Below are 264,664 nucleotides of genomic sequence, written 5' to 3'. Positions count from 1 at the left end.
TCAAATGGTACCAATAAAAACTGCAAGTCGTCCCGCAAAAAACAAGACCTTATACAGCTATGCCGACGCAAAAATAAAAAAGTTACAGCTCTTCGAATGTGACAATGGAAAAATTTAAAAAATGGCTTGGACGTTAGGGCCCAGAATGCAAGAGGTTAAAGGGAAGGTGTCATGATTTTTTTTTTTATTATTATTATATTGCTTTTTATAAAATATAAACAAATTTTATTAGTGTTTTCACGTTCTAATTTTTTCTGTGTTCAAACTTTTGCTGCTCTATGGGGGCTGCCATTTTTTTTTCATCTTTGTATGTGTCGATTAACGGCACATACAGCGATGGAATACGGCACATACAACCCCATAGAGAATGCGAACGGGAGCCGTTCCATTCTCTGAAGCGTACGCCGTCTGTGTGGGAACGGCGCAAGCGCCGCTCCCACACAGACCAAAACGAAGCTCGTTCGCAGAGCGAAATCCATCGCCGTGTGTGTGTGTGTGTGTGTGTGTGTGTGTGTGTGTGTGTGTGTGTGTGTGTGTGTGTGTGTGTGTGTGTGTGTGTGTGTTATGTTCGTTTATGTGATGTGTGTATTATGTTCGTGTGATACTGTCTGCTGAGACCTGTATCTAATCCTCCTACACTGTGCAGTCGCTCAGAAAATGGCGGCACACAGTGTAGGAGGTTTGAAGATTCAAACCCTTCCTTCTCCTGGCACTAGCCAGAAGAAGGGAGGGGGGATTGTGTGAGGACACTAGAGAGAGTGTGTCCACCCCAAATTTGCAGCATATATCAATGAGGTTGCTTTACCACAGTGACCATGCTGCAATGTTAGGAACTTCTCCCTCTAGTGCCCAGCACATGGAAATGTTATAAGTTAGAATCTATAATATTTCCTTACTTGTGAAAAAATTATAACCATGTGTAATCACTTAAATAATGATTGTTTAACTAAAAAAAAATTATTTCTTGCAACACATTCACTTTAAAACAGTCAAAATGATGGAACCCTTAAACCGTGACAAACGGAAACCATTTGCATTGGATCCATCACCATTGAGATCAATGGTGATGCAAACGGCTATTGTTTCCGTTTGTTTCAGTCAGGGTTCCGTTTGAGTTCCCCTGACGGAAAGCTCCGCTGGAACCCATGAACGGAGCTCTGACGCAGATGTGAATAAAGTCTAACTCCAGCGTGTACTTTCTAAGGCTGGGTTCACACGACCACATTAACGTCCATAATGGACGGACGTATTTCGGCCGGAAGTCCCGGACCGAACTCAGTGCAGGGAGCCGGGCTCCTAGCATCATAGTTATGTACGATGCTAGGAGTCCCTGCCTCTCTGCAGGACAACTGTAATCATGTTTTCAGTACGGGACAGTAGTTTCACGGAGAGGCAGGGACTCCTAGCATCGTACATAACTATGATGCTAGAAGCCCGGTTCCCTGCACGGAGTTCGGTCCGGGACTTCCGGCCGAAATACGTGTGAACCCAGCCTAATACCCCAGTGTGGATTCCTCTGGGGGTATTCCATAAGGTCCAAGGGATATTCCAGGCCTTGCTGTGGAAAAGGCAATATGCTAGGATTAAACTGGAAACATAGCAAATAGGTAAGAATTCGGATGGCTTGGCTATCCCAAATCATTGACTCTATTTCCTGGCCGCACAGCTACAGCAGGTCAAGGGTTGAGATCTGGGAATTACGGGGAGGCTAACTGATCATATAGCAGGGTTAACCGCTCATATAAATGGGCATTCTTCTCATATTTCTGCTCTGTTGGCGAGTTCTCTGGGGACGGTCCTTTCCCACCATTGCATTAGTGACATAGGTCTGGGACAAAATAAGATTTACTACAAATTAATGTAGTAAACTACTATGATTTCCCGCACAGTCTTTAATACGCAAGCTAGAACGGTCTCCCTGTCCATTACATCACACCCCTTACTAGATTTTATCTTTTCGGCAGGAGAGGTGAAGGGAGTTATTTCTGTCATTTACAAACCTCTCTCGGCACATCTGCAATGTGTTTTGGGGGGGGGGGGGGGCTAGTACTAATTGGAAAGAGGACTTGGGACCCATCACCGATTTATCAATGGTGTAAGAAGAACGGACCCTCTACAATATATCTGAGGCCAATCAAGCCCAGGGCCCGAGACCGAAAGGGGGCCCAGTTGACCCCGGTTCTCCCGAACCGGTTGTTAAAATTGCAGCCAGTTCAGAGAACCGGAGGTAAATCAGGACAATTGATTACTATAGTGTTGGCGAGACTGGAAAACCGCTCCTGATTTTCAGCCGTTTTTTTAATCAAACTAGCGTTTTTCGCTGTGTTTTTTTTTTATGGCCATTTTTGGAGCTGTTTTTCTATTGAGCCAATGAAAAACGGCTCAAGAGGTAACATACACTTCTTTTTACTGGGCGTCTTTTTACGCGCCCTTTTGTTTAAAATGAGGCCTAAAATAACGCCCTGCCAAAACAGAACGCCGTATTTCTTATGGAAATCAATGGGCAGATGTTTGTAGGCGTTCTGCTTCCGATTTTTCAGCCGTTTTTCGGGACGTTTACGGCCCTGAAAAACGGCTGAAAATAGCCTGTGTGAACACACCCTTTAAAGATATAAATATTTATCCAATATGGTGAACGTCGTAGTGGGGGAAAAAAGGTCAAAATGGCTGAATCGCTCTTCCTTTTTTTTGCCACTTTAACCCCCCCCAAAAAAAAATAAGTGATCGAAATGCCTGACTCCCCAAAATGTGGTAATAAAACCGACATCTTTCCACTTACAAAACGACGCCTTACGCAGCTCTGTACACAGAAATCTAAAAAAGTTACTGGGGTCACAATATGTTGATGCAAATTTTTTTTAGTTTCTTTCAAACTAAAACATAACAAACTATATATATATTTGGTATCCCTGTGATCGTACTGAATAAATATAACGTGTCATTTTCACCGTACATTGAACACTAAAAAAAAGAAACACAGAAGAAAAAAACTGCTGTTCTTACAATTCCACACCATTCAGAATTTTTTTTCCCAGCTTCCCAGTACAGCTGGGAAATAGCTGTAAATAGTACCGTTAGAAAGTACAAATTGTTGCGTAAAAACTAAGCCCTCGTGACTTTTTGAAGGCGGGGAGGAAAAAACAAAAGCATAAAAATGTTTTTTGTTTTTTTTCTGTATATGTGAAAAATGCTGCGTAACTGGACTATCTGTGCATCAATATGTCTATATACGGGTAGTTAGATTTCTGAAACTTTGCAATGGACCACACAATATGTTGTGCACAGTCTTGCGCTATAGGTAATACAGATCTATACTGTGTTTATATCAGACTATCCAGGGGCTAGAGGGTAAGTACATTTTTATTTTCTAGAAGTTTGGGTTTGTTTATTAGATGCAGAACGTTTGATAAAAGGTATCTGATTCAAAAAGAAATTCTTCCCACTAAAGCAAAAAAAAATTAATAAAAAAAGTATCATATTTTCTTTGTTGGTCTAGATTCTGAAGATGGTTTTTTTGTGCATCTGCCAGAAGATTTGCATTTAAAATTGGTGCAGCTGTTGTATTTTATTCCATTATTGTCACCTGACTTGCTGGCCCGTTTGAGCCAATTCTGCATTACTGAGAGATTCTCACCTACCCTCATTTCCAAGCTCATTGGTATATTCCATGCCCGGTGAGTAATTTGCTTAAAATATATTTGCGCTTATTTTATTGTACATCCCGTTATTAGTCTGGGTTCACATCTACATCCGGTTTCCGCTTTAAGCAGATGGTTTTTATTTATTATTCGACAAGTAAAAGAACGGACCGAAATGAAAAACAACGAAATTAAAAGTTTCAGGGTTTTTTGACCGATCCTTTCGACTGAACCGTCAAAATGCTAAAACTATTGCTTCGGTTTGTATTGGTTTAAAATCGGTTGTTCTGTTTTTGACTGATCCGTTATGTATACGTCCTGCAATGCTGGCGGGGATTCACTGGTAACTAGAGCGTGTACTGTGCAGTGACCTGTTCCATCAAGTTTCCCTTGGTCTCTGGAGCTGGATGAAGGAAAAAAAAAAAAAGTGCTGCAGTCTATTGATTCTGCAAAAAAACAACTCTTATCATGTCGGTGACGTACACTCTATTGCAAAATAATGCTTTATGGAGAGCTCATGCTTCCCAGATTTCTCATGGGATTTTTGGTGGGGTATTCACCTTTGAAAATCCGTGACCATTAAAGTACAATGCATGTGAATGGGGGGGTTTTAAATCCCATCCACATGTAGTGGAATATATCTGCACGGAACGGAGGGCATGCTGCAAATTCACAGCATATCAATCCTGTCTTGGATTTCACCCTTTGCAATGCATTGTTGCTGTTTTTGTAGAGAAATCTGCATCGGAAAATATCCGCCACATCTGAGCTCACCCTTACAATAAGTATAAACGGGCACGGACAACAATGAAAATCCAGTAATGAAGTGTTATTACTTATGTCTACAGGGCATAGCAGTGCTAGGTAACCTTAAATGGGTCATTAAGGCTCTGTGCATGTACATGTTCATTATACTTGGAGACTTATGACAAACCCCTATCAGTATTTTATTCTTTCTCTCTCCTCTTATTTGCACCCATAAGGACTCCACATATTCTTTCCCTAAGATACCATCAGGCAGGATTTTACATGCTGGTATAAGCAATCCTGACCTCTTTTCTTAATGCACTATCATACCTGAACAGACCGTAACCCTGCATATTAACAGCCCAGTCATAGCTATGATCCAGACATGTCTCACTTATCTCCACTATGTCACAATTCTCCACCATTATCGACTCTAAATCCTCAATCTCGTTAGTGAGGCTTCTGGCATTAGTATAAACGCATAATATTTTTTTTTCCCAGATTTATGAACTGTTCTAATCCCTCCCTTCAGTCCACCCCCAGTTCCATTACTTCTCCCCAGCTCACCTCCTATACTATAATTGCACCCCACCCCCAGTCCCTAGTTTAAACACTCAAGCCACCTTCTCCCCCCCCCCCCCTCCCCTAATCACAAAAACTTCAGCACCCTCGTCATTTAGGTGCAGCACATCCATCCCTACTGATTTTGGCTACGGATTCTCCATGAACCCAAAGCCATCCTTCCAGTCCCAACTTTTAAGGGAACGTGTTCACTCCCTAATCTCGTGATAAGTTCTTGAAAGTATTTTTTAGGAACTTTCACCTACCTCTAACATTGTCATTGGTGCCGATATGCACCATGACCACTTGGTCTTCACTAGCCCCTCACAATGATCTTTTCAACTCAATATGTAATATGCCAAACCCGAAGACAACAAACTGTTCGGTATTCCTGGTCTTTGTGACAGATTACCCTATATGTTCCCCCTAATAATTGAGTCCCCTGCCTTCAGGACCTATCTGCTACTATTCGCTTTCTTACTGAAGAAGTAATTTCACTGGTTGCTAGAGGAAGTGTCCTGCTGCAGCAGTGCTACCAATGAATTGATGTTCCCCTCATCTGCCAACTTGACAAAACTATTGCTGTGTTCCAGATCAGGAGTAGTACATGAAAGCTTTTGTACATTAAAATTCTACTTTGCGATGACCTTAGCATGCAATACTTTTAACTAATCGGGGGTGATATTATACTTATTCTGTTGGCATAGCACACATGCAATTGGCTGACATGAACAGACATTCAACACTTCTTCTCATTTGAGCAAGTAGTGGCTGACTTGTAGCAGATTTCTCTGTATATCCTCCAACTTCCTCCTTAGGCTACATTTACATGACTGTGAAAAAAATTGCCATTAAAAACTGATCAACTGACCGTTTTTCATTGCCATTAAAAAAGAAAGCTGGATTTCATTTGTCCCAACCCCCTGAAAACACCCCAGTGCCCGTGTAGATAGTGCTGCAATGTCCCTGTAGATAGTGCCACAGTACCCACTGTAGATAGTGCCCCCTGAGATGGCGCCACTGTAGGAGCGAAATCCCTCTGGCCGGGGATTCCTCATAAATGGAGCCCCTGACGTCTGTCCATATATGGACAGTGATGCCAGGCGAATGGAATCCCCTGCCAGAGCGGTCCGGGGATTCCGCTCCTGGAGTAACCCCCTTGATGTCACTGTCCATATATGGATAGTGACGCCGGGGGCTTCTCCAGGAGCGGAATCCCCTGACGTAGCGGGGTCCGGCTGCCGAGCATTCTGCTCCTACAGGGAGCTACAGTGGTGCTAACTACGGGGGATGGGAGGGGGGAGTTGCTATCTTTGGGCAGAGGGGTGCTATCTACATGGAGAGGTGCTATCTAAAAGACAGGAGTCCCCGACCAGAGATCTTCCGAGGCTCTGGCCGTGGCTTCCATTGTTGAAAACCCTGACTTCACTGTCCTTATATGGACACTAATGTCAAGGGCTTCCCCGGGCTCAGCGCACAAAGTAGACCTGTGTTCAAGGAGTCCTCAGCCAGGATCCGTTTTTACCGGCCGTTACAAGGATTGTTTCCTGAAAAACGTCCAGTAAAGACTGATCCATTAAGTTCTATGGGAGCTGTCTGGCAGTGAAAACGGCCAAAAATAGGACATGTGAATACACCCACAAAACTTCATTGTTCTGAAAACGGCATGTGAATGTAGCCTGTTTTGTGATAATGTTTTCATGCGACATTGCGATCTAAGTGTAATACAAAATGTTCATGTGACATTCCAGCAGTTCTTTCTGATGTGTTGCCCTATCTATCTACATTATTTATTATTTTGGGGATTCAGAATCACTTCTCAGGTTTCCATCGTTACATTCCAGAACAAATTAATATTGTAACACTGGAGCACTGTATAGTATAAATGATATATTAATATCTACTACAGTTTGCTTAGTCAAATTAAATAAAACCTAATCCTTTTTATTACAGGTCTTCATTTGGAAATTGCGTGTATCCAGCCCTTGAAACTGCAATATTTGATGTGGACTATTTTAGTTTTTTGTTCTCAACACTTACAGGTAAAGTATATTTTAATTAGTTTTTAATGTTCTGAATTTTCAGAACAATATAGTTCTATAGATGTATTCACACGGCCAGGAATACTGTCAGTCAACAAATGGAACAGGTACTGTTTTTGTCCATTCTCACGGCCCCCACTGAAGTCAATTTTTGAGAAAGCCATTCATGTTACTGTCCTTAAAAATTAAACCTGGCCCTCACAAAGAGACTCCCCGGGTACAGCGCTACTTTAATCGCTGGGGAAGCCCCTGACGTCACTGTATGTGTGTATGTGTGTATGTGTGTGTGTGTGTGTGTGTATATATATATATATATATATATATATATAACAGTAACGTTAGGGGCTTTGGAATGTGAGAATCCTCGGCCATAGCATCGGCAACTCTCTGGCCGGAGATTCCGCTCCTAGAGGGAGCCCCTGCTGTCACTGTCTATATATGGACAGTGACTTTAGGAACTTTGAAATGCTGGAATACCCAGCTCTATCTATGTGGGCACTTTGACGCTAGGTGATTGGGACCAAAAAAACGCTGACAATTTAAATCTGTTTTTTTAGTGGTCATGAAAAAACGTATGCAAATGGATGACTAACGCCCGTTACAAAAAGGTCGGACGGCCTAGAAATGGGTTCAATTTTAGAGACGCAGTGATTTTTTTGGTACTTTTACATTATAGTTTAATTTATATATTTTTATTTTGTCAAACATGCAGAAGAAATCTCCCCCCTGCATACAGTGATCTTTATAATTGACGTTATAAATTTGTTGTGCAGGTTATTACGGTCGATAACAAATGTGTATATTATGTATTGGGACTAATATTTAAATTATTGTATAAAAAAAAAAAAAATGCATTTGTTTTTTTTATTTACATTACTTTGTTTTTTTCTATTATTAATTTGACGTTATTGTTATTTTTCAACTTTAATGTACTGGTATATGTCTAGATCAGGGGTCTCAAACTCGGCCGGGTAAGTGGGCCGCATATAGAAAAAATGTGAAGTGGTCGGGCCGCATTACTTTCAAATTTGATACAATACAAAATTATTGTTAATCAATTAGTTATTTGAAATACTAGAACACTATATTACTATAATAATAATACTACTACATTACTATAATATCGCTAGGTTTAAAATTTGAGAGCTTTCTCCACGTGCTTATTTCAAGAATCCAGCTTTCCAGTTTAAGTGTCGCCAAATGCAGTCCTGCGTCCCAGTTAGCACACGTCAAGATTGGGCAGCCCCTTTTTAGATAGTGCCACAGTGCCCTCGGTGGATGCTGCCACAGCAGTGCCCCCCGTAGATGCTGCCACAGCAGTGCCCCCCGTAGATGCTGCCACATGTCAGGGGCAACCCCAGAGATGGAGTCCCGGGCAGAGCGCTAGTAGGCTCTTCCTGGGACTCCAGCTGTGCTCCTGACATCACTGGGACTCCTGCTCTGGGGAAGCCCCTGACGACATTGTCGATGTATGGACAGCGATATCAGAGGCTTCCCCAGAGTCCCGGAGAAGAGCCGATAATAGCGCTCTGCCCGGGACTCCGCTCTGGGGAAGACCCTGACACACTGTCCATATATGGGCAGCGATGTCAGGGAATTCCGCAGCGTCCCGGAGCAGAGCCTGTACTAGCGCTCTGCCCGGGACTCCGGCTCTGGGGAAGCCCCAGACATCGCTGTTCATATGTGGACAGCGATGTCGGGGGAATTCCAGAGTCTCGGAGCAGAGCCGATACTAGCGGCCCCAGGGGGCGTGCTTGAGACCCCTGGTCTAGATGCTAGTACACTAGATAGCCTGTGTACTGATAATACACATTCAGTTGTTAGGGCATACCAAGCAGGGAACCGTTCGTTCAGAGCGGAGGAGCAGAGGGAGCTCCTCCACTCGCCGAGGACTCCCCAGGCACAGCGCTAATTCAAGCTTCTTCGGGAAGCCTTTGACGTTGGCAAAGCTCTGGCAGGGGATTCTGCTCCTAGAGGTAACCCCTGATGTCACTGTCCATATATGGACAGGAACGTCAAGGGCTCCTCCTGGAGCGGAATCCCTGTTGCCGACGCACTGGCCGGGGATTCCGCTCCTAGAGGGAACCTCTGACGTCACTGTCCATATATGGAGAGTGACATCAGGGGTTCCCTCTAGGAGCGGAATCCCCGGCCAGAGCGTCGGCAACAGGGATTCCGCTCCTAGAGGGAGTTGCAATGCTATCTACAGTGGAGGGGTAGCGCTATCTACAGGGGACACTGGCGCTATCTATATCGGCACTGTGGCACTATATTTCGGCACTGGCAATAGGTGCAGCTGTGGGGGCATTATACTGTATGGGGCAGCTATGGGGGCATTATTCTGTATGGGGAAATTTGGGCATTTTACTTTATGGGGGCATTATACTGCATGGTGGTAGCTATGGGGGCATTATACTGCATGGTGGTAGCTATGGGGACATTATGCTGTATGGTGGCAGCTAGAGGGAATTATACGATTTGGGGCAGCTATTTGCTATTGTTCTGTGTGGGAGGCACTATGGGGGCATAATACTGTGTGTGCTGAATCGGGCGTTTAGGGCTGGATTAGAGGTGTGGTTTAAGAGAGAAAAAGTTGCGCGCGTCGCATCGGGTGTTCCTCTTTGTGATACTTGAAAGTTAGGATGGAGGTATATGGTATGTCCGTAGATCGCGTCACACGGTTTTATAGGTATCCCCCCTTGAATGTGGCGGTCAGCTTTCTCTGATCGCTGCCGCTCACTAGTGCGGCATCGGCCACATCTCGGCTTGATACTGACTAAATTCATGTGTTACAATACTAAACTATGCGGCCACACAGCTTCGTAACGAAATGTATGAATTAACGCTATTGAACAGTTTCAGGGTGCACGGCATCTAAATAGTATCGCTATATCAATGCATCGTGCATCCCTAATTCTTGGACAGTAAATTCACCATTAGCAGACCGTGCCGGCAGCTGCTGCCAAAGCAAATAAAATCATGGGATGCATAAGGCCTCATTCACACGGCAGGGTTTCCCGGCCGGGTGCCGGCCGTTCATAAATCGGCCGGCACCCGGCTGCATTAGGAATAATAGACCCCTAATGGGGCTATTCACACGACCGATTTTTTGACGGCCGGGAAATCCGTCCGTCAAAAAATAGGACATGCTCTATCTTCGCCCGGGTACCCGGCCGCCCGGCTCCCATAGAAGTCTATGGGGCCGGGTATTACACGGCCATCACCGGAATGTGTTCCGAGTGATGGCCGGGTTTCCCGGCGCTTGCGCTCTATCTCCTCCTCCTCACAGCGCAGAGTGCATGTGAGGAGGAGGAGTTGATGCCATTCTGACGAATGGCATCGCTGCACACTGTGTGGCAGGGCCGGGGTGTACAGCAGGTGGAGGGAGCGCTGTGCTGGCTCCCTTCCCCTGCTTGTTAAAATCACCCTGGCCCGGCGACACCTTCCATGGCGCCGCTAGCAGCTGCTGCTGCTGCGGCTGCTACTACTGTAGCGACACCACTATAGCAGAGCAGGGAGGTATCTCCCCGCTCTGCTATGTGCTAGCCGCACTTTAGCTCCTTGAAGGAGCGGAATCCCCGTGTTTTCGGGGATTCCGCTCCTGGACAGAGCGCTTGATGTCTCTGTCCATATCTGGGCAGTGACATCAGGGGAAACTCCTGAAGCGGAATCCCCGAACACATGGGGATTCCCCTTCAGGAGTTGCCGCTGATGTCACTGTCCGGATCTGCCCGGCCCGGCACGGATGCAAAACTTTATGCAAACCGGCCGGGCAGAATGGCCGATTTTACCGGCCGGCACTCGGGCTCGGGAACGACCCGTTCGTGTGAATCCCGCCTAAGGAGGCATAGATCCTCATGACCAGAACATAGTTTTGCCTCTATGCAAATCACTAGCCAGGCTAAAAAATTGTTTACAATTTTGGGCACCTGTGTATAAGAAGGACATAGCTGAACTAGAACAAGTACAAAGAAGGGCGACCGAGGTAATTAAGAAATGGGTGGATTGCAATACCAAGAAAGGTTATCTATCAAACTTTGTAATTAGATCGCCCCTAAGTTGTCTTTTTTTCTAAACTGAATAGCCCAATGTACAAGTATATAATAGGCTTGTAATAAGGACAAGGGGGCAACCTCTCGGTTTCACCATCAGACGGGGATTTTTTTCTGTGGGAGCAGCGAGATTATAGAAATCTCTGCCACAGGATGTTGTGATGGTTGGTTCTTTGAACAAGTTCAAGAAGGGCCTTATGCTGATCTTTCGCTATGGATCCATTTTGTAATTTACTTACTATTAAAATGTAATTTTAGCTATGCAAATTCTGTGTGAAGTTACTGCCACTCGGGGTGTCTCTTCCTGTAATCTGCTGTCCACCTCCTGTTGTGAAGCAAAGTGTGTCTCTAGTTACAGATAGGGTATGTTCACACGCTAAAGTACAGGGCTGTTTTCAAGGGAAAACAGCCTCTGATTTTCAGCTGTTTTTAAAACGTCTAATTTTTTTGGAGCCGTTTTTGGAGTATGTTTTTCTATTGGCGCAATGAAAAACGGCACCAAAAACAGCTCAAGAAGAGACATGCAGTGCTTTTCGGTGGAGTTTTTTTTAAGTGCCGTTTTTGTCAAACGGCCACGTCAAAAAAAAAAACGCCCCGTCTGAACGAAACGCAATTTTTCCCATTGAAATCAGTGGGCAGATGTTTGGAGGCGTTCAGCCTCCGTATTTACAGGCGTTTTTCGAGGCGTTTACTCCCCGAAAAACGCCTGAAATCACCAAGTGAACATACCCATAGGCTGCAAAAGATGCAGGTGTATCACTTAACTGCCGGCTATACGATTCTTTGGAGAAGTGGGTTGAAGCATAGAGAGGATGAGTCCGCAACAGGCATTCTGAATACAAGTCTATGGAGAGGGGAGAGGTGAGCAGGGAGGAGGAAGCAGAGTGAGAAAGACACAGGCTCCTAGTAAGTATTTTGTCACCCCAGTGCTGGATTCTCCGCTATAGTGCTACTCCTGTATAATCATCTCCTATATGTGTGTGTGTATAGGAGAGCGAGATATAGAGTGCAGAAGACACTGAGTATTAGGGATAAAGCCTGCAGAGGGGAAAACTGCTAAATTCAAAATACATCATATAATTGCTAGAAAGCGTTTTTCCTCATGTACACACATGACCGCTTATTCTGAAAGTTAGGTACTCTGTACGTAGAAAAAAAACAGACCCCTTATACGTGACAATCATAGAAAAAATATACTCTGAATTGTTAGGGAGTGTGATACTTGAACAAAAGTTAATGTATTACATCCCATGGGTCACTTAAAGGGGTATTCCAGTTTCACCAAATAAATGTAACTAAATTTCTCACAGTTTTCAAGATCTTTGCTTGCTGACCGTGAATTGTCATGTGATAATTACACAAGTGTTTGGCTCGTCACAAGACAAAGCTCTAATAATTGTACTGCAACTCTAATGAACCATGCACCCGTAAAGGTGTGTCCATCACATGACCAGGACAGATTTTCATCCCCTGGGAGTAGACCTTTAAAGCTCCTATTGAGTAGACGTTAAAAAAAAATCGTAAGGTTTTGATACTGAAGGTATATTTATAAACTGCATTATTTTATTAGAACAAAAAAAAACTTTTAGTTGCGGAGACTGGAATACCCTTAAATGCCCCAAACACGCGGGCCTTAACCATAGTGCATATAGTGCACTTGCACCAGGCACCCTGAGAGCGACTTTTTTCAACTGTATCCTCAGGACGCGGATACAGATAAAAACAGGATTCTTGATGGGACGCGGCACCAGGACTAAAATGGTGGAGCAAGGAGCCATGTGCTCCCTGCACTACCATTTGCTATGTGGCGATGCTGAGGATGGCTTGGCGCAGACCGTTGCGATCAGAGGTCACACTACATATTTTCCAGCAGGGGAAAAACACTTCTCTTAGCATTTTTGAGGAGTATTTTTAGTCAAGGAGTATGACGAAATTTACTGTAATTCAAGTTCACATTACGTAGGCATACGTTGTGTAAAAGCTCCTTATTTATTAATTCAAAGAAACATTACTGCTACGTTTCAGTTTTTTTCACAGAAACAATAGTGTAGTCGACTCCGCTTTTGTTTCCGTGAAAAAGAAAAAAACCGGAAACCTAGCGGAACGGAGGCAAACTGATACCAAATGAGAGAGTGCATTACCATTTTAATGGTATTTTTTAAATGGAAGCTGTAGTTTCCGTTTGGCTTTCCGTTCACCTGTTCCTCCGACGGAAAGTTTTAATGGAACTTATGAGTGGAACCCAGTGCTTATGTGAACCGGTGTTAAGGCTACATTCACACGACAGTGAAAAATGGGCGTGTGACAGCACGGCCGTATTCAGAACAATGCAGTTCTGTGGCTATATTCACATGGATGTTTTTTTAATAGCATATGAATACTGGCCGTTAAATAGGACATGTCCTATTTTTGCCAGTTTTTATGGCCAGTTGCCCCCCATAGAAGTCAATGGATCCGTTTTCAACGGGAATCAATCCTTGTGACGGCCGTTAAAAACTGATCCTGGCCAAGAGGACTCCAAGGGCACAGCGCTACATTGAGCACTGAGCTCAGGGAAGCCCTTGACGTCCCTACCGGAAACCCCGGCCAGAATCGGGAATTCCTCTCCTAGAGAGAACCCCTGGTGTCACTATCCATATATGGACAGTAACTTGACAAAGGCTGTATTGAGCAGCTGAAAGTTGCACTGTTTACTGCACTGATTGGAGAATAAATCCACTTTTCTCACGACCTCGGTTTGGAGTGCTGCCTCTTTTCTACTTGTTGTTTGGACATTGTGGGATTTACAAGTCAGATCCCTGGAGGTCGGCACCCATCTGGGCCCTGGAGGCTTCTCTTGTTCTGCTGTGCTGCCCACACTCTTTCCATATATAGACAGTGACGTCCGGGGATACTCCTGGAGCGGATTACCTGGCCAGAGAGTCGGCAACGCTCTGGCTGGGGATTCCACTTATAGAGGGAGCCCCAATGGAGGGGAGTTGTCTGACACCTACTACAAGGGAGGGTGTCTGGCAGAGCCATCTACAGGGGGGAGCAGCACTATCTACACAGTGTTCCAAATTATTATGCACATTGGATTTAAGTGTCATAAACATTTAATTATTCGTTTTCAATTAAACTCATGGATGGTATTGTGTCTTAGGGCTCTTTGGATCATTGTAATCAATCTCCGACACCTGTGATATTTAGTTTGCCAGGTGTGCCCAATCAAAGGAAAACTACTTAAGAAGGACGTTCCACATTATTAAGCAGGCCACAGGTTTCAAGCAATATGGGAAAGAAAAAGAATCTCTCTGCTGAAATGGTGCAATACCTTGGATAAGGTATGAAAACATTGGATATTTCAAGAAAACTTAGGCGTGATCATCGTACTGTGAAAAGATTTATGGCTGATTCAGAGCACAGACGGGTTGGTTCAGATAAAGGCATAATGAGGAAGGTTTCTGCCAGACAAATTAATAGGATTAGGAGAGCAGCTGCTAAAATGCCATTGCAAAGCAGCAAACAGGTATTTGAAGCCTCTGGAGTCCTGCAAACCTCAAGGTGTAGGATCCTCCAGAGGTTTTGCAAGTGTGCATAAAGCTAATAATTGGCCACCCCTAAACAATGCTCACAAGCAGAAACGGTTGCAGTGGGCTCAGAAATACATGAAGACTAATTTTCAAACCGTGTTGTTTACTGATGAGTGCCGTGCAACCCTGGATGGTCCAGATGGATGGAGTAGTGGATGGTTGGTGAATGGCCACCATGTCCCAACAAGGCTGCGACGTCACCAAGGATGTGGCAGAGTCATGTTTTGGGCTGGAATCATGGGGAGAGAGCTGGTAGGCCCCTTTAGGGTCCCTGACTGTGTGAAAATGACCTCTGCAAAGTACGTAGAGTTTGACTGACCACCTTCGTCCGTGGTACAAAAAGAAGAACCGTGCCTTCCGTAGCAAAATTATCTTCATGCATGACCATGCACCATCTCATGCTGCAAAGAATACCTCTTTGTCATTGGCTGCTTTGGGCATAAAAGGAGAGAAACTCATGGTGTGGCCCCCATGTTCCCCTGACCTCAACCCTATTGAGAACCTTAGGAGCATCCTCAAGCAAAATATCTGAGGGTGGGAGGCAGTGCACATCAAAACAGAAGCTCTGGGAGGCTATTCTGACATCCTGCAAAGATATTCAAGCAGAAACTGTCCAAATACTCACAAATTCAATGGATGCAAGAATTGTGAAGGTGATATCAAAGAAGGGGTCCTATGTTAACATGTAACTTGGCCTGCTAAGTTTTTTTTGATTGAAAGAGCTTTTGATTTCTGTAAATATGACCTCCTGATGCTGCAAATTCAACAAATTATCATTTTAGTTCTCTTTACAACCTTTAAAATGTTTTTATCTCTGTGCATAATAATTTGAAACCGTGCATTTTGAGTTTTTTACTTCTAAAAAAAAAATCCGTTATTAGATTTATTCAATAAAATTCGCATTATACTCCCAACGGTTGATGGCTTGAAGATTATACTGACTGTCATTTGCATCGACTATTTAGGAAAATCAGCGAAAAATAACATTTGCATAATAATTTGGAACGCTGTGTAGTGCCCACTGTAGATAATGCTACAGTGCCCACAAATAAAGTGCTGGTTCCCATATAGTGCCACAGTGTTCACATTGTCACTTTATATGTGGGCACTATCCACAATGGACACTTTGGTACTATGTGAACGCTAGCACTGTCTACAATGGGCACTGTCCCTTTATATGTGGGCACTGTGGTACTTGGCGCCCACATATAAAGTGACAGTGCCCATTGTAGATAGTGCCACCCATAGAACGCAATTGTTCTGAATACGGCCATTAAAAAAAATACGGCCGTCGCACTGCCGTTTTCACTGCCCTGTAAATGTAGCTTTACGCTGGGTTCACGCCTGTGTTGGTGTGTTCCGTTGTTCTGCTCCATCACAGGAGCAGGACAAGGGAATAACGGAACAAACTTCTGTTGCACAACGAATACCACTAGTTGCCGACGGAACCCGTTGACTTTAATGGGTTCTGTCAGGGTGTCAGTGATTTTACCCAACACAATTGCGCAGCATGCTGCGCTATTGTCTCCGGAAAACACTGCTGGATCTGCGACGGAGGACCCTAACGGGGGCTTCCGACGGAGATGTGAACATAGCCTTAGTGTTTGAAACATACAGCTCCTATTTTATTACTTTTTGTTGTTTTTTTTTTTTTTGTAGGATTTTCTGCAGAACAGTTGTCATGGATGCAAAGTAACAAAAGAACTTCTAGAGTGAGCAGTACCAGAGTCTCCCCGATCACACTTTATTTGACTGATCAGCCATATTTTGCACATCATCGGGCAGTCATGCAGGTAGAGTTATTTCATTACAAAAAGAAAAGTATTATATTGCCTAACATGGGAAAGTATTGTAAATGCATTGCAAGAATGGAGAATTAGAGCAGATCTGTCAGTGTTTTCACGTCAGCATCACCCTTCCGTACTTGGGTTCCGTCAGACCTTTCTGTCGGAGGAACCCATAAACGGAAAGGCAAATGGAAACCATAGCTTCTGTTTGCATTACCATTGATTTCAATGGTAATGCTTCCGTTGCAAATGGTTTGCGTTTGTTTCTGTTCCGTAAGGTTTCCTTTTTTTTTTTTTTGCGGAAACTATATTGTAGTCAACTAGTCAATGGGGTCCGCCGGACGCCATTGGTGTCAGTCGTACGACTGATAGATGTTCTGCCTCTATGAGAGGGGTTATCGAGTTTCGGACATGTTGCATTTCCATGGCTTAGGAGTGATTTGGCGCTGACTTTGACGCAGAAACAGTGTCTGAATCGGCGCCAAAAACCAGTAGAGGTGGCATGCCCTTTCTTGCTGCGGTTCAGCCTCTGACCTCCCATTGAAATCAATGGGAGGCAGAAAAAACCCAAGCGTTTTTGTGCCGTTTTTTGCCTGTGATACTCAATAGCCACGGGCAAAACTACATACTTAATAAATCTTGCTCTCATACTGTATAGAGGTATTATTCCCTTCCTGCAGCAGCCAGTTTTTTGTTTTATTTACATTTTTTTATTTTTTTTATTATTCCTGCCTCCCAATAGCCATTAATTTATATATATTTATTTATTTATTTTTAAATTGAAGATTCCAGACAGGGACTAGTGGAGAGGCAAAATTGCTTGGGATTTATATTTTTATGTGATAAGTCACTTACTAATATACTTTAATTTTCAACTCTGTCCTGAATCTCCAAGTCTAAACCGGTCACGTGGTACTAGAAGTCCTTAGTTTTCGTAATATTGATAACGCGCCTTAACAGCCTCACGTGACTGACTGCTTACCTCCTCTCCAGTTCGTGGTGGCATGTCAACAAGTACATGACTGCATGTATTAACTAAGCCAGCCCCCTTTGTCTGCTACGGATTAGCATAGGCCATCGTTGCCCATGCGCCTAGTAAATCCGTGCATACTGGAGAAGAGGGGATGTCGAAACTTGTATTAATTCAGTTTTTGCTGAATTAGTAAGTTCCACCTTAAAACCGGAAGAGAACAATATTGCCGTGACATCGGGGCTACGTGAGCAACAAGTAAAATTACATGTATGCGTAAGAGAACATATCTAAAAGTGTATTTTGTTAATTTTTTTCAATCGGATAACACCTTTATTTGGTGGGTCTGTGAAGTTCCAGCTATATCAAATTTATATAATGTTTGTTTGATTTTGGGTTTTTTTTGTCGCCATTCTGAGATGCTTAACTTATTTTTTTTCCATCGAAGAAGATGTTTAAGGGCTTGTTTTTTGGGGGGTTGAGCTTCCGTTTTTATTGGTACCACCATAGCGCGTGTGTATGAGTGCGTTTATGAATACATACACGTGTGCCTACGTGCGTGTGTGCTTGCTTGCGTGCACGTGCATACATATACGTACGTACGTACGTACGTACGTACGTACGTACGTACGTACGTACGTACGTACGTACGTACATACATACATACATACATACATACATGCATACATACAGTGTGCAGGCATGCACACCTACCTGTGTGCACTCATATGTGCCTGCTTGCACTGTACGTATATAGGTGCCAGCCTGCGTGCACATATACACACACGTGCCTGCGGGTGTGCCCGTCTAGATATCGATGCGGTTTTATTTAGATGCCGTACACCCTCAAACGTTTCAATACCGTTAATGTTTTTCGATATTAAACTGTGTGGCCGCACAGCTTAGTATTGTAACACATTAATTTATTCAGTAGCAAGATGTAATGCGGCTGGCGCTGCACTAATGAGCAGCGGCAGCGGTCCTGAAGACAGAACATAGAGCGCACATTGCAAAAAACCTCCTTGCTCGGTCTTCAGTTACTGACGCTCATTAGTGCAGCATCGGCCGCATCACATCATGCTGTGCTGACCGTGTGTGTGTGTGTGTGTGTGTGTGTGTGTGTCCTCGCTCGTCTGACACGATGAAGTTCCTGTGGGAGGAAGTGACGTCACGCTGTGTGTCTGTGCACAGCCAGAAGCTGGGTGTAACGATGAGAAGTGAATGATGCTGATTCGTCAGCATCATCCACTTCTATTCACAACCCCCAGCTAGTAAAACAAGTAAAAACGCCCAGATGTACATACACAAGACACGCCCAGTTGGAAATAAGAGAAAACACGCCCAGTTGTCCATTAGAAAGGCTCATTTGCATAAATATAAAATTGCTCAAAAATGATCGTTTTAAAAAAAAACAAAAAACTTTATTGTTATCTACATTGCAGCGCCGATCACATGCAATAGGAGATAGGGATTTGATAATCTGGGGACAGAGCCTCTTTAACCTGAAGCCCTGGGTTTCCCCAGGACACAGTAGCCAGACCTACCACTTTACAGGAGGCATACCAGACTGATTTTAATATGCTCAAAGATGCAACCAAAATATACAATTACAGAATGCTTTACCTCTCTCTACACCTTGCTTCTTTGAAGTAGAAATAGGAGTAGGGGTTTCCCCAGGACTGGAAAAATTGATCAGGAGTTCCCCCGTGCTTAAAGGGAACAGCTGGCCGCTGATGTCAAAAGTTAATCGGCGTAAATAATGGTCTGCAAATGTTTTGCGCCTTTTATGGTATTAATCCGGCAGTCTCGCTCGTTCCCCTTCTTTTGCCCGCCCACCACCGAAAACTGGCCCACCCTTAATACTGTCAATCAAAAGTAAGGAGGCGGGGTTAACTCGGAAAGGCTTGAGGAATGAAGATATGACTTTTATACTCATTAGCATACAGTGCAGGAATGCTAAAATCTGAATACTACAGCTGCAGAGCCTACGAAGAAGATAATTATAGGTTACATAAAAATAATTTTTCACCCACTTCCACCAGGTATTGCTGGTTTAATAGGTGAAATTCTGGTGACCGGTTCCCTTTAAAAGGTTGGTAAGCATTGACCTAGGCTTTACAATAGAAAAATCAGTGATGATCAAATGAAGATGCATCCTATAGTGGAATTGGTTTTCCGTGAAACAGCGTAACAAGGTAATTTGTCATAAAGTGCGACACATTCACAGCTGTGACTTTAGTTCCACATTGTTTTAGGATTGTATAAATCGATATTAGCATATAATACAGCCTATGATAAATATTTAGTCCTCAGGCGGCTTTACAAAGACTAGATACATGCAATGTAATGTTACTAATTGACAAATGCTGTCAGTCTTTATTTTTTTTTTTCCCTTTCTGTTGCCTTGGGTTATTTAATTTACATTAACAATTGTTATTAACTTAATGAATAATTTCAGACTTTTGTCTGCCATTCTATTTCACATGATTGTACTTTTGGCATATTTCTTTTGAAAAGCAAACCTAAAAATATAGCTTATTTTAAAGTTATGTAATTTCTCAGGAAAGCCTATCTTTATTTGTTCTATTTCCCACTAATACTTTGATAATATATTCAGAAAGATTAAAAGGTTATTATTGCTATTTGTTTATAGTCACAGAACTCTTAAATGGGTATATGGCTAGGGGCCCTTGTTTTGTTCTTGTTTTATTGCGTAGTAAAATGTGTGTAAAATGCCTACAAAAAAAGTCTGTCGTTTTGATTCTTTTTTTTTTAATGCCGTCTTTCCGTACCATCGTTTTCTACAGTTAAATTAAAAGGTTTAGCCGGGAATTCACAATTTCATATTAAGTATGTTAAAGCCTATGTAACAATAAAATAAAGATGTATAGCTCACAATAGTAATGGTTTGATGCTTTTTAGCCACCCAATGCCTCTGCCACGTGCCACTTGATTTCTTCCTCAATTTCCAGTTGTGGATCGTTTCAGGGTTCCTGTTTTGAGCCCTGAACTACCTTTCCCAGATTGCCATGCCATCCCAGCAGCATTAGGACCCACCCAGTGCACACATTAGGTCTGAATATTTCCTGCCTAGTACACAGTCATATGTGACATGGTAGTCCGAAAACGCACCTGCGCAAAAGGCATGTACCTAACGCTTTACGTGACCCATTTGTCACGTACATGGGCCGGGTCATGTGGTCTAACAACATCATCACCCGACTTAGGAGATGATTCTCTGAGCGTCTAAATACTGCACATGCCAGTGCTGGTGACACGTACATGTGGTGGAAATCAAGTGGCTAAGGTCATGCGCAGGAGGTACAACAGTTGATCTTGAAGCAGTGGGAGAGAGGAAATCTGGCCACGTGACCCACATCTGAGTTGGCCGATCCGTGAGTGTAATTAGTAACTGATTGTTGTCTGAGACTTTTTTTTTTTTGCTTAATCATGAGGGACAGAGTCAAATGCCTTTGCCAAATCCAAAAACACTATCCACCCCTCTGTCTAGGCTTCTACCCACCTCTTCATAAAAACAAATTGGGTTGGTTTGACAACTTCTGTCCTTGGTAAATCCATGTTAAGGAGAGGTCATATACATACAGCTGTCCTGTCATGCCGATAGCAGTCACTTGATGCTGCAATGCAGAAATGATGTGGTAACATCAAAAAACAAAGACTATACAGTGTAAAAGTAAGGAAAACATATAAACCTTATATGCTGGCTCATTTTGACCGGAGTGTTTCTATAATACTCGTAATAGCAATTCAAATAAAACGAATTGTACAAGGCGGCCCTATTGCGTTTGTCATTTCTTGAGAATAAAAAGCAAGCTTACAAATCAAGGGGCAGACATTGTTCTGTTCCAAATGTGGACATGTACAGGATGCTGTTCTTCTAAGGTTTCCCTGGTGGGACTTGATTCTGATCATTGCACTATTTATAGCTCCCAAATAGTCGTGTTGTGACCGTCTGATTGCAGCCTTTCACATAAAGAAATGTTTTTATGGTATTTGTACCTCTGATAAAAATACTAGTTCGCCCTAAAACATATTTTTGTCTACATTCAATACATAAGACTACATTCACTCGAACGTAGCCAAACTCGAACATGAAGAACTGCAGTCTTTCACGTCTGAGGTTCACCTGTGCGGGACGCATTGTCACAAATCCCCATAGACTAGAGTCTATGGAGGGATGCGTGACACACAGTAAAATAGGACCGGTTCTGGTTTTTCACGGACCCTTCACACGCTCAGTTCATACAACAGCCCCATTAAAATGCATGAGTCCGTATGACGGCCATTGTATTAACAGCCGTCACACGGACGAGAGACGCTCGTCTGAGCCCTAACTGTCTATTTTACATTACGACCTAAGGAGCATTTTTAGTGACATATAGATGAATAAATGCCAGTGTTAAATAATCACTGTTCATTGGATTAGTGTTTATCAGATAAATGAATCCTCCTAGATAACTGCCTGAGGAGGTGAACGCTAATTATTAAGTTAGCTCTCCTTTCATGTTTATGTCATATTAAATTAGTCGTCTTTTAGCAGAAAGAAAAAAATTATTTGTTACATATTGTTGGTGCGTTTTTATGTTTTATGAAATGCTTAATGTTTTCATATAATGCTTTAACACTTAAATGGCATGGGTTGTTTGGACCACCACTAGTAGGGGCTTAGTGAACTGATGTTCTCCCATTGAACTCCAAAATAAAATCACTTTTTAGAATCTACTATACTCTACCTTGTGGCTGCAGGTTTGCAAAAATTTCAGCTTTAACTCTTGGGCTGTGTGTAGTGAAATAGGCAAATTATTACAGGATTATTTCATAGAAATTTATGAGCCTTGGAAAGAAAAATGTCAATGTTGTCAAATTTTACTTTTTATGGTGTTCCCTAAAGGGGCTTTCCCATCAGGATCATTTATGGCATATCTACAGGATATGCCGGATGCGGGTCCTACCTCTGTGCTCTGGTTGACTCGTGTGATTCCCGACCATGATGAAGAAAACAGTGTAGCTTGCTGATGTACTCTGTTTCCGTAAGTCTCATAGAGCTGAATGGTAGTTACGAAAACAGTGTAGCTCGCGTGCTATGTGGTTTCACTACTATGGGAGTTATGAAAAGAGCGGTTTTCTTCTTCATGGTCGGAAATCACACGCTTCAGCCGCAAAACAGAGCAGTAGAACGTGGTTTAGTGGGCCCCATTCTGGAGATAGATGTAATCTCGTTTGAAATGACAGGTTACATCGTAATCTCGTGAGATTACGCTTGCCTTGCTGTAAATCTCACAGAGATGCTACAGAAGTGTCAGGATTCTGAATACACATCACGTCCTGGCTAGAGGTAATGTATATTCATTGTCATATCGCTAGTGCAGTGTAAATTAATTGAGAGAAGTGTATGAGGTTGATTGGTCAGCATCATACACTCCTCTGTACAACGGCCACTTGGTCTAAAGTGAAAACACGCCCAGTTGGGCATTTAGAAAGTAATTCGCATAAAGCTAAAATCGCTCATAAAGTTGTAAAAATAGATTGTTTCTCTAAATAAAAAGCACTGCTGTCACCTACATTATAGCGCGATCTCCTTATGTAGGAGATAGGACACTTATAATGTGGTGACATAAGTTCCTCTTTAAAGAGGCTCTATCAGACTATGATGCCCTTTTCTAAGGGCAGTATAGTGTAACGACCGCTCTGCTCAGCTATTAACCGAAACGGCACAGTAAAATAGTACGTATAGTTGTCAAAAAAAGAATTCCATTGTCTTGTCAAACCTTTTTTTTTTTTTTATATATAAAAGTTGCAAAAGTAGTCAAATATTAAAAAAATATATATACACATCGCCCTAAATACAGTATAACAACCTGTAGAATAAAGTTAAAATGTCATTTATACCTTATGATTAATGTCGAAAGAAATATTTGGTGGATTGCGGCCCCCCCTAAAAAAAAAAAAAGTCCTTATACGACTGTTGACGGAAAAATAAGTTATGGCTCTCGGAATGGGATAGTGAAAAAGGAAAAAAAGACAACTCCTTGTTCTGCAGACAAAAATAGGTTGTGTCCTTGAGAGGGGTACACCATTCCTCCAGCAATATACCTCATTAGGGGCTGTTGCCCCATTCTGTAATAATCACATGGCTCCAAAGACACTGTCTCTTAGGCTTCAGCACCCACTGGAAGCCTCAGTCTATTCTAGTGGCAGAAGCCTCGGAGTGGATATGGGTGCTTAGGAGATAGACCCTGCCCACTTTAAGAACACGAAGTCGTTGCAGCAGTGTAGAAGGTGTCACATGCAGTCTTTTAATTTACTACTGTATATTGCAAAGTTCCTTCTATAAGGGTAGATTCACACGCGGCAGAAATCCATGTTGCAGAAATTTCTGTGACTGAAAATCTGTTCCATTCATCTGAATAAAACTTGCAGAAATCCATGTGCTTGCTGCAGAAACAAACCTATTCAGATGAATGGAACTTATTTTCAGTTAACGACAAAATCTGCCGCGTGTGAATCTACCCTTGGAGTATGTTCACACAGGGTGGATACGCTGCGTAAAAGTACCCAGCGCATCAGGCCTGGACCCCGCAGGGAATTCTGGCCAAAAAATAGCACCAAATTGTGGTGCAGTTTTTTGGCTGGTTAACAGCAGGTTAAAAAATTTACTTATCTGTAGTCTTGGTGATGCCTCCCTGGGATGACGTTTGACCGCTGCAGCATTCACGTGGGGTGAAACCTCCTAGGAGGCCGTCTTGGACAGGGAAGCATAGAAATCTGGGTAAGTATAAGCTTTTTTTCTTTTGTGGGGTTTTTTTTAGTTGTGTTTTTTGTGGCGGAATCTCAGCCTTTCCATCGCAAAGATCACAACAGTTGAGATTTGTTGCGGGTTTTACATCTCTGTTGAATTCAATAAGGAAAACCCACAACAGAAAACTAGCTATTCCGCAGCATAAATTTACATGCTGCAGATTAAAAAAAACACATTGCAGTTTGATTTATGAATGGTTTTTCAGTGGATTTTTTATTCAGCGTGTGGATGAGTTTACTGTATTACGCTGCAGATTTTCCGCAACGAAATATGCATTTCATTGCGGAATTTCCGCAGTATTCATACGAGACCATACTAAAATCTATTTGTAAATGAATATACTTGAACATTACTATGCATCGATGATATTATTCAGAGCTTAGTTTCTGTAAGTTCCTTTCACAATTGCATTGTATTACAATACAAATACTGCGTATCTTCAGCAACAGATATAGCTGCGGAAAATTCAGTGGACCATTCGGAGTACGAATCATTGACCACAAATATCTGGATACGGTCCTTAACCCCTTCCCTCTTTAGCCACTTTTGACCTTCCTGACCGAGCCTCATTTTTCAAATCTGACATGTGTCACTTTATGTGGTAATAACTCCGGAATGCTTTCACCTATCCAAGCGATTCTGAGATTGTTTTCTCGTGACACATTAGACTTTATGTTACTGGCAAAATTTGCTCGATATGTTCAGTATTTAATTGTGAAAAACACCAAAATTTAGCGAAAAATTGCAAAAATTAGCATTTTTGTCAATTTAAATGTATCTGCTTGTAAGACAGGCAGTTATACCACCCAAAATTGTTTCTAATTAACATCACCCATATGTCTACTTTAGATTGGCATCGTTTTTTGAACATCCTTTTATTTTTCTATGACCTCACAAGGCTTAGAACTTTAGCAGCAATTTCTCACATTTTCAAGAAAATTTCAAAAGGCCATTTTTACAGGGGCCAGTTCAGTTGTGAAGTGGCTTTGAGGGCCTTATATATTAGAAACCCCCAAAAAGTCACCCCATTTTAAAAACTTCACCCCTCAAAGTATTCAAAACAGCATTTAGAAAATGTCTTAACCCTTTACACATGTCACAGGAATTAAAGCAATGTAGAGGTGAATTTTACAAATTTCATATTTTTTTGCAGAAATAAATTTTTAGTACAATTTTTTTTATAACACAGAAGGTTTTACCAGAGAAATGCAACTCAATATTTGTTGCCCAGTTTCTGCAGTTTTAGGAAATATCCCACATGTGGCCGTAGCGTGCTACTGGACTGGAGCACCGGCCTCAGAAGCAAAGGAGCACCTGGTGGATTTTGGGGCCTTATTTTTGTTAGAATAAATTTTAGGCACCATGTCAGGTTTGAAGGGCTCTTGCGGTGCCAAAACAGTCAAAATCCCCCAAAAGTGACCCCATCTGGGAAACTACACACCTCAAGGAAATTATCTAGGGGTACAGTGAGCATTTTGACCGCACAGCATTTTTACAGAAATTATTAGAAGTAGGCCGTGAAAATTAAAATCAACATTTCTTCAAAGAAAATGTAGGTTTAGCGATTTTTTTTCTCATTTTCACAAAGACTAAAGGAGAAAAAGCACCGTAAAATTTGTAAAGCAATTTCTCCCGAGTAAAACAATACCCCACATGTGGTAATAACCGGTTGTTTGGAGACACGGCGAGGCTGAGAAGGGAAAGAGCGCTATTTGGCTTTTGGAGCTCAAGTTTAGCAGGAATGGTTTGTGGAGGCCATGTCACATTTACAAAGCCCCTGAGGGGACAAAACAGTGGAAACCCCCCACAAGTGACCCCATTTCGGAAACTACGCCCATTGAGGAAATTATCTAGGGGTATAGTGAGCGTTTTGACCCAACAGGTTTTTTGCATAAATTATTGGAAATAGGCCCTGAAAATGACAATCTAAATTTTTTCAAAGAAAATGTAGGTTTAGCTAATTTTTTCTCATTTCCACAAGGACTGAAGGAGAAAAAGCACCGCAAAATTTGTAAAGCAATTTCTCCCGAGTAAAACAATGCCCCACATGTGGTAATAAACGGCTGTTTGGAGACACGGCTTGGCTTAGAAGGGAAAGAGCGCTATTTGGCTTTTGGAGATCACATTGAGCAGGAATGGTTTGCGGCGGCCATGTCACATTTGCAAAGCCCCTGAGGGGAAAAAACAATGAAAACGCCCAAAAAGTGACACCATTTAGGAAACTACACCTCTTGAGGAATTCATCTAGGGGCGTAGTGAGCATTTTGACCCCACAGATGTTTCATAGAATTTATTAGAATTGGGCAATGAAAATAAAAACATTCCTTTTTCTTCAATAAGACGTAGCTTTAGCGCAAATTTTTTCATTTTCGAAACAAATAAAGGAAAAAAAGAACCCAACATTTGTAAAGCAATTTCTACCGAGTACGGCAATACCCCATATGTGGTCATAAACTGCTGTTTGGGCACACGGCAGGGCTCAGAAGGGAAGGACCGCCATTTGGAGTGCAGATGTTTCTGGATTGGTTTCTGGGCGCCTGTGGGCCCAAAACAGTGGAAACCCCCCAGAAGTGACCCCATTTTGGAAACTACACCCCTCAATGCTTTTACCTACGGGTGTAGTGAGCATGTTAACCCTGCAGGTGTTTTGTAGAAATTAGTGTGAACTCGATGTTGCAGAGTGAAAATGGGATTTTTTCCACAGATATGTGGACAATATGTGGTGCCCGGCTTGTGCCACCATAACGAGACAGCTCCCTAATTATTATGCTGGGTTTCCTGGTTTTAGAAACACCGTACATGTGGCCCTAATCTCTTGCCTGGACAGTCGACCAGGCTCAGGAGTGAAAGGGTACCATGTAAAATTGAGGCCTAATTTGGCGATTTACAAAGTATTGGTTCACAACTGCAGAGGCTCAGATGTGAAATAATAAAAATAAACCCCTGGGAAGTGACCCCACTATGGAAACTGCACCCCTCAAGGCATTTATTAAGGGGTGTAGTGAGCATTTTCACCCCACAGATCTTTTCCATAAATGAATGCGCTGTGGATGGTGCAAATTAAAAATTTATATTTTTCCCTAGATATGCCATTCAGTGGCAAATATGTCGTGCCCAGCTTATGCCACTGGAGACACACACCCCAAAAATTGCTAAAAGGGTTCTCCCGGGTATGACGATGCCATATATGTGGAAGGAAACTGCTGTTTGGGCACGCTGTAGGGTTCAGATGGGAGGAAATGCCATTTGGCTTTTGGAGCGTGGATTTTGCTTGGTAGTAGTTTTGTTTGGAGTCTTACTGGTGTTTCCGTTTACAATGTAGGGCATATGTAAGCCGGGCGGAGTATATAAGGGGCATAGTCAGGTGGTATAATAACGGGGTAAAAAAAAACAATAAAATAATCCATAGATGTGTGTTACGCTGTGAAGCAATCCTTTCTGCACAGGCCGGTGTCGCACTGATAAATGGTGTAATTTCTTATCCCCCTTTTGGTCCACACTCCGCGCCTTTGTAGTTTGGGGAATTTTGCTGGGAAAGTGTTGTCCTGGTATAATACGGGCACCGTCGCTTCCAGCGGATATGTTTGGGCCCTCCCCTTCCTGGTTCCCTAATTTTAGGTCCTTGAAAAATCGCCTCTTCAAACAGAAGAAATGTTCCCCTCGGGCACAACTGCATATTTTTTTATTTCCTGACTTATTGGAGCCATAACTAATTTTATTTTTCATAGACGTAGCGGTATGAGGGCTGGTTTGTTGCGGGACGAGCTGTAGTTATTATTGGTACCATTTTGGGGTACATGTGACTTTTTGATCACCTTTTATCCTATTTTTTGGGATGCCAGGTAAACAAAAAAACGCAATTCTGGCATAGCTTTTTTCGTTTTTTTTTATACAGCGTTCACCATGCGTTATAAATTACATGTTAACTTTATTCTGCGGGTCAGTACGATCCCGGCGATACCTAATTTATAGGACTTTTTTATGTTTTCCAACTTTTTGCACAATAAAATTACTTTTGTAAAAAGAATGTATTTTTTCTGTCGCCAAGTTGTGAGAACCATAACTTTTTATTTTTTTTGTCGACGGAGGTGTATGAGGGCTTGTTTTTTGCGGGACGAGCTATAGTTTTTATAGGTACCATTTTTGGATACGTGCGACTTTTTGATCACTTTTTATTCTAATATTTGTAGGGCAAAGTGACCAAAAAACAGAAACTCTGGTAACGTTTTTTACTTTTTTTTTTACGCTGTTCACCGCGTGCAATAAATAATATAATATTTTGATACCTCAGGTCGTTACGGTCGCGGCGATACCAAATACATATGGTTTATTATTATTTTTCAATAATAAAGGACTTGATAAGAGTAAAAGGGGGATTGTGTTTTATTTGATTACTTGAAACTTTTATTGTTTTCAAACTTTTATTTTGTGCACTTTTTTTTACACTTTTTTATACTTTTTTTACACTTTTTCTCAAGTCCCACTAGGGGACTTGAAGGTCCAACGGTCAGATTTTTTTTTTTTCTAATACATTGCACTACCTATGTAGTGCAATGTATTAGATCTGTCAGTCATTCACTGACAGCAAGCCGATTAGGCTTCGCCTCCCGGCGGGGCCTAAATCGGCTTCCGTAATGGCAGAGCAGGAGACCATTGTGTCTCCTGTTGCCATAACAGCAGTCGCCAGTCCCGATTGCCTGTCAGGGCTGGCGATCTGCTAGTAACCGCTACGATGCAGCAATCGCTTTCGATTGCTGCATCGAAGGGGTTAATGGCAGGGATCGGAGCTAGCTCCGGTTCCTGCCGTTACAGGTGGATGTCAGCTGTACAGTACAGCTGACCTCCACCGCTGATGACGCCGGATCAGCTCCTGACCCGGCGCCATCTTGCCGACAGCTACGGAAGCCGATCAGGCTCCGCCGCCGGGCGGATCTTGACCGGCTTCGGTGCTAGGCAGACCGGGAGGCCAGTATTAGGCCTCCGGTTGCCATTGCAGCCACCGGAACCCCGGCAATTTCATTACTGGGGTTCCGATGAGCTGCAAACACCTTAAGTGCAGCGATCGCGTTTGAGCGCTGCACTTAAGGGGTTAATGGCGGGGATCGAAGCTAATTTCGGTCCCCGCCGTTACAGCCGGATGTCAGCTGTAAGATACAGCTGAGATCCGGTGATGATGGGACCGGCTCAGCTTCTGAGCCGGTCCCAAACATTTGGCGTACATGTACGGCAAGATACGGGAAGTCAGTACTTTCCATGACGTACATGTACGGCAAATGTCGGGAAGGGGTTAAAGAGGCTCTGTCACCAGATTATAAGTGCCCTGTCTCCTACATAATCTGATTGGTGATGTAATGTAGATAACAGCAGTGGTTTTTATTTTGAAAAATGATCATTTTTGAGCAAGTTATGAGCAATTTTAGATTTATGCTAATTAGTTTCTTAATAACCAACTGGGTGTGTTTTTTTTTTTTACCTTTTTTCCAACTGGGTGTTGTACAGGGGAGTGTATGACGCCGACCAATTAGTGACCAATCGACATCATACACTTCTCATTGTTCCAGCCCATTGTTCCAGTGTGATTGTGCAGTGAAAGAAGCTGGGCTGGAACAATGAGAAGTGCAGGACACTGATTGGTCAGCGTCATACACTTCTCTTCACAACGCCCAGTTGGTAAAAAGTAAAAACACGGACAGTTGTCTATTAAACGAATTAGCATAAATCTAAAATTGCTCATAACTTGCTCAAAAATGATCGTTTTTCAAAATAAAAACCAGTTCTCTACAATACAGCGCCGATCAGATTATGTAGGAGACAGGGCACTTATAATCTGGTGACAGAGTCTCTTTAAGCTAATTTTCAATCCATTTACAAACTATATTTTCTAAATCTAGAGACCTTAATTTAACCATTAGGTGTCTGTGCAAAGTCCAAAAACACTATCCACAGCGGCCCCTCTGTCTAGGCTTCTGCTCACCACTTCATAAAAACAAATCAGGTTGAATTGACTACTTCTGTCCTGAGTAAATCCATGCTGGCTGTCACTTATAATACATTTTTTTTGTCACATATATTCCTGTTTAGTCTCTCAAACATTTTTCCCACAGTGGATATTAAGCCTACTGGTCTGTAATCACCCAGAGAAGACCTAGAGCCCTTTTTGAAAATAGGTACCACATTTTCCCAGTGCAAGTCCCTTGGCACTATACCAGTCACTTGAGAATCTTGAACGTTATGAACAGGGGACAGAAACAACTGAACAAAGTTCTTAAAGAATCCTTGGGTGTGTCTGAGTAGTCTGGGTTTGGGTGGTCACTTCATGGTATATGAACATATTACTCGCATTAAAAAAACAACTTAAAGCATATCTATATATGGCCTTCGGAAATGCTCTTGAGGCCCTTCTATTGGAATTAAGGTTTCACCTAAAATCTTGTTTGGAGAAGAGAAGGCTTTGTTTTCATTAAAAACTAAAAATCATATCGTCTTGGGGGGCCTAACAACTTCAAGCTTTTATAATGATTCAAAACAATTATTCACAGACTTTAAAGATCTAACATGTTTTCACATACTTATTAGGCCCCATGCACACGAACGTGCTTTTGCGGCCGCAATTCCCCTGAAAATCCACGGGAGAATTGCGGCCCCATTCATTCCTATGGGGCCATGCACACGACCGTGGTTTTCACGGTCTGTGCATGGCCCAGGAGCCCGGACCGCAGAGAGAACAGGCAAGTCTTATTACGGGCGTGTTCTGCGGTCCGGGCTCATAGCAAATAATGTCCAACAAAAATGTATCCTGAGCATATATCATACCATCAGATATAACTATCAGTTATCAAAAATCCAAAAATATACCTGATGCGCAAATAACATCAATAAACAACAAAAATAACAAATATAAATCTTTATTATCCCATAAGGGAAAAATTACCCACAAAATACATACGTTTAAAACACAAATAATTAAAAACACCCCGGATAGGAATGTCCACCATATCCCATAATAATAGCCATGAAATGTAGCAGTGTTGCAACAGTGTTGTAATGTAATGAAGTTTTGCCTGAAGATCAGGTATCTAGAATGATCAACTAGCTATGGCATAAATATTTCACATAACTCATATATGGGTATGCAAGATCACATCTATGTCTAAATATGCTATTTATTTACCTGGGGTGGACATGATTAAAAAAATCCACGGGAGAATTGCGGCCCCATTCATTCCTATGGGGCCATGCACACGACCGTGGTTTTCACGGTCTGTGCATGGCCCAGGAGCCCGGACCGCAGAAAGAACAGGCAAGTCTTATTACGGGCGTGTTCTGCGGTCCCGGCTCATAGCAAATAATGGCCGCGGCCATGTGCACAGCCCGTGATTTGCGGGTGACACTCCGCCACCGGCCCACCCGAAAATCATGGCGATGCACATGGCTACGGTCGTGTGCATGAGGCCTTAACTCTATACTACCGATTTTTCTGTTGAATGGTGAATGATAAACAGCAATTACACTCATAGGTGTGAACCATCTGGTCCTCGAGGCTTGTTAACATTTTATTTTATTTAACTTCGCTTGGACCACATCTACAGTCAGCCAATTTAGTATATTAATTGTATAGTAGCTCTATTGTAGATAGAGCTAAAGAACCCATTTAATAACTCTGCCTTCTCGTAATCCACAGTGACAACTCCCCATTACCACTATCTAGGGGTTCTACATGTTCTGACCTTTTGGTTTTTTTGCATTTATATACTTGAAGAATTATTAGGGATTTATTTTGTTGTCTTTGGCCACCTGCCTTTCATTTTTGTATTTTTGCTGATTGTATTACTTATTTTACAGGTTTTATTAAGCTTTGTAATTCTCAAAGGCTAAAGCTGTACCCTCCGTTTCTATTAGTTTTTTTTGTCATATATTACCCTTTTTACAGAAGGTGTAGGCTTTATGGGGTTTAATGTTCACATCACAAGTTATTTATTATTTTTTTAATGTCCTTTGACGTATATACTGATAAATGTTCCCGACATATACGTTATTCGTAGACTGTGACGGATGCCTAACTTAACACAGGCTATAATGGTATCCGTTTTAAGGGATACATCATGAACTCTCATGACGCTTTTCCTGACTTATCTGTTAAACTGATACCGTTAAAGCCTATGGATGATGGATGCCACTGTCACCTATACGTTTATAATGGCATCATTTTAACAGATTTTTCATGAAAAGCGCATTATGTATCCATTTAACCCATGTCTGTGACCGATGCCGTACAGTGGTATCAGTCACCCATGGGCTACAGTGTTAAAGTATGCGTTTAACATATGTATGTTTGTTCTGTTGTTTTACTGGACTCTGTGGGATGGAATAGCGTAGTTTACTCCTTTATTCCTAGTTTTTTTTTCTCCTTTTTTCTTTTTTCTGTGGTTTACTGTCTTTATACCAGCCATACGGAGACTCAAAGGACACACTTTTGGCCTCCGGATGACAATGTAACGCCTATGGACGTGTTTAGTGTGTACGTCGGGAGCTTTCCTGGTGTACATGATAACCGCAAACCAAAAAACTTAATGTCAAAAGGAACCAATTCATATTCTTTTTCTCCTGCCACACACCACCATTACTACTACCAATTCACATTTTTGGGCGCTATCCTAATTTGAGACATATTTGCATATTAGTTGTACTACCCCAGCAGATTATTTAAAATACTGTGTGTTTTATTTGTTCATTTTTTAATTTAAAGTAACTTTTTGTATTTTTAACAGATAGTATGCAACAGTTTGTCTTCAGTGAGACCAAGACACCAGTGTTTTGATATCTTGCAGAATGCAGTCACTAAACATTTGGTAAGCCATTCTGAAATATTTTCGTGTGTGTGTGTGTGTGTGTGTGTGTGTGTGTGTGTATATGTATATATATATATCTCATATGTATAGGACTATAATGGCCACTTCATTGGGCTGTCCCAGCTTCACAATCATGGCTTGGGTTAGTCTGAATTGCTTTACGTTTTTACACTGAATTAAGCTGGCAGCATGAGCTAAAACAGATTAATTTTAATGTAGATTAGTATAAAGTAATGCAACTAGGCAGCAGTAATAGCATTAATGCATACACATTAAATAGAATAAAACTGTTGATAACAGAACAAGAGAAGGAACTACCAACATTGTAAGATTATAGGTTGGATTTGAAGGACCTGTGTTACTATGTAATATATGTAACTGGGTATTCTGGTTACAAGTAAGCTAAGCAGCAGTACTCTACTTCAAGCAGCAGCTGCAAAAGCAAAAACTATTTTAAAGTGTATAAAAATCTGATTCAAATGTAATATTACCCCTCTATAAATTTCTTTTAAGGCCAAATATTGAATATAGGATTCATTTTAGGGCTCCACATGGTAAAATGGTTATAGGAGAACTGGAGAGGGGTCAAAGGCGGATGACTGGATTATTAACCCCTTCCTGACCACCCCACGTAGATTAACGGGCTGCGGAGCTGGTCCTTGTGCCTGCAGCCCGTTAATCTACGTGTGCTCCTAACAGAGCACACAGACGCTCCCCGCAGCCCGGCATCTCCCAGTACAGGCTGCTACTAGCAGCCTTAGTACTGGGGGAAAACATTGGGTCGGATCACAGCGGTGATCCGAACCGATTAACCCCTTAATTGCGGCAGTCAATAGTGACTGCCGCATTTACGTTATGGCAACATCGGCTACGCGATTTGCGGGGGCCGATTGTTGCGGGGGGCGATTGCTATGGCAACCGGAAGCCTAACAAAGGCTTCGGGTCTGCCATTTATTGAAGGCGATTACGTCCTGCCAGAGGCAGGACCTAATATTCCTCCTGTCAGTGTGAAACTGACAGGTATAATACCCTGCAATACATAAGAATTGCAGGGTATTATAGCAACGATCCAACAATTGGATCTTCAAGTCCCTAGAAGGACTAAAAAAAAAAAAAAAGTTACAAAAAATGTACAAAAGTCAAATGTCAAAATAATAAAATTGAAAGATTGCCTTTTTTCCCTTATAAAGTCCTTTATTATTGGAAAAAAATGAAACAAAAAATAAACTATGCATAATTGGTATCGCTGCGTCCGTAACGGCCTGAACTATAAACATATAATGTAATTTATCCCGCACGGTGACCGCCATAAAAAAATAATAATTAAAAAAACTACCGGAATCGCTATTTTTAGTCACTTCAGCTCCCAAATAATTTTCATAAACCGGGATCAAAAAGTCGCATGTACCCAAAAATGGTACCGATAAAAACTACAGTTTGTTCTGCAAACAACAAGCCCTCACACAGCTTTCCTGATAGAAAAATAAAAAAGTTGTGGCTCTTAGAATATGGCGACACAAAAACGACAATTTTTTTTAAAACCGTGGTTTTATCGTGCAAACACCATAAAACATAAAAAAAACTATATCCATATGGTATCACCATAATCGCATCGACCCGCAGAATAAATTAAATATGTCATTTATAGCGCACGGTGAACGCCGTAAAAAAAAAAAAAAAAAGAATAAAAAACAGAAGTTTTGACTGCCTAATTCAGCAAAAAACCTATGGAATCAAAATGCTCACTATACCCCTAGGGCTATAGTTTTCAAAATGGGGTCACTTCTGGGGGTTGTCCACTGTTTTGGTCCCTCAGGGGCTTTGCAAATGCGACATGACACCCGAAAACCAATTGAGTAAACTTGATCTCCAAAAGCCAAATAGTGCTCCTTCGCTTCTGAGCCCTGCTGTGCGTCCAAACAGCCGTTTATTACCACATATGGGGTATTGCCGTAATCAGGAGAAATTGCTTTACAAATCTTGGGGTGCTTTTTCTTTATTGCTTGTAAAAATGTATCATTTCTTAGTTTTATTGAAAAAAAATGTGATTTTCATTTTTACGGACTAATTCCACATAATTCAGCAAAGAACCTGTGGGGTTAAAATGCTCACTACACCCCTTGATGAATTCCTTGAGGTGTGTAGTTTGCCAAATGGTGTCTTTTTGGAGGTGTTTCCACTGTTTTGGCCCCACGAGACCTCTTCAAACCTGACATGGTGCCTAAAATATATTCTAATAAAAAGGAGGCCCCAAAATCCACTAGGTGCTCCTTTGCTTCTGAGGCCTGTGGTTCAGTCCATTAGTGCACTAGAGCCACATGTGGGATATTTCTAAAAACTGCACAATCCGGGTAATATATATTGAGTTGCGTTTCTCTGGTAAATCCTTTTGTGTTACAGAAAAAAATTGATTTTCCGACAAAAAAAAGAAATTTGTAAATTTCCCCTCTACTTTGCGTTAATTCCTGTGAAATACCTAAAGGGTTAAGCTTTCTAAATGCTCTATTGAATACTTTAAAGGAGTGTAGTTTTTAAAATTGGGTGACTTATGGGAGTTTCTATATATAAGGCCCTCAAAGCCACTTTAGAACTGAACTGGTACCTATAAAAATAGGTTTTGGTAATTTTCTTGAAAATGTGAGAAATTGCTGCTAAAGTTCTAAGCCTTGTAACGTCGTAGAAAAATAAAATGTTCAAAAAACAATGCAAATATAAAGTAGACATACGGAATATGTGAAATAGTAACTATTTTGTGTGGTATTACTGTCTCTTACAAGCAGATAAATGTAAAATGCGAAAAATCATAATTTTTGCAAATTTTCTCAAAATTTTGGGTTTTTTCACAAATAAGCAATGAATTTATTGACTAAATTTTTCCACTAGCATGAAGTACACTATGTCACGAGAAAACAATCTCCGAATCGCTTAGATAGGCAAAAGCATTCCAGAGTTCTTACCACATAAATTGACACGTCAGATTTGAAAAAATGGGGCTGGTCCTGAAGGCCAAAATGAGCTCGGACCGGAAGTGGTTAAATGGGCTGAGAGGTCACTCTTGGGGCTTATTCACACAAACGTAAAATAGGTTAGTGCTACGCGCGTGGAAATCACGCGCGTCGCACGGACCTATGTTACTGAATGGGGCCATTCAGACTGTCAGTGAATTTCACGCACGGAAGCACTTCCGAGTGCTGCGCGTGATTTGCGCAACAGCAGTCAAATAAATGAATGAAGACCGAAAAGCACCACGTGCTTTTCTGTTTACAAATATAAAAACAGAGTGTCATAATGATGGCGGCTGCGCGAAAATCACGCAGCCACGCATCATATGCTGGTGACACACGGAGCTTTTGCAGACCTTTTGCGCGTGCGAAATCCCGCTATTTTTGCGCGCGCAAAACGCACACACTCGTGTGAATCCGGCCTTACAGTGAAAGAATGAAGAATGCGGGAGATTGTTGTCACATGCACTACATAACCAGTACCTGCCAGAAAGTCCTGCTTTAAAGAGGCTCTGTCACCAGATTTTGCAGCCCCTATCTGCTATTGCAGCAGATAGGCGCTGCAATGTAGATTACAGTAACGTTTTTATTTTTAAAAAACCGAGCATTTTTGGCCAAGTTATGACCATTTTCGTATTTATGCAAATGAGGCTTGCAAAAGTACAACTGGGCGTGTTGAAAAGTAAAAGTACAACTGGGCGTGTATTATGTGCGTACATCGGGGCGTGTTTACTACTTTTAATAGCTGGGCGTTCTGAAGAGAAGTATCATCCACTTCTCTTCAGAACGCCCAGCTTCTGGCAGTGCAGATCTGTGACGTCACTCACAGGTCCTGCATCGTGTCGGCACCAGAGGCTACAGTTGATTCTGCAGCAGCATCAGCGTTTGCAGGTAAGTAGCTACATCGACTTACCTGCTAACGCCGATGCTGCTGCAGAATCAACTGTAGCCTCTGGTGCCGACACGATGCAGGACCTGTGAGTGACATCACAGATCTGCACTGCCAGAAGCTGGGCGTTGTGAAGAGAAGTGGATGATACTTCTCATCAGAAAGCCCAGCTAGTAAAAGTAGTAAACACGCCCCGATGTACGCACATAATACACGCCCAGTTGTACTTTTACTTTTCAACACGCCCAGTTGTACTTTTGCAAGCCTCATTTGCATAAATACGAAAATGGTCATAACTTGGCCAAAAATGCTCGTTTTTTAAAAATAAAAACGTTACTGTAATCTACATTGCAGCGCCGATCTGCTGCAATAGCAGATAGGGGTTGCAAAATCTGGTGACAGAGCCTCTTTAATGTGGCTGTAGGCCTCTTGGTAGCCTCCCGGACCAATTATCGTCTTGTCTTTTTATCAAGTTTTGAGGGACATCCAGTTCTTGGTAATGTGCCAAATGTAATCCACTTCTTGATCTTCTTCACGGTGTTCCATGGTATATCTAATGCCTTGGAAATTCTTTGGTACCCTTCGCCTGACTGTTGACTTTCAACAATCAGATCCCTTGGTGTTGTAAGCTCTTTACAGGCCATGAAAATCTTAATAGAACAGCTGAACTTTATATGGGGTTACTCAGAATCACTTAAAATAATGGCAGCTGTGTACTGACTACTATGTAACATGACTTTAAATGTGATTGGCTAATTCTGAACACAATCACATCCCCAATTATAAGAGGGTGTTGACACTTATACAACCACATTATTGTTTTTATTTTTACCCTCTAAATAATTTGGAATGGAATGGAATTGAATGGAGTTCTTAAATTATTAATCTTGTACGGATTTTGTGACATGATGATAACCTGGCAACCTTATTTTTTTTTTTCCATAAAAAGTGGTTTTATTTAGGTAAGTGTAAACATTTTTTATAAAAACTACACATATGGTATCGCCGCAATCGTACTGACACATAAAATAAAGTTAGCATATTGTTTAAAGCGCAAGTTGAACGCCGTAAAAATAAAACTAAATTGCTAGGTTTTTTTTTTCCATTCCCCCGCAAAAAAAAAATGATAAAGGTTAAAGGTGTTTGCCAGGAATACATTTTTTTCTATTTTAGCCTAAGGTGACCTGTACAATGAACTTTATAATATATATTTTTAATTTTGAAATGGCTACTTCCTTCTAATTAGCAGTCACGTGACAACATTCTGAGTAAACTTTTTTATTTCCTGTGACGTTCCGTGCCTTTACTCAGCCAGCACTTCAGGCTAAGAGGCATGGCGCGCCATCGACTACGTTAACAGGCAGTTGGCCGGGCGGATGTTTCATAAACGCTCCAGAGGTCCGTGTCTAGTCCCACCGCCTGTAAACCTAGTTGATGACGCGCCGTGCTTCTTTTCAACCGGAAGTGCTGGCTGGGCAAAGACATGGAGCGTAGTCTCTCAAGTACACGCCCCCTCCTCCTATCTCGTCGTTCACGCCCTCTCTTTCTTCTCTATTGGAGTTCCCTCACTGCCTGGCCGCAGCGTGGATGACTCGAGAAGAGGAGGGGGTGTGGACGACGAGATAGGGCAGTGATGTCAGGGGCTTCCCCAGAGCCGGAGTCCCGGGCAGAGGGCTAGTATAGGCTCTGCTCTGGGACTTTGAAATCCCCTGACATCACTTCTTCTCTCTGAGTTCCCTCACTGGCTGGCCGCCGTGTCTCTCCTCGTATACACCCCTTCCTCTTCTCTGATCACCCACGCTGGGTTACATAAATACATGGATGATGGGGGTTATATAAATACAGGGATAAAGGGGCTATATAAATACATGGGTGATGGGGTTATGTACAGGGATGATATCATATACGTGGTGTCTTCATTCCGCTCTATAATCCCAGTGTGTTAGCCCCCGTCGTCCCAGTGTGTTAGCCCCCGTCGTCCCAGTGTGTTAGCCCCCGTCGTCCCAGTGTGTTAGCCCCCGTCGTCCCAGTGTGTTAGCCCCCGTCGTCCCAGTGTGTTAGCCCCCGTCGTCCCAGTGTGTTAGCCCCCGTCGTCCCAGTGTGTTAGCCCCCGTCGTCCCAGTGTGTTAGCCCCCGTCGTCCCAGTGTGTTAGCCCCCGTCGTCCCAGTGTGTTAGCCCCCGTCGTCCCAGTGTGTTAGCCCCCGTCGTCCCAGTGTGTTAGCCCCCGTCGTCCCAGTGTGTTAGCCCCCGTCGTCCCAGTGTGTTAGCCCCCGTCGTCCCAGTGTGTTAGCCCCCGTCGTCCCAGTGTGTTAGCCCCCGTCGTCCCAGTGTGTTAGCCCCCGTCGTCCCAGTGTGTTAGCCCCCGTCGTCCCAGTGTGTTAGCCCCCGTCGTCCCAGTGTGTTCGCCCCCGTCGTCCCAGTGTGTTCGCCCCCGTCGTCCCAGTGTGTTCGCCCCCGTCGTCCCAGTGTGTTCGCCCCCGTCGTCCCAGTGTGTTCGCCCCCGTCGTCCCAGTGTGTTCGCCCCCGTCGTCCCAGTGTGTTCGCCCCCGTCGTCCCAGTGTGTTCGCCCCCGTCGTCCCAGTGTGTTCGCCCCCGTCGTCCCAGTGTGTTCGCCCCCGTCGTCCCAGTGTGTTCGCCCCCGTCGTCCCAGTGTGTTCGCCCCCGTCGTCCCAGTGTGTTCGCCCCCGTCGTCCCAGTGTGTTCGCCCCCGTCGTCCCAGTGTGTTCGCCCCCGTCGTCCCAGTGTGTTCGCCCCCGTCGTCCCAGTGTGTTCGCCCCCGTCGTCCCAGTGTGTTCGCCCCCGTCGTCCCAGTGTGTTCGCCCCCGTCGTCCCAGTGTGTTCGCCCCCGTCGTCCCAGTGTGTTCGCCCCCGTCGTCCCAGTGTGTTCGCCCCCGTCGTCCCAGTGTGTTCGCCCCCGTCGTCCCAGTGTGTTCGCCCCCGTCGTCCCAGTGTGTTCGCCCCCGTCGTCCCAGTGTGTTCGCCCCCGTCGTCCCAGTGTGTTCGCCCCCGTCGTCCCAGTGTGTTCGCCCCCGTCGTCCCAGTGTGTTCGCCCCCGTCGTCCCAGTGTGTTCGCCCCCGTCGTCCCAGTGTGTTCGCCCCCGTCGTCCCAGTGTGTTCGCCCCCGTCGTCCCAGTGTGTTCGCCCCCGTCGTCCCAGTGTGTTCGCCCCCGTCGTCCCAGTGTGTTCGCCCCCGTCGTCCCAGTGTGTTCGCCCCCGTCGTCCCAGTGTGTTCGCCCCCGTCGTCCCAGTGTGTTCGCCCCCGTCGTCCCAGTGTGTTCGCCCCCGTCGTCCCAGTGTGTTCGCCCCCGTCGTCCCAGTGTGTTCGCCCCCGTCGTCCCAGTGTGTTCGCCCCCGTCGTCCCAGTGTGTTCGCCCCCGTCGTCCCAGTGTGTTCGCCCCCGTCGTCCCAGTGTGTTCGCCCCCGTCGTCCCAGTGTGTTCGCCCCCGTCGTCCCAGTGTGTTCGCCCCCGTCGTCCCAGTGTGTTCGCCCCCGTCGTCCCAGTGTGTTCGCCCCCGTCGTCCCAGTGTGTTCGCCCCCGTCGTCCCAGTGTGTTCGCCCCCGTCGTCCCAGTGTGTTCGCCCCCGTCGTCCCAGTGTGTTCGCCCCCGTCGTCCCAGTGTGTTCGCCCCCGTCGTCCCAGTGTGTTCGCCCCCGTCGTCCCAGTGTGTTCGCCCCCGTCGTCCCAGTGTGTTCGCCCCCGTCGTCCCAGTGTGTTCGCCCCCGTCGTCCCAGTGTGTTCGCCCCCGTCGTCCCAGTGTGTTCGCCCCCGTCGTCCCAGTGTGTTCGCCCCCGTCGTCCCAGTGTGTTCGCCCCCGTCGTCCCAGTGTGTTCGCCCCCGTCGTCCCAGTGTGTTCGCCCCCGTCGTCCCAGTGTGTTCGCCCCCGTCGTCCCAGTGTGTTCGCCCCCGTCGTCCCAGTGTGTTCGCCCCCGTCGTCCCAGTGTGTTCGCCCCCGTCGTCCCAGTGTGTTCGCCCCCGTCGTCCCAGTGTGTTCGCCCCCGTCGTCCCAGTGTGTTCGCCCCCGTCGTCCCAGTGTGTTCGCCCCCGTCGTCCCAGTGTGTTCGCCCCCGTCGTCCCAGTGTGTTCGCCCCCGTCGTCCCAGTGTGTTCGCCCCCGTCGTCCCAGTGTGTTCGCCCCCGTCGTCCCAGTGTGTTCGCCCCCGTCGTCCCAGTGTGTTCGCCCCCGTCGTCCCAGTGTGTTCGCCCCCGTCGTCCCAGTGTGTTCGCCCCCGTCGTCCCAGTGTGTTCGCCCCCGTCGTCCCAGTGTGTTCGCCCCCGTCGTCCCAGTGTGTTCGCCCCCGTCGTCCCAGTGTGTTCGCCCCCGTCGTCCCAGTGTGTTCGCCCCCGTCGTCCCAGTGTGTTCGCCCCCGTCGTCCCAGTGTGTTCGCCCCCGTCGTCCCAGTGTGTTCGCCCCCGTCGTCCCAGTGTGTTCGCCCCCGTCGTCCCAGTGTGTTCGCCCCCGTCGTCCCAGTGTGTTCGCCCCCGTCGTCCCAGTGTGTTCGCCCCCGTCGTCCCAGTGTGTTCGCCCCCGTCGTCCCAGTGTGTTCGCCCCCGTCGTCCCAGTGTGTTCGCCCCCGTCGTCCCAGTGTGTTCGCCCCCGTCGTCCCAGTGTGTTCGCCCCCGTCGTCCCAGTGTGTTCGCCCCCGTCGTCCCAGTGTGTTCGCCCCCGTCGTCCCAGTGTGTTCGCCCCCGTCGTCCCAGTGTGTTCGCCCCCGTCGTCCCAGTGTGTTCGCCCCCGTCGTCCCAGTGTGTTCGCCCCCGTCGTCCCAGTGTGTTCGCCCCCGTCGTCCCAGTGTGTTCGCCCCCGTCGTCCCAGTGTGTTCGCCCCCGTCACCCCTGTGCGATTTATTAGTGAGTGTGTGACAGTGCAGGGAGCTGGGTGCCTGTAATTAGAGCAAGGAATGACCTGTGAACATAGAGGGGAGTGGCAGTATGCAAATACCTGAGATGCTGTGGAGGAAGAGGGGGGACGTAAGCTGTCTCCTCAGATGCAGCAAGGGATCATGGGTATGGTGGGTTACAAAACAGGAACAGAAGCAAGGGATGTAAACAAAGAGAGCAGCGGTGAAGATTGAGATAAAAAAGAAACTGGTTAAAAGCTATGTAGGGGGTTTTAGGGAAGGCAAACCAATGCTAGGGGACACTTTTTAGAAAATATTTTTCTCCTGGCCAACCCCTTTAGTCAATAAGTGCCTTGTACCCCAAAATGGTAGCAAATAAGTCCCGCAAAAATCAATCCCTCATATCACGACATCGGTGGAAAAATTAAAGTTTTGGCTCTTGGGAAGCGGCAATGCAAAATAAAAAATTTTAGTTAGTTTTTTTTTTTTCCCTGCAAAAGTAGTAAAACATAAAAAAAGATCATAGACCTCTTTCCTGCAGAATACAGGGGATTTTTATTTTTTTTTCTTGGTTTCTTAAGTTAGTCCTATAGTCCTTACCCTGCCTTTTTCACCTCTTTCCTCCTTTTCCCCCCTTTGCCTTACAGTTGCCTGTGTCTCTGCCCTCATGCCTCCTTGACATTTGCTCCTCTCAACGTCAAAGGTTTTAATACACCTTATAAACTTTATAGGTGTTCAATGACTCGCATAAGTGTTTTATCCAAAATCTTGCTCCTCCAAGAAAAATAATTTATAATGCATCATATGCCTTTTTTACATAACCAATACTACACCAAGTGGCTCTATAGTACCAACCCGATCGACGTTTAAATGAGTATCTAGTGCTGTACCACACACACAGTGGTGTTATCCATGTGACCCTGATGGCAGATCTATTTATTTAAAGCTACATATCGAACCTAAACTCATTTTACTATTGTTTAATGGTATTCTCCCCAACCAGGATCAGGTGCGAGTTTGTTTGCAGCTTTTGGAAAAAAAAAACTAAAGGGGACTATCCTAGTGGGAAACTACTTATAATTTTACCCTTGAATTATCACTGAACAGGTAGAACCTCACTCCCATTTAAGTCGCTTACATTCATTTAAAAATTTTATTTTTCCGCTGCACACCAAATATATAGTCGAATCGTTTTTTTTCCAAGTCACAATGCTCTACTGTGGCATCCCTACTTTTCCATTGGAAAATTTTTTGTAGTTACACTACGCCCCTGTCTTTCTGTCTCTTGATCACTCAGAATTTGTTCTCAGACCTTGGTCTTGAAGACTTGACAATTTATGACACCGTATAAATCTACCATTAGGCATTTTCAGGCTCATCACATTCATGATCAAACTTCTTTACAACATAATGGGAGGCACTCCAGTGTGTCCTACGTGAAGGGTTCACCAAACCGATCTTGGCAAAAGAAAGATGTGCTTTTAAGTTATTACAACTTCTAAAAGTAATTCCTGACTTCGAGGTTCTTAAGAAAAGTCACTGCGCTCAGACTTACACTGACCTCCTTAACAATTGAACGGAACTATAATGGTTAATTGACCTGAAATACCTCAGAATTAGGGAGTTTCAGAAATTGTTTTTATATGATTTTTCTGACCAATGCGGTTGTCCCTTAAAGGGGTTTCCCACTACCGGACAACTGATGTCCTAGCCACCAGGTATTACAAATCCTTCTATAACGTACCAGGCTGATTTATAAATATGCACCTTGATTCCCTACGTGCCAAAGTTTTGCATTATGTCTCCTTTGCGGCCCTAGAATTCCTGAATTTACTTAACAGGAAGTGTTGGCTGTCTTTAACCCCTTAAGGACGCAGCCTAGTTTGGGCCTTAAGGCTCAGAGCCCATTTTTCAAATCTGACATATTTCACTTTATGTGGTAATAACGTCGGAATGCTTAAACCTATCCAAGCGATTCTGAGATTGTTTTCTCGTGACACTTTGGGCTTCATGTTCGTGGTAAAATTTGGTCGATATATTCAGTCTTTATTTGTGAAAAATTGCAAAATTTAGAGAAAATTTACAAAAAATAGCATTTTTCAGAATTTAAATGCATCTGCTTGAAAAACAGACGGTTCTACCACCCAAAATAGTTACTAGTTCACATTTCCCATATGTCTACTTTAGATTGGCATCGTTTTTTGAACATTATTTTATTTTTCTTGGACGTTACGAGGTTTAGAACATAAACAGCAATTTCTCATATTCTTAAGAAAATTTCAAAAGCCTTTTTTTGAAGGTACCTCTTGAGTTCTGAAGTGGATTTGAGGGGCCTATGTATTAGAAACCCCCATAAAACACCCCATTTTAAAAACTAGACCCCTCAAAGTATTCAAAACAGCATTTAGAAAGTTTTTTAACCCTTCAGGCATTTCACAGGAATTAAAGCAAAGTGGAAATGAAATTTGCAAATTTCATTTTTTCTGCTGAATTTCAATTTTAATCAATTTTTTTTTAGTAACAGAAGGTTTTACCAGAGAAACACTACTAAATATGTATTGTCCAGATTCTGCAGTTTTTAGAAATGTCCCACATGTGGCCCTACTGCGCTCGTGGACTAAAACACAAGCCCTAGAAGCAAAGAAGCACCTAGTGCATTTTGAGGCCTCTTTTTTATTAGAATATATTTTAGGCAGCATGCCAGGTTTGAAGAGGCGTTGAGGTATCAAAACAATGGAAACCCACCAGAAGTGACCCCATTTTGGAAATTACACCCCTCAAGGAATTCATTTGTGGTTTTTGTTATCATTTTGACCGCACAGTTTTTTCACAGCACCTATTTGAATTGGGCTGTGAAATGAAAAAAATGATATTTTTTCCAATAAGATGTCATTTTTGATCAAAATTTCTTATTTTCACAGGGAACAACATACCCCATTTTGTTGCCCAATTTGTCCTTAGTGCGGCAATACCCCATTTGTGGTGATAAACTGCCGTTTGGGCCCATGGGAGGGCTCAGACGGAAAGGAGCGCTATGTGTTTGTTGGAGTCCAGATTTTGCTGGATTGGTTTTCGGGTGCCATGTTGCATTTGCAGAGCCCCAGAGGTATCAAAGCAATGGAAACCCACCAGAAGTGACCCCATTTTGGAAACTACACCCCTCAAGGAATTCATTTATGGTTTTTGTTATCATTTTGACCGCACAGTTTTTTCACAGCACCTATTTGAATTGGGCTGTGAAATGAAAAAAATGATATTTTTTCCAATAAGATGTCATTTTTGATCAAAATTTCTTATTTTCACAAGGAACAACATACCCCATTTTGTTGCCCAATTTGTCCTTAGTGCGGCAATACCCCATTTGTGGTGATAAACTGCCCTTTGGGCCCATGGGAGGGCTCAGAAGGAAAGGACCACCATTTGGCCAACTGGAGCTTTTCTGGTGCTAAGTCATGTGTGCAGAAGCCCCTGAGGTACCGGTACAGTTGAAACCCCCGAGAAGTGACCCCATTTTAAAAACTACACCCCTTAAGACATTCATCTAGAGGTGTAGTGAGCATTTTGACCCCACAGGTACTGTGTAAAAGATAATGCGCAGCAGATGGTGCAGTGTGAGATTTGCAATTTTATATATGTATATGCCATTTCAGTGTCCAATATAGTGTGCCCAGCATGCGCCACCGGAGATATACACCCCTTAAATTGTAATGTGGGTTCTCCCGGGTACGGCAATACCCTACATGTGGCTGTTATCAGCTGCCTGGGCATACGGCAGGGCTCAGAAGGGAAAGATGAGGGGGGTAAGCTGTGCGGAGTGCATCAGGGTAAATTAAAAATCAAGGGATGTATGATACATTTTAAAACAATCTTTTATACAGAGCCCTGGTTTTTCGGGACACGTGTCACATTGGTATATTGTGTTCTTCCTTATCCCCCTCTTATAGCAGACTCTGCACCTCTTTTGACTCTTTCCCTTTCCACCGGTTTGGGGACCTTCTCCTGGAAAGTGTTGCCCTGGTACGATGCGTGTGGCCTCGCTTCCAGAAGTACTGGGTGCCCCCCCTTCCTGGTCCCTAAAGATTAGATCTTGAAATTCCAGGAAAGTTCCCGTCTGGCCTGCACATCGACGTAGCATGTACGCATTGTACAAAGCCATCTGTATGATGTGCCCGGCCAGCTTCTTATACCACACCGCATGGCGCTGTAGGGCTTCAGGACTTGATTTGACAAGTCCATCCCTCCCATGTACCTATTGTAGTCCAGGATGCAGTCTGGTTTGGGGGTGGCCTTTCCTTCATATATCCTAAACCTGTAGGTATACCCTGATGCACTCTCGCAGCTTATACATCTTCACGCCATACCTTGCCCTCTTACCCGGCAGGTACTCGCGGAATTGAACCCTCCCTTTAAAATGTACCAGGGACTCATCAATAGAAATACACTTCTCGGGGGTGTATGCTGGGAAAACCGGGCACTGGAACGGTCTAATAGGGGTCTCCGTTTATACAAACGGTCAAAACTGGGGTCATCTCGGAGTGGGCACGGCTCATTATCAGTATAATGTAAGAAGCCAAGTATTGCCTCATTTATTTATTTTTTTAGGTTCCAGTTCATTTCTGAAGTTGCTTTGAGGGGCCCATATATTAGAAACCCCTATCAAACACCCCATTTTAGAAACTAGACCCCTCAAAGTATTCACAACAGCATTTAGAAAGTTTATGAACCCTTTAGGTGTTTCACAGAAATTTAGAGCAAAGTAGAGGTGAAATTTACTCTTTTTATACCATTTTTTTTATAACACAAAAGGATTTATCAGAGAAACGCAACTCAATACTTATTGCCCAGATTCTGCAGTTTAGAGAAATATCCCACATGTGGCCATCGGGCGGTAATGGAGTGAAGCACCGGCCTCCGAAGCAAAGGAGCACCTAGTGGATTTTGAGCCCTCTTTTTTATTAGGCACCATGTCCGGTTTGAAGAGGTCTTGTGGTGCCAAAACATTGGAAACCCCCCAAAAGTGACCCCAATTTGGAAACTAGACCCCTTGAGGAATCCATTGTAGTTTTCTTGGGGTGCATGCGGCTTTTTGATCAGTTTTTATTCCATTTTTAGGTGGCGTGGTGACTAATAAACAGCAATTCTACTATTGTTTTTGTATACTTTTTTTTTTACAGCGTTCACCGTGCGCTATAAATGACACATTCACTTTATTCTGCGGGGCGATACGATCACGGCGATACCAGATGTTTATAGTTTTTTTATGTCTTATGGCGTTTGCACAATAAAATACGTTTTGTAAACAATCATTCACTTTTTGTGTTACCTTATTCTAAGAGCCAGAACGTTTTTATTTTTCAATCAATAAAGGCGTGCGAGGACTTTTTTTTTGCGTAACGAACTGTAGTTTCCATCAGGACCATTTTTAGGTACATGCGACTTTTTGATCTCTTTTTATTCCATTTTTTGGGAGGTGAAGTGACCAAACAATTGTGATTGTGGTACGGTTTATTAATATTTTTTTTTACGGCGTTCACCGTGCGGGATAAATAACAAAATAATTTTGTAGCTCAGGCCGTTACGGACGCGGCGATACCAATTATGTATAGTTTATTTGTTTGTTTATATATTTTTATTAATAATAAAGGACTGATAAGGGAAAAAGTGGGACTTTTACTTTTATTACTTTTAAAACTTTTATTTTCTTATTTTTACACATCTTTTTTTAACTTTTTTTTTACTTTATTACTTTGTCCCACTAGGGGACATGAGGGCAGGAGGCCCTGATCGCTATTCTAATACACTGCACTACATGCGTAGTGCAGTGTATTAGAACTGTCAGCTACTCACTGACAGCAAGCATAGTGGGTCCTGACGTTGTCAGGACCCACTAGGCTTCCGTCTATGGCATAGCCGGACGCCATTGTTTGGTGTCCGGTTGCCATAGTCACCATCGCCGGCCGCTATCGCGTAGCAGGCCGGCGATGGCAGCTTAACCCCTAAAAAGCCGCGATCTCTATAGAACGCGGCTTTTAAGGGGTTAATCAGCGGGGACACAGCGATCGGTCCCCGCTGTAGGAGCTGTGACAGCTGCTGAACAAGACAGCAGCGTCACAGCTCCTGTATGTGTCGGGAGGACGGCCGAAACGGCCGTTACTCCCGAGACGTACTATTACGGCATGGAGCGCGAACGATACAGCTGCCATGACGTAATAGTACGTCAAGGAGCGGGAAGGGGTTAAGCGCACGGGCCCAGACAGCTATTCCCCTCATATTTTTAAAACCTTGCATGATCAGCTCTATTTCTATCCAAAGTCTTCAATTCTATATCAGATGCCTCTTCTTTTACTCAACAAGAACTAAAAGCCAATATAGCAGTGATACCTAAGATAGGTAAAGATACGTTCCCTCTGTTTGAATTATCACCCTATTTGCCACATCAATGTTGATGTAAAACTATACTCCAAGATCTTGACAAACAGACTGGCACTCATCTTACCTAATATTCACAGTGATCGGGTAGGTTTGGTCCCTGGCCCAGAAGCTATGGACAACACTAATAAAACCACCCTTTATATTTCACAGGCCCTCTGTTGACGCAGAGAAGGCCTTTGATGGGGTCTACTGGATCTTTATGCAAGCCTACTTAGAACAATACTAGCCTCTTATACAGCGATCTCTCCACACGAGTAAGTGTGAACAGATTTCTCTCTACAACCTTTTATATTTGTAATGGCACTCGTGGGGTATCCACTTTCACCCCTTCTTTATTTGATACTTATGAAGCAACTGGTGACTTCCATTCGAAATAACGTAAACATTTCAGGAATCCAAGTTAGTAACAGACGCTGATGATTTATTTCGCTGTGCCCCAGCCTCGATCTCTTTACCTTCCATTATCAAAGAGTTTAAGATATTTGGTAATTCCAGTAATTTTGAAGTCGAAGACAGAAGCCCTCAGTATTTCCTTACTGTCCCTCTTGCAATCTCACTTTGCCATTTCATTGGCAAAGTGTTTCTCTCAAGTATTTAGGGATTCAAATCTCAATTGATATGGACACATTTCACCCCCCATGCCTTCTTTTTCTTGCACTTTGTAAGGCTTTCATCAAATTAGTTTGGGGTACATTTAAATCTAGGATGAATTGCCTAGTTCTCACCAAGCCGAAGGTCTCAGGGGGCGCCGGCCTCCCAGACCTAAAGAGAAACTATCAGATGGCTTTACTGATACGGATCTTTGACTGGAAAATTCATATGGGATCCAAACAGTAGTTACAATTAGAGGAAGATATTGTAAGTCACAGACTTCCAGTCCTGGCCTGGATCCCATCAGGGTCTCTCCCACGAAGAAAAAATATAATTATTTATTTAGACCACTTAATTTGGGACTCCCTAATATCTAGAGGTCATTTATCCAAGATGATGGGCCTAATGACCCCCCTGTTCTTGAGGATGCTCTGGATAAATCTACTCCACCTTTTCTTGGTGCTTGGGAAAGAGAACTTGGTGAGTCAATTGATGAAGATGAATGGCCCATGGGTGTTATGGTTCACAGATTAGACACCATGTGCTGCACAAGAGAAAAATTATACTTTCCAGAAGGTATAGATGCCCATCCTATCTACACTCTTTCCATCAGTACCTATACAGTACTGGAGGGAATGTAGTGAGGTTGGTACTATGCTTCATATTTAGTAGAGTTGTCCTTCAGCCTTTTTGGGACAAAAGCTTTGATCTATATCGCACAGCAAGTGCCATAAAGGTTCCCAATACACCACAAGTAGCTCTTTCGTCACGGAGTACTGGCTCCATATCCTCTGCTAAAAAAAGGGATCCTGCAACACTTCCTAATGGCTGCCCACGTGGTCATATCTCGCCACTGGCATGCAGTTGAACCTCTTTCCATAATGGAATGGCTCAGAGAAATGGGACATCTCATGAGAATGGAAGAATTTTCTGTAGATGACTCTCGAGACTCTTCTAAATTCATTACAACTTCGTCCGACTGGTAATCTTTTCAAACGGTTTTAGAATTTCAATCAGATCTTGTATAAACCCGTGAAAAGGTTGGGGACTTCCTCCTTCTAGTTCCCTCTTCCCTTACTTCCCCTCACTCTTTATGTAAATATAATATTTATTTTCCTCCCTTATTTGTCTGAGCGTTTGTTGGTATGTACGTATTGTCTTCGTTGCAGTGTACATTCCGGCTTGGGACGAAAATTACAATGTTAAAAGTTCTCTCACTCACACACTTCATAACCAAGAAGACAATGAGTATACTCACTAAAAGTTCTGGTTTTATTTATTTAAAAAGTTAATTATATAAAGCGATATGTCAATGTTGTATCGACATAGATGACTGGGACTGTCCTTTGTGTATAATGCTGTTATATGTCAAATTTGCACTTCTGTTTTTTGTTATCTTGAAAAACTTTAATAAAATTGATTCAAACTAAAATGCCACAAAAACACGTTGTTGTAGACCGTTTCAAATCTGCAACCCTCCACCCCAAAAAATAAAAAGTTCAACTTAATGCGATGTGTGAAACCACTCTTAAAGTGGACTACGCTGGTTGCTTTTCTTTTTTTTTTTTTGTTTTCTTTTAGGCGATAAGGGGATAATTTTCTTATTTGCCAAAGGAACCTCTTCACAACTTTTTGACAGGCAAAAATAGTTTACATTTTCAGTATTGTTCTTTGTATCTTTAGGGACACACTGCATTGTTCATGTGAATTATGTACAGACTTGTCTTAATTCATTTTACTCTTTCTCAGGGTGGCTTGGTGGTAATTCCTGACAGTACCATTGGATCTGTTCTGCATGCTGTAAATAAACTTCTTGACCAAAGTTGCAACCCAACTGAGAGTATTCACGTCTTCTTGGCTTCCAGCTGTTACAGTGTTTTCAATTTCTTGCTGACCATTGAGAAAGATGTTGAACATGTACAAAAAAGGTAAAAATGTGTTTTGCTGTGAAGTTTTAAGGGATATTCCCAACTTAAATATTTATGGTATATACACAGTCTATACCATAAATGTCTGCTAGTTTCCGTAACTTCCATAGGGATGAATGAAGAGAGCTGCACAAATGTGCACATCCACCTTTCCTTTCATTTTCCACTCAGATGAGGTGACTAGCTGTTGTAGAGATAGGGTGACCCGCATCTTTAGACCATTTTGACAGAATTAAACTAATTTTTTTTTCCATTAAGCAATGGTATAAGTGAAGATAAGAAACTTTTATATATAGAATATCTTATTGCAAAAAAATTCTCCTTATCCGACTCCTCTCCTCCTCCTGCACTGATCACGCGCTATAAATTCACTGCTAAGATCCACACACAGGTGTCTATACATTTAGGTCAGGTTACAGCTGCTGCCTATATAAGTCTATAGAGAGGGGTAAGAGGAGGAAGCTGCTGTAGGTAGACCAGAGACACACACGCTTCTGCAGCTACTAGTTAGTGGTTTTTTTCACCCCAATGCTAGATTTACAGCTACACTGCTCATTACTGCTATATAATGTCCTCCATGCTGCGGCTTCTACATGTGTGATTGGAGGGCAGGCTCTACTCTTTTCTCTGTGTACTGGGTATAGGAGACATCATAGCAGCTAGTCTCCCTTTCTGGAACGGTGCTCAGGAAAACTGACAATAAAAAAATAGAGCCTAACGAAAGGGGAAAACTGATGATGCGTGCGTGCGTGCACCATTATTCAGAAAAGTCAAATGAAAGGTTTAAGTTGGGAATATCCCTTTAGAGCTAGTGTCCTCCTCTGCCTGTTGACATTGAAATTTTAACAACTGGAGCTCAGAATCTGACTACAAGCTACCACTTAGGCCCCATGTAAATTTTCGGACCGTGCTCCCGTACAAAGACTGTGCAACTAGACTTTTGGTCCCCCAGCAGGGCTATAAAAATCAATGAAATCTAAGAATCAGTGCGACGGGAGACCGGAATGTATATTAGCGAGTGTACTCACATACTGCAGTGTGTACAATGCTAATAAGTTTCTGCTTCTCACGTAACCCCTTTAAAATTGGCCATATAATCGTAAAATATCAGTTAGAACAGTAGCCAAAGTTTGGTAATTATGTTTCTTTTACTTAGAAACATTTTAACGTTCTATTTTGAATTCACTTCGCATGTCACTTTATTGATACAGACTTAAAAATTGCTCACGTGACAGTTCGTCAATAAATTCTGACTACCAATGTGTCTGTACTTCCTTAATTTTGCAGACACGAGAAGAGAAAAATAAACATATCATTAAAACAAAAAAAACATAATTGCTAAACTTTGGCTGAAATTACTGTTTTACGAACATATAGCCATTTTTTAAGTTTTTGATGGAAATCGTTTTCAAGTTCAAACAAGCATCATGGATCTGACGTTCAAGGGATCCAAATCACTAATGCATTAAACTCAATGGTGTCCTTAAAGAGAACCTTTCACCTCCCCATACATGTGCAGCATGTAATAGGCAGGGCTGCACAAATCCTGTGGCACTTTATAGCTTTTTCCTACCCTCCTCTGTTATTTAGATGCCGTTATATTTGGCGCCCGATATTTAAATAACCACCTGAGCTGTCAATGGGGCGTGTAATATCGCTGTGACACTGTTATGTCATCCGCTATAGACAGTGCTACAGCAAGAGCTGGAGAGGGGAGAGCGTGTGCGCACATGTGCAGCTCGGAGCTGTGCGTGCGCATACTCTCACTCTTCAGCTCTCGGCAGACAAGTACAAGACTGTGATCTCTCGCAAGATATCTCGGAGGAAGGTAGGAAAAAAATGTAAAGTGCCCCAGGGTTTGTGCAGCCCTGCCCATTACATGCTGCACTCAGCTGCACATGTATGGGGAGGTGAAAAGTTCTCTTTAAGGGTCCTCATTTTGACTGCAAGAATAGTGCTGCATTTGACTCTATTTTTTTTTTTTATATGTTAAGTGACAGAACCCCTAAGGGTATGTGCACACGATGAGAGGCTTTTACGTCTGAAAAGACAGACTGTTTTCAGGAGAAAACAGCTGCCTCGTTTCAGACGTAAATGCTGCTCCTCGTATTATGCGAGGCGTCTGTGACGCTCGTAAATCTTGAGCTGTTCTTCATTGAGTTCAATGAAGAACGGCTCAAATTACGTTGCAAAGAAGTGCCCTGCACTTCTTTGCCGAGGCAGTCAATTTACGCGTCGTCGTTTGACAGCTGTCAAACGACGACGCGTAAATGACAGTACGTCGGCAAACCCATTCAAATGAATGGGCAGATGTTTGCCGACGTGTTGTAGCCCTATTTTCAGGCGTAAATCGAGGCATAATACGCCTCGTTTACGCCTGAAAATAGGTCGTGTGAACCCAGCCTATCGGCGCTCTGAATGGTATTGGGAAAAGGGGCTAAGACATGATTAGAGGATTACTTGTTTACGGAAACTTTATATCTGATTATTCCACTGAATGTAAACGTAGCTCTGGTTACAAATGAAAATCAAGTCCTGTTCTACTAGGACATTTAAAAACGACTTTTGGCCTGATGAAGACGCAAGTTCTTCATTGAAACGCGTTGCTGTTTTTGCACATGTACTCATTATCCTCACCCTGCTTATCCTTTCCTCTTGAGTAGTGTTTTCTATTTATATCCATTTAAAAAAATGTGAATTGCTATTTAAAAAAGAAGGGATACGAGGGGGCGTGGCTAGCTACCGCCACGAGCAGTCGCATGCAGTAGGAGCTCCGTCCATGTCTCAGCGTCTCCACTCATAATCCTGACATAATACTGCCGCAAAGATTTCCTGGACCAGGTATACCAGACGGAGGAACAGAGGAGCACTTACCATGAGTGAAACTCGACGGCAGCGGACAAGCTCCGGGAGTTTGCAAGGCCGGGAGGACAGCATGGCGCCGAGGTTCCTGAGGCGCGGCAAGAGCAGTGTGGAGGTGAGGGGGAGAAGGAGCCAACTTTGAAAGAAGTCACAGATCGGCTTTTAACGGCTATAAGGGAGTCGACTACCTCATTGACTACCAGAATAGAGGAAGTTAAAATTGATATTGGCTTGATACGCCAAGATATACATAATCCGGGACAGAGTGAAAGACACGGAAACTCGAATATCACAGATTGAGGATGACGCTGCACCTGTGGCTAGACAGCTTGGGGCCCTGGAAAGGGCAGCAGAAATGTGGTCCCAAAGATCCGATGATCTTGAAAACCGCCTAAGGCGGAACAATGTACGGGTCCTGGGGTTACCGGAACGAGCTGAAGGATCGGACCCCAGCACATTCATGGAGCAGTGGATTAAGGATATTTTGCCGGATGCTAAATTATCTCTGGCCTACGCGGTTGAGAGAGCACACCGTGTCCCCTCTCGCCCCCCCCCCCCAGGGACTGCTCCGAGACCCATGCTGGTTAAACTGCTAAGCAGTAAAGATAGAGATGCCATCTTGAGAGCTGCGCGCCAAAAAGGTCACATCACCTACAACACGGCATCCATAATGTTATTTCCGGATTTCTCTGCTATACTCCAGAAAGCACGGGCCACGTTTGTGGGGATTAAAAAGCGCCTGAGAGACCTCCAGATTCCATACTCAATGGTTTTCACTGCAAGATTGCGAGTCGTTTATCAGGACAGGTCTCTCTTCTTTAATACGCCGGCGGAGGCCGAAGACTGGCTGAATGCCACGGCGCCAAGAAGTTTACCATAATGCCGCCTGCTGCGAAACGGGCCATGAATCCTGGCAAGGATAGAAAAGTTGGACTGCTAGGCTGAGTACCGTTTTTTCAGACCAGATTGATTTATTCTGATATCTGTATATTCAGAGGTGCACCATTTTGTAAAATACCTGGTAGTTCCTAAATAAGTTTTTAAAATGAGTATATAGCCATCCCTGCTGCATATTATGGGTATGGGCACATACTTGTGCGGAATTAAACAATTGATAACTGTATAGTGAAGAGTCTTCTAGCAGGAATGTAATGTAATGTATATGGCTGATAATATACAAAATATAAGAGGGGGCTGGAGAGATATTATATAACTGTCTGCAAATACAGGTATATCTTTATAATGTGGAACAAAATTGTCTGGGAGACGCTGATTGGGCGGGGCAATAGTCTGTGAGAGGTAGATCGTTCATCACAGACTACCCCCGTGAAAATCTTCTTAGTAGGATCTGACTAGTTTCACATCAGATTCTGAGGAAGTTCGTTAGTTTTATTGTGTTAGTAAGTCCGTTTCTTTTTCCCTTCTTTTGAAGCTCTTTGTCTTATATCAGCCAGTGAATGGTAATCCTAAATGTATTATCATGGAATGTAAGGGGAATGGGTACCCCAGGTAAACGAACCCAAGTATTTTCCCAAATTCGGACAAGTGGAGCACAGATGATATGTCTACAGGAGACGCATTCAATACCAGATACGGTCCGCTTTCTCAGAAGGTCATGGATACAATTGGCAGCACATGCCACTTATTCCAATTATTCCAGAGGAGTTTCCCTGTTAGTTCATAGGTCCCTCAGGTGGGAGCCTGGAGTAATTAAAAAAGACCCGGAGGGTAGATACATTTTCATACATGCGTGGATTGAGTGTCAGCCTTATGTAATAATGTGTGTATATATACCCCCTACTCAGGCCTTAGCTGTCTTATACGAGGCAGCAGGCTTTGCATCAGCCTATCCCTCGGCTGCAGTTATTTGTATGGGTGACTTCAACTCTTTAGCCGTCCCTGGTTTGGATAAGTTCAGAGGCGACACTGTCCCGGATCCCTTGCCGGGTAGTAGGCCGTCACCACTGGCACTATTCCTGGAGGAGTTTGGGTGGCATGACCTCTGGAGACGCATGTGGCCCGGGGTTCGGGAGTTTACCTGCTTTACCCCTGGGAAGAATTCAATGTCTCGCATAGATTATATCTGCGGGAATGGGCAGACCTGCTTGGCCTTGCAGTATGCAGAACATTTACCCCGCACGTTCTCAGACCACTCTCCTATCTTGGTGCGTCTGAAGGTGGCTCAGGGGGGGACACGATTGTTGAGTAGGAAGATACATTCCTTTTGGCTAACAGTTTACCCAGCAGGACCGTATACCGGATCAGTTACTGATCTACGTAGGGGAGAATTCGTTAACACCTAATCACTCGGCCTATTGGGATGCACAAAAAGCATACCTAAGGGGCTGCCTCCAATCTACCATCTCCTACATAAAGCGAGAGTCGGTCAAAAAAGAAAAAGAATTAGCTGAGTCTTGCACACGGTTAGAAGCAACATACATTTCTGATCCTTCAGAGGTTAATAGACTGACATGGCTGCAGGCGGGTAGACAGTATCTTTTATATCTTACTGAAAAAAGCAAGCGCAGAATGTTTTTTAATAACCAGAAGTATTTTGAACAGGGCAACCAATCTAGTAGCATGCTAGCACACATTATTCACCAGAATAATGCGTCACCGGCCATACTGAAAATTAAAACTAGAGAGGGTACAATTCTGACTTCTACACCTGATATATTATTGGAGTTTTATGCCTTTTACAAAGATTTGTATGTCTCTAGATCTCATAGATCAAGGGAGGAGTTGTTTGGCTACTGTGATCAAGTTAGCTGTCCTAAAATAACAAATGACCAAAGACAGTACCTTGATAGCCCTATTACTATGGAGGAGATAGTGGAAGCAGTATCGTCCATGCCCAAGGGGAAGGCCTCGGGCCCGGATGGCATCCCACTAGAAGTATATGTGAAGTACCTAGACCAGTTAGCACCCGAGCTGCTTAAGACGTATCAGGCATCTCTAGTGGCGGGGGCCCTACCAGATTCATTTTCTGATGCAACTATAGTGGTCATATTAAAGCCAGATAAAGATCCCCTAGATTGTTCATCATATAGACCTATAGCACTTCTTAACGTGGATTATAAAATACTGACGAAGGTGTTGGCCAATAGGTTGAACGCTATTATGCCATCTATTATAGCCCCGGATCAAACGGGGTTTATTAAAGGGAGAAGTAAATCAGTCAATTTACGTAGGACCCAAATCGTGTCTCAGATATCCTCGCGGCAAAAAGAGGACTGGGCCTTTGATTCCATTGAATGGCCATACTTACTGCATATTCTCCAAAAATTTGGGCTAGGGCCAGTCTTTATACAATGGATAGGCCTCCTATATTTACATCCCAGAGCGGCCATATCCCTGAATGGGCAGTTGTCTTCATACTTCAATTTGGAAAGGGGAACCAGGCAGGGGTGCCCAATATCTCCTTTATTGTTTGCTCTTGCCATAGAACCCCTTGCAATCCTGATACAACAGGATAGGATATTCCAGGGTACTTACTTCTACAAGGGTGAGGAACGGATTGCCTTATATGCAGATGATATGCTATTATACATGTCGTACCCGGAGGAGTCGCTACACAGAGCAATGTCAATCATTGAACTATTTGGAGATTATTCTGGCTTACGTATTAACTGGGGCAAATCTTGTCTGATGTACCTCTCCCCGCTCCGGAACTCGGTGGTGGGCCAGAAGGTTAGTGGGTTGCAAGTGGTATCTCAATTTAAATATTTGGGGATCCAGATAGCTAGATCAGACAATGACATGCTGAAGTTGAATGTCGACCCTTTGCTTGCGATCTTCAAAGACAAATTCAAAATTTGGTCGGCTCTACCTCTCTCGGTGGCGGCCCGTATTAACCTTGTTAAAATGGTGGTTCAACCTAAGTGCTTATATGTACTGCAGCACATATTTGTTCCCATTCCCATGACGTTCTTTAGAGAAATGGACTCTATGTTTATAAGGTTTATATGGGGGTCCTCCAGATCTAAGCTGCAACTAGCCAAACTACAACGGCCTAAAGACCTGGCAGGTATGGCTCTCACGGACTTATATGTATATTATCTAGCTGGCCAACTTAAATACCTGGGAGCCTGGGTGTCACATGAGGAACCGGTGGGTTTGGAGAATTGTCTGGCAAATTTTCTAGGATTAAGGAAACGGTGGTCAATACTGGAACCTTTGGTACCACTTGGCAGTAATGCCTTACCAATCCACAGGGTGGCAAAAAAGTCCTGGGTAGCCGCGAGGCAGCTCTCATGGAACGATCGGATAATGGCAGAAACCCCCTTGTGGCATAATGACACGATGGGCCAGATGAGTACTTCACAGGATGCTGGGTTTTGGTCTAATCTAGGTATTAATACTGTTGGAGATGTGTTTGATAATAATGTATTACTTTCTTTTACCCAGATGGAAGAGACATATCAGGTCCCGAGACAGGCATTTTAAAATTTTTTGACATTCAGGCACTCTATTCAGGCCCAGTTTAGAGGTAGGGACATTGACATTTCCTCATATCCCCTAATAGGTATTGTACGATCCCAGGGACCGGGGGGTTGATCTCCTCGATATACTCATATCTCATACACGCCAAAGCAAGCAGGGCAGCCTTTCCGGCGCTGGACAAGTGTCAGGAGCTGATCCCATCCCTGGATGAGGAGGCCAGGGCTAGCCTTTTGGAATCACATAGATATGCATCCCCTGCCATTAATAACAAACTTATACAGCTATATATAATTCATCAGAGTTATCTCACACCAATACGATTATATAAAATGGGTAGAAGGCCCTCCCCCCAGTGTCATAGATGCTTTTATAGTCCTGCTGATTTTCAGCATATGATATGGGACTGCCCAGATATCTGCCACTTCTGGATGGAGGTTACTGCCCTGCTTGCTAGGGTGCTGTCGATCCCTGTGTTGGCAGAGCCAGGTATCTGCTTATTCGGGCTGATGGAGGAAGACCTGATTTCTCCACATCTTCGCATATGTATCCGGGAGACTTTGTTTATGGCCCGCAAAACAATAGCTCTCAGGTGGATGAACGCCCGACCCCCTACCAAAGCTATGTGGATTCAACTGGTAAACGCGGCTATACCTTATGAGCGTATAATGTATATTCATAGAAATTGTCCTGAAAAATTTAACTGGATCTGGGATAGTTGGTGCAATTCGGATCTTACGTCCTACTCTGGGACGGAGCTAACAATGGCTATTAGAGGGAGTCACACATGAGCATTCATGAGCTCTTATGATCTAGGTGGAATGGTGGATAGTTGAATGATAGTCACTGCAGAGGGTGGTACTCTATATCCCTGCTCCTTTACTTGATTATGTTGGGAAAACGCATATTATATCGGGACAGAAATGTAACTAGCAAGAGTTTGATAAAAGAGACGTATTTTCTTTCTTTTTCTTGTTTATGTGGTTCTTTTATTGTATAGGAGTGTTATGACTCTTGTTAAATATTTAACAGTGGTAATGAACAGTTTTGCTTTTGTCCGCTATGCGGGGGTCCTGCTGTTTACTGTGTTAATGTATTTATATGTCTCCTTCAATAAACTGAGTTTAAAAAAAATAAAAAAAAGAAGGGATACTTCAGTAATTGTAGCATTTTCTTTCAATTTGTCAAGTTCAAGCTAATTTGTGAAGTCCTGTTTATCTATATAAAAAAAAAGTTAGTAAAATATATACTTTTCCTTTCAGGGATGCTTTATGGGGAGAATGCATTTCCTTACTCTCCTTGCTGCCAAATGTTTTAAAGCTGATGTTGCAGAATCTGCAGGTTAGCCGAGCTTGCCAGGAAGAGCTGCCAGTGATCGCCCAGCTGCTTCGTCTGCTGCTCCAAAACGCACAGCTGCGAAGTCACATGATGACCAATGCATTTCTAGTACAGCAGACTCTTCAAGATGTGATGGTATGATAAAGTTTACTATTTAAAGGGGTATTCCCATCTCAGACAATTATGGCATATCCACAGAATATGGCATAAATTTCTAACCAATTCTGGTCCCACCTCTGGGACCCGCACCGATTTCTAGAATGGGACCTCCTGACCCCCATCCTACCTTCTTTCGCTGGCCCCGGCCACTGAGTTGCGATTTGGCCAGGAGTGCGGAAACAGCAGAGTTTGCGGAGATTCGCGGTTTACGTAACTTCCATAGAAGTAAATGGGGCTTACGGAAGCTGCATAGCGGTTGCAAGGGACCTTTTGGATATGCCATAAATGTCAGAGATGGGAATACCTCTTTAAAATATTTATGGTGTAAATTGCCAATGAGAAATTTGTCCCAAATCAAACCGCATCTGTTTAAAGGAACACTCTGGACAGAACTTATACTCTATGTGCTATGGTTAGTCCAGGAATAGTTATTTTATATTTTACTACTTTGGCACAATAACATATGTTTTTTTTTTGTTTTTTTTTTTAAAGTAAATAATTTTGTTTTAGTATTGTCGCATTCCAAGAGCCATCCATTTTTAAATTTTCAGTCTGTAGCCATATGTGGGCTTGTTTTTTGCGAGACAAGGTGTCTTTTTCATTGATTGCATTTTTGGGTGTACGGGACTTATTAATTCCTTTTCTGTTAATTTTTTTTTTAGGGAAGGGGGATAAAAAAAAAAGACGAGCATATATGTAATCTGTGTGACGGCTGTTAAAATTAAGGCCATCACACGGACTCATGTACTTCAATGGAGCCGTTTACACGACCGTTGTTTCAAAGGAGCGTGTGAAGGGTCCGTTAAAAAATAGGACAAGTCCTATTTTTTTGCGCTTCACGCATCCCTCTATGGAATCTAGTCTTAGGGGGATGTGTTATAACGCGTCTCGCCCGGGTGCACCTCGGTCGTGAAAAACTGCAGTTATTCATGTCCAAGGTTGGCTATGTTCGTCTGAATGTAGCCTTATTGTTCAGGTCTTTACCATCGCGACTATACCATATCTGTGTATGTTTGTTTTATTTGAACACTTTTTTTTTATTGATTTATTTTTTATTTAAATCAAGTAACTTTTTATTAAAACAAACAAGTTTTACATTTTTTACAATACTAGCGCATCCCACCCACTACATGCAGTGAGAGAAACACACACACACACAAGAAACATAACACACACAAACACCGATTTCCCTCCCCCCCCCCCCCCAACCCAGTGCACCCGATAGAAAATGTCCCTTCAATCCGTATAAACATATTGTCATCATATAATTTAGCAGATCTCAAACAGACATGTTATTGACATCATCCTTCAATGTTAGACGTAGCAATTTCCAATTAGTACAGCCCCTTCATATTTAGGCTAATATCTAAATAATACTACTAAATATACCACTATCTCTCGTCAGTGCAACAGAAGCCAACCCCGAGTCGTCCAACCAAGAAGCCCACATCTCCTCCGTATTTTTTCAACGCACCCCTTTTTAAGTATATAGTTTGCTCCATGGATACAAGCCAAGTCACTTTAGCAATGTACTTGGACCGTGTGGGAGGCAACTCCTACAACCATCGCTGAGTAATCCGCTTCCTCGCCTTGTAACGTAAACGAGCTATTGCAGTTTTAAACCGCTCCGACCCCCAGTAAATCATCGTCATAACCTAGAATACATACATATGGCGTCCATATAATCCCAGCAGTGTACCCTCCGTTAATGACACTCATACCTCCCTCCAAAAAGTGTCACGTTTTGAACAGGACCACATCATGTTATTTGTACACTTTGACTAAATAAAACCACTTTTATGGGGAAAAAAATGGTTTTATTTCTTTTACTGTGCAACGTTTTTTTATTTTATTTAACTTTTGGCATTAATAATTATTTTAGTCTGATATAATGCTTCGGTATACTTAGGTAGTAATGCTTTGGTATACTGTCCGTGTATAACTGAGTGTCTATTAGGCCATGCCTCTGGCTTGGCCTAATGGATACAGCCATGGCAGGCCTGGGGGCCTTTGTTAGGTCTGGCAAGCCATGACAACCCATTGACAGCCCGAGATCACATTTGCAGGCCACTGATGTTTTACAGAGAGCTCCCTTTCTCTGTAAACCACTTATATGCAGCGGTCACTATCTAAGGGGTTAAACAGCCAGGTTCGGAGGTAATGCCGATCCCAACTGTTAGAGCAGGAGTTTGGCTATCATCAGACAGCCAAGCACCTGCTCCTCCAGACATGGGTAATCCGTGCCAGGCGAATATCGATGCGCCGTAAAAAGGCTAATGTATCGGAACAAGGCCACTTAGTGACCACTGTGAAAGGTGTATTGGCGGTCACTAAGGGGTTAAATAAAGGCCCTTTAACACTGGCCAATGATCGGGTGAATGGACGTGTGTACGAACGCTCGTTCCCAGTCATTGCCCAGTGCAGACAGTGCAAAAATCAGCTAATGAAGGAGCAAACACTTGTTCATTGGCTGATCGATCTGTTATTGGTTTAATCGCCAAAAAAGTGAGCAACGTTTCAGTTCACATCTGAACCTTTCTCAAGCTGTGAACCGAAACGTCGCTCACTTTTGGTGATTAAACCAACTTCTCTCCATTTACCTTGAAGTCCTGGTGCTGTTACTTACCCTACAAGTTCTCTATTCACGCCAAGGAGTTGATTTATCCTGTTTTTGGGTAATGTGCACATGGCAGTGTGCTGTGTTTTTTCCTCTCTGGTCTCTCTCTATCTATCTCTCTCTATCTCTCTCTGTCGATCTCTTTTTCTCTTTTATATAAACATTAAAAAAAAATATTTTACATTTTTAATCTTTCTTTTTAGAATATGAAGAGCTGTGAAATTCAAGAACAGTGGCTTACAGATCTGCAGTACTGCTTCAATGTCTATCTTACGAAGCATATCCAAGAGTAGGATGTAGATGTATTTTTAAGGAAGCTGGATTCTGTCTTCACAATGTGATGAACATGTCTCAAATAAAATTATGCTGTGACATAAAGAACTGAATGTGTTTGACAAATGCTGGACGAGAAAAAAAAAATGCCTTTATTGTTGATATATTTTTGCAGTTTTTTTCTTTTCTGATTTTAGTTTTAACGGTTTTTTTTTCTGTAATGTACATGTAGCTCTTACATTATTTCCATGTATTTTATGCTTTACATCACAAATGCTTATTTTGTAGGCACATATTTTAACTGTCATTTACAGCACAATTATCTTTCTCATTCATTACACCATGATGAATATTGAATGGCACATAATTGTATATATAATTTAGTGCAAACGCTTAGCCATTAAAATACCAGGCTCTAGATTGACAAATTTAAAGGGGTTGTCTAGTCATAAGACTTGATGGCCTATCCTCCGTATCTGATCAGCTGTTTTGAATGGGCCGTGGTGCACGTACGAGCGCTGCTTCCTCTTCATTCCTTAGCTGCTCGTATTGTGAATCTCTGACACTCTTCTTGCGGCGATTCGTAGTATTATAGCCTTCTCCCGTTCAGGCTGTAATGCAGTGAATAGTCGCTACAAGTGTCAACCATACACTGTAGAAGCAGTGGCAAGCGCCACAGCCCCTTCAAAACAGCTTATCGATGGGGGTGCCAGTAGTCGGACCTCCGCTGATCAGATATTGATGACCTATCCTCAGGAGAAGCCATCAATGTCAGACCCCCGCCGATCAAATATTGATGGCCTATCCTGAGGATTGGCCATCAATTTCATGACTGGACAACCCATCTAATGTGTTTTTCAATAAAGATCATGTACATCATTGCAACACTTTTTGCTGTATTATATCTCTAAAATAAAAAAAATTAACTTTTTGAAAATTAACTGGATTAAAAATCTACTACCATTTTGTGTTTGCAGCTCCTATGCAGAGCTATGTGCCAGCATGGTTACTGCAGTAAAACATCCTGCGTAGTCTGGTGCTGTAGTCATACATCCTTTCATCTCTTGCTGACATCCATTTACTAGGTAAGCAAGTTGTAGGGGGATAGATGAAGGGGAGTATGACTTCAGGTCCAGACTGCACAGGTATGTTTTGTAGTCTGTAACCAGGGAGACACATCTGTCTGCATAGGAGCTTATGACACAAATTAGTAGTTGTTTTTTTTTTATCCAAGACTATTCAGTCACTTAATTATTTTATTAGATGCAAGGAAAAAAATTGGTTGCAAAGGTGAACCCTTTAAAAAGGGTGTGGACATTTTAGGTAAAAATGCAACTGTAGCATTTTCTTTTTATTTGCTTACGTGTATAGTTTCTGCATTTGAATATATTAAATTAAAGGGCCCACAACAGTGCCATACCTTTCTATTATATAAACTATGTTAAAAAATAATTGCGTGCTGATATCTGGGAATAATTGCTTGTGATTTTAGATGTGATTTGTACAAGGAGCTAAGTACATATCAATTTCATAAGGCTGCTTATATGGACACACATATGAACACCAACATCCTCCTCTTACTCCCTTGAGATCAGAACAAGTTGTCCACATTTAGTCCATTAGAAAGCTACAACATTTGCGTGCTCTTAGTTTAGTTCTGTAATTCATAACTGTATGAAAGCTTGTTAACCCTTTCATGACCAAGGGTCTAGGTCAAATTTTCCATTTTTGATATGCACTTCTTTAAGCGATAATATCTTTGGAACCGCTTTGAATAGCACAACTATTTTAACTTTTTTTTTTTTTTTTTACAAGACTTGAGGCTTTCATTTTCTAGATTAGTTTAATTCAGTGTTTTTAATTTTTTGGAGCAGACAAATCACAAAAAAACACTTTTTTGTAATTTTTATATATATTTATCTAGTGCCCACTGTACATAGTGCCACAGTGCCCACATAGTGCCACAGTTCTGCCCATATATAATGCCCACTTAGTGCCACACACACTGCCCGTGTATATACCGCCATTGTCCCCTGTAGAGTGCCAATATAATGCCACAGTACCCATGTAGATAGTGTCACCCCCTGTATTTAGCAATATCCCCCCTGCAGATCGCGCCACCCCCCCCCCCCCCCCCTGTAAATGGCACCCCCTTCATGTAAATAGCACCACTATAGCTCCCTGTAAGAGTGGAATCCCTCTGGCTGAAGATTCCGCTCCTACAGGAAGCCCCTGATGTCTCTGTCCATATATGGACAGTGACGTCAGCGGTTAACTCCGCGGGGATTCCACTCCAGGAGTAGCCCCTGACCTCATTGTCCATATATGGATAGTGACACCAGGGGCTTCTCCAGTAGCGGAATCCCCGGCCAGAGTGTCGGCTGGGGATTCCGCTCCTAGAGTCAGTTCAGGTGGTGCTATTTACAGTGGGGGGTGCGATGCTAGATAGCAACCCTTCGCTGTAGATAGCATCGCACCCCCACTGTAAATAGTGCCACCTGAACTGAGTCTAGGAGCGGAACCCCCGGCCAGTGCGATCTGACTCCGGGGACACCAGTCTACGTGGGGGGGCACTATCTACAGCGTGGATGGAAAGACGATGGGGGCTCCCTCTCTGAGGGGAATCCTCGGCCAGAGCGCTGGAGGGAGCTTAGGTGGTGTTGTCTAAAGAGGGTTTTGAGGGGGTTGTGGGTGGCACGATCTGCTGTGAGGGGGTGCTTTCCGGGGCTCTCAAATCCCCGGCACACGAGTGCAGCGCTGCTCACACTGGAGCAGCACTGCACTCATTAAACCCCTTCCAGGCTGCCGACGTCTATACACGTACTAACTGCACGGGGCATCGGCTGTTCGAACGTATATAGCCGTATGGCAGTCAAGAAGGGGTTGATGATGGGAAACCACTTTTACCTCAGCTGTGAAAATGAATTTTATTTTACAGTCTACATTAACTTTGAACTGTAGGAAGACTAGTAACTAACTACAATCAAATATAATTTCTCACATCCTATGCCAAATTTTACCTTTTAGTCGCAAATCTATTTTGCCTTTGGCAAATTGCAATTTAGTGTAGATAAAAATTCAAATATGTTTCAGTGAAAATGGCATCAGAAAGCTTTTCTCAAGTGGTTAAATAAAATATGCTTTCTAATGTTTGTTTAATTGGCTCAATTTAAGTACATTTTTATTTAAAAAAAAAAAAAAAAAAGTTAAGAAACTTAAAATTACAACACATGCAATAGTATTTGGACTTCCCTTCCTTTGATGTTTACTACTTGTTTATTACACTTTAGCATCAAGTAGTGGATTTCTCCATGACACAAATGTTTCCAGGTTTAGTTAGGCCTTGTTCATGCGGCGTGTATTAGATACGTTTTACGTGCCGAAAAAAAACCGCATGCTTTAAGCGTCCCATTGAATTCAATGGGAAAAACGCATTGTAGTGCATACGATGTGGCTTTTACGCACGTGTGTTTAAAAAACACGTCCTGTAAAACAGAAGCATCATGTCAATTCCTGGTGCGTAAAACGTGCCGAAAATGCACCGAATTTCCATAGTCAATGGGAGTCCTAATTACGCAAAAACTACTGTACTTTAAAAAGCGCTTTACAAAAACGCTGGCATTTTTTACGCGTTGGGTTTTTAGCGCTGTGTAAACAAGGCCTAATAGGATAGGTTATTAACATATCACTGACACTAACATGTAAGTTGGTAGAAGGACATAACTACCCACAGTAGTGAAAATAGTAGTTGAAAAAGCCTAGCTAATGTAACAAAAGAAGCGATTTTGTTTTCTTACCGTAAATAATCCCTCCATTAGTCTGTGTTCACACTGTGAAAAATGCGCTTTATGCCACAGTAAAACTACCATTTTGCCACGATTTCTGAACATCACAGTTGCAGAAAAACAACACATTTTGGCTGCACTGTATGCACCCAACCATAGTCCTGGCAGCAGCACACAATGTAATTAAGCCCGGCTTCTCTAATAGAGTTAGGGCCTTTGGTTAGTCAAATGTATAAATATATCCCTCCCCCAGCATCACATTATGCTATTAAAAAGACCACATTTGATTTTTAAATGCTTTATTAGGGAGTAAGTCCTGTGCTGCAGTCTATATTGAAAGAAAGATGAATTACAGTAAGTAAATGAAATCACATTTTCCACAGCAGCACAAAATAGATATATAGAAAGAAAAAAAAATCAACATGAGGGAGGGTTTACAATGAAGATGACAAGACACTCCTAAAGTCCAGCCTGTAATGTCAAGTGAACTTCTTCGGTGAAATCTAGGATTCTGCTCGACAAGTTTTGTTTCAAACTTGTTCAATAGCGACATGGTTCCTGTTTAACCAGGGATTGTTCTGGTTTCATGTGCCTGGGCGCCTTTAGCAATGTACACCAAAGCGATTGTCAAGCAACTTTGAGACTTTAGTGCCTATATTAAAGCGTACCGCCAGTGACATTGCCTAAAAATACTTTTTTGCACAGCTGAATAGAGCCTTTCACTACAATTCCAATGATGCCTATATTCTGCAGATAGCTACTTCCTAGCCCGAGATCCAGCCATAATACCTGTCAGACTGTAAAAGTAAAATCTTCTCTTGCTGCATATTGAAATGGGCGGGCACTTCCTGATTTTGACATCAGCTAAGGGAATTGAAGCCAGAGCTTGTGCCCTTATATCCCAGAATGCTTTGCTTTTAACTCGTGCTAGATCAAGTCCACTAATCAGGTCACAGAATCTCCTGCTGCAATCTCTCCCCAGCATATAGTATCTATACAGACATCTTCTGCAAGGCAAGAGTAAAGACAGACAAGTGCTGCAATCACTGGTTTCCCTGCATCATGCTAATCTATAGAATTCTGCTATATATTAGCATCATGCTTGTGTGTGTGTGTATATATATATATATACACACACACACACACACACCCACACCCCCCCCCCCCTACCTTCCCGCCGCAGCCATTTCTTGGATTTTCACTTTACCGTATTTTTCAGACTATAAGACACACCCAGGTTTTAGACAACAGAAAATAGGGGAAAAAATCATTTTACTACTTTTATAATTGTAAGAGCAAAACTATTGGTTAAAAAAAATAATTTGTTTGGTTTCACTACATTCTGAGAGCCATAACTTTTTATATTTTTTGTTATCGTTTGAGCAGTGTGAGGGCTTATTTTTTGTGGGACGAGCTGTAGTTTTTATTAGCACAATTTTTTTGGTACCTACGATTTTTTTATCACATTATTTAATAATTTTTAGCGCCTTGGTGACCATAAAACAACAATTCTGGGGTATTACATTTTTTGTTTTGAGTCAAATAATGCTATATTGTAATAGTTCGGACATTTATGGACACAGCGATACCAATTTTATTTTTTACATTGTGCTTGGGGAAAAATGGGAAGAGGGTTTTTTTTTTTGTTGTTTTTTTTTTTTAACAATGATTTTTTACACTCCTGAAAATTTTTTGAACAATTTTATTTATTTTTTTTACACATTATTAGCTCACCTAGGGGATTTGAACTGGCTATCATTAGATCGCTGGTACAATACACTGCAATACATGGATGATTAAGGGTATTTTCACACGAGAACGCAAAATACGTCTGAAATTACGGAGCTATTTTCAGGCGAAAACCACCTGAATTTCAGACGTTTTTGCATGTACTCTCGTTTTTCGCGGCGTCTTTTACGGGCGTGATTAGAGCTGTTCTTCATTGGAGTCAATGAAAAACTGCTCCAAAAACGTCCCAAGAAGTGTTCTGCACTTCTTTGACGCAGGCGTAATTTTACGCGCCATCTTTGTACGCGTCGCTGTCAAATCACACCTCGTCTGAACAGAACATCGCAAGACCCATTGCAAGCAATGGGCAGATGTTTGCAGACGTATTGGATCCGTCATTTCAGGCGTAATTCGAGGCGTAAAACGCCTGAATTACGTCTGAAAATAGGTCGTGTTCACATACCCTAACAGAGACCACGTGAGCTACGCCGTTTCCATAACTCCCATAGTAGTGAATGGCAGTTACAGAAGCAGCGTAGCATGCTACTTTATGTCCGCAACTACTATTCAGTTCTATGGGATTGAGTTACGCTGTTTCCGTAACGACCATGTACGCTGTTTTCGTAGCGATCGCGGTGCTACGCTGTTTCTGTAACTGATTCACTTCTATGGGAATTACCGAAACAGCGTAGCTCAGCGAACACTCGGCTGTTTCTGTAACTCCCGAACACCGAACCAGGAACTGGTCTGGAGACAGTGGAGCTGAGTAAGATAGAACGGTGTTTAGGGGACCCTGTTCTAGAGTTTGGGTGTGGGTCCCAGAGATGGGACCCGAATCTATCTAACATTTATGACATTCTGTGGATATGTCATAAATGTCCTTCATGGGAAGACCCTTATAAATGCCGCGGATCCTTTTGACCGCGGCATTTAACTTGTTAAACGGCCAGGAACAGCGCCATTGCTATTCCTGGCCATTAGAGCAGTGTGTCAGCTGTAAAACACAGCTGACACCTGCAGTGTATGGAGCGGGCTCAGAGCGTGAGCCCGCTCCAAACAGCCCCTCACCGCTCCATGATGTGCTGGCACATCATGAGTCGGGAAGGGGTTAAGTAAGAAGGATTCAGGAGGCCCGTCGCTGCCGGGTCCCTTGACTGCCGACTCTAACACGCAGAGACTTTTTAGCAAGATTTATTCTTGCTAAAATCTGCGTCTTATGGTCTGAAAAATATGGTACGTTTTTTTTCATCCCCGCATTCCAAAAGTCCTAACCTTTTTATTTTTCCATCAATATTGCCGTATGAGGGCTTGTTTTTTTGCGGGACGAGTTGTACATTTTCACGCCACAATTTATGGTACCGTATAATGTAGTGGGAAACTGGAATAAAAATATTTGTGTGGTAAAATAGGGAAAAAACTGATTCCTCAATCTTTTGTTTTTATGGCGTTCACTGTGTGGTAAAAACGGTGCATTAACGTCATTCTGCGAGTCAAGACGATTACAGCGATACCAAATTGATAAAGTTTTTTTTCATGTTGTACTACTTTTACAAAGAAAAAACTTTTTTTTTAAAAAGTTTGAGTTTTGTCGCCACATTCTGATAAGCATAACTTTTTCATTTTTCGTCGATTTGAGCAGTGTGACGGATTATTTTTTTGCGGGGTGAGATGTAGTTTCTATTTGGTACCATTTTGGGGTACATGTGACTTTTTGATCCGCCTGTGAGCCCGCTCCATGTTACCCCATCCCATAAAATATTTTATTAATAAAAAAATTAAAAAAGGTTGATAGATGCCACTGTATGGCATCTGTCACAGGTGTACGTTAAACGTATACCTCTGGGAGCTCCCCACATCGTTGTCCATATAAGGGCAGTGGTGTCAAGGGCTTCCTCAGTCGGAATCCCCAGGCAGAGCGCTACTAATGACTAGGCATTTATGGATAGTGATGTCAGGAGGAGAGGAGTCCCAGGCAGAGCAATTGAAGTGGCTCTGTTTTGGGACTCCGGTAATGGGGAAGTCCCTGACATCACTGTCCATATATGGATAGTGATGTTAGGAGCAGAGCAGGAGCCCTGGGACTCCGTCTCTGGGGTTGCCCCTGACATCACTGTCCGTATAAGAACAGTAATGTCAGGAGGAGAGAAGGAATCCCAGGCAGAGCGCTTGAAGCGGCTGTTTCGGGACTCCGGCTCTGGGGTTGCCCCTGACATCACTGTCTAGATATGGACAGTGATGTTAGAGGCTTCCACATTGCCGGAGTCCCGAAACCGAGCCACTTCAAGCACTCTGCCTGGGACTCATTCTCTCCTACTGACATCACTGTCCATATATGGAGATTGAAATTAGGAGCAGAGCAGAAGTCCCAGGCAGAGCGCTACTAGCGCACTGCCCGGGACTCTGGTTTTGTGCTGGCCCCTGACATCACTGTCCATATATGGGCAGTGATGCCCTGAGGAGTCCCAGGCAGAGCGCTTGAAGTGGCTCTGTTTCGGGACTCCGGCAATGGGGAAGTCCCTAACATCACTGTCCATATATGGACGGTGATGTTAGGAGCAGAGCAGGAATCCCAGGCAGAGCCCGGGGCTCTGGGACTGCCCCTGACATCACTGTCTAGATATGGATAGTGATGTTAAGAGCACCGGAGCAGAGCCACTACTACGCTCTGCCCGGGACTTTAGCTCTGCTCTGGCCATCACTATCCATATATGAGTAGTGATGTCGGGATCAGTGCTGTGAATAGGTCCTAGAGTGAGGAGTCTCAGGAGCACGCATGTCAACGTGGTGTCTCAGCCTCTGTTCTGCATAGAATCCGTAGCCAGCAGCTGATGTTGCTGACAACTAACAACAAGCGGGGACTGCCGAAGTAGAAGAGACAAAGGAGCAGCAAAAGAGGGAAGAAGTCGGCAGCGTAGCAGGCTAACGCTTGATGTAAGGTAAATATAATATATTGAAAAGTTTTTTTTATCTTTACAGGTACACTTTTTAACTCCTGTAAAAGTTATAAAAAGGCTATCACATTTATTTATCAGCTAATACTGTATAATATAGAGTGAAAAAATAATCCCCACATTGTTTACACTGAACAGACGTGTGCAATTGTATACATTTTGCATACCTCTGTATTGGTTTACTCTTCTTTGTATACAGTTGTATTAACCCCTTCCCTCTTTAGCCACTTTTGACCTTCCTGACCGAGCCTCATTTTTCAAATCTGACATGTGTCACTTTATGTGGTAATAACTCCGGAATGCTTTCACCTATCCAAGCGATTCTGAGATTGTTTTCTCGTGACACATTGGAATTTATGTTACTGGCAAAATTTGCTCAATATGTTCAGTATTTAATTGTGAAAAACACCAAAATTTAGCGAAAAATTGCAAAAATTAGCATTTTTCTCAATTTAAATGTATCTGCTTGTAAGACAGGCAGTTATACCACCCAAAATTGTTTCTAATTAACATCACCCATATGTCTACTTTAGATTGGCATCGTTTTTTGAACATCCTTTTATTTTTCTATGACCTCACAAGGCTTAGAACTTTAGCAGCAATTTCTCACATTTTCAAGAAAATTTCAAAAGGCCATTTTTACAGGGGGCAGTTCAGTTGTGAAGTGGCTTTGAGGGCCTTATATATTAGAAACCCCCAAAAAGTCACCCCATTTTAAAAACTTCACCCCTCAAAGTATTCAAAACAGCATTTAGAAAATGTCTTAACTCTTTACACATTTCACAGGAATTAAAGCAATGTAGAGGTGAATTTTAAAAATGTCATATTTTTTTGCAGAAATAAATTTTTAGTACAATTTTTTTTATAACACAGAAGGTTTTACCAGAGAAATGCAACTCAATATTTGTTGCCCAGTTTCTGCAGTTTTAGGAAATATCCCAGATGTGGCCGTAGCGTGCTAATGGAATGAAGCATCGGCCTCAGAAGCAAAGGAGCACCTAGTGGATTTTGGGGCCTTATTTTTGTTAGAATATATTTTAGGCACCATGTCAGGTTTGAAGGGCTCTTACGGTGCCAAAACAGTCAAAATCCCCCAAAAGTGACCCCATCTGGGAAACTACACACCTCAAGGAAATTATCTAGGGGTACAGTGAGCATTTTGACCGCACAGCTTTTTTACAGAAATTATTAGAAGTAGGCCGTGAAAATTAAAATCAACATTTCTTCAAAGAAAATGTAGGTTTAGCGATTTTTTTTCTCATTTTCACAAAGACTAAAGGAGAAAAAGCACCGTAAAATTTGTAAAGCAATTTCTCCCGAGTAAAACAATACCCCACATGTGGTAATAACCGGTTGTTTGGAGACACGGCGAGGCTGAGAAGGGAAAGAGCGCTATTTGGCTTTTGGAGCTCAAGTTTAGCAGGAATGGTTTGTGGAGGCCATGTCACATTTACAAAGCCCCTGAGGGGACAAAACAGTGGAAACCCCCCACAAGTGACCCCATTTCGGAAACTACGCCCATTGAGGAAATTATCTAGGGGTATAGTGAGCGTTTTGACCCAACAGGTTTTTTGCATAAATTATTGGAAATAGGCCCTGAAAATGACAATCTAAATTTTTTCAAAGAAAATGTAGGTTTAGCTAATTTTTTCTCATTTCCACAAGGACTGAAGGAGAAAAAGCACCGTAAAATTTGTAAACCAATCTCTCCCGAGTAAAACAATGCCCCACATGTGGTAATAAACGGTTGTTTGGAGACACGGCAGGGCTGAGAAGGGAAAGAGCGCTATTTGGCTTTTGGAGCTCAAGTTTAGCAGGAATGGTTTGCGGAGGCCAGGTCACATTTACGAAGTCCCTGAGGAGACAAAACAGTGAAAACCCCCCACAAGTGACCCCATTTTGGAGACTACACCCATTGAGGAAATTATCTAGGGGTATAGTGAGCTCTTTGACCCCACAGGTTTTTTGCAGAAATTATTGGAAGTAGGCCCTGAAAATAAAAATCAACATTTTTTCAAAGAAAATGTAGGTTTAGCTTATTTTTACTCATTTCCACAAGGACTGAAGGAGAAAAAGCACCACAAAATTTGTAAAGCAATTTTTCCCGAGTAAAACAATACCCCACATGTGGTAATAAACGGCTGTTTGGAGACACGGCTTGGCTTAGAAGGGAAAGAGCGCTATTTGGCTTTTGGAGATCACATTGAACAGGAATGGTTTGCGGCGGCCATGTCACATTTGCAAAGCCCCTGAGGGGAAAAAACAATGAAAACGCCCAAAAAGTGACACCATTTAGGAAACTACACCTCTTGAGGAATTCATCTAGGGGCGTAGTGAGCATTTTGACCCCACAGATGTTTCATAGAATTTATTAGAATTGGGCAGTGAAAATAAAAACAATCCTTTTTCTTCAATAAGACGTAGCTTTAGCGCAAATTTTTTCATTTTCGCAACAAATAAAGGAAAAAAAGAACCCAACATTTGTAAAGCAATTTCTACCGAGTACGGCAATACCCCATATGTGGTCATAAACTGCTGTTTGGGCACACGGCAGGGCTCAGAAGGGAAGGACCGCCATTTGGAGTGCAGATGTTTCTGGATTGGTTTCTGGGCGCCTGTGGGCCCAAAACAGTGGAAACCCCCCAGAAGTGACCCCATTTTGGAAACTACACCCCTCAATGCTTTTACCTACGGGTGTAGTGAGCATGTTAACCCTGCAGGTGTTTTGTAGAAATTAGTGTGAACTCGATGTTGCAGAGTGAAAATGGGATTTTTTCCACAGATATGTGGACAATATGTGGTGCCCAGCTTGTGCCACCATAACAAGACAGCTCTCTAATTATTATGCTGGGTTTCCTGGTTTTAGAAACACCCTACATGTGGCCCTAATCTCTTGCCTGGACATTCAACCAGGCTCAGGAGTGAAGGGGTACCATGTAAAATTGAGGCCTAATTTGGCGATTTACAAAGTATTGGTTCACAACTGCAGAGGCTCAGATGTGAAATAATAAAAATAAACCCCTGGGAAGTGACCCCACTATGGAAACTGCACCCCTCAAGGCATTTATTAAGGGGTGTAGTGAGCATTTTCACCCCACAGATCTTTTCCATAAATGAATGCGCTGTGGATGGTGCAAATTAAAAATTTATATTTTTCCTTAGATATGCCATTCAGTGGCAAATATGTCGTGCCCAGCTTATGCCACTGGAGACACACACCCCAAAAATTGCTAAAAGGGTTCTCCCGGGTATGACGATGCCATATATGTGGAAGGAAACTGCTGTTTGGGGACGCTGTAGGGTTCAGATGGGAGGAAATGCCATTTGGCTTTTGGAGCGTGGATTTTGCTTGGTAGTAGTTTTGTTTGGAGTCTTACTGGTGTTTCCGTTTATAATGTAGGGCATATGTAAGCCGGGCGGAGTATATAAGGGGCATAGTCAGGTGGTATAATAACGGGGTAAAAAAAAACAATAAAATAATCCATAGATGTGTGTTACGCTGTGAAGCAATCCTTTCCGCACAGGCCGGTGTCGCACTGATAAATGGTGTCATTTCTTATCCCCCTTTTGGTCCACACTCCGCGCCTTTGTAGTTTGGGGAATTTTGCTGGGAAAGTGTTGTCCTGGTATAATACGGGCACCGTCGCTTCCAGCGGATATGTTTGGGCGCTCCCTTTCCTGGTTCCCTAATTTTAGGTCCTTGAAAAATCGCCTCTTCAAACAGAAGAAATGTTCCCCTCGGGCACAACTGCATATTTTTTTATTTCCTGACTTATTGGAGCCATAACTAATTTTATTTTTCATAGACGTAGCGGTATGAGGGCTGGTTTGTTGCGGGACGAGCTGTAGTTATTATTGGTACCATTTTGGGGTACATGCGACTTTTTGATCACCTTTTATCCTATTTTTTGGGATGCCAGGTAAACAAAAAAACGCAATTCTGGCACAGCTTTTTTCGTTTTTTTTTTATACAGCGTTCACCATGCGTTATAAATTACATGTTAACTTTATTCTGCGGGTCAGTACGATTCCGGCGATACCTAATTTATAGAACTTTTTCATGTTTTACAACTTTTTGCACAATAAAATTACTTTTGTAAAAAGAATGTATTTTTTCTGTCGCAAAGTTGTGAGAACCATAACTTTTTAATTTTTTTGTCGACGGAGGTGTATGAGGGCTTGTTTTTTGCGGGACGAGCTATAGTTTTTATAGGTACCATTTTTGGATACGTGCGACTTTTTGATCACTTTTTATTCTAATATTTGTAGGGCAAAGTGACCAAAAAACAGAAACTCTGGTAAAGTTTTTTACGGTTTTTTTTACGCTGTTCACCGCGTGCAATAAATAATATAATATTTTGATACCTCCGGTCGTTACGGTCGTGGCGATACCAAATACATATGGTTTATTATTATTTTTCAATAATAAAGGACTTGATAAGAGTAAAAGGGGGATTGTGTTTTATTTGATTACTTGAAACTTTTACTGTTTTCAAACTTTTATTTTGTGCACTTTTTTTTACACTTTTTTATACTTTTTTTACACTTTTTCTCAAGTCCCACTAGGGGACTTGAAGTTCCAACGGTCAGATTTTTTTTTTTCTAATACATTGCACTACCTATGTAGTGCAATGTATTAGATCTGTCAGTCATTCACTGACAGCAAGCCGATTAGGCTTCGCCTCCCGGCGGGGCCTAAATCGGCTTCCGTAATGGCAGAGCAGGAGACCATTGTGTCTCCTGTTGCCATAACAGCAGTCGCCAGTCCCGATTGCCTGTCAGGGCTGGCGATCTGCTAGTAACCGCTACGATGCAGCAATCGCTTTCGATTGCTGCATCGAAGGGGTTAATGGCAGGGATCGGAGCTAGCTCCGGTTCCTTCCGTTACAGGTGGATGTCAGCTGTACAGTACAGCTGACTTCCACCGCTGATGACGCCGGATCAGCTCCTGACCCGGCGCCATCTTGCCGACAGCTACGGAAGCCGATCAGGCTCCGCCGCCGGGCGGATCTTGACCGGCTTCGGTGCTAGGCAGACCGGGAGGCCAGTATTAGGCCTCCGGTTGCCATTGCAGCCACCGGAACCCCGGCAATTTCATTACTGGGGTTCCGATGAGCTGCAAACACCTTAAGTGCAGCGATCGCGTTTGAGCGCTGCACTTAAGGGGTTAATGGCGGGGATCGAAGCTAATTTCGGTCCCCGCCGTTACAGCCGGATGTCAGCTGTAAGATACAGCTGAGATCCGGTGATGATGGGACCGGCTCAGCTTCTGAGCCGGTCCCAAGCATTTGGCGTACATGTACGGCAAGATGCGGGAAGTCAGTACTTTCCATGACGTACATGTACGGCAAATGTCGGGAAGGGGTTAAAAAGCACATTCGATTGCACTTTTCCATATAGTTGGTGCTGCATGATCCCAATGTATTCTGGCCAAAAGGACACCTTTGGCCATTAAAGTCTATGGGCACTGTGCTGCCACAAGAGTAGCAGGTGTGTATATTTCTTCCCTCTATTCCCGCATGCGTACCCCTCCCTTACAAATATTTAACTTTTGGTTTATTCCTCTGTGACCAGTACTACTTCAGTATTTTTACAGTGAATCGTGAGTAGGGATGACCAGGCTAAACAAGAATAGTTTTTTTTTCACCTTCAGGAAACCGTTTATCCATTGTTTTGCCAAATAAACACGTTTGGGCCTTTCTCTTTGTCATTATTGTGGGTTCAGCTATCTGTGGAGATTGTTAATCTAAGGTTGCACATTCTCTATACAGACTGGGTCTTCAGGGGTGTGCTTTTGCATAAAGTAATTATTTAAACAGATTAGGCATGCCAGCAGTGTTCCACAGTCCGCCCGCTCACTAAAGTTTAAAGCCCCCGCACTGTCACAGGCGTCGGGCGGATGAAGTGGCGTCGCTAGCACCGGAGGGGGCTCCGGTGCTAGCGATAACTACATTCACTTGTATGTGCGTCCTCAGGATGCAGATACAAATGAATACTATAGGCTGCTGACCATGTTAGGCCTGCAGCTTATAAGGTGCTGGGAAGACTCCCTGCGTAGGCTGGCGTGAGGATGTCACAGCATCATGCCGGTCTGCGCATGCGTCTCACCCGCAAGGCAGCGGGGCAAGGTAAGTACAATCTTTTGGGATTTTTTAGGGGGCTGTGGTAATATACAAGGAGGATTGCTATGTGGCAGTACATACAAGGGGAAGGGGGGGGGGATTGCGGCGTGGCAGTATATACAAGGGGAGGGGAGATTGCGGTGTGGCAGCATATACAAGGGGAGGGGGGAGGGATTGCTGTGTGGCAGTATAAACAAGGGAAGGGGGATTACTGTTTGGCAGTATATACAAATGGGCTCTGTGGCGCGATCTACAGGGGGTGACGCTATCTATAGTGGGTCTGTGTGATGCTATCTATAGGGACAGGAGTGCTGAGGGATTCTTTCATTGATGCCTATAATTGGTGTTTACAACAGTCTATTTTACTGCTGTACTTGTAATATAGTATTTAAAAAAAGTAATTAAAACTAATTTAAAATAAGTTTCCTTATTCTCTTATTTAGTAGCTATATTAGCGTTTACTGGGGGTATTACCATTGATGGAGACTTGCCCTGCTCCCTAACTGCTCCACTCAGTAGCTGCCAAGACTTAGAGGGAACATTGCATGCCAGTATAGTGTGGATTGTGCCTTAGATGCAATCACCTCTTCCTTATCATTTTGCCCAACAAATAATTTTTTTGAGTCAAGTGAAGACCAAAGCGCATCCTGGTAGAGGAGGTGAAAGGTAACCGACATGTTTGCGCAATCATTTTTGACTATTGCCTTTTTATGCCACCTGTGCAACTTTTATTGTTAAGTGGCGGGGCCTAGTGCAAGCGGCCCAAAAAATTGACAATCATTTTCATCAGAAACTGTTGTACATTATAGCGGAAATCTATGGCAGCTATAATTTCCCTCTCTGGCACACGCTCGGCCAGAGATACGCCTAATTTATTAAGATTCGTGCACCTCTTAATAAAGAAGGTGCAATCTACGCCAGCGCACTTTATGAACGCTAGTCTAAAAAAAATTCTACCCACTCTCTGATTACAGTATAAAAGTATTGGGGGCACATGGCCCTCATTCAGAATTCAGACACCTAGTGTCTGCTGGAAATTCCGGTTGAAAGACTGAACCAAATTGTGGTGCACATTTTAGGCCAGAATCACTGTTGCGGAATTTGCCCCACGTCTGGTCTCCTTGCAAATTGACCTCCTGTGATGATGATTCAGCTCATGTGACTGACTCTGCCAGGAGACCAGCAGCACAAAGAATAGCTGCGGAAAGAAGGAGCCAGCACTCTGGCAATGCCAGAGAGCTAAGTATGGACTTTTTCATTCAATTTAGACGGTTTCTTTAGATGTGCTATTTTTGCAACGGATTTGCCGTTTTCCGGCGCAATAATTGTAATATTTGTTGCAGATTTTATTTTTATTTTTAAACTCGTTTTATTGAAAATAAACTGTCAGAGTCAATTCATCACATACATCAGGATAACAGTATACAACCATCAGTACATATATCAGAAGAATCGATACACATAGACAAGCGTACTCGCAGGTACACACTGAGCCGGACCGTGGTACGCAGACCACATATGCATAGTACAAATAGATCAAAACAATATAATGAAACGTTTATTCTAATACAAGAGATACGTGCCTACATTCCAATAGACTTCAGTTAAGCACCAATCATCCCGTACGGCAAGGAAAAAGAACACGTGGATGTATGCCAACTACCCGAGCCCCTTACCCACTTCCACCCCCAGCATAAGTCAGAGCAGCAGATAACCCCTGGACTGTACAGTGAGTGAGATTCGATGAGCACCAGCCACCCCAGATCAAATCGAATTTAGCCAGCTTCCCCCGGTGTTTATATACTACTTTTTCAAAGGGAAGTATGTCATTGATCAATTTACGCCACTGTGCCACTGTCGGCGCCCTATCCGCCATCCACCTTATGGCCACCGCCTTCCTTGCCATAAAGAGTGATTCCCTAAGAAAGGTCCTCTCATATATCGACCACTGCTCCTCTGAAAGCAATCCCAACAAACACCTCCGGCCTGCGAAGTATCGTCTTCCCCATCACTGCCGTCAATAATGCGACCACCTCCTCCCAAAAGCTAAGGATCCAGTGACATCCCCACATCAAATGAATAAAATCAGCCCTATCCTCCACACACCTATGACATTGTGAGGATGCCATCCGTCCCATACGGTATAATCTTATGGGCGTTAAATAACATTGGTGGATGATGAACAGTTGCACCAGTTTATTATTAGCAGCGGGTGAAAAGAGCAAGTGGGACCCCTGAGCCTCCCTCCAGTCCTCAGCAGTAAGTTGTGGAATAAGTTCTCGCCTCCTATCCTCAGCCGCTAGGGGCTCCAGTCGCAATTTAGCTTCTAGTAGAAAGGAATAAATTTGAGACACGACTCCACGCGTAAACGGAGTACCCAACCTCACTACCAAGTCATAGCTAGAGTAGTTTGTGGAATTCAGTGGGAATTGTGCTAGTAGAGCATGATGAAGCTGTATACAGTATAATTCATCCCCCAGTGGTATATTAAAAGCCGCCCGAATCTCACTCACCGCCATGACAGAACCGTCCCCCGTTAGCAGTTGTGATTGGGTATTTACATCACAATAGTCCATGTAGATAGCCCATGTAGATGAAAAAAAACTCGGATTATCCCACAGCGGACTCTCTGCCACCACCCCAACAAACCCCAGTAGATCTCTAACCTGTTGCCAGACTCGTCTGGCCAACTTATGCAAGGGTAGCAGAGAGCGATGTCTAAAATCATGCTGTTCCAATACCGGCCACAGACTTTTCAAGCGCAGCTCCCGCCTCATCTTTAGGTCTCTGAAGAGCAGAAAGCTTGAGTTTAGATCCCCCCCCATACAAACGGCACGAACAGCGAGTTTATTATTTTGAAGAAACGTTTAGGCACCAATACATCCATGTGTTCCAGCACATACAAAAACTTTGGCAAGACAATCATCTTTAGTATATTAACACGACCGGCCACCGACAGAGGCAGGCTTTTCCACACCTGTAGTTTATCCCTTAGGTAAGTCACAAGAGGTGCTACATTTAACCCATACGATCGAGAGCAATCCCTAGCAATATTAATCCCCAGGTATGTGAGGTCTGGATTTACTTGTAAACCACAGAACTGAGTGCCCCAACCACAGTCATCCTGCCTCAAAGGCATCAGATACGATTTGGACCAGCTAATCAGCAACCCAGAATACCTCCCAAAGTCGTTAATAAGAGAAATGGCCCTAGGAAGAGTGGCATTGGGGTTAGCCATAAACAGTGCCATGTCGTCCGCATACAAGCCTATGCGGTCCTCTTTGGGCCCTATTCTAATGCCCATATATGCGGGATCGCGCCTGATATTAATAGTCAGTGGGTCAATGGCCAATGCGAAGAGAAGTCGCGAAAGTGGACACCCCTGTCTCGTGCCCCTATGGAGGCCAAAGGAAGGGGACAGGACCCCATTCACCAGCACCTGCGCCCGTGGAGATTTATACATCAAGGAGACCCATTTAATGAATCCGTCCCCAAACCCAAATCGTCGCAACACTTCCAGCAAATAAGGCCATTCCACCGAATCAAAAGCCTTGGCCGCGTCCAGAGACGCCAAAGCCCAGTCCTGCTGTTCCCCCCAGCCAATCTGTGCCACGACCTGCACCCGTCTTATATTTTCTGAGGTGGACTTGCCCGGTATAAAGCCACACTGATCTGGATGGATAATCTCCTTTATCACAGTACATAGTCGATTGGCCAGCATCTTGGTCAGGATTTTGTAATCTACTGTCAGCAGTGAAATCGGTCTATATGAACCACATTCATCAGGGTTTTTGCCTGGTTTTAACAACACAATTATGGTGGCATCACACATGGATTCCGGAAGAGCAGAGCTCCCATAGCTATGTTCAAACAGGGCCAACAGTTGAGGGGCCAGCAGCTCCCCATATTGTAAATATACCTCAAGAGGAATGCCATCCGGCCCTGAAGCCTTCCCCTTAGACATCGACGCCATCCCTTTCAAAATTTCTTCCACAGTAAAAGGAGCATCTAGCATTGCCACCTGCTCAGCTGTCAAAGTAGGAAACGCTATTCCATCCAAATACAGTTCCAACTCATCCAGCATATAATCAACCTGCGAAGAATACAGTTGATCATAAAAGTGTGTGAATTGCGCAAGAATATCCCCCGGGGAGGTGCAGATTCTATTGCCTGGCCCCGCTATACACATCACGGGAGGGGATCTAGAACTGTTCCTGACCACATGAGCAAGAATTTTACCCGAATGATTGCCCAATTCAAAATGAGACTGTTTACTAAAAAATAGACTACGAGAAGTCTTATCCCTCAAGACCTGCAAGTACTGTCTACCCAAATCCAGCCATGCATTGCGGTTAGCCGGTGAGGGATCCAGGACGAACACCCCTTCCGCCTGTGGACATCTACATGCTAAGTCTTCCTCCTGAAGGGCTGATGCGCATTTAACATATGATATGGAAGATCGGAGACATCCCCTCAAATAGGCCTCGAGGGTGTCCCACACCAGCGAGCGGTTCTCCGTCTGAGAATGCGCCTCTATAAAAATTGCCAACTGATCCGGTATGCGATCATTTTGCTGAATGAGCTGCAGCCAAAAGGGATGAATCTTACCCACTCCCCGTCTACCTGTCTGTGGCCTTTTCAATATCAGCAATATTGGGCTATGATCCGAGATCCCCCTCGGTAAATGAGCTACAGAGTCTACCTCCTGGAAAACAGCAGGCGAGCCAAAGATATAGTCAATTCTGGACAGCGCATTGTATTGTGGGGTGTGACACGTATACTCTCTAATCCCCTTGTGTGTCGCTCTCCACAGATCAATCCAGCCCATCTCTTGCACAAGAAGACCTAGCTGAGATAAGCCTCCAGGTCCTCTACCCCCGTTTCCCTGAAAGCGGTCTATTCCAGGATCCATAACCAAGTTAAAATCCCCCATCATGACCACCCGGGAGCCCGGATAGGAAGACACAAATCGCACGGCCTCCTGAAGTATTGCCAAGGAGGCGGGTGGAGGATTGTACACCCCCAAGATCACATAGGGACATTCATCAATAACCGCATGTAGAAAAATGTACCTCCCATCAGGATCCATGTTGGATTGTAACAATTTCCAGCAGAGCTAAACATGTACCAAGATAGCTACCCCCCTAGAGTATGACGTGTGGGAAGCATGTCCCACCCACTGTACCCAGGGCTTACTCAAACTCCTCATAGTATCAGGTGTCATGTGTGTTTCTTGTAGACACGTTAAATGAGGTCGCTGTCGCCGAACAGCAGCGAATATCATATGCCGCTTTCCAGGAGAGCCCATTCCCCGGACATTCCAGGACATTAACCGTAATCCCTCCATTTCATACTGTCAACACATATTGGATAGCCATATTCCAGAGTCCTACCCACGAACCCCTGAGTATCAACCATCTCGAACTCGCATACAGTTCCCACTATGTCCCATATGTGTACAATATATATGAATATTTCTGCAGCATTGTGAGTTGACTCATAAACTTTCAGAACAAAACTAGAAACATACATTGCTCAACAGGAGCAAACCTTTGTAGCCAATAATCTAGGGGGTAGTTTCTACGGCTAGCGTATTTCTGCCACGCACACACACACAGTATATTTAAGTGTGGCATCTCCCCTCCTGGCCAGCACCCCTTCCACAAAATAGGATAGAGACATATTAAAACCTGACTTGCTTTGAATGCCCCGCATACCTCATATTCAGTATACTTAAGTAAGAGATTAAGGGGAATAGACATCCCAAAACGTACCACAGACCTTATGCCCCACATGGCGGCATGCAAATAACAAGGTACAGCGTCGTAACATTATCACAAAAGGATATATTTAACAGGAGACATCGTCAGTTCGAACAATATGGGGTATCCATGAGTTCCATACAACGGCAATAATCACCCAGCCTGCATAGCCAAGTCGATCAGCGACGAGGAGAGCGCCTGTGCTTTTTCGTAAGCCATTCATCCGCCTCTGCTAGATCTGTAAAGAATATGGCACAACCTCCATCCACAACCCGCAATCTAGCTGGATAGGCCTAGTACGGAATCTGCAAGTCCCTAGGTCGGCACTTAATAGGAACATAGGATGCCCTCTGACGCTGCAAATCAGGAGAAAAATCCGGATAGATGGACACTGACGTATTTTCAAAGCGTATTCCTCCGGCCTTCCGAGCTTCCAGCAGAACCGTGTCCCAGTCTTTACAATTTAACATCCGAGCAAGCAGAGGTCTTGGGGGAGCCCCCGGAACGGGTTGCCGAGCTGGGACCCTGTGCGCCCTCTCCACCGCGTACGCCAACGAGAAGGAGGCAGCTGGAAAGGTATCCCAAAGCTATTTTTCCACGAATTCCCCAGGCCTCTGCCCCTCCGCCCTCTCCGGCAATCCCACAATGCGGAGATTATTGCGGCGCGATCTGTTCTCTAAATCGTCGGTTTTCTGGCGCCACAAATCAACTTTACGGTGCAGATCCTGGATAGCCGCAGGCATGCTTGCAGTGAGATCCTCCAAGGCTGAAATCCTGCCCTCTGTCTCCGTGACTCTCTCCCGCACATTTTGCAGATCCTGCCTCAGTAGGCCCACATCCACTCTCACCTCATCAATCTTGGCAGTTAGCGACGTGCGCGTCTCCAGGATGGCTGTCAGCAGCTTATCCGAGGCCTCCTGCAGTGTGATCCCCGCATCCTGCACCGAGGGGGCAGGTGTTGAAGTCCCAGCCGCAGCAGACGCCTGTGCCGTGGAGCTCCCGCCGGCGCCATCTTGGATCACCACGCGGGCATATGATTTCAACTTTTCAGCCGCGTCCATCACTTTAGGCGGGCTCATCTTTTTCCTGGAAGATGTCCTTCCCTTCCGACGCAACAGGTAAGGAATTTTGGCTGATTTCAATGATTACAGCACCGTCAACAGGATGTTAGAAAGGATGCTGGCCCGGAGCTACCGCCACACACGTCCTCTCACATCTGCAGCTGGCCACGCCCCTTGTTGCAGATTTTTACCTCATCAATGAACTAATTTGAAAAAATCTGCAATAAAATTGCTGCATATTAAAGATCAGCACCGCAGGTCAATTTATGCACTTTTTTTTTCCCCGCAGTGTGACAATGAGATCCATTCAAATCTCATCCACTTTGCTGCTTCTCCAATCTGCGGAAAGTCCGCAGCTGATCGGCTCTGTGTGCACATACACTTAGGCTACATTCACACGAGCGTGACCGATTTACACACGTAAAAAACGCACGTAAATCTTGTCCGTGTGCATTGCGTTATTGCATCTTGGCTTTGCGAGTGGCATGTGGTTTTCATGCACTCACAAAGCACATGTTTTTCTTTTCAATAGAATTGTTGCGCAAATCACGCACAGCACACAGTTGGTGCGTAGGTGCGTGAAAACCCACCAATATTGGACATTCAGTGAGTTTCACACAATGGACTCTCACTGCGTGAAAACTCCTGAATGTGTGAATGGCCCCTTTAAAATCAATGGTTCTGTGTGCTGTGTGTGGAAACGTGTAGTCCACTACACTTTTGTTTGCTTAAAAAAAGAAAAAAAAATGTACGCTGACATATACCAGCCCGACGGAGGCCAAAAACCAGTGGCGGATGAAGTGTACCATGGGTCCTGGGCTGTAGGCACAACTTGGGCCCCCTCCTTCCCCCTCACACGCAATTCAACCCCCCCAACCCGCTGACACTGTACCCGTCAGTGCCACTGACCTGACTGATGCAGGTTTTAGCACTAGATACAGCTGCTCTGTATACAGGATACAAAGCAGCTGTATCTCAAAAAGTAAAAATAATTTTTAATAAAAAAGTATTTAGAAAGTTGCTCCAAACACACTGATACACTGTTTTATTAACCCCTTCCCGCGATTGGGCGTAACTGTACGTCCGAAATCAAAGTGATTTTCCGCAGACGGGCGTACAGTTACGCCCTGCAGATAAAGCGAGCACAGGAGCTGTGCGCGCTTTATCTTCAGCGGCTGTCAGCTGTTATACACAGCTGACATGCCGCTGCGATGGCTGTTACCGCCGATCGCAGCCATTTAACCACTTCAATGCAGCTGTCAATGACGTCCGCCGCATTGAAGTGGTTGACAGAGGGAGGGAGCTCCCTCTGTACCCCCCGCGCCCCCCGCGATGGATCGCGGGTGGTGATTGTTGCTATGGCAACCAGGAAGCCGTTACTAGGCTTCCTGGTAGCCCAGGTACGGTAGCCTATTAGGTCCTGCCCGAGGCAGGACCTAATACGCTAACTGTCAAATGAAGAATGACAGTTGCGATGCACTGCACTACATAAGTAGTGCAGTGCATCGTACCGGGGATCAGAAGACCAGATCTTCAAGTCCCCAGGTCAGTGTAAAAGATAAAGTTAAAAATGTAAAAAAAAATGTGAAAGAAAAATAAATAAATAATAAAAACACCACTTGTCCTGTTTCCCTGATCAACTCCTTTATTATTAGAAAAATAATGAAAATATGAAAAAAAAAATATACATAATAGGTATCGCCGCGTTCGGAACGGCCTGATCTATAAAAATATCACATTATTTTTACCGCACGGTGAACACCGTAAATTTTTTAAATAAAAAACAATGACAGCATTTTATTTTTTTGTTCATCTTGTCTCAAAATTTTTTTTATAAAAAGTGATCAAAAAGTTGCAAGTAATGCAAAATGGTACCAATAGAAACTACAGTTCGCCACGCATAAAACAAGCTGTCCCGCAGCGATATAAACGAAAAATGTTCTGGCTGACAGAAAATGGCGACACTAAAACATGATTTTTTTAGAAAACAGTATTTTTATTGTGGGAACGTAGTGAAACGTAAAAAAAACTATATAAATTTGGTATCGCTGTAATCGTATCGCCCCGCAGAATAAAGTTAACATGTTGTTTATACTGCACGGTGAACACTGTAAAAAAAAAACAACGTGCTGGAATGGCTGTTTTTTGGTTTCCTCATCTCCCAAAAATGGAATAAATTGTGATAAAAAAATCGCATTTACCCCAAAATGGAACCAATAAAAATTACAGCTCGTTCCACAAAAAAACGCGCCCTCACACAGCTCCGTCAATGGAAAAATAACACGTTATGACTCTCAAAACGCAATGATGCAAAATGATTCTAAATGACGGCCCAGACTCATTTTTAGGTCCAGTAGAATTTCACTAAATACCCGACATCGTCATTTGCTGAACCCCACAGGTGGACCTTGTAGACGCAACGGAGATGAGGAAACTGTAGGGCCTTGTGCAGCTTATAGGGCTAGTGAAGAAGTCAAATATAAGGCAACACTGGAGCGCAGATATTTTGTATAATACCCAATAAACCCGGCCTGTGTATAAAAGAAAGGTTCAAAGCGTACCACACCAGTCCATGGATTATTCATTCTCCCCATTATTACATCATCCTATTATGACCTGTTGCACTCCGGCCAGCTTACATATACCCTGATGTACTCCGCCCAGCTTACATATACCCTGATGTACTCCTCACATATTACATATACCCTGATGTACTCCGCCCAGCTTACATATACCCTGATGTACTCCTCACATATTACATATACCCTGATGTACTCCGCACAGCTTACATATACCCTGATGTACTCCGCCCAGCTTACATATACCCTGATGTACTCCGCCCAGCTTACATATACCCTGATGTACTCCGCCCAGCTTACATATACCCTGATGTACTCCGCCCAGCTTACATATACCCTGATGTACTCCGCCCAGTTTACATATGCCCTGATGTACTACGCCCAGCTTACATATGCCCTGATGTACTCCGCCCAGATTACATATACCCTGATGTACTCTGCCCAGTTTACATATACCCTGATGTACTCCGCGCAGCTTACATTTGCCCCCACATTATAAGCTGAAATACCACTAATACACCAAGCAAAATCTGCGCTTCAAAAGCCAAATGGTGGTCCAACTGAGCCTGGCAGTGTACCCAAACGGCAATTTCTGACCACATATGGGGTATTCTGGAGAACCCGCTGTAAAGGCTCTGTCAGGCACTTCTGTGTATACGCCCATGGGTAATCAGTCTGCACCTGGTTCTATGTCTCTGAGACTGACTCCATCTTCCACCACTCAGGATGGCAGGGTTAGGAGTGGGAGAGCCTATCGCAGCCTGGCCAGACGGAGCTAGTTCCGCCCTCTGTCTATTTATACCTGCCTTTCCTGTTCCTCCTTTGCTTGTGATTCTTCTCGTGTGGTTTCCTGGCCTTGCTGCAGCTCCTAGCTATTTGACCTTGCTTCATACTGACCCCGGCTTTCTGACTACTCTCCTGCTCTGCGTTTGGTATCTCGTACATTCCTGGATTGACTCGGCTCGTTCACGTCTCTTGTTGCTCACGGTGTTGCCGTGGGCAACTGCCTCATTTCCCTTTGCTTGTGTCCCCTTGTCCGTTTGTCTGTCGTGCACCTACTGAGTGTAGGGACCGTCGCCCAGTTGTACCCCATCGCCTAGGGCGGGTCGTTGCAAGTAGGCAGGGACTGAGTGGTGGGTATATTAGGGCTCACTGTCTGTTTTCCCTACCCCCCTGTCACTACATAATCACAAGCCCATATACCTAGGCTACCCTGGTCCCTCATTCTATTATGGACCCCCTTCAGACCCTGGCTCAGCAAATGCAGGGTCTCTCCCTACAGGTCCAGTCCCTGGCTCAGAGGGTCAACCAGCCTGACGCTGCCATGGTTGTACTTCTCACCTCACCTCTTGAACCCCACCTCAAGTTGCCTGACCGGTTCTCAGGGGACCGGAGGACTTTTCTCTCCTTTCGGGAGAGTTGTAAGCTCTACTTTCGCTTAAAGCCCCACTCCTCAGGTTCTGAGAGCCAGCGGGTGGGTATAATTATGTCCCGGCTCCAGGAAGGGCCCCAAGAATGGGCCTTCTCCCTGGCCCCTGATGCCCCTGAACTTTCCTCCGTTGACCGTTCTTTTCTGCTCTCGGACTCATTTATGACGAGACTGACAGGACTGCCTTTGCCGAGAGTCAGCTGGTGACCTTACGTCAGGGTAAGAGACCTGTGGAGGAGTATTGCTCTGACTTTAGGAAGTGGTGCGTAGCTTCTCGGTGGAATGACCCTGCCTTAAGGTGCCAGTTTAGGTTGGGTCTGTCGAACGCCCTGAAAGACCTGCTAGTTAGCTATCCCTGTTCTGACTCCTTAGACCAGGTTATGGCTTTAGCGGTACGACTTGACCGACGTCTCAGGGAACGACAACTTGAACGGTTTTGCGTTTTCCCCTCTGACTCCCCCATGATGCCTCCCGAGGTCCCGTTGCTTCGCTCTTCCACGGAAGACTCGGAGATACCTATGCAACTCGGGGCCTCCGTGTCCCCCCGTCAACGTAGAGAGTTCCGCAGGAAGAATGGTCTCTGCTTCTATTGTGGGGATGACAAACATCAAGTGAACACCTGTCCTAGGTGTAAGAATAAGCAGCCGGAAAACTTCCGCGCCTAAGTGATCATCGGGGAGGTCACTTGGGCGCACAGGTATTTCCCGTAAATATGAAACGTAATAAAATCTTGCTTCCCTTTCAGGTCTCTTTTGGTGGTAGGTCTGCTGCCGGCAGTGCCTTCGTGGATTCAGGGTCTTCTGCTAATATCATGTCTGTGGAATTTGCTATGTCTCTAGCTATGCCTTTGATTGATTTGCTTAAACCTGTCCCGGTAGTGGGTATCGACTCCACTCCCCTTGCTAATGGTTATTTTACTCAGCATACCCCTGTTTTTGAACTCCTTGCATTTGGAGCAGTGCTCTGTACTGTTGATGCAGGGATTATCGTCCGATTTGGTTTTAGGCCTTCCCTGGTTGCAGTTGCATAATCCCACGTTTGACTGGAATACTGGGGAGCTTACCAAATGGGGTAATGAATGCTTGACGTCATGTTTTTCTGTTAATTCTATTTCTCCCCCTGAGGAGGTGAACACGCTACCTGAGTTTGTTCAGGACTTCGCCGATATTTTCTCTAAGGAGGCCTCCGAAGTGTTACCTCCTCATAGAGAATACAATTGCGCTATCGATTTGGTACCAGGAGCTAAGCTCCCTAAGGGTAGGATATTTAACCTTTCTTGTCCCGAACGTGAAGCCATGAGAGAGTATATCCAGGAATGCCTGGCCAAGGGTTACATTCGCCCCTCTACTTCTCCGGTAGGTGCTGGCTTCTTCTTCGTAGGGAAGAAGGATGGTGGTCTTAGGCCATGAATTGACTACCGTAACTTGAATAAGGCCACTGTAAGGAACCAGTATCCCCTTCCTTTGATTCCTGATCTCTTTAATCAAGTCCAGGGGGCCCAATGGTTCTCTAAGTTTGATCTACGGGGGACGTATAACCTTATCCGCATCAAAGAGGGGGATGAGTGGAAGACTGCGTTTAACACGCCCGAAGGTCATTTCGAATACCTCGTCATGCCCTTTGGGTTGTGTAATGCCCCTGCGGTCTTCCAGAATTTCACAAATGAGATTTTAAGAGATTACCTGGGGGTATTTCTTGTAGTGTACCTTGATGACATACTTGTGTTTTCCAAGGACTGGTCCTCCCACATTGAGCATGTCAGGAAGGTGCTCCAGGTCCTTCGGGAAAACAAACTGTTTGCTAAGACCGAAAAATGTGTGTTTGGGGTGCAAGAGATACCATTTTTGGGTCAGATCCTCACTCCTCATGAATTCCGCATGGACCCCGCCAAGGTCCAGGCTGTGGCGGAATGGGTCCAACCTGCCTACCTGAAGGCGTTACAGTGTTTCTTGGGGTTCGCTAATTATTACAGGAGATTTATTGCTAACTTCTCGGTCATCGCTAAGCCTCTTACGGACCTCACTTTCAAAGGTGCTGATCTCCTCCACTGGCCTCCAGAGGCTGTCCAGGCTTTTGAGGTCCTTAAGAAGTGCTTTATCTCGGCCCCGGTGCTGGTCCAGCCCAACCAAATGGAGCCATTTATCGTGGAGGTAGACGCATCCGAGGTGGGAGTGGGGGCTGTCTTGTCCCAGTGTACCAGGTCCCTCACCCATCTCCGTCCCTGTGCCTACTTCTCCAGGAAGTTTTCTCCCACTGAGAGTAACTATGATATTGGCAACCGCAAACTCTTAGCCATTAAATGCGCATTTGAAGAGTGGCGCCACTTCCTGGAGGGGGTTAGGCACCAGGTAACGGTCCTTACCGACCACAAGAATCTGGTTTTCCTAGAATCTGCCCGGAGGCTAAACCCGAGACAAGCTCGATGGGCGCTATTTTTTACCAGATTAAACTTTTTGGTTACCTATAGGGCTGGGTCTAAAAATATTAAGGTCGATGCACTGTCGCGTAGCTTCATGGCCAGCCCTCCTTCGGAGGAAGATCCTGCTTGTATTTTGCCTCCTGGTATAGTCGTTTCTTCTATTGATTCTGATTTAGTCTCTGAAATTGCAGCTGATCAAGGTTCAACTCCCGGGAACCTTCCAGAGAACAAGCTGTTTGTTCCCCTGCAACTCCGGCTAAGGGTACTTAGGGAAAATCATGACTCCGCACTCTCTGGTCATCCAGGCATCCTGGGTACCAAACACCTCATTGCCAGAAACTATTGGTGGCCTGGGTTGCCTAAAGACGTTAAGGCCTACGTCGCCGCTTGTGAGGTTTGTGCCAGGTCCAAGACTCCCAGGTCCCGACCAGTGGGCTTACTACGTTCTTTGCCCATTCCCCAGAGACCTTGGACCCATATCTCCATGGATTTTATCACCGATTTGCCTCCATCTCAAGGCAAGTTGGTGGTGTGGGTGGTAGTAGACCGCTTCAGTAAGATGTGCCACTTTGTGCCCCTCAAGAAACTACCCAATGCTAAGACGTTAGCTACCTTGTTTGTCAAACACATCCTGCGTCTCCATGGGGTCCCTGTCAATATTGTTTCGGACAGAGGGGTACAATTTGTTTCATTATTTTGGAGAGCCTTCTGTAAAAAGTTGGAGATTGATCTGTCCTTCTCCTCTAGCTTCCATCCTGAAACTAATGGCCAAACTGAGAGGACTAATCAGTCTCTAGAACAATATTTAAGGTGTTTTATCTCTGACTGTCAATATGATTGGGTCTCATTCATTCCCCTCGCCGAATTTTCCCTCAATAACCGGGTCAGTAACTCGTCAGGGGTCTCCCCCTTTTTCTATAATTTTGGGTTTAATCCACGGTTCTCCTCCGTTTCACCTGGTAGTTCCAACAATCCCGAGGTAGAGGTCGTTCATCGGGAACTGTGCACAGTCTGGGCCCAGGTTCAGAAGAACCTAGAGGCGTCCCAGAGTATACAAAAAACTCAGGCTGATAGAAGACGTTCTGCTAACCCCTTGTTTATGGTCGGGGATCTGGTGTGGTTATCATCTAAGAACTTGCGCCTTAAGGTCCCGTCCAAGAAGTCTGCTCCCCGGTTTATAGGGCTGTATATGGTCATCGAAGTCCTCAATCCTGTCTCCTTCCGACTGGAGTTGCCCCCATCTTTTCGTATACACGACGTGTTTCATGCCTCCCTCCTTAAACGCTGCTCCCCGTCCTGGGCTCCCTCGAGGAAACCTCCTGTTCCCGTTCTCACCCCTGAGGGGGTGGAATTCGAGGTGGCCAAGATTGTGGACAGCAAGATGGTCAAAGGCTCCCTCCAGTACCTGGTCCATTGGAGAGGATACGCGCCTGAGGAGAGGACTTGGGTACCCGCCCGGGATGTTCACGCTGGGGTATTGGTCAGGAAGTTCCACCTTCGTTTCCCCAATAAACCAGGTCCACTTAGAAAGGGTCCGGTGGCCCCTCATAAAAGGGGGGGTACTGTAAAGGATCTGCCAGGCACTTCTGTGTATACGCCCGTGGGTAATCAGTCTGCACCTGGTTCTATGTCTCTGAGACTGACTCCATCTTCCACCACTCAGGATGGCAGGCTTAGGAGTGGGAGAGCCTATCGCAGCCTGGCCAGACGGAGCTAGTTCCGCCCTCTGTCTATTTATACCTGCCTTTCCTGTTCCTCCTTTGCTTGTGATTCTTCTCGTGTGGTTTCCTGGCCTTGCTGCAGCTCCTAGCTATTTGACCTTGCTTCATACTGACCCCGGCTTTCTGACTACTCTCCTGCTCTGCGTTTGGTATCTCGTACATTCCTGGATTGACTCGGCTCGTTCACCTCTCTTGTTGCTCACGGTGTTGCCGTGGGCAACTGCCCCATTTCCCTTTGCTTGTGTCCCCTTGTCCGTTTGTCTGTCGTGCACCTACTGAGCATAGGGACCGTCGCCCAGTTGTACCCCGTCGCCTAGGGCGGGTCGTTGCAAGTAGGCAGGGACTGAGTGGTGGGTAGATTAGGGCTTACTGTCTGTTTTCCCTACCCCCCTGTCACTACACCCGCTTAACAATTTATGGGATGTGTGTCTACGGTGGTACAAGCTGGGCACAACACATTGGGCACTGAAATGGCATATTTGTGGAAAAAAGCAATTTTCAATCTGCAACATCTATTGTTTACTCATTTTTGCAAAACACTTGTGCGGTCAAAATGCTCACTACACCCCTAGATCAATTCTTTGAAGGATCTAGTTTCCAAAATGGGGTAATTTTTCGGGGGTAGCACTGTACTGATACTATAGCTCAATGCAACATGGTGTCAAAAAGCGAATCTTGTAAAATCTCCACTCCAAATACTAAATGGCGCTCCTTCCCTTTAGAGCCTTGCTGTGTGTCTAAATAGCAGTTTATGACCACGTGTGGGGTAATTCCCTACTCTGAAGAAGTTGCTTAACAAATGTTACAGTGCTTTTTCTCCTTTATTTGTTGAGAAAATAAACATTTTTTAACTAATGCTGCGTCTTATTGGAAAATAATGTAATTTTTCACTTTCACTGCCCATTTCTAATAAAATATATGAGACACCTGTGGGGTCAAAATGCTCACTACACCCCTAGATGAATTCCTCAATGGGTGTAGTTTGCCAAATGGAGTCACTTTTGGGTAGTTTCTACTGTACTGCTACCTAAGGGGCTTTGCAAAACCGACAAGGCGCAGAAAAACCAATCCAGCAAAATCTGCTCTCCAAAAGCCAAATGGCGCTCCTTCCCTTCTGAGCCCTGATGTGTATTCATACAGTTTTTTATTACCACATATGGGGTATTTCCGTACTCTGGAGAAGTTGCTTTACAAATGTTATGGTGATTTTTCTCCTTTATTTGATGAGAAAATGAAACATTTTTACCTAAAGCTACATCTTAGTGGAAAAAAAATGAAATTTTTCATGTTTACTGCCCAATTCTAATGAAATCTATGAAACACCTGGGTGGTCAAAATGCTCACTACACCCCTAGATTAATTCCTCTAGGGGTGTAGTTTCCCAAATGGAGTCACTTTTGGGGGGTTTCCACTGTACTGGTACCTTAGGAGATTTACAAATGCGACATGGTGCCGAGAAATCAAACCAGCAAAATCTCTACTTCAAAAGCTAAATGACGTGCCTTCCCTTCTGAGTCCTGCTGCTTGCCCAAACAGCAGTTTATGACCACATGTTTGGTATTTCCGTACTCTGGAGAAGTTGCTTTACAAATGTTGGGGTGCTTTTCATGATTTATTTGTTGAAAAAAATAATAATTTTGAGGTAAAGCTACATCTTATTGGAAAATAATGTAATTTTTCATTTTCACTGCCCAATTCTAATGAAATCTATGAAACACCTGTGGGGTCAAAATGCCCACTACACCCCTAAATGAATTCCTCAAGGGGTGTAGTTTCCTAAATGGAGTCACTTTTGGGGGGTTTCCACTGTTCTGGTACCTTAGGATCTTTACAAATGCGACATGGTGCAGAGAAATGAATCCAGCAAAATCAGCGCTCCAAAAGCTAAATGGCGTGCCTTCCTTTCCGAGTCCTTCCGCTTGCCCAAACAGCAGTTTATGACCACATGTTTGGTATTTCCGTACTTTGGAGAAGTTGCTTTACAAATTTTGGGGTGCTTTTCCTCATTTATTTGTTGAAAAAATGAAAAATTTTGAGGTAAAGCTACATGGTATTGGAAAATAATGTAATTTTTCATTTTCACTGCCCAATTCTAATGAAATCTATGAAACACCTGTGAGGTCAAAATGCTCACTACACCCCTAGATGAATTCCTCAAGGGGTTTAGTTTCCAAAATGGGGTATTTTATAGGGTGTTTCCTTTGTTTCGGCACCACAAGACCACTTTTAACCTGACATGGTGCCTGAAATATAATCTAAGAAAAGGAAGGCCCTAAAATCCTCTAGCTGCTCCTTTGTTCTGAGGCCGGTGCTTCAGTCCAGTAGCACACTAGGGCCACATGTGGGATATTTCTAAAAACTGCAGAATCAGGACAATAAATATTCAGTTGTGCTTTTCCGGTTTAAATTTTCAGTATTACAGGAAAAATGGATTAAAAGTGAATTTCTGCAAAAAAAAAATTAAATTTGTAAATTTCCCCGCTACTTAGCTTTAATTCCTGTGAAACGCCTAAAGGGTTAAAAAAAACTTTGTGAATGCTGTTTTGAATACTTTGAGGGGTGCAGTTTTTAAAGTGGGGTGATTTGTGGGGGTTTCTAATATATAAGGCCCTCAAAGCCACTTCAGAACTGAACTGTTCCCTAAAAAAATGGGCTTTTGAAATTTTCTTGAAAACGTGAGAAATTGCTGCTAAACTTATAAGCCTTGTAACGTCCTAGAAAAATAAAAGCATGTTCAAAAAATGATGCCAATCTAAAGTAGACATATGGGAAATGTTAGCTAGTAACTATTTTGTGTGGTATAACTATCTGTCTTAGGCCTCATTTACACGAGCGTATTATACGCGCGTGCGACGCGCGTGCTTTTCACGCGTGTCGTACGCACCTATAATAGTCTATGGGGCTGTTTAGACGATGCGTGAATTTTGCGCTGCGTGAGTGCGTTGCGTAAAACTCACAACATGTTCTATATTCTTGCGTTTTTCACGCAACACGCACCCATTGACTTCAATGGGTGCGTGAAAACAACGCATGCCACACGGACGGTCCTGCGTTGCATGCGCGAAAATCACGCAAGAGCTGTCAAAAGGATGAATGTAAACAGAAAAGCACCACGTGCTTTTCTGGTTACAAACATCCAAACGGAGTGTCAAATTAGAGATGAGCGCACCGAACTTCACCGGGTTCGGCCGAACTCGTTTTGACCGAACCCGGCAAAAAATGTTCGGGTACGCGACGTCAGGAGACAGTCACTGCCCACGGTGCTCAAAGACTTAAACTGTTTCAGCACCATGGACAGTGACTTTCAATCACAATATACATATACGTGTAAAAAAAAACAGAAGTTCGGACTTACCGATAAGTCCCGGCTCCTTCCTCCAGTCCGACCTCCCGGGATGACAATTCAGGATAAGTGACAGCTGCAGCCAATCACAGGCCAAGCACAGCCTGCAGCCAATCACAGGCTGCAGCGGTCTCATGGCCTGCCGCGTCATCCTGGGAGGTGGGGCCGGATGACAAGAGAGGGACGCGTCACCAAGGCAACGGCCGGGAGACCGGACTGGAGGAAGCAGGCAGTTCATGGTAAGTTTGAACGTCTTTTTTTATTCACAGGTTGGTGTATATTGTGATCGGCATTCACTGTCGAGGGTGCTGAAAGAGTTACTGCCGATCAGTTAGCTCTTTCAGCACCTTGGACAGTGACGGGCGTCGACTACCTCATCTCTATGATGGCGGCTGCGTGAAAATCACGCAGCCGCGCATCATACACGGATGACACACGGAGCTGTCAAATGCCTTTTGCGTGCGCAAAACGCAGCGTTTTTTGCGCGCGCAAAACGCACACGCTCGTGTAAATCCGGCCTAACAAGCAGATACATTAGAATTTAGAAAATGCTAATTTTTTGCAAATTTTCTCTAAATGTTGCTGTTTTTCACACAAAAATATTGAATATATCGACCAAATTTTTTCACTAACATAAAGTACAATATGTCACGAGAAAACAATCTCCGAATCGCTTGGATAGGTAAAAGCATTCCCGAGTTATTAGCACATAAAGTAACACACGTTAGATTTAAAAAATGAGGCTCTGTCATTTGGTCCAAAAGTGGCTCAGTCCTGAAGGGGTTAAAGAAAAAAAGAAACAATAGAAAAAATTGTAACACCTCTCTTAAGTGTAACTAAACCTTTAAAAAACTTTTGACATGTCATAGTGATATGTCAGAACTTTTCATCAGTGGGGGGGGGTCCTAGCACCGAGACCCCCACCGATCCCTAAAACAAAGTGGCTAAGGTGCTCGGTTGAATGCTGCGCCGCTTCGTTTCTGACCTTTCCTCGGAGTGATGTACGTCTGTACACCGCTTGCTCGGTTTTCGGAGAAAAGCAGATCAGAAAGGAAGCAGCACAGCGGTAACCTAAGCGCTTCTGCCACTTTGTTTTAGCAATCGGTGGGGGTCTCATTGCTCGGTCCCCCACCAATCAAAATTTCTGACATTTTACTATGACATGTCAGAAGTTTTTTAGAAGTTTAGTTACACTTTAAAGGTTTTTTTTATGAGGGACATTTATGACCTATCCACAGAATAGGTCATAAATGTCCGATAGGTGCGGGTCCTAGAGGTGGGACTCGCATCTATCTCTAGAAAGGGTCCCCCCTAACCCCGTTCTACCTCTTTTTTGCTCTCGCTACCTCTCGGGCCACTTCCTGGTCGGGAGTTACGAAAACAGCGCTACCGTAACTCTCATAGTAGTGAATAGCAGTTAGTTACGGGATCAGCGTATCATGCGAACTATGCTATTTCCGTAACTACCGTTTAGTTATATGGGACTTACGGAAACAGCGTAGTTCAGCGAGCTACGCTGTTTTCGGAATTCCCGACCAAGAAGCACGGATCTGGCCGGGAGGCAGCGTGAGCAGAAAGAGGTAGAACGGGGTTCAGGTGGCACCCGTTCTAGAGATTGGTGCATCTATCTAACATTTATAAATGTCCCTCATGGGGAACCCCTTTAAGTAGTCCGGCACCGCTCCCCCTGTAGTAATATAACTAGAGGGCTGTATGGGGGGGGGGGGGATTATGTTGCAGGGGGCTCTAAGGGGGGGGCTGACTCTTTGTCTCTGATGTGGTTATCCCTCCCATAGAGACCTCAGCAGTTAGTCGCTCAGAACCCCCAGCAGTCAGTCAGACAATCTGACCTTCCCTTGCAATGTATTAGTAATTACTGAAGGCTCTATGGGAAGGGGGGATTATATTGAAAGGGGGGGGGGTCCAGCCATATAAGTGACTGCAGAGGACTCTGAAGGGTGGAATCCCCCATAGAGTCCTTAGTATTTATTATATAGCAGGGGGGGTTGAGCGTCTGACTGCTGAGTGCTCTATGGGGGGAAATTATTATCGCCCCATGGAGTCCTCTGCAGTGAGTTAGATGAACCCCCCCCCCTTTGCTATATAATTAATCCCTCCCTATCATCGGCCGATCAGTTTAACGTTTGCTGGGGCAGGATGCGAGTGCCACACTAACTTCACCGCATGACCATCGCCCTGCTCTCCTGCTCCTCTCTGGCGGTGCGTGCATCGCCGGAGAGGCGTGTTCTAACTTCTACCACTAGCACACGTGACGCACGTCTGCTATCCCGCCCTTGCAAATGCTGTCCCTCCCCAGGGCCGATTCTAGCTTTTCTACCGCCTGAGGCGAAAATTGAGAGGGCGGCCCCCAGATTTTGATTGACATCCCCCTGGCTGTTCTACATCACTAGCAGCCTCCTCCAGCTCTTGCAGATGCGATGCTGCGCTTATACTGGCATGCGCGGTGCAGCCGGGCATAGTACACCTCGCTGCGTGCCCAAGTAGTACAAGGCAGTGACGCATCCGAGAAAGTTGGAGGAGACTGGTAGTGATGTATAACAGCTAGAGGGATGTCAATCAGGCATGGAAAGGTGGGTTTGTGACTCTTCAGGATAGCGGCACCGCCCCATGACCCTTTAATGAGTAATTAGCATATAACATGCGCCTTTTAAAAAGTTGATTTTATAGATTTTGCTGCATCTGAAAAAAAACTTTTAGAATGTTTAGAAATATTGTCATGTCATGTTTTACTGCATGGTGGTAGTACAAGGGGTTAAAACAATTCCATCTGCCCTGCAATTTTTTTGTTCTAAATGTATCCTACATAATTACAGAATCAGAACCAGGCTCTGACATATACAGCTCCAGAACCAAGCTCAATACATATATACAGAACCAACCTCAGCACATATATACAGCACCAGAACCAAGCTCAGTACAGAAATACAGCCTCAGAACATATATACATCCCCAGAACCAAGCACAGTACATAAAAACAACAGCAGAACCAAGCTCAGTACATAAATGCAGCCCCAGAACCAAGCTCAGTACATAAATACAGCACCAGAACAAAGCTCAGTACATATATACAGCACCAGAACCCAACTCAGCACATATATACAGCTCCAGAACCAAGCTCAGCACATATATACAGCTCCAGAACCAAGCCCAGTACATAAATACAGCACCAGCACAAATACAGCTCAATTTAGTGCAACCCCTGCCATGTAGGTTTGTATAGCGTAAATCTACAGCTCCAAGCATACCCGAACAATGGTAAGGATATGCTGGGAGTTGCTGTTTCACAAAAAAGAAAAATCATACCACCCATGATCTCGCTGCAGATCATATAGTAACTACAGTACTGATTAAAGGCAGAATAAACATTTACATTAAGTGACTCACCGGTGACGTCTTTTCAGATTCTAGTTGTTCTTTTTCTCTTTTCTTCTCCGTCCGGTCCAGACCTCTATGATGACTTCTCCCGGCCACAGCCCGTTTCTGCAGTTTGCCGCTCAGATGCCTTCAGCTTCTCACTTTTCAAACATTTCTGCACCTATAAATGAAGATAAGTCTCAGTGCCACACACTATGCCCTAAATATAGTAATGCCATACACTGCACCTCTAGTTCTAATAGCGCCATACACTTTGTCCCTTATTCTAATAGCACCATAGACTGTGTCCCTGATTATAATGGCACCATACACTGTGTCCCTAATTTTAATAGCACCATACACTGTGACACACACACACACACACACACACACACACACACACACACACACACACACACACACACACACACACACACTCACAAACACTCTCACACACTCACACACACACACTCACACACTCACTCTGCCCCCTGTAGATATTGCCCCCTGTAGATAGTGCCCTACATATAATCCCCCTGTAAATAGTGCCCCACATATAGCTCCCTGTAGATAGCTCTCTACATATAGCCCCCTCTAGAATGCGCTCTATGTATTTAAAGCCCCACATATAGACCCCCTATAAATAGTGCCTACATATAGCCCCCCTGAAAGAATTACTTCTCTGCTTTTGTTATGATGTTATCCAATTATAGTCTCAACACAAAACATACGCCACACACACACACCATCTGAAAAATACCTTATCAGCTATTCTCATAAGATTTCCCTTTTAGACTGGGCTTCAAATTGCAAATAGTTATAGGAGAGCTGGAGGGGGTTCAAAGGTGTGCAACTAGATTATTAAATGGGATGAGAGGTGTCACTTACAATAAAAATATAGGTGTGGTCAATACAAAGAACTAGCACATAATCTGTTCTTTTCAAGGACTTTGCAAAGGACCAGGGGCTATTCACTGCGTGTGAATTAGGCCTTATTCACACTAACGTATTTAACGTCACTGTGCTGTCTCTTTAAATAACAGGGCACTGACCAATTCAATGAGGCTATTCACACATCCATGTTTTTTCACGGAGCGTGTGCCCGTTGCCTGAAACTCATTGCATGTCCTATTCTGGACTATTTTTGCGGCTCAGACTTACTCGATGAAGTCTATGGGTGTGTGAAATGCATGCATAGTTGCTAAAGAAATGCAGAGAGTAAAGAGAAGTACAACCAGCAAGTCCTTGCAGAGGAGAAACACGGACGAGAACGGACATTCATATGAATGAAAAACGTATTTTGTGGACACAAATCGTTCACCCTCTTGTGAATAAGACCTAATAGACGTTTCAGACATCAATATAGGAAGGTTGTTTACAGTTAGGCTGGGTTCACACGAGCATGTTACGTCCGTAATGGACGGAACGTATTTTGACCGCTAATCCTGGACCGAACACACTGCAGGGAGCCGGGCTCCTAGCATCATAGTTATGTACGACACTAGGAGTCCCTGCCTCGCTGCGGGACAACTGTCCCGTACTGTAATCATGTTTTCAGTACGGGACAGTAGTTCCACGGAGAGGCAGGGTCTCCTAGCGTCGTACATAACTATGATGCTAGGAGCCCGGCTCCCTGTAGTGTGTTCGGTCCGGGACTTGCGGACGAAATACGTTCTGTCCATTACGGACGTAACATGCTCGTGTGAACCCAGCCTAAGGGCAGATGCAGACGGACGTTGCGTTTTTGCGCGCGCAAACAACGCGGCATTTTGCGCGCGCAAAAACCATTTGACAGCTGCGTGTGTCATCCGTGTATGATGCGCGGCTGCGTGATTTTCGCGCAGCCGCCATCATAGAGATGAGGCTAGTCGACGCCCGTCACTGTCCAAGGTGCTGAAAGAGCTAACTCTTTCAGCACCCTCGACAGTGAATGCCGAACACAATATCGAAAAACCTGTTGAAAAAAAAGAAACAGTTCGTACTTACCGAGAACTTCCCGGCCGTTGCCTTGGTGACGCGTCCTTGGTGACGCGTCCTTGGTGACGCGCCTCTCGACATCGGGCCCCACCTCCCTGGATGACGCGCCAGTCCATGTGACCGCTGCAGCCTGTGCTTGGCCTGTGATTGGCTGGAGCTGTCACTTGGACTGAATTGTCATCCCGGGAGGTCAGACTGGAGGAAGAAGCCGGGAGTTATCGGTAAGTCAGAACTTCGGTTTTTTTTCTACAGGTTCATGTATATTGGGATCGGAAGTCACTGTCCATGGGGCTGAAACAGTTTAACTCTTTCAGCACCATGGACAGTGACTATCTCCTGACGTCGCATACCGATAATTTTTTTGCCGGGTTCGGCCAAAACGAGTTCGGCCGAACCCGGTGAAGTTCGGTTCGCTTGTCCGGCTTCGCTCATCGCAAAGACACTCCGTTTGGATGTTCGGAAACAGAAAAGCACGTGGTGCTTTTCTGTTTACATTCATCCTTTTGACAGCTGGTGCGCTGTTTCAGTCGGTTCGCACGGAAGTGCTTCCGTGCAACCTACGTGGTTTTTACGCACCCATTGACTTCAATTGGTGCGTGATGCGCGAAATACGCAGAGTTATCGAACCTGTCGCGAATTTTGCGCAGCAGACAAACGCTGCGCAAAAAGCACGGACAGTCTGTACTGCCCCATAGACTTGTATTGGTCCATGCGTGCCGCGTGAAAACCACGCGGCCCGCACGGACCGAATACACGCTCGTGTGAATCCCCCCTTAAGAGTAGTGAAACTATGGAATTCCCTAACCCAAGAGGTAGTAATGGGGGGCGTGGCCAGCAGACAACATGAGAGGACGTGTTGAGTGAGAGCTCGGTCCGGTAACCCGCAATACCTGTGATCCTGCATAATATCCTGAGACAGACAGACCACTTTATAGCCTCCCGGAGTGGCACTGAGTCATGGCACTGATGGGTCCCACAAAAGGTACGTCGGCGGCGGAGAAATTGAAGAACTTTGCCCGAGACAGCGCTCAAAATGGCGCCGCAGAGTCTCCGGCACATCGCTCCAGGCCACCACGAGGTCAGAGCACCAGCACAACTCAGCAGGAGGAGACGGAGCCTGAGCCAGAACTGACCCTGCAGCAGGTATACGAACAACTGCTGCAGGCTATCACTCTATCCACTACGTCGCTGACGGGGAAGATAGAGGAGGTGAGGGTGGATCTGGGCCTGGTACGCCATGATGTGCAGAAGCTAAGGGAAAGGGTTAAGGACACGGAACACAGAATCTCGGCCATTGAAGATGCTAATTTACGCATTCCCGCGAGATTGTCAGCAATGGAGGCCAAAGTGGAGATATGGCAGCAGAAATGTGATGACCTGGAAAACCACTCACGCAGGAATAATATCAGAATTATTGGTTTGCCGGAGCGAGTAGAAGGAACGACGCCAGGCGCTTTTATTGAGCAGTGGTTCCGTGCCACCTTTCCTGAGGCGCATTTTTCAGCAGCATTTGCAGTGGAACACGCACACAGAGTGCCAGCACGACCTCCTCTGCCAGGCATGCCGCCAAGGCCCTTATTGGCACGTTTACTTAATTGGAAAGTTCGGGATCAGATCTTACAGATGACTCGTCAGCACCCCAATATCCAGCATGAGAATTCCCGAGTGCTCCTGTTTCCAGATTTCTCGGCGGAACTACAAAAGAAGCGTGCTACATTTATTGCTGTGAAGAGAAAGATGCGGGAGCTGAATATATCCTACTCAATGGCCTATCCGGCTCGTTTACGTATCACTGATGGAGGGAAAGCGATCTTTTTTGGAGATCCAAGGGAAGCTGAAGAATGGCTATCCTTGAGACCAGGTGACCAGAGGGTTTGAGTCGGGCCACGCGGGACTTGCTGTGCTGGTTGAGATGCCGGATGTCCAGATATGTAACACGAATTTCCCTCTTGGTGAAAGGACTGGCAGATTAGGAAGCTGGAACTGGATACTCCATTTTGAATACCGGACGCCATGCTGCAGGGAATTCGCTACATCCGTTAACCTTCTGGACTGTCCGGTATTTCTTGTCGATAATGTGAAGAGGTCTGATGGGAGATAGCGGGGAAATGTGGGTTGCTACAGTTGTTTTATCTCTGTGTAGGTTAACATTACCATCTTTAATTGTATGCACAGACACCCCGTAACCATTAGCCACGGTATAACAGCTACACTTATACCTTTACAGGTTACTGATAAGTTTGCCCATGGGAGGGGTATACTCTCATGGAAGTCCCCACAGGGGGAAGTTTTGTTTTGTTGGATAACAGTTACACAGCTTGCTACACAATCTACGCAATGTACGAAATCTACGATATTGGTATATAACTTATATTATACACAGGGGATAAGGGGGGGGGGAACCCTCTGCAAACATGTAAGCAATTGCTTGTATGGCTGATCTGAAAGTAATGTCATGGAATATTAGAGGCATGGGCACCCCTCGCAAGAGAATTACTGTGTTTGCACATGTGAGGGAATTTGGACCGCACATTCTATGCCTCCAGGAGACCCACCTCAGGGCTTATACAATTCACCGTCTAAAAAAACCTTGGGTTCAATGGGCGGAGCACTCGTGGCACACATCATATTCTCGAGGGGTTTCTATCCTGGTTCATAGATCGGTGTGGTGGAAAGATACAGAGGGTAGATATGTATTTGTCCATGCATATATTAACAGTGTGCCATTTGTTGTCATAGGAATATATGCGCCACCTCCAGCAAACCTGTCAATATTACAGACAGCAGTTACTTTTGTAGCTAACTACCCTGAAGCCAAGGTCATATGTATGGGAGATTTTAACCTTTTACTGAACCCGTATATTGACAAATTTATACCTCGGAACGAGGCTAGGGAGCTGCACTCACCTTCAAACTTGCAGCGACTGATAGATGAGATGGGATGGGTGGAGTTGTGGAGACTGAGACATCCCCAATCTCTTGAGTTCTCATGCTTTACTCCTGCTGGGGGGGCGTTATCTAGAATAGATTATATGTTTGGATCGGCCTCCTTGGGCCCCAGGGTAGCTGATATTGAATACGCCCCTCCCAGTGCTTCGGATCATGCGCCCTTGCAGGCGACATTTCGTTTATACGATAGACAAGCTAGCAAATTAAACTGTAGGGTTCACGCATTCTGGCTATCTCTGATAGGGACTAATGATCGTATTCCTGATCAGTTAAACCAATTCTTTGAAATCCACGAAGAAGAGACTGATATCTCCCTAAGGTGGGACACGTTTAAAGGCATTGTGTTGCCAGAAAAACATGTTTGTTTTTTTTTAATTAAACATTTAGTGTGTGGGTGATTAAACATTGTTCAAATTTTTTTTATTTTTTTCACGAGTCAGGAAATATTATAAATTAATTCTAATTTATAATACTACCCATTTTTGGTCACTAGATGGAGCTATTCCCAAAATTGCAGCATTGCAACATTGGGTTAAAAGCTCTAGTGAGCTCTCAGCATCCCCCCCTCCTTTATCCTGGCTAGTGCCGGGATAAACGAGGGGTTTGAACGGTGTAACCTCCTACACTGTGTGTCGCCATTTTTTGAGCTAACACACAGTGTAGTAGGTTTACATACAGTAGTAAACACACACAAACACAAACATACATTGAAATCTCTTACCTGCTCCTGCCGCCGCGGCTCCCTCCGGCCCGTCCGCTCCGTTTGCTGCCGCTGGTCCAAGTGCACAAATCCGGAAGCCGCGACCGGAAGTAGTAATATTACTGTCCGGCCGCGACTTCCGGTCCACAGGAAAATGGCGCCGGACGGCGCGCATTTCAAATTGGACTGTGTGGGAGCGGCGCATGCGCAGTTCCCACACAGACGCCGTACACGGAAGTCAATGGGACGGGAGCCGTTCGCAGTCCCTATGGGACTGTGGCTGCCGTATTCCATGTCTGTATGTGTCGTTAATCGACACAGACAGAAATGGAACAAAAAATGGCAGCCCCCAAAAAAGTAAAACACAAACACACAAATGAATATAAACGTTTTTAATAAAGCACTAACATCTTTAACATATAAAAAAATAATTTGTGATGACACTGTTCCTTTAAAGCATATTTGAGGAGTTGTTTGCGGTCCACTATCTCATTTATCAAAAAGACATCAAGGGCAGAGGAAGATAGATTGGCAGGGACGTGCAGGGACTTGGAGCAGGCATATATCGAGGAGCCGACTGAGGACAACAGACTGCAATGGCAACAGGCGGACAGATTGTATCAGATACATCTCAGGGAGAAGGGGGATAGGAAGCTGTTTTTTCTTAAACAAAACGCATTTGAACTAGGTAATCAGTCTGGTAGATTTTTATCACAATTAGTACACTCTAACCAATCATCTCCGGCCATTCTGGAGATCATGGATGAGGGGAGACGATCTCTTAATGATGCTGAACAAATAGGGGATAGGTTCCCAGATTTTATACTGATTTATATACATAGCAGAAAAGAAAACGAAAAACTAATAGACCAACCAGCACACTTTGGGTAAAATAAATACAAGATAAGACTGTATTAAACAATTTATACAAAATTTATTTATTATTAAGATTTTTTTTATATATATAAAAAACTTGGATATAAATTACATTATCCATGCACAATTGTCAGATTGGTGGAAATTCATTGTGCATAGAAATGGATTACTAACATTCATAGAAATGAATTACTAACAAAGTTGCAAGAGCTATTGCGATATACCGACAAATTATTGCATGCATATAAACATTGTTTTACAAAATGATACAATAAGGGGGGATTCACACGAGCGTGATTTGCGCGCGTGCAGGCCACGTTTTTTTCGCGCGCCACGCACAGCACTATAGAAGTCAATGAGGCAGTTCAAACAGTACGTGATTTTTGCGCAGCGTTTGTTCGCTGCGTACTAAACGCGACAGGTTCAATAACTCTGCGTATTTCGCGCATCCCGCACCCATTGAAGTCAATGGGTGCGTGAAAATCACGCATGTCATACGGTGGCAGCAGGTCCGAACGCGCGTTTTTCACGCAGTACACGTTGTCTCTATGCTAAGGAGTTGGAACTAACTAGTTGAAACCAGCAGAAAAGCAGGAAGTAGCTTAGACAGCAGGTTTTCAAAAAGAGGCCAAACCGTTTACTACAGCACCACAAGCAGCTTGCAGGCATGCCTCGGCAGATGGATGTGGCGAAGCTCATCGCGTTAGTTCAGGAGCGTCCGGAGGTCTGGAACACCCATGCGGAGTCCTACCATGACCGCACAGTGAAGGAGGCAGCATGGGAGCAGATTGCAGAGGCGCTGTTCGAGCAGGAGTGGGCCGACAGCCGCACCCGTGATCGCCAACGCATTGGTGAGTGCATATATGTGTGTCGACATCGCTGTGTATAATGACATCCATATTGCCTATTGCGTCCCTGGTGAATCAATGCCTGTCATTGCCAACGTTTCCGTTCAGTGGCATCTTTATATAGTATCATCAAGTTAGGTTTGTTCTTGTGTGGACGTGTGGTACAGTAGTTTATATGCACTGTCTGTGTGCGCAGTAACATCTGGTGTGTTTGTTGAATGATGTGTTCTTTGTTAATCATACAGTGGACGATGTAAAGAGACGGTGGCGAAGCTCAAGGGACCAGTTCCGGAGAGAAAATATGGTTCCGGCGGGCGCAGCGGAGAAGGTGGCACCAGAAAACGCCGCTATATTTATTATGAGCAGCTGTTGTTCCTGCGGGAAATAATGGACATGCGACCGTAAGTACTCGTTATTGGCCCTTTTTGCAAACGTCACCTACCCAAAATGTCAGATACGCCAAAGCAGCTTTGTGTTTGCACAGTAAATTGGGTTCCTCAACTGACGTCTCCCCTATATTCTAGAACAAGCGACACTCTGGATGCGTCTGAAGAGGAGGCACGGCCCGAGTGTAGCCAGGCGTCCGAATCCGCTGCTCCCCTGGTCACCCTAACCCCGGAGCCCACCCAAGAGGATCCTGTCCCAGTCGCCTCAGCGCCTGAAGCAGGGCAACCGGACCAAGTGGCACCTAGCCATGCAGCACCCCGCCGCCGACGCCCTGTCAACCCACCCGCAGGTGCACTTGTGGACGCCCGTGTTCTGGAGTACCTGCGCCGTGCTGCTGATGAGGACAATCACGACTTTTTTTGTCGCAGCATGGCACCTTTAATGCGGCGGGTACCAGTGGATAGGCTGGTGCGGCTGCAATCAAATATGCTGCCGCTAATCGACAGTGCTACCCCCCCGCTTAGTCCAGGCCAGTGCTTTACATCTATCGAGCACTGGCGTAGTGTCTTTATGCCCTCAGCGGGGGTACATTTGCCAGGGCCCTCCCAACCTGCCCCTGGGATATCGCAGATGGCGCAATACCCTCCAGCCCCAAGATACCTCTCCCCTGGCCCAATGCCTGGCCCTGTCCGTCACTTCCCTCCATACTCCCTACCTGCCCCAAGTTTACAGGCTCCCATGCAGCCTCACGGCTACCAAACGCAGTATCACCCCCACTATGCTGTGCAGGAACATCCTCATCAGGGCCGGGGACAGCATAGTGGTGCGGATATGTCTGCTTTCACCTCGCCGCCCCATGCTTATCACAACCTGTAGGGGCGCGTGTGTTCTAAGGCCACATGTTAAAAAGCCATGACAGGCTAGGAATCCTTCCATGGTTCTTTATGATATGCATCATGTTGGTGCCAATTTTTGTTGGGCTATGTTCTCCCGCGTGTGTATTTTTCTGTTATGGCGTGTATGTGGCAAAAACATAAACGCCACGTTTTATATATTTCACTCCCGTGTGGACAATCCTTCTGTTACATAGCTCACCATTTCTATGAAGTGCCATGTTGTAAGAGGTTGGGACGGTATGACATTTCTCCAGCACATCGTTGAGGTCTTCGTTGGTCGGAAGGGGTTTGGAATACCAGGAACTGAGGTGTTATTAGTATAGTTATTGTTTGCCCATACCTACCTTTACTCACCCAGAAAGGGGCGCTGACATATAGGGCAGGAAATCCATTGTCTACACAAGAGGATGTTATGTCCAGGAATTATTGGCTTATAAAAAGGGTATTCCAAGCGCCTCCCGAGCTTTAAGCTCGCAACCCACGTCAAGGGGCCTCAAGTCTTGCGAGTCCCTAACCCTCCCCCCCCCCCCAACAAATCAAAAAAGGACTAGAGGGATAAACACACGTTCGAGAAAATAATACTAACTTCACCACACCTCAAAAGGCTACGTTCTGCCAGGTTACATCTCAAGGCTGGCTGTCAAAATACTCCGCAAATTGGTGGCGCACTCGCTGGCCAGATGTCGGTGGCCGCCCAGGCCGCGCAGCCTGGGCGAGGCTGATGGTGGGTGCAGATGTTAACATATATTCCCCATCATGAGCGGCATCATGGATGCGGGTAAAGTTGTGCAGCACAACACAGGCTTTGATCACACATGTCACATTTGAAGGCGACATTTGCATTGCTATCATCAGGACCCTCCACTTGCTGGTCATGATGCCAAAGGCGCATTCCACGACTTTCCGTGCTCTGCATAGGCGTTTATTGAAAATGCGCCTACGGTTATCCATGCCCCTGCGCGCATATGGACGCATGACTTGTCTGCTGAGGGCAAAACCTTCATCTGCAACCATAACATAAGGAACGGGTGGACCGCTGGTGCCAGGGAGGATGCTAGGCTCGGGTACATCAAGTTGGTTAGACATTAGACGCTGGCCCATTCTGGACGAGCGAAAAATGCGGGCATCCGCAGAGCTTCCATAGGACCCGATGTCCACGATGGTAAAGCACAAATTACAGTCCGACAAGGCCAGCAAGACTATGGAAAAAAACTGCTTGTAGTTGAAGTATCGAGACCCAGAGTGGGGGGTTTTCGGACACGGATGTGCTTCCCATCGAGTGCACCAATACAGTGGGGAAATTGGGTGTCGGTTTCAAACTGCTGCGCTATTCGAAGCCAGTGTTGGGCCGTAGGCTGAGGGATCACGCTGCTCTTCAATCTCAGCCACAGGACCACACAGGTTGCTGGGACAATGCCGGAAATAGTGGACACTCCAAGAAGGAATTCAAAATGAAGGGAATGGTAGCTATTGCCGGTCGCCAAAAATCTACAGGAAATCATAAAAGCAAACCACAAAGCCAACATGTTAGGTAGGACATGAAGCACCTAAAACAATGTGTAACCTGGATAACAAAACAGCACATACCGTAAGGTGACAAGGAGACGCTCCTCTGGGGAAATACAGCGTCGCATGTTGGTGTCCTGATAGGTTATTCCAGGCCGAACCAGCTCCAGCAGCATATCAAAGGCAGGCACAGACAGGCGGCAAAAGGCGCGAAATTTGTCAGGGTGACGACGGAGGTCAGCAAAGAGGGTATGAAAATGCCCTTTAGAGGTGCGTTGGGCCACTATTGGGTGAACCCACATCCTACCTGATCTCCGCCGGTGTGGCCGTAGAATGCTACCGCATTGGCCAAACCTCCGGGATAGCATCCATGCTAATAGGACACGGGCCAGAGAGCTAGGTGGCATCAATGCAGTGTGGCATACAAAGTAACCGCAAATACTGGTTTGAACACTGGGTTGCACCAAAAGCACACCACAAATGAATAAACACAGGTGCACACATCAAGCAGGGGTGTTGCATTCTTGGCCTTTTTTGAGGCTGGCGTAAGCAGAACAGCTGCGTGCGTTTTTTCCACGCGCAGGAAAAACGCATGTCTTACGCGCGTATTACACGCACACATGATTAAAACACGCATTGCTCACGCTGCTGACACGCGCGCAAAACGCTGCGTTGTTTGCGCGCGCAAAAACGCAACGTCCGTCTGTATCTGCCCTAACATTATGTGGTTTAAGGAGAAATGACATACAAGAGAATATAAGCAGGTTATTCCCTCCCAAAGCCGGCTATATGCTGTTCACATTGTGCGTTTAAACAGGAGATAAGGCAGACACTCCCAAGGTCTGTGCTGTGCTGTTCACATTGTGCGTTTAAACAGGAGCACAGATCTTGCGAGTGTCTGCCTTATCTCCTGTTTAAACGCACAATGTGAACAGCATATAGCCGGCTTTGGGAGGGAATAACCTGCTTATATTCTCTTGTATGTCATTTCTCCTTAAACCACATAATGTTATTGTATCATTTTGTAAAACAATGTTTATATGCATGCAATAATTTGTCGGTATATCGCAATAGCTCTTGCAACTTTGTTAGTAATTCATTTCTATGAATGTTAGTAATCCATTTCTATGCACAATGAATTTCCACCAATCTGACAATAGTGCATGGATAATGTAATTTATATCCAAGTTTTTTATATATATAAAAAAAATCTTAATAATAAATACATTTTGTATAAATTGTTTAATACAGTCTTATCTTGTATTTATTTTACCCAAAGTGTGCTGGTTGGTCCATTAGTTTTTCGTTTTCTTTTCTGCTATATTTATTTTGGACGGCACCGTGCAATATATATTGCATTTCTTTTTGGGTTATTAAAAGGATAATATTTTTTCTTTTTGATTTATATACATCCCAATGTGATTACTCGGAAGATTCATTGATGGAATATTTGGAGGGGATTACATTCCCACAGCTAGCAGAGGAGCATAGAGACCGCTTAGATGAGGCTATTACATTGGAAGAATTGCAGACGGCAGTGCAGCATTTAAATAATGGGAAATCGCCTGGGCCTGATGGAATCCCGTTGGAAGTATACTCCCGATATTTAGAGATTATTGGTCCTGAGCTACTTCAGATGTATGCAGCAGCCTTTGAAAAGGGAGCTTCGCCCACTTCTTTATATGAAGCTACAATTATCATTTTGCTGAAACCTGACAAAGACCCCGTGGAGTGTGGATCATATAGACCTATCTCCCTGCTCAATTTAGATTATAAGATCCTAACTAAAATTCTGGCAAACCGACTTAATCATATTGTCACCTTACTCATACATGAGGATCAATCTGGTTTTATTCCCGGGAGATCCACTTCAGGAAATATTCTGAGGGCTCAGGCGGTTTCACAGGTAGGGGGGACGTTAAACAAACAATGGGCGATGGCCTCGCTGGATGCGGCCAAGGCATTTGATTCAGTGGAGTGGAATTATCTGCAAGCGGTATTGTCTAAATTTGGGATTGGGTCGGGATTCTCCAAATGGATATCCATTCTATATAAATATCCCAGAGCCAATTTATTGATTAATGGTAGAGGTACTTCCTTTTTTGAATTGAGCAGGGGCACCAGGCAGGGATGTCCATTATCCCCTCTTCTCTTTGCATTAGCCATAGAACCTCTGGCCATCCATATACGACAGGATCATATATTTCAGGGAGTAAAAATTGGGGACAGAGAAAGTAGAGTGGGTCTATATGCGGACGACCTGATCCTTTACATGTCCGAGGTACATGATACTCTCCCAAGGGCAATTGATATTGTGAATCGGTTTGGCCGATATTCTGGTCTGCTGATTAATTGGGCGAAGTCAGCCCTGATGCCGCTATGGGAAGTAGACTGGCCGGATGTATACTATAAGTTGCCCGTGGTCACTACTTTTAAATATCTAGGTATATACATCACATTGTTCTCTGCAGAGTCTCATGACAAAAACATATATCCCCTGGAGGCCCTGTTTATCGAGAAATTTAAGACATGGAAAATGTTGCCGCTGTCTGTGGCAGGTCGGGTAAACTTGGTGAAGATGATTCTTTTACCTAAGGGATTATATTTACTGGAGCATGCAAATGGTCCCATTCCGAGATATTTTTTTCAATAAGCTACACTCATTGACGGCTAGCTTTGTCTGGGGGAAATCTCGAAGGAAGCTTGCATTGGTCAAACTACAACGTCCCCGGTAGAGGGGAGGAATGGCACTACCTGATTTCTACATTTATTTTTTGAGTGGTCAACTACGTTATTTGAAACAATGGATAGGACAAGGCACGGAATCCTTTCCCGACTATGCTTTGGGACAGGTGCTGGGGATATCAGTCATGTGGCCGGTGTTGGAGAATCCCAATTTTTTTAGAGGGAGACTACTCCTACTTCACAGACTAGCTCATCAGGTCACGTCATGGAAAGCCAGTGCTTCCCGCAAAATGTCGTATACTTACGCCAAATGTTTGGCACCGGTGCCATCATCGTCGAATCTCAGCTGTATCTTACAGCTGACATCCGACTGTAACAGCGGGGACCGAAATTGGCTTCGATCCCTGCCATTAACCTCTTAAGTGCAGCGCTCAAACGCGATCGCTGCACTTAAGGTGTTTGCAGCTCATTGGAACCCCAGCAATGAAATTGCCGGGGTTCCGGTGGCTGCAATGGCAACCGGAGGCCTAATACTGGCCTCCCGGTCTGCCTAGCACCGAAGCCGGTCAAGATCCGCCCGGCGGCGGAGCCTGATCGGCTTCCGTAGCTGCCGGCAAGATGGCGCCGGGTCAGGAGCTGATCCGGCGTCATCAGCGGTGGAAGTCAGCTGTACTGTACAGCTGACATCCACCTGTAACGGCAGGAACCGGAGCTAGCTCCGATCCCTGCCATTAACCCCTTCGATGCAGCAATCGAAAGCGATTGCTGCATCGTAGCGGTTACTAGCAGATCACCAGCCCTGTCAGGCAATCAGGACTGGCGACTGCTGTTATGGCAACAGGAGACACAATGGTCTCCTGCTCTGCCATTACGGAAGCCGATTTAGGCCCCGCCGGGAGGCGAAGTCTAATCTGCTTGCTGTCAGTGAATGACTGACAGATCTAATACATTGCACTACATAGGTAGTGCAATGTATTAGAAAAAAAAAAATTTGACCGTTGGACCTTCAAGTCCCCTAGTGGGACTTGAGAAAAAGTGTAAAAAAAAGTATAAAAAAAGTGTGAAAAAAAAGTGCAAAAAATAAAAGTTTGAAAACAGTAAAAGTTTCAAGTAATCAAATAAAACACAATCCCCCTTTTACTCTTATCAAGTCCTTTATTATTGAAAAATAATAATAAACCATATGTAATTGGTATCGCCACGACCGTAACGACCTGAGGTATCAAAATATTATATTATTTATTGCACGCGGTGAACAGCGTAAAAAAAAAACGTAAAAAACTTTACCAGAGTTTGTTTTTTAGTCACTTTGCCCTACAAATATTAGAATAAAAAGTGATCAAAAAGTCGCACGTATCCAAAAATGGTACCTATAAAAACTATAGCTTGTCCCTCAAAAAACAAGCCCTCATACACCTCCGTCGACAAAAAAATTAATAAGTTATGGTTCTCACAACTTGGTGACAGAAAAAATACATTCTTTTTACAAAAGTAATTTTATTGTGCAAAAAGTTGTAAACCATAAAAAAGTCCTATAAAATAGGTATCACCAGAATCGTACTGACCCGCAGAATAAAGTTAACATGTAATTTATAGCGCATGGTGAACGCTGTATAAAAAAAACTAAAAAAGCTGTGCCAGAATTGCGTTTTTTTGTTTACCTGGCATCCCAAAAAATAGGATAAAAGGTGATCAAAAAGTCGCATGTATCCCAAAATGGTACCAATAATAACTACAGCTCGTCCCGCAACAAACCAGCCCTCATACCGCTACGTCTATGAAAAATAAAATTAGTTATGGCTCCAATAAGTCAGGAAATAAAAAAATATGCAGTTGTGCCCGAGGGGAACATTTCTTCTGTTTCAAGAGGCGATTTATCAAGGACCTAAAATTAGGGAACCAGGAAGGGGAGAGCCCAAACATATCCGCTGGAAGCGACGGTGCCCGTATTATACCAGGACAACACTTTCCCAGCAAAATTCCCCAAACTACAAAGGTGCGGAGTGTGGACCAAAAGGGGTATAAGAAATGACACCATTTATCAGTGTGACACCGGCCTGTGCAGAAAGGATTGCTTCACAGCGTAACACACATCTATGGATTATTTTATTATTTTTTTTTACCCCATTATTATACCACCCTACTATGCCCCTTATATACTCCGCCCCGCTTACATGTACCCCCACATTATAAATGGAAACACCAGCAATACTCAAACAAATATAGTACCAAGCAAAATCCGCTCTCCAAAAGCTCTGAACCCTACAGTGTCCCCAAACAGCAGTTTCCTTCAACATATATGGCATCGTCATACCCAGGAGAACCCTTTTAACAATTTTTGGGGTGTGTGTCTCCAGCGTCATAAGCTTGGCATGACATATTTGCCACTGAATGGCATATCTAGGGAAAAATATAGATTTTTAATTTGCACCATCCGCAGTGCATTCATTTATGGAAAAGACCTGTGGGGTGAAAATGCTCACTACACCCCTTAATAAATGCCTTGAGGGATGCAGTTTCCATAATGGGGTCACTTCTCAGGGGTTTCTTTTTATTATTTCACATCTGAGCCTCTGCAGTTGTGAACCAATACTTTGTAAATCGCCAAATTAGGCCTCCACTCCGCATGGTACTCTTCACTCCTGAGCCCTGTCATATGTCCAGGCAAAAGATTAGGGCCACATGTAGGGTATTTCTAAAACCGGGAAACACCGCATAATAATTAGAGAGCTGTCTTGTTATGGTGGCACAAGCCGGGCACCACATATTGGCATATCTATGGAAAAAAATCCCATTTTCACTCTGCAACATCGAGTGCACACTAATTTCTACAAAACACCTGCAGGGTTAAAATGCTTACTACACCCCTTGGTAAATGCATTGAGGGGTGTAGTTTCCAAAATGGGGTCACTTCTGGGGGGTTTCCACTGTTTTGGGCCCACAGGCACCCAGAAACCAATCCAGCAACATCTGCACTCCAAATGGCGGTCCTTCCCTTCTGAGCCCTGCCGTTTGCCCAAACAGCAGTTTATGACCACATATGGGGTATTGCCGTACTCGGGAGAAATTGCTTTACAAATGTTGGGTTCTTTTTTTCCTTTATTTGTTGAGAAAATGAAAAAATTTGCGCTAAAGCTACGTCTTATTGAAGAAAAAGGACTGTTTTTATTTTCACTGCCTAATTCTAATAAATTCTATGAAACATCTGTGGGGTCAAAATGCTTACTACACCCCTAGATGAATTCCTCAAGAGGTGTAGTTTCCTAAATGGAGTCCCTTTTTGGGCGTTTTCATTGTTTTGTCCCCTCAGGGGCTTTGCAAATGTGACTTGGCCTCCGCAAACCATTCCTGCTAAATGTGATCTCAAAAAGCCAAATAGTGCTCTTTCCCTTCTAAGCCCTGCCGTGTGTCCAAACAGCCATTTATTACCACATGTGGGGTATTGTTTTACTCGGGAAAAATTGCTTTACAAATTTTGTGGTGCTTTTTCTCCTTCAGTCCTTCTGGAAATGAGAAAAAATTAGCTAAACCTACATTTTCTTTGAAAAAATGTGGATTATTATTTTCAGGGCCTACTTCCAATAATTTCTGCAAAAAAACTGTGGGGTCAAATCGCTCACTATACCCCTAGATAATTTCCTCAATGGGTGTAGTCTCCAAAATGGGGTCACTTGTGGGGGGTTTCCACTGTTTTGTCCCCTCAGGGGCTTCGTAAATGTGACATGGCCTCCGCAAACCATTCCTGCTAAATGTGGACTCCAAAAGCCAAATGGCACTCCATCCCTTCTAAGCCTTGCCGTGTGTCCAAACATCCGTTTATTACCACATGTGGGGCATTGTTTTACTCGGGAGAAATTGCTTTACAAATTTTACGGTGCTTTTTCTCCTTCAGTCCTTGTGGAAATGAGAAAAAATTAGCTAAACCTACATTTTATTTGAAAAAATTTAGATGATCATTTTCACAGCCTACTTCCAATAATTTATGCAAAAAACCTGTGGGGTCAAAACGCTCACTATACCCCTAGATAATTTCCTCAATGGGTGTAGTTTCCGAAATGGGGTCACTTGTGGGGGGTTTCCACTGTTTTGTCCCCTCAGGGGCTTTGTAAATGTGACATGGCCTCTCAAACCATTCCTGCTAAATTTGAGCTCCAAAAGCCAAATGGCGCTCTTTCCCTTCTAAGCCCTGCCGTGTGTCCAAATATCCATTTATTACCATGTGGGGTATTGTTTTACTCGGGAGAAATTGCTTTACAAATTTTGCGGTGCTTTTTCTCCTTTAGTCCTTGTGGAAATGAGAAAAAAAATCGCTAAACCTACATTTTCTTTGAAGAAATGTCGATTTTAATTTTCACGGCCTACTTCCAATAATTTCTGTAAAAAACCTGTGCGGTCAAAATGCTCACTGTACCCCTAGATAATTTCCTTGAGGTGTCTAGTTTACCAGATGGGGTCACTTTTGGGGGATTTTTACTGTTTTGGCACTGCAAGAGCTCTTCAAACCTGACATGGTGCCTAAAATATATTCTAACAAAAATAAGGCCCCAAAATCCCCTAGGTGTTCCTTTGATTCTGAGGCCGGTGCTTCATTCCAGTAGCACGCTACGGCCACATGTGGGATATTTCCTAAAACTGCAGAAACTGGGCAACAAATATTGAGTTGCATTTCTCTGGTAAAACCTTCTGTGTTATAAAAAAAATTGTATTAAAAATTTATTTCTGCAAAAAAATATGAAATTTGTACATTTCACCTCTACTTTGCTTTAATTCCTGTGAAATGTGTAAAGGGTTAAGACATTTTCTAAATGCTGTTTTGAATACTTTGAGGGGTGACGTTTTTAAAATGGGGTGACTTTTTGGGGGTTTCTAATATATAAGGCCCTCAAAACCACTTCACAACTGAACTGGCCCCTGTAAAAATAGCCTTTTGAAATTTTCTTGAAAATGCGAGAAATTGCTGCTAAAGTTCTAAGCCTTGTGAGGTCATAGAAAAATAAAAGGATGTTCAAAAAACGATGCCAATCTAAAGTAGACATATGGGTGATGTTAATTAGCAACAATTTTGTGTAGTATAACTGCCTGTCTTACAAGCAGATACATTCAAATTGAGAAAAATGCTAATTTTTGCAATTTTTTGCTAATTTTTGGTGTTTTTCACAATTAAATACTGAACATATCGAGCACATTTTGCCAGTAACTTAAAGTGCATTGTGTCACGAGAAAACAATCTCAGAATCGCTTGGATAGGTGAAAGCATTCCGGAGTTATTACCACATAAAGTGACACATGTCAGATTTGAAAAATGAGGCTCTGTCAGAAAGGTCAAAAGAGGCTAAAGAGGGAAGGGGTTAAAAAAAAAAAAAGAGGTAGTAATGGAAGATATTATGTCAGCATTTAAAAAAAGGGGCTACATGTATCTTTACTGACGAATGGCTTTGAGGGTTATAACTAATCTAGCAATGAAAAGTATGTAATTGAGTGAGAAAGTTTGAACATTGTGTTATTTTACTCTTACCTACCATGGCCGAAGTAATAGGGGATGGGCGGTTCCTTTCTAGTGATTGGTGGGGCCTCATCTGTCTGACACCACAAATTTAACATTGATCAATTGTCCTGTAGAAAAAACCTTGAAGTACGCTTTTGTTTTAGTATTTGCAAGCTAAAACTAGTAATGGGTCTAAAACACGCATGACATGCAAAGCTTTTGATTATACTTTTTTTCTGAGTAGGCTCCACTCCTGGTTTTGGCTTATAAATATTGATGCAAAATACTGTCATGTGAAAGTGGCCTAAATCTATGGCCGGATTCACACGAGCGTGTGTGTTTTGCGCACGCAAAAAACGCTGCGTTTTGCGTGCGCAAAAGGCACTTAACAGCTCCGTGTGTCAGCCCCGTATGATGCGCGGCTGCGTGATTTTCGCGCAGCCGCCATCATCATGACACTCCGTTTGGATGTTTGTAAACAGAAAAGCACGTGGTGATTTTCTGTTTTCATTCATAGTTTGACAGCTGTTGCGCGAATCACGCGCGTCCCACGCAAGTGCTTCCGTGTGGTGCGCGTCAGTCATTACGTCAGTAATGGACGCCGCGAAAAATGCCTGCACTTGCAAAAACGTCTGAAATTCAGGAGCTGTTTTCGCCTGAAAACTTCTCCGTAACTTCAGATGTATTTGGCGTTGTCGTGTGAACATACCCTTAGGGTATGTTCACACGGCAACGCCAAATACGTGTGAAATTACGGAGCTGTTTTCAGGCGAAAACAGCTCCTGAATTTCAGACGTTTTTGCACGTACTCTGGTTTTTCGCGGCATCCATTACGGACGTAATTGGAGCTGTTTTTCAATGGAGTCAATGAGAAACTGCTCCAATTACGTCCCAAGAAGTGACAGCGATGCGTAAATATACACCTCGTCTGCACAAAACACCGTAAGACCCATTGAAATCAATGGGCAGATGGTTTGGAGCAGTTTTTTTCAGGTGTAAGGGTATGTTCACACGGCCAAATTTCAGACGTATACGAGGCGTATTATGCCTCGTTTTACGTCTGAAAATATGGCTACAATACGTCGGCAAACATCTGCCCATTCATTTGAATGGGTTTGCCGACGTACTGTGCAGACGACCTGTTATTTACGCGTCGTCGTTTGACAGCTGTCAAACGACGACTCGTAAAAATACAGCCTCGTCAAAAGAAGTGCAGGACACTTCTTTCAGACGTTTTTGGAGCTGTTTTCTCATAGACTCCAATGAAAACAGCTCCAAAAACGAGTTGGTAAAAAAATGAGTTGGTAAAAATGCGAGTTGGTAAAAAACGTCTGAAAAGCAGGGTCTGTTTTCCCTTGAAAACAGCTCTGGATTTTCAGACGTTTTGGTTGACTACGTGTGAACATACCCTCAGGCTCAATGCACACGATGCGTATTACGTGCATTTTTGCTGAACATATTTTTGTGCAACAAATCCGCAGCATAATACAGTACCAGCATAGTCAATAAGGGTATGTGCACACGTAGTGACCAAAAACGTCTGAAAATACAGAGCTGTTTTCAAGGGAAAACAGCCCCTGATTTTCAGAAGTTTTTTGAGCAGCTCGCGTTTTTCGCGGCGTTTTTCACGTCCGTTTTTGGAGCTGTTTTCATTGGAGTCTATGAGAAAACGTCTCCAAAAACGTCCAAAGAAGTGTCCTGCACTTCTTTGACGAGGCAGTCATTTTACGCGTCGTACAGGTCGTTGGCACAGTACGTCGGCAAACCCATTCAAATGAATGGGCAGATGTTTGCCGACGTATTGGAGCCGTATTTTCAAGCGTAAATCGAGGCATAAGGGTATGTGCACACGTAGTGACCAAAAACGTCTGAAAATGCGAAGCTGTTTTCAAGGGAAAACAGCCCCTGATTTTCAGGGTATGTTTACACGGCCTATTTACGGACGTAATTCGGGCGTTTTTGCCCCGAATTACGTCCGAAAATAGCGCCTCAATAGCGCTGACAAACATCTGCCCATTGAAAGCAATGGGCAGACGTTTGTCTGTTCACACGAGGTGTAATTTACGCACCGCTGTCAAATGACGGCGCGTAAATAGACGCCCGCGTCAAAGAAGTGACCTGTCACTTCTTTGGCCGTAATTGGAGCCATTATTCATTGACTCCAATGAATAGCAGCGCCAATTACGTCCGTAATTGACGCGGCGTTCAAGCGCCTGCACATGCCGTTACGGCTGAAATTACGGGGATGTTTTCAGGCTGAAACATCCCCGTAATTTCAGCCGTTACGGACGCCCTCGTGTGAACATACCCTCAGACGTTTTTTGAGCAACTCGCGTTTTGCGCAGCGTTTTCGCTGCGTTTTTTACGTCCGTTTTTGGAGCTGTTTTCATTGGAGTCTATGAGAAAACGGCTCCAAAAACGTCCAAAGAAGTGTCCTGCACTTCTTTTGACGAGGCTGTATTTTTACGCGTCGTCGTTTGACAGCTGTCAAACGACGACGCGTAAATGACAGGTTGTCTGCACAGTACGTCGGCAAACGCAGCAATTTACGCAGCAAAACATAAAAACCGTAGTGTGGTTTTTAGCTGTGAATTTCCTGCGTATTGCTGCAGTTTTGCATAATACACAACGTGCGCATGTAGCCTAAGGGTATGTGCACACGATAGCTGCCTTTTACGTCTGAAATTACAGACTGTTTTCAGGAGAAAACAGCTCCGTCGTTTCAGACATAATTGCTCCTCCTCGCATTATGCGAGGTGTCTTTGACGGCCGTCAATTTGAGCTGTTCTTCATTGAATTCAATGAAAAACGGCTCAAATTACGTCCAAAGAAGTGTCCTGCACTTCTTTGACGACGCGTAAATTACAGGTCATCGGCACAGTATGTCGGTAAACCCATTCAAATGAATGGGCAGATGTTTGCCGACGTATTGTAGCCGTATTTTCAGGTGTAAATTGAGGCATAATACTCCTCGTTTATGCCTGAAAATAGGTCGTCTGAACCCAGCCTAAGGCCTCTTTCATACGGCAGTATTTTGGTCAGTATGGTACTGCTCAAAATATAAGTCCTCTTTCACACAGGCATAGTACGGGTGCTTTTTTTTGCACTGGTATTATAGGTGCAACACCCAGATCTCTCACAATTCATCAGAGCAGGAGTTAGAGCAACACTAGTGAAAGCCCTCATTTAGCATCACAGACACAAGTCCCGTCCCGACCATGGATCTAATGATTCAAACTAACAGCATCATAGATCGTACCAGATATGTTGCTGTTAGGTTGGGTAACGATACGTCCATTTTAATTAGACCTAAGGCTGAGTTCACAACGGGCGGGTACGCATCGTACTAGCACGCAGCATATCCGCCACGTGCGCTTCAGGGAATTCCGGCTGAAAAACCGCAACCAAACTGTGGTGCAATTTTTCGCCCAACATTTCAGCTGCAAAAAACGGCAGCACTTAGCAGGCCGGCCTCCTGAGATGACATTTCATGCCAGGAGACCGTTGCAGCCTGTGATCGGCAGCAACGGCAGCCACATGGGATGAAGCGTCATCCCAGGAGGCTGGCTTTCTGACGTCATCCAGGCTGACCTCCTGGGATGATGTCTCATCCTATGTGACGGCCGCTACCGCCTGTGAATGGCTACAGCGGTGGTCACATGGGATGAAGTGTCATCCCAGGAGGCTGGCCTGGAGGAGGAAACACAGACTCCTGGGTAAGTATAAGATTTTTATATTTTTCTGAGTTGTTAACCCACTGCAAAAAAACTGGAATTTGTTGCGGGTTTTACCTCCCATTGAATTCAATAGGGAAAACCCGCAACATATAAGCAGCGTTTACGCAAATACAATTAACATGCTGCGGAATAAAATTCTGCACTGCAGGTCAATTTCTGAGCCTTTTTTCCATTTGCGCAGCGTGTGGATAAGATTTGTTTTATCTCGTCCACTTCGCTGCTACTGTATTTGCTGCGGATTTTCCGCAACAATTGCATTGCGGAAAATCCACAGTATTTACGCAACGTGTGAACTGACACTAAGGACTTATTCACACATACGTGTCAGTTTTTCTTGCATTGCAGTTCCGTGTGGCATTTGTATACAGTGCGTGTCTGCGTTTTTTTACACGCGCATGCGTATCTCACGTGTTTTTTACTTCAGCAAAAACAACTGAAGATGTTTTTCTTTTTCTCATCATTCCTTTAGCAACTGTTGCGTAAATCACGGACAGCAAACGGATGTGCGTCCATGTGCTGTCCGTGATTTTCACGCACCCAATGACTTCAATGGGTGCGTGATGCGCAAAAAATGCACAAGTATATGACATGCAGTGAGTTTCACGCAGCGAACATACGCTGCGTGAAAAACACTGAATGTCTGAATAGCCCCATTGAATTTAATAGGTCCATGTGACGTCCGTTTTTTTAACGCGCGTAACACGGTCGTGAAATACGCTCATGTGAATAAGGCCTAAGGCCTTATTTACACGAGCGTGTTAAATGTCCGTGTGACGACCGTTGAAACAACGGCCGTCCCACGGACCTTTGTAATTCAATGTGGCCGTTCACACAAACGTTGTTTCAAAGGACCGTGTGAAGGGTCCGTGGGAAAATAGGACGTGCTATTTTTCACGCATCACGCATCCCCCATAGACTTTCATCTATGGGGGATGCGAGACATCGCGTCCCACAGCTCAGATCACGGATGCACCTCGGACTGTAGTTTTTCACGTCCGAGATGCGCCACGCTCGTGTAAATAAGGCCTAATACAGCACATTTCTGCATCCGTATTACAGCTGCAAATCCAGGACTGACTGGGATTAATGACCCAAACTAACGGCATCATAATGTAGGTCACTACAACCATATGTAACCATATGTAAGAGGGCTAGTATTTAGTGAGGTTCACTGTCTAGTATCACCCTCTATTACTACCTCTTTTCATTAGGGTCACTAGGGTTAAAGGAACAGTGTCATCACAAATAATTTTTTTATATGTTAAAGATGTTAGTGCTTTAATAAAAACGTTTATATTCATTTGTGTGTTTGTGTTTTACTGTTTCTTATTTTTACACTTTTTCTTCCCTATGGGGGCTGCCATTTTTTGTTCCATTTCTGTGTGTGTCGATTAACGACACACACAGACATGGAGTACGGCAGCCACAGTCCCATAGGGACTGTGAACGGCTCCCGTCCCATTCACGTCCGTGTACGGCGTCTGTGTGGGAACTGCGCATGCGCCGCTCCCACACAGTCCTATTCGAAATTGGCGCCGTCCGGCGCCATTTTCCTGTGGACCGGAAGTCGCGGCCGGACAGTAATATTACTACTTCCGGTCGCGGCTTCCGGACTTGTGCACATGGAACAGCGGCAGCAAAGGGAGCGGACGGGCCGGAGGGAGCCGCGGCGGCAGGAGCAGGTAAGAGATTTCAATGTATGTTAGTGTTTGTGTGTGTTTACTACTGTATGTAAACCTACTACACTGTGGGTTACCTCAAAAAATGGCGACACACAGTGTAGGAGGTTAAACCTTTCAAACCCCTCGTTTATCCCGGCACTAGCCAGGATAAAGGAGGGGGGGATGCTGAGAGCTCACTAGAGCGAGAGCTTTTAACCCAATGTTGCAATGCTGCAATTTTGGGAACTAGCTCCATCTAGTGACCAAAAATGGGTAGTATTATAAATTAGAAAAAATGTATAATATTTCCTGACTCGCGAAAAAAATAAAAAAAATTTGAACAATGTTTAATCACCCACACACTAAATGTTTAAATTTTTAAAAAAAAACATGTTTTTAGGGCAACACCATGCCTTTAAGCCTAGCTTCCCCACCTTTTCATTTGTATAAGGGTATGTGTCACACAGTGTTTTCAGATGTAATTCGGACGTTTTATGCCTCAAATTACGCCTGAAAAAACGGCTCCATTACGCCTACAAACATCTGCCCATTGCTTTCAATGGGTTTTACTATCTTCTGTTCCCACAATGTGTCATTTTACGCGTCGCTGTCAAAAGACAGCGCGTAAAAAGACGCCCGCGTCAAAGAAGAGCATGCCACTTCTTGGGACGTTTTTGGAGCCGTTTTTCATTGACTCCATTGAAAAACAGCTCCAATAACGTCCGTAAAATACGCCGTGAAAAACGCGAGTTGTTAAAAACCGTCTGAAAATCAGCAGCTGTTTTCATGCGAAAACAGCTCCGTAATTTCAGACGTATTTTGCTACTGTGTGTAAACATATATAAAGTACAGTGAAGTTTACCGCTCAGACGGCACTGGTAACAGTCCAATATCATTCAGTATGGGCTCTCTCCCAGAAAAATGCAGTGGAGAGTCCGCAATCCAATGAGGGTGTGGATGGTAATTCTTATCCTTGTAGTTCCACCAAGCTCCTTATCGTCTCTCTCCACATTCAAAGAACTCCTGGTAGGAAAAGGATCTTATGTCTTTAATAGATGGAAAAAGGAAGACACATAGTGCAACACCCTCTGCAAAAAGATTGCTCCACGCCAAGTTTAATCCATACTCACAGAAGTAACAAGAAATAAAAGCATCAAGGTAAGTAAAAATCTTTAAAATTTCTAGGCGGCACGCCAAACACTCTCGCCCGACCCTGGGTTTCGCCCTTCCGGCTTCCTCTGGGGCATGCATAAGAATTACAAGGATAAGAATTACCATCCACACCCTCATTGGATTGCGGACTGTCCACTGCATTTTTCTGGGAGAGAGCCCATACTGAATGATATTGGACTGTTACCAGTGCCGTCTGAGCGGTAAACTTCACTGTACTTTATATATGTTATTTAGGGTATTTGTTGGATAATACCCAATTTAGTTTTGCCTGCTCCGGTCTGAGAGAGATTTTGTGGGTATTTGAGCCAAGAGAAACCACCATTATATTTGTGTGTAAACATACCCTTATGGTATGTTCACACGTAGTGACCAAAAACGTCTGAAAATACGGAGCTGTTTTCAGGCGAAAACAGCTCCTTATTTTCAGACGTTTTTTTAACAACTCGCTTTTTTTACGGCCGTTTTTGGAGCTGTTTTTCAATGGAGTGAATTAAAAACACCTCCAAAAACGTCCCAAGAAGTGTCCTGCACTTCTTTTGACGAGCCATCATTTTACGCGCTATATTTTGTCAGCGACGCGTAAAATAAAGGCACGTGGGAACAGAACATCGTAATTCCCATTGAAAGCAATGGGCAGATGTTTGTAGGCGTATTAGGGGCATTTTTTCAGGCGTAATTCGAGGCGTAAAACGTCCGAATTACGTCTGATACTATAGTCATGATATAGTATCAGTATGCCTCAATACACATAATAACGATTAATATGTATTAAGTATACTGACACTACACGTGGATAATACTATTAGGATAGTATTGTAATATCTTGTTGTAATACTGTGCCACGTGTAGTGGCATATACTAAATACATATTAGTAGTTATTATGTGTATTGAGGTATACTGATACTATATTGTGGATATATATATATTATATGTATACTGTGTTTTATAGCTAAGTCTAATCACTGTTGGTTAAGAAATCTTGTTTTATTTACTATACAATTGTGTTGTGAATATCCGCGCACACACACACACTTAGTGACCCTAAGGGTATGTTCACACGGCTTATTTTCAGCCGTTTTTCAGGCCTTAAGCGCCCACAAAAATGGCTAAAAATACAGAGGCTGAACGCCTCCAAACATCTGCCCATTGATTTAAATGGGAAAATTGGCGTTTCGTTCCCAAGGTGCATTTTTTTTACCCGGCCGTTTGAAAAAACGGCGCGCAAAAAACTATCCCGTAAAAAGAAGTGCATGTCACTTCTTGAGCCGTTTTTCATTGGTTCAATAGAAAAACAGCTCCAAATAAAAACACGCTTGATGCTTAAAAAAACGGCTGAAAATCAGAGGCTGTTTTCCCTTCAAAACAGCTCCGTATTTTACAGTCGTTTTTAGTTTAGCGTGTGAATATACCTTAATAAAAGAATGTAGTGAGTGGGTTACACAAGCCCAGTGAACCCCACTAATTACTAGCCCTCTTACATAGTTGGGGATATTAGACCTATTGATTAGACCTATTGATTAGACATACATAATCAATGCTAAATTGACAAATGTGTGTGTTCATGAGGTAATAGCATAAAACACACTACGGTATGAAACGCAATACACATACATTCTTGTTATTTAAATCTATTGGAAAAAGGCTCTAAACATTCTGCAAACATTTATTTCAGTTATATTTTAGCATATAGCAGTGGGAGAATGTACCTTTCTGGCGTTATGAACAAACATGACATTTACAGCTTTACATATTTGCCTTCGTTGTTTCACATCCCCTTGATGCTTATTCTCAATCCGATTAAACTTCTAATTCTCCAGATGAAAGAAATATTGATGACAATGACAGCTATTGATTATTTGTCACTAAAACGAACACCTCCTCTAGTGAGACCATTCAGACAGAAGCAAATCTTTCAATTTAGACAGTTTTAAATCTACCCTTGAGGTCAAATGACAAAGTAAATTAAGGTTAATAGTTAATAAATAAAAAAAATAATCATAATTTTACACTTTTCTACAACTACCTGAAGATTTTTTGAAGGTTTATGAATCCAGAATTTTCAAAAGAAAACCGAGAAATGTTAGACAAAATAAATTGTTAGGGTATGTTCACACGGCCAAATTTCAGACGTAAACGAGGCGTATTATGCCTCGTTTTACGTCTGGAAATACGTCTCAAATACGTCGGCAAACATCTGCCCATTCATTTGAATGGGTTTGCCGACGTACTGTGCAGACGACCTGTTATTTACGCGTCGTCGTTTGACAGCTGTCAAACGACGACGCGTAAAAATACAGCCTCGTCAAAAGAAGTGCAGGACACTTCTTTGGACGTTTTTGGAGCTGTTTTCTCATAGACTCCAATGAAGCTCCAAAAACGGACGTAAAAAACGCCGCGAAAACGGCGCAAAAAACGCCGCGAAAAATGCGAGTTGGTAAAAAAACGTCTGAAAAGCAGGGTCTGTTTTCCCTTGAAAACAGCTCTGGATTTTCAGACGTTTTTGTTGACTACGTGTGAACATACCCTGAATCTAAAAATAACTTAAGGGCGGGTTCACACATAGCGGAATTTCACTTAAATTCCGCTGCGGACACTCCGCAGCGTTAATCCGCAGCGGAGCCGTTTCTCCATTGACTTTCACTTTAATTTAGCAGTGTTCGTTTACACGATGCGTACAATTCCGCTGCGGAGCATAGGCTGCGGAGCGGAATTTGGTGTCCGCAGCATGCTCTGTCTGTTGCGGAGCAGTGGCGGACTGGTTGCGGACTCATGGCGGAATTTCTCCATTGACTTCAATGGAGAGTCAAAATTCCGCAATGAAGTCCGCAGATCTTATGTGTGCTGCGGAGCGTATTGTTTTTACTACCATGACATTTCTTCATTCTGGCTGGACCTATGTATTTCTAGGTCTACAGCCAGACTGAGGAAGTCAATGGGGCTCCCGTAATGACGGGAGCGTTGCTAGGAGACGTCTGTAAATAGTCACTGTCCAGGGTGCTGAAAGAGTTACGCGATCGGCAGTAACTGTTTCTGCACCCGGGACAGTGACTACCGATCTCAATATACATGTATCTGTAAAAAAACATATAAGTTCATACTTACCGAGAACTCCCTGCGTCTGTCTCCAGTCCGGCCTCCCAGGATGACGTTTCAGTGTAAGTGACGGCTGCAGCCAATCACAGGCCAAGCACAGGCTGCAGCGGTCACATGGACTGGAGCGTCATCCAGGGAGGTCGGGCCGGATGCCGAAAGAGGGACGCGTCACCAAGACAACGGGCGGTAAGTATGAATTTCTTTGACTTTCACTAGGGAAAGTGCTGTCCCTTCTCTCTATCCTGCACTGAATAGGGAGAAGAGAAGCACTTTTCCTGCAGTCCGCAGCGGCCAGTCCGCATCAATTTTCTGCACATTTTGTGCAGATCCGCTGCAGAATCTGCAACGCAGATTCTGTGCGGCATTGATGCGGACAGTTGCGGAGGAATTCCGCCATGTGTGGTCATGCCCTAATACTCCAGAATCTTGTGAAAGCTGTAGTGCTGGAGTCCTTAGGGTATGTTCACACGTAGTCAACAAAAACGTCTGAAAATCCAGAGCTGTTTTCAAGGGAAAACAGACCCTGCTTTTCAGAAGTTTTTTTACCAACTCGCATTTTTCGCGGCGTTTTCACGCCGTTTTCGCGGCGTTTTTTACGTCCGTTTTTGGAGCTGTTTTCATTGGAGTCTATGAGAAAACAGCTCCAAAAACGTCCAAAGAAGTGTCCTGCACTTCTTTTTACGAGGCGTAATTTTACGCGTCGTAATTGCCGTACGACGCGTAAAATTACGCGTCGTGTGGACAATACAGCGTTCTACCCATAGAAAGTAATGGGCAGATGTTTGACGACGTATTTGAGACGTATTTCCAGACGTAAAACGAGGCAAAATACGCCTCGTATACGTCTGAAATTTGGCCGTGTGAACATACCCTTACTCAAATGCCCAATTCACAGCGTTTTATGGTGCTAATTTTGACGCAGAAACCGCAACGGAATCAGCACAAAAAAATGCCCCAATTCTACCAACGCTGATTTTAATAGGAGATGGAGGTAGTCTTTTTGCCCGAGCAGTTTTTGACCGCTTGCAGAAACAAAAAAGGGTCATGCCCTATCTTGCGACGATTTCTGCTTCTAAACCTAGATTGAAGTCAATATAGGTGGCAGAAAAAACATGCAGCGTTTGCTTTAGGGCGGATTCACACGAACGTGATTTGCATCCGTGCAGCCCGCGTTGTTTTCACGCGCCTCACGCAGACCAATACAAGTATATGGGGTAGTGCAGACAGTACGTGTTTTTTGCACAGCGTTAGTCCGCTGCGTAAAAGTCGTGACAAGTTCTATATATCTGCGTTTTTCGCGCATCACGCACCCATTGAAGTCAATGGGTGCGTGAAAATCACGCATGCCACACGGAGGCACCTGCGTGGAACGCACGTTTTTCATGCCGGACTGGTTGTCTCTATGCTAATGAGTTACAGCAAACTTGTCCAAACCAGCAGAAAAGCAGGAAGTTGTTTAGAGCCCTGGTTTGAAAAGAGAACAGTACTCCAGCAGCACAAGCAACTTGCAGCCATGCCACGCCACATGGATGTTGAGCAGCTCATAATTTTAGTTCAGGGGAGGCCGGAGGTATGGAACACCCGTGCGGAGTCATACCATGACCGGACACTGAAGGAGGTGGCATGGGAGCATATTGCTGAGGCGCTCTTCCAGCAGGATTGGGCCAAGAGCATCTCCCGCGACCGGCAATGCATTGGTGAGTCGATGTCTTTATAGATATATGTGTAATGACATCCCTATTCACTAGTGTGGCCCTGTGGTAACAGTTCCTGTCATGCCCAACATTTCGGTTCAGTCGCAGCTTTAGCAGCTTCAGTAATGTGTGTTCTTCTGTGTAGGTGTCGTCCTGTCATTTCTAAGCAGTGCCTGTGTGGCCAGTAACATCATGTGTGTTCATTTAATGTTCTGTTCATTCTACAGTGGATGATGTCAAGAGACGGTGGCGAAGCCCACGCGACCAGTTCCGCCTGGAATATGGGTCCAGCGGGCGCAGCGGAGATGGTGCCACCAGGAAGCGCCGGTATATATATTATGACCAGCTGCTGTTCTTGTGCGAAATCATGGACATGCGACAGTCAGTCATCGACCTTTCCCCTTTTCGCAACAGTGACCTCGCTGAAATGTGATATACGGCAAAGAGCCTTGTTTTTCAAACAGGAAAATGTGATAATCAACACTCGTTTCGATTATTCTAGAACTAGCAACAATCTGGAGGACTCTCAAGAGGAGGCACGGGCCGAGTCATCTCAGGCGTCCGAAGCCGCCGCTCCCCTGGTGACCCTAACCCCGGAACCCACAGCAGAGGAGCCTGCCCCAGTAGCCGCGGCGCCAAAAGCAGGCCCACCAGAGGAAGTGGCACCTACGCCTGCTGCACCCCGACGCAGACGGCCACTGAACCCGCCCGCATGTGCACAGGTGGACGCTAGTGTCCTAGAGTACCTGTGGCGCGCCGCAGATGAGGACAACTGCGATTTTTTTATTGTCGCAGCATGGCCCCTTTAATACGCCGGGTACCGGAGCATAGGCTGGGGCGCCTCCAGTCCAACATACTGTCGCTCATCGACAGTGCTACACCCCTGCATAGTCCAGGGCGGTGCTTCACTGCAATCGAGCAGTGGCGTACTGTCCCTGTGCCCTTGGCTGGGCTCTCACAACCTGCCCCACCCATATCGCATATGCTGCAATATGGTCCAGGGCCTACCCACTTCTCCCCTGGACCGATGGCTGCCCCTGACCGTCAGTTACCTCCCTACTCCCGACCTGCCCAAACCTATCCGCCTCACATCCAGCCTCACGGCTACCAGCCCCAGTTTCCTCACCACTATGCTGTTCAGGACCATCCTCATCAGGGCCGTGGACAGCATAGTGCTGCTGATATTTCCGCCTACACCTCTCCCAGGCATTCCTACCAGAATTTGTAGGTGTGCGTGGTCAAGGCCCTTTAAGTTAAAATTGGGGAAACCCTTGACAGGGTTGTGTTCCTTTTACGGTTTCTGTTTATAGCATCATGTTGGTGCAAAAATGTGATTGGGTATTTTATCCAACTATGTCGTTAGTTTTTTTGGTGTTTATGTGACAAGAACATAAACTAGGAAGTAATTTGTTTCAATCCGTGTGGACAATCCGTGCCTCTCACGCTAGGAGGTAACATGTCTTAAGAGGTTTGCAGGATACCACACTTATCCACCCCATCGTTGAGGTATTAGTTTATCGGTAGGGGTTTGTAATTCCAGGTACTAAGGTGTTAGTATTTTGTTGCCCACAACTAGCTTACCTCAGGCAGAAAGGGCCGCTGACATAGGACAGGAAATCATTGGTCTACACAAGGGGATGTTGTGCCAAGGACTTGGTGGCGACAAAAAAGGGAACTCCAAACCCCTACTGATTTTTAAGCTCGCAACCCACGTCAAGGGTCCTCAAGTATTGCGAGTCCCTAACACAACCCCCCCCCCCCCAAAACAAAAAAGAACTAGAGGGAGAAACGACCTCACTCTCCAATAATGATAACTTAGCAACTCTTTAAATGGCAACGTGTTGCCAGGGTACAGCTCCAGCCGGGCTATCAAAATACTCAGCAAATTGCTGACGCACTCGCAGCCCAGATGCTGGTGGGCGCCCTGCGCGAACTGCCTGCACAATGTTGGTGGTGGGTGCAGTTGGTAACACATATTCCCCATCATAACTGGCATCATGGATGCGGGTAAAGTTGTGCAGCACAACACACGCTTTGATCACATGTGTCACATTGGCCGGTGACATTTGCATTGATGTCAAGACCCTCCACTTGTTTGACATGATGCCAAAGGCGCATTCCACACATCTTCGTGCTCTGCCTAGCCGGTTATTGAACATGCGCCTACGGTCATCCAAGCCCCTCCTCGCAAATGAACGCATGACTTGTCTTGTGAGGGCAAAACCCTCATCTGCAACCATAACATATGGGAGTGGTGGGCTGCTGGTGCCAGGGAGGATGTTAGGTTTGGGAACATCAAATTGGATTGACATTAGGCGCTGGCCCATTCTGGACGAGCGAAATATGCGGGCATCCGCAGAGCTACCATAGAACCCGATGTCTACAATTGTAAAGCAGAAATTACAGTCCGCCAAGGCCAGCAAGACTATTGAAAAAAACTGTAGTTGAAGTATCTCGAGCCAGAGTGGGGGGGTTTCTTGACACGAATGTGCTTCCCATCGGGTGCACCAATACAGTGTGGAAATTGGGTGTCGGTAACAAACTGCTCGGCTATTCTAAGCCAGTGTTGGGCCGTTGGCTGAGGCATCACGGTGCTCCTCAATCTCAGCCACAGGACCACATAGGTTGATGTGACAATGCCGCTAATTATGGACACCGCAAGAAGGAATTCGAAATGAAGCGAATGGTAGCTATTGCCTGTCGCCAAAAATCTACATGAAATCAGAAACACAAACAACAAAGGCAACATGTTAGGTAGGACATGAAGCACATAAACCACTGTGTAACCTCGCTTAACAAACATCACATACCGCAAGGTGACAAGGAGACGCTCCTCTGGGGAAATACAGTGCCGCATGTTGGTGTCCTGGCAGGTTATTCCTGGCCGAACCAGCTCAAGCAGCATATCAAAGGCGCCGACAGACAGGAGGAAAAGGGAGCGAAATTTATCAGGGTGACGATGGAGGTCAGCATACAGGATATGAAAATGGCCTTTTGAGGTGCGTTGGGTCACTATTGGATGAACCTAAATTCTACCTCTTCTCCGCCGGTATGGCAGTAGCATGGTACGGCGTTCCCCAAATCTCCGGGAAACCATCCATGCTAGCAGAACACGGGCCAGCGAGCTAGATGGCATCAACGCAGTTGAGCATGCAAAATAACCACAAATAGGGTTTGCAAGAAACACTCTGTTGCACTAAAAAGGTCAAAAATGCTGCATCACAGGTGCGCACATCAAGCAGGGGTGTTGCATTGTTGGCCTTTTTGTAGGCTGGCGAAAATCTAACACCTCCTTCCGGAAAAACGCATGTCGTACGCGCGTATTCAATGCACAAACGCGCCAAATACGCATGACACACGCTGCTGACACACGCGCAAAATGCAGCGTTTTTTGCGTGCGCAAAAACGTCACGTTCGTCTGAATCAGCCCTTAAAGCGTTTTTTTTTATGCAGTTTTTGACCGAAAAATCACCTGAAATTTTTGCATTTGCCTATTTTTAAAGAAAAACCTAAAAAATGCTTGCAAAGTCTGCCAAAAGGAATTTTGAGGCAGATTTTTTCTGCTTGGCAAAAAATGTCGTGTGCACATAACTCGGTCATAAATTTTTTTTATTTTTTTCCAGTTCTTTATTTGGCCTTGAGGACACAGCTTTTGTTCCCGTTTTTCCTCACTAATTTCATATATTTTTTTTTTTACATTTTTTGGCACCTAAATTTATAATGTGTAAAAGAAAATATATATATATATATAGTGTGTGTGTGTGTGTGTGTGTGTGTGTGTGTGTGTGTGTGTGTGTGTGTGTGTGTGTGTGTGTGTGTATATACATATGTTTATTTATTTTTAAGTGGAATGTGAATAAAATTTAATTTGACAAAAATGTTTTATTGTGTAGTTCTTCGAACACCTTCAAATATATTTTACTTTTATTTCACAGGTTGTAATAATTAAGGAGATATATAATATATATATAACTTTATATATATATATATTTTATATATATTATATATATTACTTACCATGTGTTTCTTCATGTATCACTGATTGGCGTCTTGCCCTCTTTAGATAAGGTCGAACGGTGTCTCGGTTCGGGACTGCGCATGCTTGACATGCGCAGTACGAACATCAATTCTTTGACCGTCTGACGCTTCCGAGTCTGCGCTGTAGCAACTTGGGAACACCGATAGCAGCACACGTGTTTTGTTTACAATGGAGGTGAGTCTCTCAAGTGTAGTGATAGCTACACATATGCATTATCTTCATTAATTATGCGTAATTATAAGGATTGTTAGACTTTTTAACTTATCGATTATGTATCACACTTCACCTTGAAGTCCTGTTTGGACAGCATGATTGAAATGCATTTTCCTTGTCTAATGTTGCATATGTTAACTCATTGTATACTCTTTTGGCAACGTTGTATATAAATTTGCACTTTATTGGTACTACTTTTTTACAATATTGGTTCTCCTTTATATACACTGAAGGAAATAAGTATTTGATCCCTTGCTGATTTTGTAAGTTTGCCCACTGTCAAAGACATGAACAGTCTAGAATTTTTAGGCTAGGTTAATTTTACCAGTGAGAGATAAATTATATATATATTAAAAAAAAAGAAAATCACATAGTCAAAATTATATATATTTATTTGCATTGTGCACAGAGAAATAAGTATTTGATCCCCTACCAACCATTTGGGCTGGGTTCACACAACCTATTTTCAGGCGTAAACGAGGCGTATTATGCCTCGATTTACGCCTGAAAATAGGGCTACAATACGTCGGCAAACATCTGCCCATTCATTTGAATGGGTTTGCCGACATATTGTGCAGACGACCTGTAATTTACGCGTCATCGTTTGACAGCTGTCAAACGACGACGCGTAAATTGACTGCCTCGGCAAAGAAGTGCAGGGCACTTCTTTGCAACGTAATTTGAGCTGTTCTTCATTGAACTCAATGAAGAGCAGCTCAAGATATACGAGCGTCACAGACGCCTCGTATATTACGAGGAGCATTTACGGCTGAAACGACGCAGCTGTTTTCTTCTGAAAACAGGCTGTCATTTCAGCCGTAAATGACAGCTAGCGTGTGAACATACCCTAAGAGTTCAGCCTCCTCCAGACCAGTTACACGCTCCAAATCAACTTGGTGCCTGCATTAAAGACAGCTGTCTTAAATGGTCACCTGTATAAAAGACTCCTGTCCACAGACTCAATTAATCAGTCTGACTCTAACCTCTACAACATGGGCAAGTCCAAAGAGCTTTCTAAGGATGTCAGGGACAAGATCATAGACCTGCACAAGGCTGGAATGGGCTACAAAACCATAAGTAAGACGCTGGGTGAGAAGGAGATAACTGTTGGTGCAATAGTAAGAAAATGGAAGACATACAAAATGACTGTCAATCGACATCGATCTGGGGCTCCATGCAAAATCTCACCTCGTGGGGTATCCTTGATCCTGAGGAAGGTGAGAGCTCAGCCGAAAAGTACACGGGGGGAACTTGTTAATGATCTCAAGGCAGCTGGGACCACAGTCACCAAGAAAACCATTGGTAACACATTACGCCGTAATGGATTAAAATCCTGCATTGCCCTCAAGGTCCCCCTGCTCAAGAAGGCACATGTACAGGCCCGTCTGAAGTTTGCAAATTGTCACGGTGCGGGGTGTGGACCCACTGGGCCGTACCGCGTAGCGGGGATGGCAGCTGGCCAAACCGGAAGGTACACAGTTCAATGGTTCAGCGAGAGTACCTGAGGCAATCGTAGGCAGTGGCGAAGCGGACACGTCCAGAACCAGGCGGTGGGAAGTCGTTCGGTGAGGCATAGCAGGGTAGCGTAGACTGTAGCACAGCACGGCAGGTAGCACAGCACGGCAATAGCACTAGGTAGCACGGAAACAGGATACGGGATACAGAATACAGGAGCAAGGTACACTGGGAGGCTGGAAGACACTGGGAGACCATAAGCAAGACGAACAACGGGAAAACTAACAACACTCTGGCAAAGGGCAAGAGGGCAGAGCCCTTTTTATAGCCATGCGCATCCTGGGCCAGATTGCAGTTTTTTGCAAAACGCGCGCACTGGCCCTTTAAGGCCGTGCACGCGCGGGCGCACCTGCCGGAGACACTCGGAACCCGGAAGAGAGTGCCGGTGCCTGACTGGGGGGCGATGCTGCAGGCAGGTAAGCTGTCCATGGCCACGGCCGTCGGGGTTAACGACCGATCGACGGGCCGTGGCCATAGACGTTACACAAATGAACATCTGGATGATTCCGAGAGTGATTGGGAGAAGGTGCTGTGGTCAGATGAGAATAAAATTGAGCTCTTTGGCATTAACTCAACTCGCCGTGTTTGGAGGAAGAGAAATGCTGCCTATGACCCAAAGAACACCGTCCCCACTGTCAAGCATGGAGGTGGAAACATTATGTTTTGGGGGTGTTTCTCTGCTAAGGGCACAGGACTACTTCACCGCATCAATATTGGATGGATGGAGCCATGTACCGTCAAATCCTGAGTGAAAACCTCCTTCCCTCCACCAGGACATTAAAAATGGCTCGTGGCTGGGTCTTCCAGCACGACAATGACCCGAAACATACAGCCAAGGCAACAAAGGAGTGGCTCAAAAATAAGCACATTAAGGTCATGGAGTGGCCTAGCCAGTCTCCAGACCTTAATCCCATCGAAAACTTATGGAGGGAGCTGAAGATCCGAGTTGCCAAGCGACAGCCTCGAAATCTTAATGATTTACAGTTGATCTGCAAAGAGGAGTGGGCCAAAATTCCATCTAACATGTGTGCAAACCTCATCATCAACTACAAAAAACGTCTGGCTGCTGTGCTTGCCAACAAGGGTTTTGCCACCAAGTATTTTAAGTCTCGTTTGCCATAGGGATCAAATACTTATTTCTCTGTGCACAATGCAAATAAATATATATAATTTTGACTATGTGATTTTCGTTTTTTTTTTTGTTATATAATCTATCTCTCACTGGTAAAATTAACCTAGCCTAAAAATTCTAGACTGTTCATGTCTTTGACAGTGGGCAAACTTACAAAATCAGCAAGGGATCAAATACTTATTTCCTTCACTGTGTATATATATATATATATATATATATATATATATATATATAAAATATATGTATTTTTATGACTGTTACTTAATAAAAACATGTCTATTCAGTATTTTTCATGTGTGTGTTTTTTTCTTTAACAAATCATTTTACTAAACGTTACTTTTTTTGTCTCGCAAATGGACGAGGTGGAGATTCTGCTGACTGACATAGATTATGATTTAGTGGCCATAACAGAAACCTGGCTGGATAAAAGACATGACTGGGTAACAAATAGTGGCACATCATAGGAGGGCGGCCCAGGGGGCCAATGGCCGCGAGAAACCGCACATCATTTAAAAAAATTAGTATTGCAGTGCGCAAGCGCCGCTAATGGGGGGGGGGGGAGGGGCAAGGAGAGCAATAGCAGGGATGGGCTGGGTGGCTTTATCCATGCATGATAAAGGTCCTATAGCAGGACGGAAACGTTGCAGCTTGTGCTGGCTTAATAAACCACCATTTTTTTCACTAACACGGAGTGCTGTGGGACTTTCTTCAATATGTGTGTGTATATATATATATATATATATATATATATATATATATATGTATATATATATATATATATATATATATATATACACACCACATGCAAGCCCTTTAACTATGGCGAGCCAAGGCCCGAACTGTTGTCAATTTATTTCTGTATTTTTGTACAATAAAATTGTGTTAAAACGTGAACTAAAGATAGGCGGGGAGGCGTGGACAGTAAACGTACGTACACAGTGAAGTGTCGTGTTAAACTGTGCGCCAAGACCTTGAAGTTTGGACGAGTAATACATTTAAGGCTTGATACAGGATACACTTTTTTTTTTTTTAATTCTTTATTTTCGTGAACAAACAGCCACATTTTCCAAAAACTAAAAATACAGCATGTACATAAGGGAAATTGAAAAACATAGACAGAAATGCAGACGGATTTCACTGAACAGTGCACTGTAAACATATCAATAGATAGGACATTGTTGTTCAAATCCATGCTAACTGGTAAACACACCCCAAAATGTAAGACACAGAGGAAGAAGAGCAAGAAATGAAAGAGAAAAAAGTATAAGGAAGGGAGGGGGAAAGACAGCACTTCCCACCGAGGAAATCCCTCCATCTCCAGAGAGAGCCCTCAACTGGCTATTGAACAGTGTCCATCTCTCAAAGAATGTCTTTGTAGGAGTCAGAGTCCTGGAAAACAATCCAAGGAGACCACGTTAGGCAGACCTTAGCATGAGAGTCATGAACGCAAGAGGTCAGATCCTCCATATGCATGAGGTCATTAACCCTTGAAACACAGAGGGACAAAGTAGGAGGAGAGGAACTCTTCCATCTCAATGGAATGCAGTGTCGAGCGGCCATCACTAAAAAGTGAAGCAAGGAGCATTTGTATATATTTGCTGGAATGTCGCAGTGATGAAGGAGAAAGAAGGCCGCATCCATATCAAGGCCGGTATCTGTTGCCTCGCAAATCACCCTCTTAACCCCACCCCAGAACTCTGTGAGTAGCAGACAGGACCAAAAGGTGTGGAGAAGGGTACCATTATCCAATCCGCACCTCCAACAAAGGGGGGACACTGTCGGAAAAATACGGTGCAATCGAACCGGTGTCCTATACCAACGAGAGAGCAATTTAAAACTTGCTTCCTGGTAACGCGAGCTAATCGATGTTCTATGGGCTAAAGTGAGGATGTGAGTGCATTGACTGGCGGTAAAGGAAATACCCAGGTCCAACTCCCATTTAGAAACGTAGTCAAGGGGGGGGGAGGTCCGGCGGGTTCAGAAGGAGGCAGTAGATCGTGGACAACGTGTGACGTGCTAGATCTGTGCCAACACACATATCTTCCAATGGAGATCTAGGAGTTTGGTATAAGGCAGTGGGCGATAGTGATGAACAGAAATAGCGAAGTTGTAATATTTGTAATATTCTCCAATGACCCAAAGGTTGGAGGTCAGGCATCCGTGCCAGCTCAAAAAAGGGAGAGCCACTCCGAGTCCTTCAGGAATTGAGCTGCCCTAAACATACCCGACGTGAACCAGGAACGGAAAACTCGATCTATCAACCCAGAAGAGAAAGAAGGATTCCCCAGGATTGGAAACATGGGGGAGCAGAGAGGAAGTAGGCTTGATCTTACCGTATGAACGGCACAACACCTCATCGTGGGGACAATAGTGGGGTGTTGGCGAAGGGGTTTGAGATGGCTACGATCCAGCCACGGAACCACCGCAAGGGGGACCACGGATAAGCTTTGATCAAGACCCACCCATGACTTGAAAGGGTCGTGCCTACACCAGTCAACAACGCGCGACAAATGAGATTCTATCTAGTACGAACGGATGTCAGGAAGTGCCAATCCCCCCGCTTCCCTAGCATGACACAGGAGCACTCGTTTAAGTCTGGGAGATTTATTATTCCAGACAAAAGAGATTTGTAGGGAGTTGTTTGCTTTGAAGAACGACATTGGGACTGCTATAGGAAGAACTTGGAATAAGTAGAGTAGCCAAGGAAGAATGTTCATTTTAAAGATAGTACAGCGACCCATCCAAGTGAATGTGCCCCCCGACCAACTAGCACAATCCGCTTTGATGTCTGCAAGAAACGATGGGAAGTTCAGATTAAAGAGTTCCTTCAGATCCGACGGGATGCGCACTCCAAGGTACTTGAGGGCCACCGAATTCCATTTAAAGCTAAAGGATTGTTCCAATGTGAGTAGTAGGGGGGAGGCAAGGGAGACATTCATGGCCTCCGATTTGGAAAAGTTTATTTTGAAGTTAGATAAGATGGAAAAGCGCCGAAACTCTTGCATAAGATTTGGGAGGGAGATGATCGGATTGGACAAGAAAAACAACAAGTCATTTGCGTACGCTGCAACCTTGTCGACTCTAGATCCCACACCCAAGCCCTGATATCAGAGTTTGCTCGGACATGGCGAAGAAATGGTTCCAGTGTCAGGATCATAATCAGGGGGGACAGGGGGCAGCCCTGACAGGTCCTGTTGCGGATGGTGAATTCGTCCGAGAGGATTCCGTTCACACGGACCCTGGCAGAGGAGCAGGAGTATAAGGTCATTATCCATCCCATCATTTGAGGTCCAAGACCAAGTCGGAGAAGAGTTTCCTCCATATACGTCCAATTGACTCTGTCAAAAGCTTTTTCAGCGTCCATGGACAAGAGCATGAGTGGTGTATGGGACAGCTTAGCCTTATGGATTAGATTAATCACCTTTGTGGTGTTGTCACGGGCCTCTCTACCCAGCATGAAACCCGCCTGATCAGCATGTATGACATCTCCTAGCAACGGGGCCATACGTACCGCCAAAATCTTTGCAAATAGTTTGATGTCCGCATTAAGAAGAGAAATTGGCCTATAACTCGCGCACTGGGAAGGATCTTTCCCTGGCTTAGGAATCACGGCAATGTGTGCCCTAAGCGCATCAGGCGAGACGGGAGCGGAGGAGGAAAAAGAATTCAAGGAAGATGGAAAATGCGGGCTCAGGATGTCGAGGAATTTTTTGTAGTAAGGAAGCGTAAATCCATCAGGTCCAGGGGCCTTTCCAGAGGATGAGTTCTTGAGAGCGGAGGTTAATTCTTGCGCAGTAATTGGAGCTTACAGAGCAGTAAGGACCTCCTCCGATAGGGAGGGAAGGCCCGAGTCCTCAATGTAAGTCTTGATATTTGAACGGAAATCTCTAGATAGCGTGGCCGGATTGGTGGAATCGGTATCATAAAGAGAAGCATAAAAGTCACGGAACTTCGATGCTATGTCTAGGGGCAGATGAACACGAGTAGTAGGGGATGATGCAATAAAGGGTATATAAGTGCGAGCTTGTTGTATTCGCAGCGCTCTGGCAAGTGACTTACTGCATTTGTTGCCGTATTCGTAAAAATGGCGTTTGCACTTAGAGAGTTTGGCTTTGGCCTTGGACAGCAACAGGGTACGAAGGTCTTCCCATTTCTGAAGTAGTGCGATTTTACATTCCAATTCACGTGATCGTTTATGTGCGGACTCCAAAGTCTTAATCTCCGAAAGAAGTTGAACGATGGCCGCGGAGCACTCCGTTTTCAACCGAGCTCCATGTTTAATGAAGGTGCCACGTATGACACATTTGTGAGCCTCCCATAGTACTTGTGGATTCGTATCTGTAGAGATATTGTTAGTGAAGTAGTCATCAAGTGCGAGTTGCACATCAGATGAGACTAAGGAGTCATTGAGAAGCGAGGGATTCAGTTTATACAGGATACACTTGAGATCAGCGAACCTATTGTTTTTTTGTTTTCTTTTCTGAGGTATTAACGTCTTTTATTTTGCTTTGCGTCGGGCTATCGAGCAACACAAGAGTTTCAGAGGTATCAACGTCGGTGTCCTTCAGGTGAAGTCCAGCTGGTCGGGAAAAGGCATTCCGGAGAAAAGGACCTTTTTCATGCAGCAAGAGACAAGGAAGGCAACGCAGACTGAGATGACTTCTTATAGATAAATATTGATGTCGGTGTCCTTCAGGTGAAGTCCAGCTGGTTGGGAAAAGGCGTTCCGGAGAAAAGGACCTTTTTCATGCAGCAGTGGACAAGGAGGACAACACAGACTGAGACGACTTCTGATAGATAGCAAATCAAGGAAGTATCAATGTCGGTGTCCTTCGGGTGAAGTCCAGCTGGTCGGGAAAAGGCGTTCCAGAGTAAAGGACCTTTTTCATGCAGTAACACCCACAACAACAAAAAAAGTCAGCCCGAATGCTGTGGTCCACTCTGTTGGATGAGGCTTATGCACATGATAAGTTGTGTATTAGAAAGAGGAGTGTTCTTAACAAAACCTCCAAACGTCACCACATGCTCGCTAAACTAATCTGTGTGTATGAGGAGACGTGGAAGCCTGATCACTCAGAAATAAAGAGTGATTCCCCAAATCTTCACTGCCAGTGTTGTGTCAACAATGTGAAGCGGGTTTGTGCTTTGCAGACACAACTGGCAGAGAATGCCTAATGTAGAGATAAGTAAATTTGCATGCTGGAATCGCAGGTGATAGATTTTAAAAATAATGGTGATGATATTGATGCACAGCTGACTGGGTCTTATGCTGTGATCAATGCATTTAAGGTTAAGGCGGCCACGAATGAGATCACTGCCAAGTTGATGATGAGCTTGCTGCTAGGTCATAATTGGTTGCCAATATGCAAAACATCATGAAAGATTTCTCAAAAATGTTGCCGGCCTTGTCTTTTTCAAGGCCTGATTCTGCTGTAAGTTTGCCCTCTACAGGGCAAAAAGGGGGGAGTAGAAAGAGTGATGGATCAGATGTCCCAAATCGTGATCCCATCCAGAAACCTGAAGGCAACACGGTTACTAAAGTGTTACGCAAATGTAAGCGTACGATAATCAGAAGTGCGTCCCTAGCCATGACCACAGAACTATAAGAGATCATGCACTGGTGACTGCCCTAAGTCCAGCAGAGCATGTACTATTAAATGCTTTGCATGTGCCGGCTCAGGCCATATTGCGAAGTACTGTAAGTCTTTGGGTACTAAGCAATGTGGTCCTTGTAAATGTTTTAAATGTGGTCAGATCGGAACTAGGAACTGCCATGGTATAAGTAAATGTGGAAAGCCTAGTAAAGTAGCAAAAGAAAATGGCCACATTACATTAAATGGTGGATTTAGGAAAGGACAAAATGGTTAGGCTGGGTTCACACGACCTATTTTCAGGCCTCGTTTTACGCCAGAAAATAGGGCTACAATACGTCGGCAAACATCTGCCCATTCATTTGAATGGGTTTGCCGACGTACTGTGCAGACAACCTGTAGTTTACGCGTCGTCGGTTGACAGCTGTCAAACGACGACGCGTAAATGGACTGCCTCGGCAAAGAAGTGCAGGGCACTTCTTTGCCACGTAATTTGAGCTGTTCTTAATTGAACTCAATGAAGCACAGCTCAAGATTTACGACCGTCTCAGACGCCTCGCAAAATGCGAGGAGGAGCATTTACATGTGAAACGAGGCAGCTGTTAACAGTCTGTCTTTTCACACGTAAATGCCTCTCATCGTGTGAACATACCCTTACATGACAATCTCCTCCACACATGTGCTCCACCATGTGCTAAATGACCAAACACAGCTGGGAAGGAGTTCAGCTGTTAATTTCAAGTAGGCCATAATTTACATGTTCACAGTTAGGTGTTATCTCTTTGATGTCTGTACAGTGGTATGTTTATGGTCTATTGTGTTTGTTCCCAGTTCTTTTGTTGTCATTTGTGTTTTCTTTTGTGATTCCTTCACAAATTCTATTGTGGTGTATCCCTGGTTATCAGTAGTTATGTAGTTATACTATATGGGTGTTGCCTGTATTTATAATACATAAGAAAGCCACTCCAGGAAAACAACTGGAGAATCAGCCAATGAATAGTGATGTATTTGCTTGTTCTGTGAACTAATATTAGGTATAGAGGTGCGGACAGGTAACATAAGTTCACTTGTAGTGTTATGTTATACTGCGCACCTAGACCTTGAAGTTCTGGATGGTAATGGATTTACATCTATAATCGCAAAATGTTTTAATTGCTCTCTATTTGGGATAATAACGTTGGAATTGTTATTTAACACAATTTCATCTGAGGCCTGATGCGAGTGCAATTAAATACAGCGAATAAAAGTATGGCTGAATCTTTTGTGTTTAACTGGAGTGGTCCTTTAGGAAAGGATGACAGGGGAGGTAAACCTGGCATTACACCCATATCTTGATTTTAAGATAATGGGTTTGGTAAGATGGGGATATAGTTCCACAAACATGAGAATTGTGAAGATCCACAAAATGGTACTTCATCTACAGCTCCCATCAGATATCCTAACCTATAAAGGCAGCCATCCATATCTGTCTGTACAGATGGATGTTGAAAGGAGGAGGATGCGATCCTCTGCCAAGGTAGTTAGGACCGGGTGCTTAGACACCAGTGTTGAGATACCAAGGGGACCTGTGTGATGAAGGTCAACCCAATACCCTCTTCAAGTTTAAGATACATGGGTCAAGGGTATTGGAGTTGGTACCGGGTGCAATATGTTTAACACACCATCTGTGCGACTATTTGCACCAGAAGAGGAATACTCCTCCAAGGAGCATTGTACCTTTTTGTATTACCACAGGTATCGATGTAGCAGAATGGAAGAACTCCAGTCACCCCTGAGTAGAGGCTCGATATCCGCCCTGATGCTCCTGTAAAACTCCATATGATCCCTCTTGAGTTCAGTCAGGAAGAGGATATTGTGTAGAAGCTTAAAGAGTCTGAGAATCGAGCCTCCATCCCATTCCCTGAAAAGAGACTCAGGAGGTGTGGGAGAGCCTGTTTGGGTACAACCCCAAAGCAATTTTGTTCTTAAAGGGAATGTGTCGCTAGAATTTTTTATTTTTTTTATTAGTTAAACAGTTAATGTATACATGATTAGACATTGTTATAATTTTTTTAAATTTTTTCACAAGTCAGGAAATATTATAAATTAGATTCTCATTTATAACATTTCCCTGTGCTGGTCACTAGAGGGAGCAATTCCCAAAATTGCAGTATTGGCATGTGGTAAAGCAACCACATTGCTTTATGCTGCAAATTTGGTGTAAACACACTCGCTCTAGTGAGCTCACAGAATCCCCCCTCCCTTATCCTGGCTAGTGCCAGGAGAAAGGAGGGGATTGAATGTTCAAGCCTCCTACACTGTGTGCCGCCATTTTTTGAGCGAATACACAGTGTAGTAGGCTTGCATACAGTGGTAATCACACAGTAATACACGAACAAACACAGACATAACTTACCTGCTCCTACCGCTGACGCTCCCTCCGCTCCATCTGCTCCCTCCGCTCCTAGTGCTTGCTTCAGAACACATGTCCGGAAGCCGGAAGTAGTCATCTTACTGTCCGGCCGCGGCTTCCGGTCCACAAGAAAATGGAGCCGGATGTCGCTCGGCCGAAGATCTTCCATTTGGACATTGTGGGAGCGGCGCATGCGCCGTTCCCACACAGACGGCTTACAGCATAGTGAATGGAAAAGCTCCCGTTCGCATTCTCTATGGGGCTGTATGTGCCGTAATCCATGTCTGTATGTGTCGTTAATCGACACATACAGAGATGAAAAAAAAAAATGGCAGCCCCCATAGACAAGAAAAAGTTTGAAAAAAAAAAGAACGTAAAACACAAACACACCAATAAATATTTTTTTTTTTTAGTAAAACACTAAAAGCAAATTGATCTAAAAATATTTTTTTTCGCGACACCCGTCCATTAAACCTGCTCATCCACCCTGTGATAGTACTGATGGGTGAAAGGACTTGCGACCAAGTAAACTAGGTCAAGCGTAAAAGAATGAACTTGGACTATGGACATAATACCAATACTATCCTGCGACCCGTAATTGTCGAGTTTATGTATATACCTATATTTGTGTAGTGTAATATGAATCAATGTGTCGTACAAAAACTTTCGAGGTGTACATATAGATATTCTAAGTGTAGATATGTGTCCGCAACATAGGCATACTCAGTGAGGACATGCCTGTCCCAGGGTGAGTGAGTGTGTACGTGCAGGCGGTCATATATTTGCAGCCTGTAGTCATTCCACTTACATGTGTACCTTGCACGTGTTTATGGAGGAGTAGTGAGAGATGCTGTTTGAGCATGAATCTCTATATGTACATGTACCTATGGTTTGGGGGGAACATTTTTGTATGTTTGATTATTTTATATTTTGTGTGTATGATTGGGTAGTGTGTAGGAACCCTTAGGGACAGGTAAGATATTCACACACCCTTGTAGGTAATTGCCACCTCAACCTTAGAACTGGTATGGTTCATAAGATGATGGATTGAATGTTAGGTTGAGGGGAAATGGAAGGATGTTCCGCCCCAAAATTAGATTTCTAGGTACCAAGACATCACCTCCTCCTCAGGGATGTTAACCTGCCGTGATAGAGACATGGATATCGGCCCACAAAGATTGTTTAGTCTTCAATGAAGATACTGAAAAGATTTGGAAAGATAACGGATTGCGTATAAAGGTTGTCGAAAGGCGGGCTAAGCCATTCCAAGGCTGACCGTGTGTGGGGGCACAAGTAGCCTTACACGGGTCGGCAAGCTAGAATTGGATAGGCCGCTAAAAAGACCCGCTGACGCCTCTAAAGTTGAAGGAATACCACGAAAGAAAGAACACGGACTTTGAGGTTCTCGTTTGCACTGTACTTTGAGAATCTCGTTTGCACTGGACTCTCCTTTGCACTGGACTTTGAGGTTCTTGTTTGCACTGGACTTTGAGGTTCTCGTTTACACTGGACTTCTGAGTTTGAGGACTGGTGGCAAGGTGTCCTTGAGGAGATAAGTGATGCTGTGTACCTAAGGTATACTTCATTCCATCAATGACCATTACCAGTAATGAGCAAGGTTGATGGGGTAATACAGAACAAACACTTCCACAAATTTCATTGTCGTGTTCCAGACAACAGGGGGAATGTAAAGGGAAGTGTCCCCTTTCAATGGAGATGGAGGGGGGTATGTATATATATATATATATATATATATATATATGATACGTATATCTTGATGTCCCAGGAGCCAGGTCTGTAGATTCACAGACCTGATCGTAGGTATCTACTCAAAAGAAGACAATGACAATTAGTTATTGTCCTGATTTGATTAGCAGAGAGTGAGACGGGAGGTGCTGCCTTTGATCTCCTGTCTCCTTACTCTGCAGGGGGCCAGAGAGGTAATTGGGGATGTATCTTGTGATACACTCATGTACCACAGGACATCCCCACTGATTAACTTACCTACCTTCCCCCTCGAGATTCTGGGGAGGAAGCAGGAATTTCCGACTGCTTTCATCCCCCTCACCAGGTAATGAGATTTCATGAGGGAGCCATAAGCCCATGCCCCCCCTTGCATGTGCATGAGCATGTGATGTCACACAGATGTGCACGGGAGAGTTTAGAAAGGACAAACTGTCCCACACGTCCCTCTCTTGCCTCATGGCTCTTCTCTCTTGTTTCCTGCCTCCCTCAAGACACACAAACTCACAACCTTGGACCACATTAACCGCTAAGTATCCACGTGTAGCAGCAGCAAAAATTTTGAAAAAATAGCATTTTTCTGAATTTAAATGCATCTGCTTGTAAATCAGATGGTTATACCCCCCAAAATTGTTACTAGTTCACATTTCAAAAAAGTCTACTTTAGATTAGAATCGTTTTTTGAACATTTTTTTATTTTTCTTGGACGTTACAAGACTTAGAACATAAACAGCAATTTCTCATATTTTTAAGAAAATTTCAAAAGCCTTTTTTTTAAGGAACCTGTTCAGTTCTGAATTGGCTTTAAGGGGCCTATGTATTAGAAACCTGCATAAAAAAACCATTTTATAAACTAGACCCCTCAAAGTATTCAAGACAGCATTTAGAAAGTTTTTTTTAACCTTTTAGGAATTTCACAGGAATTAAAGCAAAGTGGAGGTGAAATTTGCAAATTTCATTTTTCTTGCTGAATTTCAATTTTATTCCATTTTTTTCTGTAACACAGAAGGTTTTACCAGAGAAACACTACTAAATATGTATTGTCCAGATTCTGCAGTTTTTAAATGTCCCACATGTGGCTCTAGTGTGCTTGTGGACTAAAACACAAGCCCCAGAAGCAAAGAAGCACCTAGTGCATTTTGGGGCCTCTTTTTTTATTAGAATCTATTTTAGGCAGCATGCCAGGTTTGAAGAGGTGTTGAGGTGCCAAAACAGTAGGAATCCCCCAAAAATGACCCCATTTTGTAAACTACACCGCTCAAGGAATTCATGTATGGTTGTTGTTACCATTTTGACCACACAGTTTTTTCACAGCACGTATTTGAATTGGGATGTGAAATTTTAAAAAAATAATTTTTTCCAACTAGATGTAATTTTTGATCAAAATTTCTTATTTTCACAGGAACAAAATACCCCATTTTGTTGCCCAATTTGTCCTGAGTGTGGCAATCCCCCATTTGTGGTGATAAACTGCCGTTTGGGCTCATGGGAGGGCTCAGAAGGAAAGGACCACCATTTGGCCTACTGGAGCTTTTCTGGTACTAAGTCATGTATGCAGAAGCCCCTGAGAAGTGACCACATTTTAAAAACTACACCCCTTAAGACATTCATCTAGAGGTGTAGTTAGCATTTTTACCCCACAGGTACTGTGTAAAAGATAATGCACAGCAGATGGTGCAGAGTGAGATTTGCAATTTTTTCTATATATATATATATACCATGTCAGTGTCCGATATATTGTGCCCAGCATGTGCCACTGGAGATATACACCCCATAAACTGTAATGTGGGTTCTCCCGGGTACGGCAATACCATACATGTGGCTTTTATTAGCTGCCTGGGCACACGGCAGGGCTCAGAAGGGAAGGCCTACTGGAGCTTTTCTAGTGCTAAGTCATGTATGCAGAAGCCCCTGAGAAGTGGCGTAACTACCGCTTTAGCAGCCGGAGGCTCCGCTAGCAGCCGTTATGGCTGCTACAGCACGACGCCACTGAAGGGGTTGTCCCTACAAAAGACATGCATCACCTATCCACAGGATAAGGGGATACATGTGGGATCGCTGGGACGCCCAGCGATAAGGAGAACGGGGGACCGAAAGTCCCCCGAAGTTCTCCATGACAAACCTTGGATTTCCGGGGTCTGTCTGCAGCTCCATAGAAATGACTTGCGCACCGGTCGCGCTTGTGCGCATGCGTGACCAGCGCTCCTTTCATTTTTATTGAACTGCGCAGACGCCGGAAGTCCGAGGTTTGTCATGGAGAACTTCGGGGGACTTTCGGTCCCCCGTTCTCCTTATCGCTGCCAGCGATCACACATGTATCCCCTATCCTGTGGATAGGGGATGCATTTCTTTTGTAGGACAAACTATAGGCTGTTTTTTTTTTTCGGGGGGGGGGGGGGGGGTTATATGGCATTAACTAGGGGGGTCTGTATGGTGTTATCTACAGGAGGGGGGTTCTGTATGGTGCTATCTACAGGGGGGGTCTATATGACGTTATCTACAGGGGGGGCAGTATGGCGTTATCTACGGGGGGGGTCTGTATGGCGTTATCTACATGGGGGGTCTGTATGGCGTTATCTACAGGGGGGGTCTGTATGGCGTTATCTACAGGGAGGTCTTTATGGCGTTATCTACAGGGAGGTCTTGATGGCGTTATCTACAGGGGGCTGTATGGCATTATCTACAGGGGGGTCTGTATGGCGTTATCTACAGGGGGGTCTGTATGGCATTCTCTACAGGGGGTATCTGTATGGCGTTATCTACAGGGGGGTCTGTATGGCATTATCTACAGGGGATACTCTGTATGGCGTTATCTACAGGGGGGACTCTGTATGGCGTTATCTATAGGGGGGACTCTGTATGGCGTTATCTACAGCGGGGACTCTGTATGGCGTAATCTACAGGGGAGGGCTGTATGGCGTAATCTACAGGGGAGGGCTGTATGCCGTTATCTACAGGGGGGACTCTATGGCGTTATCTACAGGGGGGACTCTATGGCGTTATCTACAGGGGGGTCTGTATGGCGTTATCTACTGGGGGGTCTGTATGGCGTTATCTACAGGGGGGTCTGTATGGCGTTATCTACAGGGGGGACTCTGTATGGCGTAATCTACAGGGGAGGGCTGTATGCCGTTATATACAGGGGGGATTCTGTATGGCATTATCTACAGGAGGGGTCTGTATGGCGTTCTCTACAGGGAGTATCTGTATGGCGTTATCTACAGGGGGTCTGTATGGCGTTATCTACAGAGGGTCTGTATGGCGTTATCTACAGAGGGTCTGTATGGCGTTATCTACAGAGGGTCTGTATGGCGTTATCTACAGAGGGTCTGTATGGCGTTATCTACAGGGGAAGGCTGTATGCCGTTATCTACAGGGGGGACTCTATGGCATTATCTACAGGGGGGTCTGTATGGCGTTATCTACAGGGGAGTCTGTATGGCGTTATCTACTGGGGGGGGTCTGTATGGCGTTATCTACAGACGGGGTCTGTATGGCGTTATCTACAGACGAGGTCTGTATGGCGTTATCTACAGACGGGGTCTGTATGGCGTTATCTACAGGGGGACTCTGTATGGCGTTATCTACAGGGGGGACTCTGTATGGCGTTATCTACAGGGGGGACTCTGTATGGCGATATCTACAGGCGGGGTCTGTATGGCGATATCTACAGGCGGGGTCTGTATGGCGTTATCTACAGGGGGGTATGTATGGCATTATCTACAGGGAGGCTGTATAGCGTTATCTACAGGGGGGCTGTATGGCGTTATCTACAGGGGGCTGTATGGCGTTATCTACAGGGGGCTGTATGGCGTTATCTACAGGGGGCTGTATGGCGTTATCTACAGGGGGCTGTATGGCGTTATCTACAGGAGGGATTTGGGGCTGTAAGACGTTATCTACAGGGGGGCTGTATGGCGTTATCTACAGGGGGCTGTATGGCGTTATCTACAGGGGCTGTGTATGGCGCTATCTATAGGGGGCACTGTGTGGTGGAATCTATAGGGAGGCACTATCTACAAGGGGGGGTTGCGTGATACCCAGCGGAGGGGGGCCCCAGTCAAAAGTTTGCTATGGGGCCCAGTCTTTCCTAGTTACGCCCCTGCCCCTGAAGTACCAGTACAGTTGAAACCCCCGAGAAGTGACCCCATTTTAAAAACTACACCCCTTAAGACAGTCATCTAGAGGTGTAGTGAGCATTTTGACCCCACAGGTATTGTGTAAAAGGTAATGCGCAGCAGATGGTGCAGTGTGAGATTTGCAATTTTCTATATATCTATGCCATTTCAGTGTCCAATATATTGTGCCCAGCATGCGCAACCAGAGATATACACCCCATAAACGGTAATGTGGGTTCTCCTGGGTACGGCAATACCCTCAATTTGGCTGTTATCAGCTGCCTGGGCACACAGCAGGGCTCAGAAGGGAAAGAAGAGGGGGATAAGCTGTGCGGAGTGCGTCAGGGTAGATGAGAAATCTAAGGGATGTATGGTAAATTTTAAAACACTTTCACACAGATCCCTTGTGTCCTCCCTTATCCTTATTGTGTCCTCCTTTATCCTTATCTTATAGCAGACTTTGCACCTCTTTTGACTTTTTCCCTTCTTGCCAGTTTGGGGACTTCTTCTGCAAAGTGTTGCCCTGGTACGATGCGTGTGACCTCGCTTCCAGAAGTACTGGGTGCCCCTTTCTTGGTCCCTAAAGATTAGGTTCTTGATAATGATGTGCACGGCCAGCTTCTTATACCACACCGCATGGCGCTGTAGGGCATCAGGACTTGATCTGACAAGTCCACCCCTCCCATGTACCTATTCTAGTCCAGGATGCAGTCTGGTTTGGGGGTCTCTGTACTGGTACCGCGTACTGGTATATGGGTACTGGTGTGGGCCATGTATTGTTGTCAATACAAGGACATCTCTCTCATCCTTGTACTTGACACACAATATGTTGCTGCTAGAATGCGCCCTGCTCTCACCCCTTCTGAGTGTTTGCCCAAGCAGAGTCTTAGGGAGGCCTCTCACATTTCATCTAGCAGTGCCGCATGCTGCAGTACTTCTGGAAGCGAGGCACTTGAAGAGTGGGACGCTGGTATAAAAATTATACAGGTAGAGTTGGTAACCCTGGTCCAGCAGTGGGTGCAGCAAATCCCGCACAATTTTTGCATTAACTCCCAGTAAGGGGGGGGGGGGCATTCTGGGGGCTGAATACTGGTGTCCTTCCCTTCATTTATCCTAAGAATGTAGGTATAGCCTGATGCACTCTCGCACGGCTTATACATCTTCACACCTTACCTTGCCCTCTTACCCGGCGGGTACTGGCAGAATTGAAGACTCCCTTTAAAATCTACCAAGCACTCATCAATAGAAATACACTTCTCGGGTGTGTATGCTTGGGAAAACCGGGCACTGAAACAGTCTAATAGGGGTCTCCGTTTATACAAACGGTCAAAACTGGGGTCATCTCAAGGTGGGCACTGCTCATTATCAATATAATTTAAGAAGCAAAGTATTGCCTAATTTATTTTTTTAGGTTCCAGTTCAGTTCTGAAGTTGCTTTGAGGGGCCTATATATTAGAAACCCCTATGAAACACCCCTGTAATATCAGGATAGGTAGACAGACAGGTGAGCCCTAATCTACCCGCCACTCAGTCCCTGCCTACTTGTCCTAGGCGACGGCGTACAACTTGGCGACCTACGCTCAATATGTGAACGACAGACAAACAAGACAAGGGAACACAAAAGCAAAGGAATGTGGGGCAGTTGCCCAGGGCAAACCCGTGATCAACAGAATAGTGGACGAGCCGAGTCAAACCAGGAGTGTACGTGGTAACAAATGCAGAGCAGGGAGAATAGTCAGTCAAGCCAGGGTCAATATGAAGCAGTGGTCAATGGTAACAGCAGGAACAACAGAGCCAGGAAACAAGAGAATCACAGGCAAAGGACAAGCAGCAAATGAAGGTATAAGTAGACCAAGGGCGGGAGCTAGAACCGTCTGGCCAGGCTGCGATAGGCTCTCCCACTCCTCAGCCTACCAGCCTGAGTGGTAGCAGATCGAGTCACTCTAGCAGACCTAGGAACAGATGCAGGCTGATTAACCACGGGTGTCGACACAGAAGCTGTGTCAGGCAAGTCCTTCACAGTACCCCCCCCCTTTTATGAGGGGCCACTGGACCCTTACTAGGTAGACCTGGCTTGTTGGGGAACCGAAGATGGAACTTCCTGAGCAATAACCCGGCGTGAACATCCCGAGCGGGTACCCAAGTCCTCTCCTCAGGCCCGTATCCTCTCCAATGGACCAGATACTGGAGGGAGCCTCGGACCATCCTGCTGTCCACAATCTTGGCCAACTCTAATTCTTCCCCTTTATGGGTAAGAACAGGGATTCCTCGAGGTAGCCAAGGACGGGGAACAGCGTTTTAGGAGGGAGGCATGGAACACGTTGTGTATTTGAAAAGACGGGGGTAACTCTAGCCGGAAGGAGACAGGGTTAAGGACCTCAATGACCTTGTATGGCCCTATATACCGGGGAGCTAATTTTTTGGACGGAACTCTAAGGCGCAAATTTTTGGAAGATAGCCACACCGGATCCACGACCACAAACAAGGGGTTAGCAGAACGTCTTTTATCTGCGTGAGTCTTTTGTATGCTCTGGGACGCCTCAAAGTTCTTCTGAACCTGGGCCCAGACTGTGCACAGTTCCCGATGAACGACATCTACCTCGGGATTGTTGGAACCACCAGGTGAAACGGAGGAGAACCGTCGATTAAATCCAAAATTACAGAAAAAGGGGGGGACCCCTGACAAGTTACTGACCCGGTTATTGAGGGAAAATTCGGCGAGTGGAATGAAGGAGACCCAATCATCTTGGCAGTCAGAGATAAAACACCTTAAATATTGTTCTAGAGACTGATTAGTCCTCTCGGTTTGGCCATTAGTTTCAGGATGGAAAGCCGAGGAGAAGGACAGATCAATCTCCAACTTCTTACAGAAACAATGAAACAAACTGTACCCCTCTGTCAGAAACAATATTGACAGGAACCCCATGGAGACGCAGGATGTGTTCGACAAACAAGGTAGCTAACATCTTGGCATTGGGTAGTTTCTTGAGGGGCACAAAGTGGCACATCTTACTGAAGCGGACTACTACAACCCACACCACCGTCTTGCCTTGGGATGGAGGCAGATCGGTGATAAAATCCATGGAGATATGGGTCCAAGGACTCTGGGGAATGGGAAAAGAACATAGTAAGCCCGCTGGTCGGGATCTGGGAGTCTTGGACCTAGCACAAATTTCACAAGCGGCGACGTAGGCCTTAACGTCTTTAGGCAACCAAGGCCACCAATAGGTTCTAGAAATGAGGTGCTTGGTACCCAGGATGCCTGGATGGCCAGATAGTGCAGAGTCATGATTCTCCCTGAGTACCCTTAGACGGAATTGCAGGGGAACAAACAGCTTGTTCTAAGGAATGTTCTCGGGAGCTGAACCTTGATCAGCCGCAATTTCGGAGACTAAGTCAGAATCAATAGAGGATATGATTATACCTGGGGGCAAAACACAAGAAGGATCCTCCTCCGGAGGAGGGCTGGCCATGAAGCTACGCGACAGTGCATCAGCCTTAATATTTTTAGACCCAGCCCTATAGGTGACCACAAAGTTGAATCTAGTAAAAAACAACGCCCATCGAGCTTGTCTCGGGTTTAACCTCCGGGCAGATTCTAGAAAAAACAGATTCTTTTGGTAGGTAAGGACTGTTACCTGGTGCATAGCCCCCTCCAGGCAGTGGCGTTACTCTTCAAATGCCAATTTAATGCCTAAGAGTTCACGGTTGCCAACGTCGTAGTTACTCTCAGTGGGGGAGAACTTCCTGGAGAAGTAGGCACAGGGACGGAGATGGGTGAGAGACCTAGTACCCTGGGACAAGACAGCACCCACTCCCACCTCGGAGACGTCAACCTCCACGATGAATGGCTCCATCTGGTTAGGCTGAATCAGCACTGGGGCAGAGATAAAGCACCTCTTAAGGACCTCAAAAGCCTGGACCGTCTCCGGAGGCCAGTGGAGGAGATCGGAACCTTTGCGAGTAAGGTCCGTAAGAGGCTTAGCGATGACCGAGAAGTTACCAATAAATCTCCTATAATAATTAGCAAACCCCAGGAAGCACTGTAAAGCCTTCAAGGAGGCAGGTCGTTCCCATTCAGCCACAGCCTGAACCTTGGCAGGGTCCATGCGGAATATGTTAGGAGTGAGGATTTGACCCAGAAATGGTATGTCCTGCACCCAAAACACACATTTTTCGGTTTTAGCAAAGAGTTTGTTTTCCCGAAGGGCCTGGAGCACCTTCCTGACATGCTCAATGTGGGAGAACCAGTCCTTGGAAAACACAAGTATATAATCAAGGTACACTACAAGAAATGAGCATGACGAGGTATTCGAAATGACCTTCGGGCGTGTTAAACGCAGTCTTCCACTCATCCCCCTCTTTGATGCGGATAAGGTTATAAGCCCCCCGTAGATCAAACTTAGAGAACCATTGGGGCCCCCTGAACCTGATTGAAGAGATCCGGAATCAGAGGAAGGGGATATTGGTTCCTTACAGTGACCTTATTCAAGTTTCGGTAATCGATGCACGGCCTAAGACCACCACCCTTCTTCCCTACGAAGAAGAAGCCAGCACCTACCGGAGAAGTAGAGGGACGAATGTAACCCTTGGCCAGACTTTCCTGAATATATTCCCTCATGGCTTCATATTCGGGACAAGAGAGATTAAATATCCTACCTTTAGGGAACTTAGCTCCTGGTACCAAATCGATTGCGCAATCGTACTCTCTATGAGGAGGTAACTCTTCGGAAGCTTTTTTAGTAAAAACATCAGCGAAATCCTGAATAAACTCAGGTAGAGTGTTTACCTCCTCAGCGAGAGAAAGCAAATTAATAGAAAAACAGGACGTCATGCATTCATTACCCCATTTAGTAAGATCCCAGGTATTCCAGTAAAAACGTGGGATTATGCACCTGCAACCAAGGAAGGTCTAAAACCAAATCGGACGATAATCCCTGCATCACCAACACCAAACACTGCTCAAAATGAATGGAGCCCACAATGAGTTCAAAAACAGGGGTATGCTGTGTGAAATAACCATTAGCAAGTGGGGTGGAGTCGATACCCACTATCGGGACAGGTTTAGGCAAATCAATCAATGGCATGGCTAGAGACATAGCAAATTCCACAGACACAATATTAGCAGAAGTCCCTGAATCCACGAAGGCACTGCCGGTGGCAGACCTACCGCAAAAAGAGACCTGAAAGGGAAGCAAGATCTTATTAGGTTTCATGTATACGGGAAATACCTGTGCGCCCAAGCGACCTCCCCGATGGTCATTTAAGCGCGGAAGTTTTCCGGCTGCTTATTCTTACTTCTAGGACATTCGTTCACTTGATGCTTGCAATCCCCACAGTAGAAGCAGAGACCATTCTTCCTGCGAAACTCTCTACGTTGTTGGGGAGATACGGAGGCCCCGAGTTGCATTGGTTCATCCGGGTTTTCCGTGGAAGAACGAAGCAATGGAGTCTCGGGGGCCATCATAGGGGAGCCAGAGGAGAATGCACAAAAACGTTCAAGGCATCGTTCCCTGAGACGTCGGTCAAGACGTACCGCTAAAGCCATAACCTGATCTAGAGAGTCAGAAGAGGGATAACTAACTAATAGGTCTTTTAGAGCGTTCGACAGACCCAATCTAAACTGGCACGTCAAGGCAGGGTCATTCCACCGAGAAGCTACACGCCACTTCCTAAAGTCAGAGCAGTACTCCTCAACGGGTCTCTTACCCTGACGTAAGGTCACCAGCTGACTCTCGGCAAAGGCAGTCTTGTCAGTCTCGTCATAGATGAGTCCGAGAGCCGAAAAAAAAAGGTCAACAGAAGAGAGTTCAGGGGCGTCAGGGGCCAAGGAGAAGGCCCATTCCTGGGGGCAGTCCTGGAGCCGGGACATAATTATACCCACTCACTGGCTCTCAGAACCTGAGGAGTGGGGCCTTAAACGGAAATAGAGCCTACAACTTTCCCGAAAGGAGAAAAAAGACTTCCGGTCCCCTGAGAACCGGTCAGGCAACTTGAGGTGGGGTGGAGGGCACTACCTGAGTAGCATCACGCTGGTTGCACCTCTGAGCCAGGTCTTGGACTTGTAGAGAGAGACCCTGCATTTGCTGAGCCAGGGCCTCAAGGAGGTCCATAGTGTGTCAGGGACCAGGGTAGAAAAGGTATAGTGGCCTGTGATTATGTAATGTCAAGGTAGGGAGACAGACAGGTGAGCCCTAATCTACCCGCCACTCAGTCCCTGCCTACTTGCACAGTCCGTCCTAGGCGATGGCGTACAACTGGGCGACGGTCCCTACGCTCAATATGTGCACGACAGCCAAACAAGACAAGGGAACACAAAAGCAAAGGAATGAGGGGCAGTTGCCCACGGCAAACCCGTGAGTAACAGAGTAGTGGACGAGCCGAGTCAAACCAGGAGTGTACGTGGTAACAAATGCAGAGCAGGAGAATAGTCAGTCAAGCCAGGGTCAATATGAAGCAGAGGTCAATGGTAACAGCAGGAACAGCAGAGCCAGGAAACAAGAGAATCACAGACAAAGGACAAGCAGCAAATGAAGGTATAAGTAGACCAAGGGCGGGAGCTAGAACCGTCTGGCCAGGCTGAGATAGGCTCTCCCACTTCTCAGCCTACCAGCCTGAGTTGGTAGCAGATCGAGTCACTCTAGCAGACCTAGGAACAGATGCAGGCTGACTAACCGCGGGCGTCTACACAGAAGCTGTGTCAGGCAAATCCTTCACAAAAACACTATATATACAAACATACACACACACATGTACACATCACACACACTATGTATAAACACATGTACACATCACACACACACATATATATATATACACACACACACACACACATGAAACACACTATATATATATATATATATATACATACATACATACACGTACACATCACACATACACTATATATACACACACGACACACTATATATAAACACATGTACACATCACACACTAATATATATATATATATATATATATATATAAAGAGAAAGGATCAGCACGACTAGCTGGGCACCCATACGACAGTTTTTTGTGAGTGCTGCTGCTTTCTGCCTTTCTATATATATATATATATATATATATATATATATGTGTGTGTGTGTACACATGACAGACTATATATACACATCACACACACTATATATACACATCACACACACGCACTATATATACACGACACACTATATATACACACACATGTACACATCACAGACACGCGAATATGCACATTACATGCACACATTATACACATATAAAGTACACATTGTAAACACACATGCACTTACTTTTTATGTAGGATATTTGTGAAGGGAGTTCAGCAGCTTTATGGGGTGAGAGCCTTCATTCCAGCATTTCTCCTTCCCACAGCCTGACACAGTGCCCCCAGACAGTCTCCCCTCCCCCTCCCTCATGTCCCGACTAGTAACAGCAGCAGGAGGGGAGGTGTGAAGAGTAGGGAAGGGGGCTGGAGGGCGAGAGTAAAGTAGCACAGGGAGTTTTGTTAGATAGCAGCACAGACTACAGCTGCTATTACAGTCAGACAGCAGTTCTTAGCTGCTGTGCCGCCCTCTTAGAAATGCTGTACCCTGCCACCTGAGGCCAGAAGCTCGCCTCGCCTCATGGCAGGTGCGGCCCTGCCCATGTTGTAGAAACGTGCATTTCAGCGTTGGATAAATAAGGGATTTTATATGATTAAGGACTTTTTTGTAAGACGTAATATGAAAACTCTAAAAAAATTTCAGGACTCGCACTCCCTCCCATCCTCCTGAATTCCTGAGACATGACCAACTCTAACAGTTCTTGCTATCATGGAAGCATACATTTGAAGATGTCTCCACTATGATCACTCTTGAGGTAAGATATCATGTATTTATTCTAGGTTGGTTACTCCCAGCAATAAATGACCTTACATAATTAAATGGGAATCAGAACTTGGGAGGGAGTTAGACCTGAACCAGTGGAGAGATATGGCATACCAACTCTCCAAGGTTTCCACTAACACATCTTTAATAGAAGCAGGATATAAAGTTATGCTTAGATGGTACATGGTTCCGTCCAAACTGTCTAAGATCCATTCCTCCTCTGACCCAGGTTGATTTAGACAGTGTGGAGGCATAGGTACCCTTTTCCATTCTTGGGATTGCCCTGTAGTGGATAAATTCTGATCGGAGGTATTTGATCTCATCAGGTTCTTGACCAAAACCTCTCTATCAGTGGATTTATCTACTGCTCTGCTTAAAGAGTCTCTGTCACCACATTATAAGTGCCATATCTTGTACATGATGTGATCGGCACTGTAATGTAGATTACAGCAGAGTTTTTTATTTAGAAAAACGATAATTTTTGACGGAAATATGACCCATTTGTATGATTCACTTTCATGCTAATGAATTTCTTAATGGACAACTGGGCGTGTTTTACTTTTTGGCCAAGTGGGCGTTGTGGAAAGAAGTGTATGACGCTGACCAATCAGTGACCAATCAGCATCATACACTTCTCTCCATTCATTTACACAGCACATAGTAATATGGCTATATCACTATGTGCAGCCACATACACACACTAACTTTACTGCAGTGTCCTGACAACGAATATACATTACCTCCAGCCAGAACGTTATGTCTATTCAGAATCCTGAGACTTCGCTAACGTTTGTGTGAGATTTACAGCAAGGCAAGCGTAATCTCGCGAGATTACGCTGTAAACTGTCATTTAATACGAGATTACGCTTGCCTTGCTGTAAATCTCACAGAAACTTTAGCGAAGTGTCAGGATTCTGAATAGACATCCCGTCCTGGCTGGTATTGATCTCTATTCACTGTCAGGACACTGCAGTAACATTAGTGTTTGTGTATGTGGCTGCACATAGCGATATAGCTATATCGCTATGTGCAGTGTAAATGAATGGAGAGAAGTGTATGACGCTGATTGGTCACTGATTGGTCAGCGTCATACACTTCTTTCCACAACGCCCACTTGGCCAAAAAGTAAAACACGCCCAGTTGTCCATTAAGAAAGTCATTAGAATAAAGCTAAAATAGGTCGTAAGTCAAAAATGATAGTTTTTCTAAATAAAAAACACTGCTGTAATCTACATTACAGCGCCGATCACATTATGTACAAGATAGGTGTAATGCCGGGGTAGGGAGACCGACAGGTGAGCCCTAATCTACCCGCCACTCAGTCCCTGCCTACTTGCAACGGTCCGTCCTAGGCGACGGCGTACAACTGGGCGACGGTCCCTACGCTCAATAAGTGCACGACAGACAAACAGACAAGGGTACACAGAAGCTAGGGAAATGGGGCAGTTGCTCATGGCAGCACCGTAAGCAACGAGAGTGGTGAACGAGCCGAGTTAAACCAGGAATGTACGAGGTACCAAACGCAGAGCAGGAGAGTAGTGAACGAGCCGAGTCAAACCAGGAGTGTACGAGGTACCAAACGCAGTAGTCAGTAAGCCAGTGTCAAAATGAAGCAGAGGACAAATAGTTCAAGCAGCAGAGCCAGGAAACAGGCAGAATCACAGGCACTGGAGGACCAGGAAGTGAAGGTATAAATAGACAGAGGGCGGGAGCTAGCTCCGTCTGGCCAGGCTGTGATAGGCTCTCCCACTCCTAAGCCTCCCAGCCTGACTGGTAGAAGATGGAGTCACTCTCTCAGACTTAGGAGGAGGTGCAGACTGATTACCCACAGGCGTCGACACAGAAGCTGTGTCTGGCAGATCCTTTACAATAGGGCATTTATAATGTGGTGACAGAGCCTCTTTAACCCCTTAAGGACACAGCCTCTTTTGGCCTTACGGACCAGGTCAATTTTTTCAAATCTGACATGTGTCACTTTATGTGGTAATAACCTTGAAATGCTTTTATTTTTTCAAGTCATTCTGAGACTGTTTTCTCGTGAAATCTGGTCGACACATTCAGTGTTTATTTGTGAAAAACACCATAATTTAGAGAAAATTTGCAAAAATTTGCATTTTTATAAATTTAAATGTATCTGCCTGTCAGACAGATAGTAATACCACACAAAATTGTTACTAGTTAACATTTCCCATATATCTACTTTAGGCTGGATTCACACGAGCATGGCGTTTTTGCCTGCGCAAAAGCCACTTAACAGCTCCGTGTGGCAGCAGCATATGATGCGCGGCTGCATGCTTTTCGCGCAGCCGCCATCATTATGACACTCCATTTGGATGTTTGTAAACAGAAAAGCACGTGGTGCTTTTCTGTTTTCATTCATCCTTTTGACAGCTGTTGCGCGAATCACGCTGTTCGCACGGAAGTGCTTCCTTGCGACATGCGTGGTTTTCACGCACCCATTGACTTCAATGGGTGCGTGATGCGCGAAAAACGCCCAAAGAACGGACATGTCGTGACTTTTTTTCAGCGGACTCACGCTGAGTAAAACTCACGGACATGTCTGCACGGCCCCATAGACTAATATAGGTCCGTGCAACGCGCGTGCATATCACGCGCTTTGCACAGCCGTTTTTCCCGTTCATTTGAATAAAGCCTTATGTTGGCATTCTTTTTTGAATATCCTTTTATTTTTCTAGTACGTTACAAGGCTTAGAACTTTAGCAGCAACTTCTGATATTTTCAAGAAAATTTCAAAAGCCTTTTTTGAAAAGTTCTGAAGTGGCTTTGAAGGGCTTATATATTATAAACCCACTATAAATCACCCCATTTTAAAAACTGCACTCCTCATAGTATCCAAAACAGGATTTAGAAAGTTTCTTAACCCTTTAGAGGTTTCACAGGAATTAAAGCAAAGTAGATGTGAAATTTACAAATGTAATTTTTTTTTTGCAGAAATTAATTTTTAGTAAATTTTTTTGTAACACAAAGTTTTACCAGAGAAAAGCAACTCAATATTTAATGCCAAGATTCTGCAGTTTCTTGGAAATATCCCACATGTGGCCCTAGTGTGCTTATGGACTAAAGAACAGGGCTCAGAAGCAAAGGAGCACCTCGTGGATTTTGGGCCTCTTTTTTATTAGAATATATTTTAAGCACCTTGTCAGGTTTGAAGGGCTCTTGCGGTGCAAAAACAGTGGAAATCCCCCAAAAGTGACCCTATTTGTGAAACTAGACCCCTCAAGGAAATTATCTAGGGATATAGTGAGCATTTTGACTCTAAAGGTTTATTGCAGAAATTATTGGAACTAGGCCGTGAAAATGAAAATCTACATTCTTTCAAAGAAAATATAGGTTTAGCTAATTTTTTCTCATTTCCACAAGGACTAAAAGAGAAAAAGCACCGCAACATTTGTAAAGCAATTTCTCCCGAGTAAGAAAATACCCCACATGTGGTCATAAACGGCTGTTTGGACACACGGCAGGGCTCAGAAGGGAAAGAGCACCATTTGGCTTTTGTAGCTCAAATTTAGCAGGAATGGTTTGCGGAGGACACGTCACATTTGCAAAGGCCCTGAGGGCCCAAAACAGTAAAAACGCAAAAAAAGTGACTCCATTTAGGAAACTAAAACCCTTAAGGAATTCATCTAGGGGTGTAGTGAGAATTTTGACCCCACAGGGGTTTCATAGATTTTATTAGAATTGGGCAGTGAAAATAAAAACAATACTTTTTCTTCAATAAGACCTAGCTTTAGCTCAAAATTTTTCATTTTCTCAACAAATAAAGGAAAAAAAGAACCCCAACATTTGTAAAGCAATTTATCCCGAGTACAGCAATACCCCATATGTGGTAATAAACTGCTGTTTAGGCACACGGCAAGGATCAGAAGAGAAGGAGCGCCATTTGGCTTTTGGAGTGTAGATTTTGCTGGATTCGTTTCTGGTCGTTATGTAGCATTTGCAAAGCCCCTGTGGGACCAAATACCAGTTGAAGGTCTAACAGTGCAAACCCCGCCCCCAGAAGTGACCCCATTTTGGAAACGACACCCCTCAAGGTATTCACCTAGGGAAGTAGTGGGCATGTTAACCCCGCAGGTGTTTTGCAGGAATTAGTGTGCACTCGATGTTGCAGAGTGAAAATTGTATTTTTTACATAGCTATACCAATATGTGGTGCCCAGCTTGTGCCACCATAAAAAGACAGCTCTCTAATTATTATGCTGCGTTTCCTGGTTTTAGAAACATCCTACATGTGGCCCTAATCTTTTGCCTAGTCATTCGACAGGGCTCAGGAGTGAGAGAGTACCATGGGAAATTGAGGCCTAATTTGGCAACTTACAAAGTATTGGTTCACAATTGTGGGGTTCTGATGTGAAATAATAAAAAAAAAACTGAGTAGTGACCCCATTTTGGAAACTACATCCCTCAAGGCATTTATTAAGGGGTGTAGTGAGCATTTTCACCCCACAGGTCTTTTCCATAAATGATTGCGCTGCAGATGGTACAAAGTAAAAAAATTTCCCCAGATATGCCATTTCAGTGGTGAATATGTCATGCCCAGCTTATGCCACTGGAGAAAAATTGTTAAAAGGCTTCTTCCGGGTATGGCGATGCCATATATATGGAAGTAAACTCCTGTTTGGGCACACTGTAGGGCTCAGAAGGGAGGGAGCACCATTTGGCTTTTGGAGCGTGGATTTTGCTTGGTAGTAGTTTTGTTTGGCGTTTCTTTCACTGCACAATCTCACTGTGCTGTGGATCATGCTGGGCTGGAACAATGAGAAGTGTATGTCACTGATTGGTCACTGATTGGTCAGCCTCATACACTTCTTTACAACACCCACTTGGTCAAAAGTAAAAACACGCCCAGTTGGGCATTAAGAAACTAAATCTAAAATTGCTCATAACTTGCTCAAAAATGATCGTTTTTCAAAACAAAAACCACTGCTGTTATCTACATTCCAGCGCCGATCAGATTATGTAGGAGATAGGACACTTATAATCTGGTGACAGAGCCTCTTTAACTAATTTTATCTTTTCATAGACATAGTGGCATGAGGGCTGTTTTTTTTGTGGGACGAGCTGTAGTTATTATTGGTACCATTTTGGGGTACATGCGAGTTTTTGATCACTTTTTATCCTATTTTTTGGGAGGCAAGGTGACCAAAAAACAGCAATTCTGGCATAGTTTTTTTTATACAGCGTTCACCATGCGTTATAAATACTTGTTAAAGAGGCTCTCTCACCAGATTTTCAAACCCCTATCTCCTATTGCAGCAGATCGGCGCTGCAATGTAGATAACAGTAACGTTTTTTTTTCCAAAAACAAGCATTTTTGGCCAAGTTATGACCATTTTTATATTTATGCAAATGAGCCTTTCTTAAGTACAACTGGGCGTGTTTAAAGTTATGTCCAAGTGGGTGTGTATTGTGTGTGTACATCTGGGCGTTTTTACTTGTTTTACTAGCTGGGCGTTGTGAATAGAAGTGTATGATGCAGCATCATCCACTTCTCTTCGTTACCACCCAGCTTCTGGCAGTTCACAGACACACAGCGTGTCCTCGCTCATCCGACGCGATGAAGTTCCTGTGGGAGGAAGTGAGTGACGTCACAGCGTGATCTCGTGAGGACACGCTGTGTGTCTGTGAACTGCCAGAAGCTGGGTGGTAACGAAGAGAAGTAGATGATGCTGATTCGTCAGCATCATACACTTCTATTCACAACGCCCAGCTAGTAAAACAAGTAAACACACCCAGATGTACACACACAATACACGCCCACTTGGACATAACTTTAAACACACCCAGTTGTACTTAAGAAAGGCTCATTTGCATAAATATAAAAATGGTCATAACTTGGCCAAAAATGCTCGTTTTTGAAAAAAAAAAACGTTACTGTTATCTACATTGCAGCGCCGATCTGCTGCAATAGGAGATAGGGGTTTGAAAATCTGGTGACAGAGCCTCTTTAACATCTGCGGGTTAGTACGATTCTGGCGATACCAAATTTATAGTACTTTTTATGTTTTACAACTTTTTGCACAATAAAATTACTATTAGGCCTCCGGTTGCCATTGCAGCCACCGACACTCCGGCGACTTCATTGCTAGGGTGCCGATGAGCTGCAAACACCTTAAAGAGGCTCTGTCACCAGATTCTCAAATCCCTATCATTGCATGTGATCGGCGCTGCAATGTAGATAACAGTAACGTTTTTTTCAGAATCCTGACACTTCTGAATCCTTTCTGTGAGATTACAACAAGCCACGCATAATCTCGCAAGATTACGAGGTAAACGAGATTTCGTTTCCCTTGCTGGAAATCTCACAGAAAAGATTCAGAAGTGTCAGGATTCTGAATACACATGAAGTCCAGGCTGGATGGTCATGTGTATTCATTATCAGGACACTTGTGTATGTGGCTGCACATCGTTCTAGTAAGGACACTATGTGCTGTGCAAATGAATGGAGAGGAGTGTATGACGCTGACTGGTCACTGATTGGTCAGCATCACACACGTAAACACGCCCAGTTAAAAACACAATACACGCCCAGTTGGACATACGAAAAAAAACACGCCCAGTTGTCCATTTCAAACCTCATTTGCATATATATAAAATAGCTCATAACTTGGCCAAAAATGAACGTTTTTAAAAAAAAACAAAAACACGTTACTGTAATCTACATTGCAGCGCCGATCACCTGCAATAGCAGATAGGGGTTTCAGAATCTGGTGACAGAGCCTCTTTAAATGCAGCGATCGCTTTTGACCGCTGCATTTAAAGTGTAGCTAAACGTTTGACAAACTTCAGACGTGTCAGAAGTTTGGATTAGTGGGGGTCCGAGCACTGAGACCCCCACCAATCGCTAGAACGAAGCAGCTGAAGCGTTCATGTGAGCACTCAGCCACTTTGTGTCGGTTTGGCTTTTTCCGGAAAGCCGATGTATCGGAGTACGAGCTCATAGACTTTCTATTGAGTCCGTACACTATACATTTATTTCCGGAAACAGCCGAACAGACACGAAGCAGCTGAGCGCTCACACATGAATGCTTCAGCTGCTTTGTTCTAGCGATTGGTGGGGGTCTCCGTGCTCGGACCCCCACTAATCCAAACTTCTGACACGTCAGAAGTTTGTCAAACGTTTAGCTACACTTTAAGGGGTTAATGGCAGGGATCGAAGCTTTCAGTCCCCGCCATTACAGCAGGGTGTCAGCTGTCAGATACAGCTGACATCCGGGGATGATGGCACCGACTCAGATTCTGAGCCGGTGCCATCAATTTGTCGTAAGTATACGACATTTTGCGGGAAGCACTGGCTTTCCCTGACGTATACTTACGACAAATGTCGGGGAGCGGTTAATAATGAGTTTTTTCCTTGTAAAAGTAGTAAAATATATAAAAAAACCTTTATAAATTTGGTATCGCTGTCATCGTATTGACCCGCAGAATACTTAACATGCCGTTTTTACCATACGGTGAACGCCATAAAAACAAAACCACCCAAAATATTGAGGAATCACTGTTTTTTTTGCCTATTCCGCCCCACAAATATTTTTTCCCAGTTTCCCACTACATTATATGGTACAATAAAGGGTGCTGGGAAAATCTACAACTCGTTTTGCAAACAACAAGCCCTCATACGGCAATATTGATAGGAAAATATTAAAAAAGTTACGGCTTTTGGTAGGTGGGAGGAAAGAACAAAAGTGAAAAATGGTTGCGGCGGGAAGGGGTTAAGTGACACACAGGCCGGATCATTAAGGGGTTAAGGAGAAAATAAGGACATGGGGATTTGAGTCAAAAGCAGGGACTGTTTGGAGATATTTTACTTTATTATGAAACCAACCTCAAGTCTAAATAGAAAAATGGTGGAGGAAACCAGATAACCGCACCGCCACAGGTTAACTTCAAATTGTTGTAACCAACTTTAACATGTGCACGTCTTCACACCTTAGAAAACGAAGCAAAGCCATCAGAACGGACTCGTCTCGTTCTACCACATTGCTAATTCGAAATGGGCGGGCAAAAGGGAAGCTACGTCACTTATGGGCTTGTCACGTGACCATGATGTCATCAAGATCCTCCAGCTCTATAGGAACTAGTCGTTACCAATCTAGCAGGCTGGAGAAATCTATGGTGTAAAGTGTGTGAACTGCAGAGCCCCCGCTGCTTCCTCAGGCATATTGACCATGAGACACGCCATTTTCCTGCCTCTCAGTGACCCGGCCTGCGTCCTAGTTCTTTTGGTAAGTGACCTGATTTTCACGAGAATTTAATAACAGAGCTCTGCCTTCCATTTCGCTGTGTGTGCGGGGTTTCCTGCTTGTATGTGACCGTGTCCGTTCAGCGTTGCAGTTTCACCTGACAGCACGCTATAGTACTGGTCTATTTTCACGACCTCCCGGCGTGCACTGCGCTGTATTGCGGCGTTAGGCTTGTTCCTACGCCGCATATTCTTGGATATCATGGCTAAAATCACACAGCCACACTCCCCGGGCCCAACGCAACCCCCGGTCCCTAGTCTCACAGTGGTTCCCTCGACTCCTCCGACCAATCACAGTCCGGTTCTCTGGAGTCCTGTGTTGTGTCTCCATGTGATTGGCTGATAACCCGGAACTCGGTGCTGCACCGGCTCTACGCTCGGGTAGTGCTGGTTGTATGCGGGGCGTTGAGACTGGCTGCAGCTTCTCGTGTTTTATTTATATCACCAAGGGACGTATATAGCGACTCTGTAAAGCTGAGGAGGTCCAGCGGTGGAATGTTGAACTAAACACCTATACTGAAGGGTCTCTTCAATGGCTGTGACACACAGTGCTAGTATCTATAAATAGTGTATGGGCAGAGTTAATTTCTTAGTTGGTCAGGTTCATGCAGTGCGTTTTTTTTTGTTTTTGTTTAAGAGGCTCTGTCACCAGATTATAAGTGCCCTATCTCCTACATAATGTGATCGGCGCTGTAATGTAGATAAGTGTTTTTATTTAGAAAAACTATCAATTTGGACCAAGTTATGACCTATTTTAGATTTATGCTAATGACTTCTGGGTTTGTTTTTCGCTTTCGATCGTTTTTCTAAATAAAAAGCATTACTGTCACCTACATTACAGCGCCGATTACATTTATGTAGGAGATAGGGCACTTATAATGTGGTGACAGAGACTCTGTCACCACATTATAAGTTCTCTATCTCCTACATAAGGAGATCGCGCTATAATGTAGGTGACAGTAATGCTTTTTATTTAGAAAAACTATCTATTTTTGCCACTTTATGAGCGATTTTTAGCTTTATTCGAATTCATTTCTTAATGCCCAAGTGGGCGTGTTTTTACTTTAGACCAAGTGGGCGTGTTTTTTACTTTAGACCAAGTGGGCGTTGTACAGGAGTGTATGACGCTGACCAATCGGCATCATGCACTCCTCTCCATTCATTTAGGCAGCGCATAGTGACACTGCACTGTCTAAACACTTCAGTAACGTTAATATGTCAGTATAAGGCCCCATGCACACGACCGTAAAAAAACTCAGTTTTTGCGGACCGCAATTGCGGTCCGCAAAAACGAAGCCATTCACTTTCATTGAACACTGACACCTTTCTGTAGCACTACGGAAGGGTGTCCGTGCCGTGGAAATGTTCCATAATTCCCGGAACATGTCCATTCTTTCGCATTTTGCGGGCCGTGCTCCCATACTTTGTATGGGAGCACGGCCCGAAAATGCGTCTGTCAGTCAGCGGCCGGCCGTGCCCGCAATCGTGGGCCGTGATTGCGGGCATGGTCGTATGCATGGGGCCTAAGACAGCACATAGCGAACAACGCAGTGTCACTATGCGCTGCCTAAATGAATTGAGAGAACTGTATGACGCTGATTGGTCAGCGTCATACACTCCTCTACAACGCCCACTTGCTCTAAAGTAAAAACACGCCCAGTTGGGCATTAAGAAACTAATGTAAAAATAGATTGTTTTTCTAAATAAAAAAAGCACTGCTGTCACCTACATTATAGCGCCGATCTCCTTATGTAGGAGATAGGGCACTTATAATGTGGTGACAGAGCCTCTTTAAGGCGAAACCAGAAGTGGATCCCTAACGAAGGAAAAGCATGAAGGAAATCCTTAGGTCTCGTGCATGTGGCTTTACTACTTATGTTGTGTTGTACTGATACATAGAGTAATACCATACTGTACGTCTGCGTGATTTCATACAGCTACGTTATGAATCTGCAAGAAAACTAATTGTGGCGTGCTCCATCCCAAGCCACGTTACACAGCTATTCTACCCTAGACGTGTTGTTTCTAGGTTACAATAAGGCGGCTCACAGAGTCTCCGCACTATGGCACGTGGAGTGCCTACATGCATGATCCCATAGGCCCTGTTCACACTTAGGAATTTGCAGGCGGAAAAAAAATCTGCAGATTTTGAACTGTCTGCACTTTCTTGCCGCGGTTTTTGTGGCGTTTTTCGCCCACGGCCATTGAGGGCTGCGGGCAATAAACGCTGGGAAAAACGCTTTCTCTGCCTTCCATTGATTTCAATGGGTGGTCAGAGGCAGAACCGTGGCAAGAAAGAACATGCCGTATAAGCCGTCGCGGGTCAAAACACCTTCGCCTCCCACTGAAATCCATGGGAGGTGGTTTTGGATGTTTTTTGGTGCTGATTCTGATGAGGTTTCTGCGTCAGGAAGCTCTGTGTGACCTGGCCCCTATACTACACTGTGAACAAGGTCTCAGAGTTCAGTTAAAGTCTGTGTGCACGTTTTAAGTTATTTTTACTTTTTAAGATACAGCTGCTTTGTATCTGTATACAGAGCAGCTGTATCTAGCGCTTAAACCTGTATCCGCTAGGTTAGGGGAACTAACTTGTTCAGTGTCAGTGGGTCCTGCATGACACGCAGGATCGAGCGGTTACTGGTCACATCTAACTTCGTAACTTAGATGTGATCGATAACAGGTGGATCCTGCATGTCAGACATGCAAAGGGCTTTCTGAAGACAGGAGTCACCAGCCAGAGGGCTTGTGGTGCTCTGCCCAGGGACTCCATAGTTGAAAGCCCCTGACATCACTGTCCATATATGGAAAGTGATGTCACGGGCTTCCCCTGGTTCAGGGCTTGACCTTAGTCATGTGACCGCTTGCTAACCCGAAATTCCAACTTCCTCCCCAGACCCATCCATCAGCTCCAAGTTCCTGTTCTCAGTGTACGGTCACCTCACGTATGACGTAACTGTACCACGTGTTTATGTGTAGTGAAATTTCCTCCTATTTAGAGCATGTGTGGTTGACACACTCGTTGTCCAACACGCATGCTCTGTTATTGCAAGGGTTGGTTGGAGTAAGTCCCCTGGGAGGAGAAACACAGGAAGAGAACGGAAACTAACATACTGCGGTAAACAAACCTCCAAAGGTAAACAATAGGGCGTAATGTTACTAGACATATTTTTAATCAAGAAAACTATATTCACAGTGCACTAATACACTAAAAGAGAAGCGCTGCATTTCAACCCCTTTTAACCCTTTAGGCGTTTCACAGGAATTATAGCAAAGTAGAGGGGAAATTCACAAATTAAATTTTTTATTGCCGAAATGAATTTGTAATACGTTTTTTTTTCTGTAACACAAAGTATTACGAGAGAAACGCAACTCAATATTTATTGCCCAGATTCTGCAGTTTTTAGAAATATCCCACATGTGGCCCTAGTGCGGTAATGGACTGAAGCACCGGCCTCCGAAGCAAAGGAGCACCTAGTGGATTTTGGGGCCTTCTTTTTTTTATTTTTTTTATTTTTTTTTTACAATATATTTTAGGCACCGTGTCAGGTTTGAGGAGGTCTTGTTGGGCCAAAACAGTGGAACCCCCCCCCAAATGTTGCCCCAACTTGGAAACTACACCCTTCAATACATTTTTCCAGGGGTACCGTGAGCATTTTGACCCCACAGGTTTTTCTGCTGAATTTAGTGGAATTCGGCCATGAAAATGAAAAAGTCCTACTTTTTTTCTAAAAAAACATAGAAATGTTTAAATTTTTACTAGGAATAAAGGAGAAAAAGAACCCGAACATTTGTGAAGCAATTTCTCCCGATTATGGCAACACCCCATATGTGGTAATAAACTGCTGTTTGGACACACGGCAGGGCTCAGAATGGCTGGAGCGCTATTTGGCTTTTCGATCTCAAATTTAGCAGGAATGGTTTTCGGTGCCATGTCGCATTTGCAAAGCCCCTGAGTGACAAACAGTGGAAACACCCCAAATCTGACCCCATCTGGGAAACGACACCCCTTAAGGAATCTATCTAGGGGTACAGTGAGCATTTAGACCACACAGGTCTTTTGTAGAATTTATTAGAATTAGGCAGTGAAAATGAATATCAGCATTTTTTTCACTAAAATGTTGCATTTTTTTTCATTTTCACAAAAGATAAAGGTGGAAAAAGCCGCCCAACATTTGTAAAGCAATTTCTCCTGAGTATGGCTATACCCCACATGTGGTCATAAATGTTTTTCGTTTTTCCCTCCCCACTTTCCAAGAAGCATAACTTTTTTTTCATTTTTCGGTCAATAGAGTGGGGGCTTATTTTTTGCGGGTGGAGTTGTAGTTTCTATTGAAACCATTAAAACAACCATTTAATGTACTGGGAAACTGAAAATAAAAATCTTTGCAGGCTGGAGGAATCATTGTTTTTTGGGCTTTCACGGCGCGGTAAACGACATCTTTATTTTTCCTCGACTCAATACGATTACGGCGATACCAAATTTATATATATATATATATATATATATATATATATTTTTTTTTTTTTTGTTTAAATTAAAAAAAAAATTGTTTCACCACATTCCAAGAGCCATAACTTTTTTTTCTCATTTATTGAGCGGTGTGAGGGCTTATTTTTTGCGGGACGAGCTGTAGTTTTTATTGGTACCGTTTTTTTTGAACATACAACTTTTTGATCACTTTTTATAACATATTTTTGGAGAGCTAAGGTGACCAAAAACTGCTATCTTGGCGTTTTAAATTCTTTTATTTTTTACAGCGTTCACCATGCGAGTTAAACAATGGTATATTGTAATAGTTTGGACTTTGACGGACGCGTCGATACCAGTTATGTTAATTTTTAATTTATTTTTTGTTTTGTTTTTTTAAATGTTCATTAACCCCTTAAGGACGCAGCCTAGTTTTGGCCTTAAGGCTCAGAGCCCATTTTTCAAATCTGACATATTTCACTTTATGTGGTAATAACGTCGGAATGCTTAAACCTACCCAAGCGATTCTGAGATTGTTTTCTCGTGACACATTGGGCTTCATGTTCGTGGTAAAATTTGGTCGATATATTCAGTGTTTATTGGTGAAAAATTGCAAAATGTAGAGAAAATTTTGAAAAAATTGCATTTTTCAGAATTTAAATGCATCTGCTTGTAAAACAGACGGGTTATACCACCCAAAATAGTTACTAGTTCACATTTCCCATATGTCTACTTTAGATTGGCATCGTTTTTTGAACATTTTTTTTTATTTTTCTTGGACGTTACAAGGCTTAGAACATAAACAGCAATTTCTCATATTTTTAAGAAAATTTCAAAAGCCTTTTTTTTAAGGTACCTCTTGAGTTCTGAAGTGGCTTTGTGGGGCCTATGTATTAGAAACCCTGATAAAACACCCCATTTTAAAAACTAGACCCCTCAAAGTATTCAAAACAGCAGTTAGAAAGTTTTTTAACCCTTCAGGCATTTCACAGGAATTAAAGCAAAGTGGAGGTGAAATTTGCAAATTTCATTTTTCTTGCTGAATTTCAATTTTATTCATTTTTTTTTCTGTAACACAGAAGGTTTTACCAGAGAAACACTACTAAATATGTATTGTCCAGATTCTGCAGTTTTTAGAAATGTCCCACATGTGGCCCTACTGCGCTCGTGGACTAAAACACAAGCCCTAGAAGCAAAGAAGCACCTAGTGGATTTTGAGTCCTCTTTTTTTATTAGAATATATTTTAGGCAGCATGCCAGGTTTGAAGAGGTGTTGAGGTGTCAAAACAGTAGGAATCCCCCAATAGTGACCCCATTTTGGAAACTACACCCCTCAAGGAATTCATTTAGGGTTGTTGTTACCATTTTGACCGCACAGTTTTTTCACAGCACGTATTTGAATTGGGCTCTGAAATGAAAAAAATGTCATTTTTTCCAATAAAATGTCATTTGTGATCAAAATTTCTTATTTTCACAAGGAACAAAATACCCCATTTTGTTGCCCAATTTGTCCTTAGTGTGGCAATACCCCATTTGTGGTGATAAACTGCCGTTTTGTCCCATGGGAGGGCTCAGAAGGAAAGGAGCGCTATATGTTTGTTGGAGTCCAGATTTTGTTGGATTGGTTTTCGGGTGCCATGTCGCATTTGCAGAGCCTCAGAGGTATCAAAGCAATGGAAACCCACCAAAAGTGACCCCATTTTGGAAACTACACCCCTCAAGGAATTCATTTATGGTGGTTGTTAGCATTTTGACCACACAGTTTTTTCACAGCACCTATTTCAATTGGGCTGTGACATTAAAAAAATGACATTTTTTCCAATAAGATGTAATTTTTTACCAAAATTTCTTATTTTCACAGGGAACAAAATACTCAATTTTGTTGCCCAATTTCTCCTGAGTGCATCAATACCCCATTTGTGGCAATAAACTGCCGTTTGGGCCCATGGGAGGCCTCAGAAGGGAAGGAGCGCTGTGTGTTCTTTGGAGTACAGATTTTGCTGGTTTGGTTTTCGGGTGCCATGTCGCATTTGCAGAGCCCCAGAGGTATCAAAGCAATGGAAACCCACCAGAAGTGACCCCATTTTGGAAACTACACCCCTCAAGGAATTCATTTATGGGTAATGTGACCATTTAGACTCCATAGTTTCTTCACAGAACTAATTTGAATTGGGCTGGGAATTAAAAAAAAATATATTTTTTCCAATAATATGTCATTTTAGCTCAAAAATTCTTATTTTCACAAGAAATAAAATACTCCATTCTGTTGCCCAATTTGTCCTGAGTGCGGCAATACCCCATTTGTGGTGATAAACTGCCGTTTGGGCCCATGGGAGGGCTCAGAAGGAAAGGAGCGCTGTGTGTTCTTTGGAGTCCAGATTTTGCTGGATTGGTTTTCGGGTGCCATGTCGCATTTGCAGAGCCCCAGAGGTATCAAAGCAATAGAAACCAACCACAAATGACCCCATTTTGGAAACTACACCCCTCAAGGACTTCATTTATGGGTGTTGTGACCATTTTGACCCCATAGTTTTTTCACAGAACTTATTTGAATTGGGCTGGGAATGAAAACAAAATTATTTTTTTCAAATAATATGTAGTTTTGGCTGAAAATTTCTTATTTTCACAAGAAACAAAATACCCCATTCTGTTGCGCAATTTGTTCTGAGGGCCGCAATACCCCATTTGTTGTGATAAACTGCCATTTGGGCCCATGGGAGGGCTCAGAAGGAAAGGACCACCATTTGGCCTACTGGGGATTTTCTAGTGCGAAGTCATGTATGCAGAAGCCCCTGAGGTACCAGAACAGTTGAAACCCCCAAGAAGTGACCCCGTTTTAAAAACTACACCCTTAAGGCATTCATCTACATGTGTAGTGAGCATTTTGACCGGAGACCTACACCCCATAAACTGTAATGTGGGTTCTCCCGGATATGGCAATACCCTACATGTGGCTCTTATCAGCTGCCTGGACACACAGCAGGGCCCAGAGGGGAAAGACGAGGGGGGATAAGCTGTGTGGAGTGCATCAGGGTAAGTAAAATTGGGGTAAATTATAAACCAAGGGATGTATGATAAATTTTAAAACACTTTCATACAGAGCTCTGGTTATTCGGGACACGTGTCACATTGATATATTGTGTCCTCCCTTACCCCCTCTTATAGCAGACTTTGCACCTCTTTTGACTTTTTCCCTTCTTGCCAGTTTGGGGAACTTCTCCTGGAAAGTGTTGCCCTGGTACGATGCGTGTGGGCTCGCTTCCAGAAGTACTGGGTGCCCCCCCTTCTAAGTCCCTAAAGATTAGGTTCTTGATAATCACCTCTTGAAATTCCAGGAAAGTTCCCGTCTGGCCTGCACATCGACGTAGCATGTACGCATTGTACAATGCCATCTGTATGATGTGCCCGGCCAGCTTCTTATACCACACCGCATGGCGCTGTAGGGCTTCAGGACTTGATTTGACAAGTCCATCCCTCCCATGTACCTATTGTAGTCCAGGATGCAGTCTGGTTTGGGGGTGGCCTTTCTTTCATATATCCTAAACCTGTAGGTATACCCTGATGCACTCTCACAGCTTATACATCTTCACGCCATACCTTGCCCTCTTACCCGGCAGGTACTGGCGGAATTGAACCCTCCCTTTAAAATGTACCAGGGACTCATCAATAGAAATACACTTCTCAGGGGTGTATGCTGGGGAAAACCGGGCACTGGAACGGTCTAATAGGGGTCTCCGTTTATACAAACGGTCAAAACTGGGGTCATCTCGGGGTGGGCACGGCTCATTATCAGTATAATGTAAGAAGCGAAGTATTGCCTCATTTATTTATTTTTTTAGGTTCCAGTTCAGTTCTGAAGTTGCTTTGAGGGGCCCATATATTAGAAACACCTATCAAACACCCCATTTTAGAAACTAGACCCCTCAAAGTATCCACAACAGCATTTAGAAAGTTTATGAACCCTTTAGGTGTTTCACGGGAATTTAGAGCAAAGTAGAGGTGAAATTTACATTTTTTTTTTTGTCAGAAAATCCTCTTTATACCATTTTTTTTTTATAACACAAAAGGATTTATCAGAGAAACGCAACTTAATACGTATTGCCCAGATTCTGCAGTTTTGAGAAATATCCCACATGTGGCCCTAGTGCGGTAATGGACTGAAGCACCGGCCTCCGAAGCAAAGGAGCACTTAGTGGATTTTGAAGCATCTTTTTTATTAGGCACCATGTCCGGTTTGAAGAGGTCTTGTGGTGCCAAAACATTGGGAACCCCCCAAAAGTGACCCCAATTTGGAAACTAGACCCCTTGAGGAATCCATTGTAGTTTTCTTGGGGTGCATGCGGCTTTTTGATCAGTTTTTATTCTATTTTTAGGTGGCGTGGTGACTAAAAAACAGCAATTGTACGATTGTTTTATTTTTCGTTTTTTTTTACAGCGTTCACCGTGCGCTATAAATGACATATTCACTTTATTCTGCGGGGCGATACGATTACGGCGATACCAGATGTTTATAGTTTTTTTTTTTATGTCTTATGGCGTTTGCACAATAAAATACGTTTTGTAAAAAATCATTCACTTTTTGTGTTACCTTATTCTAAGAGCCATAACGTTTTTATTTTTCAATCAATAAAGCCGTGCGAGGACTTATTTTTTGCGTAACGAACTGTAGTTTCGATCAGTACCATTTTTCGGTACATGCGACTTTTTGATCTCTTTTTATTCCATTTTTTGGGAGGTGAAGTGACCAAAGAATTGTGATTGTGGTTCGGTTTATTATTTATTTTTTTTACGGCGTTCACCGTGCGGGATAAATAATGAAATAATTTTGTAGTTCAGGCCGTTACGGACGCGGCGATACCAATTATGTATAGTTTATTTGTTTGTTTATATATTTTTATTAATAATAAAGGACTGATAAGGGAAAAAGGGGGATTTTTACTTTTAATACTTTTAAATCTTTTATTTTCTTATTTTTACACAACTTTTTTTAACTTTTTTTTAACTTTATTACTTTGTCCCACTAGGGGACATGAGGGCAGGAGGCTCTGATCGCTATTCTAATACACTGCACTACATGCGTAGTGCAGTGTATTAGAACTGTCAGCTACTCACTGACAGCAAGCATAGTGGGTCCTGACGTTGTCAGGACCCACTAGGCTTCCGTCTATGGCATCGCCGGACGCCATTGTTTGGTGTCCGGTTGCCATAGTCACCATCGCCGGCCGCTATCGCGTAGCAGGCCGGCGATGGCAGCTTAACCCCTAAAAAGCCGCGATCTCTATAGAACGCGGCTTTTAAGGGGTTAATCAGCGGGGACACAGCGATCGGTCCCCGCTGTAGGAGCTGTGACAGCTGCTGAACAAGACAGCAGCGTCACAGCTCCTGTATGTGTCGGGAGGACGGCCGAAACGGCCGTTACTCCCGAGACGTACTATTACGGCATGGAGCGCGAACGATACAGCTGCCATGACGTAATAGTACGTCAAGGAGCGGGAAGGGGTTAAAAATATGTAATTTGACTGTTAGGCTGGGTTCACACGACCACATTAACGTCCGTAATGGACGGACGTATTTCAGCCGGAAGTCCCGGACCGAACTCAGTGCAGGGAGCCGGGCTCCTAGCATCATAGTTATGTACGATGCTAGGAGTCCCTGCCTCTCTGCAGGACAACTGTCCCGTACTGTAATCATCTTTTCAGTACGGGACAGTAGTTCCACGGAGAGGCAGGGACTCCTAGCATCGTACATAACTATGATGCTAGGAGCCCGGCTCCCTGCACTGAGTTCGGTCCGGGACTTCCGGCCGAAATACGTCCGTCCATTACGGACGTTAATGTGGTCGTGTGAACCCAGCCTCACTTTTTTTTTTTTTTTTACAAATTTTATTAGTCTCCCTAGGGGAATTGAACCAGCGATCATTAGATACTAATGTATTGCAGTATATTGTCATTTTTACAGGCTTCTGTCCGTTAGTTGTGGTGCGAAGAGGGGTTTATGCGCAGAGTAATGGAATGCAAAGTAAAGATTAGAATCTTCCACTGATATGCTATTTTAGTGCACAATATGTAGTGCCCATTTTGTTGCACTGAAGATCAATACCTCATAAACTGTTAAGCGGGTTCTCCCAGTTATGGTGATGCCATATATCTGTGGACGTAAACTTCTGTTCAGGCACGCTGTAGGGCTCAGAAGAGAGGGAGTGCCATCTGGCTTTTGGAGCACTAATTTTGCTTGGTAGTTTTTCTGTTTGGGGTTTTGCTGGTATTTCAATTTATAATGTGGGGGTATACATAAGCTGTGTGGCGTACATCAGGGCATAATAGGGTATAATGATGCGGTAAATAAATAATCCACAGATATGTGGCCGGTGTCGCACTGATAAATGGTGCCCAATCTTATCCGCTTTTGGAACACTGCACATTTTGTGTTGCCATATTCTGATGGTGATACCAAATATGTGTACTTTTTGTAACGTTTTAATTTTTTTCCTATAATAGACTTATAGGAAAAAAAAAATGTTTTTATTTTTACACTTGTTTATAAGATATTTTTATTAACTTTTTAATTATTTTTTTTATTTGTATGTCCCATTAGGGGACTTAAAGACTTGCAGCACTGATTGCTTCTAGAATACATTACATGCCTACAAAATGTAATGTATTCTAAGGGTATGTGCACACGATGACTGCATTTACGTAAATGCATGTACTGGCGTTATTCGCCGCGTCTTTTACGGACGTAATTTGGAGCTGTTCTTCATTGAAGTCAATGAAAAAACTGCTCCAATTACGTCCCAAGAAGTGTCCTGCACTAGCCCTAGCGACGTGTCCTAGCCCTAGCACTAGCGACGCGTAAAATGACAGGTCGCCGGCACAGTACATCGTAAGACCCATTGTAAGTAATGGGCAGATGTTTGCCAACGTATTGGAGGCGTTTTTTCAGACGTAATTCGAGGCGTAAAACGCCTCCATTACGTCTGAAAATAGGTCGTGTGAACCCAGCCTAACTGACAGTGATGTAATAGGAAGCCTATGAGGACCAGCCAGAGGATGTTCCTCATAGGCTTCTGTACGTGGCAGACCCGGAGGCCATTGTCTGGCCTCTGGTTGCCATGTCAACCGTCGGCAGCCCCCAAAATCGCATTGCTGGTGCGGCGGATATAGCTGTTAAACTCCAGACGTAACTGCACGTCGAGGTGCGCTAACTAACTTCTCTCCTTGACGTGCAGTTATGCCAAGGTGCGGGAAGGGGATAAACTCATTTTAAAAATAAGGTGGTCCTACAAGGTTTGCTTAAGGGGGTTTCCTACAATTGGAAATAATGGCATAATTCTAGGATATGCTATCCCTTTCTGATGGGTGGGTGTCCAACTGCTAGGATCTAAACACCGCATTAAAACCACTCCTCCTATTTTTATTTTTTTTGTTTTTTTTTCCTTTTAAAATAGGTTCATAGTGGGCTGACTTGGGTATTGTTTAAAAACCTTGTTGCCCATCATCGTATATAGTATTAGCGGTTTGGGAGGCGAAAATGTGAGGACAGACTCCCATAACATAATAGGTCTGTTTAAATTGGTTTTCCAGGCTCCTATATTACATTTATGCAATTTTTTTTGTAAAAGCCCAATTATTATTTTTTTGTTTCACCAAGTGGGCGCTGTAAAGAAAAGTGTATGACGCTGACCAATTGGCGTCATACACTTCTCTTCATTCATGCCCAGACTAAGTCACAGCATAGCGTGATCTCACGAGATCACACTGCGACGTCACTTACTCCTGCAGTTCCTTCACCGGAGCGACGGGAGAATGACCAGACATTCCCTCCAGCCGTGCCAGGACTGCTGCTGAGGAGGATAATCGTCCTGGTGGGGCTGGAGCCGATGTCTGGTCATTCTCCGGTGAAGAAACTGCGGGGGAAAGTGACGTCTGAGCGTAATCTAGCAAGATCAAGCTGTGCTGTGACTAAAGCTGGCCATGAATGAAGAGAAGTGTACAACGCTGATTGATCAGCGTCATGCGCTTTTCTTTACGACGCCCACTTGGTGAAACAACAAAAAAAACGCCCAGTTGGGCTTTTGCAAATAATTTGCATAAATGTAAAAATCTTTAGAACTTTGTAAATTAAAAGTTTTTCAAAAAACCCAAAACAGTAGTTATCCGCAACAAAGCGTTTTTATAAGATTAGGTAGGAGATAGAAAAGTATTAAACTGGTGACAGAGCCTCTTTCACACTGCATTTCCCCTTTATACTTAACGTATGCATCGGGAGAGCTCCCAGTGCATATACATCAAATGTATTCATATGCTCCCATTATACAGACCGAGAGCAAGAGTGCCATTTCGGCCTCCGTTGCGTGGTATAGGTCGGGGATATTTGTATTTTTTTGCTGCATAGTATAGAGCAGTCGACTACTCTTCTATCCTGTGGCGTTCCATGGGTGACTATATGGCATTTGTTAAAGGCATCCTGTTTAACCCCTTAAGGACGCAGCCTAGTTTGGGCCTTAAAGAGGCTCTGTCACCACATTATAAGTGCCCTATCTTGTACATAATGTGATCGGCGCTGTAATGTAGATTACAACAGTGTGTTTTTATTTACAAAAACGATCATTTTTGACGGAGTTATGACCTATATTAGCTTTATACTAATGACTGACTTAATGGACAACTGGGCGTGTTTTTACTTTTTGACCAAGTGGGCGTTGTACAGAGGAGTGTATAACGCTGACCAATCAGTCATACACTTCTCTACATTAATTTACCCTGCAATAGTGATCTTACTAGAACCCTGTGCAGCCACATACACACACACACTAACGTTACTCAAGTGTCCTGACAGTGAATATACATTACCTCCAGCCAGGGCGGGATGTGTATTCAGAATCCTTACACTTCGCTAAAGTTTGTGTGAGATTTACAGCAAGGCAAGCATAATCTCGTTTTAAATGACTGTTTACAGCGTAATCTCGCGAGATTACCCTTGCCTTACTGTAAATCTCTCACAAACGTTAGCGAAGTGTCAGGATTCTGAATAGACATCCCGTCCTGGTTGGACGTGATGTCTATTCACTCTAAGGACACTTGAGTAACGTTAATGTGTGTGTATGTGGCTGCACATAGTGATCTAGTAAGAACACTGTGCTGTGTAAATTAATGGAGAGGAGTTTGACGCTGATTGGTCAGCGTCATACACTTCTCTTCACAACTCCCACTTGGTCAAAAAGTAAAAGACTCCCAGTTGTCCATTAAGAAACTCATTAGCATAAAGCTAATATAGGTCGTAAATCCATCAAAAATGATTGTTTTTCTGAATAAAAAAACTGCTGTAATCTACATTACAGCGCCGATCACATTATGTACCAGATAGGGCACTCATGTATTGACAGAGCCTTTTTAAGGCTTTTTAGGGTGCATCATTAAGGGGTTAAACAGGATGCGGTCACAGCTCCTGTATGTGTCGGGAAGATGGTCGAAATGGTTGATCCTCCTGTAACGTACTATTCCGTCATGGAGCGCGAACGCTATGGTTACATTGACTGAATAGTACGTCACAGAGCGTGAACGGGTTAATGTATACCTTATGAGCTTTTTAACGTTTCCTTTAAACGGATACCAAAATAGCCTATGAGTGATGAATGCCTAATAATGGCATCCATCACCCATAGGCTAACAAGGCATCTGTTTAACGTATACATCAGGAAAAGGTCACGTTATCGGTTCAACAGATCTCATTAAAGTGTATAGGTGGCCATTGTTAAGCATCTGTTACAGCCTCCATTTATGGTATATGTCGAGAGTTTTCCTGGCGCATACGTCAAACCATTGAGCGCCGCAGGCAAAAACACAGCGAAAAACGCTTTCTCTACCTCCCATTGATGTCCTAGGCAGGTCAGAGACGTAAACGCTCAAAGATAGGGCATGTCGCTTCTTTTTCCTGCGAGCCGGTTTTACCGCTCACAGGGAAAAAAATGTCCCCCTTTGAAATCAATGGGAGGCGTTTCTGGCATGTTCTTCGATGCGGTTTCAAAACTGTGTGAACAGGGCCTTAGATATATCAAAAATACTCCTGTTACAGCTCCATTTTCTTATTGTCATGCCGAAGTATACCACGAGTAAATGGAGCATAACTATAATGTATCCAACCACAGTGTAAATTACACACCCTTGATAACCAACACTGCTCACACCAGGTTTAGGGCAGTGTTCTGTAGCTATGTGTGAGGAGTTACTCATAGAAAACAATCTGAAACCCATTTGACTGTGAAATCCTACAAACGTCTAATACAATTTCGTCATGTTTCCGGTTACGTGTTTATTTAAGCTTAAGAAATTGGTTACATCCTTGATTAGAAGGAACACCAATGCCAGAAAAAGAAAGCTGTTTGCAACTAAAGGTGGTTGCACTACATATCTTCCACCAGAGTAAAAATACTCCTCGTAGCATTTATGAGAAGTACGTAATTCAAATTAATGTGTAAGAATGGGGTGTTCACTCACGGTTTCTGCAGCAAAACATTGCTATAACAATGATTTCATACATAAATGGCAAGTTTATGTAATTCTAAACCGATATTATATTACACGCTGAACAGAAGTGTGGACACTGCCTTTCTTGAATCTCGAAACCTGTCACTCCGGGATCAGGGCAGAAGACCACGCGAAAAGACAGTCAATGCAAAAATAGCTGCAATGGTAGAAGTGGAACTTGTCAAAAAAAGGCGCCCAGACATACATTTTATTTGGACTTCACAAATCTGTTGTTCCTGGGGGGGTGTTTGTTTGTTTTTTGACCCAGTTTAAGGCAAAAAAAGAAACTTGTTTACACCATGAGCTGTGAACCCAGATAAGAAGCACATGGGTGAGGTGGAGACAGAGAAGACCCCACTGTAGAAAGGTGATGGGGGTCAGCAGCAGAAATGGAGAGGGCAATAGAGGACAGGGATTGCAGGTGCAGGGAAAGGACCACATGGTACTTTCTTACCTCCAGTTCTCACTCCTTTGAGGACTCTGACCCGGGCACTGCCACAGACTTGTCTCCCTCCTCCCCCTGTCTTCTTCCCTTTTTGGGCCTTCTAAGTTCTAGTTCTAATGCAGTCACCGGCGCCCACATAAAGCCTTATTGGTTCAATGTGCCGGCGCCTGAGTGACGTCATTAAGAGCCGCCTGGCAGTGCTGCGCTGACGGCAAAGTACGAGTGATGAAAGATGTACATGAAGAGTCTCTTATGTGCTTCTTTTACTATGCCATCAACATGACTTCTGCCAGAGGAGTCCAACAGCCGCTTTCTCTTCTCTCCCAATTGAGAACACCTGCACTCTAGGCTGAATATGTATCTGCCACTAAATTTCCCTGTCCCTGCCCCCCAACCCCCTGAGTACGTCCCTTGTATGTTTTAAGGGGAGGCTAAAATTCTGCCAATACCTGCCCAGTAAGAGGGCAAGGTATGGAATTAAAATGTGCAAGCACAGCTAAGGGGAAAACCCACAAATGATTTGGGTTTACGAAGGGAAGGACTCCATAATTGAACCCCTGGAATGTTTCCCTTGTCCTGGGAGTTGGTAGGAAAATAATGTGGGATTTGGTGCACCCACTGCTTTACCAGGGTTATCACTTTTACGTGCATAACCTCTATACCAGCATCACACTATTTAAAGAGGCTCTGTCACCAGATTATTAGTGCCCTAACTCATACATAATCTGATCGGCGCTGTAATGTAGATAACAGCAGTGGTTTTTATTTTGAAAAACTATCATTTTTGAGCGAGTTATGAGCCAGTTTAGATTTATGCTAATGAGTTTCTCAATGGACAACTGGGAGTGTTTTTACTTTTTACCAACTGGGCGTTGTGAAGAGAAGTGTATGACGCTGACCAATCAGTGACTAATCAGTGTCATATACTTCTCATTGTTCCAGCCCAGCTTCTTTCACTGCACAATCACACTGTCCTGTGGATCATGCTGGGCTGGAACAATGAGAAGTGTATAACGCTGATTGGTCCGCCTCATACACTCCTCTGTACAACACCCAGTTGGTAAAAAGTAAAAACACGCCCAGTTGTCCATTGAGAAACTCATTAGCATAAATCTAAACTGGCTCATAACTTGCTCAAAAATGATCGTTTTTCAAAATAAAAACCACTGCTGTTATCTACATTACAGCGCCAATCAGATTATGTAGGAGACAGGGCACTTATAATCTGGTGACAGAGCCTCTTTAAGTGCTTTTCCACTAGAAAAACTGCAGTATGCGGCACTGTGCGCAAAAACCAGGGAGGCCTCTCTAAAACTCTGGTCAACCACTAAGAAATGGAGAAAGCAGGGCACTAAACAGCAAGAACATGTTGTAGGACAGGAGGGATGTACTTATGTTGACCACAACACACGGTAATCGCATCACCCCTGTCCAAGGTTCCACTACAATGACCCTTAAGCCACATTGCAGCCTAGGCTACAATAAGTACATGGGAGGGGTTGATCTCCCTGATCAAGTGCTGAAGCAGTACAGTAACATGCGAAAAACAAAGGTGTACAAAAAGCTGGCCGTTCAAATGGTACAGAAGGCATTGTATAACGCTTACGTGCTATCCAAATGTGCAGGTGGACAGGGATATTCCTTAATTTTCCAGAGGTGGTTATCAAGGCCCTTGTATTTGGGAACCAGGAAGGGGAGGGCCCCAGGGCTTCTAGAAGCGATGGTCCACGTATTGTACCAGGGCAACTCTTTCCCAGCAAAATGCCCTTCACTGGTAAAAAGGGAAGGACCCAAAAAAGTGTTACAAAAGGGGGAGAAGAGACGACACCATTTATTAGACACCTGGCCTTTGTGTAAAGGTTTGCTTCGAAGTATCACACATCCATGGATTATTAATTGTATTATTCATTTAACGCGTTATTTGTGTCATGGCACCCGCAAAACATTCCAGCAAAATCCTTGCTCCAAATGGCGCTCCTTCCCTTCTGAGCTCTGCAGTGTGCCAAAAACAGCAGTTCATGACCACATATTGGGTATTTCCGTACACTGAAGAAATTGCCTTATGAATGTTGAGGAGCTTTTTTTCTCTTAGTCTTGGTAGAAATTAACTAAAATTAGCTAAACCTAAATTTTTCTGGAAGCAATTTAAATTTTCATTTTCACGGCCTAATCTGGGCAATAAATATTGAGCGGCGTATCTCTGGTAAAACCTTCTAGAAGAAAACTGATTCAAATAGAATTTCTGCAAAAAATGTTTTACCTCCACTTTGCTTTAATTCCTGTGAAACACCAAAATAGTTAAGAAACTTTCTAAATGCTGTTTTTAATCCTTTGAGGAGTGCTGTTTTTTTTTTTTAAATGGGGTGATTTTTATGGGTTTCTAATATATAGGCCCCTCAAAGCCATTTCAAAACTGAACTGTTCCCAAAAATTATACTTTTGAAATTTTCTTGAAAATGTGAGAAATTGCTGATATAATTGATTATAAGCCTTGTAACGCCGTAGAAAAATAAAAGGATATTCAAAAAAACTAAGCCAACGTAAAGTAGACAAATTGTGAAATGTTAAAGGGAACCTGTCACCAGCATTTCACCTATTAAACCAGCAATACCTGGTGGTAGTGGGTGAAAAATCATTTCTATATAACCTATAATTATCTTCTTAGTCGGCTCTGTAGCTTTAGTATTTAGCTTTTTATTGTTCCCACACAGTATGCTAATGAGCAGAAAAGAGTCATATCTTCATTTGAAAAGAGTCAAATCTTCATTCCTCAAGTCTTTCCGCGTTTACCTCACATTCTTACTTTTGATTGACAGCTCCTCGCCTTCCCCCAGCACACAACATCTTGTGCATTGATGAACTCTTCTGGTGTGTGCGCACAAAGGGACACCGCATAATTACGATAAAAGGCGCAAAACGTTTGCAGACCGTTATTTACAGTCGGAGGAGGAGTTTAGGAGAGGGGATAACGGCAATGAACTTTTTATAGCAGCAGCCAGTGAGGGAGAAGTAAAGTTCAATAGGTGAAATGCTGGTGACAGGTTCCCTTTAAGTAGTAACTGTTTTTGTGTGGCATAACTATCTGTCTTACACAGAGATTTGTAGAAGGGAATAAGGGGCTGGGAGGAAACCTCCAGCTCCACGTTCCTGTGTCCAAATCTCGCCCGGATCTCCAGTGACGGCACACGGCAGACAATACGAGAAAAAGAGGTAGGATCCAGCGATGTATATATAAATGGGGAAACTCGGTTTCCAGTTTATTGATCACGAACAATAAAAGGTAAACACAGGAGAAATGACAAGGTGGTTGAATTGGCAATGAAAGGAAGCCTACACGTTTCGAGCACGGTCTGTGCTCTTATTCATGACTGATTCATGTGTGTTCACCTTTGAGGGTATGTGCACACGATGAGAGGCTTTTACGTCTGAAAAGACAGACTGTTTTCAGGAGAAAACAGCTGCCTCGTTTCAGACGTAAAAGCTCCTCCTCGTAATATGCGAGGCGTCTTTTGACGTTTGTAATCTTGAGCTGCTCTTCATTGACTTCAATGAACGGCTCAAATTACGTTGCAAAGAAGTGTCCTGAACTTCTTTGCCGAGGCAGTCATTTTACGCGTCGTCGTTTGACAGCTGTCAAACGACGACGCGTAAATGACAGGTCGTCTGCACAGTACGTCGGCAAACCCATTCAAATGAATGGGCAGATGTTTGCCGACGTATTGTAGCCCTATTTTCAGACGTAAAACGAGGCATAATACGCCTCGTTTACGTCTGAAAATAGGTAGTGTGAACCCAGCCTTATTGTTCGTGATCAATAAAGTGGAAACGGTTTCCCCATTTATATATACATCGCTGGATCCTACTTCTCTTTTTTTCTCGTATCTGTCTTGCAAACGGATAAATTCAAATTTAGAAAAATTTTAATTTCTCCAAATTTTCCCATCTTTAACAAATAAGCATTGAATGTATCGACCAGATTGAACCTCTGACCTAAAGTACAATGTGTAATGAGAAAACATTCTCTTGAATGCGTTTACCTATTCAAGCAATTGAAAGTTATGATCACAATAAGTGACACGTCAGATTTTAAAAATAAGGCGGTGTCAGAAAGGTCAAAAGTGGCTGCAGCTGGAGAGGGTTCAAATCATTAGTGTTTACATTGGGAAATATGGTGCCAACAGGGGATGTGCTGTCGACACTGATGCAGACTGTATGGGCTCAGTTTATCTCATTCGTCCACATACAGTACATTATGATTGCTCTATGCAAATGGAGCTAAACGAGTGCCGATTTACCATGCTATATACAACTCTGCTCGTTTACCGGCAGAAATCTGCTGAGGTAAAACCGCTTTGGTCATCACTCACTATTAAAAATATAGTGTCATTTACAAAAGAGTTAATTGACAAGATCCTGTAAGATACCATACCTGTCTATATATGGTAATGAGGTCATTTTTATTGGACAACCCTTTTTCAGTAGGCAGGCTGCCTCTTCTGGCGGCTGTTCACTTAGCAAGAGATTCCCCCCTGCTATGACACTTTCCTTATAGTAACGTCAGTGGTCCTCCAGAGAAGCTCTCCTGGTATGGCTTATACAGGGGGTCCTGATAGAAGGACCACACTCTACAGGTACACAAAGACACAGTCATACAGGACACTGTACCCACGTAAAATGCTCCGTTGGGTACTCTATTCACGGAGATCCTTCCCAAGAAGCTGGGCTTCTAGGGGAGAAAAACTTTGTACATATGCCATCTGATGGAATGTTGAAATTGAAAGGCATACGGTGATACAGTAAAGACCCCATGCATTTCTATAGTTGCCCTTATTACAGTTTCGTACAAAACTGAGCCATAATACAGCTGGCATAATAAGGTATATAGAGAGCAAAAATAGTCAATCCATTTAATGGTTTATGGACTGCAGGTGGGACATCCACAGTTTGACATCTGAAAGCTTTAAGGGCTATGAAAACATTTTTGAAAGGGACCTATATAATATGTTTTTTTAATCCGTCCATGTGATTGTCGCAACTTTATAAATTTTATTAAAAATTTGTTTTACTTTTTGATATACAGCTGCTCTGTATTCTTTGTACAGAGCAGCTGTATCGTTCACTAAATCCTGCTCCTGTCAGGTCCGTGGAGCTGACTGGTTCAGTGAAAGCAGGTCCTGTGTGTCTGACATGCTGGATCCACCTGTTGTTATCCATCACATCTAAATTCATAATTTAGCTGTGATAGATTACCGGTGGATACTGCGCGTCCGAGACAGCAAATTCACACTACAAAAGTCAAATGGTGCCCCCTACAGCGTGCCGAAACAGCAGTTTACTTCCGCATATGACATCGCCAAACCAGGGAGAACCCTTAAGTTTTTTTGTGGTGTGTCTCCAGTAGCACAAGCTGGGTACAACTTATTTGCCACTGAAATGGCATATCTGGGGAAAAATTACTATTTTTACTTTGCACCATCCCCAGCGCAATCATTTCTGGAAAAGACCTGTGGGGTGAAAATGCTCACTACATCCCTTAATAAATGCCTTGAGGGATATAGTTTCCAAAATGGGGTCACTTCTCAGGAGTTTTTTATTATTTCACATCAGAGCCTCTGCAATTGTGAACCAATACTTTGTAAGTTGCCAAATTAGGCCTCCACTTCGCATGGTGCTCTTTCACTCCGGAGCCCTGTCTGTTGTTCAGGCAAAAGATTAGGGCCACATGTAGGGTGATTCTAAAACCGGGAAACACAGCATAATAATTAGAGAGCTGTCTTTTCATGGTGGCACAAGCTGGGTACCACACATTGGCATATTTATGGGAAAAATCCAATTTTCACTCTGCAACATCGAGTGCACACTAATTTCTGGAAAACACCTGCGGGGTTAACATGCTCACTACACCCCTAGATGAATTCCTTAAAGGAACAGTCACCAAAATTTTTTTTTTCATGTCCGTTTTATGTTAGTGTTTTATTAAAAACGTTTTTATTTGTGTGTTTGTATGTTACTTTTTTCTATTTTTTCACTTTTTCTTCCCTATGGGGGCTGCCATTTTTTTTTCCATTTCTGTATGTGTCGATTAACGACACATACAGACATGGAATACGGCAGCCACAGTCCCATAGGGACTGCGAACGGGGCCCGTCCCATCCACTTCTGTGTACGCCGTCTGTCTGGGAACGGCGCATGCGCCGCTCCCACACAGTCCAATTTGAAATGCGCGCCGTCCGGCGCCATTTTCCTGTGGACCGGAAGTCGCGGCCGGACAGTAAGATTACTACTTCCGGTCGCGGCTTCCGGACTTGTGCACTTGGACCAGCGGCAGCAGACGGGCCGGAGGGAGCCGTGGCGGCAGGAGCAGGTAAGAGATTTCTATGTATGTTCGTGTTTGTGTGTGTTTACTACTGTATGTAAACCTACTACACTGTGTGTTAGCTCAAAAAATGGCGACACACAGTGTAGGAGGTTAGACCGTTCAATCCCCTCGTTTATCCCGGCACTAGCCAGGATAAAGGAGGGGGGGATTCTCAGCTCACTAGAGCGAGTGCTTTTTTCCCAATTTTGCAGCAAAAAGCAATGTGGTTGCTTTACCACATGCAATGCTGCAATTTTGGGAATAGCTCCATCTAGTGACCAGCACTGGGAAATATTATAAATTAGAATCTCTAATTTTATAATATTTCCTGACTCGTGAAAAAAATAACAAAATTTGAAACATTTGAACAATGTTTAATCACCTACACACTAAATGTTTAACTAAAAAAAAAAATGCATGTTTTGCTGGCAACACATTCCCTTTAAAGAGGCTCTGTCACCAGATTTTGCAGCCCCTATCTGCTATTGCAGCAGATAGGTGCTGCAATGTAGATTACAATAACGTTTTTATTTTTAAAAAACGAGCATTTTTGGCCAAGTTATGACCATTTTTGTAGTTATGCAAATGAGGCTTGCAAAAGTCCAAGTGGGCGTGTATTATGTGCGTACATCGGGGCGTTTTTAATACTTTTACTAGCTGGGCGTTCTGATGAGAAATATCATCCACTTCTCTTCAGAACGCCCAGCTTCTGGCAGTGCAGACACAGCCGTGTTCTCGAGAGATCACGCTGTGACGTCACTTCCCCAGGTCCTGCATCGTGTCAGATGAGCGAGGACACATCGGCACCAGAGGCTACAGATGATTCTGCAGCAGCATCGGCGTTTGCAGGTAAGTAGCTACATCGACTTACCTGCTAACGCTGATGCTGCTGCAGAATCAACTGAAGCCTCTGGTGCCGATGTGTCCGACACGATGCAGGACCTGTGAGTGACGTCACAGATCTGCACTGCCAGAAGCTGGGCGTTCTGAAGAGAAGTGGATGATATTTCTCATCATAGCGCCCAGCTAGTAAAAGTATTAAAAACGCCCCGATGTACGCACATAATACACACCCACTTGGACTTTTGCAAGCCTCATTTGCATAACTACAAAAATGGTCATAACTTGGCCAAAAAAGCTCGTTTTTTAAAAATAAAAACGTTACTGTAATCTACATTGCAGCGCCGATCTGCTGCAATAGCAGATAGGGGTTGCAAAATCTGGTGACAGAGGGTTACAGTTTCCCAAATGCCTTCACTTTTGGGCAGCTTCCACTGTTTTGGTCCCACAGGGGCTCTGCAAATGCGACAAGGTGCAGGAAACCAATCCAGCAAAACCTGCGCTCCAAAAGCCAAATAGTGTGCCTTCCCTAAGCTCTGCCGTGTGCCCAAACATCAGCTTATGACCACATATGGGGTATTTCTGTAGTCTGGAGAAGTTGTTTTACAAATGTTGGGAGGGCTTTTTCTTTCTTCCTTGTGGAAATAGATTTTTTTTGTTTTTTTTTTTAGGCAAAACGACATCTTATTGGAAACCTGTAAAAAAAAAAAATAAAAAAAAAATTATTTTCACGTCCAAATTCTAATAATCTAAAACACCTGTGGGTTCAAAATGCTCACTTCACACCTGGATGAATTCCTTGTAGGGTGTAGTTTCTAAAATGGGATATTTTTTGGGATGTTTCCACTGCTTTGGCACCACAAGACCTCTTCAAACCGGACATGGTGCCTAAAATATAATTAATAAGAAGGCTCCAAAATCCACTAGGTGCTCCTTTGCTTTGGAGGCCAGTGCTTCAGTCCATTTTCACACTAGGGCCACATGTGGGGTATTTCTAAAAATCTTGACCATAAATATGGAGTTGCGTTTCTCTTGTAAAACTTTCTGTGTTGCAGAACAATTTAATTTCTGCAAAAAATTGCTTTAATTACTTTGTTTTAATTCTTGTGAAACGCCTAAAGGGCTAAGAAACTTTCTAAATGCTGTTTTGAATACTTTGAGGGTGCCGTTTTTAAAATGATTTATAGGGGATTTCTAATGTATAGGGCCCTCAAAGCCACTTCAAAACTGAACTGGTCCATGAAAAAATAGCCTTTTGAAATTTCGTTGAAAATGTGAGAAATTGCTGAGAAAGTTCTAAGCCTTGTGAGGTCCTAGAAAAAAATTAAAAAGATGTTCACAAAACGATGCAAACAAAGTAGACTATGCTATGTGGGAAGTGTTAACTAGTAACTATTTTGTGTGGTAATTACTATCTATTTTACAAGCAGATACATATAAATTTAGAAAGATGCAAATTTTGAGCAAATCTCTAAATTTTGGTCTTTTTCACAATATAGTTTTTTTTACAATATAAAGTCCAATATGTCACGAGAAAACGACCTCCGAATCGCTTGGATCGGTAAAAGCGTTCCTAAGTTATTAACACATGAAGTGACACATGTCAGACTTGAAAAATAAGGCTCTGTCAGGAAGGTCAATTGTGGCCACAGCAGGAAGGGGTTAAAGCTACATACACACGACTGTTTGTATTTTGCGGTCCGTAAACCACGGATCCGCAGAACAGGAGGCATCTGTGTGCCATCCGTGATCTTCACGTCACCAAGTCTTGAATGGGTGAGAACGAGACGCAAATAATGACCGGAATAGGGCCTGCTCTGGGTTTTGTGCCCGGTCCCAAGACCCCTACGTCTGTGCTGTTGATATAACTGACCGTACACTGACCCATGCAAATCAATGGGGCTATTCAAATGTGTGTCCATTGTGTGAAACTTACTGCATGTCCTTTTTTTGTGCACTACGTCACTCATTGAAGTCCATAGGTGCATAAAAAACACGGACAGCACAGAAATTGGTGTGCTGTCTGCGTTTCACACATAAATTGCTAAAGAAATGCTGAGAAGAAAAAATAAAAACTGGTAGTGCTTGCAGAGGAGAAACGCGGAAATCACACTAATGCCACACGAAACTAAAATGCATGAAATACGCTCTGGTTTTTTGGAGATGCAAAACTGACATGTTCGTCTGAATAAGGACTATGACTGACTTGTAGCATTCAAGCCGGGAAGCTGAAGCTGTACTTGTAATCCTTATCGATGTTTTTTCTAGCCTGCCAGCGTTATTCAAATTAAAAACCAGTGCTAGATTTTGAAATGTAGAAAATGCATACATTTCCCAGGTAATAAGAGCAGGGAATAAGAGGTTGGGAATCCCATAGGGTTAAAGCCTCCGGTATAAAAGATAATGTCAATCTGGATTATCGAAATTTTAAATATAATTTTCAGGCAAAAAATTATTTCTTAATTGACAACTTGAGTTTAGTTAGTTTGCTATTGGCTAAAGTGTGTGACAGACATTACTTAACAAGAGCCTTGAAGAATTTTCCAGAGGTTTAAACTGTTTAATTAGTGGAGAAAAATCCTCAAAGTAAAATAAAAGGAAACGTTTGATATTTTTTATATAAATGTCACAAACCGAAGTAGTTTTTAAGGACTTATGCCGTTGGTTCTATTACGGCTCCGTGCAGCCTCCAAGTAGCACCCATAGAATTGGAAAGAACAAAAAATGGTGCCATGCTCTATCGCAGGGGTACTTTTAGTAAAGGTTAATTTACCTGGGTCTGTCATCAGGTGAAGGTCTCACCTGAACACCAACTTTGAGGCTATGTTCACACGGATCGTATTTACCATAGGTCAGTGGCAGAAATCTGAGGCTTATTTCTGACATCTGCTGCAGTTTCATGTGCAGCGGATCTGCACAATTCAATGGGGCTAATCTGCGTATGGAAGTCCGCCGGCTTTTATGGAACGTGTGAACGTGGCCTAAAGGTGTGTTGTCTGTTAATTCTGTAGATAGGGCTGCACCTTCTTTCAAACTCTCAGCAAGGGAGGTATTTCAAAAGCAATGTATTTCTGACACCAGTACCGCTCTGCCCCATGTATAAAAAAAAGTTTCTCTATGCTAGCCCTTCCTTCCCTCGTCTCTTCTGACTAGGCCTGCTCCAGCAGAATGCAGACTGCACAATTGTCACAGGAATCGTGCCAAATGGCAGGGAACTTAAATTACTGCGTCTGGTGGAGAGGGAAGCTGGGGCAGAGTGCGAGCTAAGCAGAGAGAGGCAAACGCTGATCCATTTTCCTAGTATTCTATCTCACTCATGCTTGATTCACAGCTACACTGCTCATTACTACTGTGTGATGTCTTTCATGTTGCTGCAGTTTTTATATAATTAATAGACCGAAAAAAGGAGAGCACAATTCACCTCTTCTTTGTGTGCAGTGTATTGCAGGCATGATGGCACTTAGGCTCTACCCACTAGCTCAGAGAAAACTGAGAATTCGAGCGCTTGCAGAGTGGAAAACTTCTAAAAAAAAAAAATGCCATATACAAGTCCAGGGACGTAGCTGGGGGGGGGGGGCGGCGCAGGTGGGCCATGGGCACAACTAAAAAGGAAGGTGGGGCACCAGGGCCGCACCATCCATGACGGTGGCCTGCTGCCTCTCTGAGGGGTGGCAGCGCCTCTCAAACCAGCCGCCACCACCCTCTCCTGCACTATAGGCTAAGAATGGCTGGGTACGTTCCGTGCCCGGCCATTCAGCACCTTTCAACGACTCAAGCAGCGCGAATACTTCTTTGCGTCGTTGAAAGGCGCTGATTGGCAGAGCAGAATGACTTGGCCTGTCAGTTGGTACCTTTCAACAACTCTTGCATCGGTCAACCCCAGCAGACCTGCTCAGAAGAGCGCAGATCTGCATTGCCACCGGACGACATGGGACCGGGATAAATGAGTATGTAAAGGTTTTATATATATTTTTTTTTATCCTAGTAAAAATGTGACCTTATCTACAGAGCGGGCTATATATGGAGCACTATAGGGGGAGCTATATGTGAGGCACTGTATACAGGGATGGGCTATATGTGGAGCACTATTTTTAGGGGGAGATATATGTAGGGTACTATCAACAGGGGGGGGGGGCTCTATGGGGGTCACTATCTTCAGGGGGCTTTATGGGGGTCATTATCTACAGTGAGCTATATGGGAGGCACTATCTACAGGGGGCATGGTGTGTGTGGGACCCAGTGTATGGTGCTATTGTAATTCGAGGTGCAGTGTATGGCGCTATTCTATTTAGCGGCTCGTTGGCTGGCACCATGAGAATTTTATCTTTGTTTATAGGTGCAGAAATGTTTGAAAAGTGAGACGCTGAAGACACCTGAATGGAAAACTGCAGAAATGGGCTGTGGCCGAGAGAAGTAGTCATAGAGGTGTGGACCGGATGGAGGAGAAAAAGAACTAGAATCTCATGTCACCTGTGTCAGTCACTTAATGTAAATGTTTATTCTGCCTCTAATCAGTACTGTTGTCTCTGTATGATCTGCAGCGAGATGATGGGTGGTATGATTTATTTTTGTGAAACAGCATCTCCCAGCATATCCTCACCATTGTTCGGTCCATGCTGGGAGCTGTATACAATTTAGTGCAAACCTATACGGCAGGCGTTGCACCAAATTGAGCTATATTTGGACTGTTGTTGTATTTATGTATTCAGCCTCGTTCTGGCGCTGTATATATGTACTGAGCTTGGTTCTGGCGCTGTATATATGTACTGATCTTGGTTCTGATGGTGTGTGTGTGTATATATGTAATGAGCTTTGTTCTGGTGCTGTATATATGTAATGAGCTTGGTATATAGAACTATATTGTGTGTAAAATGTAGAAATGGCTTTATGCTCGAGCTACATAAAAAAATTATTTTTTGGAAAATTATTTTCTACCGAGTACCAGTGAGAACGAATATGGATATTTCTGACCCCTTTTTCTTGGGTCGTGGTACCCGGCTAGGATGCCTGCTCTCCCCTTTGTTATTCGACCTCGCAATAGAGCCCCTTGCAGTGGCTAATCGCCAATCTCCATCCATAAAAGGCCTATCTAGGGGCCACATAGTTGAAAAATTATACCTGTACGCAGATACACTGGTAGATCTAGAGGATGATGGTCCTTCTCTGGCTTCTCTTCTAAAACTGATTTGATACCTTTTTGGTGACTAGGTTTGTCTGTAAATTGGTGCAAGTCGGTCTTATTCCCCCTGTTTCTGGGATATTGCTCTAAACAGAGTCTGCCTGGTACCCTTGCAAGTAGTTTCCCTATTTACTTGCCTTGGGATTAACCTCTTCACGCGCTGCTCCACAATAGTACGTCGTAAGCGGGACTGTATTCCCGCACTCCAACGTACTATTGCGGCACAGACATAAACTGTCACAACCAGTGACCTATCGGCGATAGAACATAGATGGCGGCTTTCATAGACAGCTGACCATCTCTCTCATCGGCCGGGGGAACAATCAGAGCGGTCCCATGCCGGCGATCGCTGTGATTGGTCTGTCAATTATGACAGGCCAATCACAGCACTTTTGAAACTATATGCTAGTAATCGGTCACTGTTCGTGACAGATTACTAAATGATACAGTGATGGCAGCTGTCCTAGACAGCTGACCATCTCTCATCAACCAGGGCACCAATCCGAGCGGTCCCTTGCCGGCAAACGCTGTGATTGTTCTGTCATTTCTGACAGACCAATCACCGCACTTTAGTAAATAAAGAATAGTAAACTGTCACTGCTAGTGACAGAATAGCAATAAGACAGTGATGGCAGTTGTCATAGACAGCTGACCATCTCTGTCATCGGCCAGGGGACTAATCAGATCGGTCCCTTGCTGGCAAACGCTGTGATTGGTCTGTCCGTTCTGAAAGACCGCAGTATTATTTAGTAAAAATAAACTGGCTGGATACAGTAACCAGCTCTGATCTCCTCATTGTGTGACAGAAATCTGAGGAGATTAGAGCTGTGTTACCTGAAGAGCATGTGAAAAAAAAAAAGCAACAGTTATCCTATACTGTGTCCCATCCATTACCCCTTGAATCCCCCAGTGATCCCTCTCACAGCCACTGTGAATCCCCCACTGTGATCCTTCCTTTTTTTGTTTGAGTAAAAAAAATATATAGTTTTTGGGTTGGTTCGTTTGTGCTAGTTAGGGATTTTATAGAAAATAACCCCCAAAAAAGGTTAATATGTCTCGTCGTCTATATACCGCCGAGGAGGCGTATGCTATTGTCTGTTCAGACAGTGACGAGGATTTCTAATTTTTTTTTTTATCATCTTCCTCCACTGATGAGGATATTCAGGAACCTCCTCAAAGGCGCAGAAGAGGTGGCATTGAGTCAGCCTACTGCAAGCCACACCATCTGGCTGCCCCCTCTATGTATACACCCTATATTCCTGATTTTGTTGCGCATTCAGGAATAAAAGTGGACATCATGGGTAACAGGGAAATAGATTTTTTTTTTAGATTTATTTTTAGATTTTTTTTTTTTTTTTTTTTTTTTTATCTGAGTTAGTTGATCTAATAGTTGTGCAAACCAGCTTATACGCAACGCAGTTTCTTGCCACTCGTCCCAACTCCCATTTTGCCAAGATTCGTTTGAGATGATGACATTCTTGGGGCTTCTTCTAAATATGGGCCTAATAAAGAAACCCACAATTAGATCATATTGGACTACAGACGTCATCAATCATACCCCAATGTACTGGGCTGTAATGCTCAGGAAACTTTGAGGCCATCTTAAAAGTCACACTATAGTGATAACTCCCTTTGTCCCGTCCCCCCCCAATGACCCTAACTTCGACCGGCTAAATAAAATAAGGCCACTGATACATTTTCTGAACATGAAATTCCAGGACGCATATATCCCAGAGAAAAATATATGCATCGACGCGTCCCTAGTCCACTTCAAAGGGAGGCTACACTTTCGCAAATATTTACCTAATAAAATGGAGAGATACGGTATAAAAATGTATAAACTCTGCGAAAGTGATTCCGGATACACCCACCGATTTAGAATATATGAGGGGAAAAATTCGCAAGTCCTCCAGACTGCCCCCCTTCTCTGGGAATAAATGGACGAATTGTGTATGTCACTTTTTAAATGCCTCCAAGACAAAAACACGGTAGCCTGTGGCACAATTTGCTGCAATGAGGGAGGCCTCCCAAAACCATTTATAGCTGCTAAATTGCGAGTCGGGGAATGCAGAGCATTGTGCAGCGATCAGATCCTGCTCATGAAATTTAGGGACAAAAAAGACCTCCTGATGCTGACCTCAATTCATGGCGATGACACCAGCCCTGTCCCAATATGTGGGGCGAGCACCACAACCTCCAAGTCTTTCTGTATATAGGATTATAACAAGAATATGGGTGGAGTTGACCTCGCCGATCAAATGATGCAGCCATATTGTGCCATGAGAAAAACCAGATCATGGTCCAAAAAAACTAGCTGTCCATCTGGTTCAAATGGCCATGTACAATTCTTTTGTACTTTATAAGCGTGCCGGCAATCGGCAAACTTTTCTTGGTTACCAAGAAAAAGTCATAAAATGCCTAAGTTTTGGGGATCAGGTGGAAACGGGAGAAAGCAGGGCTACTAGTGAGGCCACCAGGATCGTACCAGGGCAGCATTTCCCCAGTGAAGTGTCTCCTACTGCAAAAAAAAGTAAACCCCAAAAGTGATGTCTGTTCTAAGAGCGGAATCAGGAAAGATACAACGTATCAGTGTGACACATGCCCTTTGAAACCCGGCCTTTGTATGAAACAATGCTTTCAGATTTATCATACCTCCCTTTATTACTAAATTAAATAATAATTATTTACTATATTAATTTTACTAATTATTAACACTTTTGTCCATGAATAATTATATACTTAAAAATTCTAAACTATTTATAAATTCCTTGAGGTGTAGTTTCCAAAATGGGGTCACTTTGGGGGGGGGGGAGGGGTTTCCACTGTTTTGGTCCTTCCTGGGCGTTGCAAATGCGACATGGCACCGAAAACCATTCCAGCAAAATCTGTGCTCCCAAATCCAAATGGCGCTCCTTCCCTTCTGAGCCCTGCTGTGGGTCCAATCAGCAGTTTATTACCACATATGGGGTATTGTCTTAATCGGGAGACATTGCTTTACAAATGTTGGGGTGCATTTTCTTAGTCGTTCCATGTAAATATAAAAAATTTATTTTTTCAGAAAAAAAGTAGGTTTTAATTTTTACAGACTTATTCCAATATATTTAGCGAAAAACCTATGTGGTCAAAATGCTCACTATATACCTAGATAAATTCCTTCAGAGGTGTAGTTTCCAAAATAAGGTAACTTTTGGGGTGTTTCCACTGTTTTGGCACCACAAGACCTCTTCAAACCTGACAAGGTGCCTAAAATATATTCTAAAAAAAAGGAGGCCCAACATCCACTAGGTACTCCTTTGCTTCTTGAGGTCTGTTTCAGTCCATTAGCACACTAGGTCACATGTGGGAGATTTCTAAAAACTGCAGAATCTGGGCAATAAAACATTGAGTTGCATTTCTCGGGTAAAACCTTCTGTGTTACAAAAAAAATGTATGTGTAAGGAATTTCGGCAAAAAAAAATAATTTTGTTAATCTCACCTATTTTGCTTTAATTCTTGTGAAACGCCTAAAGGGTTAAAATGCGTTGTGAATGCTGATTTTGAATACCTTGAGGGGTGCAGTTTTCAATATGGGGGTGTTTATGGGGATTTTCTAATATATAAGGCCCTCAAAGCCACTTCAGAACTGAACTGGTCCCTGAAAAAATGGCCTTTTGAAATTTTCTTTAAAATATGAGAAATTGCTGCTGAAGTTCTAAGCCTTGTAATGTCCTAGAAAAATAAAAGGACGTTCGAAAAAACGATGCAAACATAAAGTAGACCTATGGGGGATGTTAACTAGTAACTATTTTGTGTGGTATTACTAACCGTTTTACAAGCAGATACATTAAAATTTAGAAAAATGCTAATTTTTGAAAATTTTCTCTACATTTTGGTGTTTTTTAGAAATAAATACCAAATTTTTTCACTAACCTAAAGTACAATATGTCACGAGAAAACAATCTCCGAATCGCTAGGATAGGTAATCGCATTCTGACGTTATTACCACATAAAGCAACACATGTCAGATTTGAAAAAATCGGCTGTGTCCTGAAGGCCAAAACAAGCTGGGTCCTGAAGGGGTTAAGATTGCTCTTGATTTATCAAGATATGGTGAGCTTAACCTTGACCCTTTGGTTGTTGCTACTGAAAAACTGCTAAACACTTGGAACAATCTCCCCTTATCACTATATGGTAGGATTAATTTATTTAAAATGGTATACCTCCCTAAATTTCTATATTTATTTCATGCCTGTCCTATTTTATTGTCTAGACCATTTTTTTTAAAAGGCTTGACCGTGTTTTACGGTCTTTTTACTGGCAGGGTAAAATCCCCAGGTTTGGTCTTTGTCTACTACAGGCTCCTAAACACATGGGGGAATGGTGGCACCTAACCTTTTATCTGTATTACCTGGCATCTCAACTGGTGATTGCACGGTGGTGGATAGATATCAATTTGAGTAATGCAGCCACTGCACTTGCAGGGGCGCTTATGACATCTTATGAAAGTCTTACGAATTTTCTTTATAGGTTCAAATCCCGGGATAGTGTACCTCTCCTGCTTCAGACGGTGGCTGTAGCATGGAAGGCAGCTCATGCTGTGATAAAGGTCACAATGGTCCCATTGTACTCACCTAGAACTCCGATATGGAATAATCCTTGGTTGCCCCATTTTGACCCTTTGCCGGAGTGGGAATGTGGGCGAGGGCTGGGGTAAAGTTCCTAGGTCAATTGTCTGCAGAAGACTATGGCCTTCTATCCTTTTCTGAACGTCGAGATTTGAGCTGTCACAGAAGGTCTTTTTCCATTATCTCCAGTTAAGTCATGGTTGGTTTGCCCAATTTGGTTCTGTGTCGCCTCAGTTGGGGTTCTCTAGACTGGAGGATCTACTGGGAGGCCTGGCCCTTTCAAAGGTCCTTGCTCAAATATACGCATTATTGCTGTCCTTTGGCCAACGACCTTTTGATAAAGCCTTTACTCGGTGGAAGGGGGATATCCCTGTTCTGGAAGAGGAGTGGAGGGAGGTAGAACTGTCATTTTTTTGCTTTGGTTACTAGTGCAAGAGATTTTCTGATACGTTCTCTGTTTCTGCATCGGATTTACTATACACCTGTTAAACTCCAGAGGATTGGGATGCTGTCTTCGGATAGCTGTGTTAGATGCCAGTCGGAAGTATATATACACTGTGTGTGGCTGTGTCCCAGGATTGCTCCCTTTTGGTCGGCGGTAGTAGAATTTTTTCATACCCACTTTGAATTTCCGAGGCTCCTTGCCTCTCGGGTGTCTTTTGGGTATCATAAATGATGTCATGCAGAATTACTATGAAAAGTTTTTCGTGTTTGTTCTATTCTGCGCTCGAAAATGTGATTATGGCGTGGAAGGCCCTAGTTTGGCTCACTGGAAGCAAATGGTGAATAAATATAATTTACGATACATGGGTACATATTTAAACAGAAATTGTCCTGATAAATTTGGTAAGATCTGGCCCAGATGGCTGGAGACGTCTGAATCTGCAGTTTAAAGGTGGAAAAAATTCTGATTGGATTGGGGGGGGGGGGGGTGGAGTTGGGGTGAATGTTGTTTTCTTGTGAGGCATTGCAAGGGTACACTTCACTATTCCTAATTCATTGGGGAGGTGTGTTCTATATGTGCTACATCTCTTCTGAAAATATTTTTTGCATTATAGTGCCTACCAAATTCCGTGTCATTTGTCTTGTTTCTATTTTATTTACTGTACTTGTTTTGTACTGTAATAAATTGTAAAAGTTTTTGAAAAATAAAGCCTTTTAAAAAAACAATCATTTTCTGATGACCTATTCCCTTTAATTTTCCCCATAATCCAAGCCCCCCCCCACTCCTTTCTCCAAGACTTCTCTCGTGCTGCACCAGTACTTTGGAATGCGCTACCCAGGACAACCCGATTTTTCATTCCCAACGTCCAAAGTTTTAAGCATTCCCTAAAAACACCTATTTTTAGAATAGCTTACCACATTCCATAAATTGACTGACATTGTCACACAATTATTCATTCAGACCTCATCCCCCTTATTCAACAGTATCCCCTACACTCAATCTAATGCACTTTATAGCTGTGCATACAAAAATGTAGATTTTCATTTTCAAGGCCTAATTCCACTAAATTCAGAAAAATACCTCTGGGGTCAAAATGCTCACTATACCACAATTTTTTAAGTGGTGTAGTTTGCCAAATGGTGTCTATTTAGGGGTGTTTCCACTGTTTTTGGCACCACAAGACCTCTTCAAACTGGACGTGGTGCCTAAAAATATATTCTAATAAAGAGAGGCCCCAAAATCCACTAGGTGCTCCATTGCTTCAGGGCCATGTGTGGGATATTTATAAAAACTGCAGAATCTTGGCATGGTAACACCTTCTGTTACCAGTTTGCTTTTAATTTGTGTGAAACGCCTGAAGGTTTAAGCTTTCTAAATGCTGTTTTGAATACTTTGAGGGGTGCAGTTTTTAAAATGGTGTTCTTTTTTTGTTTTTTTTTTAATAATAGGGGGATTCTAATATATAGGGCCTTCAAAACCACTTCAGAACTGAACTGGTCCCTAAAAAAAAAACAAAAAACGCTTTTGAGAATGTGAGTTGTTGCTGCTAAAGTTCTAAGCCTTGTAATGTCCTAGAGAAATCAAAGTATGTTCAAGAAACGATGCCAACATAAAGTAGACATATGGGAAATGTTAACTAGTAACTAACTATTTTGTGCGATATTACTATCTGTCTTACAAGCAGATACTTATATCTATAAAAATAAAATTTTTTGCAAATTTTCTCTAAATTTGGGCGTTTTTCTCAAACTGAATGTATCGACCAAATTTTACCACTAACTTAAACTACAATGTGTTACGAGAAAACAAAATGGCCTGGTCCAGAAGGCCAAAACAGTCTTAGTCATGAAGGGGTTAATGATGTCTTTTGTGTGGGTGTGGACATATACATTGCTTATTTAGTCCACCAAATAACTGCGTGTATTTGGGAGTGTACAAAACATTTGGTTTTGGATGCAGCTGAATGCACCACTATGGCCCATGTAAACCCACCAGTACTTGTGGTATTTCAATGCGCGATTGCAAATTGCAGCGAAACGCAATGTGTGATCCATTTTTAATTGCAGCTCATCATTTTATGCATTTATCTGTGTTTTGCATGCTATGTTGTAAATGGGGCAAATTTTTGGTTTCCTCTGGGTCAAACCATTTTAATGGAGTTGTAAGCGTAACAATTAAGGCAAATTACATTTATGATACTCCTATGATTTTGTTTTTTGTTTTTTTTTCTTTGTATAGGCAGCATGGGCTTGCACTCCAACAAAAGGCGACATCCTAAATTTAGAAAGTGGTAACATAGATGACCTTTTAGGTAAGTGACCTCATGAGGAATGTATTTACCTATATTTCTTTCAGGGCACATTCACACATAGTGGTTGTTTTGAAGTATTACCACTGTTTTTAGGTGTGGAATATAAATAACAGCATTGAAAACGGACAGTAATTCACTATAAAAGTTGTCTAAGGCCTCATGCACATGAACTTATTTTTGTCCTCCCGTAAATACGGGTCCTTGGTCACACGTATTCGACCCGTATTGCACCAGTATTTACGGACCCGTGCCCGTAAATACGGGTCCGGTGTCACCAGTATTCTACCCGTATTTACGGGCGAGTTTTCGCTGCAAAATTGCACTGCGCTAATCGGCAGCAATTCTCTCTATCAGTGCAGGATAGAGAGAAGGGACAGCCCTTTCCGTAATAAAAGTAAAAGAAATTCATACTTACCCGGCCGTTGTCTTGGTGACACGTCCCTCTCTTGACATCCAGCCCGACCTCCCTGGATGACGCGGAAGTCCATGTGACCGCTGCAGCCTGTGATTGGCTGCAGCGGTCACATGGGCTGTAACGTCATCCCAGGAGGCCGGACTGGAGGAAGAAGCAGGGAGTTCTGGGTAAGTATGTACGTCTTTATTTATTTTTTTACAGCTTTATCTATATTGTGATCGGTAGCCACTGTCCCTGGTGCTGAAAGAGTTACTGCCGATCGTTTAACTCTTGACAATACACTGACGTTACCTAGCAACGCTCCTGTAATTACGGGTGCACACACGTAGTCACCCGTAATTACGGGAGCCCCATAGACTTCTATGGGCCTGCCCGTGCCGTAATTACGGCCTAAAATAGGACATGTTCTATATTTTTCAACGGCACGGGCACCTTCCCGGTACCCGTGGCCAATAGAAGTCTATGGGCCCGTGATTACTGGCGTTTTTACATTCGTGTGCATGGGGCCTAAGGGTCTGTTTACATCAGAGTTGCCCTTCCGTCGAGTGATTCCGTCTGAGGTTTCCGTCGGGTTAACCCCTCAACGGCAGCACTATTGATTCCATTAAAACGACGGAACCCTGTCACAGCGGCGACAAACAGAAACCATTAGCTAGGTTTCCGTCACCATTGAGTTCAATGGTGAGGCAAATGGAAGCGAAGGTTTCAGTTTGCCTTTCTTTTGAGGGGTAAACCCGATGCAAACCTCTGACGGAAACCCTCAGTGCAAAGGAACGCTGGTGTGAACACAGCCTAAGGCACTTCTGGTGGTTGGGACAATTTTCCCACCTTTTGACTTGTACAAATGAAATTATAGAAAATTATCCAAATAGGAATCCCTGACAAATGTAGCCACAATTTCTACACCGTGCTGTCCTAGAAAATAAATAATACAGGAAAACAAAAACAAAGAAATATGGTGTCTAGGACATATGCAGCACTCGTCAGGGTAATAAATATATTTATTTTAAATTAATATATTAGAAAAACCATTCTCCAGCCTGTTGCCTAGAAAAGGAATACAAAATACTATGTAAAATAACACCCGGCCAGGTGTAGCAATGAGGTGCCAAATTAAATTTACTGCAGTTTTCCCATACCACATAGGGCCATCTAGGGGAAAACAGTCTCTACATGAGACTCGGGATATAGAAAGGACTATAAGAAAATCAGTCCACTAGTTATAGCGATTAAATCAGAACATCTGTCTTGTCATGCATATTTTTCCAATAGCCGTCCCATTGCACAAAGGGACCCAGACTAGATCTTCAAATATAACACTCATGGTCCACTGATGATTGGAGAGAGAAGTTTTGCAAACAGATGACCATACAGGCAATAGATGGTCAAAGAATAATCCCATTAATACTCATCTGCAGACTATTTCGATTTTGTATCCAAATGTTTTCAGCAGCAGGCTGATGGGTAAATAACGACGTGTCTGACCAAATCTGTAAAAAAAAATACACAAAATTGGTATCGCTGCGTCCATATAAGTCAGAAGTATTACAATATACCATTATTTAACTCGCATGATGAACGCCGTTAAAAATAAAGAATTTTAAAACGGCAAAATCACTATTTTTTTGGTCACCTTGGCTCTACCAAAAAATTTAATAAGTGCTCAAAAAGTTGTATGTACCCAAAAATGGTACCAATAAAAATTACAGCTCGTCCCGCAAAAAATAAGCCCTCACACCACTCTTTTGATGGAAAAATAAAGTTATGGCTCTTGGAAAGCGGGGCGGGAAAAAGGAAAAGAAAAAAATGGTTCAGTCCGGAAAGGGTTAATTACTTTCTAATGAAAAAAACATTTGTGACCACATGTGGGGTATAGCCGTACTCGGGAGAAATTGCTTTACAAATGTTGGGGTGCTTTTTCCTCCTTTTTAATAATGTTAATTTTCATGACCTATATAAAGTTTGCAAAAGACCTGTGGGGTCTAAATGCTCACTATACCCCTAGATAGATTCCCCAAGTGGTGTTGTTTCCCAAATGGGGTCACTTTTGGGGGGTTTCCACTGTTTTGGCCTCTCGGGGGCTTTGCAAATGCGACATGGCACCTGAAAACCATTTCAGCTAAATCTGAGCTCCAAAAGCCAAATAGCGCTCCTTCCCTTCTAAGCCCTGCTGTGTCTCCAAACAGCAGTTTATTACCACATATGGCGTATTTCTGTAATCTGGAGAAATTGCTTTACAAATATTGGGGTGCTTTTTCTCCTTTTATTCCTTGTAAAAATTAAAAATGGCTGTTTTTTCAGAAAAAAATTAGATTTTCATCTTCACATACTAATTCAAATAAATTTAGCAAAAAAACTGGGTTCAAAATGCTAACTACCCCTAGATAAATTCCTTGAGGGGTGTAGTTTCCAAAATGGGGTCACTTTTGGGGGTCTTTCCTGTTTTGGCCCCGCAAGACCTCTTCAAACCTGACATGGTGCCTAAAATATATGCTAAAAAAGAGGCGGCCCCAAAATCCTCTAGGTGCTTCTTTGCTTCTGAGGCCGGTGTTTGTCTTTTGGCACACTAGGGCCACATGTGGGATATTTCTAAAAACTGCAGAATCTGGGCAATAAATATTGAGTTGCATTTCTTGGGTAAAACCTTCTGTGGTACAGAAAAAATGTATTACAAATAAATTTTGGAAAACAAAAATGAAATTTGTATATTTGACCTCTACTTTGTTTTAATTCCTGTGAAACGCCTAAAGGGTTAAAACACTTTCTGAATTCTGTTTTGAATACTTTGAGGGGTGCAGTTTTCAAAATGGGGTAATTTATGGGGACTTTCTAATATATAATGCCCTCAAAGCTACTTCAGAACTGAACTGGTCCCTGCAAACCTAGCCTTTTTGAAATTTTCTTGAAAATGAGAAATCGCTGCTAAAGTTCTAAACCTTGTAACGTCCTAGAAAAATAAGTGTTCAAAAAGCGATGCAAACTAAGTAGACCTATGGGAAATGTAAACTAGTAACTATTTTGTGTGGTATTACTATCTGTTTTACAAGCAGATACATTTAAATTTAGAAAAATGCAAATTTTTGACAATTTTCTCCAAATCTTGGTGTTTTTTTTTACAAATATTGAATTTATCGACCACATTTTTTCACTAACATAAAGTACAATATGTCACGAGAAAACAATCTCAGAATCCCTTTGATAGGTTTGATAGGCATTCCAAAGTTATTACCACATAAAGTGACACATCTGAAAAATCCTGAAGGCCAAAGCAGGCTCAGTCCTGAAGGGGTTAAAAACAGAATTAAGGAAAAATTCAATGATAGAATAATATTACAGAGGCATATTCAATAAAATGTCAATCAGTAGTGGTGGGCAATCAGAAATAGGCTGCCGTAGACCAACTCACTGTCATGACGGAACCAAATATATATTATATAGCAGAAGGAGGACTAAAATAAATCTGTCAGGAATGGCAAGGAGTTAGTCAGGGACCTAAAGAGGCCACAGACCAGGTACCCACCATCTATGACCAAAGGGAGTACAATTCTATAGTGGAGAGAGGCAAATATAGCCTTATAAAAAGGGGGAGGAGCCTGGGACAGATCTGTTCAGGATGACCGGGTTCAAGCCTGGGAACCATAGAGGTCACAGACCAGGTCCCCACCAGCCCTGACAGAGCCAAAATAGGTCCCAATACTAGTCAATCCTGTTAATTAGTGAACATCATCCTATATAAAGGAAGGCTATATAGAGGAGGAGAGGAGTGTAGAGTAAGTTGGAAGTACCTTAATAGGTCAGAGAAGGGTGGCAATACATTGAGGCGCTGGTAACACAGCCGGCCCAGTCTAGATCCACCCTACAAGGACCGAAAGAAAACCCGGGTCAAAAAACATTAATTTCATTGTTATGGACCATTCGGGGATAAAATATGCAGAGTGTAAATCCACATAGTTTCCCTTTGCAGAAGTAATATATTTTAGGCAGAAAGAGAACTAAAATCTGTCAGGGATGGCAGGGAGTTAGTCAGAGATTTAAGAAGGCCACAGACCAGGTCCCCAACATCTGTGACAGAAGAGTCAAATTCTATAGTGGAGCGAGGCCCATGTAGCCTTCTAAAACGGGAAGCCGGGGACTGATCTGTCTGGGATGGCAGGGAGCAAGCCTGGGAACTATACGGAACACAGACCGGGTACCCCCCAGCCCTGACAGAGCTAAAAGTAGGCCACCAATCCTTTAATTAGTGAACATCATCCTATATAGAGGAAGAGGATATAGAGTGTGTGGGGGAGGGGGGGGGGTGGAGAGAGATGGGAGTACCTGAACAGGTCGGAGAAGGGTGGCAATCAACTGAGGCGCTGGTAACGTAGCCGGCCCAGTCTAGATCCACCCCACAATGACCAAAAGGAAACTGGGTCAAAGAAACATATTAAATTTAATTGTTTAGACCCCTCACGGGATAAAGTGCCCAGAGTATAAATCCACATAGAAACAGATTTACTTTTGCAAAAGTAAACTATCTCCACCTCTTCTGTCCTCTGGTAATTGACAAATCCCCATAAAGTTCAAACCTTTGGGTGACTGCTGGTGGTGATTCTTAAGAGATATGTTTGCCAATGCGGATATGTAATTCACGTTTTGTTTTGCCTATATATATATATATATATATATATATTTTTTATTTTTTTTTCACATGGACAAGTAATTGAATCTATTGCCATACTGGAACGGCAATTAATAAAGGTTTAAACCTTGTACTCTTTCTTATGTTGGACGTCTGTAAATATGTCTCTCTTTGAGACATATTTACAAGTACATGATCCACATTTGTACATCCCTTTTGGGATGGCTATTTAGCCAGTTATGTTTTCCTTAGTTCTTCTTTTAAAGAGAACCTTTAACCTGCCCATACATGTGCAGCATCTAATGGGCAGGGCTGCACAAACCCTGGGGCACTTTAAAAAAAAATAAAAAAAAAAATTCTACCGTTATTTAGATATCGGTGCCGTTATATTTGGCGCCCAATATTTAAATAACCCCCTGAACTGTCAAGGGGCGTGTAATGGCAAGGGGGCGTGTAACATGGCGGTAACACTGTCCAATCCGACACGGACAGTGTTACAGCAAGAGCTGGAGAGAGGAGAGCGTGTGTGCACGCACCCGCTCACGCTTTAGCTCTCAGCAGACGAGGACAAGACTGATCTCTCGAGAGATCACACAGTTTTCTACTTGTCTGCCACAGCGGCAAGGAGGCGTGTCATACAGACAGTAAAAGAGCTGTCCATATTTTTATTAATCTCACAATTAAAAAAGGACTAGATGTGAGCATCAACCTCCGCATCTAGGGAGGAGAAAAAGAGGGGGAGAAAAAAATTGAGGAGGACACCACCTCTGGGAATAAGTAAAACCTTACGGGTATATAAAGAAAAAGGGAGGGTACACCCCTCAGACTAAGTTATCCAAATAGGAATCCCTGACAAATGTAGTCAAAATGACTACATCGTGCCATCCTAGAAAAAAATGTACTGCTATATTGCAACTAGATCCTGGGAACTTGATCCAGCGGCTCTGAGGAAGTCCCAGTGGAGATGAAATGCGTTGGCCTATTGCACGGTTGTCAGTGACATCACCACACCGCGCACCTCCAGCGTGGTTGAATTCCACACCATGCTAAGAACCACCCTGTTGTACCTGCTACACTGGCCTCTACAAACTATGTACTGTACAGCTTGTAGAGTCTTAAACTTTGGTGCTTTACAGCTTATTATAAAGCAATAGTATTATTCTCCAACAAGCATTGCCATTGCTTGAGTGAAGCGCTTGAAGATTTGGACAGACCCGTGTCGTTATTTACTTATCTGCCTGCTGCTGAAAACGGGAGAACCACTTCACTCTGTCCGAATACAAATCAAAATAGTCTACTGATGGGTATTATTATGGGATTATTCTCTGACCATCTATTGCCTGTATGTTCATCTGTTTGCAAAACTTCTCTCTCCAAACATCGGTGGACCATGAGTGTTATATTTGAAGATCTAGTCTGGGTCCCTTTGTGCAATGTGACTGCTATTAGAAAAATATGCATGACAAGACAGATGATATGATTTAATATCCATAACCAATGGCCTGATTTTTCTTATAGTCCTTTCTACATTCAGAGTCTCATTTAGAGATTCAGTTTTTCACCTAGATAATACGTGTGTGTGTGTGTGTGTGTGTGTGTGTGTGTGTGTGTGTGTGTGTGTGTGTGTGTATATATATATATATATATATATATATATATATATGTATGTGTGTGTGTATATATATATAATCTATTGGAAGAAAAAGTTGTACAGAGGAGTGTGTGACGCTGACCAATCCGCATCATACACTTCTCATTGTTCCAGCCCAGCTTCTTTCACTGCACAATCACGCTGTAACAATGAGAAGTGTATAACGCTGATTGGTCAGCGTCATACACTCCTCTGTACAGTATGTCACGAATGTCTATCCTTAGACAGTGCATTTTTTGAATTTTTTGGGTTTGACCTCATAGTGTGCTAAAGGACTAAACCCAGAATATTATTTCTAATAAGTAGGACCAGAAGCCAGTCTACTGCTTGAAACTCCCTCAAGCCCTAAACTTTAGCTGGCAGACTGGTAAACCATAAAGATTCGTAGAATGTTTCATTCCAGGATCACTCTAGAAAAAGAGGCATATGCAGCCAGGACATAGGCTTGATAAGTTTGTGATTCTCTCAGAAGGTGAACCCTTAGGGCCAGTTCACACAGTTTTTTTTTTTTAGCGGAAAAAGCGCCAAAAAACGGCCGAAAATGCCTCCCATTGATTTCAATCGGAGGCAGAGGCGTGTTTTTTTTTTTTTTGTTTTTTTTTCCCCGCAAGCGGAAATACCGGCTCGCGGGGAAAAAGGACATTCCCCATCTTCGGGCGTTTACGTTTCTGACCTCTCATTGACCTCAATGGGAGGCAGAAGAAGCGTATTTCACTGTGTTTTTTGCCTGCAGCGCTCAATGGTTTTCTGCCTGCAAAAAATTCTGTGTGAAACCAGCCTTAGGGTATGTTCACACGTAGTCAACCAAAACGTCTGAAAATCCAGAGCTGTTTTCAAGGGAAAACAGACCCTGCTTTTCAGACGTTTTTTACCAACTCGCATTTTTACCAACTCATTTTTTTACCAACTCGTTTTTGGAGCTGTTTTCATTGGAGTCTATGAGAAAACAGCTCCAAAAACGTCTGAAAGAAGTGTCCTGCACTTCTTTTGACGAGGCTGTATTTTTACGAGTCGTCGTTTGACAGCTGTCAAACGACGACGCGTAAATAACAGGTCGTCTGCACAGTACGTCGGCAAACCCATTCAAATGAATGGCCAGATGTTTGCCGACGTATTGTAGCCATATTTTCAGACGTAAAACGAGGCATAATACGCCTCGTATACGTCTGAAATTTGGCCGTGTGAACATACCCTTAGAGTAAATTTACATGTAGTGGTTCAAGCAGAGAAGTTTTTTTTTTTTTGTTTTTTTTTTTAATGTCTTCAGTTTTATTTTTGTATACTACTATTTATTTTTCTTGTTACAGGTAATGCAGACGTCGCTTTAGTTAATTTTTATGCTGACTGGTATGTTTCCTATTTTACATCTGCTTTATGAATTTTCACTTTCATATTACATGTTCTAATGTTATGTTACTAATGAAATGCTTTATAATTTTGAATGAGAAAATAGTTTAGTAATTCTGACTGTATCCAAGGGCTGCTAGTTTTATCTGTTTTTTAGCATATGTTCACACACTGCAGATTTGTTTATTGTATGAGGTTTATTCTACATGGATTTCTGTGAATCCCATTCAGAAGAATGAGTCCGTTACCGGAATTTCTGCATCAAGTCTGCCATAAACTTTGAAGGACCTTGCACCAGTTTTTATTACATAGTTAAAGAAGTTCATTAACCTGTAGCTATTATGCATATAAAAGAAAAGGAACTCTCCCACAGAACTTTCCTAAGAGATTTATTTATAGTGCCGTAGCATGCATGAAATTACAAGTCAGTAGAAATGGCGCAAATTGTACTAATTTGATCAAAATGGCACATAATACATTTTTTTTCGGTAGGCATTTTAGACACCGTATTTCTATACACAAATATATTTTTCCTGGCCACTTGTTCACGTCTTTGGAGCATTTTATGGTTCATAGCCTAACCCTGGTTTTTATTAATTTACGTATACATATTTAAAAACTAATTTGGTGAACACTATGTAAATATTCCCCAATGTATATACATCTTCCTCCCGGGAAAGCAGCCACTTAATTCCCCGAAGGAAAATTAAGAACTTTGTTTAAGATTTTAATAGATATGCATTTAAATGTCCAGCGCTTGGCCTTTTAAGCCTTTTTTTAAATCCATACGTTAAGTAATGGCTTTTTTTAATTTATTTTTTTGCCCCAAATATGGACACTAATAAATGGTTAGAACACGTTAGGGAAGTAATTTAATGACCAGACATCCTCACTGAAATCATCGGTCTTCAGAAGAGTGACTAGTGTATATAAGGACCACATTTGTTCTTGGTGGGAGATCTATAGTTTGGACCATTGCATGAAAAATAAATAAATTACATTTTCAGAAGAGATCTCAGGATTCCTCTAATCCCTGCACCTAGGGTGAAAACCGCAAACATAACGGATGGGTGGGAGAAAGAAGCCACGGAAAGCTCCCTCCGCCTTATGAATATTCTCCTTAAAGAGGAGAAACTTCAGTTTGATTAGTTCACACTGCAGCTCAATACTGCTGTTGAAACTGCAAGAACCTTTACTTCAGATTCCGGGTATGAGAATAAAAGAAAAAAAAAAATCTTAGAACAAACTATTACTAAATTCATGGCTCACATTAAAGGCCGGAAACCTTTCTCGTTTGTAAGGGATCTTCAGGACTTTGAAGATCAGTGTGTGAATTTGCCAACCGTATAGTAGCTGGTAGAGTGGTTTCCGGTCAATCATCCTCTGATTGTGATACCTCCAATACGGAGAGGGCACCCTTGCAACAACACAAAGGGGTAACTATAGAGGAAAAGGGGCCTCTAGGTATAGTGAAAGAGCTAGAGTATGATACCCAGCCAACTGATTTTTAGGCAGCACTCCCCCTGATCTCACAATATTTCCTGAGCGACCGGAGAGGACGGCAGAGCAAACAATAGAGGAAGGCTTTCAGCTTAACTTGTCATCAAGAGCGCTATTGACAACTGAGATGGAGATAGATGCCATAATAGACTCCACTGTCTTGAAATGGGACTGGAAGAATCTTATATCCCAGGCATTCTAGCACTGGAGGACCTGGCAAAGGTAGCACAGGGACAAGAGTGGGAGGGATCTTTTACCCAATTTTGTCCCAAAAGTAGGAAAAGTCCTCCATTAGGCGACTACACAAACATTTGATTTGCTTGTTGACCTGGGGAGCAATGACTTAGATGAGAAACAGGACAAAAACCAGAATCTAAGTTATGATGACGTACAGGCACTTTTGAGACTTAAAAGGGATGCTACTCTGGTCATAAAATCATCTGACTAGGGGCGGGGGGAGTATTGTGGTAATGGACAGAGAAATGTGTCTACGGATACTCCTATCACAGAACTTAAGTAGATAATTTATACTGGAATTAAAAACCGTGCTCAAAAGGGCTAGACAATTTAAACTCCGACTCTATCAAATGCAAATTCATGCATCCTGATTTTCCTCAGATAGCATCGTTCTATAGTATAGCCAAAACTCACAAGGGATACCCACTGGTGGGAGGACTAGCTTCACAGAACAAAATTCATCAGGAATAAGCCATATTGGTCTATAGATAAGGTACATAGATGACATTTCATTAATATGGACCTCAACAACTGATAATTTTGAGAAATCTTTCAAATTCAATACCCTGGGACTAAAGTTTACCCATGGGGGGAAAAAAAATAACTAAAGCAATAACCTTCCTAGATCTTAAAATCACGAAGAATGATCGAAACAAAATGGAGATCAGTCTACCATAAAAAAGACCGCAACTAACTGCTTGCTGCAATGGGATAGTTGTCACCCCTTGCCCCTTAAGAAGAGAATCCCAAGAGGGCAATATTTGAGAACTTGGTGTAACTATAGTACCATCCAGCAGTTTAGAGAAAAGACAAAGGATCTCCGGAAAAGGTTTAAAAATAGGTGTTTCCCTGACAAAATATTTAAAGAAGCATACCACTATGCCATAGGAATTAATAGTAACACGTTATTAACCCCCAAGTCAAGGAACCGTAGTAATGAGGTGACACATTATGGGTACCTATGAGGAAAAAAACAGGGACGTAAGATGTCATCTTTTTGATACTGGAGGATCCTCACCATGGACAGGGAGATTGCAGATCTGATCCAGAGTACCCCATCTATCACCTTTTTAGAAGGGAGAAAAATTTGAAGGATCATTTGACGCATAGATATGAGTACTCTGTTGTGGCCACTGCTTGGACTTTAAATCCATCTCTACAGGTAAAAGTTTTACTTGCAGGCTCACAGGTCAACAATTCAGAATCAGTTTGCATATTGCTCTACAGAAGGAGTAATATACTTAATATGTTCGTGCCCATGAAATGATGTGGGGAAAACTAGGACACCGTTTCGCCTGCGGATTCGCGAGCATGTGGGAGACACCCCCCCCTATAAAAGGGACACACCGGTGGCAAACCATATTTGGTCCAAGCCTGGTGGGAATGCAAAGTGCTTCTCCTTCCAAGCGATTATCCTAGTTACCACCTCTTTGTGGAGGTCTTACTACTTTAATTTCCTATTAGGGTATAAACACACTAGGCGAGTACGCTATGTAAAACGACACCGCGTATCCATGTAAGCCGCAGGGCCTCCCACCCGAAAAACAGCACCTAATAGTGGTGCAGTTTTTCGGGCGGCATGTCCATTGCGGAATTCCTGCAGGGGAAAAAGTTTAGCCTTCCCCCTGGCAGTAGTCATGGAGACGCGTCCCTCTCTTCTGTGCGTAGCCTGGCCTCCAAGGATGACCCTGTACTCCATGCGACCGCTGCAGTTTTTTTGATTGGCTGCAGCAGTCACATGGGATGAAACGTCATCCCAGCAGGACGGGCTGTGCTCCGAATAGAGGATTACGTCGCTAGGACTATGGCAGGGGGTAAGTATGATGTTCTTTTTTTAATCATTTCAATTTTTTTTTCTCACTTGCTCTTTTTGCAGCGGAACTGCAGCGTTTCTGCCGCAATCGTAACAACACATAGCTCTTTGTTGAGGGTTTTACCGCACTATTGAATTCAATGGGGAAAACCCCCAACAGTAGAGCAGTAATTCCACAGCATAAATTGACATGCTGTCGCTTAAAAAAAAAAAAAAAAACATACCGCATGTCAATTTATCAGTGTTTTTTGGCAGATTTTTTTTCGTGTGTGTATGTATGAGATTAATTCAAATATCACCCACACTTCTGCTAGTGTATTATGCAGCGTATTCTCCGCAATTAAATCCGTTGCGGAAAATCTGTAGTGTTGAATCTCAGTGGGTCTACAATCTCAGAAGTGTAAAACCAGAGGGCATGAGTGACTTTACATGATTTGGTTGCTTAATTTAAGAAGAAACCCAAGTGAAAGTATAGATAAGAAAATGGTGCAACCCGGATAGTGAATTAAATCACTTTATCATTAGTTTTTAATTTCATGTATTGGGGTACATCTGGATGTTAGGGGGTGGCCGCAGTGACTTCTTTGTTTGAGGCTCGTACAATGGTGTAAGCATAAGGCTAGATTTCCACGAGCGTGTGCGTTTTGCGTGCGCAAAAGGCAATTGACAGCTCCGTTTGTCATCCGTGTATGATGCGCGGCTGCGTGATTTTCGCGCAGCCGCCATCATAGAGATGAGGCTAGTCGACGCCCGTCACTGTCCAAGGTGCTGAAAGAGCTAACTGATCGGCAGTAACTCTTTCAGCACCCTCGACAGTGAATGCCGATCACAATATACACCAACCTGTGAATAAAAAAAGACGTTCAAACTTACCATGAACTGCCTGCTTCTTCCAGTCCGGTCTCCCGGCCGTTGCCTTGGTGACGCGTCCCTCTCTTGTCATCCGGCCCCACCTCCCAGGATGACGCGGCAGGCCATGAGACCGCTGCAGCCTGTGATTGGCTGCAGCCTGTGCTTGGCCTGTGATTGGCTGCAGCTGCCACTTGGCCTGAATTGTCATCCCGGGAGGTCGGACTGGAAGAAGGAGCCGGGACTTATCGGTAAGTCAGAACTTCTGTTTTTTTTTACACGTATATGTATATTGTGATCGAAAGTCACTGTCCATGGTGCTGAAACAGTTTAAGTCTTTCAGCACCGTGGGCAGTCACTGTCTCCTGACGTCGCGTACCCGAACATTTTTTGCCGGGTTCGGTCAAAACGAGTTCGGCCGAACCCGGCGAAGTTCGGTGCGCTCATCTCTAATTTGACACTCCGTTTGGATGTTTGTAACCAGAAAAGCACGTGGTGCTTTTCTGTTTACATTCATCCTTTTGACAGCTCTTGCGTGATTTTCGCGCATGCAACGCAGGACCGTCCGTGTGGCATGCGTTGTTTTCACGCACCCATTGAAGTCAATGGGTGCGTGTTGCGTGAAAAACGCAAGAATATAGAACATGTCGTGAGTTTTACGCAACGCACTCACGCAGCGCAAAATTCACGCATCGTCTAAACAGCCCCATAGACTATTATAGGTGCGTACGACACGCGTGAAAAGCACGCGCGTCGCACGCGCGTATAATACGCTCGTGTAAATGAGGCCTAACACAAGGTATCAGGGAAGGAACTAATCATTACACTTAACCAGGAGTAAATAAGGTTGACATAGGGTCTCTGAATCCAGGGGACTAAAAATGTAACGAGTTGTACTGTACTTTTTTATCGGTACGGGCACAACATTCAGCTTACACTGGTCAATTTGAATATATGGACTGAGCATAGTGATGGGGAGGCTGTAGCCAATGGCCCACCATTTCTATGGCGAAAGAATTATGTTTTTTTGAAGAGCACGATCATCCCTAGTACAATGTTTTGTCCAGTTTGCGGCAATATAGTTAATCAGCAGGGACGCATGAAGCGCCTTAAGGTTTCTATGTTAACCGTAAAGAGTGGCTCGATCCTCCTTCCCCAAAAGAAGCGCCCATTTGACGAGGTCGAGATCATCATAATGGTGATATGCACGCTGATTTTTAAAAGACCAGTACATTGGAATGAGCGTGCGACACTTATGAATGCCTGGCATGCTACAATTGTGTTTTATATAATGAATGAATAAGCTTTAAATGAACCCTGAGGATATTTTACAAAATTGAAACTTGTAGGGTCGTAACAAGGCTTTAATAGTCAGTTTTACAGTAGACGGTGAATCTGCTTCTGAACCCTTGAATTCGTGTAGGAATCCCGACAGAGAGATTTTCGTGTTCACTCCTCGCTGCAGTCTAGGAGAGTGCAAATAAGCAATAGACATGCTCCGCCTGATGTGACAATAAGCCGTTAATCTCCTAACAAAGGAACAATCGTACACCGAAGCGCTGGACATATATTTTAATGCATGTCTATAAAAATGTTTTAATTTTAATGTGAAACCAAATACTTACTTTTTCAGTCCGTGAATTCAGTTCATAACAGTTTTTATGGAACAAAAATACATATCAAATAGTTGTGAAATTGGCCTTCAAACAGCCACTTCGTTTTGTACAGAGCTGTACTGTAACTCCAAAACTCTCCATATAAATTAGAGGCATATTTGTGTTGTCATGCTGCATCTAAATCTACATGTAATATCTCTGTACATACAGCACCCAACCAAACATTGTACAGTGGCAGGCCGCATAAGACTTCATGTGACCCCTTACAGCCTCTGGCACATTTCTTGAGGCCTAGTGCGTAGCTTACATATGACCCATATAATACACTACAGAACTAGCTATAAAATGTGCAATGCAATTTCTCCACACAATTCACCCATTGCATTGTAATGTGTGAGATCCTCCGTAAAAAAAAATGTGCAATAGATCGGGCATGCAACAGATTAGGAAAATTGACAGTGCCTAGATTCCAATGTAGAATTCAGCAAGTTACGTTGCATTTTTTTTTTCTGCCGTTTTTTTGCTCCATAGGCTATCTGCCGCAAATATTTAGGTTATCCCTATGCTTTCCGGCACCCCACATGCAACGGGATTCGTCCTCATGAGGCCACACTTTTACTAAGGTTATTTGCCGGTCAGCACAAAGTGTACACAGCACTGGTATTTTGCTGCAAGTGCGCCGGGGAGACTCCTAGTATTTAAAGGCTAAGTCTTTCCCCTAGGATCGCATCAACGAGACTGGCGTCCAATCGTCCTTGAGAACGTCCGCGGCTAACACCTGCCCCCCGTTTTAGGCAACTAATCCCCCATATAAATGCAAAAGCATCCCTGATTGTCTAGCAAGCTAAAAGCATCTTAAACCTAACACTTCATAGATGCCATACACAAGCGCAGCAATTGACCTACATAGGTACAGTAGGTCGCTGCATCTATCTATATGTTTACAGAGCTTGTTGACTTATTCATTTTACTGTGCAGACAACCTGTCTTTTACGCGTCGTCGTTTGACAGCTGAAAAATGCAGCCTCGTCAAAAGAAGTGCAGGACACTTATATACATTATATGCAGGACACTTCTTTCAGACGTAATTTGAGCCGTTCTTCATTGAAGTCAATGAAGCACAGCTCAAAATTTACGGCTGTCAGAGAAGCCTCGCAAAATGCGAGGAGGAGCATTTACGTGTGAAACGAGGCAGCAGTTTTCTCCTGAAAACAGTGTCTTTTCAGACGTAAAAGCCTGCTATCGTGTGCACATACCCTAATATTATATGTGTCTGTAAATTATTATAGGAGCCCTTGTTGAAAAGGTAAAAGGAGCCCTAATGTAGATACGATAGTGTATTATTATTCAGTCGGGGAGGAATTTTCCCCTTATGAGGCAATCGGCATCCACCTCATGGGTTTTTCTTTTTTGGTCTTCCTCTGGAGGTTGGACTTGATGGACCTGTCGTTTTTTTGGGGGTTTTTTTTCTCCAAGTTTATCAATTATGTAACTTAAAAACAGGGTCAGTTCACACGGCTGATTTTTAACGCAGAAACCGTGCTGGAATTCGCGACCATTGATGTCAATAAAAGGTAGAGGTTTGTTTTTCCTCGTGACTGTTTGCGGCAACAAAAGTGCCATGCTCTTTGTTGGCGTGATTTTTGCCTCTGCTATTCCATTGAAATTAACGCGAGGCAGAAAGAAAGCGCCCCGTTCGCTTGAAGCTTTTTTTGACAAAAAAAAAAACATCCACGCTCTTTGCATTGGTTTCATTTTACAAAACGGCTGAAAATCTCTGTGAACTTACCCTAACAGCAGAACGGAGCGTTGTAAGAAAAGATGCTGCTGCTTTGTTATATTATGAGAATACTAGTATTTTTTATTAAAACACATGTTAGGAGAGCTGTAGGTCCTCCTTTTTAAGTAAGATTTCAGAAACTCTGTGTTCTGTACTATGAATGGGACTTAGTTTTTTTTTTTAAATTTTTTTTTTCTCTTTTATTTTAGGTGCAGATTCAGTCAAATGCTGCACCCTATATTTGAAGAAGCTTCAAATATCATTAAAGAAGAATATCCTGATAGAAATAAAGTTGTGTTTGCCAGAGTGGACTGTGATCAGCATTGTAAGTAGCAGCTGCATAACTTCAATATATTTCATTTTGATTGTCTTCTATATAACCATAGGAAAAGTAACAGCACCAGGACTTCAATAAAGATGAAACACAGTTGATTCACCTCAAGCTTGAGAGAGGTTCTGTGGTGTACCGAAACGTCGCTCACTTGAGGTGAATAAATCAAGTGTTTCATCTTTGTTGAAGTCCTGATGCTGTTACTTTTCCTATGGTTTCTTCTACTTTCAAGTTGGGGAATTGATTCATCCTTTGGTAACGTACACATGGCCTAATATTCGGTGTCATTGGAGTGCTATGGTCATCTTTGTTTGGAATATACATTATAAAACTAAAGTCAGCACAAGTAACCGACATCAAATTGCACTTTTTGTCGTCGACCGCCCCCCCCCCCCCCCCGCTCTGGGGGGGGCATTATACTGTATGGGGGGGGCAGCTATGGGTCACTGTATTATATACAGTAGTATACAGCAGGCTCGGGATAAATATTATTTCAATGGCACAGCATACATTTAGAGTGTGTGGCATGCAAAAAGTGGTGTGGCCTAAATCGTTCATTAATTGTAATCGAGGTTACATGTTCAATGAATTGTGATTTTGGTTTTGGATCATAATCGCCCAGCCCTAATATTTCTCTCTCTATCCTCTGTTGTAACTTTTTAGGGGTAAGTGCACACAGGGCGGATACGCTGCATAAAAGTACACCGCTTATCTGTCCTGGAAGCCGCAGCGAATTCCAACCAAAAAACTGCGCCAAATTGTGGTGCAAATTTTCAACCGGAACCTCCGCTGCGCAAATAGTGCTGGGGGGGGGGGGGAATTCTACTGAACACCGGGGGTTCTCATAGTGACAAGATCCTCTGTTCTGAGTGCAACCTGGCCCCCTGGGATGACACAGCAGTCACATGCGATGAAACATCCCAGGAGGTCGGGCTGCACTCAGAACAAAGGATTGCATTGCCATGACAATGCCCGAAAGTAGGGATTAACCGGTTTTTATTATTTCTAAGTATATAGTTATTTTTGCGTTTTTTTTTTTGGTTTTTTTTGCTGCGGAGTCACAGCTTTTCCGCCACAAAAGTAGCAAGCAACATTTCCCTTTGTTGCAGGTTTTAACTTCCCATTGAATTAAATTTATAAACTGTTTCTCGGCCAGAGTCTGCAACAGGGATTCCGCTCAAGGAGTAGCCACTGACGTCACTGTAATATATGGACCGTAACATCAAAGGCTGCCCCGAGCACAGCGCTTAAAGTAGCGATGTGCCCGGGGAGTCCACGGCGCTCGGAGGACCTCCCTCTGCTCCTCCGCTCTGTACTAATTCTGAAGCAGGGAGCTGATGGTTCCCTGCTTCAGAATTAGTGGCTAGTCCTTGAGCAGAATCCCCGTTGTCGATGATCTGGCCGAGGGTTCCGCTCCTAGAGGAAACCCCTGAGGTCACGGTTGGGGATTCCGCTCAAGGAGTAACCACTGACGTCACTGTCCATATATGGACAGTGACATCAGGGTTTCCCTCTAGGAGCAGATTCCCCGGCCTGTGCTTTGGCTTGGGATTCCGCTCCTAGAGGGAGTCCCAATAGCACTATCTACAGGGGTGTGTGGCACTATCTACAAGGGCACTAGGGGTAGCTATGGGGCATTATACTACATGGGGGCATCTGTTTTGGCATTATACTACATGGGGGCATCTGTATGGGCATTATACTGCATGGGGGGGCAACTGCATGGGCATTATACTGTATGAGGGCATCTGTGTGGGCATTATACTGTGGGTTTAGACTGTATTTGTGCATCTATGGTGCATTATACGGTACGGTGACCGCTATGGGGGCATTATATTGTGTGGGGCAGCAATTTGGTATTCTACTGTGGGAGGCACTATGGGAACATGATACTGTGTGGGCTGAATCGGGTGTATATGGATGGGGATTGGGTGGGATTAGAGGCGTAGCTTAAAATAAATCTGTTATTGCTTTTTTTGATAGTTGGGAGGTATGGTTTGTTTTGAAGTCCAGAAATAAGACTGCACTTGATGCAGAGACTGATCGGAAAGATTAGTTGAACGGAAATAATAGCACCAAAATCTTCAGTTGTTGTCTTCCGAATTCCATTATGGCCTCATGCTCAGGACCGTAGCCATATGCACGGCCGTGATTTTCGGGTCGGTCGGCCGGCCACGGAGTGTCAGCCGCGAGCCGCCCGCAAATCGTGGGCTGTGCACATGGCCGCGGACATTATTTTCAATGAGCCTGTGGTTTCTGCTGTCCCGGTTCCGGGGCCATGCACGGACCGTGCAAACCACGGTCTTGTGCATGGCCCCATAGGAATGAATAGGGCCGCAATTCTCCCATGATTTTCGGGGGAATTGCGGCCGCAAAAGCACGTTCGTGTGCATGGGGCCTAAGAGTGTCTGCTACATTTTAAATGCTGCATATGTTATGTGAGATACTTTTATTAATCCACACAAGTCGCGTTAAAACACTGGGAAAGCATTATATTTTTATTTTATATGTCAAATGTGTGCATTATATATTTGTAACTTTTCTAATTCAAAATCTATTTATCCTTCATATATAGCGGACATAGCACAAAGATATCGGATAAGCAAGTATCCCACATTAAAGCTATTTAGAAATGGAATGATGATGAAGAGAGAGTATAGAGGTCAACGCTCAGTAACAGCAATTGCAGACTATATTAGACAACAAGGAAGTGATCCAATTCGGACAGTTGGAGATCTGGAGGAACTGAAAACCATTGATGTGAGTATTTACTAAATGCAGAAAAAATAAAAAATATTTTGCATGAATATTGAGTTTCCAAAAATCCCCAGCAGCCTTCATGTGTCCTTATTACAAGGTGTGAGGTAGTTATGTAATTACTCACTGTGCTACTGAGTCACAGTTCTGCTGCTATACTCTGCACTGTCTTCTGCCCATAATGTCAAATACTATCTCTCTAGAGAGAGTGGAGAGAACAGTGAAGCTAAGAGGCATGGGGGGGCAAGAGGTGCATAACTGTGTGTGTTTAGTGTTCTGAGGGTCACGCAAGCAGGAGATAAACACCAGGAACATGGTCATGTGACTGCATGTGAGACTGGCTAACAGAGACATTTCAGCTACAGACAGAACATTAGGAAGTGATAAATCTTACTGCAGTTAAACCATTTGCACATAATTTTTAAAGACCATGCAGATACTTCATGTACAAAACTCCTCTTGAATCTCATGCATTACTCATACTAACCAGAACAACTTGTAAAACCAGCTTTGTAACTGCATTGTCTGACTAAGTTGGTATAAGCAAAACAGAAAAAAAACCTCTTAAACTGGAAAAACCTGCTTTGTAGAAACCCACAAAAAAAAAAGCTCTGTAGATGCCATGTCAGTCTGTTTGCTAAACAGGGCGTCTATCTTTTTTTTATTTATTTTTTTTATTTTAATTTTTCCTCTCCATGAAAACTAATCTTAAGAAACGTATGGGGTGTAAGAATCTTTATCCTTCCCAGCCCTGTTGCCTTCATTACCAAACGGCTCTGTTATAAAAACTTTGAAAATGTGGCAAAATCAACTTGAGATCTCGTGTTATGTGTTTGTGTGCTATCTCCTATGTTACCAGAATAATCACAAATATTGGGGAGGATTAACGTATAATAGGAAAAATATTTTAATGCATGTTTCCTGTAGCTAGTCTGCTATAATGTAGTTTGTGGGCAGCACTAAAACCAAGTTAATGGTCAAAAAATTGCACCATTTGAGTGACTTCCCTCAAAAATTATTCCTCTTGCTGACTTTTACAAAAATGTTGTGTAATTTTGTCTCCGCTCGCTGTAAAGCCCAGTATGTGAGGGTTGTTTTGAATACATTTCCTAGCCTCTGTTCACACTGCTGTTCGACCCTTCCTTCAGGGGCTCCATCACTTTTGACAGCAAGATTGGCACAGCTTGCAGGGCTATTCTTGCCATCAAAACCATGGAAACCTTGGCATACCCCATTATAAATTAATGGGGCCCGTTAGGCGTCGTTTGTATCAGAATGAAAGCCATGACACAAATGTGAACATAGCCATACATGGTTTCAATACTGCCAATATATTGACTGTTTAGTATTTGTCAATTTCAATTCACCATTCTTTAGGAAGCTTTTCCCTTAACCCTTTCAAGACTGAGCTCATTTTGACCTTCATGACCAGCCCCATTTTCTCAAATCTGACATGTGTTAATAACTCTGGAATGCTTTTGCCTAGCCAAGCGATTCTGAGATTGTTTTCTCGTGACATATTGTACTTTATGTTAGTGGAAAAATTTGGTCAATAAATTCATTGCTTATTTGTGAAAAATACCAAAATTTAGAGAAAATTTGCAAAAATTATGATTTTTCTCATTTTAAATGAATCTGCTTGTAAAACAGATAGTAATACCACACAAAATAGTTACTATTTTATATATTCCATATGTCTACTTTATATTTGCATAGTTTTTTGAACATTATTTTATTTTTCTAGGACGTTACAACGTTTAGAACTTTAGCAGCAATTTCTCACATTTTCAAGAAAATTTCAAAAGGCTATTTTTACAGGGACCAGTTCAGTTCTGAAGTGGCTTTGAGGGCCTTATGTACTAGATAGACCCCATAAATCACCCCACATTAAAAACTGCACCCCTCAAAGTATTAAAAATAGCATTCAGAAAGTTTCTTAACCCATTAGACGCTTCACTGGAATTAAAGCAAAGTAGAGGTGAAATTTACAAATTTTATTTTTTTTGCTGAAATTCATTTGTAATAAAAAAAAAAATTCTGTAACACAGAAGGTTTTACCCGAGAAATGCAACTCAATATTTATTGCCCAGATTCTGCAGTTTTTAGAAATATCCCACACGTGGCTCTAGTGTGATAATCGACTGAAACACAGGCCTCAGAAGCAAAGTAGCACCTAGTGGATTTTGGGGCCTCCTTTTTTTATTATATATAATATAATATATTTTAGGCACCATGTCAGGTTTGAAGAGGTCTTGTGGTACCAAAACAGTGGAAATCCCCCAAAAGTGAGACAGTTTTGGAAACTACACACCTCAAGGAATTTATCTAGGGGTACAGTTAGCATCTTGACCCCACAGGTCTTCTGCTATATTTATTGGAGTTTGTCTGTGAAAGTGAAAATCTACTTTTTTTTCTGAAAAAATATAAAAAAAAAATATTTGCAAGGAATAAAGATTAAAAAGCACCCCAGAACTTATAAAGCTACTTCTCCCGATTACGCCAATACCCCATATGTGGTACTAAACTGCTGTTTGGACCCACAGCAGAGCTCAGAAGGGAAGGAGCGCCATGTGGATTTTGAAGCGCAGATTTTGCTGGATTGGTTTTCAGTGCCATGTCGCGTTTGCAACTCCCTGGAGTAAGCAAAACAGTGGAATCCCCCCAAAACTGACCCCATTTTGAAGACTACACCCCTCAAGGAATTGTTCTAGGGGTATAGTTAGCATTTTGACCCCACAGTTTTTTTGCTGAATTTAGTGGAATTAGGCCGTGAAAATGAAAATCTACTTTTTTCTGAAAAAACATAGAAATGTTTAATTTTTACAATGAATAAAGGAGAAAAATTACCCCAAAATTTGTAAAGCAATTTGTCCTGATTACAGCAATACGCCATATGTGGTAATAAACTGCTGTTTGGACCCACGGCAGGACTCAGGAGGGAAGGAACAATATTTGGCTTTTGGAGCTCAAATTTAGCTGGACTGGTTTTCGGGTGTCATGTCGCATATGCAAAGCCCCTGAGGTACCAAAACAGTGGAAACCTCCCAAAAGTCCCTTTAGGGGACTGGAACGAGCGATCATTAGGTCGCTGGTACAATACACTGCAATACTAATGTATTGCAGTATAATGTCATTTTACAGGCTCCTGTAACAGCGCGATCGCTGTTCCTGTCCGTTAGTCCCGGGTGTCAGCTGTAATACACAGCTGACAGCTGCAGAATATGGAGCAGGCGCAGCGCGTGAGCCCGCTCCATATATAACCCCTCGCACCACGACATTCTATTAAGTCGTGGTGCGCCAAGGCGTTAATGCGCAGCGGATGGTGCAAAGTGAAAATTAAAATTTTTCACTAATATGCCATTTTAATGCACAATATATTGTGCCCAGTTTGTGCCACTGAAGCAAATACCTCATACAATGTTGAGCGGGTTCTCCCGGATATAAAATGTCATATATGTGGACGTAAGCTGGTGTTTGGGCACGCTGTGGGGCTCAGAAGGGAGGGAACACCATTTGGCTTTTGGAGCGCAGATTTTGCTTGGTAACTGTTCTGTTTGGGGTTTTGCTCGTATTTCAGTTATGATGTGGGGGTATGTGTAATCTGTGCGGAGTACATCAGGGCATAATAAGGGGGTATAATAATGGGGTACATAAATAATAATTCGCAGATATGTGGCAGGTGTCACACTGATAAATGGTCGCCCGATCTTCTCCGCTTTTGGAACACTCTGCACATTTTGCATCGCCATATTCTGAGAGCCAGAACTTTTTTATTTTTTCTCCAACGGAGCTGTGTGAGGGCTTATTTGTTGCGGGACAATCTGTACTTTTCATTAGTATCATTTTAGGGTACATGTGATTTTTTTTTTTTTTTTTAATCACCTTTTATTAGATTTTTTTGGAAGCAAAGTGACAAAGAAACATAAATTCTGACAATGTTTTTTTTGTATTTTTTTTTTTTTTTTTACAGTATTCACCGTGCGGTATAAATGACATTTTACTTTATTCTGCGGGTCGGTACGATTACGGCGATACCATATGTATATAGGGTTTTTATGTTTTGTGGCGATTGCGCAATAAAATCACCATATTCTGATTTTATATTTTTCCGTCAAAAAAGCGGTGTAAGGGCTTGTTTTTTGCGGGACGGGTTGTAGTTTTTATTGGTATTATTTTGGGGTACATGCGACTTTTTGATCACTTTTTACTCTATATTTTGGGAGGGTTGATGACCAAAAAAAAGTGATTCTGACATTGTTTTTTAATTATTTTTTTTGCGGTGTTCACCGTGCGGGAAAAATAATATTATAGTTTTATAGGTTGGGTCGTTACGAACGCGGTGATACCAAATATGTGTACTTTTTTTAACATTTTCATTTTTTTCCTATAATAAGACTTATTATAGGAAAAAAAGCATTATTTCTTTTTATAACTTGTTTTTACACTTTTATAAAACTTTTTTATTTTATTTTTTACTTTTTACTTGTTTTACTTGAAGCCTGGCAGCACTGATCGCTGCTATAATACATTACACTACCTAGGTAGTGTAACGTATTATAAACTGTCAGTGTGACGCTGAGAGTCACACTGACAGGAAGCTTATGAGAACCAGCATCCGGCTGGTTCTCATAGGCTGCTGTGCATGGCAGACCCGGGGGCTGTTATATGGTCCCCGGTTCTGCCTTATAACCGACTGCAGCACCTGCAATCGGTCCCCGGGAAAGTTTGTTGTAGCAACAAACTTTCCAGTTTGTTATAGCAACAAACTTTCCAGTTCGTTGCTACAACACACTTTCCCTGCGATCACATGACCGGGACCTGAACTAAGCAGGTCCCGATCATATCTCCAGGAACAGAGGTAGGTGATAACAGCGCGATCCGGGTGTCAGCGCTACTCTGAGACACCCGGATCGTGCTTTTAACACCCACCGTGAATTCACGTCGGCACTGCACAGAGCCCAGAAAGTGCCGACGTGAATATACAGTGGGCGGTCGGGAAGCGGTTAAGAGAGTCCTTGCTTTATTATGAATTTGACTTGTCTGATACCTGTTTATTGGTTTTTAGATGCAAGCTTTCAAGTCCACTTATTTTGTACTTAGAAATGCCCGAGGAAGAGACCCAAGGTCTCTTGAAAGCTTGATTTGTAATCTACTCAGCCAATAAAAAAAAAAAGGGTATCCAACAACCATTATAAATTGGCTAAGACTATGTTCAATTCTGTGTCTGTGTCTGAGGATTGGTTTGAAGTGCCTGTTGCAGATCCCGATTGCTTTGCAAATTTTTGTTTAAAAAAACCCATAAAACAGGATGGCAGGAGGACATGACATGTAGCACGGTGTAACACTCTACTACTGATTTTATTATACTATGGGTAATGTATCCCTTGACATTGAAAAACCATTTGCTGTTCTATGATTTAGTATTTATTTTATTTTAAATAGTTATGCAAAGTTGTTGTTTTTTTTTATCCATATTGGTAAGGGTGTTTTTTTTTTGTACATCGATTCCTGCCAGTAAACGAGTGGCAATTAAGATACCATGTCAATTAGAGCTCATTTAGCTCTGTTCACATGGAGCAAATATTGTACTCCATGGGAATAAGGGAAATGGTTTGCATCATAGTCTGCATCCAAGGGGAGATATATTGCCGACAACTGTTTCTTCAGACCACGTATAAGATGCGATCAGCTGACTGGCCTACATAAAAAATTGGCCCAGCGATCAATCACCCACGAGGGTTCCGTTCCCCCGATCATTGGCCCATGTAAAAGAGCCTTTAGAAAGATTATATATTTTGCAGGTTTAGCTAGATACAATATTTCTGATATGTAAGCAGTAATTGCATATAGAAATGTATATTAAAAACATTTTGTTTTTATAATATACCCATTTGATATGCTAATTATTACTACCTTATTCAATTATCTTGTGTTTTTATTACAGCGCAGTAAAAGAACAATAATTGGTTTCTTTGAAACCCAGGAGTCCAACAACTATCGAACATTTGAAAAAGTATCAAACATTTTACATGATGATTGTGTATTTATTGCTGCTTTTGGGTAAGTCATGTATATTCTAGAATCTTGGTTTTAGTTTTATACAAACATTTTGTCATGTATGTATGGATCTATTTAGATTTGTGCTCATTTATATAATGAATCTTTCCTTTTTGTTTACCCATTTTTTTTTCAGAGAGGTTTCCAGACCAGAAAGGTTCAGTGGAGACAATGTTATCTATAGGCCCATAGGCGTAAGTATGATTTTAATCTTTCTCACACTTATCAATGCGGGACACAGAAGACCATGGATATAGGCTGCTGCCACTAGGAGGTATGTGACAATAAGCAATAAAGTGTTAGCTCCTCCTACACAGACTATACCCATCTGCAGACACTTGGCTAATCGGTTTTTAGCTTCGTCTCTGTAGGAGGCAGACCTACTTGCTTCTTATCTATTTTTATTGTTTTTTAACTTTTATATTTCTACTCGCTGCATGGTGTTTTCATCCTGGTCTTCAGCCTAGTGAACCATCTGAGGCTGCTGGGAAACCAGGCACTTCTCTTCACTGAATTTCCCTCACCGCAGGTCACCTAACCCTTATTTCTGCTTCTACGATTTGTTGGGGTTACCTTGCGAGCACTTAAAGACGTCAGAGGGTAAGTATGAGAAGTACTACCTTTGCGACCCGGCTGCATCAATAATTTAGTCTGCGGTTTGCTGGGTGGGGGTCCTACCCTGGGTGGGGGCCCTTCCCCCTGTTTTTAATGCATGAGTAGGAGTCTACTGGAGGGAGAATTTGTAATCCTGTCTCCGCAACCTTGGCCCCGTCTGCCTCAAAATATCTTGTTAGTTCTGTATCTAAAATGGCTATGCTACATCTGAAAACGCCTGACTGTCACTTTACCCCCTTACATAGTCATTGTGCTTATGCCATTCACCGTATCTCACGTGGACTTGTTATTGCATACATCATGCAGCCACATTACCCACTTAATTGTGTTCTGGCAAGACCCTGTACCTGATATGGCCACGCACCTATTGCAGGCGATGGGGAACCATATTATCCTCTTGATTTAGGCAGAGTAATTGCACAGCGACAGGACCCTTGTACCTTTTATATGATCTATGCTTCTACTGTAAGCACCAGACAGCCACACTAGATGCTGTATTTGACATGGCTATGCGGTTGTGAGCACCAGGCAGCCACACTAGATGCTTTATTTGACATGGCTATGCGGTTATTGTCAGCACCAGGCAGCCATATCTCCACTTCTTAGGCGGAGTTATTGTCATGGCTACTTCTGGTACCTGACATGGATATACATAGATGGAGTCATCGTGCTAACAACTTCTGTATCTGTCATTGTTTCATTTTTGCACCTGTTCCAACAAATTATTTTAGTATTGCCGGACTCCGTTCTGATATGGCTATCCAGTTTTTGAAAACCTCATATAATTACATTTTCCCCTCCTTCACAGGGGTTGCAGCTTACCCTCCTCTTTTTTTTTTTTTTTTTTTTTTTTCTCTAGACTGTTTTTGACTGCTACTGGTGTGGTCAGAGCTTAGAAATAAGACCTTCATTATCCAAGGCTGTGGATAGGCAATCAGTTTTTACTGGCTGGAAAACCCCTTTAAAGGGATAAATGTCAGGTGCGGGTCCCTCCTTTGGGACGCACCGATCTCTATAACTGGGTCCCTCGGAACCCCATTCTGTTGCGGCAGAAGCAGGTGAATTCCAACCATGAATTAGGAAACGGCATAGCTCGCTGAGCTACGCTGTTTCCGCAAGTCCCATAGAACTGAATGGTAGTTAAAGAGGCTCTGTCACCACATTATAAGTGCCCTATCTCCTACATAATCCTGTCACTTCTGTAGCGTCTGTGAGATTTACAGCAAGGCAAGCATAATCTCGTGAGATTACGATGTAACCTGTCATTTCAAACGAGATTACGTTTACCTTGCTATAATCTCACAGAAAAGAATGAGAAGTGTCAGGATTCTGAATAGACATCACGTCCTGGCTGGAGGTAATGTATATTCATTGTCAGGACACTACAGTAATGTTAGTGTTTGTGTATGTGGCTGCACATAATGATATAGCTATATCGCTATGTGCTGTATAAATGAACGGAGAGAAGTGTATGACGCTGATTGGTCAGCGTCATACACTCCTCTGTACAACGCCCACTTGGTCTAAAGTAAAAACACGCCCACTTGGGCATTAAGAAACTCATTAGCATAAAGCTAAAATCGCTCGTAAAGTGGTAAAAAAAAAAACTCAGATTGAGGCAGAAGACATGCCATCTGGCCTGGGGACACATAATTCACTCGGTAAGAGTTTATCTCTTTCTGGCCGAACTTCCCAAGTGTCTGCTTCTCAGAGACGCCCTACTCTCTTGGTCTAATTTTTCTTCCACCTCGGGCAATATGTCTGAAGACATGTCTTGTCTAACTACAGCCCAAAGATATTGTGGTTTCTCAGAATGTGTCTTCACAAACCTGCTGAAGGCTGGTTGATTTTGCCCTCCCTGTTTTGTCACAGGAGTGAAGTTTTTTTTCCTCTTCCCCTTTTTTTGTCCAGGATTTTATCTTTTCCACATCATGGTTTGCCCCTTTCTCCCCTTAACTTCACCCTCGTTATTTCTTGGGACATCAACCTGGTCCTTAGGTCAAAAACTAAAAAAGACCCTGGTAGTTGGCGGTCACTAGAACATCATATATACAAAATTGCCACCGGCAAAGAAGCCTATTTCCCAACTACCCCTAAACAATTAACAACTTTTAAACTACGTGCTTTGCTACTAGCTCTTGCAAACTACACTGTTGATCAGGCTCGGCGTTCTGCATCTGCCGGCCATCTTTAACACCATATACTACATAGGCATTATCCTATGGTACCATTCTTGCAGCAGCATGCATGTTTATATTTTAAACATACATGTGGTTCCTCTGTTCGCTTTAATGGCATAATAAAGTTAACAATTATTTAGGGGTAGTTGGGAATAGGGTTCTTTGCCGGTGGCAATTTTGTATATATGGTCCTTAGGTCAGGTACACTTTTGTTTGGTAGATGTCTCTCTTCCGAGACGTGTCAGAGATTTGGCAGATCAATGTAGTATTCTGCACTGATTGTGCCAAGAGTTACTTTTTTAACTTTCAACCCATTCCACCACTTCAGTGGGAGCTTCCCGTCCGGCGCGTCATTAAGCCTCTGCTCCACCGTGGCATCTGACTGCTACGTGTTGTCTCTCTCCACGTCTTACTCCGTTCTATACTGTGCACACTTGCATCTTCAAATGTGTTTTTTCCCTGTTTCTAGTATCTGCCTGTAGTTTGGCCGGTTGGGTGATGTTTTTTCGTTCACTTGGGGACTGCTTTAGGATGTCCCACTCTCTATTGTCCACCAATGATACGAGCAAGAAAATAGGATTTTCTGTTTACCTGTAAAATCCTTTTCACGCAAAGTTCATTGGTGGGACACCGCTCTCACCTAGAGTTTTTTTTTTTTTTTTTTTTGTATTTTTTTCTTTTGGCCAATGGCTATCCTTACTAGAAGTATTCCTTTTTGTTTTCAGTCTCTGAGCCATCAAAAGTTTGGTTCTAGGTTTACTCTTTTACTCCCTTCTCCTTCTGTTGGCTTCTCCTAAATATTCCTACTGTGGGTATACAAATTGATTAGCTCAGTATCTGCAGAAGGGGTATAGCCTGTGGTGGAGGATCGAACACTTTTATATTGGTTAGTGTCACCTCCTTGTGGCAGCAGTCTTTACCCATGGTCTTTTGTATCCCTAAGCAAATTAAGAAAAGGATTTCACAGGTAAGCAACAAAAAATCCTATTTTGTGACTTATGAAACTAATTGTAATTTCAGATAATTTAAGTTTTGGTTAGTTCGAGTAACTAAAAACAAGAATTTATCAAGAGCAATGTATCTCTTCTTAATATTTAATAGTTCTAGTCCCTATCTCCTGTAAGCCCCTGACATAACAATAATTATCCTATTACGAAGTGAAGGGAAAGTTGACTTGTGCTCAACTGAGGGACGCTGACTGACGGAACACTCTTCCTTATGCGCATTCTGCATGTATTTTATCAAGAGGACAGCTGGAGTGGTGTACAGTGGGCATGCATATTTACCACTTTGAGGCCATGTTATATATGCCCTGTAGCAATCGGAAAAAAAACTGTTAACTTTTTTTTGTTATCACTATATACCTATGAATGAGAATCTTTTGATCAATATGATAAATACCACTTTAATGTATCAGGTTGTAAAACTTAGAAAAACCTTACTTTTTTTTACATTTATTTTTTATTCTCTCCCATAAAGGAAAGTTCTCCAGATATGGTGTATTTGGGTTCACTCACCAACTTTGATTTGGCTTTTGCTTGGACACAAGATAAATGTGTGCCTCTTGTACGGGAAATTACATTTGAAAATGGAGAGGTAGAAAATTTAACTTTTTTTTTTTTCCATGATACTTGTTATGTCTTCCACCCTTTTCTAGTTTGCTTGTATGTTTTTCATGGCTATTTGAAGATGTTTAGGGACAAATAACAAAAAATATAATTGTATAATACTTTTAGTTATGGCCAAACTGTGTATGTATTCAACCGTTGAAATTTAGCTATAACATTAAAACCACCTGCCTAATATTGTGTAGGTCCCCCTCCTTCTGCCAAAACAGTTGAGCTTTCGAGGCATGGACTTTACTAGACTGCTGTAAAGTCCATGGTATCTGGCACCAAGACGTCAGCAGCAGATCATATGAGTCCTGTAAATTGTGAGGTGGAGCCTCCGTGGATTGGACTTTTTCCAGTACCTCCCACAGATTTTCTATTGGATTGAGATCTGAGGAATATTGTCGGCCAAGTCAACATCTTGAACTGCCATGTTCCTCAAACCATTCCTGAAAAAATGTTGTATTGTAGCAGGGCGCATTATCCTGCTGAAAAGCCACTGCCATACGAAATACTGTTGCCCTGAAGGGGGTGTAATTGATCTGCAACAATGTTTAGGTAGGTGTCAAAGAACATCCACATGAATGTCAGGACTCAAGGCTTCCCATCAGAATATTGACTACAGCAACGCCCTGCCTCTGGTAGTGAATAGGGGTCAGCATGTTCCCTCTGACAGTTATGCATCCACGCAGCACCAAACACGGCAAGGTGTTTGTTTGTGTGGGTGTGTTTTTGTGTGACACCTTTCTCTCATGGGCAACATTGAGTTTTTCAGCAATTTTGTACTACAGTAGCTCTTCTGTGGATAGGCTAGCCTTCATGTCTCACGTGCATCAATGATCTTTGGGCATCTATTACCCTGTCAATTAATTTTTTTCTTTCCTGGACCACTGCATACCTGGAACACTCCAAAACATATCTGGAAATGCTCTTACCCAGACGTCCAGCCATTACAATTGGGCCCTTGTTACATTTGCTCAGACGTTTTTGCAGTATATCCTCAATTAAATTTCAGCCCCCTAGCATTGAGCTGCCAGGGAATTTGGGGGTATTTGTTTATGTACATATCCTCCATAGATTGAGGATATTTATAGTCTATGGAAAAAGTAAGTGAACCCTTTTGGAATTACCTGTTTGTTTGTTTTTTTTACATTGATTACTAATAAAATGTGGTTTGCATGTTATCGAAGTCATAATTCTAGACAAACGCAATCTAACTAGACTAATAACACACAAACAGTTGTACTGTTCATGTCTTTTTATAGAGCACACTGAGTAAACTTACACAGTGCAGGGAGAAAAAGTAAGCGAACACTTGAAATAAATAACCTGTAGATCACCTTTAGCAGCAATCTCATTCGCCAAATGTTTCCTGTAGCTGTAAGTAAGATTTGCCCAACGTTGAGGAAGAATTTTGGACCATTCCTCCCTACAAATGTGTTTCAATTCGTTAAAGGCTATGTAATTATTCAAAAGTGTGTGGGTTTTTTTTTTCCTTGTTTTTTAAAATAAAAATGTGTATAAGGCTAGATACACACGAACGTATCCGTTTTGCGTCCGCAAAAAAACGCAGCATTTTTCCTGCGTTACAGTTCCGTGTGCCATCAGTTTTTGATGTCGGTGTTGGTGCACTTTTTTTTTTTTTTTCCTCTGGCCTTAGTGTGTGTTAATAAACTTTATAAATACGTTTTATTAAAAACTATTTTTACTTTTTTAGCTACAGCTGCTCTGTATTCTCTATACAGAACAGCTGTATCTATAGCTATTCACTGAATCAGTCAGTCCCGCAAACCTGACTGGCTAAGTAACAGCTGGTTACTCGATCACATCTAAGTTTTGCACACAGGGCAGATACGCTGCGTAAAAGTAGTGTGTATTCATCTTGGACGCCAGAAGGAGTGCTGCACAAAATTGTGGTGCAGCTTTTTTGGCGGAATCTCCGCTGTGGAAATACTGCTAGAAAAAAAGTTCATACTTACCCTGCTCTCAGTTTTCAGAGCGACGCGTTCAGCGTACAGCCTGTTCTCCTGGGATGACACTGCAGTCCATGTGACTGCTTCAGTTTTTGATTGGAAGCAGCAGTCACATGGGATAAAACATCATAAATTGACCTGCTGTGCGTTTTTTGTTTTTTTAATGGGATGAACAGTTTCTCTGCAGATTTGTTCCACTGTGTGTATATAGATGAGATTTGTTCGAAACTCCTCCACTCTGCTCCTATTATACTACACTCAGGATTTTCCACAATGAAATCCAGTGCAGAAAATCTGCAGTGTTTACGCTGTGTGTCCCTACCATCCATGATCGCAAGGCGTCCAGGCCCTGAGGCAGCAGAGCACCCTCAAACCATGTTGCTACCACCACCATGCTTCACCATTGGGATAAGGTAGCGTTCAGTGTTTTTTTTTGTTTTTTTGGGGGGGGGTTTTTTTTTTCCCCTCCAAACATAGTGTGCATTTGTCCTAAAAACTTTCACATTTGTGATCTGTCCATAGAACATTCTCCCAGAAGCGTTGTGGAATATCCAGGTGGTCTTGGGCGAACTTGAAACTGGTCGTAATGTTTTTTTTGGACAACAGCCTCTTTTCCTTTGTGGTGTACTTAAATGAACCCCATTCTTGTTCAGGTTTTTTTTTTTTTTACATGAACAGAGGTTTTCCAGTTTGTAGAGTCTTCATCAAGCATTTTGCTGGTACCCTTGGGGGGGGGGGGGTTTCCACTTCTTTCATGACTGCTTGTAGTGCACTTGGAGTGATCTTAACAGGATTCCCACTCCTAGGGAGATTAGCAACAGTCCTGAATTTTCTCCTTTTGTAGACAATTTGTCTAACTATGGGTTGAATGAGAAATAACGCTTTTTCTGGCCTTTGTGTGAGCTGGAACGAAGGCAATCCTCACTCTTCGCATGCAAATGTAAGTCCAAATGCTGGGACCCCCACCGGTTGCCAGAACGGGCTTACCTTGCTGTTCCTGGGAGCCCATAGGAATGGAGTTGTAGTGCGCATGATCGACCACCGCTTTATACATTCCTATGGGGCTTCCAGGACCGGCATTGTAAGCCCGTTCTCGTGATACCAACAGTTGGACCACCACCGATGAGATTTTATCACCTTTCCTGTGATAAAAATTGATTAAGGGAAAACATGTGGCAACTACAGGTTAATAAAATGCTGCCATATGAGGCGATCATATTTTAGCATAGGAAATGCACTGCCAAATTTAATCTAGGATGTGGAATCTGGTGCGAGTCTACACTCCTCAACTATACTCCACCACCCTCTTCATAATCCCCATCGCAAATTGCAGCATTCACGCATTACTATCTGTTACTATGGTTATGGTCTGCTACAGTTTCTCAGTCTGATAAGGTGCCTGTATAAAATGTTTTTATCACGAATGAGTGATTTCACTGATCGATGCTTTGAAATTTGTATATGACTCACATGCACTGTGATTGTACCCGCCCAAATTTCCTTGGTCAGACAGAGAATTTACTATCTTACATTGTATGTTTACTGCTTTAATAAAATAAGATTAACCCCTTCCTGCCGCAGCCATTTTTCAGATTTTCACTTCAGTTTTTTTTCCTCTTCACCGTCCAAAACCATAACTTTATTTTTCTGTAGATATAGCCATATGAGGGCTTATTTGCGGGGAAAGTTGTAGATTTTTCACGGCACCATATAATATAGTGGGAAACTGAAAAAAATTATTTGTGTGGTGGAATAGGAAAAAAACAGATTCCTCAATCTATTGGGGGTTTCATTTTTATGGCATTCACCGTGCAGTAAAGCGGCATTTTTAACTTTTATTCTGCATGTCAAGACAATTACAGTGATACCAAATGTTGTTTTATGATTTACTCGTTTTACAAGGAAAAAAACTGATCGTTTAAAAATACCAAGTTTTGTCGCCATATTCTGAGAGCCCTAACTACTTTGGTCCCTATTGACGAGGCATCTAAGGGGTTAAACCCTTAATGACGAAGCCTAGTTTGGGCTTTAAAGCTGACCATTTTTTAAATCTGACATGTCCGCTTGTTTGGTAATAACTTTGGAATGCCTTTTTAATTCAAGCGATTCGGAGACTGTCTACTCGTGACACATTGGACTTTGTTAGTGATAAAATTTGGTCAATACATCCCATGGTTATTTGTGAAAAATAGCAACATTTTGAGAATTTTTAAATGTGTCTGCTTGTAAGACAGATCGGAATACCATACAAAATAGTTACTAAACTTTCCCCATATGTCCACTTTGCATCATTTTTTTAAAACGTTCTTTTATTTTTCTAGGACGTTACAAGGCTTAGAACGTAAGCAGCAATTTCTCATATTTAGAAGAAAATGTCAAAAAATGCTTTTTTTTTTTTTTTTTTTTGGTGGACCAGTTCAGTTCAGAAGTGACTGAGGGGCCTATATATTAGAAACCCCATAAAACACCCCATTTTAAAAACTGTACCCCTCAAAGTATTCAAAACCGCATTTAGAAATTTCTTAAACCTTTAGGTGTTTCACAGGAATTAAAGCAAAGCGGAGGTGAAATTAGAAATTAAATTTTTCCTGCAGAAATTAGATTTTAATCCATTTTTTTTCTGTAATACAGGCGGTTTACCAGAGAAATGCAACTCCATATTTATTGCCCAGATTCTGCAGTTTTTAGAAATATCCCACATGTGGTCCTAGTGTGCTACTGGACTGAAACAAAGGAGCAACTAGTGGATTTTGGGGCTTTCTTTTTATTAGAATATATTTTAGGCACCATGTCAGGTTTGAAGAAGTCTTGTGGGGCCAAAACAGTGGAAACCCCCAAAAGTGACCCCATTTGACAAACTACACCACTCAAGGAATTTATCGACTGATATAGTGAGTATTTAGACCCCACAGGTTTTGTGCTGCATTTAGTGGAATTAGGCCATGAAATTAAGTCACATTTTTCAGGTAACACATGCACATTTTTACAAGGAATAAAGGAGAAAAAGTACCCCAGCATTTGTAATTTAATTTCTCCCGAGTACGGCAATACCCTATATGTGGTCATACACTACTGGTTGGACAAACGGCAGGGCTCAGAAATGCAGGAGCGCTATTTGGCATGTAGATCTTGCTGGATTGGTTTCTGGGTGGCATGTTGCATTAGCAGAGCCCCTGAGGTACCAGTACAGTGGCAACTCCTTAAAATTTACTCAATTTTGGAAAATGCACCCCTTGAGGAATTCATTGTAGTTTTCATGGGGCACATGCAACTTTTTGATCAGGTTTTATTCTATTTTTAAGAGGCGTGGTGACTAAACAACAAATCTACAATTTTTTTTCCACAGCGTTCACCGTGCGCTATAAATGAGCTATTCACTTTATGTTCTGCAGGTCGATATGATTACGGCGATACCATATGTATATAGGGTTTCTTTTAATGTCTTATGGCGTTTGCACAATAAAATACTTTTTTTTTCTAATTTTTTTTTAAAATTGACTTTTTCTGTTGCCATATTCTAAAAGAAATAACAACAAATTTGTTTTTTTTGTCCATCAAGAAATCTGCGTGGGGGCTTGATTTTTTTGCGTAACAAACTAGTTTTGATTAGTACCATTTTTGGGTACATGCAAATTTTTGGGAGGTGAAGTGACCAAAAAAATAATGATTCTGGTATGTTTGTTTTTTCACCGCGTGGGATAAAAAAAAAAAAAATACTTCTGTTGGTCAGGCCATTATGGACGCGACGATACCAAATATATATATATATATATGTGTGTACATATATAAAATAACTTTTTTTTTTTTTCTTTAATATTCAAGCACTTGGTAAGAAAAAAAAGGGGGTGTTTTTGTTTTTTTTGTACAACTTTTTTTTCCCATTTGACCCACTAGGAAACTTGAAGTTATGAAGCCCTAATCGCTGTTCTAATACACTGCACTACATACGTAGTGCAGTGTATTAGAGCTGTCAGCTACTCACGGACAGCAAGGCTTTGTCAGGACCTACTAGGCTTCCATAGATGGTATAGCCGGAGGCCAGTGTTAGGCTTTTTGTTGCCATAGCAACCATCGGCACCCACGATCGCGTCAATGGTGTTGTAACCCCTTAGAAGCTGCGCTCAATAGCGATTGCGGCTTGTAAGGGGGATAGTCGGCAGGGACCACCGCGATCGGTCCCTGGGGTAGGAGCTGCGGCAACTGCTGTATGGGATAGCTCCTGTATGTGCCGGGAGGGGGGCCGGAATGGCGGTCACTCCTATGGCGTACTATTGTCACTGAGCGCGAACAATGCGCTCAGCATGACTGAATAGAACCTTGTAGAGCTGGAAGGGGTTAAACAAGCTGGATCCTGCTCGCTACACTGAAGTGTCAGCTGTAACACACAGCCAACACGCTTGATCCATGGTGGGTGCAGGGTCATGCTCCATACTCCCCCACCCAACCTCTGCTGTGTGTGTATATGATATAGGTGTGCGTGCGTGCGTGCATGCATAAATACATACAGTTAGGTCCAGAATTATTTGGACAGTGACAAGTTTTGGCATTTTAGCGGTTTACCAAAACATATTAAATACACCGTTCTATAATCAATATGGGCTTAAAGTGCAGACTCTCAGCTTTAATTTGAGGGTATTCACATCCTAATTTGGGGGAGGTTTTAGGTATTACAGCTCTTTAATATGTGGCTGCCTCTTTTTCAAGGGACCAAAAGTAATTGGACAATTATGTCAAAAGCTATTTAATGGGCTATTCCCTCATTAATCCATCATCAATTAAGCAGGTAAAAGGTCTGGAGTTGATCCAGGTGTGGACTTGGAAGCTGTTGCTGTGAACCCAAAATGAGTTCAAAGGCGCTCTCAATGTAAGTGAAGCAGACCATTGTTAGGCTAAAAAAAATAAATTAAAAAAAATCCATCAGAGAGAGCACAATTGTTAGGAGTGGCAAAATCAACAGTTTGGTACATTCTTGATTGAAAAAAAAAAAAGAGCGCACTGGTGATTTCGTGAACTCCAAAAGGCATGGATGTCCACGGAAGACAACAGTGGTGAATGATCGCAGCGTCCTTTCCATGGTGAAGAAAAACCCCTTCACTACATCTACCCAAGTGAAGAACACTCTCCTGGAAGTAGGTGTATCAGTATCTAATATAACACCAAAAAACAAGAACCCACCAGTTAACTGTCAATAATACAGGCCCATATCCATATTTGAGAGTATGCATACTATGCTTGACTTTCCTTTTGCACTATGCACATTTTTGTGGCCCGTATTGATATCTGTGTTGGTATAATCCAACATCTCCTGAACACTTACTCTCTTTTGTCAATTCTCTTGTTATCGGAGATTCATTTTTAATGTGTATATGTAATTTATGGAATAAAAATATTGTGTTTTTTACATTTGACTTATAGACTACGTGGGTTCTTGTTTTTTGGTGTTATATTATACAACAGGAGTACAGTCGTGTTACTTGGGAGGCTTTATCATGTGAAATGATGCACATGTATGCCCTATATATAGGTTCTGTATTAGTATCTAAGTCTACCATAAAGAGAAGACTTCATGAGCGCAAATACAGAGGGTTCACCACAAGGTGCAGACCATTAATCAGCCTCAAAAATAGAAAGGCCAGATTAGACTTTGCCAAACAACATCTAAAGAAGCCAGCCCAGTTCTGGAACAGCGTTCCTTGGACAGATTAAACTAAGTTCAACCTGTACCAGAAGGATGGGAGGAAGAAAGTATGGAGAAGGCTTGGAACGGCTCATGATACAAAGCACACCACATCCTCTGTAAAACATGGTGGAGGCAGTGTGATGGCATGGACATGCATGGCTGCCAAAGGCACTGGGTCACTAGTGTTTATTGATGATGTGACTGAAGACAGAAGCAGCCGGATGAATTCTGAAGTGTTCAGGGATACGTTTTCTGCTCAGATTCAACCAAATGCAGCAAGGTTGATTGGACGTCGCTTCACTTCACAGTACCAATGGACAATGACCCAAAACATACTGAGAAAGAAACAAAGGAGTTTTTTAAGGCAAAGACATGGAATATTCTGCAATGGCCACATCAATCACCAGATCTCAACCCGATCGAGCATTCATTTCACTTGCTTAAGACAAAACTTAAGGCAGAAAGACCCACAAACAAGCAACAACTGAAGACAGCTGCAGTAAAGGCCTGGCAAAGCATCACAAAGGAGGAAACCCAGCGTTTGGTGATGTCCATGGGTTCCAGACTTCAGGCAGTCATTGCCTGAAAAGGATTCTCTACAAAGTATTTAACCCCTTCCCGACATTTGCCGTACATGTACGTCATGGAAAGCATTGACTTCCCGCATCTTGCCGTACATGTACGCCGAATGTTTGGGACCGGCTCAGAAGCTGAGCCGGTCCCATCATCACCGGATCTCAGCTGTATCTTACAGCTGACATCCGGCTGTAACGGCGGGGACCGAAATTAGCTTCGATCCCCGCCATTAACCCCTTAAGTGCAGCGCTCAAACGCGATCGCTGCACTTAAGGTGTTTGCAGCTCATCGGAACCCCAGTAATGAAATTGCCGGGGTTCCGGTGGCTGCAATGGCAACCAGAGGCCTAATACTGGCCTCCCGGTCTGCCTAGCACCGAAGCCGGTCAAGATCCGCCCGGCGGCGAAGCCTGATCGGCTTCCGTAGCTGCCGGCAAGATGGCGCCGGGTCAGGAGCTGATCCGGCGTCATCAGCGGTGGAAGTCAGCTGTACTGTACAGCTGACATCCACCTGTAACGGCAGGAACCGGAGCTAGCTCCGATCCCTGCCATTAACCCCTTCGATGCAGCAATCGAAAGCGATTGCTGCATCGTAGCGGTTACTAGCAGATCGCCAGCCCTGACAGGCAATCAGGACTGGCGACTGCTGTTATGGCAACAGGAGACACAATGGTCTCCTGCTCTGCCATTACGGAAGCCGATTTAGGCCCCGCCGGGAGGCGAAGCCTAATCGGCTTGCTGTCAGTGAATGACTGACAGATCTAATACATTGCACTACATAGGTAGTGCAATGTATTAGAAAAAAAAAAAATCTGACCGTTGGACCTTCAAGTCCCCTAGTGGGACTTGAAGAAAAGTGTAAAAAAAGTATAAAAAAGTGTAAAAAAAAGTGCAAAAAATAAAAGTTTGAAAACAATAAAAGTTTCAAGTAATCAAATAAAACACAATCCCCCTTTTACTCTTATCAAGTCCTTTATTATTGAAAAATAATAATAAACCATATGTATTTGGTATCGCCACGACCGTAACGACCTGAGGTATCAAAATATTTATTTATTGCACGGGGTGAACAGCGTAAAAAAAACCTTAAAAAACGTTACCAGAGTTTCTGTTTTTTAGTCACTTTGCCCTACAAATGTTAGAATAAAAAGTGATCAAAAAGTCGCACGTATCCAAAAATGGTACCTATAAAAACTATAGCTCGTCCCGCAAAAAACAAGCCCTCATACACCTCCGTCGACAAAAAAATTAAAAAGTTATGGTTCTCACAACTTGGCGACAGAAAAAATACATTCTTTTTACAAAAGTAATTTTATTTTGCAAAAAGTTGTAAAACATAAAAAAGTGCTATAAATTAGGTATCGCCGGAATCGTACTGACCCGCAGAATAAAGTTAACATGTAGTTTATAACGCATGGTGAACGCTGTATAAAAAAAACGAAAAAAAGCTGTGCCAGAATTGCGTTTTTTTGTTTACCTGGCATCCCAAAAAATAGGATAAAAGGTGATCAAAAAGTTGCATGTACCCCAAAATGGTACCAATAATAACTACAGCTTGTCCCGCAACAAACCAGCCCTCATACCGCTACGTCTATGAAAAATAAAATTAGTTATGGCTCCAATAAGTCAGGAAATAAAAAAATATGCAGTTGTGCCTGAGGGGAACATTTCTTCTGTTTGAAGAGGCGATTTATCAAGGAACTAAAATTAGGGAACCAGGAAAGGGAGGGCCCAAACATATCCGCTGGAAGCGACGGTGCCCGTATTATACCAGGACAACACTTCACAGCAAAATTCCCCAAACTACAAAGGCGCGGAGTGTGGACCAAAAGGGGGAAAAGAAAGGACGCCATATATCAGTGCGACACTGGCCTGTGCAGAAAGGATTGCTTCACAGCGTAACACACATCTATGGATTATTTTATTGTTTTTTTTTTACCCCATTATTATACCACCTGACTATGCCCCTTATATACTCCGCCCGGCTTACATGTACCCCCACATTATAAACGGAAACACCAGTAAGACTCCAAACAAAACTACTACAAGCAAAATCCACGCTCCAAAAGCCAAATGGTGTTTCCTCCCATCCGAACCCTACAGCGGCCCAAACAGCAGTTTCCTTCCACATATATGGCACAGTCATACCCGGGAGAACCCTTTTAGCAATTTTTGGGGTGTGTGTCTCCAGTGGCATAAGCTGGGCACGACATATTTGCCACTGAATGGCATATCTAGGGAAAAATATAAATTTTTAATTTGCACCATCCACAGCGCATTCATTTATGGAAAAGACCTGTGGGGTGAAAATGCTCACTACACCCCTTAATAAATGCCTTGAGGGGTGCAGTTTCCATAATGGGGTCACTTCTCAGGGGTTTCTTTTTATTATTTCACATCTGAGCCTCTGCAGTTGTGAACCAATACTTTGTAAATCGCCAAATTAGGCCTCAATTTGACATGGTACGCTTTCACTCCTGAGCCTGGTCGACTGTCCAGGCAAGAGATTAGGGCCACATGTAGGGTGTTTCTAAAACCAGGAAACACCGCATAATAATTAGAGAGCTGTCTTGTTATGGTGGCACAAGCCGGGCACCACATATTGTCCACATATCTGTGGAAAAAATCCCATTTTCACTCTGCAACATCGAGTTCACACTAATTTCTACAAAACACCTGCAGGGTTAACATGCTCACTACACCCCTAGGTAAATGCATTGAGGGGTGTAGTTTCCAAAATTGGGTCACTTCTGGGGGGTTTCCACTGTTTTGGGCCCACAGGCGCCCAGAAACCAATCCAGCAACATCTGCACTCCAAATGGCGGTCCTTCCCTTCTGAGCCCTGCCGTGTGCCCAAACAGCAGTTTATGACCACATATGGGGTATTGCCGTACTCAGTAGAAATTGCTTTACAAATGTTGGGTTCTTTTTTTTCCTTTATTTGTTGCGAAAATGAGAAAATTTGCGCTAAAGCTACGTCTTATTGAAGAAAAAGGATTGTTTTTATTTTCACTGCCCAATTCTAATAAATTCTATGAAACATCTGTGGGGTCAAAATGTTCACTACGCCCCTAGATGAATTCCTCAAGAGGTGTAGTTTCCTAAATGGTGTAACTTTTTGGGCGGTTTCATTGTTTTTTCCCCTCAGGGGCTTTGCAAATGTGACATGGCCTCCGCAAACCATTCCTGCTCAATGTGATCTCAAAAAGCCAAATAGCGCTCTTTCCCTTCTAAGCCAAGCCGTGTCTCCAAACAGCCGTTTATTACCACATGTGGGGCATTGTTTTACTCGGGAGAAATTGCTTTACAAATTTTGTGGTGCTTTTTCTCCTTCAGTCCTTGTGGAAATGAGTAAAAATAAGCTAAACCTACATTTTCTTTGAAAAAATGTTGATTTTTATTTTCAGGGCCTACTTCCAATAATTTCTGCAAAAAACCTGTGGAGTCAAATCGCTCACTATACCCCTAGATAATTTCCTCAATGGGTGTAGTCTCCAAAATGGGGTCACTTGTGGGGGGTTTCCACTGTTTTGTCTCCTCAGGGACTTCGTAAATGTGACATGGCCTCCGCAAACCATTCCTGCTAAACTTGAGCTCCAAAAGCTAAATAGCGCTCTTTCCCTTCTCAGCCCTGCCGTGTCTCCAAACAACCGTTTATTACCACATGTGGGGTAATGTTTTACTCGGGAGAGATTGGTTTACAAATTTTACGGTGCTTTTTCTCCTTCAGTCCTTGTGGAAATGAGAAAAAAAATCGCTAAACCTACATTTTCTTTGAAGAAATGTCGATTTTAATTTTCACGGCCTACTTCCAATAATTTCTGTAAAAAAACTGTGCGGTCAAAATGCTCACTGTACCCCTAGATAATTTCCTCAATGGGTGTAGTTTCCCAGATGGGGTCACTTTTGGGGGATTTTGACTGTTTTGGCACTGCAAGAGCCCTTCAAACCTGACATGGTGCCTAAAATTTATTCTAACAAAAATAAGGCCCCAAAATCCACTAGGTGTTCCTTTGCTTCTGAGGCCGGTGCTTCAGTCCAGTAGCACGCTACGGCCACATGTTGGATATTTCCTAAAACTGCAGAAACTGGGCAACAAATATTGAGTTGCATTTCTCTGGTAAAACCTTCTGTGTTATAAAAAAAATTGTACTAAAAATTTATTTATGCAAAAAAATATGAAATTTCACCTCTACTTTGCTTTAATTCCTGTGACATGTGTAAAGGGTTAAGACATTTTCTAAATGCTGTTTTGAATACTTTGAGGGGTGAAGTTTTTAAAATGGGGTGACTTTTTGGTGGTTTCTAATATATAAGGCCCTCAAAGCCACTTTACAACTGAACTGGCCCCTGTAAAAATAGCCTTTTTAAATTTTCTTGAAAATGTGAGAAATTGCTGCTAAAGTTCTAAGCCTTGTGATGTCATAGAAAAATAAAAGGATGTTCAAAAAACGATGCCAATCTGAAGTAGACATATGGGGGATGTTAATTAGCAACAATTTTGTGTGGTATAACTGCCTGTCTTACAAGCAGATACATTTAAATTGGGAAAAATGCTAATTTTTGCAATTTTTCGCTAAATTTTGGTGTTTTTCACAATTAAATACTGAACATATCGAGCAAATTTTGCCAGTAACTTAAAGTCCAATGTGTCACGAGAAAACCATCTCAGAATCGCTTGGATAGGTGAAAGCATTCCGGAGTTATTACCACATAAAGTGACACATGTCAGATTTGAAAAATGAGGCCTGGTCAGGAAGGTCAAAAGTGGCTAAAGAGGGAAGGGGTTAAAAAAACATTTTATTTATGGTAATGTTAATTTGTGCAATTACTTTTGAGCCCCTGAAATGAGGAGGCTGTGTAGATAAATGGTCGCAATTCCTAAACGTTTCACAGGATCTTGATGTTCAACCCCTTGAATTAAACCTGAAAGTCTACACTTCAATTGCATCTCAGTTGTTTCATGTCAAATCCAATGTGGTGGCATGCAGAGCCCAAATCATGAAGATTGTGTCACTGTCCAAATCTGTTGTAGGGAAGGCTTTAGACATATCACATCTCATTAGTAATCAATGCAGAAATATAGGTGTATCCAAATGTTTCACTTTTTCTTGCAACTTTACATGGGGCTCTATGTATGTATTCGGTCTAGATGGTATTTTAGAACCTTGTGTCGACTATAGTAGGAAAAAATGTGGAATTAAAGGGACTATGTCTGCAGTTTTGGGGCCTCAGGACTGCTGACCAAGCAATATAGTGGAGGCCTTTGTAAATATACTTTTGTCTCAATTTGCATTACCGAGAAATTGTCTGTTTAATTCCCAGACACTGCGGTCGCAATTGCCACTGAGGCGGGCACTCGATGGGAAGGTGCTCCTGGTACTCCTCACTGTACGCTGCCAGTCCCACCCCTCTTGCTCTAAATTACTGCTCTAGCAGTATCCTAATTGGCTACCAGAGCAGTCACTCGGAGCAGACTGTGGCACTTGTGACTGACACTCTGGGGGAATCAAACGTCTGTTTCTCAGTCTGAAACTTGCCTTCCCCTCACTTTGTCAGCAGTTTTGAGGCCTCAAAATTGCTAACCGATTCCTTTAAGAAAGCGACAATATTATTAACATTTCAGGTTTTTGTTCCTCTGGAGTAGAGGTATTCTAGCCGGATGGGAAAGATGTACACCACATATGGTCCGTTACATCCGTCCAGCAGCTCTGATAAAAGTGAAGAAGCTCGATCTATAGGAAATGTTGGGGGGGGGTGTGTGTGTGTGTGTTTTAATATTCTAACGTGTGTTTTTAGGAGCTGACCGAGGAGGGTCTTCCTTTCCTTATACTTTTCCATTTGAAAGATGACATGGAAAGTTTAGAAAAGTTCCAACAAGAAGTTGCTCGTCAGTTAATTGGTGAAAAAGGTATGTTTTGACTAGGAGGGTTAGTTATGGTGCTGTTTTTCTAAGTTGTGGTGTTTTTGTTTTTTTTTGTTTTTTTTTGTGTTTTTTTTTTTTTCTCTGCCTTTTTTTCATTTTTTTTTTTTTTTTGTCTAGTATTTTTACAAAAAAAGTTGTGGTTTTTTTTGTAATAAAGTTAGTCACTAAAATATATAATCGCTTGGATTTTAAAATGGGTTGTGTAAAAGACGACACAGCTGTTTATGCCAATATTATTTACAGAGTGGATTTTTAATGCTTTTACATGTGTTTTTTTGTTTTTTCTAAATAGGAACTATAAACTTTTTACATGCGGACTGTGATAAGTTCAGACATCCTCTCTTGCACATTCAAAAATCTCCTGCAGATTGCCCAGTAATAGCAATTGATAGTTTTAGGCACATGTATGTGTTCTCAGATTTTAAGGATTTATCGTAAGTATCTCTTTATCTTATGCTATAAAACAGGCCATTTAATTTTAATATATTTTTCATTTTCTTATTGGTTATACAGAAAAGTGTTTGTCTGTGGTTCCCTAAAAAAACCAGCATGTCGGTCTAAAATATCTGTATAGGCGACTTACAAATTCGACATGGCTTTATATGTCTTCATACAGTCACAACCATGTGTTCACTTTGCTAATGATTTAGTAGGTACAAAAATTCATACCAATCAAATTGATGTGCCTTGGCAGCCGTGTGTGTGTGTGTGTGTGTGTGTGGATCTTATTTATTTTATATAGCAACAGCACTCTGCACAACAATGCCACCTAAAACCCTATATATAAATATGCATTACTGCTGAATCTACTTACAATAGTGAGGTTCTTTGCACACATTTTCATCGATCAAATTGTGTGAGCCCACCTGCCGCCACAAGATTTGGAACAGATAGAGGAGCCTTGAGAAAGTTACCATTTTAAGGAGGTTTGTCCTGTCTAAAAATGAAGTGTATATTTTTACCCCTGGCTGTCTTGTCTGCCTGTAATTGAGAGTAGAATTTGCTTAAGTTAGTGGAATATAGTTTAGAGGCGGTATGTGTAAATTGTACCCCTAGGTAAGTTAATGATTGTGTTTGCCACTTCAAAGGAAAAATTCCGGGATCAGGTGTTCTGGGAAGGACCCAGTGACAAGCAAGGCCTTTGATTTAACAATAATGTTAAAGCCTATCGTGGCTCCTTTTGGTTTGTGTTTCCTGTAAGAAGGGCTCCAGGGTGAAGAGTATGGGAAACAAAGAGGAGCAATAATTTGCTAAGGCAGGGAGTTTCAATTCCTCTGTACCGACCTGGAACCCCTGCCACCCTTGCCTAGCCCCTCTCTCTGGTGTTGGGGAGAGTTAAAGCCATTAATTGTTAGATTGGTTTAGACCTGGGTTTGCAAATGATAAAAGAAATGGAAAAAGTTAAATCAAAAATGTAAAAAGCGCAGGGAGCTGTTCAGGGTACAGAGTCAAAAGCCTTCTCTGCGTCTAGACTAAGAGGCATTAGAGTAGGGAAGTTAGATTGTCGGTCCCTAACCATTACCACCACGGCAATACGCACCCCTTTGTTGGAGTGTCTCCTCCTAACAAAGTCTATTTGAGAGGAATTTTTGAAGTCTATTAGTGAGGATCTAGGTCAGGATATTATAATCCACATTTAAAAAAAGATATTGGGCAGTATGCCTCAACATTTGCTAGGTCCTTGTTATGTTTTGAAGAAGTATGGTTAGTGCTTCATGGAATCCTTCTATAAAAGATCTCCGTTGAAGGACACAATTCAGTAGGAAGGTGAGCAAGGGGGTGATCTGTGGCTGTATAAGTTTGTAACCTGCCAATAGACCGAGTGGGCCAGATATTTTGTTACGGAGGAAGGTTATGGCCTGGGCAAGTTGCGGTTTTGAAATAGGCCCCACGAGGATATCTTGCTCTTTGTTGGTCAATTTGGGTCGTGGAGGACCGCAAGTCCCATGTGACTGTAGAGTAGGCATGCATCGAAACTTCGATACGGTTTCGATACTGTGCAACCTCAAACGGTTAGATACCATTAATTCATGTATTTCAATACTAAGCTGTGCGGCCACACAGCTTCGTATTGTAACACATGAATGTAGTCAGAGCGGGGCTCCGGCTGTGTAATAGTCATTGCTCCGCTCCTGAGTCTTGACAAGTGTGCGTGCGGTCAGCAGGATGTGATGCGACCAGCGCTGCACTGAAGACCGATCATGGCGGGTGCACTACAAAACACCCCCGTGTTCTGTCTTCAGTGCCTGAACCGCCACTCATTAGTGCAGCGCCGGCCGCATCACCTCTTGCTGACCGCGCGCACACTTATTGTCAGGAGCAGGGCAATGGCTGTATTACACAGCCGCAGTCCCGCTGTAACGGCGGAGATCAGAGAATCCTCTCAGCTCAACCGCTATTCCCTTGAATGCTGCGAACAAAGCTGACCGCAGCATTCAAGGGGTAAATGAGAAGGGGGATACCCTTTGGATTGCGTCACAGGGAATCCCTGTGACTGATCGAGGGCCATACCATATATGGGCAGACAGCCCAGGGTCCAATGAAGGACCCCAGGGCTGTCTGACCATATTTCCTGTTAGGGCATACTGAGGTATGTCCTAACAACTGCCTGTGTACTATCCGTACACAGGCTAATGTGCTAGCATATATATATGCCAGTACATTAAAGTTTAAAAATAAAAAGTAAAAAAAAAATGAAGGTAAGTTAAATAAAATAGAAACAAAAAAAAAACACTTTTTTTTACAATAAACATTAAAATAAGTCAAAACATAAAATATACACATTCAGGATCGCCGCGACCGTAATAAATTTATAGCTTCATTTATGTTTACATAGTTATAAAATAAAATCTGCTTTCTTTCACTTAAAGAGGCTCTGTCACCAGATTTTGCAACCCCTATCTGCTATTGCAGCAGATAGGCGCTGCAATGTAGATTACAGTAACGTTTTTATTTTTAAAAAACGAGCATTTTTGGCCAAGTTATGACCATTTTCGTATTTATGCAAATGAGGCTTGCAAAAGTACAACTGGGCGTGTTGAAAAGTAAAAGTACAACTGGGCGTGTATTATGTGCGTACATCGGGGCGTGTTTACTACTTTTACTAGCTGGGCGTTCTGATGAGAAGTATCATCCACTTCTCTTCAGAACGCCCAGCTTCTGGCAGTGCAGATCTGTGACGTCACTCACAGGTCCTGCATCCTGTCGGCACCAGAGACTACAGTTGATTCTGCAGCAGCATCAGCATTTGCAGGTAAGTAGCTACATCGACTTACCTGCAAACGCCGATGCTGCTGCAGAATCATCTGTAGCCTCTGGTGACGATGTGTCCTCGCTCGTCCGACACGATGCAGGACCTGTGAGTGACGACACAGCGTGATCTCTTGAACACGGCTGTGTCTGCACTGCCAGAAGCTGGGCGTTGTGAAGAGAAGTGGATGATACTTCTATACACAACGCCCAGCTAGTAAAAGTAGTAAACACGCCCCGATGTACGCACATAATACACGCCCAGTTGTACTTTTACTTTTCAACACGCCCAGTTGTACTTTTGCAAGCCTCATTTGCATAAATACGAAAATGGTCATAACTTGGCCAAAAATGCTCGTTTTTAAAAAATAAAAACGTTACTGTAATCTACATTGCAGCGCCGATCTGCTGCAATAGCAGATAGGGGTTGCAAAATCTGGTGACAGAGCCTCTTTAATAATGTGAGGCACGAGGTATTATGAATTTTGAACTTCCATTTGCCTCACATTAATAATAATTAACCCCATCATGTACCTCACACATTAACCCAATGTTGTCCGTTATGACTGAGGAACATGATGGGGTTATTTACTATTAATGTGAGGCACATGGAGGATCAAAATTAATAATACCACGTGCCTCACATCAGAAAATGGAAGAAGTTTTTTTTATTTGTTTATTGTTGTCAAAAGTATTGTTTTGGTATTAGTATCGAATTTCAAATTCTGGTATCGTGACAACCCTACTGTAGAGGAATGTGGCCGTGCTTTGTAGAAGTTGGAGTAGAATGCATGAATGCATCGTGGATGTCTTTCATCAAGGTGTGGGAGAGGCCAGAATCAGGGCGGTGTACTTTTAACATTTTATTTTTAATCCGATGAGCATGATCCATTTGGCTAATAAACTTTGCATTTCCCTCAACCTATTTGAAGTATGTATTAAGGGTGAGTTACCTGCTATGTTTGGCTTGTGTTAGTGAAGGTGCCCATCAAACGATTGGCCTCTAGGGAACGTGTCTTAGAATTGTCGTTCGGGTCGTGTGAGGAGATTTTGTATGGAAAGTATTCTGTTTGGTTCTCTGTACAGACAGTGTGTGTACAATATACAAGACTATATCTCCATGTATAACAGCTTTTTGAGGTGCACCATGTGAGAAGGAGCATCTAGGGAGGTCAGGTTGTCGACCATAAAGTTGCCCTAATGGATTCCAAGGTATCCCTTGAAGTCCTCAGAGATATAGGAGGGAAGTTTCCAATTCCTACTCTCCAATCCAGGGGGACCCAAGGTAAGGGTCGTGGGAGAATGGTAAGAGATGGCTATAAGCTGTAGTAAAGCAGGAAATTTTATGGAATAAAGTGTTTGGTGCCAAAAAATAGTCTATGCTGGAGTGGGTATGGAGGACTCGAATGATTGGTGTAGTCCCTTTCTGAGGTGTGGAGCAGACGCCAGGGATAACAGAATTGTTGCAGGATTGTGAGTATAAGTGGTAAAGCTCTGCTATGGTGTGCAATAGCAGACGTTTGATTTATAGTTGTAGATAGCAACATTTGAAATCTTCACCCAGGATAAGGTTGTCTAACTTTCTACTCAGAAGGAACTGCTAAAGGTCAGAATAAAATCTTTTCATTAGGAGCATTGGGGCATATAAATTTAAAGTGTATATTTGATGACAATTTTGATCAAGAAAATTTACAGATATCTACCACTAGGCTCTGAGTTTCTTCAATATGTAATGTTGTATGTTTTTTTTTCGTTGGTTTGGTGTTTTTTTTTCGATCAAAATAGCACCTCCCGTAATTTTTTTCTTTTTTAAATAAATCTGTTCAAGTTTATTCAACAAAAAACAGCAGCATTACATGTCGTCCCACAGTAGGAAATACAAGAATATCGTTTGCACATCAAGAACCAAACAAATCAACCATACCAAACATCCCCTCCCCTTTCCCCACCACAGTCCCCCAGCTCTTTATGTCCAATGCTTTCAGTAGGTTATGACCAGCGACTGGCTTTCTCAATCCATCCCCCCTTATGTTCCAGTCGTAGGGATGCCATATTTATGCTTTCAGAAAATTACATTCCCATAATATTGATCCACTCCATACCAACTGTTTCTAGTCGTTCCCCCCGACCAGTCCCTTTTATACCATCACAGAAAACTGTATTACCCAATACAAGCATATTACCTTTCGGGGCTATCATAATCCACTCCTCTCCATCCTTGATCCAACCACCCCTACAGTGCCCACATCATTCTGTCGTACCAGCTTACTCTTAAGTAAATGAACGAATTGTAAGGAGTTCCGCTGATGCCAATCCAGAGTGGTCAATGCACCTGGCCCATTGTTTCTCGAATTTCTTAGTAACCCCTATTGAGTAAATTTTATGCTCCATCAAATCCTTGTAGTTTATTGTTCCGATGATTTCCTGCATTAAGGGTGGTTCCACATCCAGCCAATGCTTGGCTTTACCCTGCCTTACTTGCTACAACATTTTGGCAATGGCCAAACATTCCAGCTGTTCCCCCTCCAAATATCCTACATATCTCCGAAACCTCCTTATTGGAATCTGCACATCATAAACTCTCCCCACGAAGTCTGATATCTCCTCCGATACGTTCCCCAGAGCCCCACAGGACCGAAACGTGAAAAATGTCTGCCTTCTCTTCCGGGCACCTTGGACATGTGGCATCTGTTCTAATCCCCATGCACTTCAGCACCAAAGAGGTCCTATAGACCCTCTGTATCAAAAAGAGTTGATCTCCTCTGTTCTACATTTAATAGACCGAACACTTGGTGACGTTATTATTTCCCCCCAGTGGTCTTTGGGAATGGGACCAACATCCCGCTCCAACTTGGCTTTAACAGGCGCCATAAGATCTCCAAGGTGCTCGGACAACAACCTACCGTACACCAAAGAAATCAAACCCTTTTGAGGTGAATCTTTTTGCAATATAATCCAGCACACCCAAAGCGTGTATTGTCAGATCTACTGTGGTAGATTGCATCTGTAAGGCAGGACTGATCTGTAGATACTGATAAAACATAGTTTGATCCAACTGTAACCCGTTTAGTTGCTGGAAGGATTTGAGTTTGTCGCCATAAGATTACGGACTCGGCCTTATAATGCCTTTTTGTTCCCAACCCTGCATCCCACCCAATTGATACAGTTCCCACAGAAATAGATTTTTTTCAAAGTGGAGTGTACTTGTTGCATTCCCCTATCTCCAATAGCTGCAAACATTGCCACCACACTTTATGCATGAGAATTAATGATGGTTTATTGCTTGCTAACCTCTTGTATGTATGTGCTTCCGGTCCCGTCAGTGGGTTTTCCCCTCCCCCAAATATGCTTAAGATGTTCGCGCTGGAACCCCATTTGTCATTCTCCCACCCCCAAAAATGCTGACCTTGAGCAGCAAGGTAAAACACCCATGCGTTTGGCAAGGCTAAGCCCCCCTGCTGTCTTTGGCAATTGCAGTTTTTCCCATTTTATTCTAGGCACTCCTATTTTCCACACAAAATCCCTAAAAAGGTTATGAAGCCTCCTAAACCAGTATTTGGGGATCCATATCGGGGAGTTATGAATGATATAGAACACCTGAGGCATGAGGATAATTTTGATCAAGTTCGTTCTACCCAAAGCAAAAAGTGGAAGCTTATTCCAAGCCTCCCCTTTGGCTTTTATCTTCGGTAACCGTGGCATAACATTAAGAGACAAGTAATCCATCACTTTCGCTGACACTGTAACCCTCAGGTATTTAAATTCTGTGACCACTGGTATGAGCACCCCATCACCACCATTTGGGACAGCAACTGGGTCTATCGGCATGATGGCTGACTTCGTCCAGTTTATCGTCCGTCTTGCGTACGTCCCAAAGCGTTTAATAAGGTCCTTAACTATCGGAAGCGTATGCTCGGTGTCTGCCATCAACCGCAACATATCGTCTGCATACAATGCTATGCGTTCCTCCACTGTACCATATCTCAAACCCTGTATGTGAGCGTGTGGGTTAACTGCGCATGTCAGCGTCTCCACCGCCATAGCGAATAAAAACTGCGATAATGGACAGCCCGGACGCGTCCCCCTAGCCAACGAAAACCGGTCTGATCGCACTCCATTTGCCCTTATACTTGCGGTTGGGGCCACATATAACAGCTGTACACTTCACATAATTAGGACCGAAACGCAGTCTCTCCAGGACTGACCACAGATAACCCAAATCAACGCAGCCGAAAGCTTTAGCAGCATCTAACAATAAAATGGCTCTTCCGGTAGGTTTATCTGGGGTCACCTGTAAGTTCAGAAACAGACGTCTCAGGTACAACCTCGTCGACTTGGACAACATAAATCTAGACTGGTCACCATGTACCACCAAATCCACTACTTTAGAACGCCTGAGTGCCAGAACCTTAATGTCTGCCTACAACAGGCCATTGTTACAGTGTGATTGTGCAGTGAAAGAAGCTGGGCTGAAACAATGAGAAGTGTATGATACTGATTGGTCAGCGTCATACACTCCTCTGTACAACGCCCAGTTGGTCATTAAGAAAGTAATTAGCATAAATCCAAAATTGCTCATAACTTGCTCAAAAGTGATCGTTTTTCAAAATAAAAACCAGTTATCTACATTACAGCGCCGATCAGATTATGTAGGAGATTTATAATCTGGTGACAGAGACTAACTTTGATGGAAAAAATTAAAACTGGTGTTTTGTTTTTTTTTCCCAAATATGTGAATTCAGGTTACCTTTTCTGACATCTGGTGCATGCCACTGGGCAAACACACCTAAATACATATTTGGCAACCTCTGCCGACTTCAATACGAAAGTGCATTTCATACACGCGTAAGGCGGAGCTTAAAGAGGCTCTGTCGCCACATAAGTACCCTATCTCCTACATAGAGATGGGCGCTATAATGTAGGTGACAGCAGTGCTTTTTATTTAAAAAAAACTATCTGTTTTCACCACTTTATTTGCGATTTTTAGATTTATGCTAATGAGTTGCTTAATGCCCAAGTGGACGTGTTTTTACTTTAGACCAAGTGGGCGTTGTACAGAGGAGTGTATGACTCTCACCAATCACCGTCATGCACTCCTCTCCATTCATTTAGGCAGCGCATAGGGATCCTTTTAGATCGCTATGTTCTGTCTTATACTAACACATTAACAATACTGAAGTGTTTGGACAGTGAATAGACATTCCACGGGATGTCTATTCATAATCTCTGCACTTCGTTACTCTGTCTGTGGTAGTTACAGCAGAGGACGCGTAATCTCGCGAGATTACGCTGTAGATGACCGGTTACAACGAGATTACGCTTCCTCTGCTGTAACTACCACAGACAGTAACGAAGTGCAGAGATTGTGAGATTGTGATTGTGCCATCGCTAATAAAGTGGTGAAAACAGATCGTTTTTTTAAAATAAAAAGCACTGTTGTCACCTACATTATAGCGCCGATCTCTTTATGTAGGAGATAAGGCACTTATAATGTGGTGACAGAGCCTCTTTAAAATGAATAGTGCGTAAGCTGGCTTTTGGAGACCAAATTTTCCAAAGTGATCTTTGTGCATGAGAGTTGCCCTGTAGCCCCAGCCTAAACTGTACATCTGTATACCATCTAAATCTACTTCTATATATAATGTGAAAGATATAGCTAAAGAGGTAGGTAGATAGAAATAATAATCTTTTACTTGTAGGACACAAAAATTGCAACTTGGATAGATGATTACAATATCTTTATATATCCTCCTATATATTGATTTATAGTTCTAGGCTGGGGCTACATGCAGAGAGAGAAACCTACAGACGGAAAAATGATCAACTCTGGCACAAAGGTATTGAATATAAAAATACATACATTTTATTGGAGATAGACACAAAGATTAAAAAGATGAGTCACACAATGAAAAGAAGGCCTCAGCCTATGCAAGACCAAAACACGTGTATAATGAGTATACGTAAATGTAAAAATACAGGCGCATGTGTAAATTGGAGTCCAGAAGGGACAACCAAACTACATGAGATGTAAAGCAAAATGATTATATTCGACTGTTACCGCTACAAATATCAAAGTGCTAAAAAATGCAGGTAGCTCAGCGTATAGCCATGAACTACTTGTGAATTCATACAAGCCTAGGGCTATCATACGGATAAAAACTAATACCCCAGGTATTTTTCATGCTTACTTAGATTTGCTTCTTTTGGATACAGCCGGTTTCTTTGATGCTGGGAGAGTATGGTGTGTTGTTGTTTGGCATAGGGTAGCCCGCTCTATGTATTATCAAGGCGTCACAAATAGGCTTCTACCTGGCTATACACGCTGCGCCTCATGACTTACCCACTACCCCTCCATGTTTCACACACTTGCACCCCATTATTCATTTATTTTTATTTAGGCGCTTGACTCATTACTGCCCCCTATATTTCACTTATATTATTATCACTTGCACATACACTATTCATTTATTATTTTTTACTACACATCCCATGCACCACACGCCACTCCCCTCAAGACTAGTGGGAGTGGCTATTATTATTTGATGCACCTGTTCATTCTCTGTTCGTTTCCGACCTGTCTGTGTCCATTTGTAAGTATGGCCTTTTTCTGTGTTTAAGCCTAGGGCTATGCAGCCCATCAACGGAAGGGCCAAAATAACACCAGACCTAAAGCATGTAAACAGACACACCTGTTAGAGGTAACATACATACCCAAAGCCATGGTCTCTCACAGGGAGGACACCAACACCCCTACATGGGGCTACATGCAGACTTTGGCCACGACACCGGTCCTATGGCCAAAATTAGCTTTGTCCGGTAGCCTACATCGTAAGTAAAGTTATAGCTACCACATTACTTGCCATGTAGGCTACGTAACATAGTGATCTTTGGTCGCGCAACCTGTGTCGCAGCCACAGTCCGTGTAGCCCCAGCCTAAAACTATACTATATATCAATATAAATGTATAGAAAGGGGGGGTGCCGCTGACAGGGAAAGTATTGCTCATTGTGGCAGGTTGACACAATGATCACATGCCCAGAGACCATGCTGATTGGTCTCTGGGCAGAGCTCCGTGATGTCAGCTGTCTGGAGACTGCTATATCGTGGGTCTAAGTGCTGCTACATTGCGGCAAAGAATGTAAATCTGCAGGACGTTCTGGAACGTTTCTGCAGAGTTAATTGTGTACCGCCCTTAGACTATAAACGTCCGGACGTTATTTTAAGTGGTTAAAATAAATTCGGGCTTTTTAAAAAAAAAAAAAAATTTATAGCTTTTCACACGGCGTTTTTGAGAGAATTGATGGAATTTTGAGGCAGACTTTGACCTGCCTGCACACCGTTTGCCACACTTTACTCTGCGTTATTTGGCCGCGGCCATTGAGCACCGCGGGCAAAAAAAAAGCAGTGAAAACCACGATCTCTGCCTCCCATTGAGGTCAATGGTATGTCAGAGACCAAAACGCCCGAAGGAAGGGCATGCAGCTTTTTCCCGCGAGCGTTGTTTTTACGCTCGCAGGAAAAAAATGCCTCCGCCTCCTACTGAAATCAACGGAAGGCCATTGCAAACTTTTTTGCCACTGTTTCCGTAGCAAAAACCTGTGTGAACAGGGCATTGGTCCCACTAGGGTACTTTTGGAGGTCTAACTTTCTGATCGAAAGTCTAATACATTGCATTGCCTATATAGTGCAATTCATTATAACGGTTAGTTTGTCACTGACATCAAGCCTATTAGGACCTGCCGGAGGCGCAGCCTAACAGGCCTCCGTACTTGGCAGACCAGGAGGCCATTGTTGTCACTCTGGTTGCTATAGCCGATCAGCTACAAACCACTTCGATCCTGCGGTCAATAGCGAATGTGGCATCTAAGGGGTTAATGGCGTGATCGGAGCTAGCTCCTGTTCCTGCCAATACCGCATGGTGTTAGCTGTAATATACAGCGACCCCCGCGGCTGATGGTCCATACTCTACTTCTGAGCCCATGCCGTCAGCCTGTCGTAAATTTAGGACATGTTGCAGGAACACATTGTCACTCATGAAGTACAGTTACCGCAAATGTCAGGAGAAGGGGTTAAAAATGGAACTGTAACCATAATAAAAATGTTAATCGGCTCAAAATTTTGACCTCAAATTTAATGTTCATAGTTGAAGGCACACTTGAAGATACATTGTTTCTAATATAAATATCATGTAAGCTTGATACATTTTTGTAAATGCAAAATAAAACCTTACAATTACTGTATTACTAAACTGAAGTAAAACAATATGGGAATGATTGATTAGGTTTCTGCTGTTTGTAAGTTAACTTTTTGCACTGCCTACGGGTATGTGAATTGAAGAAATTTAACCATTTCAGTATTTTAGGTAAACATTTTTTTTTTTAACCAGTGTATAGATAAAAGCCCCTCTTAGGCCCTGTTCACACAGTGTTTTTTGCCACGGCCAAAATTGATTTCAATGGGAGGTGGAGGCGTTTTTAACGCAAACATTTTTCCGTCTTTCTGTTGGAGAGAGCTAAAAATAAAAAGCCTGCAAAAAATCGCGTGTGGTACAAAACCACTTAAAAAAAAAAAAAAAAACGGAGCTGGTTTTTCCAGGCAGAATTCTCGGCCTGAAAAAAACTCTGTGGGAACATACCCTTAAGAAGGCTCTGAAACCCCTGCTATTGATTCTGTCAAAACGACTGAACCCTGTAACGACGGTGACAGGCGGAAACCATTAGCTAGGTTTCCGTCACCATTGAGTTCAATGGTGAGGGAAACGGAAGCTGAGGTTTCAGATTGCCTATTCGCTGAGGGGTTAACCCAACGAAAACCTCAGGTGGAACTCCTCAACGGAAAGCGACGGGGATGTGAACACAGCCTAATGCTTCAAACGTGAAGAGACGACTAGTAATTCTGCAGGATAAATTAACATATGTCAGATTTACTGATTCAAATATTCTGTCCCTTATCTGTATAGGTCCCCCTTTGCCCTTTATTACCTCAAACATTTTTCTAGTGTAATTAGATAGTAGGCCTTAAAGCGTATCTGCCCTTTTCAGGTGACTTTTCAGAATAAGCTGTCATACTGTATGTGTACATGAGTAATAACACTATATTTCTGGCCAATATATGACTTGAATATGTCATTTTTACTAGTTATCCCTTCTGCAGGCTCTATCTCCAATTCTCAGTTTTCTCTGAGCTAGTGGGTGTAGTCTACTATCATGTCTACCATACACTGCATACATAGAAGTGGGGAATCCTGTCTCTATCACATAATGAGCAGTGTAGCCGAGAATCCACCACTGAGGTGAGAGAACACTTACTAGGAAGCTGCTGCAGTGTCTGTGTGTCTCTCCTCTGTGTCTCCCCTCCGCATAGACTTCTATGGGCAGCTGTAATCTGATCCATCGGTCCGTCTCCTCTTGAGGAGATAGAATAAGCAGTAAATTAAGAGTAAGTGAACTGTTAGGAGGTGGAGCTTGATCAGTGGAGAAAGAGGCATTTTTACAAAGTTTCTTATATTCTCTTATACTATTGAGTAATGCAAAGTTTGTTGAAGAGTTTGTGACCGTTTCATAAATTCCTGTATGGAAGAAAGCTCCTCTGCTATTTAAAGTTGTGCAACCAATTTCCTTGCCTAATGAAGAACACTATGAATAGCCAGCTTGTCATTTTTATCTGCATATCCCTAATATAATAATATTTAATTTTAGTTCTCCATTCTATTACAGTGTATAAACCCTACTGTGTAAGACTTAATAGTTGTGAACTGTTTCTTTTTCAGAATTCCAGGTAAACTAAAAGAGTTTGTGTTAGATTTACATTCTGGAAAATTGCATAGAGAATTTCATCATGGACCTGATCCAACTGATGTTTCTCTGGGTCAGGTATGTAGAGTAAATTGTTATAAGTATAACAGCACATTTTTACCGTTCGATATATTTATAACAGGTTGGACCCAGCAGAAATAATTTCAAGAAAGGGTAGAAGGGATATGAATGTTAAAAATAACATTTCTGGAATTTACTTTACAAAAATAAGTGATGTATTACCAAGTGCTCGATCACCATGTAGAAAGTAGCACACAGTCCTGTATATGAGAGTCCGCAGAGAAATGTAGAAAGTTGTTGTTTTGTTTTTTTTGCATTTGATTGGTATTTAAACACATAAGCTAACAATGCGGTGTTAAAGTAAGTTAGGTGGGAGTCTGACCTCTGGGTCGCCCACCGTTGCTGAAAATGAGTTGCCTTTTATTTCCAGCTTAGAATGGAGACTTTTTGCCACACACAGTCCCCCTGTAGACTATGCCACACGGCCCCCCTGTAGACTGTGCCACACGGCCCCCCTGTAGACTGTGCCACACGGCCCCCCTGTAGACTGTGCCACACGGCCCCCCTGTAGACTGTGCCACACGGCCCCCCTGTAGACTGTGCCACACGGCCCCCCTGTAGACTGTGCCACACGGCCCCCCTGTAGACTGTGCCACACGGCCCCCCTGTAGACTGTGCCACACGGCCCCCCTGTAGACTGTGCCACACGGCCCCCCACTGTAGACTGTGCCACACGGCCCCCCTCTGTAGACGGTGCCTGCCACACGGCCCCCCTCTGTAGACGGTGCCTGCCACACGGCCCCCCCCTGTACATAGCACCACTGTAGGGGACAACTCCAGGAGAAGTCCCTGACTTCACTGTCCATATATGGACAGTGATGTCAGGGGCTTCTCCTGGAGCGGTCTTCTACTCCTGAAGCTGAATCCCTGGCCAGAGCAGCCCATAGGCCGGTGATTCCGCTCCAGGAGAAGTCCCTGACGTCACTGTCCACATGTAACAGTGATGTCAGGGGCTTCTCCTGGAGCGGAATCCCTGGCCACAGCTTCGGCAATGCTGTGGCTCGGGATAAGAGATTCAGCTCCTACAGGAAGCAAAAAAAAAAATCCCTGTCGTGTGATGGGGCCTAAGACGATCATTTGTTGACCCTTTCCATAGACTTGAATGTGTGCATTGGAAATAGCCGAACATGCTCTTTCGGTTCTTGGTAACGATGGGGATGCTAGAGGTTGGACCTCTCTGACAGGTTATAAAAGTAAAAAAAGGTGTCCTCGCTTTACTGCCTTATCCTTTTAAACTATAGCATCAGCTACAGAGCTTTTGTGGTTAATAACATCAGAAGGATCAGGAAAAGAAGGTAGAAGCAGTTCTTTACTTCATTTTCTTAATTTTATAGCCCTCAGTGATCGCTGTGCATATAAGGCATGATTCGGAAATGACTAATTAGAGTATATAGTGATTGCTGCTGGGTCTAACTCTACCCATATTTTTCCCCTATAACGGAGTTGCTATGTGACGTCTAGTTACAGAGGAAAGTTTACCAAAATATACATGGTAAATAATGATATAAAGCCCTGTCTGTAACTAGAGAAAAACAAAAGATGAGTTGGAAAGCCTAACTAACTGAATTCTACCACGGACGCCTGCTTGTCTTGCAACTTTTTTTTTTTATCATTCCTTCGCAAATGTGTAAAGCAAATTAATTTTAGTTTTATCATTTAGAACTTTTGTTTAACAATTTTTTTATTTTTTTGTTTTGTTTTTTTCCAGCAAACTCAAGATTTGGCAAGTAGTCCTCCTGAGAGTTCTTTTCAGAAATTAGCCCCAAGTGAATATAGGTACACTATACTGAAAAGAGATCGTGATGAGCTTTAGTAATTTGGAATTGCCATGGAAGCCTTAATATTTGACCAAGCAGAGTATGGTTAAAAAAAAACAAAAAAACTTAGCCTATATTTTCATAATTGTATTTTTATTTGGGATAAACAAACAATTATTGGATTATTTTTATTTTCTCCCACTGTTTGTAAATATGTCTGTTTATTGGTTTTCTTTCTGTACAGACTTTTAAATTGAAATCTCTGAAACGAACTGTCCCGTTTTATAACTACAAAGTTGTCATGACAATATGCATAAGTTGTTAAATTGCACTTCCCCATTAAATTGGATTTTTGGATGTTTTCTGTGACGTCTGTCTTAATTCTAAAATAAGCATTACCGATAATCCAAGGTGCAGATATATTGTGCTAACAATTAAAGTTTATTTTCTTCTCAATAAAACCACATAATTGGTTTCAACTCTGTGTGTTTCCAGGTATTTGCCAAAATTAAAAGTCCAGCTTGTTGTCCTTTTAGTGTAACATTCTGGCCGCAACGTTAAAATCTGTAGCGGTATTGTGCAGATCTGTATTGGGCCTTTTTTACATCACGTCCTGGTTTCCATTAAGGCTAGATTCACACTAGCGTTGCGCATCTCGGACGTGAAAAGCAGTTGTTTTTCACATTCACGGTGCATCTCCTTTTTCCTGCCGGATGTGTGATCACTCATCACCCATAGACTAGAGTCTATGGAGGGATGCGTGAAGCGCAAAAAATAGGACATGTCCTGTTTTCTCACGGACCCTTCGTTGAAACAACGGCCGTGTGAACGGTCCCACTAAATTACATCGGTCGTGTTAATAAGGCCATAGAATGTTGCACGATATCACCAGTGTTCTCTGGAACCCGGTGACTTACATTGGTTTTCCTTGTGTTTCCTATCTTATTGATGGGGAAAAATAGTGCTGCATGCAAGCGCCATTTTTCCCGTCAAATATGATGGAATCTGTGATGGGGGATCTGAACAGAGCCTCAGATGCATATGTTAACATAGCCTAAATTATAAAGTAAATGGGTCCCAAACTGTACCTACTTGTGATACGAATTGCATATTTGTAGACAATGGAGATTTATGTACTTAAAGAGGCTCTGTCACCACATTATAAGTGCCCTGTCTCCTATATAAGGAGATCGGCGCTATAATGTAGGTGACAGTAATGCTTTTTATTTAGATAAACAATCCATTTTAAACCACTTTATGAGCCATTTTTAGCTTTATGCTAATGAGTTTCTTAATGTCCAAGTGGGCGTGTTTTTACTTTGGTCAGCGTCATACACTCCTCTGTACAACGCTCACTTGGTCTAATCAGTGACCAATCAGCGTCATGCACTTCTCTCCATTCATTTACACTGCACTAGCGATAGTTCTATCGTTATGTGCAGCCACATACACAAACACTAACATTACTGCAGTGTCCTGATAATGAATATACATCACTACCAGCCTGGGCGTCATGTGTTTTCAGAATCCTGACACGTCTGTAGCGTCTCTGTGAGATTTACAGCAAGGCAAAAAGAGTAGCAATATAGTGCTAGACCAAGGAATTTAATAAGTTATATCTCTTTATTACAGAATACAAAAAACAATGAAAAAATGGGACATTGCCGAAATAAAACAAGGGTGTATGTAGCAGGACCAGCTTAGTTCATGGTAATATAAAGTTACATCTGATGCATATTTAATGTATGAATTAATCTACCTGTATTATGTGTAAGTACAATGATATATAGTTTTAGTGCATTGAAATAACCGTTCTATAAGTATGTTTTAAAGTGTCAGTGCCATGGTGTACAGATTTAACCAGAAAATGTAAAAGAGTGTTGTATGCATTAACTTCTAAGTATACTTACCAGACCTATATGTAAGGGCTAGGTACAACAAAGTGACTCAAACATAAAGTGCATAGAGAAAGTACAACCAGACTGTGGTCCTGCAAACCTCCACCACACCCGTCGGGTGCTGTATAGGTCCGGTGTACATTTTCTGGTTAAAACTGTACACCATTGCACTGGCACTTTAAAATGTACTTATTTAAAGAGGCTCTGTCACCAGATTTTCAAACCCCTATCTCGTATTGCAGCAGATCGGCGCTGCAATGTAGATTACAGTAACGTTTTTATTTATTTTTTTTTTTAAACGAGCATTTTTGGCCAAGTTATGAGCATTTTTATATTTATGCAAATGAGCCTTAAGTCCAAGTGTGCGTGTGCGTGTGTGTGTGTGTGTGCGTGCGTGTGTGTGTGTGTGTGTGTGTGTGTGTGTGTGTGTGTGTGTGTGTGTGTGTGTGTGTGTACATCTGGGCGTTTTTACTTGTTTTACTAGCTGGGCGTTGTGAATGGAAGTGTATGATGCTGACGAATCAGCATCATCCACTTCTCTTCGTTAATACCCAGCTTCTGGCAGTGTACAGACACACAGCATGTTCTCGAGAGATCACGCTGTGACGTCACTTCCTGCCCCAGGTCCTGCATCGTGTCGGACGAGCGAGGACACATCGGCACCAGGCGACAGAGGCTACAGTTGATTCTGCAGCAGCATCGGCGTATGCCGGTAAGTCGATGTAGCCTCTGGTGCCGATGTGTCCTTGCTCGTCCGACACGATGCAGGACCTGGGGCAGGAAGTGACGTCACAGCGTGATCTCGAGAACACGCTGTGTGTCTGTGCACTGCCAGAAGCTGGGTGTTAACGAAGAGAAGTGGATGATGCTGATTCGTCAGCATCATACACTTCCATTCACAACGCCCAGCTAGTAAAACAAGTAAAAACGCCCAGATGTACACACACAATACACGCCCACTTGGACTTCACTTTAAACACGCCCAGTTGTACTTAAGAAAAGCTCATTTGCATAAATATAAAAATGCTCATAACTTGGACAAAAATGCTTGTTTTTGAAGAAAAAAAAACGTTACTGTAATCTACATTGCAGTGCCGATCTGCTGCAATACGAGATAGGGGTTTGAAAATATGGTGACAGATCCTCTTTAACTGTCAACTGACAAACTATATATCATTGCGCTTGCACATTAACCCCTTCGTGCACCCAGACGTGCTATTAAGTCCGGGTGCGGGGGGTGACATTTGGAGTAGTACTGGGAAAGCTAGTTCATTTTGTGGATTAGTTCACTAGGAACTAGTTCGTTCAAAAGATTAATATAGTTCATTCAGTTCATTGAGTCTTTAACTTGGGACACTGTTGAGAAGTGATTTAAAACATAGAAGATACATAGGGGAACCTTGGAACGTGTAATGTTTCCTTTTATATATATATATATATATATATATATATATATATATATATATATATATATATATATATATATTTCACACAGAGTTTTTGTTTTTTTTTTACGCGGAATCGGCGCCAAAAAACTGCCAAAATTGCCTCCCATTGATTTTAATGCGAGGCGGAGACTCTTTTTTTTTTTTGGTTTCTTTTTTTTTTCCCCAGCAAAGGGAAAAAAATCGTCCTGTTTTTTTTTCTTCCCGTGTTTGTCTCTGACCTCCCTTTTGGCATCAATGGGAGGCAGAAAGTGTTTTTCGTTACGTTTTTTGCCCATGGCGCTCAATGGTTGTGGCAGAAAAACGCTTCAAGAAAGAATTTTGAAGCAGATTTTTTTACTACCTGCAAAATACTCAGTGTGAACAGGGCCTTGGGGGGGTTCAGGTTATGGTTCAAATATAGGTCACCCCTAGAGAAGAATTACTCTATGGTAAAAATACCAATGTGAATAACACCACTCACGGAGATAGACCTTCTCCCATTAGATGCATAGGCAATTTCGATACTTGCTCACATCAAATTAGGAATGTTCTACAGAAATACTGGCCAATTCTACAGACGGATCCTGACCTGCGTGATGTTGTTTCTAGTGGCCCTAGGATTACTTTACTTACCGTCGAGGTAGGAACCTTCGGGAATTCCTCACCCATAGCCACTATTCTAGACCGATTACCGAGCGTAGTAGTTGGCTTCCAGCGCCTATAAAGGGATCTTTCCCATGTGGCAGATGCTCTTTTTGCACATTCATGCCAAAGACCAAAACCTTCTCTAATCCACTTGATGGAAAGAAATTTACCATCAAGCAATTTTATTAATTGCCAAAGTAGCGGCGTTGTTTACGCTGCTCAATGTCCCTGTCCCAAATTGTATGTAGGTAAGACAATTCAACAGCTTCGTAGGAGGATCTCTAAACATATCAGTACGATTAATACTAAAGAGGATACTCCTCTTTCTAAACACATTAGGTACGTACATCAGGGGGACACTAATGCCCTTAAATTTTGGGGCATTGCCCAAATCAAGCTGGGTCCCAGAGCTGGCAATCTTGATAAGAAGCTCTTACAGGAAGAAGCCAAATGGATACATAGATTGAGTACTTTAAATCCCAATGGTCTCAACGAAGGCTTCACTTTTGTCGCCTTCCTATAAATTTCTCTGTAAGTCAGACTTGCTTTTCATCTATATACATAATTGACGTTATGTCGATATTTATGAGATTATATCTCTCTAACCAAGACTTGATGATTGCAATATTTCTATTTTGATTAATATACAACATTGAACCTCTGGAGTTCATTGTGATGGACTAAAATCCTTGTATACTCAGCAATAGTTACGTATGTACATACTGAATAATATTGGAGAGTCGTCAATTTAAACTCTCGAATTGGGCTTTGACTTATGTATATGCATTCCTAATATGTTGAATACACTAATGTCTTTGTGAGACGTGCACCCTGACAGCACCTACCAATCGGTATTTCATACTATATATGGGCAAACGCTATGTATAGATGTGGAAATATACATATGACCCACTATGTGTACTGTAAATCATTAACGTGGGTCCCATGTCCACTGACATATATATCCTTTTGTTGACCCCCCCTTTTTAGGTATCGATTTGTTCATTTTTAGGTCTTCTGCATACTGCCTTTCTATATCTGCTAAGTTTGGATACGCTATATATATCTAGTGACTGACAGCCAGGCGACTGACACAAACACATAAAAACAATAAATTTGCTATGTCTTTCTGGAGACTATCCACGCATGCGCTACCTTTTTACATCGGCAAGGCCCTTCTGAACCTTTCCTACCTCGGCTAAGTTCCTTTCGGTCCCTTCTGCGCACGCGCTATATGCACTCATTGATTGACAGCCGGGCGCTCCGATAAGGAATATCCAGATCGGCTAAGTCCCTTTTGAGCCTCTCCACGCATGCGCTACTTTTTTACATATTGGCTAAGTCCATTCTGAGACTCTCCGCGCATGCGCCACTTATACGCCCTGACTCACGGCTAGGTGGCACTATCCGATTGGTCCTTTTCCTGTCAATCCTCGACGGAAAGACGGACTATCGTCTAGCAATTGTATTGGCTCTTGCGGAACTATACCACTGTCAATGCACTATAGCCAAAATCGGCTAAGTCCACTTTGGATGCATGTGCGCCGTTTGGCGCATACCGATTGGTGCATTTGCATTTCCACTCTGATTGGCGCTGTGACCTGCCGATCTTATCTCATGGGGGCTCGTCAATGTGCATACATTTCTATTGGTCCCCACACAGGTGTCTCCTGTGTGGGACCCAGCTGAGCCTTTAAAATACAAGGAAGTAGAGCGCGCGTTTATTAGCCCCGTTGTTATCCCCTGAGGACGTTGTTTACAACGAAACATGTCGGGGGGGGGGGGGCTATACTTTTTTTTAACCGCTACTATCCACTGGCTTCTACCTCTAATATACCGTTACACTATACTAAACCATCTTGTCAGGCAGTCTGCAGCTGCCGACCTAGT

General features: G+C 43.3%; 2 protein-coding genes across 3 annotated transcripts in view; both read left to right on the top strand.

Annotated features, from left to right (window-relative positions):
* TEX10 (testis expressed 10) overlaps positions 1-63,816 on the top strand; it is a 108,124-nt gene extending 44,308 nt beyond the window's left edge. Inside the window, 8 exon segments of the mRNA XM_075828190.1 lie at positions 1,965-1,969; positions 3,497-3,674; positions 6,900-6,988; positions 16,272-16,405; positions 32,958-33,038; positions 50,540-50,718; positions 59,283-59,493; positions 62,338-63,816. Of these exon segments, the coding sequence (XP_075684305.1) occupies positions 1,965-1,969; positions 3,497-3,674; positions 6,900-6,988; positions 16,272-16,405; positions 32,958-33,038; positions 50,540-50,718; positions 59,283-59,493; positions 62,338-62,427 (967 nt within the window). The 3' untranslated portion in view covers positions 62,428-63,816.
* Positions 63,817-165,007: 101,191 nt separating this feature from the next.
* Positions 165,008-259,166, top strand: ERP44 (endoplasmic reticulum protein 44). Of its 2 annotated transcripts, XM_075826889.1 has the most exons (12): positions 165,008-165,197; positions 200,318-200,390; positions 208,385-208,424; positions 216,429-216,544; positions 219,126-219,310; positions 225,252-225,367; positions 225,501-225,558; positions 229,639-229,755; positions 243,797-243,908; positions 244,216-244,357; positions 256,942-257,044; positions 258,756-259,166. In XM_075826889.1, the coding sequence occupies exons 1-12, from the start codon at positions 165,141-165,143 to the stop codon at positions 258,858-258,860; spliced, it is 1,224 nt and encodes a 407-aa protein (XP_075683004.1). In that variant the 5' UTR covers positions 165,008-165,140; the 3' UTR covers positions 258,861-259,166. The 2 variants fall into 2 exon arrangements, with proteins under 2 accessions (XP_075683004.1, XP_075683005.1); XM_075826890.1 differs by lacking the exons at positions 165,008-165,197; positions 208,385-208,424 and having other exon boundaries at positions 200,336-200,390.
* The last annotated feature ends 5,498 nt before the right edge of the window (positions 259,167-264,664 follow it).

The sequence above is a fragment of the Rhinoderma darwinii genome, chromosome 5 (genome assembly GCF_050947455.1).
Source record: "Rhinoderma darwinii isolate aRhiDar2 chromosome 5, aRhiDar2.hap1, whole genome shotgun sequence".
In the NCBI taxonomy this organism is placed as follows: domain Eukaryota; kingdom Metazoa; phylum Chordata; class Amphibia; order Anura; family Rhinodermatidae; genus Rhinoderma; species Rhinoderma darwinii.
This window is presented reverse-complemented; position numbering and strand designations above follow the sequence as displayed.

Excerpts from the sequence above, each read along its gene's own strand:
- ERP44 (XM_075826889.1), top strand. The coding sequence starts at position 165,141 with ATGAGACACGCCATTTTCCTGCCTCTCAGTGACCCGGCCTGCGTCCTA. Across the intron at positions 165,198-200,317 it reads CCTGCGTCCTAGTTCTTTTG|GCAGCATGGGCTTGCACTCC; the intron begins GTAAGTGACCTG and ends TTCTTTGTATAG. Across the intron at positions 216,545-219,125 it reads AGTGGACTGTGATCAGCATT|CGGACATAGCACAAAGATAT; the intron begins GTAAGTAGCAGC and ends CTTCATATATAG.